Source organism: Coregonus lavaretus (assembly GCF_964263955.1).
Source record: "Coregonus lavaretus genome assembly, chromosome: 9".
Lineage (NCBI taxonomy): Eukaryota > Metazoa > Chordata > Actinopteri > Salmoniformes > Salmonidae > Coregonus > Coregonus lavaretus.
In genome coordinates, this window is record NC_139996.1 from 51,260,828 (window position 1) to 51,517,510 (window position 256,683).

Genomic DNA, 256,683 nt, shown 5'->3' on the forward strand with positions numbered 1-256,683 from the left:
CCTCGTGATCAACACCAGGAAGTTACTACTCTTGTCTGTGTATTAATGTCAGTGAAAGTCCTGTTCCAGCTTTCCTCTTACTAACGGCACAACGCTGAGACAGCAGTTTCCTTATCAGCCCTAATGGCATGCACACACACAGTTCTTGTTCATTTCACTGCTTGTTTCAAGCCCGAAGCAAATATAGCACATTAAAATGTATCATTTGAAATCTGATTAATAATCTGTAAATTCTTACCTGCAAATATATCAGGTTCCTCCTCATCGGAGTGGACTCCGTTGGTCTTGGAGTTGACGGAAATGGTATTGACTGCACTAGGGACAGTAGTGATGGCCTCCTCAGTGAATATATCAGTGGGGTCCTCATTGTAGTTGTCACTCAGAGGACCGCAGACATTGCTAGCTTTGGCCACTGGTGCAAATGCTTCTTTGAAGACATTCTGAGGTTTCTTCAAGGCCTCACCCAGTGGTTCGCTGAAGAGGTCCTCGTCAGGTTCTTCGAATATGCTAGTTTGTGGTTGCTTGGCGGTGTTACTCGGTCGTGGTTCAGCGAAAAGGTCGCTAGGCTCATCATTGAAGAGGTCGCTCGGTGGCTCCTGGGCCATAGCAACAACTGGTGTTTTGACTTCACTGAGTGGAGTGTCGTTGATAATGTCAGCCAATGGGTCGATGATGTCGGGTTTGGGGGGCTCCTTTAAGTCGTCGCTTGCTGGTTCCATAAGGAGGTCCACCATTGGAGCACTAGATGCCTCGCTTGCTGGTTCCATAAGGAGGTCCACCATTGGAGCACTAGATGCCTCGCTTGCTGGTTCCATAAGGAGGTCCACCATTGGAGCACTAGATGCCTCGCTTGCTGGTTCCATAAGGAGGTCCACCATTGGAGCACTAGATGCCTCGCTTGCTGGTTCCATAAAGATGTCCACCATTGGAGCACTAGATGCCTCGCTTGCTGGTTCCATAAGGAGGTCCACCATTGGAGCACTAGTAACCTCCAAGTTCGCGCTTGCTGGTTCACTAAGTATGTCTTCCATTGGAGCACTAGATGCCTCACTTGCGGGTTCACTAAGGATGTCCATCACTGGAGCACTAGATGCTTCACTCAGTGGTTTGGTTGTGATGTCATTTGCAGGCAGCGAAGGGTCCATCTTTATCTCCAATGGGTTGTCCTGGAGATGAAGAAAGAACAGCATTTCTCAAATCTCAAATCATGCAAATGAGCAAGGTTGCAGCAGCAACAAAGATACTCACTTCTCTCCTGTCACATTTTACAATTGATTTTCAACATCCATGTGAATTCCACCCAAACTACAGTGTAAAGAGTCAATCAAAGAGGTTTAAAACAAATACAAATAACTATTCCACATCAAAATGAATCTTTAACTGCACAGGAGAAATAGAGAACTTACCAGGAATAACACAACGTTTGTCAGGTCTACACAGATAAATACATGTCTACCACAACTTCTAAGAGGAGGAATGCAATGTACAAAGTTTCTTCCAGGAATCAGATTGAATTCTTCAATCTGGCCTCTGAACTCAAACTTGTGTTCTATGGAAAACTTCCTGGTAATGAGCATGTGGCCACATCTGAGACTCACATGACTGGAGACCAAGCTTTAGCCTCCCTTCCTGTACTTTTACAGCAATGGGAGGTTCACTTGACATGTGCAAACTCCAGGGTGTGACCCATACTAAAACTTGCCTTGCCCTCCTACACTCAGAGTGAGTAATTTAGCTGACAAAGCTTTTGGGTTCACCGACTGAGGTTTTTTAGAAAAGTTTACACAAGAAACTAAACAGGGGAGCTTTGGAGCAGGTAGGGACAGTTCCATAAAAATCAAAGCTTTTCAAATGTTTTCAGGAAAGTAAATCTACATCCCATATCATGAGTTGTGTAGATCCACCTAGGCTTAGTGTAGCTACATACATGCCTAAACCTTCAAATTAACACAAAATAAAACCAGGAAATGTATGGTCCTTAGCCATTTCTAATCTTTTCCATTCCATTTGGATTGAGGCATTAAGCTGGATTTACACTACAATTAGCTACAGAAGCTAGTAAACAAATGGAGTTTTTCACAGGGATGATTAAAGTGTTGGATAAATGCAAATAAATATTGCTTGAAAAAGTTAACATGTCTGTAAAGGTTAGCTAAACATCTATATTTGGCCTTAAATGATTGTATTCAATGACAATGTTGACCAGATCATTTGCTATCTAGCTAGCAAAAATGACCTTTTCAAGCAGTGCGTAGTGTTTTGAAGTTTGTAGCTCAGTTGGTAGAGCACGGCAAGTGCAACGCCAGGATAGTGGGTTCAATTCCCAGGACCACCCGTATGTAAGATGTATGCATGCACGACTGTAAGTCGCTTTGGATAAAAGCGTCTGCTACATGGCATATATAAGTTGAGTTGATTTGCATGAACATAGCAGAAAGCTAGCTAGCATTAGCTATCTGATGGAAAAAATATTGTGATGACCATGACGTCACCTGAAATTATTTAGCTAGCTAGCTTCTTGGCTAACGTTCTGACTCGTCAACAGCGAATATAGCTAACTAGCTAGCTGCCCCGTACCCCATTCATAGACGCAAACTATCTTTAGCGCCTATTGATAGGGACATCAAACTTTGTCTGCTGCACAGACCCTATAGATGCTCTAGTCTAGAGTGACTGGTTTAATTGTGCTTAGGAGCATAGTTTTTTTTTTTACATCTCTAAATGGTTAAACTATTGTGAAATATGCGATTATTGGACGATTTTTACGCGCTTCAGCACCCGCCGGTCCCATTTTGTGAGCTTGTGCGGCCTACCGCTTCCTGGCTGAGCCGCTGTTGCTCCTAGACGTTCCCACTTCACAATAACAGCACTTACAGTTGACTGGTGCAGCTCTAGCAGGGCAGAAATTTGACAAACTGACTTGTTGGAAAGGTCACATCCTATGATGGTGCCACGTTGAAAGTCACTGAGCTCTTCATTAAGGCCATTCTACTGCCAATGTTTGTCTATGGAGATTGCATGGCTGTGTGCTCGATTGTATAAACCTGTCAGCAACAGGTGTGGCTGAAATAGCCAAATCCACATACTTTTGTATATATAATTTAAAAAATAACACAGATCTGATTCCTACACAGGCTCAAGGGGAACCTGGGAGGGCTGGTCTTCCAGTGCCAGTACCTCTTGCAAGTCTTCAGATGTAAAATCCTGAAGTCCCAAAAACTTCTCTGCCTCAGCCACAATAATGTCCAGTTTCTTAGACTTCTTTGAAACTTGGGCCGTACAGTTTAGAACTGTGGCAATGAACGCCACAAAATACACCTTTTTAACACACAGGGTATCTTTTAACTGGCAGCAAACATTTACTACAGGCTGTGGTGCATCCACTACCATATCTTCACTAGCATCACTTGTTTTCTCAATACTGTTAAAATCACCTCCGCATAGGAGATTCGATTAACCTCTAACTTTTGCCACCTCAATCTCCTTCACCCTTACAGGGCACTCCATCTGGCCCGTCATTGGACACTGTGTTAACAAACCTCCAAACGAGCTTCAATGCCATACCACACTCCTTCCGTAGCCTCCAACTGCGCTTAAACACTAGTAAAACTAAATGCATGCTCTTCAATCGAACGCTGCTGGCACCTGCCCACCTGACTAGAATCACTACTCTCGGCGGGTCTGAACTAGAGTATGTGGACAACTACAAATACCTAGGTGTCTGGTTAGACTGTAAACTCTCCTTCCAGACTCACATTAAGCATCTCCAATCCAAAGTTAATCTAGAATCCGCTTCCTATTTCGCAACAAAGCCTCCTTCACTCATGTTGCCAAACATGCCCTCGTAAAACTGACTATCCTACCGATCCTTGACTTCGGCGATGTCATTTACAAAATAGCCTCCAACACTCTACTCAGCAAATTGGATGTAGTCTATCACAGTCCATCTGTTTTGTCACCAAAGCTCCATATACTACCCACCACTGTGACCTGTACGCTCTTGTTGGCTGGTCCTACATACTAGTCGCCAAACCCATTGGCTCCAGGTCATCTATAAATCACTGCAAGGCAAATCCCCGCCTTATCTTAGCTCATTGGTCACCATAGCAACACCCACCCGTAGTATGCGCTCCAGCAGGTATATCTCACTGGTCATCCCCAAAGCCAACACCTCCTTTGGCCGCCATTCCTTCCAGTTCTCTGCTGCCAATGACTGGAACGAACTGCAAAAATCTCTGAAGCTGGAGACACTTATCTCCATCACTAACTTTAAGCGTCAGTTGTCATAGCACCTTACTGATGACTGCACCTGTACACAGCCCATCTGAAATTAGCCCACCCAACTACCTCATCCCCATATTGTTATTTATTTTGCTCATTTGCACCCCAGTATCTCTATTTGCACATCATCTCTTGCACATATATAATTCCAGTGTTAATACTAAATTGTAATTATTTTGCACTATGGCCTATTTATTGCCTTACCTGTTTTGTTTACCCCATTTGTAACTGTGTTGTTGTTTTTAATCGCACTGCTTTGCTTTATCTTGGCCAGGTCGCAGTTGTAAATGAGAACTTGTTCTCAACTGGCTTACTTGGTTAAATAAAGGTGAAATAAAAATAAAACTCCAGATCATGATCCCCCACCACAATTGCAACACTGTCGTCCTTCTACACACCGTTCTTCATTATACTCTGTCCATCTGCACATTCTTGGCCAAATCCTTTACAATTCTTACACTGAAGTGGTTTGAACATCCGTCGTCACTCCTGAGATGACTCCTTTGACGGGTGCTCTACTCCGAAGTTCAAACCACAAAACTTCTGTTGTCCGGATTATTTAGTGCTTCTCTGTAGCTCAACTGGTAGAGCACATCGCTTGTAACGCCAGGGTAGTGGGTTCGATCCCCGGGACCACCCATACACAATAAATGTATGCACGCAACGTAAGTTGCTTTGGATAAAAGCGTCTGCTAAATGGCATATTATTTATTATATTATTTTGAGGCCCATTGCAATGTTCCTCAGAAATACAATGAATCAAAATAAGACCACTCCTGGTCACTCTGACAGACCTTTCCCAACGCATACTTCACCATTTCCGACAACTCAAACGGGTCTCCCACATATGCATCCTTACTCAAAAAACGCATCCCAACAAGAAGTGATTGATTATCATTCATACACGCATCCTCCACACCAATTTTTGACAATTAACTTTTTGTTCCAGTTTTCGATACTACCGTTGTCCATTCAGAACATTCGTCTTCACCAACTTTGCTCGACGCGCTGCTTGATCCGATCTCAGCATCTACTTCCGCCATCTTCTCCAAATTCCGAGTGGTTTTTGAGCTGCGTTAGTTTTAACAGGACATGCACCCTCATCTCTCCCCTCTCGTGAAATTGATTTCAACGTGGTAATTGATGAGTGATTGACAAAACAATGTTGCGTTTCTCTTTCGGTTTAGGTGACCCCAGTAGCAAAGCGCGAATGGTTATTGATATGGACACTTTAAAATGTTCTGACATCGGGATATTTATCAATAGGTCTTGTCAACTGGACGCAGCTACATTATTTCCAATGGTATTGTACTCAGGTAAACACTGCTGAGTCCAAAAACGTGCTGTGATTCATTTATTTTGATGATATACCAGAAATCATCAAAACGGGTTTGCTCTGCCTACTATTGATGAAGGTACAGTACTACATTTTCTTACCGGGGACTTTTGGTAAGATACCCGATGCTTGCGTTAATTGCGGTTCGGTTTTGGAAACATAAGGAAGGTATCTTTCATATCAGCGATAAATCATTTTCAAAAAACAAAAGTTTAAATTACTACACACCTTTATATGGTTAGGGCTAGTGTTCCCACACGGCCATATCTCCATGTTACAGCGCGTGTTTACGGAAGACAGCTAATTAGCACAGGTGGTCGTCTATCTAGCATGCTCTGAACACATTCCTATGTGTAACGGAAGAAGGCGGCCAGAAACGTGTTGTAACTGAAAAATAATTCTGGCTGCAACTGTAATAGCAGGTTAAAAGTTTACAGTGAGTGTATATTTTGCATTTGGGAAATTATTTTGTTGTGATATGAAAGTAAAGGGCTTTATGTTTCTAGAACCGGTAGGACACTCCATATTCTGGGGTAGCTGCTCAGGAGACGAGAGCACTGTAGTTAGTTAATGCATATCCGGCTAGTTAGCTAACTAATAGCTTCGTGTCAATGAACCCAATGGATTTCACAGGCCCTAGTTAGCAATATTTGGCAGCTACAGTAGCTAGCTACTTGGATAGCAAGCCGTAGAATGCCGAGGTTTTTCTTGACAAAATAACGTTAGTCAGAAATCAACAACACACACTCACTGCGCCAAGAAAAATGTCTTCTCCGTCATCACTGTCTTGGTCTCCAACTTCGTCAGGCTCCGGTTCCAGGTCCTCGGGAAAGGGAGGGGGACTACGCTCTGAACTGGTCGCCATCTTCATTCAACGCAAACAGACAGACAGCATCATATAAAACTTTTGAGACGGAGGGGTGGCAGAAAAAAAGAACACCACCTACTGGCTCAAACAATAGTGTGCAATTCGAGGCGTTCCTGTATCTGCAGGAACACCCCCGTCATCGAGTATCCCATTGGTTCCTTCATGAACACCCCTCCTCGAGTATCCCATTGGTTCCTGCATGGACGCCCCCCCTCTAGTACCCCTTTGGTTCCTGCAAGAGTATTCTTCAAATGTCATAGATATGCTAATAATTTAGCATTTCTTTGAAATGTCAATGTATTCAAATAAGAGCTTTTATTTTGAAGGCCAACCAATTGCGGACCGCCATAATACAACACATAGAACAGTGGTTCTCAACTGGTTTTGCCTTGGGACCTAAATTGAACCAGGTTGTCTCAGTCGTGACCCAACATTCGCATCGCGAAAAATAATCGCCAAAATACAATCTGGAAAACTATTTCTAATGCTTTGAGAGTAAATGTATCAACTCTTTCGTTGTCAATGATACAATTTTGCCCATATTCTTGATGAAGAATCAACCAATATAGTGCTGCTAATAGCTCTATTGAAAATACTGTGATAAAAAATAAAATAAATAATCTGAGATTCAATTATTTAAAAATGTGAATTCATTATAATTTCTACACACTTTCTACCTGGTTTAAGTTGTTTATGTTCAGACTGAAGTATTTTTTCATTGTAAAAAAAGTACATATTTATTTATATATGTTGTTTTTTTATCAGACACCCGCGACCCATTCAAAAACTCCCGCGACCCAAATTTGGGTTGCAACCCACCAGTTGAAAATCACTGCCTTAGAAGAAGGCCAACCAGGTCCGTGACACTCGCAGACCCAGTGGCGAGAGTGCTGAAACAGAAGACTCAATGTCTGTCTGTCCTTTTGAGTTTTGATGCTGAGTTGTAACCCAACAAAGTAATGTTAGTAATCAGTTATCCCATACAAGTTTTTGTGCTGAATCCACTATGGTGTTTCAGGTGCCAAGTTTATGGTCATGTTGCAGAAGTGTGTAGGAGGGAGATTCCTAGATGTGAGAAGTGTGCATGCAGGCATGGGAAAAAGGAATGTGTAGTATTGGTGAAAGAAGCGGTATTTGTGTTAACTGTAGGGGTGCCCATGTTGCTGGGTATCAGAAGTGTCCGGTGTGAGAGAGGCAGGTTGAGATTGCCAGGGTCAGAGGTGTACAGAAGGTGTCCAATGCTGAGGCAGTGAAGAAAGTAGAGGAAGATGGGTCAAGGGTGAGGGATCCTAATAGGCTCCCGGTGAGTAGTAGACTTTTGCCAGTACAGAGTGATAGGCCCACGAAAGAAATGTAAGGTTGGCTTTTTAGCATTCATTGCCATGGTTATCAACTGTACCCCAGGAATGGAATGGAAATCATAGAAAATAGGTGTTGTGGTGGCAGAGGCAGAGAAGTACTTGGGATTGCGAGATCTTACTGCAGAAGAGTTACAGGGGGTGTTGAATGGTAGTGTCCCGTCCTTCCAGGACGTCAGCCTGGTGTAGGATCAGATTGGGTTAAATTAGTGCAATTGGGTGGTGGGTTTTTAATGAGTGTAGGGTTAGTTGGCAGGCAACATTTTTTTCTCTCCCTTTTCCCATTTTGTGTCACAAAGTATAATGGATTTGTACTCCAGTTGATGGCGGTAATGCAACATTATATTGGATGCCAACGCCGTTAAACCCCACCGAAGAAGAAGGCTAACAGCTCATCCATTTCTTAAAACAGGAAGTAGGTTCAGTTCACTCAGAGAAGAAGAGGCGAAGCAAGAGGGATAATTTAGGGCAAAATCTGTCTACTCCGGCAGGTGGCGTTTTTCGTTTTTTTCGCTCATCAAGCGAGGAGTTTTTGTATGGAGGTCAATGAGAGTGTCGAAAAAATGGAATGATTTATTTGCTACATGTGGCTTATTTGATAGAATCGAAGTTTTGTAATGCTTAGGTTGTTATGAGTGTACTGATATAAGTAGGACACGTGACAACCCGGCAACCTTGAGAAAAAACACTTCATATCGGAGTTGTGCTTGTTGTTCATGAACGTATAGCCCTCTCATTGGCTAGAATGGTCCCATCTGATCTTGCCTCCCCCTCCGACTGCCTTTCTTTTTTGAAGACATTTCTTTTCATTTTTTAGAGCGGCAACTAGAGTATCTAATCAATATAATGGATAATCTTGTGCTTCACTCCATAACTGTGTGTGGATAAATATGTGGTTCTCTGGTAATACAGTTACTATGCATCAAGAAGTATACACTGACATGTAGTCTCGACAAAACAAGAAGTCGTACTGGAGCTTTAACTTGCTGAAACAGCCGGCTATGTCTCGACATTTCCATATAGAGGCGTCCGGAGATGATGCAGCACGAGCGCCACTTCTCACCAGCCACCCGGAGCTAGCTAGTCTCGACTCAGATGAAGGTACATGCGTAAACTCCACCTGGTAGACTTTGACATTTCATGCACCCACCCTATCCGTAAACTAGTCCAACGTCTAGTCTTTACTAGTATAAAAATGTAGTCCTGATGTCAAATGCAATATGTAGTAGGTGTAACTGCATTATCAGACTTGTGTTTTCCATGAGATGTTTTTAGTAATTAATGCTCATGCATTTTAAATGGCTTTGTAAATTGTCTGTTGTTTTTATTAACATTTCAGGTGAAGTTCTTTTTGAGAGGAGTAGTGGAGATAATGCAAATGATGTTCATGGACGTAGACAAAGAAAACTAACATATGAGGAAGCTGTTGAAGAAGCAGGTAGACTTTACTGGTATTTTGTGTTTGATGTGTAACACGAGGTGTATTCATTATTATAAACTGGGTGGTTTGAGCCCTGAATGCCTATTATTATTATTATTATTATTATTATTATTATTATTATAACTTTTTACTGCTCTAATTACCATGGTAACCCGTTTATAATAGCAATAAGGCACCTCTGGGTTTTGTGGTACAGTGCATTCGGAAAGTATTCAGACCCCTTGACTTTTTCCACATTTTGTTCAATTACAGCCTTATTCTAAAATTGATTAAATTGTTTTTTTCACCCTCATCAATCTACACACAATACCCCATAAAAAACTTAAATATCACATTTACATGTGTATTCAGACCCTTTACTCAGTACTTTGTTGAAGCACCTTTGGCAGATATGACGCTACAAGCTTGGCACCCCTGTATTTGGGGAGTTTCTTCCATTCTTCTCTGCAGATCCTCAAGCTCTGTCAGGTTGGATGGGGAGCATCGCTGCACAGCTATTTTCTGGTCTCTCCAGAGATGTTCGATCGGGTTCAAGTCCGGGCTCTGGCTGGGCCACTCAAGGCCATTCAGATTCCTGCGTTGTCGTGGCTGTGTGCTTAGGGTCGTTGTCCTGTTGGAAGGTGAACCTTCGCCCCAGTCTGAGGTCCTGAGCGCTCTGGAGCAGGTTTTCATCAAGGATCTCTGTACTTTGCTCCGTTCATCTTTCCCCCGATCCTGACTAGTCTCCCAGTCCCTGCCGCTGAAAAACATCCCCACAGCATGATGTTGCCACCACCATGCTTCACCGTAGGGATGGTGCCAGGTTTCCTCCAGACGTGACGCTTGGCTTTCAAGCCAAAGAGTTCAATCTTGGTTTCATCAGACCAGAGAATCTTGTTTCTCATGGTCTGAGAGTCCTTTAGGTGCCTTTTGGCAAACTCCAAGCGGGCTGTCTGTGCCTTTTACTGAGGATGGCTTCTGTCTGGCCACTCTACCATAAAGGCCTGATTGGTGGAGTGCTGCAGAGATGGTTGTCCTTCTGGAAGGTTCTCCCATCTCCACAGAGGAGCTCTGTCAGAGTGACCATCGGGTTCTTGGTCACCTCCCTGACCAAGGCCCTTCTCCCCCGATTGCTCAGTTTGGCCTGGAGGCCAGCTCTAGGAAGAGTCTTGGTGGTTCCAAACTTCTTCTATTTAATAATGATGGAGGCCACTGTGTTCTTGGGGACCTTCAATGCTACAGAATAGTTTTTGATACCCTTCCCCAGATCACATCACACCATATTCTCATTAGAAAATGGCGGCAGGTAGCTTAGTGGTTAAGAGCGTTGTGCCAGTAACCGAAAGGTCGCTGGTTCTAATCCCCGAGCCCACTAGGTGAAAAATCTGTCGATGTGCCCTTGAGCAAGGCACTTAACCCTAATTGCTCCTGTAAGTCGCTCTGGATAAGAGCGTCTGCTAAATGACCAATTATTATTTATTTATTATTTTAAAATAAACAGTATTCCTGTCTGGTCTCTGCGCCCCACCTTTTAGGTTTTGGTTTGTTCCATGGGCTCCTGTTGGTGGTGTGTGGATGGGCCAACGCCAGTGACGCGGTGGAGATCCTGTGTGTTTCCTTTCTGCTGCCCACGGCCCGCTGTGACCTCCATCTCAGCTCCTCAGACATGGGGTTACTGACGGCCAACATTTTCCTCGGTAAGGAATAGCTTATATGGGTAAATAGTTGATATAATGTCAACTAAACAATTCAGTCATCACATTTAAAATAGGCCTAAATATCAGTTCACTTGATTACAGATGCTGCTGTAGTACTGATATGTAAGTACAGACTTAATCTGGGTTCTATTAGTGTGAGAAGGCTCATGTGGTTAACAACCAAGTCATTCATCAATCACATGTAAAACCACATTTCACGTCAAGTTCAAGGTTTATGAATAACAACATTGTTCGTAAGAAATCTGTGCATAAGAACCTTTTCTAAATGAGGCGTCTGAATTTTCTGTGCTCTGTTTTGCACTTTGTTCCCATAGGAATGATGATAGGTGGGTACATGTGGGGTTACCTGGCTGACCAGAGGGGGCGCCAGAAGGTCTTGGTGATTTCCCTGACAGTGAACGGAGTGTTTGGGGCGCTGGCCAGCTTCGCCCCCAGGTTCTGGCTCTTCCTTCTACTACGGTTCATCAGCGGTGTAGGGTAAGCACTTTGTTACATACCCCTCTGTTTGGACCTAATGAAGATGGTACACACAAACACACACACACACACACATCCACAAAGACACAAACATGGAAATGCAAAGTGAATAATTTCACAAACACTCAAAGCTGCATCTGCTCTCTTCATTTTAAAGGATGAATTTCAACTTTCACCGGAACGTCTTTCCAGGGCATAGGCTAGTCATATGTTTCCCTCTCACCCTCGCCAACAGGCAGTTGTCATTGAAATACCTAGACTCTGCTCAGTTAACACTTTGGAAATCTACTGTGTAGGACTCTTAAGTGTGTAGTGGATTCTAACAAGTCTTTTCCGTTTGCCTTTTCCAGGGTGGGAGGTTCAATCCCAGTCATCTTCTCCTACTTTTCAGAGTTTCAGCCCAGGCTGAAGAGAGGGGCCATGATAAGTGCTCTGGCCACCTTCTGGATGGCAGGGAATATCCTGGCAGCAGGTGTGCAGTGGACGCCATTACTACACATTGTCTTCTGTCACAGTCAGATGATGCTGGTCCTCGTATCAAATGTTTGAGGGAGGTAGAGATGATTACTGTTGCATGTGTCTGTAGGCAATGTTTAGGTCCACATGCTCATTAAAAGCATAAAATATAGGCCCATGTCCAATAATATAATTTTTCTGTTTTAAGTGTCAATCATTCGTGAGACGTGTACGTAATGGAAATACATTGACAAATATTCTAGCCACACACTTTTGCTCCAATGCAAATGTATTTATTGAAAGTCACAATATGTGATGCTAATGAACATTTGGTAAGCGTCTGGGTGTGTGTTTGCCTACAGGCCTGGCGTGGCTGATCATTCCCCGGACCTGGGTTCGCTTTTCTCTGGGTGGGCTGGACTTCCAGAGCTGGAGGCTGTTTGTGGTGCTGTGCTCTGTCCCCAGCCTCACATCGGCACTCATCTTCAGTCTGGCCATGCCCGAGAGCCCCCGGTTCCTCATGGAGGTACACCAGTGCTTACAGGCCACCAATCTTTAAAATCCAAAATGCTTTCTTTAAAGACCACCTTTTTGTGTAACAATAGGCCGTACAGTATAGCTCCGATAAGTGTTTCTGAATAATCCAATAGGACCCTTAGCCTTGTATACAAGTCCAACCAAGTTCAACAAGTTAGTTTACAAAATAATATCTGTAATTTGGTTTGTTTCATCATTAAACACACTTCTCTTTCTTTGCCAGGCTGGCCGTGAGACAGAAGCCCTACATGTCTTCTGCAGGATGTTTGCAATAAACCACAGAGGCAGTCTCAAGACCTTCCCAGTATGTACCGTAGTATGTGTACCTTAGTGCAGGAGTTCCCAAACTGTGGGTCGGGACCCAGTGGGTCGGGGCAGTGGTGCAGATAGGTCGCCGGTTCATCCGATTGACATTTTTTTGCCCATAGATACACATCATTGAATTATTAGTAAATTCCTTAACATTAGTCACAAGAGTTAGATGTTTTGAATGTTATTGTTTTATTATATTTTGGTCTGAGTATGTTTTTTCACTGCTCAGAACCGGCCCTTTTGTTCTGGGGGCCTTAAGAACCTTTTGGTCGGGGGGAACCATGTGTTGCTTTGCGTCACAGCTCAACCCTTATCGGGGGTTTGTCAGTCAAAAGAACACGTCAATTAGAGGGTTATGAAGCAAAAGGTTTGTGAACCCCAATGTATACCATCCCATAAATCTCCAGGTATAACAAACTTTAATATATCAGATATTGGTTTTGTTAAAATGTTTTACTTTTTAAAGAAATACTTACATAAAATGGCATATTATTTCATACAAAATTAATTCAAAAGTGGAGTTCAGCAGGCACATTTATTGAGTATAAAGATTACAATCTAAACATAAAGGTATCAATTTAGAGTTATTAAAGTGACTTACTAATAACTTCCATTAAATAAGCTGTTAATGCTTGTAAATGCTTGATAAATGCTTTGTAAATGGTTATAATAGTTACAAATGCCTACGATGCTTATAAGTGTTGTAAATGACTACTCATTTATTGATAACCTATTCTTTTTTGATACTTGCTAAACAAGTTTCAGTAATTAGAAGTGATTCATCACACTTACAAATCATCAAATATAAACTAAAATATTCTACTTTATTACATCCAAAATTGTGGACCTTCATATTCTATACAAACCCAGATAAATGTACTATGTTACTGTAACATGAATAGTACAGGTCATGAAACCTTTCCCTCAAGGACTCTTGATACATGGGAGTTTCCCATCCCTAAGGAGTTATAGGAGGGGCTGCACAAACCCAGTCACAACTACAATGGACAAACTAATGGCCCTGGCAAGAATCCCCTGTGTGAATTCTAAGTAATCTTGCATAACTATTACCACTATCATCGGAAGATAGTTAATCAGCATTGTGACTAGAATAATCAAAATGATCCTGAAGACCCTCATCATGTTTTTTGTCCCTTCTCTCTCCCTGTCCCCCTCCCGCTGCCCAGTAGGTTTCAGAGCAATCAGAACTGTCAAACAGCAGAACAACTTCATAGAGAACCAGACCAGGGAACTACTTAAGATAAATTCTACTGTATCACTCCTATCAGCAAAGGTCAAGCAGGCCAACCCTGAACATGCTATCTTATATCTCAGGTGTTTGTACTTCAGGAAGACCACAGAGCGGACCACCGCCAGCTAGCACTCCACACCGATATAGGATTGGAACACGGGCTGGCCAGTGAACATGAAAACTAGGAAAAATGCAGTAGTATGTCGAAGAACACCTAGAACATGTTGGTCCAGATAGGCTTAGGCAATGCACAAGCAGACGAAGATTTCAGACACAACGAGGTTGAGAACGAAGAAGTCTGAGGCCACCAAACCTTCCCCTCCCCTCACTATCAGAGGACATAGACATTAGTGGGGAGACTCAAAATTATGTTGGTTACTAAAGAAACAAGGAAGACTAATGCGGCTGCTCCAATGTCAGGATCCAAAGTGACAGTGGAAGTAGTAGTTGCGGTTTTTGCAATAGACCTGTTAATCTCTTCAATATCTGTGGCTTCAGTGGACACTGTAAAAAGTGTGAAAAAGGGTCAGGGATTTCTATTGTCGAGAAGCAGATGACTACTAAATTGTTTTTTATCGAAAAGGTTTATAATTAAACTGACTGCAATTTACATAAACTCTTAAGCCAAAACTAATTCAAAACGTACAGTGCCTTCGGAAAGTATTCAGACCCCTTGACTTTTTACACATTTTGTTACGTTACAGCCTTATTCTAAAATGGAAAAAAAAAAGGTTTTCCCTCATTTGCTATGAGACTCGAAACTGAGCTCAGGTGCATCCTGTTTCCGTTGATTATCCTTGAGATGTTTCTACAACTTGATTGGAGTCCACCTGTGGTAAATTCAATTGATTGGACATGATTTGGAAAGGCACACACCTGTCTATATAAGGTCCCACTGTTGACAGTGCATGTCAGAGCAAAAGCCAAGCCATGAGGTCGAAGGAATTGTCCGTAGAGCTCCGAGACAGGATTGTATCGAGGCACAGATCTGAGGAAGGGTACCAAAAAATTTCTGCATCATTGAAGGTCCCCAAGAACACAGTGGCCTCCATTCTTAAATGGAAGAAGTTTGGAACCACCAAGACTCTTCATAGAGCTGGCCGCCCGGCCAAACTGAGCAATCGGGGGAGAAGGGCCTTGGTCAGGTAGGTGACCAAGAACCCGATGGTCACTCTGACAGAGCTCCAGAGTTCCTCTGTGGAGATGGGAGAACCTTCCAGAAGGACAACCATCTCAGCAGCACTCCACCAATCAGGCCTTTATGGTAGTTGCCAGACGGAAGCCACTCCTCAGTCAAAGGCACATGACAGCCCACTTGGAGTTTGCCAAAAGGCACCTAAAGACTCTCAGACCATGAGAAACAAGATTCTCTGGTCTAATGAAACCAAGATTTAACTATTTGGCCTGAATACCAAGCGTCACGTCTGGAGGAAACCTGGCACCATCCCTACGGTGAATCATGGTGATGGCAGCATCATTCTGTGGGGATGTTTTTCAACGGCAGGGACTGGGAGACTAGTCAGGATCGAGGGAAAGATGAGCGGAGAAAAGTACAGAGAGATCCTTGATGAAAACCTGCTCCAGAGCGCTCAGGACCTCAGACTGGGGCGAAGGTTCAACTTCCAACAGGACAACGACCCGACGCACACAGCCAAGACAACGCAGAAGCGGGCTCTGGCCAGAGCCCAGACTTGAACCCGATCGAACATCTCTTGGGAGACCTGAAAATAGCTGTGCAGCGACGCTCCCCAAATACAGGTGTACCAAGCTTGTAGTGTGTCACGAGAATTTTGTTATCTTAATGGTTGAAGTTAAACACTTCTTAAATCTTTGAATAATTCCCAGAGGTATAAATCTCTAGTTTTAAATAAATTAAACAAAGATTTCTTACTGCAATGGTCAGTCTTTATTCATTGAGAGCGCTCTGCCCTCTCAAGTTCAGAGTCCATCTTTTATACACACACACCAGAGAAAAAATCCCACCCCGCTTTAGGCAAGCTGTATTTTTCCACTGTACACATATATATCATTATCATATTCTGCAACATGTTTCATAATCTCCTCCAAGCCTAACGGTGTCTTCCCTCCCTAAATTGGGAGGCCTATTTCCTTATCTTGGTTTCACAGTTGTAAGTTGACTGTCGACAGTTCTCCTGCTCCTTTGTTGTCTGGCCTAAATCCTACTCATATGCTAAATAGTAACACAATGTCATAATCTTTACTTGTCCTACGCACACACATTATTAGATTATAGTCTTATTATTCTTAATACATTTCACACCGTTACATAGTGACATGGTGGAATATTTTAGTCACTACAAATTCTCCTATCATAGTGTCATACCCATGAAGACTCAAGGCTGTAATCGCTCCCAAAGGTGCTTCAACAAAGTACTGAGTAAAAGGTCTGAATGCTTATGTAAATGTGATATTTCATTATTTTTATTATTTTTACCTGATTTCGCTTTGTCATTATGGGGTATTGTGTGTAGATTGATGAGGAGAAAAACAAAACAATTTAATCCATTTTAGAATAAGGCTGTAACATAACAATGTGGCAAAAGTATGAAAATGTATAAACTCACTAACTGTAAGTCGCTCTGGATAAGAGCGTCTGCTAAATGACTAAAATATAAAAATGTAAATGTAAAAGTCAAGGGGTCTGAATACTTTCCGAATGCACTGTAGGTGCTTTTAAATAGGAAGACACACCACTAGCTAACAATCAATGGAAGTGATAGGGGCAATCGTCTAATGTTTTTTAGAGAATTGCCAAATCACCTTTGAGTAACGTCAAACCAAATATTGCGTTGATTTGACTCTTTTCTTTAACATTGCATGATTGCCCCTATCATTTCCATTGATTGTTAGCTAGCGCTGGCTAAAGATAGCAGAAGTTTCTAGTGGCTGTTTAAAGAAACCATGGATTACAGTTTCTCCTTGCACATGTCATAGACTACTTTCAGGGGATAGGAACCATCTAACATCAAGTTATACAATCCTGAACTTCCCCTTACATAGTACTTCATTCATTTGTTAACATTGATGGTCTGTAAAAACCAATGACTATATGAATGGACAAAGTCATCGATCACGTGACACTGTTCATTCCTATGTCATGATCTCATCAGTCCATTCGAAGCTTTCAGGCCCCGTACACACTCCGGTCGTGCAACGGATATACAACCAGACCTGGGTTCAAATACATGATTTTGTATCACATATCAGTGTAGGATTAGGTATGCTTCATATTGTGGACCCTGCTCAATATGCATATCTTGGAGGGACCAGTTAGACAAGGGGTGTCATGTGGCTCATGGGCAGTGGCGATTCTAGCATGTAAATCTTGGTGAGGCAAACCCCAAAACTTTTTTTGCTGCAATGCACAACACCACACTAAACAATACATTAATTGCACTATAACGGTGACAAACGGTGCCCATAAACTGTTAGGGCCTACATAAAGCTGTCCCAACAGAAGTCCCAACAACTTACCACTGCTACACCTGGCTATCAGCGGAGCCTTGTCTGGCAGCGAAACAGTTCATTCAGCCTCATTTACTGCCTTTTAAAAAAACATAGCTGATATGGCTGACTTGCTTAAACAAATGTGGTTTCTACTGACAATTGAGATGTACAAACTATGGCATAAGGGGACGACGAGCGGATAAGAGGCAATCCGTAATTTCGATTAAGACATTAATGAGCGAGCTAGGACGGACGTAGTCAATATAACAATTTGTTCAGCACTTTTTAAATGTACAGCGACAGAATTCAAACATGGGCCGTTCTTACAGTATTCTCCCTCTACACCAAGTCAGAACCGTAGAATAAATAAAGGGGGTATATAAGCAGACAATGAAAGCTCTTACAATATTAAATGATTACATTTCCCTAAAAAAGGCTATAGGCTACATGTGCACCACCAAGTCAGAACAGTAGGCGAAATTAAGAGGAAACGGGACCAAATTACTTTTTTAGCTACAGTATACTTATCTCCCTGGCATATTACATAATTTATGCAGCAGCATACAAGACATTTCTGGACTCACCTTGTTGTTCTGTGCTCACTTGAACAGGAAGGTGGCGCGGCGGTCCTTCGTGGGCAAATTCTGTCATCAAACTTTGTCGTCAAAGTCTGGTATTCTCTGGATTTATGGTGCTTTCAAGACAACTGGGAACTCTGGGGAAAAAAACTAGGTCGAATCATGATGACGTCAGTGATCTTCAGGTCGTAGCTCTAGAAAGAGGTCCGAGTTCCCAACTTACAATTCCGAGTTGGATGACTGTTCAAAACGTATTTTCCCAGTCAGAGCTCGTTTTTTCCCTGAGTTCCCAGTTGTCTTGAACTCACTGAAATCAGATTTCCCAGTTCCGAGTTAATTTTGTTTTGAGCGCGGCAGAAATCATGCTGGATTGACAGCATGGCCAATGTTGAATGTTTATCATTTTTAGCTTGGAAAAGAGACCTTTTAAACCCAGACTTGGGACCACACACCCACTACACTGAATAGCAGGCTAGTGATTGCTTTGCAATGCTTGCAGTTAGCCACTGATTCCTTCCAAACCACTCATTGTTGAATTTGCAATTTCCAACTTGGAAATGAGCACCGATACGTTTTATCTATAATTTCTCTTAATTATTTATCTTTATATGACAAGGATAAAAAAATATTTGCCAGTAGATTGTCGACTTGATTCATGATGACGACTGCTAGCTAAGATTTTGAAAGTATGACGTTGACATGATCAGTCCAGTCAAAGCTACTGTAGATTTGATGTCATTTTATCTGTGGCCAATGACCTTGAGCCTTCTTGGATGGGCACTTCTAATGTAACTCTATGGCAGCACCCAAGGGATTGCATTTTCGAGCTCTACCCTTAGATTTGGCGGTGACGTAGTGTCCCCATGAGTGACAGAACACTGAGCCAATCAAGGCGCAACTAGAGAACATTACCCAATCAAGGCGCAACTATAGAACATTACCAACTCCTATGCTCCGTATTTTCCGCTGGCTGCCCCACCACCACAGAAAGCACTGAGCTAGGCTGAAACGCCTGCATTTTGGAGCTGCCTTACTCAAGAAAGCTAAAAAGAGACCATGTTTGTATGCTGCTTTATTAACTCAATGATATACAGTGAGGGAAAAAAGTATTTGATCCCCTGCTGATTTTGTACGTTTGCCCACTGACAAAGAAATGATCAGTCTATAATTTTTATGGTAGGTTTATTTGAACAGTGAGAGACAGAATAACGACAACAAAATCCAGAAAAACGCATGTCAAAAATTTTATCAATTGATTTGCATTTTAATGAAGGAAATAAGTATTTGACCCCTCTGCAAAACATGACTTAGTACTTGGTGGCAAAACCCTTGTTGGCAATCGCAGAGGTCAGACGTTTCTTGTAGTTGGCCACCAGGTTTGCACACATCTCAGGAGGGATTTTGTCCCACTCCTCTTTGCAGATCTTCTCCAAGTCATTAAGGTTTCGAGGCTGACGTTTGGCAACTCAAACCTTCAGCTCCCTCCACAGATTTTCTATGGGATTAAGGTCTGGAGACTGGCTAGGCCACTCCAGAACCTTAATGTGCTTCTTCTTGAGCCACTCCTTTGTTGCCTTGGCCATGTGTTTTGGGTCATTGTCATGCTGGAATACCCATTCACGACCCATTTTCAATGCCCTGGCTGAGGGAAGGAGGTTCTCACCCAAGATTTGACGGTACATGGCCCCGTCCATCATCCCTTTGATGCGGTGAAGTTGTCCTGTCCCCTTAGCAGAAAAACACCCCCAAAGCATAATGTTTCCACCTCCATGTTTGACGGTGGGGATGGTGTTCTTGGGGTCATAGGCAGCATTCCTCCTCCAAACACGGCGAGTTGAGTTGATGCCAAAGAGCTCAATTTTGGTCTCATCTGACCACAACCAACACTTTCACCCAGTTCTCATGCGTTTTTCTGCATTTTGTTGTTGTTATTCTGTCTCTCACTGTTCAAATAAACCTACCATTAAAATTATAGACTGATCATTTCTTTGTCAGTGGGCAAACGTACAAAATCAGCAGGGTATCAAATACTTTTTCCCCCCACTGTATATATTTCTTAGCTAAAAAGTTGGGGCTCAAAACAGTTGGCACTCATGATCTTTCTCATCAGTCCCTCTTCACAGTAATGGCCCCAAATGGCAAAATCACACTTGCAAGTTAGACAGACACACAGTATATTTTTGTCTCACATATGTTTTAGCTCCCCATATCCCTGTACTAAAAGCTGCACAATTCTGTTGATATCATCTTTTCAAATCCCTTTATGTTTTGGCCTCAAGTAACTGCACATACTGTATTAGCTCATATACCAGAGGTGATCAATCTTGGGACTCTATTCAATCTGTATCGCTGAGGTGCTACAGATTGCGCGATAGAAATGTAAAGGTCATTTCCAATTGAGCCGATATATGCAGTGTTTCCGATGAATGCAGTCTCCGCTAACGCGGAAACATTGCCTTTCAATTTAAATCACGCTGAACTTCCGTGATACGGATTGAATAGAGCCCTTACCCTTCACGTTTCAGTGTGGTTGAAGGCTTTTGTTCCAGCCAAGCAGTAAACATACTTGATTCTACTAATCATAGTCTTCCATCATGGCCTTGATTAGTAGAATTAGATGTGTTAATGATGCTACTACTTTTCACTTGATGTCATGTTAAATATGGTGTGTTGTGTATCGTTGACAGATTTGTGGGCTGCATGCCCCTTCTGAGAAGGAAGAGAGGGAGACTATGAGAGGTGGAACACACACTCAACGCTTTGTCAACCTCCTCAAACAGGTAACACCATGCATACATGTACACGTGCTCACAGACATAGGAGACAGGCACATACACAAATAGGCGCACACACACTCGTGTTTTTTTTTTTTTCAAGACTGAAGCGCCCTCCGATGGGATATAACAGCTTCAGAACTAATGGATTTGCTGAAGGAAATGTTGTACTGTACTTAATGCTGCATCTCAGATCCCCTATATATATATATAGATAGATAGATAGATAGATAGATAGATACAGTGGGGAGAACAAGTATTTGATACACTGCCGATTTTGCAGGTTTTCCTACTTACAAAGCATGTAGAGGTCTGTAATTTTTATCATAGGTACACTTCAACTGTGAGAGACGGAATCAAAAATCCAGAAAATCACATTGTATGATTTTTAAGTAATTAATTTGCATTTTGTTGCATGACATAAGTATTTGATCACCTACCAACCAGTAAGAATTCCGGCTCTCACAGACCTGTTAGTTTTTCTTTAAGAAGCCCTCCTGTTCTCCACTCATTACCTGTATTAACTGCACCTGTTTGAACTCGTTACCTGTATAAAAGACACCTGTCCACACACTCAATCAAACAGACTCCAACCTCTCCACAATGGTCAAGACCAGAGAGCTGTGTAAGGACATCAGGGATAAAATTGTAGACCTGCACAAGGCTGGGATGGGCTACAGGACAATAGGCAAGCAGCTTGGTGAGAAGGCAACAACTGTTGGCGCAATTATTAGAAAATGGAAGAAGTTCAAGATGACGGTCAATCACCCTCGGTCTGGGGCTCCATGCAAGATCTCACCTCGTGGGGCATCAATGATCATGAGGAAGGTGAGGGATCAGCCCAGAACTACACGGCAGGACCTGGTCAATGACCTGAAGAGAGCTGGGACCACAGTCTCAAAGAAAACCATTAGTAACACACTACGCCGTCATGGATTAAAATCCTGCAGCGCACGCAAGGTCCCCCTGCTCAAGCCAGAGCATGTCCAGGCCCGTCTGAAGTTTGCCAATGACCATCTGGATGATCCAGAGGAGGAATGGGAGAAGGTCATGTGGTCTGATGAGACAAAAATAGAGCTTTTTGGTCTAAACTCCACTTGCCGTGTTTGGAGGAAGAAGAAGGATGAGTACAACCCCAAGAACACCATCCCAACCGTGAAGCATGGAGGTGGAAACATCATTCTTTAGGGATGCTTTTCTGCAAAGGGGACAGGACGACTGCACCGTATTGAGGGGAGGATGGATGGGGCCATGTATCGTGAGATCTTGGCCAACAACCTCCTTCCCTCAGTAAGAGCATTGAAGATGGGTCGTGGCTGGGTCTTCCAGCATGACAACGACCCGAAACACACAGCCCGGGCAACTAAGGAGTGGCTCCGTAAGAAGCATCTCAAGGTCCTGGAGTGGCCTAGCCAGTCTCCAGACCTGAACCCAATAGAAAATCTTTGGAGGGAGCTGAAAGTCTGTATTGCCAAGCGACAGCCCCGAAACCTGAAGGGTCTGGATGGAGGAGTGGGCCAAAATCCCTGCTGCAGTGTGTGCAAACCTGGTCAAGACCTACAGGAAACGTATGATCTCTGTAATTGCAAACAAAGGTTTCTGTACCAAATATTAAGTTCTGCTTTTCTGATGTATCAAATACTTATGTCATGCAATAAAATGCAAATGAATTACTTAAGAATCATACAATGTGATTTTCTGGATTTTTGTTTTAGATTCCGTCTCTCACAGTTGAAGTGTACCTATGATAAAAATGACAGACCTCTACATTCTTTGTAAGTAGGAAAACCTGCAAAATCGGCAGTGTATCAAATACTTGTTCTCCCCACTGTACATACATACATACAGTGGGGAAAAAAAGTATTTAGTCAGCCACCAATTGTGCAAGTTCTCCCACTTAAAAAGATGAGAGAGGCCTGTCATTTTCATCATAGGTACACGTCAACAATGACCGACAAAATGAGAAAAAAATTCCAGAAAATCACATTGTAGGATTTTTAATGAATTTATTTGCAAATTATGGTGGAAAATAAGTATTTGGTCAATAACAAAAGTTTCTCAATACTTTTATATACCCTTTGTTGGCAATGACACAGGTCAAATGTTTTCTTTAAGTCTTCACAAGGTTTTCACACACTGTTGCTGGTATTTTGGCCCATTCCTCCATGCAGATCTCCTCTAGAGCAGTGATGTTTTGGGGCTGTCGCTGGGCAACACAGACTTTCAACTCCCTCCAAAGATTTTCTATGGGGTTGAGATCTGGAGACTGGCTAGGCCACTCCAGGACCTTGAAATGCTTCTTACGAAGCCACTCCTTCATTGCCCGGGCGGTGTGTTTGGGATCATTGTCATGCTGAAAGACCCAGCCACGTTTCATCTTCAATGCCCTTGCTGATGGAAGGAGGTTTTCACTCAAAATCTCACGATACATGGCCCCATTCATTCTTTCCTTTACACGGATCAGTCGTCCTGGTCCCTTTGCAGAAAAACAGCCCCAAAGCATGATGTTTCCACCCCCATGCTTCACAGTAGGTATGGTGTTCTTTGGATGCAACTCAGCATTCTTTGTCCTCCAAACACGACGAGTTGAGTTTTTACCAAAAAGTTCTATTTTGGTTTCATCTGACCATATGACATTCTCCCAATCCTCTTCTGGATCATCCAAATGCACTCTAGCAAACTTCAGACGGGCCTGGACATGTACTGGCTTAAGCAGGGGGACACGTCTGGCACTGCAGGATTTGAGTCCCTGGCGGCGTAGTGTGTTACTGATGGTAGGCTTTGTTACTTTGGTCCCAGCTCTCTGCAGGTCATTCACTAGGTCCCCCCGTGTGGTTCTGGGATTTTTGCTCACCGTTCTTGTGATAATTTTGACCCCACAGGGTGAGATCTTGCGTGGAGCCCCAGATCGAGGGATATTATCAGTGGTCTTGTATGTCTTCCATTTCCTAAAAATTGCTCCCACAGTTGATTTCTTCAAACCAAGCTGCTTACCTATTGCAGATTCAGTCTTCCCAGCCTGGTGCAGGTCTACAATTTTGTTTCTGGTGTCCTTTGACAGCTCTTTGGTCTTGGCCATAGTGGAGTTTGAAGTGTGACTGTTTGAGGTTGTGGACAGGTGTATTTTATACTGATAACAAGTTCAAACAGGTGCCATTAATACAGGTAACGAGTGGAGGACAGAGGAGCCTCTTAAAGAAGAAGTTACAGGTCTGTGAGAGCCAGAAATCTTGCTTGTTTGTAGGTGACCAAATACTTATTTTCCACCATAATTTGCAAATAAATTCATTAAAAATCCTACAATGTGATTTTCTGGATAATTCTTTCTCAATTTGTCTGTCATAGTTGACGTGTACCTATGATGAAAATTACAGGCCTCTCTCATCTTTTTAAGTGGGAGAACTTGCACAATTGGTGGCTGACTAAATACTTTTTTCCCCCACTGTATATATATATATATATATATATATGTATATATATATATATATATATATATATGTATATATATATATATATATATATATATATATATATGTATGCTGTTGGCCTTTAGATTCAGGTTTTTCTTTATCACATGAGGTTCAGCACAAAGTAAAATACAAACCCTGTATGTGAATTTACAACAACGCTTCTTGTATGTAGGACATGTTTATTTTCACTTAAATCAATGTTGCTTGTGTTGTAGGGCCTGACACCAATAAGACAGCTGTTTGTTGGAGAGTTGGCCTCTAGAAGTGTATGTCTGGTCGTCATATTCTACTGCATCTCATTTGGGTGGGTCTCAGCTCTCCTTAATACAATATGTCTGTCTTCAGCTGTCCTTGTTATCCATACTGCATGTATGGATGACTTTTGACACAAATATACATAAACATTGACAGTTTATACCTGGGGGTAGTTATCCTGTGTCCTAATCCCTCTATCTGTGTGTGTGTGTGTGTGTGTGTAGGTACTATGGGCTGTGGATGTGGTTCCCAGAGCTTTTCAAGAGAGCAGAGGATGGAGGCTCTCCCTGTGCCAATGTGTCTCGCTTACAAAGCCATGACAACCAAAGCTGCTACCCAGTCAAAACGGCAGGTGTGTACCAAACACAGGAGCAATGCACTTCTCAATAAAATGCTCACTCCTGCCAGACTTACAGAAAAAGGTTATGCGTAAACAGTAGCTATGTATGTTAAATCTGTGGGCACCAGTTTCTCTTTAATGATGAAATATTGTGCTATCTTTAACATTTTGCTAAGTTTGTTATTCAAGTAAAAAAGTATATTTCATGGGACTTTAGTGCCACTTTTATTTATTGAAGACTAAGTGTGTGTGTGTTGGACTGCTTCCTTTCGCAGTGTACATGGAGGGCTTTGTCACTGCAGCCTCTAACCTCCCAGGGAACATCTTCACCATTCTCCTAATGGACGTCATTGGAGGAAAGGCCCTGCTTTGTGAGTTGTTTTTCCCTCCCTATGGTGTCATAAAATGGGCATTTAGCAGACGCTTTGATCCAAAGCCACTCACAGTTAACCCATGTTTGTGGTCTATGCAGGAATCAAACCCACAAGTCGAAGTTGCTAGCCTAGAACCATACTCCAACCAAAGCCATCTTGGCATGGATTCTATTCCCCTGTGTGTGTCTCCATCTGTTTTTTTTTTATGTATGTACTGTGCTCTCTGTCCCAGGTTGCAGCCTATTGTTGTCCAGTGTGAGTGTGTTCCTCATCTACGAGGTGAAGACGAAAGCTCAGAGTCTGCTCATCTCCTGTGTGTTCAGTGGAGTGTCTGTGGTGGCCTGGAATTCCTTGGATGTGTTGGGCACTGAGCTCTACCCCACCCAGCTACGGTAACCGCTCCATCACTGCATACACCAACATAATAGCCTGGACCCAAATCTGTTTGTGTTGCCTTCCCAACTCCTATTTACTAGAAGGCTTCACGGATCCACCTGTACCCGAATACCCGAGACCCGAGCGGGTCCGGATCCAGAATTCGAAATAATGTCACGGGTCTGGGTCGGATCTATTATGATTGTCACTGGTCTCGGGTATGTGTAATTTTAGCGGACTTGTCCGGAAGGGCCCGTACAGATCAGAAACGCGACTGCTGCAGTAGAAGGAGACATTTTGTAATTTATGCTTTTCACGAGAGTGTAGCGTGAAGCTTGTTGTTGACCAATCATAAGTCATCAAAGCGGCATTAGGCTAAAGTCATAGAGCCTCGCTCCGTGTGAGGCAAAAGTTAGGAGATATCTAAATCAATGTAAGATGGAATTAAAAGTTAAAGGAGAAGGCTACAACGACCGAGATCCAACAGGTAGGCTGCTAATTAATATTCTTAATGGAGTTGTTGTCATTCGTAACTGTAGGATGAGGAAACGCATGCACTGCAGCCTCAGTTAGCCTAGCTAGCTAATGTTAGCTAGCTTCTCCTGGTTTGATGCAGTCCAAGACAGGTACTACGTAATCATATTTGATGATAAATAACCTAGCTGTGGCAGCTATTAGTCTACTATAGCGCAAGTCGGCTTGGTTGGTTGCTGTCTCTCGTCTCTTCCTCTCTGCTCCCCATGTCACTCATTCACAGTACAGCCTCTCCCCCGCCTGCTAGAGTGACACCCCTCTCCCTCCTCTCGCTTATCAGCTCTTTTTAATATACACTACTGGTCAAAAGTTTTAGAACACCTAGTCAGTCAAGGGTTTTTCTTTCTTTCATTTTACTATTTTCTACATTGTAGGGCCCCGTGTAGCTCAGTTGGCAGAGCATGGCGCTTGCAACGCCAGGGTTGTGGGTTCGATTCCCACAGGGGGCCAGTATGAAAAAAGTATGGAAAAGTATGAAAATGTATGCACTCACTAACTGTAAGTCGCTCTGGATAAGAGCGTCTGCTAAAATGACTAAAATGTAAGACATTAAAAACTATGAAGTAACACATATGGAATCATGTAGTAACCAAAAAAGTGCTAAACAAATATATATATTTTATATTTGAGATTCTTCAAATAGCCACCCTTTGCCTTGATGACAGCTTTGCACACTCTTGGCATTCTCTCAACCAGCTTCACCTGGAATGCTTTTCCAACAGTCTTGAAGTAGTTCCCACATCCGATTTATCCCAAACCATCTCAATTTGGTTGAGGTCAGGGGATTGTGGAAGCCAGGTCATCTGATGCAGCACTCCATCACTCTCCTTCTTGGTAAAATAGCCCTTACACAGCCTGGAGGTGTGTTGGGTCATTGTCCTGTTGAAAAACAAATGATAGTCCCACTAAGCCCAAACCAGATGGGATGGCGTATCGCTGCAGAATGCTGTGGTAGCCATGCTGGTTAAGTGTGCCTTGAATTCTAAATAAATCACAGACAGTGTCACCAGCAAAGCACCCCCACACCATAACACCACCTCCTCCATGCTTTACGGTGGGAAATACACATGCGGAGATCATCCGTTCACCAAGACACAGCGGTTGGAACCAAAGATCTCAAACTTATCCTCTGCAGCAGAGGTAACTCTGGGTCTTCCATTCCTGTGGCGGTCCTCACAAGATCCAGTTTCATCATAGCGCTTGATGGTTTTTGCGACTGCACTTGAAGAAACTTTAAAAGTTCTTGAAATGTTCCGTATTGACCTTCATGTCTTAAAGTAATGATGGACTGTCATTTCTCTTTGCTTATTTGAGCTGTTCTTGCAAGCCCCCCATACCTTGTCACAACACAACTGATTGGCTCAAGCGCATTAACTTTTAAGAAGGCACACCTGTTAATTGAAATGCATTCCAGGTGACTACCACATGAAGCTGGTTGAGAGAATGCCAAGAGTGTGCAAAGCTGTCATCAAGGCAAAGGGTGGCTATTAGAAGAATCTCAAATATAAAATGTTTTGATTTGTTTAACACTTTTTGGGTTACTACATGATTCCATATGTGTTATTTCATAGTTTTGACATCTTCACTATTATTCTACAATGTAGAAAACAGTAAAAATAAAGAAAAACCCTTGAATGAGTAGGTGTGTCCAAACCTTTGACTGGTACTGTACAAAAAGGGTCTAGTTGTCCTCGGGTCCGTTTGGAACGGGTCTCTATATTTAAAAAATGAATTTATGCATGTTGAGTCCGGGTGGGAAAGCCCCAGGTCCATTTTAGAACGGGTCCTATTGGTCCTCTATTGTCACGACTGGTCCAAGATCTGTTTCTGCTGTCCTGCCAACTCCTATGACATGCAATGGGACCAAGCTACCAAACAGCCATCTTTTAAAACATTTCCCAGCAAAGGATCTTTGCCAGGCTGATTGTCTTGTCTCTCACACTGTGCTCACTGTCAATCTTGGTTTATTTTAGGTCCTCCGCTCTGGGCTTCTTCACAGGAGTAGGCAGAGTGGCAGCCATCATGGGTAATATAGTCTTTGGCCAGTTGGTGGACACCAACTGTGTGATACCAGTTCTACTTGTGTCTGCTTTGCTGCTGACAGGGGGGATCACTGCCTTGCGCCTTCCAAGCACTAAACAGGCAGAGCTCACCTGAGGCCTCTGTGAAATGAAGTCCAGAAGACACATCGTTTATTCCTGCTTGTAGTCCTCGCCAAGGGTTATTCCCTGAACCTAGTCTACCTAGAGATGCCTTTTTCCAATCATGACCAAAGATATCAGATCTAGAAGACATTTTATAAAACGGATGTTATGAAATGCTGGATTGCACAAGTGCACTTTTAGAAACCGTGTACCTTAATGGTTTCTCAGTCATTAACAAGTCATTGACCAGAGCTAATACAGTGAGCTCCAAAAGTATTGGGACAGTGACACATTTTCTGTTGTGTATTAAAGTAGTCAAAAGTGTAGTATTTGGTCCCATATTCCTAGCACGCAATAATTACATCAATCCTCTGAATCTACAAAGTTGTTGGATGCATTTGCTGTTTGTTTTGGTTGTTATTATTTTGTGCCTAATATAAATGAATGGTAAATAATGTATTGTGTAATTTTGGATTCACTTTTATTGTAAATAAGAATAGAATATGTTTCTAAACATTTCTACATTAATATGGATTAGTGTTGCATGGTATACCGGTACAACGGTAATATCACGGAACCAAAACCTCATGATACTTATGATCCCAACGTTATAGAATATTTAATATAGTTTCATATAATACTAAAAATTTTCGGTCCTATCGATCTAAAGAAGGTGCTGGCGCCTGGTTATAAAATGTTTATAAAGTCAGTTTTGTTTATAAATTCTGATAAAAAAAATCTCTTGTATGTGCCGGTCCAATAATGTCCACTTGACTTATGTCCTCATGCCATATCAAATCAAAATTGTATTTGCCACATGTGCCGAAAACAACAGGTGTAGACATTACAGTGAAATGCTTACTTACAAGCCCTTAACCAACAATGCATTTTTTTAAGTAAAAAAAAAAAGAAAAGTGTTAAGTAAAAAAATAAAAGCAAGTAACTAAAGAGCAGCAGTAAAATAAAATAACAGTAGGGAGGCTATATACAGGGGGGTACCGGTGCGGGGGCACCGACTAGTCGAGGTAATTGAGGTAACATGTTGGTAGAGTTGTAAGCAGCAGCTGTAATCCGCCAGCCGCATCCCCTTCCAGCCATCACTCACCTGTTTCTCTCTGTCCGTTCTTCCTGCGCATCCATTCCTTCATCAGTTTTTAAAATATAATTTAGCTGTGATGGCTAAATTAGTCTTCTGTTGTTACATTTGTACATTTAATACGTTGGAGTAGCACGTGCAGAGTGAGCAAAGTTGATACATTGTATATCATTTCATCCCTGGTATAACCAAGAGCACAGGCCAGTCTTATAGGCTTTGCAAGTTCGCTGTCACCCAGCAGTGCCAGAGAGGAAAAACAGCTTCGACAGTCATACGTGTAGCTTTAAAGCAAAGAAAACGGCTTGTCTCTAGATCAAACGGTAAAACAAATTACTCAGATTACCGGAGCTACCGTTTTTTCTTCCTGTGTGATTTAGCACGTATTTGATATATACTGAACAAAAATATGAACGCAACATGCAACAATTTGTAAAGGAAATTTTACTTTGTGCATCTTGTCTTTGGTGTCATAAACAATCCTTGGTTCCTGCCTGTGTCTGGTCAAGATATGAGGGGGGGACGGTCATGACCCCCTCCGGAGGACCATCTGGCAGAATTCCCAGAATATGTTCTTTAAGTTAAGCTAGGAGACGGAGCCAGTCACATGTAGGAACCAATCCAATGAATCATGTTTATGTAGGTTTATGTAGCTGTAAGGCTCTATGTAAGGAACGCCCTTTTAGAGCTCACTTCAGAATGGTACTTTATGCAACTAAATTTGACTGTGACCTCTCCAGCTTGCTGGCAATAAAGAGTGATTCATTTAATATTGACCTTGAGTGTCCTGTGTAAGAATTTCCACAACAAACTTCAAAGATTTTATTGAGTTACAGTTCATAAAAGGAAATCAGTCAATCGAAATAAATTCATTAGGCCCTAATCTATTGATTTCACATGACTGGGATTACAGATATGCATCTATTGGTCACAGATACCTTTAAAAAAAAAAGTAGGGGCATGGATCAGAAAACCAGTCAGTATCTGGTGTGACCACCATTTGCCTTTGAATAGAGTTTACCAGGCTGTTGATTGTGGAATGTTGTCCCACTCCTCTTCAATGGCTGTGTGAAGTTGCTGGATATTGGCGGGAACTGGAACATGCCGTCGTACACGTTGATCCAGAGCATCCCAAACATGCTCAATGGGTGAGTGAGTACGCAGGCCATGGAAGAAATGGGACATTTTCAGCTTCCAGGAATTGTGTACAGATCCTTGTGACATGGGGCCGTGTGTTATCGTGCAACATGAGGTGATGACAGCGGATGAATGGCATGACAATGGGCCTCAGGATCTCCTCACGGTATCTCTGTGCATTTAAAATTGCCATCGATAAAATGCAATTGTGTTCGTTGTCCGTAGTTTATGTCTACCCATACCATACCCCACCGCCACCATGGGGCACTCTGTTCACAACGTTGACATCAGCAAACCGCTCGCCCACATGACGCCATACACGTGGTCTGCGGTTGTGAGGCCGGTTGGACGTACTGCCAAATTCTCTAAAATGACGTTGGTGGCGGTTTATGGTAGAGAAATTAACATTCAATTCTCTGGCAACAGCTCTGGTGGACATTTCTGCAGTCAGCATGCTAATTGCATGCTAAGACTTTAGACATCTGTGGCATTGTGTTGTGTGACACAACTGCACATTGTAGAGTGGCCTTTTATTGTCCTCAGCACAAGGTGCACCTGTGTAATGATCATGCTGTTTAATCAGCTTCTTGATAGGCCTCAGCTGTCAGGTGGATGGATTATCTTGGCAAAGCAGAAAGGCTCACTAACAGGGATGTAAACAAATTTGTGCACAACACTTTTGAGAAATAAGCTTTTTGTGCATATGGAACATTTCTGGGATGTTTTTTTCAGCTCATGAAACATGGGACCAATACGTTACGTGTTGTGTTTATATTTTTGTTCAGAGTAATTTCACAAACCATGTTGCGGGCCGTTTTAAACTAATCCCAGGCCGCTTATTATTGTTTTGATAACAAACAATGTTGTTCAAATTTGATTGGCACAGGAAGAAAGGCCTGGTATCGTATCGTTGGTATCATGGTAGCATCCACATTAATGTAGAAGTGTTTAGAAACATTATATCCTTATTTACAATAAAAGTGACTCCAAAATGACACACTACATTATTTACCATTCATTTCTATTGGGCACAAAATAATCTGAAACACAACCAAAACAAACAGCAAATGCATCCAACAAGTTTGTAGAGTGACAAGCTTGATGTAATCATTGTGTGCTATGAATATGGGACCAAATACTAAATTTTAACTACTTTAAAACACATAAGTGAATTTGTCCCACTATTTTTGGTCCCCTAAAATGGGGGGATTATGTACAAAAGGTGCTGTAGTTTCTAAACGGATCACCCGATATGGATGAAAATCCAAAGTGCTGGAGTACAGAGCCAAAACAACTATTTTTGGCGCTCATTGTGTATCAGATATTGATTATACATTGCTTCATGAATTCATTGCTTGAGTCTGGGCTCTTAAAGGGAAACTCCACTTACTATCTTTTGATCTTCTTTTCATTAGACCACTTGATAGAATCACAAAATGTTTTGCATGTCAGCGTCAACTTTTCAAGATATTGGATTTCAAGAAACCAAGTGTCACCAGCCACATCACAAAACGCATCATCATGACTTGACTGCTGACATGCAAAACATTTTGGGACTGTATCAACAGTTGATTATTGGGAAAAAAATACCAAAGGATCGTTTTTGAGTGGAGTTCCCCTTTAAGTCAAGTCACAACGTTTTTGTAAAAATGCTAAGCAAATAAAATGTACAGGTAATTGCATTGAGTTGACTTAATTAGATCCAAAGATTTATGACCATCTGTAAGGATGGGTTGCCACTGCTTATAGTCACTGCTATAACGCACCTTGCATCGAATTCCAGCCAAGGGCTATTACGAGTTGTTGATGTTCTATGGATGTAAAAGGTTGTTATCAATAAAACATGACTATAGTGCAGAGCGTTCGATTTGGCTGCTGGGGGGCAAGGTATTGGCTAAACATAGTTATAAGTAGATCTAATGTATTATTTTCTCCAACCAACGTAGGCATACAGTACATAGCGAAGTTAGTTACCTGTGTCATTGCCAACAAAGGGTATATAACAAAGTATTGAGAAACTTTTGTTATTGACCAAATACTTATTTTCCACCATAATTTGCAAATAAATTCATAAAAAATCCTACAATGTGATTTTCTGGAAAAAACATTCTCAATTTGTCTATCATAGTTGACGTGTACCTATGATGAAAATTACAGGCCTCTCTCATCTTTTTAAGTGGGAGAACTTGCACAATTGGTGGCTGACTAAATACTTTTTTTCCCCACTGTACATTGATTGATGGACCACGTCAAATTGTCTAGCTAGCTAATAACAGATCACCTCAATATGGCTAGTTGACAAGCTAACTTTCAGGGGATAAACTAGATGGCTATATTTGTATGGAGGACCAAACCTGCCGTAATTATAAATAAATGTATAAATCAATCAATACACACAAATACATGAATTAATAGATAAATAGAAAAATAAAAAAATGCACACATAGATAAATAATTATTTAAATAATTTATCCCACTTTCTTACATTTTCATTTATGTTATTTCTTCATTTTGGGGGGGATTTGCTTGTATTGTTTTGTATTACTGCACTGTTGGAGCTAGGAACATAAGCATTTCTCTACACCCACGATAACATCTGCAAAATATGTGTACGCCACCAATAAAAAACTTTTTTTAATGTATTTATTTCTGTATTTCTTCCTCCAACATGATAATGAGGGGGTGTCAAGCAAACGTACAGTGCCTTCCAAAAGTATTCATCCCCCTTGGCATTTTTCCTATTTTGTTGCATTACAACCTGTAATTTAAATGGATTTTTATTTGGATTTCATATAATGGACATTCACAAAATTGTCCAAATTGGTGAAGTAAAATGAAAAAAATTACTTGTTTCAAAAACTTCTACAAAATAAATAATGGAAAAGTGGTGCGTGCATATGTATTCACTCCCTTTGCTATGAAGACCCTAAAAAAGATCTGGTGCAACCAATTACCTTCAGAAGTCACATCATTAGTTAGATTGCACACAGGTGGACTTTATTTAAGTGTCACATGATCTCAGTATATATACACCTGTTCTGAAAGGCCCCAGAGTCTGAAACACCACTAAGCAAGGGGCACCACCAAGCAAGCGGCACAATGAAGACCAAGGAGCTCTCCAAACAGGTCAGGGACAAAGTTGTGGAGAAGTACAGATCAGGGTTGGGTTATAAAAAAACATCTGAAACTTTGAACATCCCACGGAGCACCATTAAATCCATTATTAAAAAATGGAAAGAATATGGCACCACAACAAACCTGCCAAGAGAGGGCCGCCCACCAAAACTCACAGACCAGGCAAGGAGGGCATTAATCAGAGAGGCAACAAAGAGACCAAAGATAACCCTGAAGGAGCTGCAAAGCTCCACAGCGGAGATTGGAGTATCTGTCCATAGGACTACTTTAAGCCGTACACTCCACAGAGCTGGGCTTTACAGAAGAGTGGCCAGAAAAAAGCTATTGCTTAAAGAAAAAAATAAGCAAACATTTGGTGTTCGCCAAAAGGCATGTGGGAGACTCCCCAAACATATGGAAGAAGGTACTCTGGTCAGATGAGACTAAAATTGAGCTTTTTGGCCATCAAGGAAAACACTATGTCTGGCGCAAACCCAACACCTCTCATCACCCCGAGACCACAATCCCCACAGTGAGGCGTGGTGGCAGCATCATGCTGTGGGGATGTTTTTCATCGGTAGGGACTGGAAACTGGTCAGAATTGAAGGAATGATGGACGACGCTAAATACAGGGAAATTCTTGAGGGGAAACCTGTTTCAGTCTTCCAGAGATTTGAGACTGGGATGGAGGTTCACCTTCCAGCAGGACAATGACCCTAAGCATACTGCTAAAGCAACACTCGAGTGGTTTAAGGGGAAACATTTAAATGTCTTCGAATGGCCTAGTCAAAGCCCAGACCTCAATCCAATTGAAAATCTGTGGTATGACTTAAAGATTGCTGTACCCCAGCGCAACCCATCCAACTTGAAGGAGCTGGAGCAGTTTTGCCTTGAAGAATGGGCAAAAATCCCAGTGGCTAGATGTGCCAAGCTTATAGAGACTGTATGGAGTAGTGGGCCAAAATCCCTCCTGCAGTGTGTGCAAACCTGGTCAAGACCTACAGGAAACGTATGATCTCTGTAATTGCAAACAAAGGATTCTGTACCAAATATTAAGTTCTGCTTTTCTGATGTATCAAATACTTATGTCATGCAATAACATTTACATTTTACATTTTAGTCATTTAGCAGACGCTCTTATCCAGAGCGACTTACAGGAGCAATTAGGGTTAAGTGCCTTGCTCAAGGGCACATTAACGTCATTTAGCAGACGCTCTTAGCCAGAGCGACTCACAAATTGGTGCGTTCACCCTATAGCCAGTGGGATAACCACTTTACAATTTGGGGGGGGGGGGATTAGAAGGAATACTTTATCCTATCCCAGGTATTCCTTAAAGAGGTGGGGTTTCAAATGTCTCCGGAAGGTGGTGAGTGACTCCGCTGTCCTGGCGTCGTGAGGGAGCTTGTTCCACCATTGGGGTGCCAGAGCAGCGAACAGTTTTGACTGGGCTGAGCGGGAGCTATGCTTCCGCAGAGGAAGGGGAGCCAGCAGGCCAGAGGTGGATGAACGCAATGCCCTCGTTTGGGTGTAGGGACTGATCAGAGCCTGAAGGTACAGAGGTGCCGTTCCCCTCACTGCTCCATAGGCAAGCACCATGGTCTTGTAGCGGATGCGAGCTTCAACTGGAAGCCAGTGGAGTGTGCGGAGGAGGGGGGTGACGTGAGAGAACTTGGGAAGGTTGAACACCAGACGGGCTGCGGCATTCTGGATGAGTTGTAGGGGTTTAATGGCACAGGCAGGGAGGCCAGCCAACAGCGAGTTGCAGTAGTCCAGACGGGAGATGACAAGTGCCTGGATTAGAGGCACTGAATTACTTAAAAATCATACAATGTGATTTTCTGGATTTTTGTTTTAGATTCCGTCTCTCACAGTTGAAGTGTACCTATGATAAAAAGTACAGACCTCTACATGCTTTGTAAGTAGGAAAACCTGCAAAATCGGCAGTGTATCAAATACTTGTTCTCCCCACTGTATATACACACATATGTATATATACATACACACACATATATATATATATATATATATACATATACATATACATATACACACACACACACACACATATATATATATATATATATATATATATATATATATATATACATATACACACACATATACACACACACGTGTATATATACACACGTATATACACACACATATATACATACATACGTGTGTATATACATATGTATATATATATATATACACACACGTATATACACACACACACACGTATATATACACGTATGTATATATACATATATATACACACATGTATATATGTATATATATATACACACACGAGATTCCGTCTCTCACAGTTGAAGTGTACCTATGATAAAAATTACAGACCTCTACATGATTTGTAAGTAGGAAAACCTGCAAAATCGGCAGTGTATCAAATACTTGTTCTCTCCACTGTATATTCCCATGGAATGTACGTCACAATTATCAGCCAAAGAGCCGATTCCAATGGACTTTCTTCAGTTAGCTAACTAACCCTGCTTTTAAGATGCTGAAAAGCTGATGCGTACTGTAATTTTTTTTTTTTATATTAGTAGGAGAAAAGGCCACCAAATGTAGTTTCAGCAACTGCCTAAGGTCCAGGTTAGATGAACCTCGTGGTTTCAGGCTATTATGCCGTGATGATGATGGAAAGCTGTGGGCTCCAGTTACTCTATACATTTTATGTGTTCAAGCACCTCATCACCGGTAAGTCGCTTTGCATAAAGGTTGCTAGTTAGCTTGTAGTAAGGACTAGTGAGCTGTATCCATCCAAATAACAGCTATAATATTATTCTGCATTTGGATATTTATGCAAACCTGGAGATTCCACCAAGTAAGTGTAGATCGTCATAGGCTACTATAGGTTTGGGCCATTTGGTATGGTTGTATTTAGGGTTGGGCGGTATCCAGATTTTCATATCGTCATACTGTCCTTCTCTCACCCCGGGATTTATGGTATTACCGGTTTAGTACACAAGTGGGTGCCAAAAAAACGTATTGGGCGTCTTACCAGAATGCTAAAAAGTAATAGCGAATTTGCATGGAGGCTGCTAGCTAAATACAGTGCCCTCCTGAATTATTGGCACCCTAGGTAAATATGGACAAAAAAGGCTGTGGAAAAATGTAGTTGTTTATCAGCTTGAGTTTACACTCAAAATATCATATGAATCAAACCTTTGAGTTAAAATTGCTCAAAGAAAAAATAGTTTTAAAAAATATATTGTATTCAAAAACATGCATGTCACAATTATTGGCACCACTAGAAATTGTTGTGAACAAAATCTAAGTTATGTATATTTCGATTTAAGATTTTACTTTTTAAAGTTAATCTGAGTCTTTGGGAACTCTTAAATTCCTGTTTCACTGGGGTATAAATATGAGGTGACACACAGGCTAAACTCCCTTAGTCATCCATCTAGTTGAATGCACCAATTTGTAAGTTGCTCTGGATAAGAGCATCTGCTAAATGACTAAAATGTAAAATGTAATGAGAAAGGTCAGAGAACACAAATTAAATGAGACAAAAGGTTGTTGACCTTCACAAATCAGGCAATGGCTATAAAAATATAGCTACCCGCCTGAAAATACCCATCACTATTAGGGCAATAATTAAGACATTTAAAACAACTGGATCTGTGATGAACCTGCCTGGATGAGGACGCAAGTGTATTTTGCCCCCACTCACAGTGCGAAGGGTGGTTCAAGTGGCCAAAAAATCTCCAAGGATCGCAGTTGGAGAATTGTAGAAGTTGGTTACATCTTGGGGTCACCAAAACTACAATTAGACGCCACCTCCATTCCAACAAGTTATTTGGAAGGGTTGCCAGAAGAAAGCCTCTGCTGTCACCAAACCACAAACATAAGTGCCTGGAGTTTGTTAATGTCATTGGAACTTTGGGGATTAGGTTATTTTCTGCATGACCAGAGCTCTTTTTACATCCAAAGGCCCTGGGAACCTTGTTAGGATACATGGCATCATGGACTCCCAAGTACCAGGAGATTTTAAGCAAAACCTATCTGCCTCTGCCAGGGGGCTAAAACTGGGTTGCGTTGGATCTTCCAGCAGGACAATGATCCAAAGCATACCTCCAAATCCACACGAAAATGGTTCACTGACCATAGAATCAAGCTTTTGCAATGGCCATCCCAGTCCCCTGACCTAAACCCCATTGAAAACCTGTGTGGTGAGCTGCAGAGGAGAGTCCACAAGCGAGGACCAAGGAATCTGAAGGATCTGGAGAGTTTCTGTATGGAGAAATGGTCTCAAATCCCTTCCTATGTGTTCTCCCACCTCATCAAACGATATAGGAGACGACTCAGAGCTGTTCTCTTGTCAAAGGGAGGGTACAGAAAGTACTAAATGCAGAGGTGCTAATAATTGTCACATGCATGTTTTTGAATAAAATAATTATTTCTTTATGACTTTTTTTTTCTTTGAACAATTTAAACTCGAGGGTTAGATTCATATGATATTTTGAGTTTAAGATCAAGTTGATAAACAACATTTACATTTGTTCATTGCCTTTTTTGTTCATATTTACCTAATGTGCCAATAATTCAGGAGGCCACTGTATGGTAACGAGTGCAAACGAAAATAAACAAATTGCAAAGACAGGCAATCCAGCTCATAAAGTTATACATATACACTACCAGTCAAAAGTTTGGACACATCTACTCATTCAAGGGTTTTTCTATATTTTTACAATTGTTTACATTGTAGAATAATAGTGAAGACATCAAAACTATGAAATAACACAAATGGAATCATGTAGTAACCAAAAAGGTGTTAAACAAATCATAATATATTTTAAATTTGAGATTCTTCAAATAGCCACCCTTTACCTTGATGACAGCTTTGCACACTTGGCATTCTCTCAAACAGCTTCATGAGGTAGTCACCTGGAGTGCATTTCAATGAACAGGTGTGCCTTCTTAAAAGTTAGTTTGTGTAATTTCTTTCCTTCTTAATGCGTTTGAGCCAATCAGTTGTGTTGTGACAAGGTAGGAGGGGTATACAGAAGATAGCCCTATTTGGTAAAAGACCAAGTCCATATTATGGCAAGAACAGCTCAAATAAGCAAAGAGAAACGACAGTCCATCATTACTTTAAGACATGAACATCAGTCAATACGGAACATTTCAAGAACTTTGAAAGTTTCTTCAAGTGCAGTCGCAAAAAACATCAAACGCTATGATGAAACTGGCTCTCATGAGGACCGCCACAGGAATGGAAGACCCAGAGTTACCTATGCTGCAGAGGATAAGTTCATTAGAGTTACCAGCCTCAGAAATTGCAGCCCAAATAAATGCTTCACAGAGTTCAAGTAACAGACACATCTCAACATCAACTGTTCAGAGGGGACTGTGTGAATCAGGCCTTCATGGTCGAATTGCTGCAAAGAAACTACTACTAAAGGACACCAATAAGAAGAGACTTGCTTGGGACAAGAAACACGAGCAATGTACATTAGACCGGTGGAAATGTGTCCTTTGGTCTGGAGTCCAAATTGGAGATTTTTGGTTCAAACTGCTGTGTCTTTGTGAGACGCGGTGTGGGTGAACGGATGATCTCTGCATGTGTAGTTCCCACCATAAAGCATGGATGAGGAAGTGTTATGGTGCTTTGCTGGTGACACTGTGATTTATTTAGAATTCAGGGCACACTTAACCAGCATGGCTACCACAGCATTCTGCAGCGATACGCCATCCCATCTGGTTTGGGTTTAGTGGGACTATCATTTGTTTTTCAACAGGACAATGACCCAACACACCTCCAGGCTGTGTAAGGGCTATTTTACCAAGAAGGAGAGGGATGGAGTGCTGCATCAGATCCCCCGACCTCAACCAAATTGAGATGGTCGGGATGAGTCGGACGGCAGAGTGAAGGAAAAGCAGCCAACAAGTGCTCAGCATATGTGGGAACGCCTTCAAGACTGTTGGAAAAGCATTCCAGGTGAAGCTGGTTGAGAGAATGCAAAGAGTGTGCAAAGCTGTCATCAAGGCAAAGGGTGGCTATTTGAAGACTCTCCAATATAAAATATATTTTAATATGTTTAATACTTTTTTGCTTACTACATGATTCCATATGTGTTATTTCATAGTTTTGATGTCTTCACTATTATTCTACAATGTAGAAAATAGTAGAAAATTAAGAAAACCCCTTGAGTGAGTAGGTGTTTGAAAACGTTTGACCGGTAGTGTACATGTAACAAAATATCTTTAAAAAAAACGAACATGTAAAACTTTTGTCCTCCGAAGAGATGGGCCAATAAAATAAACACAAATAGAGTGTGTAAGTGGGGTTAGGGTGGTGCTTCCCCTTACACTGTAAAGAGCTTTGGGTGTCTAGAAAAGTGCCAAGTCCAATCAGTAATTATAATTATAATTACATGTTTTGCCATATTCCATAGTTTGAAGACCATGCCTTTGTACAGAGACAGAAACGGATACAAAAAAGTTAAGTTAAATAAATTACTATAGTAAGTTCCCAGGTGCCAAATAAATTAACAGGGTTTAAGTTTTCACCTTAATTCAGCCAATTTCAAAACTTTAAATTACTGTGAAACTGTAACTGTTTTGCTTGTGGATTTTGAAAAAAAAAATTCTAAGATCAAGATGTGTCAATTTGTTAGTCTACTTTTGAACTTTCGTTTTAGGACTAATGCCCCACTGAGCGTTCTACTCAATGCAGCGTCAATGGGTGCTGATGAAGATTTAGTCAAAAGTGCATTACTGTGACTTGGAAACACGATGCCATTTCAAAAGGAGGCAAATATTTAGGAGGGCAAGCTTTTGTCATCATTGTGATGTTTCCAGATTGACTTTAGACACACTGCTCGTTTAACCCGGAAGCCAGCCACACCAATGTCAGAGGAAACACTGTCCAGCAGGTGACCAAAGTCAGCTTGCAGGTGCCCGACCCACCACAAGGAGTCGTGAGAGTGCGATGGGACAAGGAAATCCCGGTAGGCCAAACCCTCCCCTAACCCGGACAATTGTGCGCCGCCTCATGGGTCTCCCGGGCATGGCCGGCTGTGACACAGCCTGGGATCGAACCCGGGTCTGTAGTGATGCCTCAAGCACTGCGATGCAGTGCCTTAGACCGCTGCGCCACTCGGGAGGCCATTGCTAGCTATTTCTGACTAACTTTGCAAGCTCATGCATGGCAACGTTGCAATCGCTCTAAAGAAATGTACATCATAATGACGGCAAACTTGTTTTCTACTAATTATCGGTCTACTTTAGCAACGCCATCATATTTCCAGGCCACTGTAGTGTAAATTTGACAAAACAGTCATTAGCCCCGTTCAGAAAGACTTGGCATTAACCATAGAGATCCTGTCAAATTACTAGAGGGGTTATGTCGTAAACTCTCAAAGTTCCATATAGGGCGAAAATGGCAGCCACCTTGGTCAGGGAGAAATCCAAAACCAGTCTAATTGGAATGAATGGCAGTTGAGGCATAGGTGATGTATTTTCTGCTTTTTAATTATGCAGGATAATAAAAATAAGGCATGTGATATCAGAAATTGTGTAATGGAATAGTCATAATATATTATAGTCTATATGGGTTTTATACCAATGTTTTGGTATAAATAGCCAAAAATATGTTGACAGACCATGTCTCAGATTTTGTTTTCTTGGAAAGCTGCAAGTGCTATTATATGATATCAGTACTTAGTGCATTTACAACTTGTCTAAATCCAATCAACTGATTTGAGCCAGTGTATAGCTGTAGATTGACTTCATTGTTTGAATGGAATGTTGGTATATTGGCAGTTAATTAGAACAATTAAATAATTCCTCTAAAATTGGCTGGCTAGCTAGCTAGCACACATACAGCACATATAAATTCTTCACATTCATTGTTTTACACAATATCTGATCACAGACCAACATGGCTGACCTTTTCTAGTATTCAAATTCCTAATTCTATGGCATTAACCATCTGTAGAAAGTTGGTAACTATGGCAACAATGAGACCTAGTGACAGGTGCAATCCATGAATACTGACATTCTGTAAAACTGGAGGGAACTCTTTATGCAAGACAGTCAAACAGGACATACAGTTGCAGCCAAATATATTGGCACCCTTGCACTTTTAAATAATTCCCAACTTTGTCTCAACCCCCAATTGGATTTTCAACATTGCAGAACACATTTCATTTTTTAATTTAGAAAAAAAAAGACAAATGGCATGGAAGAAATTGGCACACCAGAGCTAGTAGTGGAGCGGCGCACAATTGTCCTTATTTTAGAAGAAATTGAGAATTAAGAAAATTGCAAGGGTGCCAATATATTGGGCTGTAGAACAAAACAGGCACTCTATATGGTGATGATTTGTAGGAAGGAATTAGCTAATTTAGCATAAGTATTGACACATGCCTTCAATTCATCCCCATTACCCAGGGTAGGGTACCCATTTACTCACACACACTTTAAAGATCATGTGTACATTTGTGAATTTACTCTCCTCACCTTTTTTTTGCAAATAAACAAGGAACCAATAATGCTTCAACACCTTTATTGTGCAATCAGAACACCCTCCACACCTGTAGGCAACATTAGCAAACCAATGAGGTAGACTTTCAAACCCTAAAAAGCAGCACAATAAACGTTATTTAAAAAAGAAGAAGAGGGATGACAGATCTTTGGAACAGAGCCTCAGATGACAAAAGGGGTGGGAGTAGGGTACAGGGAGGTAAGCCATGTTTGGTCGCATCATACAAGCAAAGTTAGTTCTACATTCAACAGGAACCAAGCGGTTAAGAAAAACACTTCCGATGACAACATCTGTCCTGCTGAAGTACAGACGGAAAAAAGAAAACAGGTGATTAAAAAAAACAAGTCAACCCTTTTCTCAAGTGCAAATTAAAAGTACAACAGTAAGTTGATTAAAACTATGTACAGTCGAGGTCAAGGTTTGTTCCAGTGTTATTTCCATATTATCTGATCATTAGTTGAAAGCCTGGTGGTTTGACTGGTCAGCATCCGGCAATGATGGCTAAAAAGGCTGGAGCACTGACACCGTTAGGCAGAGAAAAGGCTTCAACCACTTCATATTTGTAAAAAACTAAATGTACAAACAGACAGCCCTAGGCAATTACTTTGAGGGGGCAAAAACTAAAAAGCAGTCAAGTAGATACTATATTAAGTTACCATGTTAGGACTTAAAACCATGAGTAAAAATTTGTAAAAAAACCTGTGTAAAAATGTCAAGGTATGCTACTGGACAACTGATTCCCAAACTCCTCACAAAAACAAAAACATCTACCTCTGAGGAATTTGGGTAGGTGCAGTGGGATGGTCGAAATCAATCAAAAAAAGGCACAGTCTGGCATCTGCAATGAAGGACCTGAAATATATAAAGTGTGGGATCTACACACCAACAAAATAAACTCAAAATCTAGGGAGAGGAACTCCTATGGATGCCTTTTAAATGTCCTGCCCTGAATTATAATAGTAGTTGTCTCAAGGACTCTCCAACCCGTCACTGTGCATAAGTGCTATTAGTGAAAACAAGTAAGCAGCAAAAAGCGAGCAGTGCAGTAGTGAATATTCCTAGTGGTTCTTCCCCTGGGCCCTGTTGAGGGGGACAACAGGCTCTGGGGCTCCTGTGGTTAGCCTATCCCTTATCCTGGCTCCGGCTCCTGTGGGGTCTCTGGAGGCCCCTGGAGGGTTCCCATGGCAGGCAGCTTAGCTGCAGTCCAGGTGCTTCTGGTTCCTCATGAGAGGCCTGTGGCTGCAGAGCACGTCCATAGAGTGCTGCCAGTGCCAGCAGGAGCGGCAGAAGTACTTGAAGCAGGCCTGGAGAGAAGACAAGTCACTCACTCGGTTAGTCACCATTTCAGACTGGAGCACTCACATTTTTCTCACTAATAAGACCTGAAATGAATCATCCCCAACCTTCTTAGCATTAAGTAATAACCCACTGGAGTTAACCCATCAATAAAATGAGTGCTGGACATTGTCCTCTACCCTCCATTGTATGGGGTGTTCTCACCGGGTCTCTGCAGAAGAAGGGCCCTGGTTGTCGGTTACACACTTGGCACGTGGAGTCCTCCAAGTAGGGGTCGATCTGAACCTGAGTAGACAAATCAATCAATGATCCAGCCCTGTAAATAGGTTGAGTACTGGGTAAGGCTAGAGAGCTTGGGTTGCCTCAATCCATCTCTCAACAGAGATGCCCAATGGAAGCGCTCCTTACCTTTTTGGTGAACTTTGGAGTCTTGATCTCCACAAAGGCAGCGCGCACAGCCTTCAGGTAGCTCCTCTGGTTGTTGAAGGTCACACGTCCCGACCCTGCCATTAAGGACACATGCTTAAACAGCCCCTTCGTCAAAGTCACAACTACCTCTGTCAGACTGTCGGCTATTAACAGATTCATTTTCCCCTTATACTATAAGGCACTATTCCCTTTTTAAATATTGTGCTACTTGTTAGCCCTGAGCAAAAACAGCTGAAGTGGTCCAGTGGATAATGGAGCTTTGGAGGGTAAAGAGTAGTGTCGGGAGACAAGGCTATCCAATCCCAGCGTGCGTTGGTCCACACTACACCTACCTATGGGGTACTTGTGTTTGTCCGTGTCGATGCCGGAGTACATGACCCCTCCGAAGAGGTTGTTCATGATGAAGGCCAGGGCCTCTGCGTTGAGCATGCCATGCAGCGCGCCTACAAACACAGTCTTACTTGGGACCAGGCGCTGGGACGGGCAGCGTACAAAGTTACTGTCAGCCAGCACCCAAGGGATTACCTGCACCTAAGGACATACAGGGAAGGGCAAGAGTTGAAACTAATACAGAGGGTTTCAATTTTAATACTGCAGCCAATTATGAAGGCTCCATCCAAAGTCAGTCACACATGGAAATGAGTCTAACCCTTATGGGCCAAAGACTGGATTAGTGAGAGCAATATGGCAGAAGATCCATCCCCATTGCCTTCACCCATCCAATTCCTACAGATCAGACAGCAGGTAGGCTAGGTGCTACAAGAACGTCCTATGGACAGAAGTGGAACCAGGCATTAACAGGGCACTACTCACGTCCTTGCAGCGCATCCTACGGCTGGACATCTTGTAGTAGTACTCCCTATAGTCCTCCAGGTGGAGCAGGTCCTGGGTGCAGGCCTGCAGCAGCCCGTGGACAGACCGCTCACTCTCGAACACCAGGTACACATAGCCTGCACAGAGACCAGTGTCAGTTAAAAACACACAGGGAGTATATTACTCCCTGACGATGGCTAAACATACCACAGTGTCAGAGATTTTCTACATTCTACTATATCCCTGTAGCTTTGTATCCCTGCAGCATATCCTTACCACATACGAGCAATTTAAAAAAGGTACATAACATTTGCACAATTCCCTTAAATACAATTCAGGTTGATCATGGATTTGAGGTTATTTTATTCAACCGAAGAATACACAAAAAGAGAAGGCACCACTTACTGTGAGTGACTGCGTAACCCCAGAAGTGAATACAAGCCAATGTACGTGTCCACCTCTGTGCTCTGGGAGAACAATGAGTAAAATACAATTCCTACCACGTCAGCATTACCTTTGGGCGTATTACCTTTGGGTGGGCAGCGCGGATGCCTCCCATCTTTACCCGGCCACTCCACACTCAGAGGTCCGTACACGCTGAACGTGCTGACCAGGCTGGCTGTGGAGGGAGGGGAGAGAAGAGGTTAGTCACAGGAGTGGAACTACTTATTACATTTTAGTAATTTAGCAGACGCTCCTATCCAGAGCAACTTACTAAACCTGGGTCATGTTCAGTAGGGCACAACGTTTTGAAACTGAAACAAAATTAGCATTCTTATTGGGTTGTTTGGCTCTTCTCACCTTCAGTCACATCCCATGGCACACCGCCCAGGAACACTTTACATGAGTACACTGGGTTCTTGTAGTTCCTGGGAGGCAGCTGGCCGCTCCATGTGAAGGTGGCATCGTTCACAGCTGGAAGAAAAAGTAAGGAAGAAAGATGATAGCACAGTCCAACTGTAGCATGTAGAAGCGAAAAGACAGTCAAATGCAACTATATGACTAGACTCCTGAAACAGTCAATCTTTTACATTAAATTGGTCAATCAAGTGTGAGGGAGAGAGGGGAACCAGCAAGAATATGGCCCTGGAGAACTGGGGTGTATTCATTACTTCTTGCAACGAAAACATTACTGTTTAAGAACCAAAACGGAAGCAAACAGAGCAAACGGAACGAAACAAGGAGGAGCCTACATGAATTTGTCCAATAGAAACTTGTTTTCATTGCAAAACGTTTTCCATTTGGAGCAAACTGTTGCAAAACGTTTTGCTATAGACAAATTATTTTGCAATGGAATCCAACTAATGAATACACCCCTGATGTTGACCGTTTCCTGTGCTAGCTACAGTACCTGCAGCCTGTCTGTGCAGGCGAGCCTCCCTCTCGATGTTGAAGGGCTTCTGGGGCCCCTCCAGCAAGTCCCAGCTGGGCCACACTGAGGCCTGGGGCCAGCGCTTGGCCAGGGGCACCCCACAGCGGCCCTGGCCCGGGAGGGTGGGGGGCTCAGGGCTGAGAGCGGAGGAGTCGTCGTGGAGGTCCAGGCGAGAGCAGCCGACGGCTGTGCCCAGTCTGTGGGGGTCCCGCTGTTGTACCCCCGGCATCATGAAGGGCAGGGGTGGGGAGATACGCAGAGAAGACTATAGAGAGAGGGAACACACACACACACTTAACTACAGCCAGAACTGTGCACATAACTCTTAGTGCCAGTTCCAAATCAATACCTACCAGTGTTGTGTTTGAGACCACCTAAAGCAAGACCGATTCAAGACCAAGACCGGAGCAAATCAAGTCCAAGTCAAATCCATGACCGGAGGGGAGGGGCCAGACCGATTCAAGACCGAGAGGGGGACAAGGGGTCCGAGACAGAGTCAAGACCAGAAAAATGTGAGTCCAATTCAAGACCATGATTGTCATTGTGCCGTCACCACCATAAGAGTTCAAAATATCCAGTATTTCTGTGTTCATATTTCAGAACAACATATGGATACTTTAGACGTTCAGAATAGTGAAAAAAAAATTCATGCTGAGGGAAAATAGAGCCACTCTACAAATTACTAACCCAAAGACAGTGGGGAACAATGGGCCTTCTAAACCTTCAGAGAAGGGCTATGGATTTATAAAATAATTATATTATTTTAAATATTCTGATTTATTCTCTTCAGTTTTTGTTGGTAAGGGTTAACACTGAAGAGAAAAAATATACAATCAGGATTTTTCTTTGCTGGTCTCTGGGGAGATAAATCTAGCTAAGTCAGCCATTGGCTAGGCCATCAGCAGATAGATAAAAGGCATCTGCCATTCAACTGTATTAGGGCAACATTTTGGAGTGACAGTGGAATCAACCAATCACATTTTGACTTAATGGGTGGGACCGTTTTTACAAAAACTTATGGAAACATCTGCCTTCTTGAAGGCCAACAGGACACTGCGCAACAGCGAGCAGTAGTTTTCCCGCTAGCTAGCTTTTGTTGTCGGCTAGTTTGCAGCGGCTACAGCAGGTGTTATCAAAAGAGGATGTTGTTGCTCATTTGTTAGCTTCTTCCTTTTCAAGATCAACTTTCAACAAGTTCAGTTTTAAATGATCATCAGTGAGTTGAACTGTGTTTATTGCAGCGCACTTGCTGTTAGCCATCTCTTTGAAAATAACGTGTGAGAAACATTGTTGCATTTAAAGTGGAACTGACAGCATTTTAGCAACATGAAATCTTATTAAAATCTGTTCATATACACCCCCAGGAAGAATGACACTTTTTAAAACATTTTCTGACAAGCGACCACTTAGATATGGCCATTTTCACGTTTTCATAAATTCTTAGAATGTTTGGGAATTATGTATACTAAAGGCATTTGTGAAAATTCTATAGCAATATAGTGGGAAAGTGGCCGTGCGTTTGGACAATTAATAGACACGGCTGTAAATAAAACATCTGTCTTGTCCAGGACCAGAGTCTACACAGACCGGTGCGCTATAGCTACAGTAAGCCTTTATACAAACAAGCCATTTGCCAAACGGGCTGCCATCATTAACTTTGAACTGGACTGTGTGTTTACAGGCTGTTGCAACAGCGCGACTTTAGATCATTAGAACGCATTCACCAAAAGCCACAAAATACACCTGAAAGGATTTCTGCAAATATGTAAACACCACAGGAGTCCGCTTACATTTGGGAACTTTACAGTCCTATTGATCAAACCACTATGAAAAGTTAAGCTCTCTCTCACGCAGTTATGCACATCAATAACATCAACTAATGCTAGCCAGAGCAAGAGGAGCTAAAATCTAACGAAGGAACGTTAGATAAACCCTCAAACTTTTTCAGCTAGTATGCCGTCAACATTGCACTGATAAACGATGGGGAATTGTAGCCTCCTCGTCCTTCTGCAACTTGCCTGCCAATGCATGTCCCAACCAAGCACCCAAGCTAACTGGCTAAAAAGTTGGCTAGCTAGCTACTTCCAGACAAATTAGAGAAGACCTCACTGACCATTTTACACACCTTAGCAGAGCTGGTTACATGTTATCTAGAGCGTTCTTGACTAACTATTACTGACACCGGTCATATACAGCGGGTGTTGCACGTTCGTAAATTCATCAGTTCTGTGCTCTGGCACACTCAGACGAGAGTTCAAGTTCTTGCTAGCTAACCAAATGACACATGCATCTCTAGCTGTGTATAGCCACTGAAAAACAATATGAAGGGAAAAGTCAGTTACTCACACACTCCTCCAATGGCATGACATCCTCCTAGCAGCTAGCTAGCCATCTAGCCAACGTTAGGCTCTGTGTTTTCAGCTTGCTACATAAATAGATACGCTAGCCTATTAGCCACGTTATGACTGACTTGTGATATTGCCCTTGCTAGTTCGATTGTATTGACATTCCCAGCCTTAGTTAGTTGTCCGATTTTGTCCAGAAGAGATATTGAAACAGTGCATTCTGAATGGAGGCAGCAAACAATGTACCAGGCCAGCTGTGATTTACAACCTGATAGCAATATTTTTTGGACTACTAAGAAATGTATTAGTGAATTACAGTGGGGGAAAAAAGTATTTAGTCAGCCACCAATTGTGCAAGTTCTCCCACTTAAAAAGATGAGGCCTGTAATTTTCATCATAGGTACACGTCAACTATGAAAGACAAATTGAGAATTTCTTTCTCCAGAAAATCACATTGTAGGATTTAATGAATTTATTTGCAAATTATGGTGGAAAATAAGAATTTGGTCACCTACAAATAAGCAAGATTTCTGGCTCTCACAGACCTGTAACTTCTTCTTTAAGAGGCTCCTCTGTCCTCCACTCATTACCTGTATTAATGGCACCTGTTTGAACTTGTTATCAGTATAAAAGACACCTGTCCACAACCTCAAACAGTCACACTCCAAACTCCACTATGGCCAAGACCAAAGAGCTGTCAAAGGACACCAGAAACAAAATTGTAGACCTGCACCAGGCTGGGAAGACTGAATCTACAATAGGTAAGCAGCTTGGTTTGAAGAAATCAACTGTGGGAGCAATTATTAGGAAATGGAAGACATACAAGACCACTGATAATCTCCCTCGATCTGGGGCTCCACGCAAGATCTCACCCCGTGGGGTCAAAATGATCACAAGAACGGTGAGCAAAAATCCCAGAACCACACGGGGGGGACCTAGTGAATGACCTGCAGAGAGCTGGGACCAAAGTAACAAAGCCTACCATCAGTAACACACTACGCCGCCAGGGACTCAAATCCTGCAGTGACAGACGTGTCCCCCTGCTTAAGCCAGTACATGTCCAGGCCCGTCTGAAGTTTGCTAGAGTGCATTTGGATGATCCAGAAGAGGATTGGGAGAATGTCATATGGTCAGATGAAACCAAAATATAACTTTTTGGTAAAAACTCAACTCGTCGTGTTTGGAGGACAAAGAATGCTGAGTTGCATCCAAAGAACACCATACCTACTGTGAAGCATGGGGGTGGAAACCTCATGCTTTGGGGCAGTTTTTCTGCAAAGGGACCAGGACGACTGATCCGTGTAAAGGAAAGAATGAATGGGGCCATGTATCGTGAGATTGAGTGAAAACCTCCTTCCATCAGCAAGGGCATTGAAGATGAAACGTGGCTGGGTCTTTCAGCATGACAATGATCCCAAACACACCGCCCGGGCAACGAAGGAGTGGCTTCGTAAGAAGCATTTCAAGGTCCTGGAGTGGCCTAGCCAGTCTCCAGATCTCAACCCCATAGAAAATCTTTGGAGGGAGTTGAAAGTCCGTGTTGCCCAGCGACAGCCCCAAAACACCCCTGCTCTAGAGGAGATCTGCATGGAGGAATGGGCCAAAATACCAGCAACAGTGTGTGAAAACCTTGTGAAGACTTACAGAAAACATTTGACCTGTGTCATTGCCAACAAAGGGTATATAACAAAGTATTGAGAAACTTTTGTTATTGACCAAATACTTATTTTCCACCATAATTTGCAAAGAAATTCATTAAAAATCCTACAATGTGATTTTCAGGATTTTTTTTCCTCATTTTGTCTGTCATAGTTGATGTGTACCTATGATGAAAATTACAGGCCTCTCATCTTTTTAAGTGGGAGAACTTGCACAATTGGTGGCTGACTAAATACTTTTTTTCCCCCACTGTATATAAATCATGCATTGAACTGCATCCATCTATTCTGCCAACAATGCCTTAGTGCACGTAATGGAACGTTAAGTCAAATAGAACCTATTTTTAAAACCTCTTATAAAGTTAGTTTTGTAGCATAGATTAGGAATTTGATATTTTTAACTGATATTAGGATTGTCTGTTTGTTTCATATCTGCAAAGTAGTTAAAACGCTGTCAGTTCCACTTTAAGTGACCGGTTACTTTGTGTGCTAAACTTGAAAGTTTTTTTTTTTTTTTTTCTCTCAATGGGAAGTAATAGTTGTACATTTCGATTGGGAAATCCTTAAATGGTTGTGTTAATGTATTCTTATGATTGGGAACTTTTGGCTTATTATGTCCGAGTTCATGGACGGCTTATCCTTTAACATCATGCTGTGCGTGACTGCTGTCTTTCCATCTGCCCTATGCAGTGATGCCTGGAGAAGTGGGTATATTCTAATTTTGCCAAAAAAAGTTCCCAAACAGCCCACTCAGCAAAGGAAAGGCACCCTGAAAAATCCTGTTTTTTTTATGACTTTTCTGATTTTCACTCTGAAAAATCACACTTGGTCTAAGTTCACAAATGCTTAATTAAACCACAATCAAAATGTTTTTCCTCAAACTACACACAATACCCCATAATGAATTTTTGCAAATTTATAAAAAATATTAACAGAAACACCTTATTTACATAAGTATTCAGACCCTTTGCTATGAGACTCGATATTGAGCTCTGGTGCATCCTGTTTCCATTGATCATCCTTGAGATGTTTCTACAACTTGATTGGAGTCCACCTGTGGTAAATTCAATTGATTGGACATGAAAAGGCACACCTGTCTACATAAGGTCCCACAGTTGACAGTGCATTTCAGAGCAAAACCAAGCCATGAGGTCGAAGGAATTGTCCGTAGAGCTCCAAGACAGGATTGTGTCGAGGCACAGATCTGGGGAAGGGTACCAAAACATTTCTGCAGCATTGAAGGTCCCAAAGAACACAGTGGCCGCCATCATTCTTAAAATGGAAGCAGTTTGGAACCCCCAAGACTCTTCCTAGAGCTGGCTGCCCGGCCAAACTGAGCAATCGGGGGAGAAGGGCTTTGGTCAGGGAGGTGACCAAGAACCCGATGGTCACGGTCAGAGCTCCTCTGTGGAGATGGGATAACCTTCCAGAAGGACAACCATCTCTGCAGCACTCCACCAATCAGGCCTTTATGGCCGAGTGGCCAGACGGAAGCCACTCCTCAGTAAAAAGCACATGACATCCCGCTTGGAGTTTGCCAAAAGGCACCTAAAGGACTCTCAGACAATGATAAACAAGATTCTCTGGTCTGATGAAAACAAGATTGAACTCTTTGGCCTGAATGCCAAGCGTCACGTCTGGAGGAAACCTAGCACCATCCCTACGGTGAAGCATGGTGGTGGCAGCATTATGCTGTGGGGATGTTTTTCAGCGTCAAGGACTGGGAGACTAGTCAGGATTGAGACAAAGATGAACGGTGCAAAGTACAGAGATCATTGATGAAAACCTGATCCAGAGCGCTCAGGACCTCAGACTGGGGCGTAAGTTCACCTTCCAACAGGACAACGACCCTAAGCACACAGCCAAGACAACGTAGGAGTGGCTTCGGGACAAGTTTCTGAATGTCCACTACACGAGTGGGCTGTTAATACGGTTGCTGTCCTTTCAGAATCACAAACCTATCACACACTGAAGGCCTATAGGTTCGCCACTGCGCAAACATGACTAATAGATAAGGCTGTTAAGATATTAATGTTTCAAGAAAGGAGTGTATATATTTGGCCTGGCGAAGCGATTTTATGCGCTGACAGAATGGAAGCTATGAGTTTTTTTTTTATTCCGCTTGACAGAGTACAAAAATGTATCCGACACAAGACCGAGACACTCAATGTGTGGTCTCGAGACCAGTCTCGAGTACTACAACACGGATACCTACCCAACCTTTACTCTAACATAAATTTTTCACAATTATTTTGTTGTTGATGGATCCAGACAGTTTAAGTGCATACCAGGAATATTTCCAGCATCCTCAGGCTAGCCATAACTGATTTTAGTGGAATCAAATAGGGCAAAAATCTATTTTGCACCAAAAAGCACAAAATGGCCTACACTATCTTGAGTATAGCGGAGGAGTGATCAGATTAAACGGGGCCCCTTAAAACGTACTGTTTAGTTTGAATAGTAGACATCAGCAGTTCTCGTCATTCACTAACAGACCTTAGCTCAATTATTAGCCTTTAAACTGCAACATTTTATCTCCACCCCATGCCAAAATGTGTTGAATTGCAGGAAATTAGCTTTAAAAACTGCAAAATTTGGTTGGTGGGGTGTCACAAAAGGTCCTTGGGGGGTGGGGCAACCAAAACTCGCTTAGGACCCCCAAAAGGCTAGGGCCGGCCCTTAATCTGGTCCTGTGAAACTGCCCCAATAAAGATTTATAGTCTAGGGTCTTCAATCAAAACTCACCAGCAGCTCAGAGAGGTGGTCCGATCCGGAGCTAAACCCGCTGGTTTCAGAGTCGGCCGGGCTGCTGCAGCGCGAGTCCAGTAAGGAGTGCCCCTCCATGCGGGGATTCCCACCACGACTCAGCCCAGGAAACTTCGCCAGCAGATCTGTGGTGCCCAGAGGTTCCAAAGGCTGGCCCAGTGGGCTACCCAGCATGCCTAGCACTATAAATACAGAGAATACTCAAGTGCTCATCATACTGCAACTCGAGAGGGACATCACTCAAGGAAACCAACAAATTCACAGACCCAGTGAAGACAGCATTTTGTTTCCTCTAGGTCACTTAATTCTGGTCCTCGTGCAAAGGGGTGCACATTTTTGTTTTAGTCCTAGCACTACAGCGGATTCAAATAATTAACTAATCAAGCTCTGAATCAGGTGTGTAGTGCTAAGACAAAAACGTGCACCCCTTTGGGTGCCCGTGACCAAGATTAAGAAACACTGCTCTAGCTGGCAACTTTTAAATGATTTCAAATTATTAACCTTGGAACACATTAAAGTGCAGCACACAATCCTAATGTATGGTTTTAATGGTAAAAAAATGATAGAACAGAGGAGTATTCAGAGGAACAGCCTTGGGCCCGGTTTCCCAAAAGCATCTTAACGCTAAGTTCATCGATAGAACTTTCGTAAGAGCATCATTAAAATCTGAGCGGTTTCTCAAAAACATTGTTATTAACGTTGCACTTGAAAAACGCTCGTAATCTAACACCTGCCTCAGACCATTCGTAGAAGACCTAAGTATGTCATTAGATTATTTTTTTGCCCTCCCATGTCACTTTATACACAGAAGATCTCCACTAAACATAGAATCACATGGTTTATCCATCTCTGTGACCGCGATAACTTCAGAACAAAGTAGATAAATACAAAGTTGCCAATGTCTTTGCAATTGATACAAACAAGCGACGTATAAAACAATGCTTCAAATGAAAACCGAGACTGCATTAAAATATAAACAGTATGCTCTAGCCCTATTTCAAATAATATTTAAATACATTTCATGCAATTGAGTTCCAGTTTGTAGGATACTGTCTGTAATTGGTCTCAATACATTTCATGTGTAGCCTAACATGTGCGCAATGATGTGACAAATCTGTAGTGCATTTACATTGTGTAAGCATTAGAATAAGCCACCTCAATATTTCCAGCCATAGGTGGTAATATAAGAGTTGAACAGTCATCAGTATTGTGAAATAATTATAATGTTAAGGTAAGATTTGATGGGAGAAAGTAGCGCTCCCCTTCTTTTGATCCTACCAGTATCAACACATGCGCCAACGACACACTTAGCGACCTTTCTCTCTGCGTGGTGTTTTGGGAAACTAATGTTACATTTACATTTACATTTTAGTCATTTAGCAGACGCTCTTATCCAGAGCGACTTACAGTTAGTGAATACATCTTTTTTTTTATACTGGCCCCCCGTGGGAAACGAACCCACAACCCTGGCGTTGCAAACGCCATGCTCTATCAACTGAGCTACATCCCTGCCGGCCATTCCCTCCCCTACCCTGGACAACGCTGGGCCAATTGTGCGCCGCCCATGAGTCTCCCGGTCGCGGCCGGCTGCGACAGAGCCTGGATTCGAACCAGGTTCTCTAGTGGCACAGTTAGCACTGCGATGCATAAGTTGTCCTTATGTTACATCTTCGGCCGTTGTAGAAAATATGCATTGTTAAAACACTAAGCCTAAATTCCGTCGCTATTGGGAAACCGGACCCTGGGCATTCAAATGTAATTACATTCTGTGGCCTCACTGCCCTGGACGAGGGTGCTACTGCCAGGCCAAACAAAACTGAGTCAGCGGCAAGTGTGTCACGCCAGAGACAAAACTGATTAGTCATTGTACAGGATTAGAGACGTGACGAGGCAGAACCAGGGCTGGCCCCTTCTGGAAGAGTGTTTAACCTAGTGCACAGAAATAGGTATCATCCTTGAAGCAGGAGCTCATTGCTGCCACTTGCATCAGAGGCCATCCTGATCAAGAGAGCACATTATAGCTCAAAAATCATACCAGCACACCCCAAAAGGGGATTGTATTAGGACATTTGAAATACTTAAATCAGAGCAAGGTTTATCACAGCAAAGGGTCCCATTAGGGCTGTGGTGGTCACAAGATTTTGTCAGCCGGTGATTGTCAAGCAAATAACTGTCGGTCTCACTGTAATTGACTGTTAATTAACATAAACACATTTAGCATCTCCTGGCTTCCACACATAGCCTACAAGCCACTGATGCAGACCTTTGGAACATCTACATTTAAAAAAGTCTAATAAATCCATGTAATATAGCCTACACCATCATCATAAATCCATTATTCATTATAGACAGGTCTATAGAAACATGATATGAAGAAAATGTAGTCTATTTCAGAAGACCAGAATAGCATACTCTGAGTTGTCCTTATGTTAGGTCCTGATCTGGCTATGCCATACGGCTGTGGGCAACACTAGTTCATTTAACAGACAAGAATTGCTTACAATTCCATGGCATTATTTCATAGTATGAAGAATACAATTGAACAAAGCTGAATAAAATAGAAAGCATATTTTCTTTAAACGATTTGAGGGAGTGCCACACATGCGACTATTCTGTGTAGAGCGGTTAATAAAGAAATAGGTGCTCTTATATGCTTAATTTTGAGTTAATGTAACTTTAGTTGTTCTACAAATGTTAGGCTATATGTTTTGATTTTTAATACATTGTAAGGCTGCATGATGCGACTAATGATGATTTGAAAAAAGTTGCTTGAAAGGCATGAGTTCTGCTTTGTTTTTTGCGCAGGCTGTTCACACTTCGTCAGTCTCTCATTCACAATTTGAGAAGCACTTGATGCCTCAAATTTCCCGGCATCCCCTTTGTGTAGCCATAATGTACCCTAAAAAAATCCATGCCTTTTGCAGCCAGTGGCCGTTGTGTCTTTGGCCCGGAGTGCTGCATTATGCCCTTCTCCCTGAGTGCTGCCTGCTCCGAAGCACCTCTCGCTCACACGGCTCTCCATCACGTGATCGGGTCTTTCTCACAGGCTACAAGTGAAGACAGACACGTTGGGGACGCAACTGCGTGAGTCCTTGTCCAATTCAGCGGTGCATATTGAAGATATTGGAAGAACTGTCCACATTTACTTTTCATCTGCCAACAAGATGAGTAGGCCTAACGAACTGCAAAAGCACTAGCCTATGTCAATCTACTATCCCCCATAGTACAAAAGGTGACCTATTCTATTCTGTGCGAGAAAAATATTCCAAACATAGTCTGGGACAGTTGTGGGATGCGATAGATCCCAAATTAATACAACCACTAGCATCAAAAAACTTGTTTTACTCAATGAGGCTGACGCAACAGATCAGATCATTTAGCTTAAAATGTTGATAAACTATTCGACTATTTCATCACATTATATGTGCAGAAATGCGCACACGGCAGTAGGCTATAACCACGAATGTTCCATTAGCAGGAAAACACCATTATGACCACAAATGCGATTATGCATTTGAAAAAAAGTATGAAAAAAATTGATGTATGCACTCACTAGCTATGAGTCGCTCTGGATAGGAGCGTCTGCTAAATGACTAAAATGAAAAAAAATATGCATGTAATGGTTTTATTATAAAAGGTGAATTTTTATCGTTAAAATTATCTTCCCCAAACTTGAAACTCACGTGTTGCGTATGCCAGTTAGGCTCTACACCCGTTGTAAAGCGGATTAATGTGCTTCATTTTAAGAAGTTATTTGGCCACTTTAGTTGTGATACAAACCTCATCAAAACATATAGGACTATGCTACATGAAGTGTGCAACTATGATTAGAAAAAGTCACACAAAAAAAGGCATCGTTTCTTGCCTTAAGCTGGGCATCATTCACAAGTGATAGGCTAACATTGTCAGACTACTCTTGATTTAATCTTTCCATATACTAAATAATATATGTGTGAAATTCGTTTTGATTTAGAATGGACCATTATCATGCACCTGTCTCGAAAAACAGGGGCAGGGGGAAAAAATACATGTTATCCTTAAATAGCGAATGGAGGACGATTTTCCTGTGGTTCATTTTCATGCCAGCCAGGTAGGCTATATTCCTGTTGTAAAGATAAGCAATGTGCTTAATATTAGGAAAGTTGAGAAATAAATATAGTAGGCCTAGCCTATAGAAAGCTGATGGGATCCTCTTTTCAATAGAGGCCATCACTGTTTTCTAGTGCAAATGCATAGCCTATAGAAATGTTCTGCAACATGAACACTCAGTGTTTGATTAGATTTTCGATAACATTTGCATTGATGTCAGAGTGATTAGAAGGACAATAGAGTGCTGAGTACCAGGCAGTTAGCAAGTTTGGTAGGCTACTAATGACCATCAGCAGCATCAGAGCTTGGAGAAGCCTAATTACCGTGACTAAACGGTCACGTGGAATTTGACTGCCTTCATGGCTCGTGACCGCTGGTATGGCGGTAATACGGTCACCGCAACAGCCCTAGGTCCTATTCCTTCCCAGTGATCCCAAAACCAGTTTCTAACTTAAGGCAAAATCCAGCATTCTTCCATTTATCCAAAACAGACTACTCCCACCTCACCTACATTTCATAAAGTGTTTTTCATTTCAAGAAGAAACCCATTTTTCCCCCCCTATTGAAGGTTCTGTAGGTATGTGTGTAATATGGCACTGGTACTCACTGGAGGGCGAGCTGGTGTGTGACGGAGGTGCCATGGCAGCGGAGGGCTGCTCCCAGCAGGCTAGGCTGAGCGACTTCAGCCCCAGGCCCAGCTGAGTGAGGTCAGACAGGCCACCACCACGGAGGGGAGAGTCCTGGGCTCTGGAGGAGGGGCATGGAACTCTGCTGCCTATCGGGCTACCCATCGCAGCAAAATCCCCGTCTAGTAAGTCTGGAGACAAGGAGAGAGAGAGAGAGAGAGAGAGAGAGCGCAAGAGAGGGGGGAGAGAGAGAAGGAGAGAGAGAACCAGACAAACCAAGGTGGGAGAAATACTGAGTAAGGGAAGGAGTGAATCAGACAAAATGACAGAGAGAAGCAGGTATAAAGGGAGTGTATAGTGAGAAAACATTTACAGCAGGTAACACCAAGAGGAATGCACAACTTCTGGAAAAATCAATTCTACAGAGTCTGGTACTTAACTACCTACCACCTCATCCACCACACCCCTCCCATCACCTCAGCCTTACCAACCTACTGTACCCGCCCCAGTGCCCAGAGGCTGCCATGCCTCCCTGTCGGCATCACCGCCCTGCTAAGCATGTGACCTGGACTCGGCTGCCCTCACGCTCCTGACGCTGCCAACCGGTGGTGTGTGGGTTCATCGGGTGTGTGTGAGATGGGTTGAATAAAGCTCTCTCACTCAGCGCGTGGATCCAACCAGGCGGCAACCGTGGCTGGGTGGCTCAGGAAGCAATGTGCTCTACTCGGTATCGCTCAGTAGACTGTGTGTGTATGGCCGGCAGCGCTCTCCTGTATCTCTCGCGAGTGCCCAACCGCCGCTGCGCACTGATCAGACAGGCTGAGAGCAGAGCTGCCTGCTTCCTCTTGCCTGCCTGAGCATGTGTTCCAAAACACTGACTGGATTCACACAACAGCGATCTGAGGAGAACAGCAGTCTGAGAAGTTGGAACCCCTCCAGATTCAGCCCCTCCCCATACGCCTCAGTCTGGTCTGACTCAGCAAAGCAGAGTGGACCGGGAGGGAGAGAGGCAGACAGATTCAGCTCGCCTGATACCAACACTACCATTCATTCAACACTACAAAAAAGCCTAGAGGCTTATTCAGAAGAGTATAACTACACAATGTTTAGATAAAGATATGTATTTTGAGATGCATAAATCACAGCCTTGTATAACAGGGCATTATGTCAGTTCATTACATTACAATTCTATCCGCAATGTTACAAATCTTGCTGAATTAAGCCCTTTACCATTTGGCAAAACGAACAAGGTGTCCCTGTAAGGAGATGGAAGTCAAGTTCTGCCTCGGTATTGGCAGGAGCCAGTATCTGGATCAGTTACAAGAGCAGCATTAATCAGCTTCAATGCTGTCCCAATCTCATTGGCAAAAAGGGAATCAGCTGACTGCCATTGTGGTGCCAAACTGCTATAGAATGAGCTCTGCAGGAGTTTCATGAGAAACAATGCTGAGAGCTCAGCATATTTATGAGAATAAAACTGAAGAGTGATGCCTCATAGCTGTTAAATTCTAGACTAGGCCCTAGGCCCAATTTGACAATGTATTTCTTAAATGGCTTTGGAATTACCTGACAGGTGATGGACACTATTCCCCTTGTGGTTTGTGGGTGTAGTGCACACCCCAGTGAGGTCCAGAGAGTTGCCCAACATTGTGTTCATTCTGCGAAAGACATCACCATTGCTGCATGTAGACAGGGCTTGAGAGCCTGTATGCCAGTGGTCATGGAGCCTCAGGTCTTCTTTCTGTTTGCAGTATGAATGTACAACATACCAACAGACAATACTGCACATACATAAATGTTGGCTTATTCGTCAATAAAGTAGGTTTATTCCCCCTATAGGCTAGATAGGAAAACGTTAAAATAATAGGCCTAGTCTTTACAACTTGGCCTCGTTGGCTATTATTTCTCCGGTTGTCACTGCGTTTGAGGTAAACTTATTATCAGTCAAATGATGGCTAAAACTCGAGTACATTTGCAATAGACATAAAATGCAACCATAAATACATTTACATCGTTCAACAGTTAGAGCTGGACTGGTGATTATTTATGAATGGAAAATGTTAAAATTGAAAGAACATATTGAAAAATGTCTATAGCTAGCAGTTGCACGGTGGACAAAAGCTAAAGATGCTAAACGTTCATTTTACAAAGGATATTGGCGTTGAACGACTGCTAAGTTTATTTTATAGACAGCGCTCGACTATTCACAAAAAAAGGCTACTTACCAGAGAAAATGCCATATTATTGCACAGGAACCCGCGGGTATGAGTCAAATATGTGTGTCTGCCTCGAAACACTACTTGAAGACTACTTTCAAGACTCACAAATCAGGTGTCATGATTAGGAAAATGTGCGTCAATTTATCTGTTAACGGCATGCGGGGTAATTCATTTGAAATGGCTGAAGCCGCACCACTGAAGTTGAGATGCACAGACCTACAAATACATTTTTAACTCATTAAAATGGGGTACATCATGTCGTAGTTTCAGTAGTATAACTTCAGTGTTTCATTGCCCCCTGTTAACCTCAGCCATTTTATTTTGAGGCACAATTGAGCTTTTTAAAGTTCAGCACGTGGAGCGAAATCACGCTGTCTGCTCATGGGCCCCAGGGTCGTTCGATTCTAGACATGACGTCATTTCATGTCTAAATTGGATACATTGTACGTTACAAACAGGAAGTAGCTGAATTTGAAGACAAGTCTATAACAAATATCCACATCAAAGACTGTCAAGTTAGGTTTCCATCTCCTCGGTCCACATACAAAAAAGGCAATAGACATTGACACATTTCATCCCTTTTATTATATTATTTTCATTTGTATAATAAATAAAGCTTAAACACCACATTATTTCATAACCACACAGAGGATATGGTAGACCATAATCATGGTATCAGAAAGAGAAAGCGAGTGTGCATTAAAATAACAACAATAATGTTACCCTTTAAAAGATTGCTCCATCCACTCTTATCTTAAATTCATTGCAAAGTTTACATTTTGAGAGAAAGGTTGAACCTTTTAAAATTATATATAGCATTGTCTTAGGGGAGGAAATAATAGACCACTGCCACGTTTAACAGTACTTTTAAAAAGGTACTTTTCATAAGGTATGTGGTCAATGGTATGAGTTAAGCAAATTATGTCCTCAAATTGTCTGCATACCAGTAGTACAATTATTTTGAAATGACATGAAAGTTCAAATTAAATTCTCCTTTGTTCTTTGACTGTGCCATGACTCCATAGACCAATGAATTAAGTTCACAAGCTTAAAAGATTTACTGGTGCGATACCGAACAAAGAAAAATCAAATCAAATTTCAAGGAGTAAAACAAACTGCTGTCATTTTCCCTTTTCTTCCACTTTCTATGATAACTGTTATTGATGCTTGCTGTATTGAACTCCTTTGGTGAGACCATACAATTACATGTTCCTATGGCAAAAAAAATGTTAAACAAATAAATAAACAACTTCACTTATGTCACGTGGGCAGCTCGCAGATATGCAGGTGGGTTATATCATAGCACGTGTCTCCACTATACAGAGCAAGGCCCTTTACCTGGTGTGACCCATTGGTGCCCAAGACAGCATAGAGCAGTTTCCTTAGGATCCCATTTCCATTTCCGTAGGACTCATTATGACAACATCTGCGGGTTTATAGCTTGATAGAAACCACCTTTACATACAGTATATGCAAAAGTCAATGGAAAGGCAGGAAAACAAGGACAGCTGCTGATAACAGAACAGTTTGCCTTGGGCCATGATGATGTAACATTGTCATGTTTGGAAATCATTCAGTCTCCCAGAACAATATTAAGTCACACCTTGGAGTCTCATACACATAGACACAGACACACACTAACACAGACCTTAGTTTTTGTATTAAATATTGCAATGCATACAATCACATTTACTGTATATAATTTTTATCTGCAGGAGTCCCATTCAATAACATCTATTCTATGTGTATGACATTTAGCGGGCCAGATGGTAGAGATTGAGAATAGAGAACTACACTACTCAAAAGGGGACTTCATTGAACATTCAGTAGACAAAAGGAAATTGAGGAGCGACCATGTTTTCCTTGATGATATGCCCTGTTACTGTACCTAAGTAATGTTGGTAATGGTGTAATGGTACCACTCTACATTTTAAAAAAGGCATGGTGTTTTCTACATGCTACATTTGAGCTTGGCTGAAACAAGTTTAGCAAGAGTATAGGTGAGGACTCGCAGTCTCTCGTTCAGACAATAATGTACTGTACATCATGAGCCATTCGTAGATATGGCTAAAGAGAGCATGTCAAACCTTTACAGCAGTCATGACAAATGATAAGGAGGATTTTAGGCTAGGAAAAAAATCTGACTGGGCACAGACGTCAGTTCAATGTCTAGTTTTGATTTAAATTTGGTTGAGTTGTCAACTAATGTGAATTCAATGTGAAATCCACAAAAAATGTCACCATGTCATTGGATTTAGGTTAAAAGTTGGGTGAAAAAAAGATGATTACTTTTTGCAAATCCAATCAGTTTTCCATGTTGATTCAACGTCGTCACAGATTTTATTTGCTCAGTGGAATGATTCTTAATGACTTATTGTCATTACAAATCGTGTACAGTAATGCCATTCTGTAATTTGTTACGACGGTTCGTAAAGAAGTGATTTTAAAAGACAAAGTGGGGCCCATTATTTCCCACCAGATATGCATCTCTCCTATAAGTAAAAAATCATCATAATTTGTTTGAAACCTGCATTACATGCAGAATATCAATTGGTCGATAGATCAAACCTGTCTTCAACATATTCTTATCAGACTATCAGTATCTTAAAAGAAGAGTAAGAGGACTCTAAGTTTGGGGGTATGTGGAACGGGAGTGGATGAATGTGTGGTTGTATGTGAGTGAGCAAAGGGAGACAGAACCGAGCTCTAGGAGAGGAAGGAAATTGCTGGGGTCAAAGGTCAGGGGTCAAGATTTGGGGGTCATCACTGGGTGAGGGCCTGAAGGATATCCTTGACCAGCATCGTGCCAATCACCATTTTCTCACAGTTGACTGTCAGCTGGGCGGCCCCGTCCTCTTTGGTCACCACACTGACCAGTACAAGGCTGCCACTGGTCACTGTCTTCCCAGCGAACCTGTGAATCGTAAACGGGGGAGGAGGAACAGGAGGGCTAAGTTCAAAGATCAAAGAGCAGAAGTAAAGATGAAGTTGAAGAAAAACAAAAAAAATACCAAATTATAGTTGAATCAATATTATGACACAAAACAGCAACACTCTTTCATGATTTCATAACTGCCTATTTGACACATTCCCCTACTATCTCCTCTGTCTAATAAAACATGCAACATACTAATTCAACAAATATTTTTTTTTATATCAATATGTATTCTGGCGCCATCTGCCAACTTTGACAACTTTTCCAAACGCCCGCCCCTCTCACCTGCACTCCTTGTCTGAGCCACAGGGCACTCGGCCGAGGTTGGCGGCAGTGGTAACCCTCTGGACAATAGTGTGCTCGCCCTGACACTTCTCTTCCAGGGTCAGCTTCTCTGTGATCTCATTCATGCCCATCAACTGACCTGAGGACAGTACAAAATAGTAGCGGTCAAAAGATGAGTGGTCGAGGAGTCTGCATCAGCATCTCAATTCGTCTTCCCGCGATTCCTTGCATCCTATCTCCTCGGCTCCTTCTCAACTGTATTGGAGGAGACGGTCCAAGGTCCCTCCCCTCAGACCTTCTTCTCCAATACTTTTTAGGGATGCAAGGAAATCGAGGAATCGAGGAAAGATGAATTGCAGGTTCCAGCTTGAGTGAGATTGAACATGTGTTTGTAGAAGGCCAATTGAATTTTGTTTTTATGAATGCTCATTGACACCAGACTCCTTCAAAATAGGAGACTGTCCAGTGAATACATAACATTTCAACCAAACCTCCTTGTGTAATATCTCATACTATATGGAGGCATTTGTGTCCATATACCATTTGATGCTACAACAATCTAAAACTCTATAGGGTCTACTACCATAAAGGGGTTGGGATTTGCACAATTCTCTTAGGACTACACTCACTATAATATGCTTTAGGATTAAAAGACTACAAATATGTGCCATTAAATAAGCATGGTGCTTAATGTGGAAAACAAACTCACAAGGCAGTGACACTTTCCTAAGAATAAGAAAGTAATCTGATATTTGCCAAAAACAGGAGTTCGAGGGGAATAGCCTGCACGTGGATTACTTTACTTATCAGGTTGCAGGTCTATAACTCATATTTCTATCCTGCTTGTCTTTTTGTCACATTTTCTCATATATCACTGTCAAACTTCCTTGAACATAGAAAAGGCTTCCTGAAAGAGATTGAAATGTTCCCTCTTCGTTCTGTGATGTCTTAGTTATATATGGCTGAATTCAGCAAACTTCTCCACAAACTTCCTCCACGCTAAATCTAGAATACAATGAACATTAACTTGTAATGTATTATAAAAACACCATTATATGCATTAACTGGAAGCAGCATGCTATACTGTCCTCTCACCATTCAGACAAAGTTAAGTTAGCTATATTTCTCTAAAACATCTGAATGTGATGAATGTGGCCTACAGTATGCATTAGTTACAGCCCATGTGTCTTACAGCCTGTATAATACAATACAATCAATGCTGTGAAAGAAGAGCGCAATGGTTTCAAATGCAGTGCCTTTTTCTAAATCGGACATCCTCTTTGCGCATTCCCGGAACTACAGTATTCCATAGTGCTAGGACATTGATTCGGGATTAGTGGATCTAAGTGGAGCATTCCCAGTCATTCCCAGTGGAGCTACAGTACACGTTAGAGGCTGGGATGCAGGTTAGGTTATGTTAGGTCAATTGTTTCTGCCATTGAAGTGAACTGGAGATACATAGTGCAAATAGTCATCGGCTCCCAGGCATTAGACATCGCTGAGGGGGTTATAGGGGGGAACAGCGTGAAGCAAGGGAGGAGATGTTGAGGGGAAGGATGGGGAGGAGAGGTTGAGTCTCGTATGGGGGGTGGGTTGTTAAGGCAGGTGGCACATAGACAGCTGACGAGAACAAGTTCTATCAAAGGAAACTTACCTAGACTTTGTAATAGCGTCTCTATTGGGACCAGTATCAAGAGGGAAGAACGGAGGATATGACACGTTTAAACACACAATATGGTTGGATTTGAGTTGAAAGCCTTGCCCAGTGTTAGTGATTCTGCTCCAAGGGTGACCATTGCTATTAAACCAGGTTAGAATGAATACCAAGGTTTCCTGGTGGGTGTGGATTTGATCAAGTCAGAGGTGATAGTGCGGTAGTAGTCACATGCCATTGTTAGGGTTAGTTTGTGTAGTGACTGATGGAAACTGCCATTCATTAGTGAGAAAAAATAAATATACTATGATTTGCCTCAGAAATGTACAAATTCTTGAGTGTTCTTTTGGATACCAACCCAAAACAACACCCAGAGAGGCAAAGACATCTCAAAACAAACTGCATCAATTCAGGGATTTTACTATTACAAAACAATAACGTTGTATTACTCTTTGTTGACACTAGCATTGTTTCTTTAGCACAGTCAAAATGGGGCCCATATCAAATGTGTTTGAGGGGGTTTCGTGTCACATTGATGTTTTAGTTAAATTGGTTAATTTCCATGCAGTGGTTCCTGTGCTCACCTTGCTCCTTTTTGAACTCATTTTCTGTCATAAAGATCGGCATCATCAGCTCTCCAACCGGTGGCTGGATCGATACAAAGAACTTCCTGGTGTGAGTGCTGCAAAGGAACAATAAGACATGACATAGGAGAATAGAGGAGAATAGAGCAATAATACTGTGCAGTGATTAGGGTCGCAAAATTCAGGAAACTTTCCCAGGAATTCTCTGGTTTTCCAGAATTCCCAGTAGGATTCCCGGAACCAGGAGGGAATACGCAGGTAGGGAATCCTCCAACTCGGAATCTTCCAACCAGGATTGCTGAAAAACCCAGGAACTTTGGGAAAGTTTCCAGAATTTTGCAACACTAGTGGTGATACGTGACAGGCCATATGGGGGAGGGGAAAGTACACAGACGCTAGTTGGGATCTAAGCAATCTACAGCCATCTGGGAGCAGGCTCTTCCTTACCAGAGCTGGAAGTTGGCCGCCTGTGTGGAATCACAGAAGTCGATGCCCATCACCACGCTAACAGTCTCACCCGCAGGTAACACCTCTGAAAACAACACAAGATACTAGGTAAAAGAGACAGTCCACTAACTAGCCCAAAACAATGACAAACAGCTACCTAGATAGATCACTGAATGACTGATGTGTAATTCAAATTTAAACTGGCTCCCGTTTCTTTTTTGTTCCACGTAGAACATTTTAACCCAACAAAGAACCATTTCTTTCAATTATCTTTTCCAAAAAGGCTTCTTCAGATAAAAAAAGGGTTCCATGTAGAACCCTACCTGTCCTCAAAGAACCCTTTTAGAACCCCTTCTTCAAAACTATTAAAAGAGGAATTCTGTAGTGAAATGTTGACTGACCGATCTCAAGGAACTCTTTGATCCTCATGCCCGACTGCAACTTGACGTCCTCCACGTGCAGGCTCTTGGCCTCGGAGGTGGCGCTGTTGGTGAACTGGATTTTGACTGCCACCATGTGTGGGTCGGGGCTGAACGGCTGGCGGCTGAAGCAGTACTCTACTGATAGGCCCTCGCCGGTGATACGGTGGAGCAGCTCATAGGTCTTCAGGTTGCAGGATGGGGCGATGGTCTGAGGTATGGAAACAGAGGGTTATAGTGATCTGTTGATGTAAGGGCTATAGTGTTGGGTTGACAGTCACTGGACCCAGGTTCGAATCCCGGTTGGGGTTACCCCCTAAAATGTATCCAAATATACTATACATCTTCAAAAATATTCAGTAAAATCGTCACTCATTACATTTTATAAAGCTTTGAATGTATGGTACTTAATCTCTCTTTATATCTACATACAGTATCTCTCTCTATCAAGCTACATCTACATGAAGTGCTCAGGCCCTCGGGGGTAGGGGCTAGGGGTAGTTTATGTCCTAGAAAGGGTACTCACCGTAGGGGACAGAACGTTGTCAGTCAGGGATAAGCCCTCCAGATCTGTCACTAGGCTGCTGGACAGGAAGTTGTTGAGGGGCGTGACTTGAGACGGAGACGGAGCAGGGTCAACTAGGAAGAGGAAGGAGCACAGCGTTTTCTCAAAGACTGGAAAGCAATCATTTATAGTCTGATGCTGTGCTAATGTAAACAAACAAGCAAATAGCGGTGATTCAGTATCATGGACAATGGTGATCGTGGACTTCTGAAGTTGCAATGTTGAGTACCACAGACACAAATATATTTGATTTTAAACATTTTATGTACAATTTTAAATAATAGAGAATAAATCTGCACATAATTAAAATAGACTTATCCAGTGACATCGATGATCAATTGTTCATCATCCCATTCAAATTCTATGTAGGACTACTTGAGGGGGAAAGTGTAGTGTGTCACTGTATTCCTGGTATCGTGGGTTTAGTAAAAAGGAGGTGAACTTACAGTCATCAAAATCAAGCAGAGACATTTCTTTCTTGTCTTTCTTGTTCTCTTTTTTGGGTGGTTTGGAGGGAGGTTTAGATGCTGTGGTCTGAAAATAAGAGAAAGAGAAACTAACCCACAAGCAAAAGGAGACCTGCCACCTGAATATAGTGTTTAAAGGAGGAACAAAAGTAAATAGATATAAACGATATTACCACTTGTGCATGAAAGCAAAGGAGTATGTTCATACATACCCAACGTGACGCCGGGCGTTTTGGACTTCTAACCCATTTTAAACATTGTGTGTTTGAGCTACAGACTTCTGTTGAACCATTGGATTCATCTCTTTTGCATCCTTTGAAACCAACCACTAGTCTGTGTGATTAACGTGGGCTGAGCTAGGGCGGTGTTTGTGAGACAAGGGCGGATCCCAAAGGGTTCTGGGGCCGGTTCCTCTCACAAAGACGTCTGTAAAGTCGGAATGGTTTGAGCTACAAACCCATCTATGGAAAACTGAGACTCTCACGAAGACGTACATGTAATCGTGCATGTTTTGCGTGCGTGTTTTGATCTATGACGCTCACAAGCCACACAAGAGTAGTTTGAAGGTATGGAGTTTTTCTACATTGACGATCATAGGAAATCCCAGGACATAAGCTCACATAGTTGCTGTCACAAACTCCAAACTTCACATTTGCCACTGACTAGTTGGATATTAATTTCCTACTGAGCAAACAATTTCTGTACTTAAATTCAATTTTATCATCAGGTTTTTACTTGGCAGACCTTGTTTCTTTTATTGACATTTGTCAATAATACTCATGAATACAACTGTTTATGTTAAACTCTTTTGTGTTCTACTTGTAGCCCTGGTTAACCTGAAAAGAAAATGGTAAAACACTTAATTGTGAGGCTAAATATAAGGGCTGGACTTGCAGATACCGGTAAATGAAAGTAGTGCCTTGGGCAACTCCACGACTTTTCAACCTAATTTTCATTATCTCCAGCACAGAAGGCGAGGTCAGTACAGGTGCATCAAATTGGGACAGAGAGACTGAAAAACAGCTTCTATCTCAAGGCCATCAGACTGTTAAATAGCCATCACTAGGCGACTTCCACCCGGTTACGCAACCCTGCACCTTAGAGGCTGCTACCCTATATACATAGACTTGGAATCACTGGCCACTTTAATAATGGAACACTAGTCACTTTACTCATCTCATATGTATATACTGTATTCTATTCTACTGTATTTCAGTCTATGCCACTCCGACATTGCTCGTCCTAATATTTATAGATTTCTTTATTCCATTATTTTACTTTTAGATTTGTGTGTATTGTGTGTATTGTTGTGAATTGTTAGATATTACTGCACTGTTGGAGCTAGAAACACAAGCATTTCGCTATACCCGCAATAACATCTGCTAAACATGTGTATGTGACCAATACAATTTGATTTGATTTGAATACCAGTGTCAATACATGTGAAAATTGCTAATTTCTAGATTTGGTAGAAAAAAATAGTGATTTTCAAACACTATGATATTCGCAGGGAGCAAGAAAAGACCCTCCCTTGGGGTAGAAACTCATTGCAGTTTCTTACTTTTAATCCTAGCCTGTGATGTCACAGAGAAGCATTTCTTTATGACCTTTCTTCTTGTCTTTTTAACCACAGAAACGCACTGTTTTCACATATGTAGACACTGGTTGGTGCTGGATATTATGAATATGAGGTTGAAAAGTGGCAGAATTGCCCTTTAAGTTTATTAGTTTACTGTATACATTGGGAATGTTGACATCGAAGAATATCAAATGTGCTTTATGCCAACCATCAGATAATGCCAATGTAGAATGTGTGTGTTACGTCTCTGTGTGTGTGTGTGTCTGTAGTATGTGTATTTTCGAGTCTCTCTCTCATTACCCACCTTCTTTTTCTTCTTGGTCTCCTCATCTGACTCCTCTTCTGACTCCTCTTCCTCTGACTCGCTGCTCTCTGATTCACTATCCTCGTCCTCCTCGGATTCAGACTCGGAGCTACCAATCCGCGGTTTGCTCTTCCTCTCACTCTTCTTCTCATCCTCTCCACTGCTCTGCTCACTGTGATGCAATGGTCAACAAGTGTCAAAGGTTTAATGAAGGAATTTCACATCTTTAGAGCTCTTGATGTCATAGGATTGCATTTCCTAGTGCTCTGCTACAGATTTTGACTACAGTCTCTGGGTTACATACTTGGTTACACACCTTTTTAATATGAATTAAAAAAGTAAAGAAAAAAACTAAACATTTCAACTTTTGATATTAAAGATGCGTTATAACGGTTTTGTCTAATTTTAGCCAGTAGTTTTGAAAGTAGCGCTCACGAGCCAAAACGTGTCCCCGAAAATTGTGCACGTCATCCCATTATTGTTCTCGAGCCTCTGTAGCGTGTGCCCGAAGAAAATAAAAAAAACTCTGTGGTGTTCATGTTGGGCTAACCCCGCAACCTCATTGGACAATACTGTGCTGATACTGTGCTGATCCCGCCTCCCAATTTACCCTTGCAACCTCATTGGACATCAATCCACCTGCCAATCAACATTGTCCATCAAACTCGGTTGTCGCAGGCTAGTTCCCATTATAGCTCCCATTGTAGCGCATGGTCTCATCAGATTAGTATGGCAAATGAGTAAGCGAAAATGTATACTTATGTTTGCATCAAATATCCTACTCCTTGAAAGTTGTGTCTCAATTATATCATATGCCTACGTGATGAATGATGATCGCTGGCAATTAACAGCTGTAGTATTGCCTACATTGGATTACCCCATATCATGGAATACGTGTGTGAAAGTTTATAAAGAAAAAAGGTGGACACATTAAATTATTTTATTTGGATGGCCGGTTGACACAACATAAAGGTGAATCTGGTAATGAATGGTGTGGCTGTTGAACAAGTTGAGGAGACTAAATTACTTGGTGTTAGCTTAGATTGTAAACTGTCTTAGTCAAAACATATAAATTCAATGGTTATAAAGATGGGGAGAGGTCTGTCCGTAATTAAGAGATGCTCCGCATGACACCGCATTCGAAAAAGTCCTGCTCTAGTTTAGTCTTATCTTGATTATTGTCCAGTCGTGTGGTGTAGTGCTGCAAGGAAATACCTAGTTAAGCTGCAGCTGGCCCAGAACAGAGCGGCACGTCTTGCTCTTCATTATAATCAGAGGGCTAATATAAATACTATGCATGCCAGTCTCTCTTGGCTAAGAGTTGAGGAGAGACTGACTGCATCACTTCTTCTTTTTATAAGAAACATTAATGTGTAGAAAATGCCAAATTGTTTGCAAAGTCAACTTACACACAACTCTGACACTTACCTCACCAGACATGCCACCAGGGGTCTTTTCACAGTCCCCAAATCGAGAACAAATTCAAGAAAGCATACAGTATTATATAGAGCCATTATTGCATGGAACTCCCTTCCATCTCATACTGCTCAAATGAACAGCGAACCTGGTAAAAAAAAAAAAAGATAAACTAACACCTCACGGCACAAAACCTTTCCCCTATTTGACCTAGATAGTTTGTGTGTATGTACTGACATGTTGGCTGGATGTACTTCTGTCCTTGAGCTGTTCTTGTCTATTCATGTTCTGTATTATATCATGTTTCATGTGGACCCCAGGAAGAGTAGCTGCTGCTTTCGCAACAGCTAATGGGGGTCCTAATAAAATACCAAGGTAGGCCAATAATTGTTCATCTAAAAAGTGGGTGAAAGTTTGCAGTATACATTTCTCGAGCGCATCAAAGTTGTGTGTTGTGTTGCGATTCACGAAAGGGATGGATGGATGCGTGCCTTGTAAAAATCTTATAGCCTATTCCACAATATATTCAAAAATGTAAACAAAATACACCAGCAAGATACAGGTTGTGAGCATAGTGTTTCTGATTGGGTTAACAATGATATTCTAAAGTATTTGTGTGCCTACAATGCCATCTTTAGCGCACAACATTTTCTGGTTTGCAGAGAAAGGCATTGAAAGAGATAAATGAAACCACTACCAAGGTCTAATAGATATAACTTATAATTGTAAATGTTTTCTCACTTATGATGCATGGATTTGATTGATGCATTCAATGTATTTTCACTGTTATCAAAATAACTAATGGTAAGGCATGCTAACTAATGGTAAGTTATAACCTACATTTGTGTTTTGTTTTTACATACTGGTAGCCAGAGTCGTTCAAGGGAATTCGGGACATGGGTGACTAGTTAACGTTAGCTTGGCTCTCTCTGTGTGTTCGTGCCGTGGGAGGACGGGTTTCTTCGTTGGCAGAAAGCAATGGCTAGCTAGTATGCTAACTATTCTAGCTAACTAACTGGCTGAATAAGTTGACGACGGACTCGCTCAAGCTGTCGGGACTAACCCACAACATTAGACACGGACACGAATGATCTGCTTGGCGTGTTGACACACTGGTGGTTTGTTGTGGCCGAGTATTGGTGCTAAACCGTGTTGTTGGAGTCCGGCATGCTAGTTGGCTGTGGCGTCATATGACTAGATGCCCTGGACGGTTTTCACGGAAGAATACTGTACCAAGTTAGCTAGCTGAATAAACTAAGTTAGTCTATTCCTAGAAAACATTGAACCGCGGTAGTTTACAACAATTATAGTTTCTGAGGTGGAAGTTGGGAGAGTTATATTTGGGTGTTTCAGTGAAACGTAAGTGAGGGAGGCCCCGCTCTCTCGCTTTCCCAGATGTTTAGTTCATTTCATTCCGATCTCCTTTGCATTATTGTAGCCATTTTCTGTAGCCTGTCAACTATGCCTCTGTCTATCCCTGTTCTCTCCTCTCCGCACAGGCTATACAAACGCCTCACACAGCGTGGCTGCTGCCTCTCTAACCTGGTGGTCCCTGCACGCACGACCCACATGGAGTTCCAGGTCTCCGGCAGCCTCTGGAACTGCCGTTCTGCGGCCAACAAAGCAGAGTTCATCTCAGCCTATGCTACCCTCCAGTCCCTCGACTTCTTGGCGCTGACGGAAACATGGATTACCACTGAAAACACTGCTACTCCTACTGCTCTCTCCTCGTCTGACCATGTGTTCTCGCATACCCCGAGAGCATCTGGTCAGCGGGGTGGTGGCACAGGAATCCTCATCTCTCCCAAGTGGACATTCTCTCTTTTCCCCCTGACCCATCTGTCTATCTCCTCATTTGAATTCCATGCTGTCACAGTCACTAGCCCATTCAAGCTTAACATCCTTGTAATTTATCGCCCTCCAGGTTCCATTGGAGAGTTCATCAATGAGCTTGACGCCTTGATAAGTTCCTTTCCTGAGGATGGCTCACCCCTCACAGTTCTGGGTGACTTCAACCTCCCTACGTCTACCTTTGACTCATTTCTCTCTGCCTCCTTCTTTCCACTCCTCTCCTCTTTTGACCTCACCCTCTCACCGTCCCCCCCTACTCACAAGGCAGGCAATACGCTTGACCTCATCTTTACTAGATGCTGTTCTTCTACTAATCTCACTGCAACTCCCCTCCAAGTCTCCGACCACTACTTTGTATCCTTTTCTCTCTCGCTCTCCTCCAACACTACTCACTCTGCCCCTACTCAGATGGTAATGCGCCGTCGCAACCTTTGCTCTCTCTCTCCCGGTACTCTCTCCTCTTCCATCCTATAATCTCTTCCCTCTGCTCAATCCTTCTCCCTCCAATCTCCTGATTCTGCCTCCTCAACCCTCCTCTCCTCCCTTTCTGCATCCTTCAACTATCTATGTCCCCTATCCTCCCGGCCGGCTCGGTCCTCCCCTCCTGCTCCGTGGCTTGACGACTCATTGCGAGCTCACAGAACAGGGCTCCGGGCAGCCGAGCGGAAATGGAGGAAAACTAGACTCCCTGCGGACCTGGCATCTTTTCACTCCCTCCTCTCTACATTTTCTTCATCTGTTTCTGCTGCTAAAGCCACTTTCTACCACTAAATTCCAAGCATCTGCCTCTAACCCTAGGAAGCTCTTTGCCACCTTCTCCTCCCTGCTGAATCCTCCACCCCCCTCCCCCCCTCCTCCCTCTCTGTGGATGACTTCGTCAACCATTTTGAAAAGAAGGTTGACGACATCCGATCCTTGTTTGTTAAGTCAAATGACACTGCTGGTCCTGTTCACACTGCCCTACCCTATGCTTTGACTTCTTTCTCCCCTCTCTCTCCAGATGAAATCTTGCGACTTGTGACGGCCGGCCGCCCAACAACCTGCCCGCTTGACCCTATCCCCTCCTCTCTTCCCCAGACCATCTCCGGTGACCTTCTCCCTTACCTCACCTCGCTCATCAACTCATCCTTGACCGCTGGCTATGTCCCTTCCGTCTTCAAGAGAGCGAGAGTTGCACCCCTTCTCAAAAAACCAACACTCGATCCCTCTGATGTCAACAACTACAGACCAGTATTCCCTCCTATTCTCGCTATACACCAAGTCACTTGGCTCTGTCATATCCTCACATGGCCTCTCCTATCATTGCTACGCAGACGACACACAACTAATCTTCTCCTTTCCCCCTTCTGATAACCAGGTGGCGAATCGCATCTCTGCATGTCTGGCAGACATATCAGTGTGGATGACGGATCACCACCTCAAGCTGAACCTCGGCAAGACGGAGCTGCTCTTCCTCCCGGGGAAGGACTGCCCGTTCCATGATCTCGCCATCACGGTTGACAACTCTGTTGTGTCCTCCTCCCAGAGTGCGAAGAGCCTTGGCGTGACCCTGGACAACACCCTGTCGTTCTCCGCTAACATCAAGGCGGTGACCCGATCCTGTAGGTTCATGCTCTACAACATTCGGAGAGTACGACCCTGCCTTACACAGGAAGCGGCACAGGTCCTAATCCAGGCACTTGTCATCTCCCGTCTGGATTACTGCAACTCGCTGTTGGCTGGGCTCCCTGCCTGTGCCATTAAACCCCTACAACTCATCCAGAATGCCGCAGCCCGTCTGGTGTTCAACCTTCCCAAGTTCTCTCACGTCACCCCGCTCCTCCGCACACTCCACTGGCTTCCAGTTGAAGCTCGCATCTGCTACAATACCATGGTGCTTGCCTACGGAGCTGTGAGGGGAACGGCACCTCCGTACCTTCAGGCTCTGATCAGTCCCTACACCCAAACGAGGGCATTGCGTTCATCCACCTCTGGCCTGCTGGCCCCCCTACCTCTGCGGAAGCACAGTTCCTGCTCAGCCCAGTCAAAACTGTTCGCTGCTCTGGCACCCCAATGGTGGAACAAGCTCCCTCACGACGCCAGGACAGCGGAGTCACTCACCACCTTCCGGAGACACTTGAAACCCCACCTCTTTAAGGAATACCTGGGATAGGATAAAGTAATCATTCTACCCCCCTTCACCCACCCCAAAGAAAGAAAGAAAAAAAAGAAAAAAACATATTGTAAAGTGTTTATCCCACTGGCTATAAGGTGAATGCACCAATTTGTAAGTCGCTCTGGATAAGAGCGTCTGCTAAATGATGTAAATGTAAATGTAAAATGTAAATGTAAATGCATGCAACCACTTGAAAACTTGCTTCAGAGCGGGGGTTCGCTACATCACAGGAACGAGCATATTCTAAATGATGGCAGGTTAGAATGTAGATAGTTTATTATGCATGTATGAGCCATACATTGACATGTCGAGTCCAAAACGTGAGGTATAAAAAAGAACGAGGTAGTTTTCAATTTTCCGGAACATCTTTTTAAGGGAAAAATGTGTGCTACCTTTCACTTTCTGGAACAGGTTTCCTTGCTTTGATCTTCTCCACATTCTTCTTTTTCTTCTTCCTCTCTTCCTCCTCACTTGCAGACTCGGACTCCTCGTTGCTCTCCTCACTCTCGGATCCCGAGCCGCTCTCCTCACTGCCACTGCCACTCTCTGAGCCGCTGGCTGTGTCTGATACTGGGGGTGGAGAGGAAAGGTTTATATTCATCCCATCCTACACAGATTCTGTCTGATATACTTATAGGTAGGGTCGCAAAAGACCTGTAATTTACCAAAGTTACTGGCATTTTCAGTAATTTTTTATTAACAGGTAATCTATGGCAATCTATTATAACTTTGGTAATTTATACTTTTGATATAAAATATTCATTTTTTTGTAAATCTGTCTCCACATTTTCCATGAGGTTGTAGTGGAAAATAGGCTAATTAATGAAAAAATCATAGAATAAACGATGGCATCATTTTCAATTAACTCTGCAACTCTCCCAGCTATTGGCTGTTTTCACAACTGCCTCCAAAACATTTACAACAAAGACATATTGACATAGTAAAATAAATAAAAGTGTGTAAAAAGGATATTTCATGCTGAAACCCTGATATTAAACACCAACGGTATTCACTAAGTTGATGGGTTATATTTAGGATAATGTTTTACAGCTTTATCATTTAATTTTGTATTTTAAAATCATATTATTTTATATATTTGACATGTTATGAAAATTCTATAGAATCCTTGAAGGTTTCCCAAATTCCGGTGGTTTACTGGTAAACGTAGAAAGATGACAGTACTATACCCTCCCTTTTCAACCCTACTCATAGGACACCATAAAACACATATAGGCAAACATTTCCACAGATGCACACACACACAAACGCTTTTTACGTTATCACTGTATTATTCTTCATGTTAGGAAGTGTGGTGAAGGGGGTTGTGAGGTTGTGTATGGAAGTAAGCAGCCCTAGTTACCACTGTCAGCAGATTCGGTTGGGCCAGACTCGCCCTCCGAGTCAGAGTAGAATGGCTTGTCCGCCTTCTTTTCTTTTCTTTTCTCGCGGCTGCTGCACTTGGTCCACTCCGGCACCTGGCAAAGAGGTCAGAGGTCAAAGAGTCAGCCGTGTCACCACCACGTCCGAAGCGTTTCAATGGAAGCAGAGAAGAGGGGTTCATCCGAAATGGCACCGTATTCCCTAGTGCAATACTTTTGACCAGGGCCCGCATAGGGGAATATGGTGCCATTTCGGATGCAGCCAAGGATAGAAGACGCAGCATGACCATGACCGCTTCCCCATGGGGCTGACCCTGTGAACCAAACCAACTAGCCATATGGGCTTCCATTATGGTACAGTTCCGTGAAGCTCTAGTCAACACAATTGTCATAACATGTACTGTATACCATGTTTAACTTGTATTTATTGTTTTCCACAGCTAGGTGGCAGCACCAGGTGATGCCTTCATGGCCAGTTGTAATAGTGTTTGATTTAGATTATTTAACCGGAGTAGTTCCAATAAAGATGTGATGTCCTCCAGGAGCAGTCAATGTCCTGCCACTGAAAAATGTAACAACATTAAAATGTATTGTATTAACCGAGGGTGTATTATTTTATATTCTTACTGGTACAGTATGTTAGTTGTTTCTCTTACATGCAAAAAACAACAACAACAACAACAACCACAACAAGTAAGAATAAGGGAAGTTTGAAGAAGTGGGAGGACTGTCAACTCTTCTGAAGGAATCGACTCTTTAATGGTAGAGACAGAGGAGGGTGCTGAGTTGGGTAGTTTTGCTGAGTTAGGTAGGCACAGAACAGCAGCTACGGTACGCCAGGGGTGTCAAAAAGCACTTTGGCGCTATGGGGAGGGGGGGGGGGGGGGGTGTCATAGAGGCAAGCTCTTTGCCACTGACAGACTCACGCTGGTTAAAGTTGTGACTCTTTCGAGCAGCGTAATAACCTGGCAGGACGGAAGAAAGAAAAAGATTGGGATGGAGGTGAGATGAGAAAAGAAAGAAAAGACTAGAAAGAGGTATAAAAAAAACAAGGCAAAAAATAAACGGACAGGGATTCAAGTTGCACTTACTCAATACTGTAGATGTTCAAAAACAGTTTTCACTTCTAAGCGATTGTTACTACAAGGCTTTACCTTACTCTCTTTAAAATATATTATTTAACATACTTTGACAAAATTACCATAATTAAGCATTCATTAAACAACATTACCAAAGTACTTAAACATTACTTCAACAACTTGAAATTACTTCAATTAGGAATTTGTTAACTTACTTTAACCAAGATATTAAATAACTTAATAAAGTTTACAAATTCACAATTACTTATGGTTATCATAATCATTACAGTACATCCAATATCAAAGACTATATATCGATGGTAAAGCATGAGGTGGTGTTTGCTTATTGAACTTCGCTACGGTAGTGCAACCTAGATTGAATGAATCCAGTGGGAGTTGAATGGTGGAACACATGAAGAGAAGAACATAGAAGATCGAGAAAGGCAGATTTCGGATTGGAAACAAGGTTGGCACACACCGCACAACAAGTAAAAGTCAAACACGGCAGTTCACACGCAAAATACACAAACTGTACCACTTACTCAAGTCCAATTTCAGCGACTGACATTAGAGACCAGTAGCCTAACTATCCATCTAGCTATGGACCATTTCAAAACTGAAACTTTCTCTTTATATAAATAGCTATAAGAGACAGAGCTGACTTTGACGTCTATAGCAGTCATTCTAGAAATACGGTCATAGAATACCTGTAGCAATTGACCATCCTTTACAGGCTCAACTAAGTAATCATACCAATTAATTCCCATCTAAACCAATCCGCACTGACATCAAACACCAATCCTTTTGAATATGGTGCCACTTGAATATTGTGCCACAGCTGGTGTGCGATCTCTAATATTAATATTTCGCAGTTCTGCTCACCTGAGTTGGAATATATTTTTCGTAGCTGTCTATTTACCACCACAAACCGATGCTGGCAGTAAGACCGCACTCAACGAGCTATATAGGGCCATAAGCAAGAAAATGCTCATCCAGAGGCGGCGCCCCTAGTGGCCGGTGATTGTAATGCAGGGAAACTTAAATCTGTTTTACCAAATTTCTACCAGCATGTTACCTGTGCAACTACAGGAGACAAAAAATCTAGATCACCTTTACTCCACACACAGAAACAAATACAAAGCTCTTCCTCGCCCTCCATTTGGCAAATCTTACCATAACTCTATCCTCCTGATTCCTTACAAGCAAAAACTCAAACAGGAAGTACCAGTGACGCGCTCAATACAGAAGTGGTCCGATGAAGCGGATGCTAAGCTACAGGACTGTTTCGCTAGCACAGACTGGAATATGTGCCGGAATTCATCCGATGGCATTGAGGAGTTTACCACATCAGTCACCGGCTTCATTAATAAAGTACATTGATGACATCATCCCCACAGTGACTGTGTGTACATATCCCAACCAGAAGCCATTGATTAGAGACAACATCCGCACTGAGCTAAAGGCAAGAGCTGCCACTTTCAAGGAATGGGACACTAATCCGACGTAGACGTAGAGCCGGCGTAGTAGGATTCGATCTTAGTCCTGTGTTGACGCTTTGCCTGTTTGATAGCTCCTGCTACGACCTTTGACGAGCCATCAAACAGGCAAAGCGTCAATACAGGCCTAAGATCGCATCCTACTACACCGGCTCTGACACTCGGATGTTGCAGGGCTTGCAAACTATCACAGATTATAAAGGGAAACCCAGCCGCGAGCTGCCCAGTGACGCAAGCCTACCAGACGAGCTAAATGCCTTCTATGCTTGCTTCGAGGCAAGCAACACTGAACCATGCATGAGAGTACCAGCTGTTCCGGACGACTGTTTGATCACGCTCTCCGTAGCCGATGTAAACAGATTAACATTCACAAGGCCGCAGGGCCAGATGGATTACCAGGATGAGTACTCAGAGCATGCGCTGGCAAGTGTCTTCACTGACATTTTCAACTTCTCCCTGACACAGTCTGTAATATCTAAATGTTTCAAGCAGACTAACATAGTCCCTGTGCCAAAGAACGTCAAGGTAACCTGTCTAAATGACTATCGCCCCGTAGCACTCACATACAGTGGGGAGAACAAGTATTTGATACACTGCCGATTTTGCAGGTTTTCCTACTTACAAAGCATGTAGAGGTCTGTAATTTGTATCATAGGTACACTTCAACTGTGAGAGACGGAATCTAAAACAAAAATCCAGAAAATCACATTGTATGATTTTTAAGTAATTAATTTGCATTTTATTGCATGACATAAGTATTTGATACATCAGAAAAGCAGAACTTAATATTTGGTACAGAAACCTTTGTTTGCAATTACAGAGATCATACGTTTCCTGTAGGTCTTGACCAGGTTTGCACACACTGCAGCAGGGATTTTGGCCCACTCCTCCATACAGACCTTCTCCAGATCCTTCAGGTTTCGGGGATGTCGCTGGGCAATACGGACTTTCAGCTCCCTCCAAAGATTTTCTATTGGGTTCAGGTCTGGAGACTGGCTAGGCCACTCCAGGACCTTGAGATGCTTCTTACGGAGCCACTCCTTAGTTGCCCTGGCTGTGTGTTTCAGGTCGTTGTCATGCTGGAAGACCCAGCCACGACCCATCTTCAATGCTCTTACTGAGGGAAGGAGGTTGTTGGCCAAGATCTCGCGATACATGGTCCCATCCATCCTCCCCTCAATACGGTGCAGTCGTCCTATTCCCTTTGCAGAAAAGCATCCCCAAAGAATGATGTTTCCACCTCCATGCTTCACGGTTGGGATGGTGTTCTTGGGGTTGTACTCATCCTTCTTCTTCCTCCAAACACGGCGAGTGGAGTTTAGACCAAAAAGCTCTATTTTTGTCTCATCGGACCACATGACCTTCTCCCATTCCTCCTCTGGATCATCCAGATGGTCATTGGCAAACTTCAGACGGGCCTGGACATGCGCTGGCTTGAGCAGGGGGACCTTGCGTGTGCTGCAGGATTTTAATCCATGACGGCGTAGTGTGTTTCTAATGGTTTTCTTTGAGACTGTGGTCCCAGCTCTCTTCAGGTCATTGACCAGGTCCTGCCGTGTAGTTCTGGGCTGATCCCTCACCTTCCTCATGATCATTGATGCCCCACGAGATGAGATCTTGCATGGAGCCCCAGACCGAGGGTGATTGACGTCATCTTGAACTTCTTCCATTTTCTAATAATTGCGCCAACAGTTGTTGCCTTCTCACCAAGCTGCTTGCCTATTGTCCTGTAGCCCATCCCAGCCTTGTGCAGGTCTACAATTTTATCCCTGATGTCCTTACACAGCTCTCTGGTCTTGGCCATTGTGGAGAGGTTGGAGTCTGTTTGATTGAGTGTGTGGACAGGTGTCTTTTATACAGGTAACGAGTTCAAACAGGTGCAGTTAATACAGGTATTGAGTGGAGAACAGGAGGGCTTCTTAAAGAAAAACTAACAGGTCTGTGAGAGCCGGAATTCTTACTGGTTGGTAGGTGATCAAATACTTATGTCATGCAATAAAATGCAAATTAATTACTTAAAAATTATACAATGTGATTTTCTGGATTGTTGTTTTAGATTCCATCTCTCACAGTTGAAGTGTACCTATGATAAAAATTACAGACCTCTACATGCTTTGTAAGTAGGAAAACCTGCAAAATCGGCAGTGTATCAAATACTTGTTCTCCCCACTGTATGTAGCCATGAAATGCTTTGAAAGGCTGGTCATGGCTCACGTCAACACCATCCCAGACACCCTGGACCCACTCCAATTCGCATACCGCCCCAAAAGATCCACAGATGACGCAATCTCTATTGCACTCCACACTGCCCTCTCCCACCTGGACAAGAGGAACACATATGTGAGAATGCTGTTCATTGACTACAGCTCAGCGTTAAACACCATAGTGCCCTCCAAGCTCATCACTAAGCTAAGGACCCTGGGACTGAACACCTCCCTCTGCAACTGGATCCTGGACTTCCTGACGGGCCGCCCCCAGGTGGTGAGGGTAGGCAACAACACATCCGCCATGCTGAACCTTTAACATGGGGGCCCCTTAGGGGTGCATGCTTAGTCCCCTCCTGTACTCCCTGTTCACTCACGACTGCGTGGCCGTGCACAACTCCAAAACCATCATTACGTTTGCTGACGACAAGACAGTGGTAGGCCTGATCACCGACGACGATGAGACAGCCTATAAGGAGGAGGTCAGAGGCCTGGCAGTGTGGTGCCAGGACAACAACCTCTCCCTCAACGTCAGCAAGACAAAGGAGCTGATAGTAGACTGGGGACAGATCGAGAGCTTCAAGTTCCTCGGTGTCCACATCACTAACGATCTATCATGGTCCACACGAACCAACACAGTCGTGAAGAGGACACAATAACTCCTCTTCCCCCTCAAGAGGCTGAAAAGATTTGGCATGGGCCCTCAGATCCTCAAAAAGTTATACAGCTGCACTATCGAGAGCATCCTGACCGGTTGCATCACCGCTTGGTATGGCAACTGCTTGGCATCGACCACAAGGCTTTACAGAGGGTAGTGCGTATGGCCCAGTACATCACTGGGGACGAGCTCCCTGCCATCCAGGACCTCTATAACAGGTGGTGTCAGAGGAAACCCCCTAAAAATTGTCAAAGACTGTTCACTCTGCTACCGCACGGCAAGCGGTACCAATGCACCAAGTCTGGAACCAACAGGACCCTGAACAGCTTCCACCCCCAAGCCATAAGACTGGAAAACAGTTAGTTAAATAGATAACCAAATATATTGAACAAAAATATAAATGCATCATGCAACAATTTCAAAGATTTTACTGAGTTACAGTCCTTTTTTGGAAATCAGTCAATTGAAATAAATTAATTAGGCCCTAATCTATGGATTTCACATGACTGGGAATACAGATATGCATCTGTTGGTCACAGATATCTTTTAAAAAATGGGCCTCACAATGGACCTCAGGAGCTTGTCACGGTATTTCTGTGCATTAAAATTGCCATTGATAAAATGCAATTATTTTAGTTGTCTGTAGTTTATGCCTGCCATTCCATAACTCCACCGCCACCATGGGGCACTTTGTTCAAAACATTGACATTAGCAAACTGGTCGCCCACACAACGCAATACACGTGGTCTGCGATTGAGAGGCCGGTTGATATGCCACACCGGTCAGGTGGAGGATTATCTTTGAAAACGAGAAATGCTCACTAACAGGGATGTAAACAAATTTGTGCACAAAATGGGAGAGAAATAATGTTGTTGTGCGTATGGAACATTTCTGGGATCTTTTATTTCAGCTCATGAAACATGGGACCAACACTTTAAATGTTGCATTTATATATATTTTTTAATAATTACAGTATTTTACTGGGTGAATTTCACATTTACTTGAGTCATTTTCTATTAAAGGTATCTTTACTTTTACTCAAGTATGATAATTGGGTACTTTTTCCACCACTGGATAGAATCCTCTGCAAAGCACCAAAAAGGGTTCTTCAAAGGGTTCCCCTATGGGGACAAACCGAAGAACCCTGTATGGTTCTACATAGCACCTTTTTTTCTAAGAGTGTAGCTAGACTATCCATACGATAAGATCAACTAGTTATTTGGGCAAACTATCCCTTCAAGTGTCTGGAATTAGTCATTTGGATGAACTCGCTCTTTAAATTACTGAAGCGCCCTGTTTGAGTTTGAGTGGTACAGAGAAACTAGAGAGAGAGTAGAGCAGTCAGTAAAAACACACTGCACTCTCAAACGGACGGCACCTCTCGCCTGTCTCCTAGCAAGCCGATCCGCCCCTCACTGCTGGTTATGACCTCCTCTATCTGCGGACCGAGGGCAGAGAGAGAGAGGTCATGGGGTCAAAAGGTCAAAAGTCACCAGATACAAATCCACATGTGACCTCGTCTGGAAATCTGCTTTGGTCATGAATTACACATGAATGCAGAACCATTGGGAATGAAAATACCATTTTTAAAACAAACATAAACCGTTCACGGAGCAACGATAACCCAATGGAACAACCAATCTCAAATCAAGAATTCTAATCACTCCTCCAGCGCAAGGGTTTGGATGTAAGGAGCGAGACTTAAGGATATTGATTTGATGTCATGGAATGATAGGTGTGGCGAAAAGGGAGCCTCTGTGGTTTGGGTAATTAGAGGAGTTTGGCGAGACTATACTGCATGGTGGTAATTTGAGTCTGTGTGGTGTGTTTTAGTAACAGTACATTTGCTGGGTCGTTTTCATTAGGCATCAAACAGAAGAAAACTAGGGGTGTTTGCTACCCTAGAGAGGCCAGAGCAGCGAGGGGTCTAATGGGTAGCATAGTATTGGATAAACTTGGCCAGTAAGCCACAGCTAGGCCAGCTAGAGTTTACTAGCGGACGCCTGACAGTGATTTCCCAATTTCACTAGTGTGCGCATGTGCTCAGAGGTGATAGCTAACTAGCCTCAGCTGTCATTAGCATAACAATACTCCACTCTGTTACCAGTTGATCGGAATTGACGCTGGGACAGGTCATTCCTGTTACCGAGTCAATTTCAGATTCATTCTGTTACGTTATTAGCTGTTACGTAATACTGTTTATTGGGCATACCATACAGTTCATGAATCTGGGTCCTTGAACTTGACCAATACAGAATTAACCCTTTACAGGACACATTCTGGCACCAATGGCAGTATGTGCGGCAGCAGCATCCCATTGACAATGCATGGGAGACAATAGGGATGTGCGTAGTGCATATGAGGATGACGTTATGCTGATGAACAGTGAGTGACCAGTGAATGACTGGCAGGTGGTCATGATTAATGAAGTCAGTGTTATGTGTCAGTGTTTGGGTGCTACTGCAATTTGGTGGTGGTGTTGCGCCCCCTCCAAGGCATTGCCCTACTAGAGGAGTGCCCCTCGGGCTCCCCTCGGGTTTTGGGGGGCCCCTAGAGGCCCCCTGTCTCTGGCTGTTACTGTTTCCACTGCACGCACAGACTCCTTCACCTCCACGTTGCGCACAGAGGGGTCTGGGGCGGCCTCGGGCCAGTCGGGCAGCACCTGGTAGCCGCCAGCCTTGGCATTCAGCAGGTGGGACAACGAGCCCAGCTGGAAGTGGTCTCGATCTGGAAAACACAGAGAAATTACACAGTAAGATCCACATAATTACATAAAACATGATTATATTGTATCTCTATGGTATGAATTATGGTTAGGACTATGTTTACTTACAAAAAATACTTAAAAGGCTCATGTCTGACAACACAAAACAGAAGCAGAAATAGTAAGAGATTAGCCTGGTCTCAGATCTGGTTGTGCTATCTTGCCAACTCTGCGGTCATTATCGCCATAGACGTTGGCAGGAGAGCACAAACTGATCTGGGACCAGGCTAGTAAAATAACACCATCTGATGAAAGACACCTTTAAATGGAGACTCGAGGATGGGCGCAGGCTTGAGGGCCAGGAACAGCTTCTTGGCATACTTGCTGAGGGCACCACTCTTGTCAGTGGGCACAATGAGCTGGCGGATGAAGCGCGCCCGGTCACGGATGTCATAGTTCTGATCGTACTTGGCCAGGTTCAGCACGTACTGAGTGAGCAGTTTTGTCTGAGGGAGGAGAGGAACAAGGGAGGAGGGAGTGTGGGAGGAGGGGAAAAGAGAGAGAATGTTACCTTCATCTGGAGGGAGGTTACAGATTGGTGCCAGAGACACCGAGAGAGAGAGAGAGAGAGGGCGAGAGAGAGATGGTGTGTTACATTGCAGTGTCCTGTATTTCAGCACCGTGGACAGCGCCATAGGGATGACTGTATCATACCAGTGGATCATTGGTGGAATGACCATAGAAATAGTAGTGACTGTAGAAGAGCCTTGACTGTACCATATTGAATTATGCTGAAAGTCTAAATCTCTTCCTACCTATGGAAAATATGCTTTAACGGAGAGATGGATGTGTTTTTATCCAAAAAGGGAGTAAGCCTGCTTGTGCAGTAAAACGAGAAGATGATCTGCTTCTCTGCCATCTTGTGAAAGGGTTTGATACAAGACACTGCTGCGAAGCTGGGGAGCTAAAGCAGCTAAAGGATGTGGCCATATTAACAGTGGTGGAAAAAGTACTAAATTGACATACTTGAGTAAAAGTAAAATATACCTTAATAGAAAATGACTCAAGTAAAAGTGAAAGTCACCCAGTAAAATACTACTTGAGTAAAAGTCTAAAAGTATTTGGTTCTAAATATACTTAAGTATCAAAAGTAATAGTAAAAGTATAAACCATTTCAAATTCCTTATATGAAGCAAACCAGACAGCACAATTTTTTCTTTTTAATTGACGGAAAGCCAGGGGCACACTACAACACTCAGACATAATTCACAAACGAAGCATTTGTGTTTAGTGAGTCCGCCAGATTAGAGGCAGTAGGGATGACCAGGAATGTTCTCTTGATAAGTGTGTGAATTGGACCATTTTCCTGTCAAAATGTAACAGGTACTTTTGGGTGTCAGGGAAAATGTATGGAGTAAAAAGTACATTATTTTCTTTAGGAATGTAGTGAAGTAAAAGTAGAAGTTGGCAAAAATATAAATAGTAAAGTAAAGTACATATACCCAAAAAACCTACTTAAGAAGTATTTGTACTTCAGTACTTTACACCACTGCATACTAAACCCACTGTTTTCTCAGTGTTTTGGTAAAGGCTTTACAAATACAAGCTGCTGTACCAGCTGTTCCCTAGAGAACCATGAGAGAGAAGGGGGAATAAAGTAACAGGGAAAATATAGCCTAGTGCTGTGTCTGTCTTATTCACATATGCTGAAACAACAGGTGATGGCGGTGGATGAATGGCATGACAATGGGCCTCAGGATCTCATCACGGTGTCTCTGTGCCAGATTCTTTAAAACAATGTTGGAGGCAGCTTATGAACATTCAGTTCTCTTACAAAAAGCTCTGGTGGACATTCCTGCAGTCAGCATGCCAGCTGCATGCTCCCTCAAAACTTGAGACATCTGTGGTATTGTGTTGTGTGACAAAACTGCACATTTTAGAGTGGCCTTTTATTGTCCCCAGCACAAGGTGCACCTGTGTAATGATCATGCTGTTTAATCAGCTTCTTGATATGCCACACCTGTCAGGTGGATGGATGATCTTGGCAAAGGAGAAATGCTCAATAACAGGGATGTAAACAAATTTGTGCACAAAATTTGAGAGATTTAAGCTGTTTGTGCGTATGGAACATTTCTGGGATCTTTTATTTCAGCTCATGAAACATGGGACCAACACTTTACATGTTGTGTTTATATTTTTATTCAGTGTAGATGCTGGCACCTGTTTGGAGTTGGTCAGGTAGAGTTTGGCAGCCAGGAGATGTTATAAGACATTATAATGGGGTCATACATGCTCATCACAAGTCTTAAATGCATTATAACTGCATCACCTGTTTGGAGTTGGTCAGGTAGAGCTTGGCAGCCAGGTTGATGATCTGCAGCTTGACGATGTCTTCCTCGTTGGTGAAGGTCTTGGCCATCTTCCTCAGGACATCCGGAGCGATCTTGGGAACGTGCTCGCAGTACTCCCCGATCAGCCACAGGATACTGGCCCGCGCCATGGGCACCTGTGTAGGCAGACAGAGCATGGACATTGGGCAAACAGGATGGATCAAGTGGAAGAGCTAGCTCTGGCTATTGGTCATATGTTACAATTTCTGAAATACAATCATAATACAATAGTAACACAATACAATTAACAATTAGTTTTTTCAACAAAAGTGCCTATTTGTTGCTTAATCAAAACAAACTGACAGCACAACCAAGCAGGCCTGTTGTGAAGGTTTGGGGACAAATGAACCAGCACAACCAAGCAGGACTTTTGTGAAGGTTTGGGGACAAATGAACCAGCACAACCAAGCAGGACTGTTGTGAAGGCTTGGGGACAAATGAACCAGCACAACCAAGCAGGACTGTTGTGAAGGTTTGGGGACAAATGAACCAGCACAACCAAGCAGGACTATTGTGAAGGTTTGGGGACAAATGAACCAGCACAACCAAGCAGGACTGTTGTGATGCTTTGGGGACAAATGAACCAGCACAACCAAGCAGGACTGTTGTGAAGGCTTGGGGACAAATGAACCAGCACAACCAAGCAGGACTGTTGTGAAGGCTTGGGGACAAATGAACCAGCACAACCAAGCAGGACTGTTGTGAAGGTTTGGGGACAAATGAACCAGCAAAACCAAGCAGGACTGTTGTGAAGGTTTAGGGACAAATGAACCAGCACAACCAAGCAGGACTGTTGTGAAGGTTTAGGGACAAATATGAACAACAACAACCAAAAACAATGACAAGAAAAAGAGCACCTCATGTAGTTACACTATGGGGTCAAGGTTAAGATCAGAGGCCTATGTACACGTACCTGGATGTTGTCGGTGAGTTTGGCCATGTGCTTGATGATGTCACTGTGTTGCTCGGGCTGCATCTGCAGCAGCTTCTTAATCACCACCACTGACTCGGCCACCACTAACTCTGCAACCGACACATGTTCACATTGTTATTCAACAACCTTCATTGAACTTTTGTTATATCACATTGGTCTTTGAGAGGAAATGTTTGATATGATGTCAGCTGAAGCACAGGGAATCCTGATATGTGGAGGCGACATGAATGTACGTTCAAACCCAAAACTGGGGTATTGTGTGTAGATTGATGAAGGAAAACAACAATTTAATACATTTTAGAATAAGACTAACGTAACAAAATGTGGAAAAAGTCAAGGGGTCTGAATACTTTCCGAATGCACTGTAAGTGCCTTTGAACAGGGTATGGTAGTAGGTGCCAGGCGCACCAGTTTGTGTCAAGAACTGCAACGCTGCTGGTATTTTCACACTCAACAGTTTTCCGTGTGTATCAAGAATGTTCTACCACCTGTGGGAAGCATTGGAGTCAACATGGGCCAGTATCCATGTGGAATGCCTTCGACACCTTGTATAGTAAATTCGATGACAAATTGAAGCTGTTCTGAGGGCAAAAGGGAGGGGGGAGGTGCAACGCAATATTAGGAAGGTGTTCCTAATGTTTGGTATACTCATTGTACGTCCATGTGTTTGAATAATAGACCAAGATCGACTCTCTGGAGGTTGAACTCAAATATTCTGAATAACCCACAGACGAAAGTACAAATGAAACTGGAAATTTAAACCTATCTGGAACAGAATGACAATGGTGAGGTGTCACCGTCTGTGCTCTGGGATGTATGCAAAGCTGTAATGAGGGGGGAAATGATCGCCTCTACATCTCTTTTAAAGAAGAATAGACGAGAGAAACTTAATAAACTGCAATCTCAGTTAAAACAATTACAAAGGGCTCATAACACTCTAGATCCCAAGGTGAAACAAAAAATTAAAAAGATGAAGAATGAAATAGAAGAAATGTATTCACAAGAAATACAAAATAAGCTTCTATTCCTCAAACAGAGGTCCTATAAAGTAGGCAGTAAGTCTATGAAACTTTTAGCCTTTAGACTGAGAAAATAACAAGGCAACAGTCCTCCACGAATGATGCAGCGCCCCCCCCCCCCCCTTGGCCAATTAGTGACAATTATTCAAATGTAGGTTGCTTGGATTAATGAGAGAGAGAGAGAGAAAAACAATCAAATCAAAAAGCCTAATTTGCAGAAAATTTAATGGACTGAGTTTATAGGTCCTTATGGGAAAATTGTTGCTTGATTTCCTTGTGGGGGACAACAAGCAGATAACACTGTCTGCAAGATTAGGAACCCCCAAACAAAAATAATTGAACATAAAGTAGAAGAGATACAAGATAGTTTTGAAATGTTTTACAGAATCCTACACTCCCAACCACACTTTGACAATGACTTACAGATAGACACATTTTTTAACTCACTGAACTTATCCACCATCAATGAAGAACAGAATGAGATGTTAATCTCAGAAATTAACAGAGGAATTAAATACAGCTATGACTAGTCTAAAAGCAAACAAATCCTTGGGTACGGACGGTTTCACCTCTGAATGGTATAAATCATTTAGAGAACAGATTATCCCAAGTTTACTTGCAGCCTTTAACTGGGCATTTCAGAAAGGTGAGATCCCCTCCTCAGTTCAGTTATACAGATGGAAGGGAACGATGGACTAGATTGTGGCCAATAAAGCAGATCACGGTCCTAAATTTGGATTACACTATACACATCTATTCTAACCAGAAGAATATAAAATATCTTACCAGAGCTCATTCACTTAGACCAGACAGGCTTTATCCGACAGACACACTCAGTACAACATTAGATGAACATTACACATTACATACATATCCAAGGGAATAAGGTAGAAGCCATTGTATTGTGCCTGGATGCTGAGAAGGCCTTTGATTCTGTCAGATGGGCCTGTATCTATTCCATGAGGACATTATTAAAGCATTTCAGGCATTATATGATAGACCATCAGCAATAATTAAAATCAATGGTGACCTCTCAAACCCATTTGTATAAGAACGGGGTTTGACACAGGGATGCCTGACCTCGCCCCTCTTCACCCTATTTATAGAACCCCTGAGTCAATGGATTAGACAGAATAACCACATTAAAGAGATGGAAATGGAGGGAGGAGAGAAGATAGATGAGATTTCAGTTTAAAGGATGGGCAACAAGAGGCCTCTCAGCCTTCTGTACTTTAGTACACAAGGGGGCACTTCAAAGCTTTCAAGTACGGTACTAAGAGAGAGCCAAGGATTAGAATGTCAAGATTCCCATTAATATCTCAAAATATGTCACCAATTTGATGAAATCATAAAGGTGGAGGACTCGGAGACTATAGAACATGGCATATTCAAATATTAATATCTGCTTATAAATCAGAAACATGCAGCAAAACTATCTCCAGGCTATACAATGGCTATACAAAGTCCAAATCTGAAAATACACTATACTGTATATAGAAGGAGAAATAGGAAAGGGAGGGTAACATGGTCATTTCTGTGGATGAGTGGGAAACCCTATGCCAATTACAATGGAAATCAACAAGCTATTTGACTTGTAGGGAATTTGGATGGAAAAATATTATGCAGTTCTTTATTGCTCTACAGAAAAGACATCTGGGTAATGGAATGGCGTGTTGGAGATTATGCGGGCCTAAAGAAGCAAACCATTACCACATATTTTAGGAATGCCCTAAACTTGTCCCATACTGGCAGGATGTGCATAAACGCATGGTAGACGTATTTAGTGTTGATGTCCCATTCAGAGGTGAGGCCCTGTATTTAGGGAACATTACATTTGATCTCAGGGACGCTTTAGACAAACACTTGATTGGGATACTTCTAGTAGCAAGTAAGAAAGCCCTCACTAGAAAATGGTTACAACCGGAGGCACCCATGTTCAATGATTGGATAGATGTGATTCCCACGGGAGGCCAGTATAAAAAATTTAAAAAATAAAATAAATATATATATATATATACAAAAAATGTATGCACTCACTAACTGCAAGTCGCTCTGGATAAGAGTGTCTGCTAAATGACTAAAAATGTGATACATGAGGTCTTTGTGATGGAAAGACTGACCTTTTCTCTGAGAAAATACATTCATAAAGATTTGGTTGAAATGAGTATATAACACCGTTAAGATCTGATTTGGTTTAATGGTCAAAGTGGAAAAAATGAACATCCCCCTGTTCAACTGTTAATAGTTACTGTAAGAAGAAAAAAACGAGAATAATAAAATCATGGGGATATGCAGAATTATTAAGACCTTTGATCTATTTCACACACTGAATTTCTGAGACTCACTGAATGCCTTAACTTTAGTTTTTCAAAAAACATTTGTCCTCTTTTCTTTTATACTTTCTATTGTTGACATCTATGTACATTCCATGTATGGACTTAGTGGTGTGGCGTGTCCCTGAGGGATGCGTTGCATGAATAGACTTGCTTCTGGACTATTGGCAAACTATGAATTGGTGTAAGAGAAGTCTCAATAACAATGCAAAAATGTAATGCGTGTCTGAACGGGAAGAGTGTTAGGTCTACTCACCATCGCGGTTGGACAGCAGCTGCACCAGGCCGTTGAGACAGGTGTCCCTCACCTCCCCAATGTTGGTGGCACAGCGGCCGATGGCCTGGATGGTAGCAGCCACAAAATCTTTATCATTGCTTTTAATGTACGTCTGCCAGAGAGAAAACATGGAGTGAAGTTAAGCCACTGTAGGCAGACCTGTACTGTACCTCCATGCACCCCTTAGTGACAAATGTATCCAAATACACAGGAAAGCAAAACAAATGATCCTCCTTATCACAAATGGCAGTCAAGCTAACCTGGAAACGGTGACAGAAGTCTTATCCATTTTACTGTACCTGAAACTCTCTCAGGATGGTGGATATGTTTGTCTCGTTGGCCAAATTGGTCAAAACCTCCAGCTGTCAAAACAATCAAGACTATGATTAAAGTTCTGAAATGTCAACTTGTCGCAGCATACTGTAACATGAAAGGAATGCATGTCAATGTGAGAGGTGTTTGGTCACCTTGAGGACTTTAATCTGGGTTGGGTCTGTGGAGCGGATGTAGAAACTCTTCAGATATGGCTCAAACATCCCCTGGGAAACACAGAGACAAATAACATGTATCATTTTAGATTGTGCTGCAGACCCCATGCAGTACCTCTGAGGCGCCAAACAAATCAGCCCCTAAACAATCTTGAATCCATTTGACCATTCAATACAGCCCCCTTTTGCACCCTTTGGAGATATTGTTGGAGTTATGACTCACCCTTCTCTTGATGGACATCGTTGCCACATTCTGAAGGACGACATATTGCACTTCACTACATGGGGATAGAGAGGAGGTGGGGGAGGGGGGGGGGGGGGGGGGGGGGGGGCAGGAAGAGTGAGAGAGAACATGAATATAATTAATTGCATGCAGCTGCCTCTCCACACACACACACACAAACACACACTATGAGATGTAGCTGTTGTCACGTCACACAGTGACAATACTGAAGTCATCCCTGGGCAGATGGATGTAGCCTGTTCTCTGAGCAATTTCATGGTGAAATTCCCTCGTTGCTGACTGATGACCTCATCACTGTGCACGCAGCTCCACAACACCATAAATAAACTAAAGAGCAGGGGTTAGACAGACAGGATGAGACACAGCAATTTCCTTGCTTTTTTGACATTGTTTACTGTTTGTGCCTGTTCTTCTCTATGGTCCCATTTATGTGGACTCTAGTGGCGCAGTGGTCTAAGGCACTGCATCGCAGTGCTAGCTGTGCCACTAGAGATCCTGGTTAGAATCCAGGCTCTGTCGTAGCCGGCCGCGACCGGGAGACCCATGGGGCGGCGCACAATTGGCCCAGCGTCGTCTAGGGTAGGGGAGGGAATGGCCGGCAGGGGATGTAGCTCAGTTCGTAGAGCATGGCGTTTGCAACGCCAGGGTTGTGGGTTCGATTCCCACGGGGGGTATAAAAATAAAATAAAAAAGATAAAAATAACATACAAAAAAAAAAAAAAAAAAATGTATGCACTAAGAGCGTCTGCTAAATGACAAAAAAATGTAATTTTTTTTTTATTAGAGTTATATTACATCTGAGAATGAGAATATTATTTAAAGGAATAGGCTATTGTGACACCCTGCAATTGAAATTATAATAATACTCAAACACATTCAAACAATATAAAAACTCTGATGTACAGGTGTAGGATCTTAATTTGATCACCCTGTCGTGTGATTATTTTCCTGCGCTGCAGGAAATGCAAACTTGTAGTGTATTCAAGGTTTAAAAAGGCTTCTAAAGTTAGCGATTTCCACCTTAAAATGTCAGAATTGATTTGCTCTAACAAAAAATGTATCAACCCCTGCAATAATGTCCATTAATTATTATCCACATAATAATTCCCATTTCCTGTTGCTGCAGGATTATTTTGCTGCTGTGAGAAACTTGTCAAATTAAGACCCTACATCTGTAAATTAACGAGACTAATATAACCATAGAAGTTATGACAATGTAGTTGATAAGAGAATATTCAAATTCTATAAGAAATTTAGAACAGGGTGTTGAGTTTCTCTAATGGAAAGAGAGCACTGTCTCACGTCAGATAGCATGACAACTCTGTACGGAGTATAGATAGTTCATGGCAACGCGTCGGTTACAATGACTAAATCTCTGGGAAGACAATGGGAAAGACAGGTGACACTGACCTGTGACTCCTCATGAGGCGCACCAGAGCCTTGGCAATGACGCCTACCTCCGCTTTGGGTGCCAGGTGGAAATATAGCTGAGCCACAGCCATCACCACCTAGAGAGAAGAGAGAAGGAGGAAGAGAGAAAGAATAATTAGTAGTAGTAGTAGTAGTAGTAGTAGTAGAAGTCGTAGGAGTAGTAATAGTAGTATTATACTCACTGCTGCGTTTCGGCTCTGCAGTAGGGGCTTGGTATTCCTCAGTAGTAGCCGGTGGTCTGGGTCCATGACGTAAGGCTTCCTCTTGACAATGGCAGTCGCCTCAGTCTTCTTCTTCTCCTTCTCCTCGTCTTCCTCATCTTCGGTGTCATCATCATTATCAGAGCCATAGAAGGCGTTCTCTCCACCACCCTCCTCCAACAGGGATTCCTATAGAGAGAGGGAGGGATGAGTGGAGTAACATAGACACACACACACACACGCACGCACGCACACAACCACGAAGACACAGTATGTGGGGATCTACTGTACTCACGTTCATGTTGGGGTTGAGGAACTGCGTCCGGGCGTAGCGCGTGAGCATGTTGATGATGACCACCTGACCCCACTCCTCCACGTCGATCAGCAGGTTACACAGCTTACGGTAGTTCTTATGGATCAGGTCTATGCGCTCAGGACACACCTCCTCAAAGGCCATGACAACACTACCTGCCACTAGCTGCAGGCACAGTCAGAGGGAGAGAAATTCTGTAAGTCCTGTAAATACCGTAAGCTCAGAAAACGCCCATATGTTTACTTTGGCAGAGGCATGTAAGTATCATTTTCACACTTAACACAACCTGATACGGTACCATTCACCCAAGCCTGTAATGCCACCTATAGTCCAAAGCAGAACATGGATTTACCTGAGCTTATGTTTTCAGTCATAGTTTCCCTTGTAAAGGGCATACAGGGTTGGCTAATGGAAAATATTTCACCTACCGTGGTTTTATCAGCCAGGAGCTTCTCAATGACCTCAATCAGACAGTCCTTCTGCTCTGGGTCCAAGCTGAGAGGAGACAGGAGACATGTGTCAGGAAGACAAGGAGCTGGATTCTCTCTCTCTCTTTCTTTTCTCTCTTTCTGTCTATATCTCTTTCTCTCTCGTACAGACACAGACCCCCCTCCCTGTTATACCTGTAGAGTTTGGGGATGGCGTGAGCGGCCGTCTTCCTCACATAGGGGGACATGTCGGAGGCAGCCTCTTTGATGGCCAGCATCATGATAGGAACGATGATGGTGACTCTGATGCTGGAGAGCACACGCAGAGCACTGGCCCGTATCAACTGGTTAGGGTCCTAGAAAGAGACAGAGAGAGACAGAGACAGCGCTTCATGGGTCTCCCGGTCACGGCCGGCTGTGACGCAGCCCGGGATCGAACCCAGGTCTGTAGTGATGCCTCAAGCACCTCACTTGGAAGGTCCACATATGGCTATTCTTTACTGCTGGGAGGCTCTGTAGGTCCAGTGTGGATTCAGTGAAGTGTCACAAATAGCATGACCATCAACCATGGAGAAACCTACTGATATGCTACATGTGTCAAGCCTCAAACTTTTTGGACCTAGTTGTGTTGTTGTTGCTGCCTTACATGTGGCAGCGAGGATAAAGTGACAAAAAACTGAGAACTCTAATCTCAGAATTAACTATCGATTGGCTATTAATCTGTGAGAGAGATTTTATTAACCTCCGCTAGTATCTCCTCTCAGCTAGGAGAGCATGTGAAACAGATGGTTATTGTAAAATGGCTGGAGAGAAATCCCCTGCTCCTGCTGTGTGTTTGTGAAGCAAAAATAAATACATCTTACGACTTTGATATTAGAACTATCTTCGTCTCGTCATAACAACACCATAGGATTTCTGACATCATGTCGTGTGTTCCCAACTTAATGGACCACCTTTACTCCAGAGGAGTAGATAGAAGTTGCCACTGACCACAGGTCTAGGGACAGATATCTTTGTCTCCCTCCAATGGTTAAGGTTAGGATCAGGGGTAGGGTATCTAATCCTAGATCTGTGGTTATGGGCAAGGTGACTGACCTTCAGGCCTCTCTGAAAGGTTGAGATGGACAGCAGAGCCAGATCCTGCTGCTCCTCAGCATAGCGCACCAGGTACACATAGACCAGCTTCTTCACCTGAGATAGTGAAGAGAGAGGGGAAGAGGAGAGAGAGAGGAAGAGGAGAGAGCGGGGAAGAGGAGAGAGAGGGGAAGAGGAGAGAGTGAGGAGAGAGAGGAGAGAGAGGGGAAGAGGAGAGAGCGGGGAAGATGAGAGCGGGGAAGAGGAGAGAGCGGGGAAGAGGAGAGAGTGAGGAGAGAGAGGAGAGAGAGGGGAAGAGGAGAGAGCGGGGAAGATGAGAGCGGGGAAGAGGAGAGAGCGGGGAAGAGGAGAGAGAGGGGAAGAGGAGAGAGAGGGGAAGAGGAGAGAGCCGGGAAGAGGAGAGAGAGGGGAAGAGGAGAGAGAGGGGAAGAGGAGAGAGAGGGGAAGAGGAGAGAGCCGGGAAGAGGAGAGAGAGGGGAAGAGGAGAGAGAGGGGAAGAGGAGAGAGAGGGGAAGAGGAGAGAGAGGGGAAGAGGAGAGAGAGGGGAAGAGGGGAAGAGGAGAGAGAGGAGAGAGAGGTGAAGAGGAGAGAGAAGGGAAGAGGAGAGAGAAGGGAAGAGGAGAGGAGAGAGAGAGAGAGGAGAGAGCGGGGAAGAGGAGAGAGAGGGGAAGAGGAGAGAGGGGGGGGGGGGGAGACATGACAGTACAACACACCTTTGGATATATCTCCCAAAACCTGCCAATTATCAGTCTACAATGCTTCTATTAATTCATTGGCAGTCTATAAGCAAAACCAACACCTTAATATTTGCCTCGCATCCACACTTCGTTTCACATGAAACAGAGCAACATTCAGTCTAGATGCAAGACAACCTAAACATAGCCAAGCCTTCAATTACTCTTGTGCCTCTATATTGTTTGCTTCATTGTCTGCTTGAGATAATTAACTAAATGAAAATAACGGGCAATTTCTCCAATGTAGGTATTAACAGTTCGATATATAGGCCTATGCACGGCTCAAAGATCCAAAAAGTAACACTCGGGCCAGACAATACCCCCCATAAAAATGTATTGAAGCGATCAATGTCTAATGTATATGTGACCTCAACTTCATGCTACGGTATATGTAGGATGGCTGGCTGGCTCCAAGACTTACCTCAATGTTCTTGCAGGCCACATTCTTCACCACGGCTGGGAAGAGGTCTGAGGCATTCTTCCCTCTGGCGATCATCTGGAGATCACAAACATAGTACAGAATGGTCACACACTGGACTGCATTGTCAAAACCGTCAATTTAGCCGTATGTTATTTGATTAGTGAGAAACTATGAACACTCAAATGCATAGCAGGAGACAGTAGCCTGAATCTCAAATGACAGTGTGGGCTTTAAAGATATCATATCCGTATGGAATGGAGTCAAACATATGGTTTGATATGGTTAAATGTATTCCGTTCTAGACATTACAATGAGCCCGTCCTCCTATAGCTTCTCCCACCAGCCTCCACTGTAGTACATTTTCTGCTGTTCTATCGTGTATGCAATGATGTTGGAGAGAAAAAAAACAGTGTTTGTTGTTTGCAATAACTCTGTTGTTGTGATATCCCAAACTGACATGGCAGTTTCAGCAATTAAGGATTCCAGCTTTAAAGGTAAACCCAGCAATATGACATCATCATACACAGCCACTTCCTGTTTGAAACATTAAAGGGGAATAACGGCACATTTAGAAAATCTGTCTATGTCCCTAAACCCTTCTGACTCCTAGTTAGACTGTCTGTCAAAGTGCGCACCTCTCTCACTCAGGGAAAGCGAGGTAGAGCTAGAGCATTCTGTACGTAAATCCGAGACACTCCATTTAGTATGATATGTTACGTTTTGTATGGTTTCTATTAATTAGTGGATGACCATCACCCATTTTGTATGATATGTTACGAATTACAATTCATATTAGCGAGGCTAGGGGTTAGGGTTAAGGTTAGGGTTAAGTTTAGGAGTTAGGTTAAAGGGTTAAGGTTAGGGTTAGCTAAAAGGGTTAAGGTTAGGTGAAGGATTAAGGTTAGGGGAAGGGTTAGCTAACATGCTAAGTAGTCGCAAAGTAACTAAAAAGTAGTAAGTAGTTGAAAAGTTGCTAATGAGCTAAAATGCTAAAGTTGTATGTGATGAGATTCGAGGGTTAATGCAAAGTAATGCAATGTAACTAAAAAATAGTAAGTAGTTGAAAAGTTGCTAATTAGCTAAAATGGTGAAGTTGTCCGTGATGAAATTCGAACTCGCAACGAGTTGCTAGACGTTCACATTATACTCCAATTTATCCACCCCGACCAACCACCCTCCTTTTGTTTTTGCCTTAAGTAATCATCTGTCTTATGTAACCATACCAAACGTAACATATCCCACTAAATGGAGTTTCTCAGAATTACGTACAGAATAATACTAATTGCTCTGAGACCAGGTCGTCACAGGGTTAATACAGCCCTCCACACACTGCAGCACTAGATATATCTTTGCATAACGCAAATCTACGAAAAATATAAACGTTCTGTCACCGCAAAAATACTAAATTGGGAAGGTCCAATCGATTGTGAGATATGGCATATACATTTTAAGTGATACATTTGGGTCACGGGTTCACAATTTGACCTTTTCTGAGATCTCTGCCCATCAAGTGGCGCAGTGGTCTAAGGCACTGCATCGCAGTGCTAGCTGTGCCACTAGAGATCCTGGTTCGAATCCAGGCTCTGTCGTAGCCGGCCGCGACCGGGAGACCCATGGGGCGGCGCACAATTGGCCCAGCGTCGTCTAGGGTAGGGGAGGGAATGGCCGGCATGGATGTAGCTCAGTTGGTAGAGCATGGCGTTTGCAACGCCAGGGTTGTGGGTTCGATTCCCACGGGGGTATGAAAAATAAAAAAATAATGTATGCACTCACTAACTGTAAGTCGCTCTGGATAAGAGGGTCTGCTAAATGACTAAAATGTAAATGTAAAAAATCAAGGAGGAAAAAGCAACCAGTTTATGCAACAAGACACACAGGAGAGGGCTGCTAATAAAACACATCACACCGGCAGTTTTCAGAATCGCCTACATCAGAATTTAGCACATCACCCAACCCAACACAACACGCCTTTTAGCCTACTATATTGTCAGAAGCATCATCAGACCTCGGTAGTAGCCTATTTCATCTCTCTTTCAATGCTCTGGAAACCAAGCAGAAAATCCTGTGCTCTAAAGATGGCATCATAGCCACACAAATACATTAGAAGATAATTGTTGATTTGATCAGAAACACTGTGCTCACAACATTTATCTCCTAAATGATGTCGCTGTGGAACCCAGCGATCCAAATGTATTAAATAAAATGTATATGCCATATCTCACAAACGATTGGACTTCCCCAATTTAGTATTTTAGTTGTGACAGAACGTTTATATTTGTAATAGATTTGCGTTATTCCAGAAAGTTCTATCTAGCACTGCAGTGAGTGGGGGGCTGTATAACCCTGTGACGTAGCTCTCGATCTAGCTCTACCTCACGCTCCCTGAGTGAAAGATGTGCACACTTTGACAGACAGTCTAACAATGAGTCAGAGGTTTCAGAACAAAGACACATTTTCGAAATTTGCCGTTATTCCCCTTAAGCCCACATTGGGCTGAGCCAATTAGTAGTATTCTTATTAGATATGAAGTTTGTAATTGTTGATGTCAGCATAAAAATATAATGAAATAAACAATGTTTAAATTGTTACAGTTTACTCTCTGTTAGTCAGCAACTCTACAAACATTCTTGGCTGTGCATCAGCTCATGCTTTTTATTGTTGATGTCTGTAATAGGAAGTTGCCCTGCTGTGTATGATGATGTCATATCGTTGAATCTACCTTTAAAGGGGCAGTGCAGTCAAAAACTAGATTTTTTCAGATTTTTTATGGTATTTCCACACTATGGAGGTTGAAATAACACTGAAATTGTGAAAATGATGATAATGCCCTTTTAGTGTAAGAGCTAAAAAAAATAATTACACCTGGAATTTCAGCCTGTTCAGGTGGGATGGAGACCCACAGCATGACATCACATATTTTATTTGCATATGTATCCTCCTACTTTGAAGGGGTAAGCGGGGTAGGCTCTAGAGTCTAGACCAGGGTGTCAAACTCATTTTGCCCTGGGGGCCACATTTGGTCTTCAACGAGGTCCGGAGGGCTGCACTGAAAATTAGTTATATTTCCTCGCCTTCAACATTTGCTACAAATAGTCCTCTATCCATCATTTTGGGAATTTTCGATGCTCCCTGGCAGTTGGTGATTATTAGCGAGCTGGACACAGTCAAGAAACGGTATGAATAGAGGTCCATTAACATTTCTACACAGTTTCAATTTGGTTTTATTAATTTGAAAGCTGGATCCGGCCCATGGGTCGTATGTTTGACACCCCTGGTCTAGACAATCCTATCCGCCAATCAGGGCTGTGTATATAAATATATATATAAGGAGGCTAAGCTAAATGAAAAAATATATACAGTGGGGAAAAAAAGTATTTAGTCAGCCACCAATTGTGCAAGTTCTCCCACTTAAAAAGATGAGAGAGGCCTGTAATTTTCATCATAGGTACACGTCAACTATGACAGACAAATTGAGGAAAAAATATCCAGAAAATCACATTGTAGGATTTTTAATGAATTTATTTGCAAATTATGGTGGAAAATAAGTATTTGGTTAATAACAAAAGTTTCTCAATACTTTGTTATATACCCTTTGTTGGCAATGACACAGGTCAAACGTTTTCTGTAAGTCTTCACAAGGTTTTCACACACTGTTGCTGGTATTTTGGCCCATTCCTCCATGCAGATCTCCTCTAGAGCAGTGATGTTTTGGGGCTGTCGCTGGGCAACACGGATTTTCAACTCCCTCCAAAGATTTTCTATGGGGTTGAGATCTGGAGACTGGCTAGGCCACTCCAGGACCTTGAAATGCTTCTTACGAAGCCACTCCTTCGTTGTCCGGGCGGTGTGTTTGGGATCATTGTCATGCTGAAAGACCCAGCCACGTTTCATCTTCAATGCCCTTGCTGATGGAAGGAGGTTTTCACTCAAAATCTCACGATACATGGCCCCATTCATTCTTTCCTTTACACGGATCAGTCGTCCTGGTCCCTTTGCAGAAAAACAGCCCCAAAGCATGATGTTTCCACCCCCATGCTTCACAGTAGGTATGGTGTTCTTTGGATGCAACTTTGCATTCTTTGTCCTCCAAACACGACGAGTTGAGTTTTTACCAAAAAGTTCTATTTTGGTTTCATCTGACCATATGACATTCTCCCAATCCTTTTCTGGATCATCCAAATGCACTCTAGCAAACTTTAGACGGGCCTGGACATGTACTGGCTTAAGCAGGGGGACACGTCTGGCACTGCAGGATTTGAGTCCCTGGCGGCGTAGTGTGTTACTGATGGTAGGCTTTGTTACTTTGGTCCCAGCTCTCTGCAGGTCATTCACTAGGTCCCCCCGTGTGGTTCTGGGATTTTTGGTCACCGTTCTTGTGATCATTTTGACCCCACGGGGTGAGATCTAGCGTGGAGCCCCAGATCGAGGGAGATTATCAGTGGTCTTGTATGTCTTCCATTTCCTAATAATTGCTCCCACAGTTGATTTCTTCAAACCAAGCTGCTTACCTATTGCAGATTCAGTCTTCCCAGCCTGGTGCAGGTCTACAATTTTGTTTCTGGTGTCCTTTGACAGCTCTTTGGTCTTGGCCATAGTGGAGTTTGGAGTGTGACTGTTTGAGGTTGTGGACAGGTGTCTTTTATACTGATAACAAGTTCAAACAGGTGCCATTAATACAGGTAACGAGTGGAGGACAGAGGAGCCTCTTAAAGAAGAAGTTACAGGTCTGTGAGAGACAGAAATCTTGCTTGTTTGTAGGTGACCAAATACTTATTTTCCACCATAATTTGCAAATAAATTCATAAAAAATCCTACAATGTGATTTTCTGGATTTTTTTTTCTAAATTTGTCTGTCATAGTTGACGTGCACCTATGATGAAAATTACAGGCCTCTCTCATCTTTTTAAGTGGGAGAACTTGCACAATTGGTGGCTGACTAAATACTTTTTTCCCCCACTGTATTTGGAGTTATTTTCATTAAATAAACACACCCAGTGGTTTATTAGACATACAGTGATGATACAAAATAAAATAAAATAAAGACTGCATGGGGGTTTTAAAAGATGTTAACCAATTCTCCTATACTGTCATCAAAGTAGAACATGAAACCTTATACTTTGCGTAACAGTACTGGTGGCGGCAACCTGCATTCGCAGTTGATCAGACTTATATTTGGCCACAAACTTACTCGGCCTAGCAAAATTTTTCCCTCCACCTCTCTAACGCTTCTCAGATATAAATTATGCAGTGATGGCTGCTCTGCTTCAGTAGTAAGAAACTGACACCGATAATGAATATTCTCTCGCTTTCTCTTACAGCTGTCGTCTTTAATGGGATGCCTGGGTTCAGTCTTAGGAATGGCAGATATTCAACTTCAATCCCTCAGGCTATTCTTGTTATGAGGAGTACGCCCTCTTCGATTGCAAGCACATTTTCGACAGTAGCAGAAAATGTACTCCAGAAAATAAACTGTTCTGCCTTTACAATTACATAATTAATATCATGAATATTTTAAAGCAACCGTATTCATAATAGATGTCGATTGGAAAATGCAAAGGGTGCCACTGACGTATGGGCTAATTGGGACAGTCGGGAGGGTAACTCAGACAACGAGTTAGAAGACTAACACCTACTGATGGTTGTTGAAGCTAGGACTAAGACCATTTATCAACCACCAGAAGGATAGAAGATATAGATGGATAGAAGATAAATGCCATCTATGATTTCCTAAATATTGTGGGCTATGATGCTACTTTGAGCCTTGAGGGCCGCAATGTGTATTTACAGAAATCAGAATTACTCAAAGAGTAAGATCTGAAACTTTACCTCGGACATGGGGTGGAAATTTCAAAATTACAGCATAAGCTCTGAAAGCAGATTTGAAAGTAAGGGGGGGTGGGGGGAGCGAGAGAGAGAGAGAGAGAGAGAGAGAGAGAGAGAGAGAGAGAGAGAGAGAGAGAGAGAGAGAGAGAGAGAGAGAGAGAGAGAGAGAGAGAGAGAGAGTGAGAGAGCGAGCGAGCGAGCGAGAGAGAGAGAGAGAGAGAGAGAGAGAAAGAATTTTGAAAGTATTTTCCAAAGATTCCTCATGTGCTTGATTCCTCGCCTCCTCCTGAGTAATCAAGGAAAGACTTCTGAGATTCACCCAGTGAGTTTTTTTTTGAAGATGGTGGTGGTTGACAGTGGAGATGATGACAGCAGTACTCACAGCCACAATCCTCTTCATAGCTTCCAGCTTCAGGGAGTCTTTGTTGCTGTCCAGCATCTCCTTCAAGTCATCATGTCTGTGGGAAGAAGAAGGAAGAGTCTTCAATTGCTAAAGTTATCCAGACTAGCCACTTTCTGGTGTAAAGGACACGTGTGAGGAGCAACCTTGTCTGAGACCTGAAGACTCACTTTAGCTTCCTGAGCTTATTCCTAAGGCTTTAGCTCAGCAGGCTAACACAGTTTGCGGAGTGCCGATGACCCCGTTTTCACACCCAGTTGATCACAGTAACAGACATCTATGTCTGTGGTTGAGAGCAACTTCTACCTCGAGCATGTAACCACGGCAGCTGATGGGTAACGAGATACTTCCGGGTCCTGTTCAGTAGGCACGAAACCATCTGAATTTGTTCAATAAGAAGCACTCATCTTTGTTTTCCGTTTTGAAATAGATGTCGGAAAAACAGGACGAGGGACATGTCAAAATCCAGAGTTTTTGCACTTTAGCAAGTCTTTATTCATATCAAAATGTATTGAACTTTCCATGTGGTCTATTTTAAAGGGTACTTCATTTAATATAACAGGCTTTTAAAATTCAATATTGGTGCACAATTCTTACTTTAAAAAATCGAAGGGACATAAAATGTACTCTATTCTTAGAACGACCCATAAGACGAGATTTGGAAGGATGGCCACGAAAGACTATAGTTGACATGCTACATAAATATTGCAATGTAGGCTTGATCGAATAGAGCCATGAGTCTTACAATATTAAACTAACTCTGAAATCTTTCAAGCAGCAATCCCAACCTATTTGTGACACTGTACCCTGAGTTGCGAAGCATGTTATTGCAGTGGCTTGACTCATTCACTCACCATGGCTCTACTCTGTATTGTGGCCGCTTTGTTATTGTTTCAACTGCGGATTGCCCCTTTAAGGCTGTCCCGAGAGACTACCTGTTCAGTAAAGCCACAAAGCCAGTCCCAGTGACAGCACAATGGTCACATTTAATCCCATGCTATGGAGTATTTGAAGATATTAAACAGTATATCAATGACAATTTGGGTAAATGGTTTATTCAGAATATAGAAAAAAAGCTAGACTATAGATATGAATTATGTGAATTATTCAATTAGAAGTGCAGTGACCATCTCAGTATTTATCACAGGCTTAGATGTGAGGGATGAAGCTTTCCAATCTACCTCATTGTTACTATAAGTGCCTATATAACCTCCAGTCTAGAGGTACTGTATACTCAGCATATACAGTGGGGAAAAAAAGTATTTAGTCAGCCACCAATTGTGCAAGTTCTCCCACTTAAAAAGATGAGAGAGGCCTGTAATTTTCAACATAGGTACACGTCAACTATGACAGACAAATTGAGAAAAAAAAATCCAGAAAATCCCATTGTAGGATTTTTAATGAATTTATTTGCAAATTATGGTGGAAAATAAGTATTTGGTCACCTACAAACAAGCAAGATTTCTGGCTCTCACAGACCTGTAACTTCTTCTTTAAGAGGCTCCTCTGTCCTCCACTCGTTACCTGTATTAATGGCACCTGTTTGAACTTGTTATCAGTATAAAAGACACCTGTCCACAACCTCAAACAGTCACACTCCAAACTCCACAATGGCCAAGACCAAAGAGCTGTCAAAGGACACCAGAAACAAAATTGTAGACTTGCACCAGGCTGGGAAGACTGAATCTGCAATAGGTAAGCAGCTTGGTTTGAAGAAATCAACTGTGGGAGCAATTATTAGGAAATGGAAGACATACAAGACCACTGATAATCTCCCTCAATCTGGGGCTCCACGCAAGATCTCACCCCGTGGGGTCAAAATGATCACAAGAACGGTGAGCAAAAATCCCAGAACCACACGGGGGGACCTAGTGAATGACCTGCAGAGAGCTGGGACTAAAGTAACAAAGCCTACCATCAGTAACACACTACGCCGCCAGGGACTCAAATCCTGCAGTGCGAGACGTGTCCCCCTGCTTAAGCCAGTACATGTCCAGGCCCGTCTGAAGTGCATTTGGATGATCCAGAAGAGGATTGGGAGAAAGTCATATGGTCAGATGAAACCAAAATATAACTTTTTGGTAAAAACTCAACTCGTCATGTTTGGAGGACAAAGAATGCTGAGTTGCATCCAAAGAACACCATACCTACTGTGAAGCATGGGGGTGGAAACATCATGCTTTTGGGCTGTTTTTCTGCAAAGGGACCAGGACGACTGATCCGTGTAAAGGAAAGAATGAATGGGGCCATGTATCGTGAGATTTTGAGTGAATACCTCCTTCCATCAGCAAGGGCATTGAAGATGAAACGTGGCTGGGTCTTTCAGCATGACAATGATCCCAAACACACCGCCCGGGCAATGAAGGAGTGGCTTCGTAAGAAGCATTTCAAGGTCCTGGATTGGCCTAGCCAGTCTCCAGATCTCAACCCCATAGAAAATCTTTGGAGGGAGTTGAAAGTCTGTGTTGCCCAGCGACAGCCCCAAAACATCACTGCTCTAGAGGAGATCTGCATGGAGGAATGGGCCAAAATACCAGCAACAGTGTGTGAAAACCTTGTGAAGACTTACAGAAAACGTTTGACCTGTGTCATTGCCAACAAAGGGTATATAACAAAGTATTGAGAAACTTTTGTTATTGACCAAATACTTATTTTCCACCATCGTTTGCCAATAAATTCATTAAAAATCCTACAAAGTGATTTTCTGGATTTTTTTTTCTCATTTTGTCTGTCATAGTTGACGTGTACCTATGATGAAAATTACAGGCCTCTCTCATCTTTTTAAGTGGGAGAACTTGCACAATTGGTGGCTGACTAAATACTTTTTTTCCCCACTGTAGTTAAGTGATTAGTTTGGGTTGGTCATCATCTCTGATCATTACCAGTGTGCCCCCCCCCCTCCACCCTAGTGTAAGGTAGGGGGGCAATAAAGCAATAAATCATAAACACGACTGTCCGTAAGGAAAGCATGGAAGACAGTGGTTTTAAATGTAGTCCTATGGTGAGCTAAATATGGGAGAAACGTGGGTAGAATGCAGAGGGACAACACGAGACCAAGCAACTCACAATCTAATTCCCCCTCCTTCAAAGTCTACATGGATATATTCACTAACTGTTAAATACTAATCTGAATTAAGCCTGAATAGTGCAAAAATAGGCATCAACACGATGGCACGCAAAAATGCTCCTGCTCCCGCACACACACGTGCACACGCACGCACGCACACACACACACACACACACACACACACACACACACACAAACACAAACAGAGCTCTCCTGGAGCCCGTTATTCACACTTGGCTGGGGGCGATGTCCAAACAGGCCCTGAGAGACAGTCCAACACCACAGCACAACACTCAATAGTTTATGTGAAAGACAAAACACACACTGTGTTTCTATGGCAACAGTCATGAGTTGATCAATGGAGTCGTTAGTAAGATCCCCCGGTTAAATAATTTCACATAAGAGATAGGACATGCAGGCAAAGTGTGAATTATACTGTGACATTCAGGGGGTGTACATTTTTTTCAAGGGACTTCCTATTTGCGCGTGCTTTTTTTTGTTTGTTATGGGCTTAATAGTAAAGACATGTATTTAAACGGTAAACATGTATTACCTTTGATGTGGCATTAACCCAACCAGTCATGATGTTCTCATTTGATTGTCAAACAAATCATTAAAAAAATTAGGCTACCTGCGCACATTTGTCCACTCCAAAATAATTCCAGCATCCAAACAGTGCACTGTGCACCCGCCATTTGATCAATGAAAAGAGACATCTGTTACAAAACACCAAAAAGTGTAATGACATTCATCGACTGTCATTAGGCCTACACTCTTGTAGCCTGAATTCATTGATGCGTTTGGCTGACAAATGTACCTTTTTTGTTAAAATAAAAGTTGTGACACCTGGAAAGGGGTTGAAATACTGGATTCAAGTACAGCTTTGTCTGTCCCGAGCTCATCCGTGCAGAAAACTGTGAGGGCCCAGTTGAAACAATGTTGCAAGTTCGCTAGCGGGCTGGACCCAGTCGACACAATGTTGCAAGTTTGCTAGCGGGCAGGACCCAGTGGACACAATGTTGCAAGTTTGCTTGCGAAAGCTCAACCCACTGGGCGCACACTGGTTGAATAAACATTGTTTCTACGTCATTTCAAATGAAATTACGTTAAACCAACGTGGAATACACATTGAATTGATGTCTGTGCCCAGTGGGAAGACAGAGAGAGAGTGGCAGACAGGAGATGAATGCGATTGAAAAATGTATGCACTCAGTAACTGTACGTCGCTCTGGATAAGAGCGTCTGCTAAATGACTAAAATGTAAAATGTAATTGAAAGAACCTAAACCAACTGTGTCACTGGGTTAAACCATGACAGAGATGTGGGGGTGTTTGTTTAATTTGGAATAAGCTTTTATTTTCATATTTGCCACTGTAGAATAGCAGTACAAAATTGCATTTTAAACAACAAGGAGAATGGTTAGAGACTAAAGTTTGACTAAAGTTTGAGTTTTGTTGCATTTAGGGGAGCTCATGATCCCCCGTAATTTGTGCACTGTGTGCAGGTTTGCCCCATGGTGAAAGAGTTATAACACTTTACAACCATAACTGATTTGGCATTGACCATGCCCTGTTTAAAAGCTGCCTATATATATTACTGGAAAAAGAGCACGGATGCCTGCTCATTTGCTGATAGTCTCAACAGTGTACTCTACAGACACTTTACGGTAACTTACTGGCAGCCAGTTGCCTGTATGTTACCGTTAAAGAAGGTACCGTATGTTACCGTACAGTATTTTACGGTATCCAATACTGTTACTGTAACTGATTTACCGTACCAATAATGCTACTGTAGTCGTTTTACATTAACAAATACTCTTACCGTAATCTTTGGTATCGTTGTTTTAAGGTAACTTACAGGCAACCGGGACATCACTCTCACTAACGGGTACAACAAATGTAGCCTCTTACAAGGCACACCTAAAAACATGTTAATGAGCCAGAAACAACAATATCATGCACCCACTAGTGGTCAAAACGTTTTTGGCGCTCCAAAAATACGGTAGGGTACTGTATTCTGTGGGGTGGAATTACAGTACCATTCGAAATAACGCAAATTTTTACAGTAATGTACTGTTAAACCAAAGTTCATTTAGAATTTACGGTATCATTTACCAGTTACGCCTAAAATCATCCAGAGTGCATTGCGACTTATGTCAATTTACTGTAAATGCTTGTCATTGTTCATTCTATCTGTTTGTAGGCAGTCCCCTGCCCCTGTAATATGTTTGGATGTACTGTACCTTCCTTTCTAACTGAAAGCAATACCTCATCATTGGAAAGACAAGATGGGAGGAGTCCATAACCTGCGGTGCCCCACAGGGTTCAGTGCTAGGACCCATTCTCTTAATCTATACATGCTGTACTGTAGCAGTACCTTCTCAATATCGCACCTACAGTCCTATGTGGTAAAAGCTTACAACGTTACACCCATGCATAAAGAAAGCCATTGGAAGAAAAACTCTACTCTAATTCTATCCAAAAAGAGGATGATATCACATCGATACATTTATAGTCGGTCCGGGCCAGCCTGAAACGGCTCTGTAAAATTCCTAATATGTAGCTATTTGATCTGCGTCGTCTTAATGGGTTCATGGGCCATTTGGGAAGCAAAGAAGCAAAGACCTTGGCTCCATCCCAAATCGCAACCTATTCCCTATGCACTACCTTTGACCAGAGCCCTATGGGCCCTGGTCAAAGGTAGCACACTAAATAGGGAATATGGTACCACTTGGGACGCACCTCTTCTCTAAATAGCAGCCCCATTTGCTGAGAGCCCGCTGAATGTGAAAGGAGATGGGTTTTTCATTGGGCCAGGGTGAGGGCGATTTGTTCATCTGTCATCCATGCGAGTTGCAATGGGGACAGACTAGCTGCAACACGTGTGGGCTTAGAGTCATGCAGAGGGGATCCAAAGTGACATTTTCTCTGCCCCCTCACCTCCCTACACACACACGCACACACACGAACACACACACACACACACACACACACACACACACACACACACACACACACACACACACACACACACACACACAATATCTTCCAAATTGGTTTGATTATATACAACACAGAGATTCTCTACAAGTCCTATGAGAACAGGAACAATTGATCATTTTTAACCATGGCCTGATTATCTTACCTGTTTGGCAGAAACTCATGAGATGACTTATTCCAGTAAACTACCCTATGTATAAGTAATCTCGTCCCCCCAGCCGGCTCTCTCTCTGTTGAACCAATTGAGCCTGGGGACAAGGTCAATGTATAAGCCATTTCTGATCAATAGACTACTGCATGGCATTCATACAAACAAAACTCTGACCTAACATGTAGTTTGTTTGAAGAGCACTTTGCATTCTTCCAGTAATAATGCTCAAGGCCATTCCCATTTTGCAGTATGAGTTTGAATGACCATATTTGACCATATTGCTGTTTCCGCTTCTCTGTTAATTATAATAATTACTGGGATGTTAGGATGCAAGCCTTCAACACTCAAGCACATTCAAATTCATCAGCATTGCAATGCAATGTGGTGTAGGACATTGTACCAATGTTACTTAAAGCTGTAACTTTCTAGTAAATCTGCTCTATGTGCGCTATTTCTATGCTTCCCTTTCTTAAACTTGCACAGTGTAACTGTGTGTACATGTGTCTTTGGAGTTCCCTCTGGCAAGAATGCAGTATTTGTTCTAGATTTGAACACGATATCCCAGAAACCCCAGCTCACATTGGATGACTTAGCATCAGCAGCCGCGCTGAGACTTTGTGGCTGTGTTATCTAGTGGAAACCCAGCGTGAAACCCAGCGTAAAACCCAGCGTAGTCGATTTGGACTTTGTGGCTGTGGTAATTGAAGATAACTCAATTCCATTTGAGCAACAATGTCTTAAGAAGAGGTACAAAAAATGTTATACATATTACAATATTCATGTCGTCAGCCATAAAGGTAGCTAACGTTAGCAATGTCAAACAGACTCCAATCTCTCCACAATGGCCAAGACCAGAGCGCTGTGTAAGGACATCAGGGTTAAAATTGTAGACCTGCACAAGGCTGGGATGGGCTACAGGACAATAGGCAAGCAGCTTGGTGAGAAGGCAACAACTGTTGGCGCAATTATTAGAAAATGGAAGAAGTTCAAGATGACGGTCAATCACCCTCGGTCTGGGGCTCCATGCAAGATCTCACCTCGTGGGGCATCAATGATCATGAGGAAGGTGAGGGATCAGCCCAGAACTACACGGCAGGACCTGGTCAATGACCTGAAGAGAGCTGGGACCACAGTCTCAAAGAAAACCATTAGTAACACACTACGCCGTCATGGATTAAAATCCTGCAGCGCACGCAAGGTCCCCCTGCTCAAGCCAGCGCATGTCCAGGCCCGTCTGAAGTTTGCCAATGACCATCTGGATGATCCAGAGGAGGAATGGGAGAAGGTCATGTGGACTGATGAGACAAAAATAGAGCTTTTTGGTCTAAACTCCACTCGCCGTGTTTGGAGGAAGAAGAAGGATGAGTATAACCCCAAGAACACCATCCCAACTGTGAAGCATGGAGGTGGAAACATCATTCTTTGGGGATGCTTTTCTGCAAAGGGGACAGGACGACTGCACCGTATTGAGGGGAGGATGGATGGGGCCATGTATCGCGAGATCTTGGCCAACAACCTCCTTCTCTCAGCAAGAGCATTGAAGATGGGTCATGGCTGGGTCTTCCAGCATAACAACGACCCGAAACACACAGCCAGGGCAACTAAGGAGTGGCTCCGTAAGAAGCATCTCAAGGTCCTGGAGTGGCCTAGCCAGTCTCCAGACCTGAACCCAATAGAAAATCTTTGGAGGGAGCTGAAAGTCCGTATTGCCCAGCGACAGCCCCGAAACCTGAAGGATCTGGAGAAGGTCTGTATGGAGGAGTGGGCCAAAATCCCTGCTGCAGTGTGTGCAAACCTGGTCAAGACCTACAGGAAACGTATGATCTCTGTAATTGCAAACAAAGGTTTCTGTACCAAATATAAAGTTCTGCTTTTCTGATGTATCAAATACTTATGTCATGCAATAAAATGGAAAATGAATTACTTAAAAATCATACAATGTGATTTTCTGGATTTTTGTTTTAGATTCCGTCTCTCACCGTTGAAGTGTACCTATGATAAAAATTACAGACCTCTACATGCTTTGTAAGTAGGAAAACCTGCAAAATCGGCAGTGTATCAAATACTTGTTCTCCCCACTGTATATAAATTCCAGTCGTACTTTATCAAAGGCCTTTTCAAAGTCAGTTATGAATACCAGTCCTGGTCTCCCATATTTTTCATAGTGTTCTGTTGTCCATGTAAAAAACCTGTCCGATTAGTATGAATAATATCTGGCAATAACTTTTTTATTCTATGCACTATGCATTTTGCTATAATTTTTGTGTCACAACACTGAAGTGTAAGGGGCCTTTTTTTAATGGATTGGATCTTTATATTTACCACCTGCATCCTGTTTCAGTAATAGTGAAATCAGACCTTCTTGCTGAGTATCTGATAGTCGACCATTTTTATAGGAGTGGTTAAAACATGCTAATAACTGACCTCTGAGTACATGAAAAAAGGTTTGGTATACCTCAACTGGTATGCCATTTGGTGATATCTTTGTAAGTATTTTTTTGTAAATTCTTCCTTGGTCTGGGTGATATCAGTTCAGTATTTTATCAGAATATTTCCCTTACACTGTGCTTATGTTATTTTGAGGAAGGTTACAGAGACTACCTTGTATACTTGTTTATCACCCTAATAAAACTATTTGACCTGATCTGTGTAATTGGACCGACTTGTTTGGTACTGTATTTACACCAGGGTAGTCCATCCGTCTTTCTGGATATCCACCCACCTGTAGGTCTGCTAATTTGAAGTGTAAACCGTCAAAAGCATAGATATCCAGGAAAAGAGAACAGTTTAGTAAATCATTCTAAAACCATTCCAAAAGTACAATAATAATGACTATATGCTAAATAAAAAATGCACAAGTATTGTTTCTCACACAAGTTTATTGTTGCCCACACAAACTTCCATTATTTATATGATTTATATGTTTGGTTGTAGGCCCACCTCTTTCAACACCAATTCTGAGTCCTCTGTAGGTTTTCACACTTCCCGGGAACCACCAAGTCTGACAACAGGGACAGCTCTGGTCCTTCGCAGCTCAAAGTGTGCTTACTGCACCCTGTATTGCATGGCGACGTCGCCTCGAAGTTGTAGCAGCTCAGCCGTTGTTGGTGGTGGCACTTCAGGGAATCTTGGGTCATCTGATCTCAGGATCATTCTCCTTGGTAGCCTCAATTGAGAGCCCAGTCTTCTCAACACTGCTCTCTGATGTTCTGGAATGACGGTGTAGTCCTTTGCAGTTTTCAATGCGTAGAGCCGTAGACACTCACACCTAATTAAACTAATTGCATTCTAAATTGAAGATCATGATTAGTTGATTATTGGAGTCATGTTAGCTGGAGCTGGGGTAAAAGTGTGTCACCAATCAAGCCCCCGAGTACTGGAGTTGACCATCCCTGACCTAGATCAGAGATAAAAATAGCTAGTTTTACAATGTGTTGTACAACAGCTGACTAAAGACGGGGCCTTCAGATCAAGAACACGAGATGTGCAGTTGAGAATATTTCCATGGTAACGGTGCCGCTGTGATGAAACTTTGAAACAAAAACTTGTCAGAAATGTCAGCAAGCCAGGCTAGCTATGTACAGCAAAATAGCTAGCTAGCTCTCTGCTTGACTAGCTAACTAGCTAGCTAGCTGCTTAGCTGAACACAGAATGTTAGCGCACCCTTCTTTGAATGGCTAAATGGTTCCGTCTCGTTTGGCTAAAGTTGACATGTTGAATATTGAATACTCCAGCCAACGACATGAGACATTCTAAAACTAGACCGTTCAGATCAAACAAACCATTGCGTCGTGTCTCATCTTATGTATCTGAACTGGGCTTTGTGGCTATTCCGTGCCAGTACACTTGTGTGAACTGAAGTAGCTAGCTAGTCAATATCAGCGTGGTTTTCAGACCACAGACATCAGAAATGTAACACAAGGACAAGTAACGTTATACACATAAGGTAGCTAGTTACGACTAGCCAATGTCGCAGTGTGCTGACAAGCTATTAGCTGACGTAAGCTAGCTAGCTAATATGAACTATTGGACGTGTGGCTTGAAAACAATCAAAACAAGTAATCCAAAATATTACTGGCATACATATTTACAACTAAATAGTAAGATAGTAAGATATATTATCTAGCTAGCTATGACTTACCTTTTCAGCAGAAAAAAAATCACATTCGGGGTCGGTTTTGAATCCCTTCAACTCCCAAAGTTCTCTTAGTTCTCTCGCTTTCCCTTTTTGACTGTCTGCTCTCCAGATGTCTCTGTTTCTTTGGCTTAGATGGAGGAGTAGTTGCTGCTGGGGGCTCACCATTGTTACTGTTGCATCACATTGGATGACCACTAGCGACTTATTGGAGGTTTTGAACATAAAACAATACAAAAAGTTACATATTGCAGCATTAAGTATTGTTTTTGCGTCTTTTACTTTCGGTTTTGTACACAAGCTTCAAACAGCTGAAAGTACAATATTTTTGGTTATGGAAAATATATTTTACAGCAGTTTAGATGGTACAATAATTCTCTACACAATGATTGCCTGTTTTGTCACATAAACTGAAATTAGGCGAACTACTAGAATTCTAGCTACCAGGAAATGGCGGAGCGATTTCTGCATATTGCACCTTTAATATGAAGCTCACTTCAATAGCTTCCCGTCATACAAGGGAGGCTGGACAGGGAAGTCCACAAAGTAAGATGGGCTTTTGTTACTGTTTATCAGCAGAGTGAACAATTCATGAATCCGTGGTTCAGTGGATGATCCTCAATCAATTATTCCATTTGTGATTCTTGAAATTGAGAGACTGATACACTTTGATATACTATATTTTAAAGGATTCAAGATATTCACTAGTCCAAACAAGTTTAACCTGGAACTGTTAAAATGTGCAGCAGTCTTTTGATGATGAGCAGCAAGTATCTCTGATTAAATAATTTAATCAACTTTGTTCTCATATTCAGTCTGCTTATCATAATGTACTGCATCTGATTATTGCAAATGTCAATGTAAATTAGGGCTGTTACTAAACATAAGGCTTGTGTGTGTATAACTGTTTGTTTCCTGCAGCGTGTGTATGCAGATGTGTGTATCTGTGTGAATGTGTGTGAATATTCGCATAGGTATATGGTAGTGGACTTGTTTGTGAGAGTGGATGCTTCTGTGTGTGTATGTCTGTGTCTGCAGCAGCTTAGTACACTGACAATGACCATTTCTGATCCTAATTAGCTGTGTGTGTTTGTGTGTGTGGTGCGGATGTCACCTAACAGCTGAGGCACGTATGTGTTTGGGATCTGCTGTTTTGATACTACTCGCATCATTAGATATGTACAGTGCCTTCAGAAAGTATTCATACTCCTTGGCTTATTCCACATTTTGTTGTGTTACAGCCTGAATTCTAAATGGATTAAATATGTTTTTTTTCTCAACCATCTACACACAATACCCCATAATGACAAAGTGAAAACATGTTTTTAGATTTTTTTGCAAATTTATTGAAAATGAAATTCAGAAATATCTCATTTACATAAGTATTCACACCCCTGAGTCAATACTTTGTAGAAGCACAATTGGCGGCGATTACAGCTTTGACTCGTTTTGGGTATGTCTGTATCAGCTTTGGGAGAGTCAAATGTTTGTCTCATCAGACCATATCATCTTTTGTCTTATGATCTCAGAGTCTTTCACGTGCCATTTTGCAAACTCCAGGCAGGCTGTCATGTGCCTTTTTCTCAGGAGTGGCTTCCGTCTGGCCACTCTCCCATAAAGCCCAGATTGGTGAAGTGCTGTAGAGACTGCTGTTCTTCTGGCAGGTTCTCCCATCTCAGCCAAGGAACACTGTAGTTCTGTCAGAGTGGTCATTGGGTTCTTGGTCACCTCCCTGACCAAGGTCATTCTTAGCCGGTTGCGCAGATCCTGGGTAGTTCCATATTTTTCCATTTCCCAATGATGGAGACCACTGTGCTCTTGGAAACTTTCAACACTCTATACATTGTTTTATACCCTTCCCCAAATATATGCCTCATCACAATTCTATCTCAGAGCTCTACGGACAGTTCCTTGGACTTCATGGTATAGTTTCTGCTCTGACATGCACTGTCAACGGTGGGACTTTATACACCGAGTGTACAAAACGTTAAGAACACATGCTCTTTCCATGACATAGACTGACCAGGTGAATCCAGGTGAAAGCTATGATCCCTTATTGATGTCACTTGTTAAATCCACTTCAAATCAGTGTAGGTAAAGGAGAGGAGACAGGTTAAAGAAGGATTTTTAAGCTTTGAGACAATTGAGACATGGATTGTGTATGTGTGCAATTCACAAAATATTTAAGTGCCTTTGAACAGGGTTTCGTAGTAAGTGCCAGACACACCGGTTTGTGTCAAGCACTGCAACGCTGCTGGGTTTTTCACGCTCAACAGTTTTCTGTGCGTATCAAGAATGGTCCGCCACCCAAAGGATATCCAGTCAACTTGACACAACTGTAGGCAGCATTGGAGTCAACATGGGCCAGCAACTCAATATTAGGAAGCTGTTCTTAATGTTTTGTACACTCAGTGTACAGCCAGGTGTGTTTCTTTCTAAATCATGTCCAAACAATTGAATTGGCCACAGGTGAACTCCAATACAGTTGTAGTACATCAAGGATGATCAAAGGAAATTGGATGCAACTGAGCTCAATTTGGAGTGTCATAGCAAAGGGTTGTAAATACTTATGTTAACGAGATATTTCTGTATTTAATTTTCAATAAATTTGCAAAAATTCTAAACACATGTTTTCACTTTGTCATTATGGGGTATTGTGTGTTGATGATTGTGAACCCCCCCCCACCCAATTTAATCAATTTTGAATTCAGGCTGTAAAACAACAAAATGTGGAATAAGTCAAGGGGTATGAATACTTTCTAAATACAGTGGGGTCCGAAATTATTGACACCCTCGATAAAGATGAGCAAAAATGACTGTATAAAATAAATAATTCAAAACTGAGCTAAATAGAATGCTAGTGCTGAGTGCTTCACCGAAATGTCAGTTATTTTTTGTTTTTTAAACAACTACTGTAATTGACCTACGTTGGTTCAATTATTTGAATTCCATTTCGTTGTTGTTGTTTTTGTGAGCTCAATGCGCCCATTTCGCAGTTTCTCTAGAGATAAATCAGATCAAGCCCGAACTGCGCAATGTAGTAGGAAGTTGTAGTTTCCAACAGGCCAGTACTCTACATAGTTTAGCACAAAAAACGTGGTAATTAACCACAATGACCACAATCCATTGCACGCCTACTTCTCCGGTCTGTATTTTTTTGACGCCTGCTACATAAAAGAGACAGAAGAATGCGCAATTGAGAGATATAGAGAGCAGTTGCATTGTGAGGTATTTCTACCTGAAAATACATGATCTAAGCAATTGATAGTTGGTATTCAGAAGTCGAAAAAGTATGCCTTAGTTACTTTGAAGAACTACTAAAATAGCGATTTTGTCAGAGCGCATAAGCAGCAGCTCTATTAAGATGAGATGATGACTTGGAGTGAAATAATAAAGTCATCAAATAAAACAAATGTAATATACACAACAACTGAAATAAGTTATCACGGTTTTCGATTTCTAAACATGAAATGCACTATGCATTATCTGGGTTGAATGCTGTAACAACAGAATAAAACAAATTTTAAAAAGTCCCATGATGGTAGTGACTGTCCATTACTGCTTATCACATCATTTATTCACATTACTTTACTTTAATACAATATTTAAGTTGTTGTGTATTTGATTACTTTATTATTTAATCCCAAATCATAATCTCATCTCTATAGAGCTGCATGCTGCCTATGCTGTCTGACAAAATCACTATTTTAGTTGTTTTTCAAAGTAAATAAGGCATCCTTTAATGACGGCTCAATACCAACTATCAATCACTTAGATCATGTATTTTCAGGTAGAGATACCTCGCGAAGAAACTGCTATCCCTCTCGATGGTGCATCCTTCTGTCTTTTCTTGTAGCAGGCGTAAAATAGGCGTGACATGGATTATGGTCATTGTAGTTAATTACTACGTTTGCTGCACTAAACTATGTAGAATATTGGCCTGTTGGAAATTACAATTCCCTACTACATCGCACACTTTGGGCTTGATCTGATTTATCTCTAGAGAAACTCTGCTATGTGTGCATTGAGCTCACAGAAAAAAACAGTTCAATTAGTTGTTTAAAAAACTGAAATGGTTAATTGCTCAGCACTAGCCAGCAGAGACCTCACATGAGTATCTGTACAGTTTTTCCGTTGGCAATCCTCCACTGACCAAACCACCCCAAGCCAGTTTCTCTAGAAGACACGTCATAGCACTGAGAAATAGCATTACAGTAGCAGCCCCTGAATGTCCCTCACACCCACCTCTCTACCAAATGAACGTCTATCAAAATGAGCCAGACTACAACAGGTTGCGAGGGAAGCAGACATAGGTTCAAATACTATTTTAAATCTTTCAAATACTTTGTGATTGCTTTACCCAGCCTGGAGTGCCAAATGGGCGGGGTTTGGACTTTTGCAGCTATTCTATTGGTTCCATTGTACCAGGCAAACTCAATCAAGCCCAGTTCAAGTATTTGAAATAATTTAAAATAGTATTTGAACCCAGGTTTGGAGGGAAGTAAATAGAATTTTAAAAAATGGCTAATTGAAACGATTCCCTGGGAGACCGGGCTCTCCATCATTTAAATAGCTATGATATCTCTGCACAAGCCCAGGTTCTCCTGACTAGTTTCCAAGGCAACATAGAATGTAATAAAGTGAAGGGAAGTGATTTCCTGCCTCCGTCGTGTCTTTGTTGCAGCTGCATGCAGAGAAGCAGGCATGAAGTGTCTAACTAGGTGTGACACCACATTCTTAAGAGATCATTCCCCCAGGTACATTCCTTTGAGGAAGACTGTCGTTCAAATTCACCTATCAATCAAATCTCTTGACGTCATCTTTTGGGAGGCTGCTGGTTTCAGATCCCAGGTAGTGGTACCATCTCCTGCCATTGTGCCCTTGAGCAACATACTTGTCAACAAAAAAGTTACTTCAGGGGCACTGCACTGTGGACCCTGACCCTGGGTTGCTCCCGAAATGTGGGCTGTCTGTTGGGGACAAAGCAGAATTTCCATCTCTGCAGATGGACTAATGATTGCTGACTTAAAGCAACATGATCAAAACAGTCATCAAAAGTCCATTAAATAACAGGACAGAGAGCACATCTGGCAAAGTAAACAGCCAAATACACAGCCAAATGGAGGGCAAAATAGCCCTAGTCAAGTGTGGATGCTAAGACTGAAAAGACCACTCAGGAAAGCTCTTCTATAGGTCTTTATCAATAAAACGTCACAATAAGGTGCAGAGCGTTCGATTTGCCTTCTGGGCGGCAAGGAGACCCACAGCTCCCCTAAAACCATTGCCAACTGCGTGCCGTTTTCAAGGGATTGTTAAATAACTGTTAACTATTTGGTTGTAATATCATCACCTCTTGAAGAGCATAGTCAGAACTACACATTTCCGATTATTCCATGCAAAACAATTGCACACATTTAGCTCAATCATCAGAGTTATAGGCCTACAGCAAGTAGACCTAACTGCATGCTTTTTATGATCAGTAAACATACATTGATCATGTAATTTCAGATAAGTGAGGGTAGCCTCACGATATCTCCCAATATTGGCCACCATTAATTGGATATTTGAGTGATATAAAATACAAGTGAACTATACCTGACAAGTATGAGTGGTTCAGGTTAATTTCCCACCCTTCGTGGGGTCTGCCTGTCAAGCAGCAGAAGGGCGCATTTGCCGGCAATGTACTGTTAGCTGATAATGTTTACTTTGAAAGCTACCGGTAGAAACTTTGTACAGTTGGCTAGACATAATGGTTGGGAAGTAGGCCTAATGTACTTTTTTCTCCAACCAATGTAGGATTACCTAGCTAAATTAGCTAACATTATCCCATTTTCAACATTGTTTTAAAATCATGTTTAATCACAATTGCTGCTGATAGACATGATAGACTACATTGATTGATGGACCATGTCAAATTGGTTAGCTAGCTAATAACAGATCACGTCAATATGGCTAGTTAACAAGCTAACTTTCAGGGGATAAACTAGATGGCCATATCCAAATATTGTTTGATTTGCTTGCCATCTATAGTAGTGATGACAGTAGTCCGACTGACAACTTTACCAGAACGATGTCTAACTTGGCAGATTATGAAAAACGTAATATCATTGACCATGGTTTTGAGTTGATGTTGAGGCATTTTCTGGTTGACGTTTGATCTTTACATGCAAAGCGTTCAAACGTATCAAAGGCTAGATCTATTTCACTACAATCTGTTATATCCTTCTGTCCATATTTGATTAATTAAAATATTACACAAAGGTACATAATCAAACACAGGCAGGATTTCACAAGAAAAGCCTGTACAACATTATAGTATAGTCCATGGGAGATTGCCTCAATTCCATGCAATCAGAAAAAGACTGAACATTTGATGCAGGCAGATATAAAGGCATCATTAAAAGTGGCTGGGCCTGAGATGAGGATTAAAGATTCAACAGAGCCAAATTTGCAACATTGAGTTCAGACTGAACTGAAATAGCTTATTCTCTCCTGAGGGGTGATTAGCATTTATAGCTGAATTGTGATTAGGAGTAACCCCTACTTTGGTCTCGGTACACTTCAGTGGAGGCTGCTGAGGGGAGGACGGCTCACAATAATGGCTGGAACGGAGCAAATGGAATGGCATCAAACACATGGAAAACGTGTTTTTTGTATTTGATACCATTCCACTAATGACACTCCACCATTACCATGAGCCCGTCCTCCCTAATTAAAGGTGCCACCAACCTCCTGTGGTACACATGTCATTCATGTTCCTCCATGGCTTCCCTGGTAGACTGTGCATTATTCAGTTGTTTTGAACTGAACACTGGTAGCTTCATAGAGGAGAACTAAGGAGGACTACAGTTCCCATAACGCAATGCACTGAACCATGCTTCCATGTAAAATAAAATCGGGTAATAATTAGAAAGTCAAAGTAAAAATGATGTCATAATGTATATGATTGAGCCCAAATTTGCATCCTGCATGACCAAAGAAGCCTTTTTGGTGGCCATCTTCAAAAGTAGCACTTGAGTCACTGTCATTGTCAAATCTTAGTGTGATAGTTTAGGAATGCCTTCCCCCTCTTTCTCTCCTGCCAGTAAAGAAAGACAGGTGGGTGAGTTGATCCAGAGCTAGTCAGATATAAAGTTCCACAGAGAAGGAACCTGACACCTATACTGGGTTTCACTGTCCTCAGTCTTTGTCTTGCCCGGCAGACAATAGCTTAATTTACGAACCCAGTACTCAATTATTTAACTTACCGAGGCATTATAGAGCACTGGCCCAATGTCTGTACTGGTGGTCAGGTTACTAGTGGTCAGTTTATAAGATCAGCCAGAACTTTCTAGCTATTTGGAACTATTTTAGAAGCCTTTCACAAACACAAAGTAGGGTGCCTATGGCAGTTACTACAGAAGTTAGAGCATGTACATGTATGTTTCCATGGCAATGGCAGGGCAATTATACTGTACTGTATGTTCGTGCTAATGGATACAGTGCCTTCAGAAAGTATTCACACCACTTGACTTTTTCCACATTTTGTTGTGTTACAGCCTGAATTTAAAATAGAGTAAATTGAGATTTTGTCTCACTGGTCTACACACAATACCCCATAATGTCAAAGTGGAATTAAGTTTAGACATTTTTACAAATTAATAAAAAAATGAAAAGCTGAAATGTATTGAATCAATAAGTATTCAACCCCTTTATTATGGCAAGCCTAAATAAGTTCAGGAGTAAAAATGTGCTTAACAAGTCACATAATTACTTGCATGGACTCACTCAGTGTGTAATAATAATGTTTACAATTCTTTTTGAATGACTACCTCATCTCTGTACCCCACACATACAATTATCTGTAAGGTTCCTCAGTCGAGCAGTGAATTTCAAACACAGATTCAACCACAAAGACCAGGGAGGTTTTCCAATGCCTCGCAAAGAACGGCACCTATTGGTAGATTTATTTAAAAAAGCAGACATTGAATATCCATTTGAGCATGATGAAGTTATTAATTACACTTTGGATGGTGTATCAATATACCCAGTCACTACAAAGATACAGGTGTATTGTCACGACTTCCGTCGAGGCTGCCCCCCCCTCCTGGTTCGGGCAGGCTTCAGCGTTCGTCGTCACCGGAGTACTAGCTACTGCCGATCCCATTCTCATCACTCCACTTGTCATGTTAGTTAGTATGTGTATAAGTGTTCCCTCTGTTCCCCTTGTCTTTGTGAGTGATTGTTTGGTGTGAGAGCGTGTAGCTCGGTTGAGCTACTATTCACTGTGTTTATGCCAAGGTGGATGTTTTCCCTTGTAATAGTTCGTTTGACGCTTGGGGCGTTTGATTTATGTAAACGGAATAAACTCTGGACTTCGGTATTTTACCTACTGCGCCTGACTCCTTCATTCAAACCTCATCACAGAATCACTCAACCGATCTGATATGGAGTCAGCAGGAGAAGACCGCATGCCTGGAGTTGTGGCAAGGGTCCAGGAGCATTCCTCGATGTTGGCCAGCTTGGGGGAAGCGATGGATCAGGTTCTTCAGGTGGTACAACGCCTGGAGAGGACAGGATCCGATCTATCAAGACCAGCTGGTTAACCGGATCCAGCCACCTACACCCCAGCCCCTGGAGGGATCCAGATATCCCGGCCACCGACTACGGGGAGTTTGCTCGCCTCTTTCGGGCCATTTTTGATCACCCGCCTGAGGGTCGAGAGGCGGGCGAACGACTGGTTCATCTGAGGCAGGGGACGAGGACCACTCAGGACTACGTGCTGGAGTTCCGGACGCTGGCAGCGGGGTCCGGGTTGAACGAGCGGGCCCTGATCGACCATTTCCGGTGCCACCTAAGGGAGGACGTCCGACGGGAGCTAGCCTGCCGGGATGCCATGCTATCGTTCTCCCAACTGGTGGACATGGCCATCCGGCTGGACAATCTGCTAGCAGCCAGAGGACGTCCTGGTAGGGGTCAGCCTGTTCCCACTCCGGACGACTCTGACCCCGAGCAGATGGAGCTGGGGGGAGCCACCTCACGTCAAAGTTATTTTGGGTCTGGAGGCGGTAGGCAGGGTACTCACGCATCACCCCAGGTAACGAACACCCAAACGTGTTCAGAGCCCTTTGCGGCGCACTGTACTTTATCTATCTCCTTTCCCGATCACTTGGTAGGTTCCCAGTGTAAGGCGCTAGTCGATTCAGGCACAGCTGGGAATTTTATGGACAGGGCATTTGCACACCGTCAAGGCATTTCATTGGTTCCCCTAACCATTCCACTCCCCATCAGAGCACTTGATAGTCAACCATTAGGGTCCTGGTTGGTTAAGGAAGTTACGGTACCAGTCACCATGATTACGCAGGAGACGCATGTTGAGCAGATCACCTTTATGATTATTGAGTCTCCTGCTTACCCTGTAGTCTTGGGTATCCCATGGTTAGCCCTTCACAACCCCAATTTCTCATGGCCGCAGAGGGTTCTTACGGGGTGGTCGCGTGAGTGTCCGGGTAGGTGTCTAGGTGTTTCCATTGGTGCGACCACGGTGTAAAGTCCAGACGGTACCCCCACCGTGCGCATTCCCCCCGAATACCATGATCTGGCGCTCGCGTTTTCCAAGACGCAAGCAACTAAATTACCACCTCATCGGGAGGGGGATTGCGCGATAAACCTTCGGGTAGACGCTGTACCTCCCAGGAGTCATGTGTATCCCCTGTCGCAGGCTGAAACGGAGGCTATGGAAACATACGTCACCGAGTCCCTGCGCCAGGGGTATATACGTCCCTCCACTTCACCTGCCTCCTCGAGTTTCTTCTTTGTGAAGAAGCATTGATTATCGACCACTGAATAATGTGACGGTACAATTTAGTTATTCTCTTCCCCTCATTACTTCAGTGATTTGAGTCAATGCATGGGGCCCGCTTTTTCACCAAATTAGACCTCAGGAGTGCCTACAACCTGGTGCGTATTTGGGAAGGGGATGAGTGGAAATCAGCATTCAGCACAACCTCGGGGCATTATGAATACCTGGTGATGCCCTATGGTTTGATGAATGCTCCATTCGTTTTCCAGTCCTTTGTGAACGAGGTGTTTCAGGACATGCTTGGTCGCGGTGTGGTGGTCTACATTGATGACATCCTGGTGTATTCCGCTACGCGCGCCGAGCATGTGTCCCTGGTTCGCAAGGTACTGGTCCGACTTCTGGAAAATGATCTTTATGCCAAGGCAGAGAAGTGTGAGTTTTTCCAGTAGTCAATCTCCTTCCTTGGATATCGCATTACCACCACAGGTGTGGAGATGGAGGGAGACCGCATTGCAGCCGTGCGTAATTGGCAGACTCCAACCACGTTAAAGGAGGTGCAGCGCTTCCTTGGCTTTGCCAACTACTATCGAAGGTTTATTCTGGGCTTTGGCAAGGTCACAGCTCCCATTACCTCCTTGTTGAAGGGTGGGCCGTCCCGGCTCCGCTGGTCTGCTGAGGCTGATTTGGCCTTCAGTAGATTGCGGGGTCTGTTCACCTCAGCCCCGGTACTGGCTCACCCCGATCCATCACTACTGTTCGTAGTGGAGGTGGATGCGTCCGAGGTAGGTATAGGAGCTGTCTTATCCCAACGCTCGGGCACACCACCCAAGCTTCGCCCCGGTGCCTTCTTTTCAAAGAAGCTCAGCTCGGCGGAGCAGAACTACGGCGTTGGTGATTGGGAGCCGCTGGCTGTTGTCCGAGCTTTGACGGTGTGGAGACATTGGCTCGAAGGGGCGAAACACCCTTTCCTCATCTGGACAGACCACCGTAACCTGGAGTACATTCGGGCAGCGAGGAGGCTGAATCCTCACCAGGCCAGGTGGGCCCTCTTCTTCACCGGGTTTGATTTCAGACGCACTGCCTCGGCTGTTTGACACAGAGGAGAGGCCCAGAGACAACACCCCCATACTCCCGGCCTCATGCATTGTGGCACCGGTAGTATGGGCGATGGACGCAGATATAGCGCAGGCATTACGTACAGATCCATCTCCACCACAGTGTCCAGCTGGGCTGCAGTACGTGCCTGCGCTTATCCGTGATCGTCTGATCTACTGGGCACACACGTCACCCTCCTCTGGTCATCCAGGTATGGTACAATGCGCTGCCTGACCGAGAAGTACTGGTGGCCTACCTTGGCTAAGGACGTGAGGGTGTATGTTTCCTCATGCTCAGTGTGCGCCCAGAGTAAGGCACCTAGGCACCTCCCAGCGGGTAGGTAAGCTACAACCTTTACCAGTTCCACAACGACCATGGTCTCACCTGAGTATTGATTTTCTCACTGATCTTCCCCCCTCCCAAGGTAACACCACTATCCTAGTCGTTGTGGACCGCTTTTCAAAGTCCTGCCGCCTCCTTCCTCTGTCCGGTCTCCCCACGGCCCTTCAAACTGCGGAGGCTCTGTTTACTCACGTCTTCCGGCACTACGGGGTACCAGAGGATATAGTGTCCCACCGAGGTCCCCAGTTCACATCTAGAGTCTGGAAGGCATTCATGGAACGTCTGGGGTCTCGGGATTTCACCCGAGAGTAATGGGCAGGTGGAAAGGGTGAATCAAGATGTGGGTAGGTTCCTGCGTACCTACTGTCAGGACCGGCCGGGGGAGTGGTCGGTGTTCCTGCCATGGGCAGAATATGCTCAGAACTCTCTCCGCCACTCCTCAACTAACCTAACACCCTTCCAATGTGTTTTAGGTTACCAACCGGTCCTGGAACCGTGGCACCAGAGCCAGACCGAGGCTCCTGTGGTGGATGATTGGTTTCGGCGCGTGGAGGAGAATTGGGACGCTGCCCACGTTCGCCTCCAGCCCGCCGTGCGTCGTCAGAAGGCCAACGCTGACCGCCACCACAGGGAGGCCCCGGTGTTCGTACCGGGGGATCGGGTCTGGCTCTCGACCCAGAATCTGCCCCTCCGCCTGCCCTGCCGGAAGCTGAGCTTGCGGTTTGTGGGGCCATTTTTAAAGTCTTGAGGAGAATAAACGAGGTGACATACAGGTTGTTACTCCCCCCTGATTACCGTATTAACCCCTCATTTCATGCGTCTCTCCTCAGGCCGGTGGTAGCTGGTCCGCTCCAGGAGTCGGAGGTGCGGGAGGTTCCTCCACCTCCTCTGGACATTGAGGGGACCCCGGCGTACTCGGTCCGTTCCATCCTGGATTCGAGGCGTCGGGTGGGGGGCCTTCAGTATCTCGTGGAGTGGGAGGGGTACGGTCCGGAGGAACGGTGCTGGGTCCCAAGGCGGGACATCCTCGATCCCTACCTGTTGAGGGATTTCCACCGTCGCCATCCGACTCGCCCTGCTCTGCGTCCTCCTGAACGTCCCCGAGGCCGGGGTCGGCGCACTGCTGGAGCCACGCGTTGGGGGGGGGGGGGTACTGTCACGACTTCCGCCGAGGCTGCCCCTCCTGGTTCGGGCAGGCTTCGGCATTCGTCATCACCGAAGTACTAGCTACTGCCGATCCCATTGTCATCACTCCACTTGTCATGTCTTGTCAATCACACACACCTGGTGCTCATTCCCCTAATTAGTATGTGTATAAGTGTATGATTGTTTGTTGTGAGAGTGTGTATACTATTCACTGTGTTTATGCCAAGGTGGATGTTTTCCCTTGTAATAGTTTGTTTGACGCTTGGGGCATTTGATTTATGTAAACAGAATAAACTCTGGACTTCGGTATTTTACCTCCTGCGCCTGACTCCTTCATTCACATGTATTCCTAACTCAGTTGCCGGAGAGGAAGGAAACCACTCAGGGATTTTACTGTGAGGCCAATGGTGACTTTAAAACAGTTACAGTTTAATGGCTGTGATAGGAGAAAACTGAGGATGGATCAACAACATTGTAGTTACTCCACAATACTAACCTAAATGACAGAGTGAAAAGAAGGAAGCTTGTACAGAATAAAAATATTCCAAAACATGCATCCTGTTTGCAATAAGGCACTAAAGTAAAACTGCAAAAAATGTGGCAAAGAAATTAACTTTATGTCCTGAATGCAAATCCAACACCTCACTGAGTACCACTCTTCATATTTTGCATCATGTTATGGGTGTGCTTGTCATAGGCAAGGACTAGAGTTTTTTTGGGGGGGATAAAAATAAATGGAATAGAGCTAAGCACAGGAGGACCTAGAGGAAAACCTGGTTCAGTCCAACAGACACTGGGAGACAAATTCACTTTTCAGCAGGACAATAACCGAAAACACAAGGCCAAATATACACTGGAGTTGCTTACCAAGGCAACATTGAATGTTCCTGAGTGGCCTAGTTAAAGTTTTGACTTAAATCGGGTTGTAAATCTATGGCAAGACTTGAAAATGGGTGTCTAGCAATGATCCACAACCAACTTGACATCACTTGAAGAATTTTAAAAAGAATAATGTGCAAATATTTTACAGTCCAGGTGTGCAAAGCTCTTAGAGACTTACCCAGAAAGACTCACAGCTGTAATCATTGTCAAAGGTGATTCTAACATGTATTAACTCAGGGGTGTGAATACTTATGTAAATTCAATATTTCCACAGGGTTTGATGAAACACTCATGAGGTTCCAGCCTGAGTCCTGGTCAGTAGATCAAACAACACAAAGTGTCCAAAGTGCTGTTGTGTTGTGAACCTCATCATGCAGAAACTTCCTAACTGAAGCAGTCAGTTTATCCTCCAGCTAGAACAAGCTCGGACTGTGACAGTCACATGCATAAAACAATACATAAACAGAGAAGCGACTCCCTCTTCCCTCATTCGAAATCGACTAAAAGGCGCATGTCATTTACTCCACCCATGAATTCACATAAATTGACTAAGACAAACACTTAGAGAATCTACAATGTCCTCATGCCTATGTCAAACTATCCATTGGTTCTCAAGAACAGCGACATTTGCTTAAATTCTCTGATGTATTGCTGGGGAGAGACTACTAGTGCTTTTTTACGACAGTGCAAAAACAGACCGAACCCTTTGAACCCTGTGTACAGCTCAAACCTCTGGGATCAGGAGAGAGGCCTCGAGAACACGAAAACTAAATAAAAAAGACCTCAAGAGCAACTGTTTCATACCTGTGCTCTTTAAACATTTACTCTCTTACTGCAGCAGTACACATGCACACACAAAAACAGAGGCAATTCAGGTGAGAAGCTTACATACTGTTGGCGATGGAAACACAGGTGTAAAGAGCATCAACGACTAATACGTGTGAGCATGTGTGTGCGCATGTGTCTGAGTAACTCCACAGCAGCAGGTGCAACCAAGGTTTTTTTCAGGCACTTCCAGCAGTACATAACCTAGCGGTGTACTTACAGTGAGGGAAAAAAGTATTTGATCCCCTGCTGATTTTGTACGTTTGCCCACTGACAAAGAAATTATCAGTCTATAATTTTAATGGTAGGTTTATTTGAACAGTGAGAGACAGAATAACAACAGAAAAAACCAGAAAAACGCATGTCAAAAATTTTATAAAATTATTTGCATTTTAATGAGGGAAATAAGTATTTGACCCCTCTGCAAAACATGACTTAGTACTTGGTGGCAAATCCCTTGTTGGCAATCACAGAGGTCACACATCTCAGGAGGGATTTTGTCCCACTCCTCTTTGCAGATCTTCTCCAAGTCATTAAGGTTTCGAGGCTGACGTTTGTCAACTCGAACCTTCAGCTCCCTCCACAGATTTTCTATGGGATTAAGGTCTGGAGACTGGCTAGGCCACTCCAAGACCTTAATATGCTTCTTCTTGAGCCACTCCTTTGTTGCCTTGGCCGTGTGTTTTGGGTCATTGTCATGCTGAAATACCCATCCACGACCCATTTTCAATGCCCTGGCTGAGGGAAGGAGGTTCTCACCCAATATTTGACGGTACATGGCCCCGTCCATCGTCCCTTTGATGCGGTGAAGTTGTCCTGTCCCCTTAGCAGAAAAACACTTCCAAAGCATAATGTTTCCACCTCCATGTTTGACGGTGTGGATGGTGTTCTTGGGGTCATAGGCAGCATTCCTCCTCCTCCAAACACGGCGAGTTGAGTTGATGCCAAATGATTGGGAGCCGCTGGCTGTTGAGCTCGATTTTGGTCTCATCTGACCACAACACTTTCACCCAGTTCTCCTCTGAATCATTCAGATGTTCATTGGCAAACTTCAGACGGGCATGTATATGTGCTTTCTTGAGCAGGGGGACCTTGCAGGCGCTGCAGGATTTCAGTCCTTCACGGCGTAGTGTGTTACCAATTGTTTTCTTGGTGACTATGGTCCCAGCTGCCTTGAGATCATTGACAAGATCCTCCTGTGTAGTTCTGGGCTGATTCCTCACCGTTCTCATGATCATTGCAACTCCACGAGGTGAGATCTTGCATGGTGCCCCAGGCTGAGGGAGATTGACAGTTATTTTGTGTTTCTTCCATTTGCGAATAATCGCACCAACTGTTGTCACCTTCTCACTAAGCTGCTTGGCGATGGTCTTGTAGCCCATTCCAGCCTTGTGTAGGTCTACAATCTTGTCCCTGACATCCTCGGAGAGCTCTTTGGTCTTGGCCATGGTGGAGAGCTTGGAATCTCATTGATTGATTACTTCTGTGGACAGGTGTCTTTTATACAGGTAACAAGCTGAGATTAGGAGCACTCCCTTTAAGAGTGTGCTCCTAATCTCAGCTTGTTACCTGTATAAAAGACACCTGGGAGCCAGAAATCTTTCTGATTGAGAGGGGGTCAAATACTTATTTCCCTCATTAAAATGCAAATCAATTTATAACATTTTTGACATGCGTTTTTCTGGATTTTTTTGTTGTTATTCTGTCTCTCACTGTTCAAATAAACCTACCATTAAAATTATAGACTGATCATTTCTTTGTCAGTGGGCAAACGTACAAAATCAGCAGGGGATCAAATACTTTTTTCCCTCACTGTATTTCTGAGGTCCAAAGACCAGCCGATTAGTCACGTAAGTACGTGTGGCCTTTTACGTGTGCCCCCCCCCCCCCCCCCCCCCAGAGGAAGTTGCTGACACTATTTAGACCTAATTTCCTGTCCTAGAGAGGAAATGCACATTTAAGTTCCACCTCTGAAGAATGATGGCTACTTATACATATTCACGAATTGGGTGTGTGAATTTCCATGTGGAGTTGATAAACGTCAACAAATAGGGCACTGACAGCTGTCAGTGTAGCTAGCTAGCATGCTAACCTTATCTAGCTAGCTAGCCATCTTGATAACCTTATCTAGCTAGCTAATGTTATCTGTGGTTGCATTTATTTTTTTAACAACACCGTATTCAAAAGATTAGCCAGTTGGCTCAATGGCTGGTTCTGGGGCTGGATTTGTCATAAGCATTGATTTAAGGAAAACTTCACCACAGATGGAAACTACTGGCCTATTGTTATCTCCAAAGTTTTGGCATCTTCCACAAATTTCAGCCTCGAATCCGCCATAACAATACTTAAATAATAAGATGACGCTCCAGGTAATATGGATAACTATTGAAAGATAGCTGATATGCGTTTTTCTACATTGTAATGGACACGGTGCAACCTTTGATAGGTAGGCTGCTGGCAGGCTTCGGCTATGGTACAGCAAAGCCAAGTCAGCCCGTGCTCATGGTTCTCACAGGGGAAGTGAAATGAAAGGCTACAATGACGTTGCTCATGATCATGCACGCCGCAAATGATATGTAACTATATGTTCCTTGAATTTCGCAGGTGCTTGCTCATTATCTGGATATACACTTGTGGTTTCTAGCTAACGTTACACCAATCAAAGCAGTGGAGCATGTAGTGAAGCAAAACTTTAGTGGTCAAAACCATTCATCTTGGGGCGACGGGGGGAGCGGATTTTCAAAATGCTATCATATCACGTATTTATTCCATTTATAAAATGGTCACATATATTTTTTTTAATACAGACTATCTCCAAAATTGTGAACATTTACAAATTATAAAATGGATTATGATAATTGAATGTAAAAAAAATTTTGGAGGTGCAAAAACATAAATTTGCGCACCTTATATTTAATTTGCTCCATGGTTTAGGCGGCCAAGTGGATACAAGGCTGTTTGGCTCATCTCAGTCACAAAGAGGAATAACTTTGCAGCGGTTTCTGATGAATAAACAATGCCATGCTGGTGGGTGGTATCAATCAAGTTAAACCCAGGCCTGAAACTAAACGTACGCTGAAAATAATTTGTATGTCATATCATAGGAATAGTCACCTCATTCACATGGATTGTACAAAGTGGGCAGCTCGGATTTGTTACTTCAAGCTTAAATATATCATACTTTGACTAAAACAATGATTTACTGACTTAAATCATTGTTTTACTGACTTTTTTTTTGTCATTTAGCAGACGCTCTTACAGTTAGTAAGAGCGTCATTTACATTTTCATACTGGCCCCCCGTGGGAAACGAACCCACAACCCTGGTGTTGCAAGCACCATGCTCTACCAACTGAGCTACAGGGGACTACATGGGTAAGCTCTGGCCATCGTATTTCAGCTAAAAAAATTGGATTTCTACTGGTGTGGGTGTTTAACAGCGTATTATTAACATAGATTGCTGATTTCACAAGGCCTGAAAGCAACAGGCATACAGTGTTAAGAGTTTGTGTGTGTACACCAGGTGTTTTCACATCCCAGGTGTGTGTGTGTTTATGCTTATCTAATTACGCTTGTCTCTTTCTCATTATGCCTAATTCTCTTCCTGTCATTCAACTCACACGCAATTTAACGCCACAGGTCTGTTTATGCACATATTCACACGGCACACGTGTCTCATGCTGACGGCACCCTACCGCAAAGGCTGGGTCACAAGGCTGGATAAACTGCCTCCCCCTTCCTCCAGGTGGGCCCGCTCCTCCTGGTCTCCACCTCCGCTGCCGAACCGGATGTGGCGCGGGTCGTTGGGCTCCCCGTTATACCAGTTATGGTTTCCGCCATCCGGGGTCATCACAGGGCTTTTCGCCTCATCCTGCTGCCCCATCTGGTCCTGCGCAGTCTTCACCATATTCATTGCGTTCACCGGCAACTGGAGGAGCTTCTGCATGGGCGTCATGGCTAGCGCCGTGAGGGGCGCGAAACTAAGACCGAAAGGTAGCCGGAAGAACTCGTAGAGTCCTTTCCCGAGAAGTAGCCCAATCGCAACCTTATGGACTGAAGAACTCAAAAAAACCTAGACCTTCTTAGATCGTTTCCATATGGCGTAGCTGTAGATGTGGGGTCCTGGAATGAGGATTGGAGAAGGTAGATCCAACTGTGGGTGTCCACTTTCATTCTCCAGAAGCTAACGTGGTGAATACAGTCATCAACAACAAACCCAAACTCTTGGTATCTTCCTTTGAGATGGTCCTACTGAGACGGAGATAATGACTTATCCACTATGGATATTCCTCCGAAGAGGAAATAATGATGCGTCAGGTCTTGCCTTGGATGAACCCTTAATGATGACGACTGCTGACAGCTTCCTCTGACACCCCATAGAAACCCAGCCTTACAGTTGCTCTACTCGTGTGAACCGTACGCTCTGCTGTGCTAAGGCTGTCTGAGGGAGTCCAGTGAAGCAACAGTAGACTGCACAACACAGTGAGTAGCAAGTAGGTGCTGAGGATAGAAGGCGTGGATGGAGTTCCCTCCCCTTATTGTTCCTCCTTCGCTTCCTTTTCTGCTACTTCGCTCCTTCTCTTGCTCCTCTCGTACGTCCTCTCTCATGGGAAAAGGAGCTCTGTCTGCCTCTCCGAGGGTTTGGCGTCTGGCGCTGATCTCCAATGTTGCTCTGCGCCGATGGCATAGCCCCCTTCTCTCCCTCCTTCTCCGCCACGTTAGCAGCTAGCACCCCTCCCTTCTCCTCTTCACTCCTCCCCCTCTCCCTCTCCATCTCGTGTGTACGTAGGTTTTCCGCCACTGCTCCGTTTCATCTCTCACTCGCTCTCACTGCTCCCTCTCTCGCTCTGCCTTGACTCCAGTGCACTCCCCTCCCCTGCAACCCTGTATTTTTCTCTCATCACTTGCTCTCTTCTCCCTCTTCTCTCCATCCATCTTTATCTCCATCGTGTCCCCCTCTTCTTCACCTGATCTCGTTCCCTTCATTCACTACCCCTCCCTTTTTCCTTGCTTGCTTCCTTCTGGTTACATTATCTTTCTCCGTGCCCTCTTTTCTCTCCTTTTGTTACCACGTTCCCTCGCTCTCTTGCCTTACATGACTCAGCTTTCACAGCTGTGTCGTGGTGATGATGTTGCCGTTCCTCACACACACACTCCTCCTCGTTCTTGCAATCAACAGTGCCACCTAACAGCAGGAATCCTTTCTCTCTTCCCCTCTCTCATTCCTTAATCTCTTGCATTCCTTCCCCTCTTCCTCTCTCATTCCTTCCTCTCTTCCTCTCTCTCTTGCATTTCTCTCAACCCCTCTCTCATTCCTTTATGCCTCACTTTCTCGCTTTCCTTTCCCTTATTCCTTTCTCTCTTTCTCTCTCTCATTCCCTTTTCCTCTCTCTTTCTCTCAGAGGCTATAATGGAATGGGTTAATTTACAGCCAGAGAGAGACTGTGAGATTGTGGAGGACTGACGGCCACGATGATGGCCCCCTGTGTGTGTTTGTGTGTGTGTGCGTTTGTAGGCTGATCGAGGTAAGGGAGTGCCGCACTGAAGCAAGGAAACATTCAATCACATCCTTTACTAAAGGAGCCTAGGTTGCTAGGCAAGGGTACTAAATTACCCCTTTCAGTAAGGGGCTAGGACACAGAGATGTGGCATATGTTCTGTTCAGTGTGAAGGTTCCAGAAAACACAGATTGAGCATCGACATCAAAGTCTGATTTTATCGCTTGTATATGTACTGAATCTAATACACTAAATGAAGCATGTCAGATGCATAAAACCTCAACAATTTTCCAATGTGCTTTTTCATGGTATGGTATAGTACCTCTGTCTCTCTTCTCTCTCTCTGCGGTATTACTGGTACCATCCCCCACCTTCTAGCTCCCTTCACCATTTCTCACCAGGATGCCTGCAACTGTGACATCACGCTCTAGTGAATTGCACACACACACACACACACACACACACACACACACAAACAAACACACACAAACAAACACACACACAGCCAGCCAATGTGGCACATAAACAGTTTCTCCTCACAGCTCGACATCATCTCATCAGTCAGACTTGCTGCACTCTCTGCTACTCATGCCAAGTAAATTGCCCACCATCCAACAGACAGGGATACTATGACATGCCATCTTCAAGTGAATTTGTCCGATACACACTCCTGTTTCAGAGACCGAGAGCGAGAGAAAGAGAGCTAGACAGAGACTGATCCCTGACTGGACCGACTGATCTAGAAATTATAATTACTAGTTAGATAGGATGCAAGGTGATTTACAGATCTCCTCATACACGCACAGATAAAAAGACAGAGACTGCAAAATATATTGAATAATAGGGGAATTGTTAAATTATTAATTGACAATTAACACTGAGTGACATTGTGGTAATCAACAATCAAGTGAACACTGCAAACAACCAAACCAAGATGGCCGCTTTGATGGCGCACAAACATATTGAGTCTTCTGAGAAATAAACAGAGAGGAAGAGTAGGTGTGGGCCACAGGAGAGAGACATTTTTCAGAGAAAAAGCCAGACAAAAATCAATGACATTTAGAGAGGCAGGGGAGGGAAATAAAGATGATATCAGAACAGACAGTCACACGTACTCTGAGGAGGTGAGAGAGAGGAGAAAGATCAAGTGAAGTGAGTGAAAGCGAGGGAGTCAGGGGAAGCATTGTATTATATACAGTGCCTTCAGAAAGTATTCACACCCCTTTACTTTTTCCACATTTTGTTGTGTTACAGCCTGAATTCAAAATGGATTATATTTTATATTATATTACATCTACACACACAATACCCCATAATGACAAAGTGAAAACATGTTTGCAAATTTATTGAAAATGAAATACAGAAATATTTCATTTACATAAGTATTGACACCCCGGATTCAATACATGTTAGAATCAGCAGCAATTACAGCGGTGAGTATTTCTGGGTAAGTCTCTAAGAGCTTTGCACACCTGGATTGGACAATATTTGCACATTATTCATTGTAAAATTCTTCAAGCTTTGTCAAGTTGGTTGTTGATCATTGCTAGACAGCCATTTTCAAGTCTTGCCATAGATTTTCAACCCGATTTAAGTCAAAACTGTAACTAGGCCAGGAACATTCAATGTCGTCTTGGTAACTCCAGTGTATACTTGGCCTTGTGTTTTACATTATTGTCCTGTTGACAGTAGAATTTATCTCCCAGTGTCTGATGGAAAGCAGGTTTTCCTCTAGGATTTTGCCTGTGCTTAGTAATTCGCTGGGGTGAGAATGGTGCTGTTGACAGGCTTGAGACCTCAAATCCCACAAACCTTAAAACCTGCTCCCTTCCATTATCCTTGTATACAGTCTATGGTTCCTCCACAGAGAATGCAATGGACTTAACAGACTTAGCTTCACAACCGCGCCTCAACCAACGCAGGCTTAACAAGACATATTTCTTCTCTTCCTTCAGGAGCCTGTTAGTCGATGACTCATTGCTAATGGAAGAACACATTACTTAGGAACATACAGTAAGCCTACGTGACTAGAGGAACTTGTGATGTTTAGCATCACGCTAACTGAGGATGATACTAGTGGGTTGGCGTATTGCTCAGCAGGGTGGGACTGTAAATTAAATTTCAATACATAATGAAGTTAATTGATTTTGACAATGAAAGGAAGGCAAAACTTAGAGATTACTAGCCTGGTCCCAGAGCTGTTTAGCCAACTCCTATAGTTGTTGTCCTGTTAAATGTGTTGGCACAAACAGATCTGGTACTGGACTAGTAGATTACACCACCAAGACAACAAGCTATTCAAATAACCTACCCAAAAATAATGAGGAGGAACATCTTGACTTTACTGCCGGGTTATTGGTTCGTCTTTGGCTTACATGACAACGTGGAGAACGTTTGTGCAGAAACATGAAAATTTCTTCATCTGCTACATCCCATCTGTGTGAATGCCACATTGAAAAAGCATTCCTCTCAAAGGTCTTATTGCTTTTTCTCCTTCATAGCCACTTGACCTACAGTAAGCAAATAATTTCAACATCTCAACTCAAAATGTTATATTGTAACCAATGTTCGCTATAATTTATTTAATCACTGAGAAATGTCTGGTCTGCTGAGCACAAACTTGAACATTGTGAAAATTCTGTGCAACTTCCGGCGCAAGTTTACTGTTAACACTAAGGCTGTAACCGCTTTAAGTTAGTTTTAACAATGGTCAAGTAAGCTACTGTGGCTATTTGATCATAATGTAGGCCTACCAGAGTGGGACTCAAAATACAACACTGCCCCTTTAAGACAAAAGCAAGCTCTTTACCTTACTCGCTTTACAAAGATGTCTAGAAATGCACACGTTTTGTGCTCTTGTTGGAAGCAATCACTCCCCCATTGCTGACTACAAATGATCTATAACTGGGCTAATAACTCACTAACTAGCAAAGGATATGAACAAATGTACAAATGTGCACACCTCGCTACATGTAACTCTCGATTTGATCTCAAAACAAGCGCATGTACCCACGACCACATGCTGTAAAAACAGTCCAGTTAAAAATGAATGGTACAGATCCATAAATGGCAATGGTCTAGTTGCATATAGGCCTACTGCAGCTCTGATTGGTTATGGCGCACCGGTCTGTGTAGAGTATGGGCCTGGGTCGTGCCTGTCAATGCAATAGAATCTCTGATGTGTTCTGCCCACAACAAAATCTCTTGTCTTGCATTGTTCGTTTTGTTTCGGTATGTTGCATTGAAAGTGGCTAATATTGCGTTGATTCGATCACAATTCCCACAGTAAAGGGAAAGGTTGAGTGAAGTTCAATCTCGTGCTTCTCTGCGCGTGCTGATATTTATTCTGCTTGGCAGTCCAGGGGAGCTGCGCTTTAGAGGTAACAGTGATTGTAACCCCACTTCATCCCAATTCAATCAATGCAGAATTGAAAGATTCAAATGGACAATTTGTGAAAGAGCCAAACAGATCCCAAAATGGCATCAATCTGTCACGTTTTCGATGACATGGCAAAGCAAAACGCCCTGAGCAACATGGAACATGGTGGTGACTCGGGCAGGTTTCCAAGGCAACAGCATGTGTGGAGTGGTTTCCTCTGCCATGTTTATACAGAGACCAGCCAACCTACCATCCTGTGCACCTGGGATACAACAGAACAATGCAAACATGCTGGGTAATTGCACATCAGATAAAAACTAGCTGTCGAGTGGCCATTATTGACCAGTTGACTAAGTGCTGCTGCTGCTGCTATGACAATCTAAAACTGGATTTAAAGCTGTACGATAGAGGTATATTGTGTGTGTTTGTTGTCTCATCTAGACATGTCATATAAGCAAGGTTTAGGGTCCAACTTTAAGAAATCAGTATGTCCACGCTTTTGTGCACAAACCAGTTTGATCAAGCTCTGTAGTAATTGTTGTTGCTGCTATGACAATCTAAAATGGGATTTAAAGCTGGACGATAGTAGTATATTTTATATATTATTATTATATTATATTATTATATTATATATTATTATTTTCTGTGTGTTGTCTCAACTAGACCTGCAATATAGGATAGGCTAAGGGTTCAACTTTTAGAACGTCCACGCACTGGCAGTTTGTTCGGCTCTCCATGTCATGTAAAGGCCCGTTTTCTATGGCATATATTATACGTGCCACGGCCACTAAATCATTTGCAAGGCATGAGCTAGATATCTTTCCCATTATGTAGAGCTAGATATCTTTCCCATTATGTATGATATCGTAAAAAACACACTGAATGTACAAAACATTAGGAACACATGCTCTTTCCATGACATAGACTGACCAGGTGAATACAGGTGAAAGCTACAGTATGATCCCTTATTGATGTCACCTGTTAAATCCACTTCAATCTCTAGAAGTTCAGCTGTGGAACTGTGAAGAAGACATTTTTTTATTTATTTTTATTACATTGCTTCAAAACACAACCTTTGCTTAGAACATAAGATGGCACAGCTAACCAAACATTTCTGCTAAAGACATGGTATATACTGTAAAGGTTAGGTACAATAACCACGTTTCCATCCACTGTTTCTATTTGAGTAAAATCATACCATATAAAAAAAATCACAACAGCTGTGATGGAAACAGGAAGTTTCTGCACAATCGTATAAACAGATAATTTGTTCGTTCGACAGTGTGGGATCATTTTTGTGTCGGTAAAATGTATTATGTGAGAAATGGCGGGGAAACAACTTTATGCGCAAATATTGATATAAACTTGGGAGTCACGTGATGATATGGTGAGTGGTCCTCCCACTACGACTCGGGAAAGCATGCAGTTCAGTAGGCTACAGGTTAAATCAATAATGATGAACTTCACAGTGATCTTGATGCTCCTTTCCAATAAACTAGCCTACCCGCACTGTATCAGCGAGCTGTTGGCTAGAGCGCACGTGCCAAGACCAGAGTAGGCACATTTGCTATTTAACGCAACAGTTTTTGTGGCAAAACTACAGTAGAGTTGAAAAAGCGATGGAAACACATTGAACTTTAGATTTCACGCACTGATGGCATCTTTTCTTTATGCGGATTTTAGAATATTTGCATTCAAATCTGTCGGCAATTGGATGGAAACCAAGCTATTAATTAAGTGGCCATTATTTGAAGAATAATTATATTGTTTTGAAAATTGTGAATTTCACACTGTTATCCCAATTACTCCTTCACTCGTTGCTTGTGAAACATTCAATTAGCTTGAATCTAATGCATTATCTAAAGTGGGATTATTTGTGTTTTCATAGTTTTATCACAGGTTGCACTCTGTCTCACTAGGGTTGCAAACATGGCCAGCAAAGTCCTTACAAAATGATACGTCAGAAACCTGGCTAGCCTAGCTGGTTGGGGTTATCTGTGGTTCTCTGACACAGACTGTGTACCCATTGAACCCACTCAAGGCCATCCTACCATGGAATAGCAACACAGTGACTGAACTGTCAGCACCATCTGCTGGTGTAAATGTTTCAGTACATTTTATCTAAGGTTATGTATTGTCAATAACATTGACTTCTGTGCTTATGTCAACAATTGCAGGTTAGTATGTCAATGTAAACATGTTAATGTATAGTTTATTGAGGGTATAATAAAGGGGTATTGAGGATTTGTGTATTACACAATTGCTTTTGCAGGGGTGCTATCATGTAAAGTAGGCTAGTTTGTTTACCATCCTCATCCACCACAGCCTAAAGAAGACTACCAAAATATGTCATATGTGAAAAAAGGTTATTACAAGACACTTGTTATGCCAACTGTTTATCCCAATAGACACTTGAGTATTTTAGACCATGATGTCATGGTTAAAAAACGTGAAGCTTGCTTGCAAATTAACTCACCATCACCGTTATGGCAATCATTTCACTGTGACTACTTAAAGGAAATCTCCAAACGGATCTTGCAATAACAGCCATTGTTCTATTCCACCAAAAGAGAGTGAGTGTAACTCCTGTATGGTAAGCCTACCTTAAAATGGTGATGTATTATCTGTAAGTCCAAAACAAAGTTGCTTAAAATCTCATACTTCCATCAAAAGTGAGCAATTTGAATGATTTCTCACCAATAAGTGGTTCTAATTAACACTGAATATGTCTGAGTGAAAATCTTTCAAAAGATGCAGAAGGGAAAACATGAAGGTGTAACAACAAAGGTGTTAATTTGTAGTAAAACATGCCTAATTTCTAGCTTAGTCACTACATACAGTCACTAGACTACACACTTAATCACTACATACAGTCACTAGACTACACACTTAGTCACTACATACAGTCACTAGACTACACACTTAGTCACTACATACAGTCACTACACTACACACTTAGTCACTACATACAGTTACTAGACTATACACTTAGTCACTACATACAGTCACTAGACTACACTTAGTCACTACATACAGTTACTAGACTATACACTTAGTCACTACATACAGTCACTAGACTACATACTTAGTCACTACATACAGTGAGGGAAAAAAGTATTTGATCCCCTGCTGATTTTGTACGTTTGCACAATGACAAAGACATGATCAGTCTATAATATTAATGGTAGGTTTATTTGAACAGTGAGAGACAGAAAAACAACAAAATAATCCAGAAAAACGCATGTCAAAAATGTTATAAATTGATTTGCATTTTAATGAGGGAAATAAGTATTTTACCCCTCTGCTAAACATGACTTAGTACTTGGTGGCAAAACCCTTGTTGGCAATCACAGAGGTCAGACGTTTCTTGTAGTTGGCCACCAGGTTTGCACACATCTCAGGAGGGATTTTGTCCCACTCCTCTGCAGATCTTCTCCAAGTCATTAAGGTTTCAAGGCTGACATTTGACAACTCGAACCTTCAGCTCCCTCCACAGATTTTCTATGGGATTAAGGTCTGGAGACTGGCTAGGCCACTCCAGGACCTTAATGTGCCTCTTCTTGAGCTACTCCTTTGTTGCCTTGGCCGTGTGTTTTGGGTCATTGTCATGCTGGAATACCCATCCATGAGCAATTTTCAATGCCCTGGCTGAGGGAAGGAGGTTCTCACCCAAGATTTGACGGTACATGGCCCTGTCCATCGTCCCTTTGATGCGGTGAAGTTGTCCTGTCCCCTTAGCAGAAAAACACCCCCAAAGCATAATGTTTCCACCTCCATATTTGACGGTGGGGATGGTGTTCTTGGGGTCATAGGCAGCATTCCTCCTCCTCTAAACACGGCGAGTTGAGTTGATGACAAAGAGCTCGATTTTGGTCTCATCTGACCACAACACTTTCACCCAGTTCTCCTCTGAATCATTCAGATGTTCATTGGCAAACTTCAGACGGGCCTGTACAGTGGGGGAAAAAAGTATTTAGTCAGCCACCAATTGTGCAAGTTCTCCCACTTAAAAAGATGAGAGAGGCCTGTAATTTTCATCATAGGTACACGTCAACTATGACAGACAGACAGATTTTTCCAGAAAATCACATTGTAGGATTTTTTATGAATTTATTTGCAAATTATGGTGGAAAATAAGTATTTGGTCAATAACAAAAGTTTCTCAATACTTTGTTATATACCCTTTGTTGGCAATCACACAGGTCAAACGTTTTCTGTAAGTCTTCACAAGGTTTTCAAACACTGTTGCTGGTATTTTGGCCCATTCCTCCATGCAGATCTCCTCTAGAGCAGTGATGTTTTGGGGCTGTCGCTGGGCAACACAGACTTTCAACTCCCTCCAGATTTTCTATGGGGTTGAGATCTGGAGACTGGCTAGGCCACTCCAGGACCTTGAAATGCTTCTTACGAAGCCACTCCTTCGTTGCCCGGGCGGTGTGTTTGGGATCATTGTCATGCTGAAAGACCCAGCCACGTTTCATCTTCAATGCCCTTGCTGATGGAAGGAGGTTTTCACTCAAAATCTCACGATACATGGCCCCATTCATTCTTTCCTTTACACGGATCAGTCGTCCTGGTCCCTTTGCAGAAAAACAGCCCCAAAGCATGATGTTTCCACCCCCATGCTTCACAGTAGGTATGGTGTTCTTTGGATGCAACTCAGCATTCTTTGTCCTCCAAACACGACGAGTTGAGTTTTTACCAAAAAGTTCTATTTTGGTTTCATCTGACCATATGACATTCTCCCAATCCTCTTCTGGATCATCCAAATGCACTCTAGCAAACTTCAGACGGGCCTGGACATGTACTGGCTTAAGCAGGGGGACACGTCTGGCACTGCAGGATTTGAGTCCCTGGCGGCGTAGTGTGTTACTGATGGTAGGCTTTGTTACTTTGGTCCCAGCTCTCTGCAGGTCATTCACTAGGTCCCCCCGTGTGGTTCTGGGATTTTTGCTCACCGTTCTTGTGATCATTTTGACCCCACAGGGTGAGATCTTGCGTGGAGCCCCAGATCGAGGGAGATTATCAGTGGTCTTGTATGTCTTCCATTTCCTAATAACTGCTCCCACAGTTGATTTCTTCAAACCAAGCTGCTTACCTATTGCAGATTCAGTCTTCCCAGCCTGGTGCAGGTCTACAATTTTGTTTCTGGTGTCCTTTGACAGCTCTTTGGTCTTGGCCATAGTGGAGTTTGGAGTGTGACTGTTTGAGGTTGTGGACAGGTGTCTTTTATACTGATAACAAGTTCAAACAGGTGCCATTAATACAGGTAACGAGTGGAGGACAGAGGAGCCACTTAAAGAAGAAGTTACAGGTCTGTGAGAGCCAGAAATCTTGCTTGTTTGTAGGTGACCAAATACTTATTTTCCACCATAATTTGCAAATAAATTCATTAAATCCTACAATGTGATTTTCTGGAGAAAAAAAATCTCAATTTGTCTTTCATAGTTGACGTGTACCTATGATGAAAATTACAGGCCTCTCTCATCTTTTTAAGTGGGAGAACTTGCACAATTGGTGGCTGACTAAATACTTGTTTTCCCCACTGTATATGTGCTTCCTTGAGCAGGGGGACCTTGCGGGCGCTGCAGTATTTCAGTCCTTCACGGTGTAGTGTGTTACCAATTGTTTTCTTGGTGACTATGGTCCCAGCTGCCTTGAGATCATTGACAAGATCCTCCCGTGTAGTTCTGGGCTGATTCCTCACCATTCTCATGATCATTGCAACTCCACGAGGTGAGATCTTGCATGGAGCTCCAGGCCGAGGGAGATTGACAGTTATTTTGTGTTTCTTCCATTTGCGAATAATCGCACCAACTGTTGTCACCTTCTCACCAAGCTGCTTGGCGATGGTCTTGTAGCCCATTCCAGCCTTGTGAAGGTCTACAATCTTGTCCCTGACATCCTTGGAGAGCTCTTTGGTCTTGGCCATGGTGGAGAGTTTGGAATCTGATTGATTGATTGCTTCTGTGGACAGGTTTCTTTTATACAGGTAACAAACTGAGATTAGGAGCACTCCCTTTAAGAGTGTGCTTCTAATCTCAGCTTGTTACCTGTATAAAAGACACCTGGGAGCCAGAAATCTTTCTGATTGAGAGGGGGTCAAATACTTATTTCCCTCATTAAAATGCAATCAATTTATAAAATTTTTAACATGCGTTTTTCTGGATTTTGTTGTTGTTATTCGGTCTCTCACTGTTCAAATAAACATACCTTTAAAACTATAGACTGATCATTTTTTTGTCAGTGGGCAAACTTACAAAATCAGCAGGGGATCAAATAGACTACACACTTAGTCACTACATACAGTAGGCCAGTCACTACACTACACACTTAGTCACTACATACAGTCACTAGACTACACACTTAGTCACTACATACAGTTACTACACTACACACTTAGTCACTACATACAGTCACTAGACTACACACTTAGTCACTACATACAGTCACTAGACTACACACTTAGTCACTACATACAGTTACTAGACTACACACTTAGTCACTACATACAGTCACTAGACTACACACTTAGTCACTACATACAGTCACTAGACTACACACTTAGTCACTACATACAGTCACTAGACTACACACTTAGTCACTACATACAGTTACTAGACTACACACTTAGTCACTACATACAGTCACTAGACTACACACTTAGTCACTACATACAGTCACTAGACAACACACTTAGTCACTACATACAGTTACTAGACTACACACTTAGTCACTACATACAGTCACTAGACTACACACTTAGTCACTACATACAGTCACTAGACAACACACTTAGTCACTACATACAGTTACTAGACTACACACTTAGTCACTACATACAGTCACTAGACTACACACTTAGTCACTACATACAGTCACTAGACTACACACTTAAGACGGCTTCCCAGACACACATAAAGGCTACACTGCTCGTGCTGGGAATCAGATATCTAGATTAGGATCATCAAATATACCGACATACCAGACAAGAACCTCTACATGACCAGGAAATGAACTTTTTTGTCACACAAGATGATAGCATCTTTGCTATTGGCTTCAGCAACACACACACACACACAAATATCCCATTTTGCATATTTAATGCATTCATTTCCCCATTGATCCAAACACACAGGTGTCTAAATATAGCGCCTACCTGGTTTGCGTCCTAAATGGCACCCTACTCACTATATCGTACACTACCTTTGACCAGGGCCATAGGGAATAGGGTGCCATGTGGGACACCCCCCTGGAGTGCCGCAAATACAGTAAATACCACAGACTAGTCCGACTAGTCCCATGGAGAATCATAAAAGAGTAAATTAATAATTATGTTTTTAATAACAGAATGACAAGGACAATCTCCTTCAGCTGGGGACTTAGAGCACCATGCAATCATGCTGAAGAGTAGCACTTCGGGTCAAAGTGACGGCATCCTTTAATAAAGGCCTAATGGGTGGGAGCTGGAAGTTATGCTCATAGGGGGGAATTCCGACCAGAGTTAAGCGTAAATGGAACATAATTCCCTTTTTATGGACTTTACTCTCAACGCATCTTCTGACCTTAGACTTAAGCAAGAGAATAGTATGCTATTCACTCGCTATTTGTTGGGGTGGAGCATGTGGCGGAGGTGTGTCTACAGAAACGCCATATTCCAACCTTGACTTAACTCCCTCATAATTCCACCACCTTTATGCGCGATGAAGAGATGAATAAGGTCGAGCAACCTGTTCCAAGTGGAACAACATCTCATTTATTTATTTCCGATAGAAATAACACCATTCTCCATGAACAGTCATTTACAAATTGATCAGAGCTTTTGATGAGAGCTAAGTAAATGAGTAAGCCGTTTGGATAAGGGGATTGTAAATATAAATGACAATTTTTTAGATCTATTTTATCTTATGACTGCTGGAGATAAATGTTAAACATGTCATATGGCAGCAAACTGAAGCATACATAGCCTATCACCTTTTCCACAGTGAAGTTTATGCTGGCCTTTATAATTTGCAAGGATAAAAGAGAACCAAACTATAGGCATTTTGCATCATTCCATTTCATCTTTCTTTTCTCTGTCACGTTCGTGTGGTTGTAACTGAGGATCGCTAGCAATAGTGGATCGTGTTAGACTAACGTATTACAAGTTGGGCAATCATTTGGGACATATTTGAATCATTATGGAACGCAGACCATACGTAGCAGTTTAAACCTGGAGCCTGGCGCACGGTTCACGACGACTGGACTGCTGTCATCACAGTTCCATGATTAGTGAGGATTATTAGGGTAGATTTATAGGACTACAGTTCAACCCTTCCAATACAGTATTTCATGGATTGAACAATTGAATTTGGCAACTTTCAGGATGAATCAAACCACTATTTTTGATTTACCAATATACACTACATGACCAAAAGTATGTGGACACCTGCTTGTCGAACATCTCATTCCAAAATCATCGGCATGAATATGGAGTTGGTCCCCCCTTTGCTCCTAAAAAGCCTCCACTCTTCTGGGAAGGCTTTCCACTAGATGTTAGAACATTGCTGTGGGGACTTGCTTCCATTCAGCCACAAGAGGATTAGTGAGGTCGGGTACTGATGTTGGCCGATTAGCCCTGGCTCACAGTCGGCATTCCAATTAATCCCAAAGGTGTTCAATGGGGTTGAGGTCAGGGCTCTGTGCAGGCCAGTCAAGTTCTTCCAAACTCATCTCGACAAACCAGTTCTGTATGGACCTCGCTTTGTGCACGTGGGCATTGTCATGCTGAAACAGGAAAGGGCCTTGCCCAAACTGTTGCCACAAAGTTGGAAGCACAGAATCGTCTAGAATGTCATTGTATGCTGTAGCGCTAAGATCTCCCTTCACTGGAACTAAGAGGCCTAGCCCGAACCATGAAAAACAGCCCCAGACCATTATTCCTCCTCCACCAAACTTTACAGTGGGCACTATGCATTCAGGCAGGTAGCGTTCTCCTGGCATCTGCCAAACCTAGATTCGTCCTTTGGACTTCCAGATGGTGAAGCTTGATTCATCACTCCAGAGAACGCGTTTCCACTGCTCCAGAGTCCAATGGCGGCGAGCTTTACACCACTCCAGCCGACGCTCGGCATTGTGCATGGTGATCTTAGGCTTGTGTGCGGCTGTTCGGCCATAGAACCCCATTTCATGAAGCTCCCGACTAATAGTTATTGTGCTGACATTGCTTCCAGAAGCAGTTTGGAGCTTGGTAGTGAGTGTTGCAACCGAGGACAGACGATTTTTATGCGCTACGCGCTTCAGCACTCGGCGGTCCCGTTCTGTGAGCTTGTGTGGCCTACCACTTCACGGCTGAGCCATTGTTGCTCCTAGACGTTTCCACTAGCAGGGCAGAAATTTGATGAACTGACTTGCTGGGAAGGTGGCATCCTATGACGGTGCCACATTGAAAGTCACTGAGCTCTTCAGTAAGGCCATTCTACTGTCAATGTTTGTCTATAGAGATTGCATGGCTGTGTGCTCGATTTTTATACACCTGTCAGCAACGGGTGTGGCTGAAATAGCCAAATCCACTACTTTGAAGGGGTGTCCACATACTTTTGTATATATAGTGTATTTTGTGCGCAAATGGTCGCCAAACCAGTATATTTAATTATTCATAAATACTTTCCTAACCGTAAATAATATACAAGATCAGAGTATTTTTTAACATGCCAATTAGTGCTGAAAAGGAGATTAATATGCGTGTGCATACATGGCTTTATTTAATTGTCCCCCAATATTCTGAACCGTTCTCGCCATATATTCTAGTGAGTCTGTCGAGAAAATTCAAATTAAAAAGGTACACCAAATTTAAAGCGATGGCTTTAGATATATTTACTGAAAACCCTTTTGAATGAAAACTCCACGAGAAAATCTGTTGGTGGGAGGGTTTTCAGCGGTTGAATTCTATTTATTCAGGGCACGCATGGGAACCAGGCCTGCAAAGCCCATTATGCACCTGCATAAGGTAACTCTAAATAGAATCTACTGAGAAGTGTGTAGGAAAGGCGGAAATCTGAATCGGGCCCATAATATATAACACAGTCTGTATCCAAAGGATATAGTAAAATAAAATAAAAATGTATTCAATTAAATATCAGGTGCATAATCATTTTTTCAATCACAACATTAAATATGTTTAAAGGGATAGTTCACCCAAATTACAAGATTATATTTTGGTCTCCTTACCCTATAAGCAGTCTATGGACAAGGTATGACAGCAATCCATGCTTTGGTTAAAAGGCGCTGCATGGTCAATCCGAAGTCTGCATTGGCCGTGCAGCATTTACGGTGATACGGCCTCAGCAGAAGGCAGGGCATTCATACTTCTTGCTCTTCACAGAGCAACGCAGCGCTGTTGTGAAGGAAGTTGTCAAGGAAGTAAGTTTGTGTTTATACAGGACCTCCCGCCCCCACCTCACGTCAACCAATCATGTCAATGCGAAGCTGTACAGAGCCCTCTACATTGTTACAAAATTTGGGCGGCGCATTGCGATGCAGTATGGAACTCAATATGCCCTCTGCATGCCTACGGAGGCTCCGCAATTGCGTCACACCATCCATACGGCGCCTCCGACCACTTTTTCGGATCAAGCATAAATTGGCTCTTAGTTTCCCTGGCATGGTTTCTACATACTTAGGGCTGTGACGGTGATTACATTTTGTCAGCCAGTGATTGTCAAGCACATAACTGCCGGTCTCACGGTAATTTACCATTAATTAACATAAATAGATGTAGCATCTCATGGCTTCCACGCATTGCCTACAAGCCACTGATGCAGAACTTTGGAACATCTACATTTAAAAAAGTCTAATAAATCAATTTAATAAAGTCTTCACCATCACAATAAATCCATTATAATGTAGTCTATTTCAGAAGAACAGAATAGCATACTCTGAGTTGTCCTTATGTTAGGTCCTGATCTGGCTATGCCATATGTGTCACGCCCTGGCTCTGGGGACTATGTTATGTTGAGCCAGGGTGTGTAATTCTATGTTTGATTTTCTATGTTGGGCTGAGTGACTCCCAATCAGAGGCAACGAGTGTCAGCTGGGTGTCTCTGATTGGGAGCCATATTTAACTGTCTGTCTTTCACTTTGCGTTTGTGGTTTCTTGTTCATTTCGGTTTGTGTTAAACCGTAGACGTCACGTTATCGTTTATTGTTTTGATCGTGTGATCAGTGAAATAAAAGATATGTTCACCTTCAACGCTGCGCCTTGGTCCTCATCTCTAACCAACGATCGTGACAGAAGAAACCACCATAACAGGACCAAGCAGCATGAAGAAGAGAGAGGATGGACTTGGGAGCAGTTGAGTAGGAGTCTCGACTGGGCCAAGCCAAGAGAAGAGGAGAGAGGTTGGAGTTTGGAGCAGTGGGGTGAGAGTCTGGCGAGAATGATGGAGGCCTGGCCCACGGGGAGGAGAGACCCCCAGAAAATTTTTAGGGGGGGGCTCACGACGTCGGGGCAGCAGGAGGCCGCTATGGAGCGGTCCAGCGGGGTTGCAGAGGAGGCCGCCAGGTTACGGGGGCCACTGGTAGAAGAGGGGATGGAGGGTGTAGAGGCACGGCGAGAGGTACTGGCGTGTGTTGCCAGTCCGGTCCGGCCCGTTCCAGATCCCGGTGTAGAGCCAGTGGTGTGTGTCCCCAGTACGGTCCAGTCTATTCCTGCTCCCCGCACCAAACCTACGGTGTGCGTCGACAGCCCAGCCCGGCCCGTTCCTGCGCTTCGCACCAAGTCTGTGGTGCACGTCGCCAGCCCAGTCCGGCCCATCCAAGCTTCCCGCACCAAGCCAGTGGTGTGCGTCGTCAGTCCGGCACGGCCCGTGCCTGCTCTCCGCACCAAGTCTATGGTGCGTTTCGTCAGCCCTGTCCGGCCCGTTCCTGCTCTCCGCACCAAGTCTGTGGTGCGCGTCGCCAGCCCAGTCCGGCCCATCCAAGCTTCCCGCACCAAGCCAGTGGTGTGCGTCGTCAGTCCGGCACGGCCCGTGCCTGCTCTCCGCACCAAGTCTATGGTGCGTTTCGTCAGCCCTGTCCGGCCCGTTCCTGCTCTCCGCACCAAGTCTGTGGTGCGCGTCGCCAGCCCGGTCCGGCCCGTCCAAGCTCCCCGCACCGGGTCAGTGGTGCGCGTCGTCAGCCTTGTCCGGCTCCTTCCTGCTCCCCGCACCAAGTCAGGGGTGCGCTTCGTCAGCCCGGTCCGGCCCGTTCCTGCTCTCCGCACCAAGTCTGTGGTGCGCGTCGCCAGCCCAGTCCGGCCCATCCAAGCTTCCCGCACCAAGCCAGTGGTGTGCGTCGTCAGTCCGGCACGGCCCGTGCCTGCTCTCCGCACCAAGTCTATGGTGCGTTTCGTCAGCCCTGTCCGGCCCGTTCCTGCTCTCCGCACCAAGTCTGTGGTGCGCGTCGCCAGCCCGGTCCGGCCCGTCCAAGCTCCCCGCACCGGGTCAGTGGTGCGCGTCGTCAGCCTTGTCCGGCTCCTTCCTGCTCCCCGCACCAAGTCAGGGGTGCGCTTCGTCAGCCCGGTCCGGCCCGTTCCTCCTCCACGCATCAAGCCAGGGGTGTGCGTCGTCAGTCCAGCACAACCCGTGCCTGGGTCATGTCCGGAGCCGGATCCGCCGCCGAGGCGGAGTGCCCACCCGGTCCCTCCCCTGTTGTGGTTGTTTGGCGCGGCCGGAGTCCGCGCCTTTGGGGGGGGGTACTGTCACGCCCTGGCTCTGGGGACTATGTTATGTTGAGCCAGGGTGTGTAATTCTATGTTTGATTTTCTATGTTGGGCTGAGTGACTCCCAATCAGAGGCAACGAGTGTCAGCTGGGTGTCTCTGATTGGGAGCCATATTTAACTGTCTGTCTTTCACTTTGTGTTTGTGGTTTCTTGTTCATTTCGGTTTGTGTTAAACCGTAGACGTCACGTTATCGTTTATTGTTTTGATCGTGTGATCAGTGAAATAAAAGATATGTTCACCTTCAACGCTGCGCCTTGGTCCTCATCTCTAACCAACGATCGTGACAATATGGCTGTGGGCTACACTAGTTCATTTAACAGACAAGATTTGCTTAGAATTCCGTGGCAGTTTTTTATAGTATGAAGAATACAATTGAACATAGTTGAATAAAATAGAAAGGATATTTTCTCCAAACGATTTGAGGGAGTGCGCACATGCGGCTATTCTGTGTTGAGTGGTTTACAAAGAAACAGGTCCTATATGCTTAATTTAGAGTTATTTATGCAACTTTAGTTGTGATACAAACGTTGGGCTATATGTTTTTATTTGTAATACATTCTAAGGCTGCATGATGCAACTCTAATGATGATTTGAAAAAAGTCACATGAAAGGCATGAGCTCTGCTTTGTTATTTGCGCAGGCTCTACACACTTCATCACTCTCATCACAATTTGATAAGCACTTAATAATGCCTTGATTTTTCTGGCGGCATCCCCTATGTGTGGCCCTAAAAAAATCCATGCCTTTTGCAGCCAGTGGCCGTTGTGCCCTTGGGCTGAATATAATAATTATAATTCCCTTCTCCCGGCTGGGTGCTCCGAAGCACCTCTCACTCACATGGCTCTCTCAGATAGCTCAATTCTTATTAGTCAATGCCCTTCACGTGATCGGGAATTCTGTTATTTGTTATTTTATTTTATTGAATATTAAAACATACAGAGCGACGCACAGGAGCAACCAGGGTCAAGCGCCCCGCCCAAGGGCACGTTGACAGATCTCCCACCAAGTCAAAAAGGGGACCCGAACCAGCGACCTATCGGCCACCGGCCCAAGCTCCCAACTGCCAGGCCACCCACCATCCAAGATCCCCCCACAGTTCCCCGTGATCGGGTCTTTCTCACAGGCTACAAGTGAAGACAGACACATCGGAAACGTAACTGCGCACGTCCTTATCCAATTCCGAGGCGCATATTGAAGATATTGGAAGAACTGTCCACATTTACTTTTCGTCAGCCAACAAAATGAGTAGGCCTAACGAACAGCAAAGGCACTAGCCTATGTCAATCTACTATCCCCCATAGTACAAAAGTTGACCTATTCTGTGCAATAAATAAATAACTTCAATGGGACTTTTTAGCCACAAATGCTAAAACGTTAGCATGTGGAAACGGTGCCAGGAAAACTAAACCAAAGCATGAATTGCTGTCATACCTTGTCCATAGACTGCTTAAAGGGGTAAGGAAACCAATGTGTAATTTTGTAATTTGGGTGAACTATCCCTTTAAGTATAAAAACGGGATTACCCGTTAAATGTATAAAAGAAAAGATGCCACATTTTGGCAAAGGACCAGATGTAGCCTAATTACCTTTTATAACACCCTCTATGTAGTACCATAACTTTGCTTGTAAATGATTAGTTAACCATTACGTAGTGATTGTGGAGAGTATGAAGCCTTTATAATTTGTTGTATGTTTAAAAAATGTGACCGATGAAACAAACACCTACAAAGCACAGATGCAAAAGTTAGACATTTGTGAGGTTATCTTATTTTACATGAAAAATTGACAAGCATTCCTACTGCTGTAAGTTTGTGGTCCTTCCAATGCAGCCATGCATGCACATATCAAATAACACAAGCCTTTGTGACATCCATGTTTCCTCTTTTATAAAGAAAGCATCAATGTCAAAGTGACAGCTTGGGGTCCGCCTGTCCTGACATGCAGTTTTACACTAGCGTTCTCACTGGAGCCATAGACTGGCCCACTTGCCGTGTCATTAAAAAAAAATATTACAGTATTTGGAAGGATATTTAGGCTATAAATTATGACTTATACAGTAATCTTGGCACCCTGAACCAAACAGTGACACGAGACGTATGCAGTATAAGAGTCTACACTGACTTGGGCATATCAATAGTGTTACCAGTGCTCCTTTTCTCCAATGCACTTTCTTGCATTGCACGTATGAAGTGAAAACATTTAGAGTAGGTTGGGGTTGATGCCTGCAGCAATCAATGAACTGCAGATAAGAGCAGAAGTGACAGGTAGGCAGATTGCCCTTTCCTCTGCCCTGCCATCTTCAACCATAGATCCAGGATCCAAGAGAATACACTCGACACACACACTAAGCTACAAACTAGTTTCAACAGCAAGTTCAATAGCAGCATCAGCATCTCCCCCTACTCCTTCATCAATCTCAAATAACATGAATACAACAATACTGATAAATAATACAGTACAATTTAATAGCACTGTATAGACCTGCAATGATTAGACTCTGCAGAGCATTGTGTAGGGTCAGACATCAGATTCAGACAGCACAGTAAATCAATGGAATTATTGAAATGAAAATCTTTATATCTCAGATATTCATTTTTTGTTATAAAATAACATTTTATTAGTGTAATATAGCAGTGAATATCTGTTGATAGCAACCTATAAATTGTCTTAGTTTGCGTTCGCTTTCTTAACCTCATGGCCAAAAGTGGAAATAATATTCAACACAGTTCCCCAATTGCCCTTCAAGAGTAGGCTATACAGACAAGGCCACTTGAAACGACCTTTCTGGAGAGCATTCTGTGAACACAAGCCACTTCGCCCTACACACACACACACACACACACACACACACACACACCCTCCTCTTCAGCACCACGGAGCTGTCCGGTCGGCGGTTCTGTAAATTTTAAAAAACGAACGCTCCTTGCGTAGACTATTATGAAGATTATTATGCCTAGTTTCATCTGAAAGTATCAATTCCAGCAACAATCTTTCGCATATTTTCCCCCTCCTATCATGTTTGGTTGACTAGGCACTGTAAACAGAATTCTAATGGGACAGCGTTTTGGACGAATAGGCTAAGCTACAAACGAGTGTTCAGCCCCATTCGCGTTCAACTCCGAATAATTTAAAATGTAGGCTATAGCCTAGATAGAATACTGAACAATTACGTTATGTGATAGCAATCTGTCACTAAATTTGCCCACTCTAACAGAATATGCATATTGATTCTGCGGCCTAGTCCCATTTAAATTGGCCCAACACCAAATCACTGTTAAGATTCAGAGCTTCAGCCCAGATGGCCTTGTCGTGGTAGCAGCATATGCTATAGTGCGGCAGTTTTCCCAAGCAAATTATCTAGGACTCAGGAAAATACACAGCTATGACTGTTCAAACACATATTGTTCAATCGAAGTAGGCTATGTTGGCGACATTTTTTATTCTAACGTCCCCCACCCTATAAAGCCCGTTGAAGCGCCGCTTCCTCTCCATCTTGACAGGCAGGAAATTGTATCCACCTCGCACCTCCCCCATAAACTGCCCATGATATTTCAATATGACAACATTAAAGAACACCGCGACAAACGCAAGCGGCGACGGGTTTTTGCACCTACCTTTTGTAGTCGGAGGAGAAAATCCCTCCGCTGGCCGGGTCGTGGCCATATTCGGGCTCCCCGACATTCGAGGAGCCCCCTTTTTCATCATTGAAAGCGGAGCTTGCAGACATTTCAGCAGCTTCTTTGGAACACAATGATGGAGATTTAGTGCGGCGATCAGGGCACCTCTTAAAGGCACACTACCAGCTATCTTCCCTCTATTCTCTGTGATACACTGTCACCAAGTAGACCAGGTTATCCCCAACATTGGAGCTATATAGGCGACAACACAAGGTCTTGGGACTCATTTATAACAGTTGCATACATTTCTGTGTGCACCATTTATAAAAAGTCTGCATACATACACAAATGTTGAGATTTATAAACTTGCCATACATGTTTCCGTTATAAATCAGACCTGTCGTAAAACTGTGCACGTGAACGAGCATTAAAACTCCGCCTGGAAAACGCCGTCCATTCACCTTTTATGGTGACAAAACGCCATATATTTGCTGTTTAATTTGAAACTATTTTAATTAGGCCATGGCAGTTTCTATAAGTGAGATTGATATATATACACTGAGTGTACAAAACAGTAAGAACACCTTCCTTGAGTTTCAAATGAAACATGCCTGCTGCTTATATAGCTAGTGCCTGTCCACGCATTCTGCAAGATTGATTGTATATTCTAAACAATTTAAAAGTAGGCTAAATGCTACACTTCTATGCAAAATATGAATTGTTGTTCAATATTTTGTTCATTATTGGGATTCTATATCCTGCTTTGGTATAGGCTCTGAGATTCAACAGGCAATGAGGTCGCATCGTTATCGTACAGCAATAGGCTACTGTAGCCTACCCTTAATATCAAATATTTTACATAAGCTACCGGTCTATTTACTGTGTTGACAGAATGTTTTAATATTTTGCAGTAATTCATGCCATATCTGGCAAAGGACTGTAGGAGAAAACAAAGGCAAATTGTTGAGTACCTGTCAGCAGATCATTTGAATTCAACAATGTATTGCAACATATTTTCCCCCAACCTAAATATTATGGACTGCCCGCGAATTCTGAAAATAAAATAATGTTTTATCTGTTTTTACAGTAGCATACATATATCTACTTCAGTGTAAAATATAAACTGTTCACCTGTTAAATTCAACTATAAATGTGCTGCCTATGGGATTGCAAAATGTAGGCAATATCTATCTGCCATCTCTATCAGGCATGATTAGGCAAATCTTTTTTTTCTAGTAAAACCAGTTTATCAGTTTTACAACAGTAAATTGTTGTATTATTGTTTCTACTCACTGTTAGTAAACCTAGCTAGCTAGTTGGATTGCTGGATAGCAAATAATTGTTATTTACTTCTGTTTGGAATCCAATCTTGCGTCATGCCTATAATTTTGTGAGATTGATACGCATCTGCTGTCATAATCATAACCAATGTCAACCCTCGTCAATTATGTTACATAGCTAGCTAGAAGAGGTTTTACAATCGAGATACAATAGATGTACTATTGTAAAACCTCTTCTGTTTTTAGTCATAGATATGGCTACCAGTAGCTGTTTAGCTAACATAGCTAGCTAGCTAGACTAGCTACCTAATTTAGCAAACAGAGAAATTATTTGATTTTCCCAGAGCAAGAAGCACCACCCTACACGAGTTATAGTGTTTCAGAGACTGGAAAAAATCTGTCACCTTGTATATTTAGCAATTAATCTACTGATAGGAAAATCGTTGAAAGACATCCAATGGCTCTATCAAACAAGGACAACTATATCTACACACAAAAAAACATGTAGTGCGATCGGTATAACATAGAGCCTTCCCGAAATGCCACAAAGCAGGACCACATTTATTTGCAGATCTCCTCAATACAACGAAAGTCATCATAGGGTGTATAGTTCGGCGCGCGAAGCCCAGTCCTGCCCTCTTTGTGGCCAATTATGTGTGAAACACATCTCACTGACCTAGAAATCCTTCAGACATGATCAAAACAAACCCAGGGTCCCCCAGTGTGAAACTTCCCTTTAAATATTGTGGGGATCTATTTTCTTATAACTAGATGTGATGCCTAGCTTAGAAAGAATGCATTAATGATTAAACATAATAGGTTTGTACTGTACTGATATAAATTGTTTAACATAACAAGCTGTGATTCATGTGAGGAATGTTAGGGAGTAGGGTGAGACAGACTTGTGATTCTCACAGACACATACACACTGCCTCTTTGTTAAACTGCGCTCAAGGACGTGTACTGCAAAAGTGCTGACTTTCTGGACAAGTTGCAAAACAACTAGACACCTGGCAACAGTGAAGCGCCAAGGGGCTGGGACCAGCCTGTGCGCCAACGATAGGCTGAGTAAGTCTAAACCACGCTCAGTCTCTACTCTGATTGGCCAGCAGGGAGCGGGAACTATCTCTGTCAGAGTATTTGGAGAAGAACTTAGAACAATGGATCAGTTCTCTGTCTGCCCTGCGTGGTATTTCAGTGGACCCGTATATACGAACATCATATTTACCATTGAAGGTTTTGCATTAATTAAAATACTAGTCTATTTTAGAAGACGTGTATTGACCTCTTTTTGTTCCTATACCAGATTTGAATTGACGCAACTTAACAATATGTAGCCTGCAAACTCAATGGATTAATAGAGAATAATTACTCATCTATCTATGTGATGTACTAGAACCATTTTTACTGTACCATTCTGAACCTCTCCCTGACCCAGTCTGTAATAACTACATGTTTCAAGCATGTGTCCAAGAACGACAACGTAACCTGTCTAAATGACTATCGCCTCATAGCACTCACACCTGTAGCCATGAAATGCTTTGAAAGGCTGATCATGGCTAGGGCTGTTATGGTGACCATATTACCGTCACACCGGCGGTCACGAGTCATGAAGGCAGTCAAATTCCACGTGACAGTTTAGTCACGGTAATTAGGCTTCTCCAAGCTCTGATGCTGCTGATGGTCATTAGTAGCCTACCAAACTTGCTAACTGCCTTGTACTCAGCACTCTATTGTCCCTCTAATCACTCCGACATCAATGCAAATGTAATTGAAAATCTAATCAAACACTTCATGAGAGCCCATGAACTCATGTTGCGCAACATTTTTTATAGGCTATGCAATTGTGTGAGAAAACAAAGTGATGGCTTCTATTAAAAAGAGGAGGATCCTATCAGCTTTCTAGGCCTATTATATTTATTTCTCAACTTTCCTAATATTAAGCACATTGCTTCTCTTTACATCAGGAGTATAGCCTACCTGGCTGGCATGAAAATAAAACCACAGGAAAAGCGTCCTCCATTCGCTATTTAAGTGCATAGGTGACATGTATTGTCCCCCCTTCCCCTGTTTCGAGACAGGCACATGATAATGGTCCATTCTAAATCAAAACAAATTTCACACACACAGTACCAGTCAAAAGTTTGGACACACCTACTCATTCAAGGGTTTTCCTTTATTTTTACTATTTTTTTACATTGTAGAATAATAGTGAAGACATCAAAACTATGAAATAACACATATGGAATCATGTAGTAACCAAAAAAGTGTTAAACATATCAAAATATATTTTATATTTGAGATTCTTCAAATAGACACCCTTTGCCTTGATGACAGCTTTGCACACTCTTGGCATTCTCTCAACCAGCTTCATGAGGAAGTCACCTGGAATGCATTTCAATTAACAGGTGTGACTTCTTAAAAGGGAATTTGTGTAATTTCCTTCCTTCTTAATGCGTTTGAGCCAATCAGTTGTGCTGTGACAAGGTAGTGGGGGTATACAGAAGATAGCCCTATTTGGTAAAATACCAAGTCCATATTATGGCAAGAACAGCTCAAATAAGCAAAGAGAAATGACAGTCAAATCAAATTTAATTTGTCACATGTGCCAAATACAACAGGTGTAGAAGACCTTACAGTGAAATGCAAATAGTCTGGGTAGCCATTTGATTAGATGTTCCTGCTTTAGTTTTTGCTTGTAAGCAGGAATCAGGAGGATATAATTATGGTCAGATTTGCCAAATGGAGGGCGAGGGAGAGGTTTGTACGCGTCTCTGTGTGTGGAGTATAGGTGGTCTATAGTTTTTTCCCATGCTGTTAGAAATGAGGTAAAAACGGATTTCAGTTTCCCTGCATTAAAGTCCCCGGCCACTAGGAGCGCCACCTCTGGATGAGCGTTTTCCTGTTTGCTTATGGCCGTATACAGTTCATTGAGTGCGGTCTTAGTGCCAGCTTCGGTTTGTGGTGGTAAAATAGGCAGCTATGAAGAATATAGATGAAAACTCTCTTGGTAGATAGTGTGGTCTACAGCTTATCATGAGATACTCTACCTCAGGCTAGCAAAACCTCAAGACTTCCTTAGATATCGTGCATCAGTTGTTGTTTATAGCTGTTGTCCATCATTACTTTAAGACAAGAAGGTCAGTCAATACGGAACATTTCAAGAACTTTGAAAGTTTCTTCAAGTGTTGTTGCAAAAACTATCAAGCGCTACAATGAAACTGGTTCTCATGAGGAAACTAAACATGCTGACTAGACCGGGCACACATGTGCATCCACGTATGTTGATTTTGACGCGATCAGGTCACGCAGGTTGAAATACCAAAATGAACTCTGAACCAACTATATTGGGGACAGGTCGAAACGCATGAAACATTTATGAGAATTTAGCTAGCTTGCTGTTGCTAGCTAATTTGTCCTGGGATATAAACATTGGGTTGTTATTTTACCTGAAATGCACAAGGTCCTCTACTCCGACAATTAATTCACAGATAAAAGGGTAAACCTAGTTAGTTTCTAGAAATCTCTCCTCCTTCAGTCTTCTTCTTCTTCTTTGGACTTTATATGGTGGTTGGCAACCAACTTTAAGGTGCATTACCACCACCAACTGGACTGGAGTGTGGACCTCAGTTCATCTTTCAATCACCCATGTGGGTATATGCTCCTAAAAACCAATGAGGAGATGGGAGAGGCGGGACTTGCAGTGCGTCAAGCGTAAAAAATAGAACCCAGTTCGGTGTGTTTGGGATCATTGTCATGCTGAAAGACCCAGCCACGTTTCATCTTGAATGCCCTTGCTGATGGAAGGAGGTTTTCACTCAAAATCTCACGATACATGGCCCCATTCATTCTTTCCTTTACACGGATCAGTCGTCCTGGTCCCTTTGCAGAAAAACAGCCCCAAAGCATGATGTTTCCACCCCCATGCTTCACAGTAGCTATGGTGTTCTTTGGATGCAACTCAGCATTCTTTGTCCTCCAAACACGACGAGTTGAGTTTTTACCAAAAAGTTATATTTTGGTTTCATCTGACCATATGACATTCTCCCAATCCTCTTCTGGATCATCCAAATGCACTCTAGCAAACTTCAGACGGGCCTGGACATGTACTGGCTTAAGCAGGGGGACACGTCTGGCACTGCAGGATTTGAGTCCCTGGCGGCGTAGTGTGTTACTGATGGTAGGCTTTGTTACTTTGGTCCCAGCTCTCTGCAGGTCATTCACTAGGTCCCCCCGTGTGGTTCTGGGATTTTTGCTCACCGTTCTTGTGATAATTTTGACCCCACGGGGTGAGATCTTGCGTGGAGCCCCAGATCGAGGGAGATTATCAGTGGTCTTGTATGTCTTCCATTTCCTAATAATTGCTCCCACAATTGATTTCTTCAAACCAAGCTGCTTACCTATTGCAGATTCAGTCTTCCCAGCCTGGTGCAGGTCTACAATTTTGTTTCTGGTGTCCTTTGACAGCTCTTTGGTCTTGGCCATAGTGGAGTTTGGAGTGTGACTGTTTGAGGTTGTGGACAGGTGTCTTTTATACTGATAACAAGTTCAAACAGGTGCCATTAATACAGGTAACGAGTGGAGGACAAAGGAGCCTCTTAAAGAAGAAGTTACAGGTCTGTGAGAGCCAGAAATCTTGCTTGTTTGTAGGTGACCAAATACTTATTTTCCACCATAATTTGCAAATAAATTCATAAAAAATCCTACAATGTGATTTTCTGGATATTTTTTTCTCAATTTGTCTGTCATAGTTGACGTGTACCTATGATGAAAACTACAGGCCTCTCTCATCTTTTTAAGTGGGAGAACTTGCACAATTGGTGGCTGACTAAATACTTTTTCCCCCCACTGCATCATTCTTGTGCAATTTATATCTATAGGCTACATTGAGGTTTTTCTTTTATTATTTTAGGCTATCTGGTATTAGTGCGTAAGCCAAAGCTTTAGGGCCTAACTGTACGCGCGCCAAATAGCCTACATGGCAATCGCCAAATGCTTTTGGGAACGGCAGAAAAAGTCAACGTCGATCCACGGAGGCAAAAAGGACAATGTCGGAGTTCAGTTCAATTCAATAAGAGAAAAGCTGTGAATTGGAGAGTTGAAAATAAAGAGAAGGGAGGGCCAGAAAAGTAATGTTTGGGAAAGATTTGGTGAAGTGGAAAAAGAGGATGATAGCAGTGCTGGTTTTGTGTGGTGATTGGGAGGCGCTATAGCCTGCAAATTCGACAGTCACAAGACAGGGACTTCAAATAGGCCTATGCCACATAATAATAAAAAATAATAATATAATATGCCATTTAGCAGACGCTTTTATCCAAAGCGACTTACAGTCGTGCGTGCATACATTTTTGTGTATGGGTGGTCCCGGGGATCGAACCCACTACCTACCGCCGTGCTCTACCAGCTGAGCTACAGAGGACCACATCAAGGGAACTGTAGCCTACTGTTCAGATGTGTTAAATGGAAAGTGAAATCTGGACACCTTTTAACCTCTCACATGGCCTTAATATTATCTCCTGCAGAATTAAGCATTTCTTGCAGTAAAATGATACACCAAATGTAGGCTACATTTCTACTTGGGAACAGGAGTGAAGAAATATGATTTATTTCCATCAGCATCTTGAAAGAATGCGAATGCGCAGTTAAATACAGTCTGTAAATAATATGCCATTTAGCAGACGCTTTTATCCAAAGCGACTTACAGTCATGCGTGCATACATCTTTATGTAGTCCCGGGGATCGAACCCACTACCTTGGCGTTACAAGCGCCGTGCTCTACCAGCTGAGCTACAGGAGGCTATCTTTATCAGAATCATAAAAGCTGCTAGTATTTCAACCAAATAAAAACTGAAATCTTATCAGAAACATGTTGGGTCATTTTCAAAGCTTTCTATTTCCTTACAACCGGTCAAACTGCTGCACCCCTTGTAAAAATATTGTTCCGCAGTCTCTGACTGTAGCCTACAGCACATTTTCTATATTAGCGGGTTAGGATCGGGTGCAGGCCTCAGAGTTTAATTCATCACATATAGTCGGGCGGTTACGGATGGGTTATTAGCAATTGCAGGCGGGTGAACAAACAGCTGACCCACACACCACTAGTGGGTATCCCCCCCACCACCTGTGTTTGCCTTGGTTAAGGACCGCTTGCCTCTCTTCCCAGAAGGGTCAGGGTCCCACCTCGCTGTCCGGTCCTATGTAGACTTTCGAGACCAGGCTGGCTAACAAGCACTGCATTGCGTTCTAGCCAGGTTAGCTAACTCGCAGAGGCGAGCTAGCTACTTCTAGCTATTCCTGCCTCCCCACAGCGGAGTTGCTTGGGTAGTTCTCTTGTTTAGCATACATAGCGTTAAGTTGCTTGGTTATTCTAAACAGACCGTGCTGCGGTCAAAGAGGCTAGCTAGCCTAGCATAGACTAAAGAGCCTCCTGGCTAACGTCGGCTAGCATTCATAACTTCCAGTGAATGAAACTTACTAGCGTTCACCCGGCGCTATGGCAACCCCATTCCTATTTTCAATTCCTGGAGTTGGAGGGAGTGGAGAAAGCGGGGCTTGCGTGCTCCTCCGATGAGGAAGTAGCACCCGAGCAGCTGCGCCGTTCCACAAAAACATGAATGTGATGCCAGTGCCCTCACGTTTTGTTACGACAAATGGGGTACTACGCCAGCCATTGCCTGAGCCCTCTGTGCCCATAAGGGGGCCAGGGTTCATGCAGGCTATACAGTCTCACGGAAGCCAACATCTGTTTGAAGCTTGTCCATGTTTAATGCCCCTCTGGTACCCCTCGATCCACAGTGTTGACGGCGTTCAAGGGGTACATCAATCTCCCCAGGGTGGGAGTAATAAGTTGGGCGATTCGATCTGTCCACAAGGGGGCACCCCTCCCCATAGGTGGCGTATTACTGGGATTCGTTGCTGATTCCTGCCTGTAGCTCACTAGTCCCTATGAGGTGTCAAGTGATACAGGTGATGGCTCTGTACGCGATTGGTGGTTGGTTGTGGAGTCGAGGGAACAAGCAGGGTGGACACAATCATGCTATTATTCCATACACAGTCTTTGGTTCTTATGAACCCCTGTCCTACTCCAGCTCAGTGCTTTTCATTCCTGGGAATTAGATTTGATTACGAATCGCCCCTGTCTGTTACCACAGAAGGGGTCCGTTTTTCAGAGCTGTCTGTCCCATTCCCAGCTAGGTTACAAGGGGCTTTGTCGCCAGTAGGCTACCTATGACTGGTCGGTAGGGTAACCTCCATGATAACTTTTTTTCCCCCTGGGTCTATTTTTTATGCGTATGGTCCAGCACTGGGTGCCAGCCTGTTACCGGAACACATCTTACCGCCTAAACCGAGTGAGGCTCGTTGTGAGCACTGCCAATCGGGGTACGTTACTGATCGCCGGAGCCCTTGTACACAGAGTGGGCTGGGCTTTAGGCAAACCTTGGCACATAAACAGTTTTTTCAACCACAAATTCCAGTGTTCATGAGTGTCAAAAGGGTTGTCTCCCACACGTAAGTTCGATGAAAAGTGTCCCTTTTCCACGTTCAGACACACGGTTATCAAGAGTGGTGGAAATGGAAAAATAACCAATCTCTCCCAGTCCACAAGGTGGCGTCCTGCCCCTTCAGATGGCACTTCACGGGAGGCTCGCTGTCTGCTCCGACCAATGGTGTGCATGAGCAGTGTCGCCCTGGATCATGCGAACAGTGATGTCAGGATACAGGCTACAATGTATCCCCACAGAGGGTTTCCGGGTTCCGGCTCTGATTAGCCAAATTACGGTTGGGTCAAACAGTGCGTTTTCGCCAGTGTCTATGCCTACTGGGGATAATGGCTTCTGTGATGGAAGTCGTTCCCCTGGGGGTATTGTTGATGCGGTCCTTCCATTGCTGAGTGATAGCCACTCACCTGGACGCATCTCGCAGCCTAAGCCGATCGCTGGGGTGCGCTGTACAAAGGCAATTCGATTTGGCGGTATGGACACTGCATATCAGTTACCTGGAACTCCTAACAGTGTATCTGTTGCTCAGTTGCTCCTCCTTGCTTTTGTCGGGCCTGCTTGTGCCAGTCAGAACCGACAATATGTTAATGGTGGCGGTCATCAACAGATGGGGAGAGACTGTCTCTCCTTGGCTCGCACCCTATTGACGGAGCCTCACCGGGGGCCCACCCCCTGGTCGTGTGGTTCCTGGAAGGTGCACGTTGTCTCAGACCGGTCTCTAAACCTATTGCGCCCACATGGGACTCTGGAGTTGGTAGATCTGAAGATCCTCTTCTACGAAACCACCCTGCTCATGGCTTTGGCCTTGGCTAAATGTGTTGGGGACCTCCATGCATTATCCGTACACCCTTCCTGTACTCAGTTCGCCCCGGGCAACTCTAAGGTGACGTTGCATCCAAATGCGTCTTTTACCCCGAAGTCATTGCTATGTCCTACAGGTCCTTATCTTTTGAGCTATTTCCCTTTTCACCTCCTCCTTTTGCTTCTGAAGAGCAACAGAATTTACATGCCCTGTGTCTGGTGCGAGCTTTACGCACGCACGCACGTACATTGACCGACCCAGGATATCCGGTTTGTGACAAGAGAGTCTCTCTCACTGGATTGTGGAGCCCATCTCCCTGGCATATAACAGCAAGAGGCAAGGGTTATGTAGTGGTGTACGCGCCCACTTCACCGGGGGTCTGGCAGCGTTTTGGCCGTTGTTTAAAGGGTTGACTAAAGGAGATATTTGTGCTGCAGCACACTGTATCACCACACACTTTTGTGAGGTTTTATGTCTTGGATGTCACAGCTCCCAGTGTGCTTACAGCTGGAACAGGTGAAAGTCACTAGGCAGCATGCCGTGTGCACAGTGTGTAAAGTACTTACAGTGGGGAAAAAAAGTATTTAGTCAACCACCAATTGTGCAAGTTCTCCCACTTAAAAAGATGAGAGAGGCCTGTAATTTTCATCATAGGTACACATCAACTATGACAGACAAAATGAGAATTTTTTTTCCAGAAAATCACATTGTAGGATTTGTAATGAATTTATTTGCAAATTATGGTGGAAAATAAGTATTTGGTCAATAACAAAAGTTTCTCAATACTTTGTTATATACCCTTTGTTGACAATGACACAGGTCAAACGTTTTCTGTAAGTCTTCACAAGGTTTTCACACACTGTTGCTGGTATTTTGGCCCATTCCTCCATGCAGATCTCCTCTAGAGCAGTGATGTTTTGGGGCTGTCGCTGGGCAACACAGACTTTCAACTCCCTCCAAAGATTTTCTATGGGGTTGAGATCTGGAGACTGGCTAGGCCACTCCAGGACCTTGAAATGCTTCTTACGAAGCCACTCCTTCGTTGCCCGGGCGGTGTGTTTGGGGTCATTGTCATGCTGAAAGACCCAGCCACGTTTCATCTTCAATGCCCTTGCTGATGGAAGGAGGTTTTCACTCAAAATCTCACGATACATGGCCCCATTCATTCTTTCCTTTACACGGATCAGTCGTCCTGGTCCCTTTGCAGAAAAACAGCCCCAAAGCATGATGTTTCCACCCCTATGCTTCACAGTAGGTATGGTGTTCTTTGGATGCAACTCAGCATTCTTTGTCCTCCAAACATGACGAGTTGAGTTTTTACCAAAAAGTTATATTTTGGTTTCATCTGACCATATGACATTCTCCCAATCGTCTTCTGGATCATCCAAATGCACTCTAGCAAACTTCAGATGGGCCTGGACAAGCAGGGGGACACGTCTTGCAGTGCAGGATTTGAGTCCCTGGCGGCGTAGTGTGTTACTGATGGTAGGCTTTGTTACTTTGGTCCCAGCTCTCTGCAGGTCATTCACTAGGTCCCCCCGTGTGGTTCTGGGATTTTTGCTCACCGTTCTTGTGATCATTTTGACCCCACGGGGTGAGATCTTGCGTGGAGCCCCAGATCGAGGGAGATTATCAGTGGTCTTGTATGTCTTCCATTTCCTAATAATTGCTCCCACAGTTGATTTCTTCAAACCAAGCTGCTTACCTATTGCAGATTCAGTCTTCCCAGCCTGGTGCAGGTCTACAATTTTGTTTCTGGTGTCCTTTGACAGCTCTTTGGTCTTGGCCATAGTGGAGTTTGGAGTGTGACTGTTTGAGGTTGTGGACAGGTGTCTTTTATACTGATAACAAGTTCAAACAGGTGCCATTAATACAGGTAACGAGTGGAGGACAGAGGAGCCTCTTAAAGAAGAAGTTACAGGTCTGTGAGAGCCAGAAATCTTGCTTGTTTGTAGGTGACCAAATACTTATTTTCCACCATAATTTGCAAATATATTCATAAAAAATCCTACAATGTGATTTTCTGGATTTTCTTTTCTGAATTTGTCTGTCATAGTTGACGTGTACCTATGATGAAAATTACAGGCCTCTCTCATCTTTTTAAGTGGGAGAACTTGCACAATTGGTGGGTGACTAAATACTTTTTTTCCCCACTGTAAGTAAAAAATACTTTTAAGTGCTACTTGAGTAGTTATTTTGGGGTATCTGTACTTTTCTTTACTGTTTCTATTTTTGACTACTTTTACTTCACTACATTTCTAAAGAAAATGATGTACATTTTACCTCATACAATTTCCCTGTTCATCCAAAAGCACTTGTTACATTTTGAATGCTTAGCAGAACAGAAAAATTGTCAAATTCATGCACTTATCAAGAAAACATCCCTGGTCATACGTACTGCCTCTGATCTGGCGGACTAACTGAACACAAATGCTTGGTTTGTAAATGATGTCTGAGTGTTGGAGTGTGCCCCTGGCTATCCGTAAATTTTTAAAAACAAGAATATTGTGCCATCTGGTTTGCTTAATATACGGAATTTGAAATTATTTACTTTTACTTTTGAAATGTAAGTATATTTTAGCAATTACATTTACTTTTGATACTTAAGTATATTTAGAATAAAATACTTTTAGACTTTTACTCAAGTAGTATTTTACTGGGTGACTTTCACTTGAGCCACTTTACTTTTGCTCAAGGATGACAATTGGGTACTTTTTCCACCACTGCATGTGCGCAATACCCAGACTGCCACATCAGGTGGGGTCAGGTCTGGGTGGTCTGCCATGGGCCATTTAATTTAGTATCCGTTGGGGTCGGCTTGGGTGGGCTTGCGGCGTGATTATATTTCCCCATAGTATGTTGTACCGAAGTTGACTGACTGAAAGGGAATATTAACATTGATTTACAAAGTCCTGACAAAGGCCTTATCTCGGCACTTGGACTCTGCTTTGCCTTCTATAATCGACTCCGATCAAACTGCTTTTAGACATATTTTTTATATCATTTACACGGCACCGTCCGTTAAATCAGATGTTGTCATTTCAATGGACACCGAGAAAGCATTTGATCGAATGGGACTATTTTCTTAATACCCTGACAAGGTTTGGTTTTGGTCAATCTCCTGGATCAGAATTCTGTATAAATCCCCCTTGGCCTCAGTGCGGACCAATGACAAGTTCTTGCAATACTTACTCACAGCCAGCAGCCCTGTCCAGCTTGGGGGCAAATTGAGGAGTCCTCATATGAATTGGCATCCCTATCATCACTCGTCCTCACCCTTGCCCATTTCTATCTCTAAATATACTGTCAATCCAGTGGTAAAGAGTCATTAAGAATATGGATACAATTCAGGAAAACGTTTATGTTCATGTCAGCCTCTATAGCAATCTGTAAAACCATCTATTCCATCCTTCCAGCATTGACAGTGCATTTAGTGTGTGGCAGGGAAAGGGGCTGCACTGTGTTATGGATCTGTACATTGACAAGCAATTTGACTAATTTGAGCAAATATCGGACTAATTTAATCTTCCCAGATCAAGTTTTATTTTTATATTTGCTAAATGTTTAGCAACTTTATAACTCAGACCCACTCCAGTACTCTGGACACTATTCTGGTGCAAGGTCTGTCACAAAGCTAAGATTGCTTCTATCTATTCCATTATTTGCTCTATGCAGTCTGTACCCATCGTGAAAATCAAAACACAATGGAAACAAGACCTAGATTGTACACTGTCAGATGAAGAATGGAAATAAATTATGTCAAGAATACACTCTTCCTCTATATGTGCGCGACAGGGAAGGGCACACGCTGGGAGTGGGTCTCCAGGAAGGGGGTTTGCTGACGTTTGAGATTAATATGTGTTAATGCCTGTGTATTTGACCACGGCAACACTTCAGAACTCTTATTTTTTGTGTTATTGCTTATTATTATCATTTTTTTCTAAAAATCTAATAGGTAATGTGCTGGACACCTTGTGTGGTGGGGCTGCCTGGCCGTCTTCCGGGGAACCCATCCCCTTGTGGCTCTCTGCTCTGACCTTGACCCAATGCACCCGACATCAAACAAATATTTATTAACACCTTCATTATCTGGGTTGGGAGCTGGGGCGGGGGCATGGGTCCCTGGGGGGAGGGATGGGCTCCCTCACTAGGGGACCAATGTTAACAACGTGTTTATGGCTTATGGCAGTATAAGAGAAGTCCCCCCCCCCCCCCAAACCTGTCACGTTCGTTTATAGACGGGACGGACCAAGGCGCAGCGTGATAAGCGTACATGTTTATTAAATATCAAACACAACGACAAAATAACAAACAAAACGAAACGTAAAGTCCAAGGCAGCACAACACAACATACCTTAACACGGAACAAGATCCCACAACCCACTAGTGACAATAGGCTGCCTAAGTATGGTCCCCAATCAGAGACAACGAGCGACAGCTGCCTCTGATTGGGAACCACACAGGCCAACATAGATCTATACATACTAGACTGTACAACATGGACAAACACAGCAAGGAAAATACACACCCTGACTCAACATACAAGCGTCCTCTGAGTCAGGGCGTGACAGTACCCCCCCCCCCCCCCCAAAGGTGCGGACTCCGACCGCACAACATAAACATAACAGGGTAGGGGCCGGGTGGGCATTCCGCCTCGGAGGCGGATCCGGTTCAGGGCGTGACGACCACTTACTCTCCGCCTCCCTGTTGCGCCCCTGGTCTGGTCTGGACCTCGGTGCGCTGCTTCCCCTCTCCTTCCTCCCACGAAGTACCAAGCCCTGTCTGGACCCTAGTGTGGGAGACCCCGAACCTGGAGAGGGGCTGACGTCTGGGTCTGGACTGGAGCCGCTGACCGGAGCTGGACCGGGCACCGGTGGAGTGGACTGCACAGGCTCCGGACTGGAGCCGCTGACCGGAGCTGGACTGAGCACCGGTGGAGCGGACTGCTCTGGCTCCGGAGTGGAGCCGCTGACCGGATCTGGACTGGACCCCGGTGGAGCGGACTGCTCTGGCTCCGGAGTGGAGCAGCTGACCGGAGCTGAACGAGGCACCGGTGGAACAGGCACGGGCCGTGCCGGACTGGACACGCACCACTGGCTTTGTGCGGAGAGCAGGGACGGGCCGGACCGGGCTGGCGACGCGCACCACTAACTTGGTGCGAGGGGCAGGAACAGGCCGGGCCGGGCTGGCGACGCGCACCACTGGCTTGGTGCGAGGGGCAGGAACAGGCCGGGCCGGGCTGGCGACGCGCACCACTGGCTTGGTGCGAGGGGCAGGAACAGGCCGGGCCGGGCTGGCGACGCGCACCACTGACTTGGTGCGAGGGGCAGGAACAGGCCGGGCCGGGCTGGCGACGCGCACCACTGGCTTGGTGCGAGGGGCAGGAACAGGCCGTGCCGGGCTGGCGACGCGCACCACTGGCTTGGTGCGAGGGGCAGGAACAGGCCGGGCCGGGCTGGCGACGCGCACCACTGGCTTGGTGCGAGGGGCAGGAACAGGCCAGACCGGGCTGGCGACGCGCACCACTGGCTTGGTGCGAGGGGCAGGAACAGGCCGGGCCAGGCTGGCGACGCGCACCACTGGCTTGGTGCGAGGGGCAGGAACAGGCCGGGCCGGGCTGGCGACGCGCACCACTGGCTTGGTGCGAGGGAAGGAACGGGCCGGGCTGGCGACGTGCACCACTGGCTTGGTGCGAGGGGCAGGAACAGGCCGGGCCGGGCTGGCGACGCGCACCACTTGCTTGGTGCGAGAAGCGGAACTGGGTTCCTTTATAAACCCCCGCTCCTTCTGCTGCCTAACCAGCTCCTCTCGCCGTGCCTCTACACTTTCCTTCTCCCTTTTAGCCTCCTGTAGCACCTCCCTCTGACCGAATAACTCCTGCTCCCTCTGAACCAATAGCCCCCGTAACATGGTGGCCTCCTCTCCTAACCTGCAGATCCGCCCTTTAACGGCCTCCTGCTGCCTCGTGGTCCACACCGTGTGCCCCCCCCAAAAAAATGTTATTGGGGTTGCCTCTCGGGTCTCCGTCGTCGGCACTGTTGGCGCCGTTTCTCCTCTCCTACCTGGGCATCCTCCTTCATCGCCTTCCGGTAACGGACGGCCTCCTCCTCCGTAATTCTCCCCCAACCGAGGAGGACATCTACTAATGTAACCTCCTGTTGAATTCCCGGCATTTGCTCCTGAACACGCTGCTTGGTCCTCGTTTGGTGGGATCTTCTGTCACGTTCGTTTATAGACGGGACGGACCAAGGCGCAGCGTGATATGCGTACGTTTATTAACTATCAAACACAACGACAAAATAACAAACAAAACGAAACGTGAAGTCCAAGGCAGCACAACACAACATACCTTAACACGGAACAAGATCCCACAACCCACTAGTGCCAATAGGCTGCCTAAGCATGGTCCCCAATCAGAGACAACGAGCGACAGCTGCCTCTGATTGGGAACCACACAGGCCAACATAGATCTATACATACTAGACTGTACAACATGGACAAACACAGCAAGGAAAATACACACCCTGACTCAACATACAAGCGTCCTCTGAGTCAGGGCGTGACAACACCTGAAGAATGACATCATTGCTTTGCTGTATGATTAATGTGAAAACCAACAAAAAATATATATGAAGAGTTAAACAATTTGAGATATTTTAGGATGATGTGGACATGTAGCATGAAGGTGAAAATGCTAATATAGGCACTGTTGACTTGCATTGGATTTGTGACACAAATGCTGAAAAGTTAGCATTTGAAACAATGGCCAGGTAAACAAAACCAAAGCATGGATTGCCATCATACTTTGTCCATAGACTGTTTACAGGGTAAGAAAATCAAAATCTATTTTTGTAATTTGGGTGAACTATCCCTTAATTTTTACACCTTTCTTAGACCGTTACCTTGTAATGTCCCGAAGTGACTAGTACGAGTGATTTTCATATGGGACAACCAGACAGTATCTGCAGAGAAACGTTCAAGAAGCTCTGCAATATATTTTACGTTCACTTAATTTAATTAAAAAGCTTTCCTTATTTTGACCTTGCTCACTCTATGCAGCAGAGCTATAAAATAGAATACACGCCTTGCCAGAGTAGACTTTATGACATTGTGGAGCTATGATATTTAGCACGAAAAAGAAAAGAAAAGTGAAAATATAATATACACCGTTGTCAGACAAGAACAAAATGAAGGAGACTATTTACATACATGTTTAGTTTAGATGTACAATGGATAATATTCCCCAATAATCTTATGAACTTAAGTTAATAGGACTGTATCAACAGTAAGTGGACCACAAACAATATTGAATACTTAGGATGCTTAATAAGTGACAAACAAATATCAAAAAAATAACTTTATCCTATTACTCAACAATATGAAAGCAGATTTAATTAAATTATCTTCCCATAAATCTTACAGGTAGAATAAAACTTTTCAGAATGGTTTTTATATTTATTATCAGTAATACCAATTACCCCACAGAAGACATTAGCTGTGTTCAAATACCCATACCGTAAACTACATACTTAATTAGTATATACTACATACTATTAGTTAATTTGAGTATACTCTAAACGAACTGTATCCTTTCAGTTGAGCGTACTAGCGCTTCGCCTGTCTACCGGAAGTTGATGCTGTTGCTATACAACTTCTTGCTAGCTTGTTAGCATAACAAATTACTAGCTAGACATCTTACGACTTCATTAACAATGTCCCTTGAGAACGCACAACAACTATACCACTTACCTAACCTAAGAATTATGTAAATAATCAAGTCAATACACGTTGGGTAGTTAGTTAGATAGCGTATAGTTAATATACTGGCAGGTTTGATGCATTAGTAGCCAACTAATTTTAGGTAGATAGCTAACATACCGGTACATACAGTGAGGGAAAAAAGTATTTGATCCCCTGCTGATTTTGTATGTTTGCCCACTGACAAAGAAATGATCAGTCTATAATTTTAATGGTAAGTTTATTTGAACAGTGAGAGACAGAATAACAACAAAATAATCCAGAAAAATGCATGTCAAAAATGTTATAAATTGATTTGCATTTTAATGAGGGAAATAAGTATTTGACCCCTCTGCAAAACATTACTTAGTACTTGGTGGCAAAAACCTTGTTGGCAATCACAGAGGTCAGACGTTTCTTGTAGTTGGCCACCAGGTTTGCACACATCTCAGGAGCGATTTTGTCCCACTCCTCTTTGCAGACATTAACGTTTCGAGGCTGACGTTTGGCAACTCGAACCTACAGCTCCCTCCACAGATTTTCTATGGGATTAAGGTATGGAGACTGGCTAGGCCACTCCAGGACCTTAATGTGCTTCTTCTTGAGCCACTCCTTTGTTGCCTTGGCCGTGTGTTTTGGGTCATTGTCATGCTGGAATACCCATCCACGACCCATTTTCAATGCACTGGCTGAGGGAAGGAGGTTCTCACCCAAGATTTGAAGGTACATGGCCCTGTCCATCGTCCCTTTGATGCGATGAAGTTGTCCTGTCCCCTTAGCAGAAAAACACCCCCAAAGCATAATGTTTCCACCTCCATGTTTGACGGTGGGGATGGTGTTCTTGGGGTTATAGGCAGCATTCCTCCTCCTTCAAACACGGCGAGTTGAGTTGATGCCAAAGAGCTCCATTTTGGTCTCATCTGACCACAACACTTTCAACCAGTTCTCCTCTGAATCATTCAGATGTTCATTGGCAAACTTCAGATGGGCCTGTATATGTGCTTTCTTGAGCAGGGGGACCTTGCGGGCGCTGCAGGATTTTAGTCCTTCACGGCGTAGTGTGTTACCAATTGTTTTCTTGGTGACTATGGTCCCAGCTGCCTTGAGATCATTGACAAGATCCTCCTGTGTAGTTCTGGGCTGATTCCTCACCGTTCTGATGATCATTGCAACTCCACGAGGTGAGACCTTGCATGGAGCCCCAGGCCGAGGGATATTGACAGTTCTTTTGTGTTTCTTCCATTTGCGAATAATCGCACCAACTGTTGTCACCTTCTCACCAAGCTGCTTGGTGATGGTCTTGTAGCCCATTCCAGCCTTGTGTAGGTCTACAATCTTGTCCCTGACGTCCTTAGAGAGCTCTTTGGTCTTGGCCATGGTGGAGAGTTGGGAATCTGATTGATTGATTGCTTCTGTGGACAGGTGTCTTTTATACAGGTAACAAGCTGAGATTAGGAGCACTCCCTTTAAGAGTATGCTCCTAATCTCAGCTCGTTACCTGTATAAAAGACACCTGGGAGCCAGAAATCTTTATGATTGAGAGGGGGTCAAATACTTATTTCCCTCATTAAAATGCAAATCAATTTATAACATTTTTGACATGCGTTTTTCTGGATTTTTGTTGTTGTTATTCTGTCTCTCACTGTTCAAATAAACCTACCATTAAAATTATAGACTGATCATTTCTTTGTCAGTGGGCAAACGTACAAAATCAGCAGGGGATCAAATACTTTTTTCCCTCACTGTACAAGCAATTGCTGTAATTATATGCTATGCGGTTCGTAAGACTAGCATAGCTAATAAATTGTCAGCCAATATAACGTGTAACGTAACTTATTTGAAAAGTAATTACTTTATTACGTTGGTCAACATTTTCTTAACATTTCTCATAGGTTGTTAAAGCAATGAATTTGTATCCTCCCGTCGTACTTCGGCTGCATATCTTTCACAATTTTCTTCAAATCTGAAAATGTTGTGATTCCACGGCCATTTTCTGAAGAATTACATTATGGGCTCTAAAAGCACGGAAATAGTGTCCACTGCTTGTATACTTCGTATGTTGGCGAATGTAGTACGAAATCCGGGAACTTTTGGCATACTAACTATAACCATACTATGACCAATAAGCATACTACATACTCAATTTTCAAATAGTAGGGTACTAGGAGGTAACCCCCCCACCCACCCCATTATCTGGGTTGGGAGCTGGGGCAGTATAGGAGAAGTCCCCCCCCCCCACCTGAAGAATGACATGATTGCTATGCTGTATTCACATTAAGACCACAAGATTTCACCAAATTATTTTCAAAACACTTTCCCTGGCTGCCACTGCTCTTGCTCAACAACAAAAACGTTTTTAAGAGAGAGCTTTTTAATTGGCATTTCTCCCTATTTCCAGTCACAGATGGGGACTGGATTAGGTGTGAGCAGTGCAGGAGGTGGGCTCATGAGTTGTGCTCCAGTTTTACTGGGGATAGCTTTATTTGTGACCTACAGTGGGGAGAACAAGTATTTGATACACTGCCGATTTTGCAGGTTTTCCTACTTACAAAGAATGTAGAGGTCTGTAATTTTTATCATAGGTACACTTCAACTGTGTGAGACGGAATCTAAAACAAAAATCCAGAAAATCACATTGTATGATTTTTAAGTAATTAATTTGCATTTTATTGCATGACATAAGTATTTGATACATCAGAAAAGCAGAACTTAATATTTGGTACAGAAACCTTTGTTTGCAATTACAGAGATCATACGTTTCCTGTAGGTCTTGACCAGGTTTACACACACTGCAGCAGGGATTTTGGCCCACTCCTCCATACAGACCTTCTCCAGATCCTTCAGGTTTCGGGGCTGTCACTCGGTAATACAGACTTTCAGCTCCCTCCAAAGATTTTCTATTGGGTTCAGGTCTGGAGACTGGCTAGGCCACTCCAGGACCTTGAGATGCTTCTTATGGAGCCACTCCTTAGTTGCCCTGGCTGTGTGTTTCGGGTCGTTGTCATGCTGGAAGACCCAGCCACGACCCATCTTCAATGCTCTTACTGAGGGAAGGAGGTTGTTGGCCAAGATCTCGCGATACATGGCCCCATCCATCCTCCCCTCATTACGGTGCAGTTGTCCTGTCCCCTTTGCAGAAAAGCATCCCCAAAGAATGATGTTTCCACCTCCATACTTCACGGTTGGGATGGTGTTCTTGGGGTTGTACTCATCCTTCTTCTTCCTCCAAACACGGCGAGTGGAGTTTAGACCAAAAAGCTCTATTTTTGTCTCATCAGACCACATGACCTTCTCCCATTCCTCCTCTGGATCATCCAGATGGTCATTGGCAAACTTCAGACGGGCCTGGACATGCTCTGGCTTGAGCAGGGGGACCTTGCGTGCGCTGCAGGATTTTAATCCATGACGGCGTAGTGTGTTACTAATGGTTTTCTTTGAGACTGTGGTCCCAGCTCTCTTCAGGTCATTGACCAGGTCCTGCCGTGTAGTTCTGGGCTGATCCCTCACCTTCCTCATGATCATTGATGCCCCACGAGGTGAGATCTTGCATGGAGCCCCAGACCGAGGGTGATTGACCGTCATCTTGAACTTCTTCCATTTTCTAATAATTGCGCCAACAGTTGTTGCCTTCTCACCAAGCTGCTTGCCTATTGTCCTGTAGCCCATCCCAGCCTTGTGCAGGTCTACAATTTTATCCCTGATGTCCTTACACAGCTCTCGGGTCTTTGCCATTGTGGAGAGGTTGGAGTCTGTTTGATTGAATGTGTGGACAGGTGTCTTTTATACAGGTAACGAGTTCAAACAGTTGCAGTTAATATAGGTAATGAGTGGAGAACAGGAGGGCTTCTTAAAGAAAAACGAACAGGTCTGTGAGAGCCAGTATTCTTACTGGTTGGTAGGTGATCAAATACTTATGTCATGCAATAAAATGCAAATTCATTACTTAAAAATCATACAATGTGATTTTCTGGATTTTTGTTTTAGATTCCGTCTCTCACAGTTGAAGTGTACCTATGATAAAAATTACAGACCTCTACATGCTTTGTAAGTAGGAAAACCTGCAAAATCGGCAGTGTATCAAATACTTGTTCTCCCCACTGTATGTAGAAATTAGAATCAATACAATAGTTAGAACAATAGTGCATGCTCAAGTTTTCAGTTTTTTTTGTCTTATTTCTTGTTTGTTTCACAAAAAATATATTTTGCATCTTCAAAGTGGTAGGCATGTTGTGTAAATCAAATGATACAAACCCCCAAAAAATCCATTTTAATTCCAGGTTGTAAGGAAACAAAATAGGAAAAATGCCAAGGGGGGTGAATACTTTTGCCAGCTACTGTATTCTGAAAATTAGTCAATGCACAACAATTCTTAATGCAATTGTATTTTGAAAGCAGTTTTGGCCTTTGTAAAAAAAAAAGTGGAGAATCCCAGTTTTACATTGCTACCACGTTTCTCTCTCTACTCCTTTAATTTTACAAATGCACTTTTACAAACGGAGTTTCAGGCATGATTTAGGCGTAGCTGCGCAACAGAGCTTTAAAGGGGCACAATCCTCTTAAAAGGGCAATGACATACCTTGTAATAGAAACAAAACAAAAAAAGATGTATATATTCATATTTATAATAAAATAATAATAATCAGGATGTTGTGTCCAATGGGGTAAATGCAGATGGACAAACCCCATGCTTCAGCCTCTGTATATTTTACAGCCACTATGCTTCATCAGCTGGGCTACAGGTGATAATGCTTATTGCTAATAGCACATCTGATAATATAGACCATTTATAGGCTATATGCATGTTCCAATATGTTAAAATTATTTCAACATGAATTTTTACAATATGTTTTTGGGCCCATTCTGGAGATGGAAATTATATTTTTGATGGTGTCAGCATCATTTTATTTTCATTAATTTTGGCGTAGAGTGTCCTTTTACAAAGTCACCAGAACTGAGCTTCTCAGTCCTTCTACATAAAAATGATAATGGGGAGGACCCCGGAACCCCCTAAGCAAGGGGACTGGAATTGGTCAAACTTGCAGTTTACAAAACGATCCTCTTTCCCTAAAATCATGATGGTCATGACTTTCTTACATGAAAGGGAAGGTTAACTTGGCCCCAGACAATCGATCTGAAATCGACTTAAGTTTCAGTCATGGGATTTGTTTTTGCTTTAACCCCTGCACAACTTGCTTAGGCAGGGATGGAGAGGAATTTCCAAACTTCAGTGCATTAACTGTTTTCCAAAATTTAGATGGATCACCAGCAGAGTCTGAGATAGAAATGAGAAAGTAGCTAGATTTAGCTTTCTTGATTGTGCATCTTATTCTCAATTGCCTGAAAAGCTGCCAATTAGCTACAAAGTCAGTTTTTTGGGCCTTGGCCCAGGACTGATTTCTCATCATAACAAGATCTGAAAGTTCTATAGAGAACCAAGGATTTGAAAATATTTTTTACTCTAATGCATTAAAAGGGAGCGTGTTCTTTCTACCAGAGAGATATAAATAGATTAGAATAATTCTAGAGCTAATTCAGGGTCAGGCATGCAGTTTATGGAGGAAAGGTCAGATAAATACATATCATGAAGAAAGGATTGTGGGAAATGTTCTTTTTAAATGTCTCTTCATTATTATACGAGGCTCAGTGTTAATCTGTTTGGCATCTCTAATACATGCAATAGGGCAGTGATCACTGAGATCATTAGCAAAGACCACTGGACAAGTACCTGTGGGGGCTATTTGTCAGAATTAGGTCAATCGGTGAGGAGTTTTTATTTAATTTTTTACATTAATCTCTGTGGGTTTTGCAATCAGTTGAGTCAGGTTAAAGTCAAGACAAATATTTTTTAAATGGTCTGAGGCAGGGGTAAGCCAATCTAAGTTAAAATCGCCTAAGACAACTAATTCAGATGACAGAAAAGGAATTTGCCCCACATAACCACACGGCTCAGGCAGGGATGTATTATTATGCAACCTGTTGTTGGCTAATTACCATTGCCCCTTAGCAGCACCAGTTAGCCTCGAGCTAGCCTCGAGCCAGGCCCATCTCCCGGCTATCTACCTCTCTGTCAACCAGACGGGACCTCCTAGTGTTGACACTGAGCCCCGCCGATCCAACACGACTGGTTTGCCGACGAAATCGTCTGATGTGGTTTCAACAGGCTTCCCGATACGACGTCGACCACGAAGATCCATCTGCTAGCCCTGGCCCGCTAGCACACGCAAACTACAACTGTGCTTCCTGCTAGCCTGTGCTGTAGCACCAATTTCGAACTGCTCTCGGACTCACATATTGCTGTTCACTGGACCTTATGATCACTCAGCTGCACAGCTGATGTCTGCTGGACTGTTCCTTTACACGGTACCCTGTCCTGTTTATTCTGTTTAGCCTCAGCCCAAACTTTATCGCCATTACCAGTTGTTGTCTTAGCTCTCTCTAATAACACCTGTGATTGCTTTATGCCTCTCTCCCATGTCAATATGCCTAGCCTATTGCTGTTCCAGCTAGTTCTTATTATACAATTTCACTGTAGAACCCCAAGTCCCTCTCAAACTGCCTCAAATATTTCCTTTGTTCCACCCCCCATACACGCCGAGACCTGCTCAATCGGTGCCTCCAGTGATGCTATCTCTTTCATTGTTACCCAACGCTTAGGTTTACCTCAACTGTACTCATATCCTTCCAAATCCTTTTCTGTACATAATGCCCTGAATCTTTTCTACAACGCCCGGAAATATGCCCCCTTTATTCTCTGTACCCAACGCACTAGAAGACCAGTTCTTAAAGCCTTTAGCCGTATCCTTATTCTACTCCTCCTCTGTTCCTCTGGTGATGTAGAGGCTAACCCAGGCCCTGCAGCCCCCAGAATCACTCCTACTCCCCAGGAGCTATCATTTGTTGACTTCTGTAACCGTAAAAGCCTTGGTTTTCTGCATGTTAATATCAGAAGTCTACTTCCTAAGTTTTAGTTATTCACTGCGTTAGCACACTCCGCCAACCCTGATGTTCTAGAAGTGTCTGAATCCTGGCTTAGGAAGGCCACCAAAAATTCTGAAATTTCCATCCCCAACTATAACATTTTCCGTCTAGATAGAACTGTCAAAAGGGGTGGAGTTGCAATCTACTGTAGAGAGAGCCTACAGAGCTCTAACATACTATCCAGGTCTGTGCCCAAACAGTTTGAGCTTCTACTTCTAAAAATCCACCTTTCCAGAAATAAGTCTCTCACTGTTGCCGCTTGCTACAGCCCCCCCTCAGCCCCCAGCTGTGCCCTGGACACCATATGTGAATTGATTGCCCCCCATTTATCCTCAGAGTTCGTACTGCTTGGTGACCTAAATTGGGATATGCTTAACACCCCGGCCATCCTACAATCCAAACTAGATGCCCTCAATCTCACACAAATTATCAACGAACCTACCAGGTACAACCCTAAATCCGTAAACATGGGTACCCTCATAGATATCATCCTGACTAATTTACCCTCTAAATACACCTCCGCTGTCTTCAACCAGGATCTCAGCGATCACTGCCTTATTGCCTGCGTCCGTAACGGGTCCGCGGTCAAACGACCACCCCTCATCACTGTCAAACGCTCCCTAAAACACTTTAGCGAGCAGGCCTTCCTAATTGACCTGGCCCAGGTATCCTGGATGGATATAGATCTCATTCCGTCAGTAGAGGATGCCTGGTTGTTCTTTAAAAGTAATTTCCTCTCAATCTTAAATAAACATGCCCCATTCAAAAAATACAGAACTAAGAACAGATATAGCCCCTGGTTCTCCTCAGACTTGACTGCCCTTGACCAGCACAAAAACATCCTGTGGCGTACTGCATTAGCATCAAATAGCCCCCGCGATATGCAACTTTTCAGGGAAGTTAGGAACCAATATACACAAGCAGTTAGGAAAGCAAAGGCTAACTTTTTCAAACAGAAATTTGCATCCTGTAGCACTAACTCCAAAAGGTTTTGGGACACTGTAAAGACCATGGAGAATAAGAGCACTTCCTCCCAGCTGCCCACTGCACTGAGGCTAGGAAACACTATCACCACCGATAAATCTACAATAATTGAGAATTTCAACAAGCATTTTGCTACGGCTGGCCATGCTTTCCACCTGGCTACCACTACCCCGGCCACCAGCTCTGCACCCTCCGCTGCAACTTGCCCATGCCCCCCCCCCCCCCCCCGCTTCTCCTTCACACAAATTCAGACAGCTGATGTTCTGAAAGAGCTTCAAAATCTGGACCCCTATAAATCATCTGGGCTAGACAATCTGGACCCTTTCTTTCTAAAACTAGCCGCCGAAATTGTCGCAATCCCTATTACTAGCCTGTTCAACCTCTCTCTAACGTCTGAGATCCCCAGAGAGTGGAAAGCTGCCGCGGTCATCCCCCTCTTCAAAGGGGGTGACACTCTCGATCCAAACTGTTACAGACCTATATCCATCCTGCCCTGCCTTTCAAAAGTTTTTGAAAGCCAAGTTAACAAACAGATCACCGACCATTTCGAATCCCACCGTACCTTCTCCGCTATGCAATCCGGTTTCCGAGCTGGTCATGGGTGCACTTCAGCCACGCTCAAGGTCCTAAACGATATTATAACGCGATCGATAATAGACAGTATTGTGCAGCCGTCTTCATCGACCTGGCCAAGGCTTTCGACTCTGTCAACCACCACATTCTTATTGGCAGACTAAATAGCCTTGGTTTCTCAAATGACTGCCTCGCCTGGTTCACCAACTACTTCTCAGATAGAGTTCAATGTGTCAAATCGGAGGGCCTGTTGTCTGGACCTATGGCAGTCTCTATGGGGGTGCCACAGGGTTCAATTCTTGGGCAGACTCTTTTCTCTGTGTATATCAATGATGTCGCTCTTGCTGCTGGTGACTCTCAGATCCACCTCTACGCAGACGACACCATTTTGTATACATCTGGCCCTTCATTGGACACTGTGTTAACAAACCTCCAAACGAGCTTCAATGCCATACAACACTCCTTCAGTAGCCTCCAACTGCTCTTAAACACTAGTAAAACTAAATGCATGCTCTTCAATCGAACGCTGCTGGCACCCGCCCACCCGACTAGAATCACTACTCTCGACGGGTCTGACCTAGAGTATGTGGACAACTACAAATACCTAGGTGTCTGGTTAGACTGTAAACTCTCCTTCCAGACTAACATTAAGAATCTCCAATCCAAAGTTAAATCTAGAATTGGCTTCCTATTTCCTTCACTCATGCTGCCAAACATGCCCTCGTAAAACTGACTATCCTACCGATCCTTGACTTCGGCGATGTCATTTACAAAATAGCCTCCAACACTCTACTCAGCAAATTGGATGTAGTCTATCACAGTGCCATCCGTTTTGTCTCCAAAGCCCCATACACTACACACCACTGTGACCTGTACGCTCTTGTTGGCTGGTCCTCACTACATATTCGTCGCCAAACCCACTGGCTCCAGGCCATCTATAAATCACTGCTAGGAAAATCCCCGCCTTATCTTAGCTCATTGGTCACCATAGCAACACCCACCCGTAGTATGCGCTCCAGCAGGTATATCTCACTGGTCATCCCCAAAGCCAACACCTCCTTTGGCCGCCATTCCTTCCAGTTCTCTGCTGCCAATGACTGGAACGAATTGCGAAAATCTCTGAAGCTGGAGACTCTTATCTCCCTCACTAACTTTAAGCATCAGTTGTCAGAGCACCTTACCGATCACTGCACCTGTACACAGCCCATCTGAAATTAGCCCACCCAACTACCTCATCCCCATTTTGTTATTTATTTTGCTCATTTGCACCCCAGTATCTCTATTTGCACATCATCTCTTGCACATCTATCATTCCAGTGTTAATACTAATTTTAATTATTTTGCACTATAGCCTATTTATTGCCTTACCTCCATAACTTTCTACATTTGCACACACTGTATATATATTTTCTGTTGTATTTTTGACTTTATGTTTTGTTTTACCCCATATGTAACTCTGTGCTGTTGTTTTTATCACACTGCTTTGCTTTATCTTGGCCAGGTCGCAGTTGTAAATGAGAACTTGTTCTCAACTGGCTTACCTGGTTAAATAAAGGTGAAATAAATAAATAAAAATAAATTATATTTTATTTATTCAGGGGAACCCAATTAAGACCAGTGTCTCACTTACAATGGTGCCCTGAGGACAAAACGTTTTGCATCAATACAACAACAACAAAAGATAAAATCTACAAGACAGCTATAAATACATTACATCAGGTTATTACAACAAGTTATAATAATACATTGAAACAATTGCACACTTCAGTGAATTCATTTAACAACAGAGTTTTAAACTGCCCTATTGGCACTAGGGAATTTGTTTAGAAAGGATTCCATAACTGTGGTGCGTTAAAACTAAAGGCGGATTTATCAAACTTTCTGGAGACAAGCAGGACCTCAAGAGTTAACCAACCCTGCGAACGGGTTTGGTATCTCATATTTGTATATTTCAACAGGGAAGTGAGGTATGTGGATCAGAGCTTTGTAAACAAGAAGGTAGTAATTAAGTGATCTATGGGATTTTAGTGAGGCCCAGCCGACCTTCTGATACAGAATGCAGTGATGCTATGGTATGTTTCCAAAGTTTTAAGAGTAGTGGCTGCTGCATTTTGGTAAATGATGTTACCATAGTCAAGAACTGGCATGTAAGTTGACTGTACAATCTTCTTCCTGCTGTTCATGGAGAGGCCAGATCTATTTTAAAACAAAAACAAAAACAGAAAGGAACAGAGAAGTGTTTATTAATGAAGGGTTGTTTTCTTTATTAATGAAGGGTTGTATTCAACTAGAGAAGGGTTCCAAGCCTTCCCTATCAGACCAGTGACATCAATTAGTGACCAGTGATATTAATAGGGTCTGACAGGTCCCATAGGCCCCCTCACACTCCTTCCTCACCCCTTCCTTTCTTAGCTGGTCCCACTTATTGCTTGCTCATTAGAGGGGTCCAGTGAATGGGACACTCCACTCCACAGATCCTCACAGTGAACCAATCTTCAAACAGTATGGGACAAACCTCTCATGCAAACAATGGGGGATGTGTAACTATTCCGCGATTACTGGTTGAGTTATTCATCTGGGTTGTGGTGACATTTTTGTCATTACTGGTTTTGTAAGTCTCTAGTAACCATGAAGGAGCAGCAGTACCTTGAAAGGAAAAGAACGCAAAGATACAACGTGGCTGTTCAGTGCAACGTTGTCATTTGGTAACTCGCTGTATGGCCCTCTAGTGGTTATAGAGGTGTGCCACACAATCAGTCCATGAATTCCCAATGCAAGAAAATCTGTAGCTTTGTTTTTCATTCATGCTCATTAAGACATGCTAGCGGCCATGACTGAAGGCAAACAAGAGTTATTTTGGGGGTGTGGTTTGATGTGGGTATGTCTTGGGTGTGTCTTTGCCATTCAACCACAACGAACAAAGCCAGTAATGAGTACAGAGAGGTAAACTAAGCTAGCTTTACTATGGAGAGAATGAAGTTTGGAAGTTGAGGACTTCTCCTCTCCTGAATGACTCGCCATCTCAAGATGGTCAGCCAATGCAGTTCTATGTGTAGGCTAACGCCTGCACCGACCTTGAGTTTAGTCAAGCTGACAGCAGCTAGCTAGCATAGCTTGTTGATAGCTGTAGCTGGCTATCCTACCTTGCTGATATTTCTCTGTCAAATCAGTTATGGCAAGATAGCAAGAGCCAGTGTCTGGAATGTGTTTCATAAGACACTAGTTCTACAACACCTTACTACGAAAGTAGCTTGCAGCTGAGTTTCAATGTTTCATCAATTCATGTAAATACACATTTCCATAGAAATGGTATCAACTGCAAGTTGAATGCACGGTCTTGAGTCAGCTCAGCTGTCCTACAACACAATATTGTATAACTGGCTAGTTTTGTCTCATCTCTCCTTATGTCCGCTGCTGTTAGATCTTTCCCGGGGGACAAATCCCAGAACTATTAATATCCCTACAACAGGTGTAGGCTAAATGTGGACATTGCACAGCTTGAGTGTAGATACATTTATCAACAACAACAAAAATCGATGAGTGTGTTTGTGTTACAAAAAAACAAAACATTTATGCTGTAAATATAACATTGATGTGCTTATAAAGACAGTATGCCTACAATCACCTAGCTGTGAGAGTGTGATTTGAAGGAGTCAGGCGCAGGAGGGTAAATTACAGAATACAGAGTTTATTCCGTAGGACACGGTTACGCTGGATAGCGTCAACAGTCCAGTGCGCAAAACAGGGACACTGGAACAAATACAGGCACACGGGGAAAATATACCCCGGCAATACAAAGTACAGGTAGCTCCACCGAGCTACACTCATCTCACATGCAACAATCACCCACAAGGACAAGGGGGCAGAGGGAACACTTAAACACATACTAATGAGGGGAATATGAACCAGGTGTGTGTAATTGACAAGACAAGACAAATGGAATGATGAGATATGGTGCGGCAGTGACTAGAAGGCCGGTGACGAATTAGGAGGGGAGGCAGCTTCGGAAGAAGTCGTGACAGTACCACCCCCTTGACGTGCAGCTCCAGCAGCGCGCCGACCCCGGCCTCGGGGACGGCCAGGAGGACGCGGAGCAGGGCGAGCCGGATGGCGATGGTGGAAATCCCGCAACAGGGAGGGATCGAGGATATCTCTCACCGGGACCCAGCACCATTCCTCCAGACCGTACCCCTCCCACTCCACCTGACCTGACGCCTCGTACCCCTCCCACTCCACCTGACCTGACGCCTCGTACCCCTCCCACTCCACCTGACCTGACGCCTCAAATCCAGGATGGAACGGACGGAGTCCCCTCGATGTCCAGAGGAGGCGGAGGGACCTCCCGCACCTCAGACTCCTGGAGCGGACCAGCCACCACCGGCCTGAGGAGAGACACATGAAAAGAGGGGTAAAAAACGGTAATCATGGGGGAGTAATAACCTATAGGTAACCTCGTTGATTCTCCTCAGGACTTTGAATGGCCCCACAAACCGCTGGCTCAGCTTCCGGCAGGGCAGGCGGACGGGCAGATTCCGGGTCGAAAGCCAGACCCGATCACCTGGTACGAAGACTGGGGCCTCACTGCGGTGGCGGTCAGCGTTGGCCTTCTGACGACGCACGCGCGTTGAAGGTAGACGTGGGCAGCGTCCCACATCTCCTCCGCGCACCGAAACCAGTCATCCACCGCACTAGCCTCGGTCTGGCTCTGGTGCCACGGTGCCAGAACCGGTTGTTAACCTAAAACACATTGGAATGGCGTTAGGTTAGTGGAGGAGTGACAGAGAGAGTTCTGGACATATTCGGCCCATGGCAAGAACACAGACCACTCCCCCGGCCGGTCCTGGCAGTAGGACTGCAGGAACCTACCCACATCCTGATTTACCCGTTCCACCTGCCCATTAGACTCGGGGTGGAAACCAGAGGTCAGGCAGACCGAGACCCCCAGACGTTCCATGAACGCCTTCCAGACCTTGGATGTGAACTGGGGTCCTCGGTCAGACACTATATCCTCTGGTACCCCGTAGTGCCGGAAGACGTGTGTAAACAGGGCCTCAGCAGTTTGCAGGGCCGTGGGGAGACCGGGCAGAGGAAGGAAGCGGCAGGCCTTGGAAAAGCGGTCCACAACGACCAGGATGGTGGTGTTACCATCTATAAATCACTGCTAGGCAAATCCCCGCCTTATCTTAGCTCATTGGTCACCATAGCAGCACCCACCCGTAGTCTACGCTCCAGCAGGTATATCTCACTGGTCATTCCCAAAGCCAACACCTCCTTTGGCCGCCATTCCTTCCAGTTCTCTGCTGCCAATGACTGGAACGAATTGCAAAAATCTCTGAAGCTGGAGACTCTTATCTCCCTTAATAACTTTAAGCATCAGTTGTCAGAGCACCTTACCGATCACTGCACCTGTACACAGCCCATCCGAAATTAGCCCACCCAACTACCTCATCCCTATATTATTTATTTTGCTCTTTTGCACCCCAGTATCTCTATTTGCACATAATCTCTTGCACATCTAGCATTCCAGTGTTAATACTATTGTAATTATTCTGCACTATAGCCTATTTATTGCCTTACCTCCATAACTTGCTACATTTGCACACACTGTATATATATTTTCTGTTGTATTTTCTGACTTTATGTTTTTTTTACCCCATATGTAACTCTGTTGTTTTTATTGCACTACTTTGCTTTATCTTGGCCAGGTCGCAGTTGTAAATGAGAACTTGTTCTCAACTGGCTTACCTGGTTAAATAAAGGTGAAAAAAAAAAAAAATAATAATAATAATAATAATAATAAAAAGAGGGGAAGATAGGTAAGGAAATCAACACTCAGGTGAGACCATGGTCGTTGTGGAACTGGTAAAGGTTGTAACTTACCCGCTGGGAGGTGCCTAGGTGCCTTACTCTGAGCGCACACCGAACAGGAGGAGACATACACCCTCACGTCCTTAGCCAAGGTAGGCCACCAGTACTTTCCGGTCAGGCAGCGCACTGTACGACAGATATCTGGGTGACCAGAGGAGGGTGACGTGTGTGCCCAGTAGATCAGACGATCACAGATAAGAGCAGGCACGTACTGCAGCCCAGCTGGACACTGAGGTGGAGATGGCTCTGTGCGTAACGCCTGCTCTATATCTGAGTCCATCGCCCATACTACCGGTGCCACAATGCAGGAGTCCGGGAGTATGGGGGTGTTGTCTCTGGACCTTTCCTCTGTGTCATACAGCCGTGACAATGCGTCTGCCTTCACGTTCTTCGTAACCGGGATGTATGATAGTGTGAAATCAAACCAGGTGAAGAATGGGGCCCACCTGGCCTGGCGAGGATTCAGCCTCCTCGCTGCCCGGATGTACTCCAGGTTACGGTGGTCCGTCTAGACGAGGAAAGGGTGTTTCGCCCCTTCGAGCCAATGCCTCCTCACAGTCAGGGCTCGGACAACAGCCAACAGCTCCCGATCACCAACGTCGTAGTTCTGCTCCACTGGGCTGAGCTTCTTAGAGAAGAAGGCACAGGGGCGGAGCTTGGGTGGCGTGCCCGAGCGTTGAGATAGGACAGCGCCTATCCCTACCTCGGACGCATCCACCTCCACTACGAACGGTAGTGATGGATCGGGGTGATCCAGTACCGGGGCTGAGGTGAACAGACCCCTCAGGTTACTGAAGGCCCTGTCAGCCTCAGCAGACCAGCGGAGCCGGGACAGAGATGTAATGGGAGCTGCGACCTTGCCAAAGACCCGGATAAACCTCCAATAGTAGTTGGCGAAGCTAAGGAAGCGCTGCACATCCTTAACCGTGGTTTGAGTCGGCTAATTACGCACGGCTGAAATGCGATCTCCCTCCATCTCCACACCTGAGGTGGTAATGCGGTATCCGAGGAAGGAGACGGACTGCTGGAAAAAACAAACACTTCTCTGCCTTGGCATAAAGGTCATTTTCCAACAGTCGGGCCAGCACTTTGCGAACCAGGGACACATGCTCGGCGCGCGTAGTGAAATACACCAGAATGTCATTGATGTAGACCACTACACCGCGACCAAGCATGTCCCAAAACACCTCGTTCACAAAGGACTGGAAGACGGATGGAGCATTCATCAAACCGTAGGGCATCACCAGGTATTCATAATGCCCCGTGGTTGTGCTGAATGCTGTCTTCCACTCATCCCCCTCTCGGACACGCACCAGTTTGTATGCACTCCGGAGATCTAATTTGGTGAAGAAGCGCGCCCCATGCATTGACTCGATCACTGAAGGAATGAGGGGGAGAGGATAACTGAATCGTATAGTCTCCTTGTTCAGTGATCGATAATCAATGCAAGGGCGCAGACCTCTGTCTTTCTTCTTCACAAAAAAGAAACTTGAGGAGGCGGGCGAAGTGGAGGGACGTATAAACCCCTGGCCCAGGGACTCGGTGACGTATGTTTCCATAGCCTCTGTTTCAGCCTGTGACAGGGGATACACATGACTCCTCGGAGGCACAGCGTCTACCCGGAGGTTTATCGTGCAATCCTCCGCCCGATGAGGTGGTAACTTGGTCACCTGCGTTTTGGAAAATGCATGCGCCAAATCGAGGTATTCAGTGGGGGGATGCGCACGGTGGAGGTACTGTCTGGACTTTCCACCATGGCTGCACCAACGGAAACACCTAGACACCTACCCTGACACTCTCGTGACCACCCCGAGAGAACCTTCTGCGGCCATGAGAAGGTGGGGTTGTGGAGTGCTAACCAAGGGATACCTACAGTGGGGAAAAAAAGTATTTAGTCAGCCACCAATTGTGCAAGTTCTCCCACTTAAAAAGATAAGAGAGGCCTGTAATTTTCATCATACGTACACGTCAACTATGACAGACAAAATGAGATTTTTTTCTCTCCTGAAAATCACATTGTAGGATTTTTAATGAATTTATTTGCAAATTATGGTGGAAAATAAGTATTTGGTCAATAACAAAAATTTCTCAATACTTTGTTATATACCCTTTGTTGGCAATGACACAGGTCAAACGTTTTCTGTAAGTCTTCACAAGGTTTTCACACACTGTTGCTGGTATTTTGGCCCATTCCTCCATGCAGATCTCCTCTAGAGCAGTGATGTTTTGGGGCTGTCGCTGGGCAACACAGACTTTCAACTCCCTCCAAAGATTTTCTATGGGGTTGAGATCTGGAGACTGGCTAGGCCACTCGAGGACCTTGAAATGCTTCTATCGAAGCCACTCCTTCGTTGCCCGGGCGGTGTGTTTGGGATCATTGTCATGCTGAAAGACCCAGCCACGTTTCATCTTCAATGCCCTTGCTGATGGAAGGAGGTTTTCAATCAAAATCTCACGATACATGGCCCCTTTCATTCTTTCCTTTACACGGATCAGTCGTCCTGGTCCCTTTGCAGAAAAACAGCCCCAAAGCATGATGTTTCCACCCCCATGCTTCACAGTAGGTATGGTGTTCTTTGGATGCAACTCAGCATTCTTTGTCCCCCAAACACGTGTACCTATGATGAAAATTACAGGCCTCTCTCATCTTTTTAAGTGGGAGAACTTGCACAATTGGTGGCTGACTAAATACTTTTTTTCCCCACTGTAATACCACAGGGAAAGCAGGAGACTCAATAATAAAAAAAGTGACTTGCTCGCAATGAGTCTCGTGGGTAATCATGGTGACTGGTGCTGTAACAAACCCGGACCCTAATGGTCGACTATCAAGTGCTCTGATGGGGAGTGGAATGGATAGGGAATCAATGAAATGCCTAGACTGTGTGAGAATGCTCTGTCCATAAAGTTCCCAGCTGCGCCTGAATCGACTAGCGCCTTACACTGGGGTGATCAGGAAAGTAGATGGGTAGGGTACAGTGCGCAGCAGAGGGCTCTGAATGAGTGTGGGTGTTCGATACCAGGGGTGATGCGAGAGTGACCTGCCTGCCGTCTCCAGACCCAAAAGAACGCTGACGACGTCGTGCGGGAGGGCGGGAGGGGTGTGTGTGTTGAGAGCACTGGTTCAGAGAGCGCTGCAGAAGGCAGCTGAGTCACGGAGACAGAGCAGCACGGGAGCACATCTTGACGAATTTGTACCAGTTGTAGGTAGGCTATTTAGATTGTCATTATGGAGAGACATATTTCCAACCATTTTTCCATGAAACATACAGTGAGGGAAAAAAGTATTTGATCCCCTGCTGGTTTTATAAGTTTGCCCACTGACAAAGAAATGATCAGTCTATAATTTTAATGGTAGGTTTATTTGAACAGTGAGAGATATAATAACAACAAAAAAATCCAGAAAAACGTATGTCAAAAATGTTATAAATTGATTTGCATTTTAATGAGGGAAATAAGTATTTGACCCCTCTGCAAAACATGACTTAGTACATGGTGGCAAAACCCTTGTTGGCAATCACAGAGGTCAGATGTTTCTTGTAGTTGGCCACCAGGTTTGCACACATCTCAGGAGGGATTTTGTTACACTCCTCTTTGCAGATCTTCTCCAAGTCATTAAGGTTTCGAGGCTGACGTTTGGCAACTCGAAACTTCAGCTCCCTCCACAGATTTTCTATGGGATTAAGGTCTGGAGACTGGCTAGGCCACTCCAGGACCTTAATGTGCTTCTTCTTGAGCCACTCCTTTGTTGCCTTGGTCGTGTGTTTTGGGTCATTGTCATGCTGGAATACCAATCCACGACCCATTTTCAATGACCTGGCTGAGGGAAGGAGGTTCTCACCCAAGATTTGACGGTACATGGCCCTGTCCATCGTCCCTTTGATGCGGTGAAGTTGTCCTGTCCCCATAGCAGAAAAACACCCCTAAAGCATAATGTTTCTACCTCCATGTTTGACGGTGGGGATGGTGTTCTTGGGGTCATAGGCAGCATTCCTCCTCCTCCAAACACGGCGAGTTGAGTTGATGCCAAAGAGCTCGATTTTGGTCTCATCTGACCACAACACTTTCACCCAGTTCTCCTCTGAATCATTCAGATGTTCATTGGCAAACTTCAGACGGGCCTGTATATATGCTTTCTTGAGCAGGGGGACCTTGTGGGCGCTGCAGGATTTCAGTCCTTCACGGCGTAGTGTGTTACCAATTGTTTTCTTGGTGACTATGGTCCCAGCTGCCTTGAGATCATTGACAAGATCTTCCCGTGTAGTTCTGGGCTGATTCCTCACCGTTTTCATGATCATTGCAACTCCACAAGGTGAGATCTTGCATGGAGCCCCAGGCCGAGGGAGATTGACAGTTATTTTGTGTTTCTTTCATTTGCGAATAATCGCACCAACTGTTGTCACCTTCTCACCAAGCTGCTTGGCGATGGTCTTGTAGCCCATTCCAGCCTTGTGTAGGTCTACAATCTTGTCCCTGACATCCTTGGAGAGCTCTTTGGTCTTGGCCATGGTGGAGAGTTTGGAATCTGATTGATTGATTGCTTCTGTGGACAGGTGTCTTTTATACAGGTAACAAGCTGAGATTAGGAGCACTCCCTTTAAGAGTGTGCTCCTAATCTCAGCTCATTACCTGTATAAAAGACACCTGGGAGCCAGAAATCTTTCTGATTGAGAGGGGGTCAAATACTTATTTCCCTCATTAAAATGCAAATCAATTTATAAAATGTTTGACCCCCTCTCAATCAGATTTTTTTGTTGTGATTCTGTCTCTCACTGTTCAAATAAACCTACCATTAAAATTTTAGACTGATCATTTCTTTGTCAGTGGGCAAACGTACAAAATCAGCAGGGGATCAAATACCTTTTTCCCCTCACTGTATTAACACGCTAGAACTGATATAATGGCGACAAAGCACTGGAAAATGACTTTAGGCGCACTAGAGCACATTAGGTGGTTTAAAGTAAACTGCATTCTGATGTCGACTTTCTTAAGGATTTTACGTATGCTCAGTTGTTGGATCTCGAGCGCCGCGCGAGAGGAAATTTTAAATGGATGTTATCGAAATCCCTCGCTTGCTTCTGTTATGGGGAAAAAGTCCACAATGAAATGGACATTAATGTGGAGAATGATATATTTGCATCTGTTGGCCGTCAAGTAGGCTATTCATTCCTATTCCGTTGTAGGCTACTGTAGCCTACCTTTTGATACAGTAAATATGTTTATATGACTATAGCTGGAGTCATAGCAAATCAATTTGTGCCACTTGTGTAGCCTACCTGAAGCTGGCAAACGGATTTAATAATTAGCCTATAATTTCAGATTGTTGCTGTAGCCTTGTGTTATTTTGCAATTATTGATAGCCATGTTTAGTTAAACTAATTGGAAGTTATCAATTGTTATCATGGTCACAGCTCTATCCCATTTAACCTCTTAAGGATCAGACCCTTTTTTTCCATTTTCGCCTAAAATGACATACCCAAATCTAACTACCTGTAGCTCAGGACCTGAAGCACGGATATGCATCTTCTTGATACCATTTGAAAGGAAACACTTTTAAGTTTGTGGAAATGTGAAATTAATGTAGGAGACTATAACACATTAGATCTGGTAAACGGTAATACAAAAAAACATGAATTGTCTTTTTAAAATGTTTTTTATCATCTTTGAAACGCAAGAGAAAGGCCACAATATAATATTGCAGTTTAGGCACAATTTAGATGTTGGCCAGTAGATGGAAGCAGTATGTGTGCAAAGTTTCAGATTGATCCAGTGAAGCATTGCAATACTAGATTATTTTGTATCAAGTCTGCCCAAATGTGCCGAATTGGTCAGTTGATAAATTTTCAAGTACATAACTATAGAGAACATACGAAAATGATATGGTAATACAAAATGTAAGTTTACACACTCCCAGGAATGTCATACATGATGGATCATTAGCTTATACACTAACTTTCACACATCTAGATGGCCGGGCGTGGTGTGTGTGGAGCCAGAGACAGCAGGGGTTCAAACTGTAGAACCCAGTTTCTACATTTGAATATCAAAATTGATTTTATCAAACAAACTATGCTACATTTTATCTCTGGGACCCTTAGGATGACAAATCAGAGCAAGATTACGGAATGTAAGTACATTATTTACCTTCAGAGGTGAATGTATCAAACCAGTTGCCATGATAGGTTTTTTGTTGTTGTGCACCAGTGGCGGCTCCTGAATTTTTTTTCAGGGGGGGGCAATTTTTCTGATGATTTAGGTGACCTACACACATTTAAAAAAATATATGTCCAGCAACAACATGAAGACAGGGGCAGCATATAAGTCAATACTGATATACACATTACTTGCTTCAAAAAGGCCTCATGGTTGAATTGGAAATATGTGCACCTGAGCATAATTCACAACAAGCAAGCAGGAGCTTTTGATAGAGGCTACTGAAAACATTGATGCAAGTTATTGGTAATAAGAAATTTTTATAGACTTCCATATTCTGCCCTCTTGTATAGATTTGTGAAAATGAACAGTGATAGCGATTTTGCCTGAAAACAGAATTTGAAAATAATTTCTAGAAAAGGTAAACACAGCTATCTGTATGGCTTTGTAAAAATGAACAACCATATTCTGGCCAATTGTATAGATTTGTAAATATGATGATGTCTCCTTTCATGCATACATTTTCAAATAAAGCTCTGCTTTGAGAAAGATCGAATGATATTGTTTAATCTTACCTTATGGCCTGCACACTGCTTGTGAAGCTGTCGAGGGCACGTTTGATGAAGACAGCATCGATGTCCTTCTTCTGTAGCTTCTGGTACAGAATGTCGACGTGGGGCATGATTTTGTGAAAAAGCCCCAGGAAAAAAATAAAATATTCTTGCTATCTATGTACCTCAGCACAGGCACCAGCTGTGTCTGTGTAGAAACGTCCGTGGTCTCGTCAGCTTGGATAGCTACGAAGTTCGCCGACTTCACCTCCTCCACAATATGTTCCCTCATGACCGCTAGCATACACTCCAGTAGCTCGTTTTGAATGGTCTTTGATGTGCCCTTGAAAACTTTAGCATTTTTAAGATGGTCATCAAACACCTCATCTAATTGTGCCACAAAGTTGACAAGTCCAAGAAAAATACCAGGGTTGGTGGAGCCCTCCGTTTCATCTTTGCCTCGCAAAGCTAACTCAAACACTCCGCAAAACTTCACACACTGGATTAGCCGGCTGAGGATGTGGCGGTTCTTGCTAACCTCATCGTTGTGGCGGCGGACAGCTAGCCTGTATCCCTCATCCAGTTGAGTGGCAATGTTCACTCTCCCCAAAGCAGACAATCTCAAACAGCTATCCATGTGGGTCTTTGACAGCCCAATTTTTGGAAAATCCTCGGGTGTAGGACTTTCCCCCTTTAGTAGAAACCTGTTGAATTATTAAATTTGGTCTGGGAGGTCCTAATTGTTTCGTTACCAATTTATCTTGATTTGTTCGCCGACAAAAACGAACTTCTTTCAAAGAGACAATCGAGTTGCACTGAACGCTAGCCATCTTGATTGACGCTGCTACCCGCTCTTTTCTTAGTTATGTTACGTATGACGAAAGCGCGTAAGTGCAAGCCCTCCCGGAACCCATAGAGATTGTATTGAAAGCTCTGATATTTGAAAAAAAAAAACATTTTACATGAGAGGCTATGAGACACTTCTGGGCGATTTTCAACCTGACTGAAATCGCCCCAAAACGGGCGGGGCCATTTGAAGCACGACTTTAGCCTGATTGGACATTTAGTGGCAGATCAGACGTCTAGATTAGAACACTAATAACTACTGTTGCCGTGATATAATTGATTAGAAAAAAAATCCCTTCCTTTTCCCGTTTGGCAGTGCGTCGCCCATATCGCCCTAATGAACACACCGCCCCTGTTGTGCACTCTCCTCAAACAATAGCATGGTCTTTTTTCACTGTAATAGCTACTGTAAATTGGACAGTGCAGTTAGATTAACAAGAATTTAAGCTTTCTGCCCATATGAGACATGTCTATGTCCTGGAAAGTTTGCTGTTACTTACAACAGTCATGTTAATTACATTCGCGCACGTTAGCTCAACCTTCCCATATACGGGACACCGATCCCGTAGAGGTTAATGTCAGTTTCATTGAGGACTTTTCCATGAAATTAGATGTTGGCCTATCAGGGGCTTTAGGCTACCTGTATCTAGCTCAGCAAACCATGGCAAAGTTAAATTGCAATTATAAACCCAGATTTTAGTCAGTAGCCTATGCCTATTGAAATAACAAGTAAATCTTGCAATTAGGCCATTTATAACAGTTTGTAGTCTTAACATCTGGCATATCGTTATGGCACAATTGCCAGAAAATAGCCTAACATCCGTTTTTTTAAGTTAGTTAATGTGTTTCTTGCACAGAGATTTCGAGATCCTCTGTCCAACTTTCAGCACTCTCCTGCACATGAGCTAATGGGATTTATTTACAATTATAAACTGGGTGGTTTGAACCCTGAATGCTGATTGGTTGAAAGCTGTGGTATATCAGACCGTGTACCAGGGGCATGACAAAAAATAATTTATGCTGTTCTAATTACATTGGTAACCAGTGTATAATAGCAATAAGGCACCTCAGGGGTTTGTAGTATATGGCCAATATACCATGGCTAAGGGCTGTGTCCTACAACACCTCCTCGGGCCTTATTTTTGAATCATAGCAGTCAAACAAGTTAAATCGACATCCATTGATGGAAAATGATCTGGCGAGTTTAATAATGGCAAATTATATTTTCTATTGGGACATATATTCTTAAACTTGCAATCATTATTATTTTGATGGAAAACCGAATATTCCTTCTTAATTCGCTCGATAACGTTATGGAAAAAGGGTTTATTGGATAAATGTGTCAACTCTCTTGCTGAGAAAAAAAAACATTTTGGGCTAGTTTTCAGGCCTTGTGGGTGGGTTTTGAGAGGTCATTGGGCTATAAATGTTAGCTAGACATGGTCACCCTGGGCATGTTGTTTTGGGTTAGCAGACGAAGCCCCAATATGTATGTGGACACCCCTTCAAATGAGTGGATTCGGCTATTTCAGCCACACACGTTGCTGACAGGTGTATAAAATCGAGCACACAGCCATGCAATCTCTATAGACAAACATTGGCAGTAGAATGGCCTTACTGAAAAGCTCAGTGACTTTCAACGTGGCACCGTCATAGGATGCCACCTTTCCAATAAGTCAGTTCGTCAAATTTCTGCCCTGCTAGAGCTGTCCCGGTCAACTGTAAGTACTGTTATTGTGAAGTGGGAACGTCTAGTAGCAACAACGGCTCAGCCGGGAAGTGGTAGGCCACACAAGCTCACAGAACAGGACCGCGAACGTAGCGTGTAAAAATCGTCTGTCCTCGAGCAGGTGTCCACAAACCTTTGGTCATGTAGTGTACCTAACTTGTAAATCCGGGTCAGTTATCATATCTTTGTCCGAGTTGAAATAAGTTGGCTAGTTCGAGTTGAAAGATTGAAAGCAAGCTGGCTACATCCTATGATTAGCTAGCAAGCTAATATCCAAGTGCCTTTCCTGTATTGACCCTAAATGCCAATGGGCTGCAGTTAGCTGTTGTTAGCAAGGTTGCTAGCTAACGTGAGCTATACACTTCTTCCTCTGACAAGCTACATCACATTACACGTTACCTTGATGTATTTAACTAGCTACAGTATCATTCCCCTTTAATCTGTGGTATCACAGCTAGCCTGGCTCACTAGCATTATCAAATAACGTTGTATAACCAAAAGTGGGACCAAATCACTATTATTCGAGACACAAGCAAGTCTTAAATTACAAGGTCCAAGTTGAGTCCCAAGTAGAACGGGTCGAGTCTTGAGTCAAGTCCAAGTCGTGCATTCTGAAGTCGTGATAATTAATTTTAACAAATTCAAAATGCAAGCTTCATAAGTAAATTATCAATTCCAAGCAATTTTGACATACCAAAACACCAGTAGGCCTATGCTAATAATTGTTGCTTGGTACCCCATTGCTGATGAGCTTGCAAAGTAAATGGTTAATATTGTTGATCTCCAAACAATTTTTGCAGCTGCATATTCATTTATGGCAGTCCTCTCTCCCTACAATTTCACGTATGTGCTTCAACTGATCCTATGGCTGTACAGCAAATCAGCAATCTGTCCTCTAGCTCAGTGGTTTTCAAACTTTGACCCTCAACCCCCAAAAAGGAGTGGTTCAAAGCCTGCGAATCCGGGCAAGCAAAATATCAACTAGGGATACCATGTCACATTGTCAATTCACGGGAGTCCAGAGCAAGCAGGATCATACTGCCTACCTGTATTCAGCGGAGGTTGCAGGATCGGATGGAAAGCATGATCTGTCTCACAAATATCATACATAAATTGCCAGAATGTTGCATCTTTATCCCATAAGTAGGCCCTACTGAACGACATATAGCCAGTACCACCAAGGTATAGAATTACACTGAACAAAAATATAAACACAACATGTAAAGTTTTGGTCCCATGTGTCATGAGCTGAAATAAAAAATCCCAGAAGTTTTCCATTTGCACAAAAAGCTTATTTTTCTCAAATGTTGTGCACACATTTGTTTATATCCATGTTAGTGAGCATTTCTCCTTTGCCAAGATAATCCCATCCACCTGACAGGTGTGGCATATCAAGAAGCTGATTAAACAGCATGATCTGGGACAATAAAAGACCACTTTAAAATGTGCAGTTTTGTCACAACACAATGCCACAAATGTCTCAAGTTTTGAGAGAGCGTGAAATTGGCATGCTGAGTGCAGGAATGTCCACCAAAGCTGTTGCCAGGAAATTGAATGTTAATTTCTCTACCATAAACTGCCTCCATCAGTTTTGAGAATTTGGCAGTACGTCCAACCGGCCTCAACCGCAGACCACGTGTAACCACGCCAGCCCAGGACCTCCACATCTGGCTTCTTGACCTGTGGGACTGTCTGAGATGGGGGGTGCTGAGGAGTATTTATGTCTGTAATAAAGCCCTTTTGTGGGGAAAAACTCATTCTGATTGTCTGGGCCTGGCTCCCCACCCAAATGAAACTAGGCCTATCGGTCACAATACCTTTGCCGTCTGACTTAAGATGTTTATGTCTCGTTTTCGTAGCACAAGATTGCCCATTGTTGTAATCACCATTTAGATTGAGCTTGTTAGCTATCTCCCGCTAGCACTTCCATTCAGAATGAATTAGTATTTAGCATGCCGGTTAGTGATTAGCCGTTTCTTAGCATTTCTCATTTGTGGCGCTAGGCTGTTCTCTGTGGATATCGCTCATGCTTAATGTTGTGTAGACGTACTTACAATACTGCACTGTTTACATTAGTATATGTACTAGGTTTACCATGTCTACAAGTTCCATAGCCTGTGTAGGTTATTGCCATGTGAACACATTTCCTGCTACAGTGAATAGCCTGTGCTGTAATATACAAGCCTGTGCTAGCTTGTTAGTCATGTAGATCAGCGCCATCGTCTAAGTTTTACCTCTTTCATTAGAAAACCACAATCATTGTCAGTCACAATTACTGTCAGAGTGGTGTTGGATGTGTGTGTGGATAATTTATTAAACTCCCCTGAAGCTGAAATACTGCTTCCTCGTGTTGGCAGAATGTTTATCTTTTGCAGTAACTTATCCTGTATTTGGAGAAGGACTAAGATTCTGAAAGAAAAAAAACAATGAAAAATGTTGTGGACCTGTCAGTAGAATGTTTGAATCTACTTCTCTCAACCTATGCTGGACTGCCCGCGAATTCCCAAATATTGTCTACTCGAGAAATATGAAATTACAGTATTCAGACATACAGTAGTAGCCAACACGTCAATGGAAAAGGTAAACTGTCCTACTGAAGTTCAACTGTATCCCATTGTTTAAACCGTGCGCCGGGTCGGATAGGGCAAAATACTTGAAGTAGCTATTTACAATTTTGAAGTAGTTCCAATTAAAAAATATGGGATGAATAGTATCCTTATTTTTGGCTACTTCGGGAGTATGAAACCAGTCAAAAAATTATACATTTCTGCATATGATCATGAAAATGAAATATATTCCTATTTCTAATTATTTTAGACTGCAAAACCTCACTAAGGGCAAATTATTGCATCTTTGTACTATTTTTCCTGTTTCTTTAATGCATAAGTGTTGCATCATATCCCCCATTTTCACAAAATACTGTCTGGTTGCAATGCAACCCTTCAACCACTAGATTGTGCATTTGTATGGTCTAAAATGTTTGGGGCATTAAGCACACTCGCGTCAAGTTCGGTTTTTATTAATTACAACTTTTGCGTGAAAACTGGCACACGCATGTTTTGGAGTAGAGTTTATACAATGAGGGGAAAAAAGTATTTGATCCCCTACTGATTTTGTACATTTGCCCACTGACAAAGAAATGAACAGTCTATAATTTTAATGGTAGATTTATTTGAACAGTGAGAGACAGAATAACAACAAAAAAATCCAGAAAAACACATGTCAAAAATGTTATAAATTGATTTGCATTTTAATGAGGGAAATAAGTATGACCCCCTCTCAATCAGAAATATTTCTGGATCCCAAGTGTCTTTTATACAGGTAACGAGCTGAGATTAGGAGCACACTCTTAAAGGGAGTGCTCCTAATCTCAGCTTGTTACCTGTATAAAAGACACCTGTCAACAGAAGCAAGCAATCAGATTCCAAACTCTCCACCATGGCCAAGACCAAAGAGCTCTCCAAAGACGTCAGGGACAAGATTGTAGACCTACACAAGGCTGGAATGGGCTACAAGACCATCGCCAAGCAGCTTGGTGAGAAGGTGACAACAGTTGGTGCGATTATTCGCAAATGGAAGAAACACAAAATAACTGTCAGTCTCCCTCGGCCTGGGGCTCCATGCAAGATCTCACCTCGTGGAGTTGCAATGATCATGAGAACGGTGAGGAATCAGCCCAGAAATACACGGGAGGATCTTGTCAATGATCAAGGCAGCTGGGACCATAGTCACCAAGAAAACAATTGGTAACACACTACGCCGTGAAGGACTGAAATCCTGCAGCGCCCGCAAGGTCCCCCCCTGCTCAAGAAAGCACATATACAGGCCCGTCTGAAGTTTGCCAATGAACATCTGAATGATTCAGAGGAGAACTGGGTGAAAGTGTTGTGGTCAGATGAGACCAAAATCGAGCTCTTTGGCATCAACTCACCTCGCCATGTTTGGAGGAGGAATGCTGCCTATGACCCCAAGAACACCATCCCCACCGTCAAACATGGAGGTGGAAACATTATGCTTGGGGGTGTTGTTATGCTAAGGGGACAGGACAACTTCACCACATCAAAGGGACAATGGACGGGGCCATGTACCGTCAAATCTTGGGTGAGAACCTCCTTCCCTCAGCCAGGGCATTGAAAATGGGTCGTGGATGGGTATTCCAGCATGACAATGACCCAAAACACACGGCCAAGGCAACAAAGGAGTGGCTCAAGAAGAAGCACATTAAGGTCCTGAAGTGGCCTAGCCAGTCTCCAGACCTTAATCCCATAGAAAATCTGTGGAGGGAGCTGAAGGTTCGAGTTGCCAATCGTCAGCCTCGAAACCTTAATGACTTGGAGAAGATCTGCGAAGAGGAGTGGGACAAAATCCCTCCTGAGATGTGTGCAAACCTGGTGGCCAACTACAAGAAACGTCTGACCTCTGATTGCCAACAAGGGTTTTGCCACCAAGTACTAAGTCATGTTTTGCAGAGGGGTCAAATACTTATTTCCCTCATTAAAATGCAAATCAATTTATAACATTTTTGACATGCGTTTTCCTGGATTTTTTTTGTTGTTATTCTGTCTCTCACTGTTCAAATAAACCTACCATTAAAATTATAGACTGATCATGTCTTTGTCAGTGGGCAAACGTACAAAATCAGCAGGGGATCAAATACTTCCCCCCGCACTGTACATACAAGTTCATAAAATGAGGCCCCAGAACAATACAACTGCTCCTAGGCATCCATTATAACAAAGCCTCAAAGCAGGATGGAAAGAAATACACTGCTCAAAAAAATAAAGGGAACACTAAAATAACACATCCTAGATCTGAATGAATGAAATAATCTCATTAAATACTTTTTTCTTTACATAGTTGAATGTGTTGACAACAAAATCACACAAAAATGATCAATGGAAATCAAATTTATCAACCCATGGAGGTCTGGATTTAGAGTCACCCTCAAAATTAAAGTGGAAAACCACACTACAGGCTGATCCAACTTTGATGTAATGTCATTAAAACAAGTCAAAATGAGGCTCAGTAGTGTGTGTGTGGCCTCCACGTGCCTGTATGACCTCCCTACAACGCCTGGGCATGCTCCTGATGAGGTGGCGGATGGTCTCCTGAGGGATCTCCTCCCAGACCTGGACTAAAGCATCCGCCAACTCCTGGACAGTCTGTGGTGCAATGTGGCGTTGGTGGATGGAGTGACACATGATGTCCCAGATGTGCTCAATCGGATTCAGGTCTGGGGAACGGGCGGGCCAGTCCATAGCATCAATGCCTTCCTCTTGCAGGAACTGCTGACACACTCCAGACACATGAGGTCTAGCATTGTCTTGCATTAGGAGGAACCCAGGGCCAACCGCATCAGCATATGGTCTCACAAGGGGTCTGAGGATCTCATCTCGGTACCTAATGGCAGTCAGGCTACCTCTGGCGAGCACATGGAGGGCTGTGCGGCCCCCCAAAGAAATGCCACCCCACACCATGACTGACCCACCGCCAAACCGGTCATGCTGGAAGATGTTGCAGGCAGCAGAACGTTCTCCACGGCATCTCCAGACTCTGTCACATATGCTCAGTGTGAACCTGCTTTCATCTGTGAAGAGCACAGGGCGCCAGTGGCGAATTTGCCAATCTTGGTGTTCTCTGGCAAATGCCAAACGTCCTGCACGGTGTTGGGCTGTAAGCACAACCCCCACCTGTGGACGTCGGGCCCTCATACCACCCTCATGGAGTCTGCTCAAACGGTCAGAAACAGACACATGCACATTTGTGGCCTGCTGGAGGTCATTTTGCAGGGCTCTGGCAGTGCTCCTCCTGCTCCTCCTTGCACAAAGGCGGAGGTAGCAGTCCTGCTGATGTGTTGTTGCCCTCCTACGGCCTTCTCCACGTCTCCTGATGTACTGGCCTGTCTCCTGGTAGCACTTCCATGCTCTGGACACTACGCTGACAGACACAGCAAACCTTCTTGCCACAGCTCGCATTGATGTGCCATCCTGGATGAGCTGCACTACCTGAGCCACTTGTGTGGGTTGTAGACTCCGTCTCATGCTACCACTAGAGTGAAAGCACCGCCAGCATTCAAAAGTGACCAAAACATCAGCCAGGAAGCATAGGAACTGAGAAGTGGTCAGTGGTCATCACCTGCAAAACCAGTCCTTTATTGGGGATGTCTTGCTAATTGCCTATAATTTCCACCTGTTGTCTATTCCATTTGCACAACAGCATGTGAAATGTATTGTCAATTAGTGTTGCTTCCTAAGTGGACAGTTTGATTTCACAGAAGTGTGATTGACTTGGAGTTACTTTGTGTTGTTTAAGTGTTCCCTTTATTTGTTTGAGCAGTGTACAATCCAAGGACATCAAGGGGGCAACCAGAAACCAAAAGTGCCCAATTCAAAGTGTACATTTATGTTCAGCTCAATCATGCTCTATCCTTCAGTTCAGAGGTAACATTTGATAATCACAGTCCCTTGTAGTGTTAAAAAAAACAACCACACTGCTTCAGATGAATCCATTTATTATCCAGTTTCACATTCTGAAATGATCAGCATTTTTTTTACTGCAATCTCATGTTAGCAGTCCATGTACAGTAGCAGTTCTGACTGCCACGGTCAGAATATTTCAGTATTTAAACATCAAGCCAAAGAAAATTGCACTTTTTTCTACTTCAAAACAGGATATTATAGACAGGATTTAACATCCATCAAAAATAACACCAAATAAACCCACAAGGGCAGACTAAACATCAACTTATACAGATTACTTATTTAATTGCACAAAAATGCATAAATACTCATTACACAGATGTACAAAAATACTTGTACTTACTTTTTTGTTCAAATATACCTCTAAACAGACAGATATTTTGGCAAAACTGGGTCTTTAGAGGATGCATTCAAAAGGTCCAAGGTTACAGACCGCATCACCATTCTTGGACAGGTTTACAGTTAAAGAGCAGAGGAAGAAAAATAACCCAGTGCATACATTATCCATTCTGAAAAAAGAAAAAAGAAAATGACAAGTAACAAGATGTCTGCATCTACTCTGCAGGTAACATCGTAAGCAACTCAATCCAAGATAATCGTCAAAGAAGTGAGACTAAGAATAATGAAAACATACTGTAGGAGTCCGCCGAGACCTCTCGCTATTATGGCAACATAAGCACTATGAAACGAGGACAATTTTGATTTCTAATTCAGGCTGGATGCCTCAACATGCATTGATTGTCAAGTCCCACCCACCCTCCCACACCCAATAGAGCAGCTAGATAGTTTTCAGCACAGCGTTAGGTCCACTTCGAGTAAAGACTGCTCGCACAGGTTTTTTTTTTTTGGGACTGTACCGTCAAAGGTCAAAAAGTCAGATTGTTGTCCGCTTCAGATTGTCGTCCGCAAGATGTTTCCACGGTCGCAAAATCCTCCTTTCCATTTTTCTGCGAGGAAAGCAACATCGGTAATGCACCTTAATGTCCGTTAAATAAACCTGATTTAAATTCAATTGAGTTCAAAATACCTTTACTCCGCTCTGAGGGAAAATCAAAAACCTTCAGGTACTGAATGGCATCTGGTGAGATTGAGAAAATTGTTTAAAAACATTGTTTTGCAAGTCCATACAAATTAGCCAACTGAAAGCATCACATGTGACAGCCCAGGAAATGACGACATGGGCTGAGTTTGAAAAGGCAACCCTTTACTCTATAGTGCACTACTTCCTACGTAGGCCCTGGTCAAAAGTTGTGCACCAAATAACAAGGTGCCATTTCAGACGCAGACCGTTAGCTAGGATTCTTGGGAAGGGTCATACTTACTAAACACTTAACAGAACTGACGGGATTTCCATCCTGGTTGTGAGGTTTCAGACGGGGACGGATACCAACGCATCTGGGGAATACAAAGCAGACTTAGAGAGGGCACTCCAGCAGCAAAGCCCATGCTTGGGTCATGTTCTGTGTTTGAGTTAGACAAGGTAGTCCCTCCCTGTCTGTCCATTTTCTTCCATGTGGTGCCTTATGAACACCACTCAGGTGGAATACTGGTCTAGTATACTGCTGATCACCTTACCAGAGAAATTACTTTCAGGGATACCAAATGCTTGGTTGTGTGAATATTGCTTCAGACGCTTTACAGACATTCAATTGTTTAAGAGCAGCTATTGTTTGTCCCGTCAATAAATCTATCCGATTTACGCAACAGAGTGCTCCTTTTTCTTTATTCTCCCAGATAGTCACCAGTTGAAGAATCCTGGGGTAAATAATGTTTTTTTTTTTCCAAGGTCAAATAATGGACTTTCACTGACACGAAATTTAACATACAACTCCACACGTAGACGGCATTAGTGTCAATCTACTCTACAAACCATCCACTGAGCTGTATAGGAAAGCTACTGTATTCAGACCCAATTTCTGTAGCTTTCACCACGTCGCCATAACTTGTTTTCCTGTCCTATCCCCCATTGGACAGTGCCACGCATTAGACCTTTGTGTTCTGGCCAAGGGCACCTGGAGGAGAACACCAGACAATGTGTTTGGCACTTCCATACCCTGTGGTCATGTTACATTATTTTCTTTCCCCCTGAACACGCCCCTCAGAATGCCGCACATTCCTCGGTCTTGGAAAATAGACTTAACAATTAACTTCCTATGCAAAGAGGATGAGATGGAGCCTATCAATGAGCAGCCACCATTGTTGGGTCAAACTTTAAGTAACAAAACGCAGCGGGTTAGGGCACACTATTAGCCACAGGCTCCAGTGTGAAGTTTCCCATACAGTGCCTTGCAAAAGTATTCATCCCCCTTGGCGTTTTCCCTATTTTGTTGCATTACAACCTGAAATTTAAAATGGATTTTTATTTGGATTTCATGTAATGGACATACACAAAATAGTCCAAATTGGTGAAAATTTTTTTTAGATGTTTCAACAAAAAAAAGAAATTAACAGAAAAGTGGTGTGTGCATCTGTATTCACACCCTTTGCTATGAAGCCCCTAAATAAGATCTGGTGCAACCAATTACCTTCAGAAGTCACATAATTAGTTAAATAAAGTCCATCTGTGTGCAATCCAAGTGTCACATGATCGCATATATATATACACACACAGTGAGGGAAAAAAAGTATTTGATCCCCTGCTGATTTTGTACGTTTGCCCACTGACAAAGACATGATCAGTCTATAATTTTAATGGTAGGTTTATTTGAACAGTGAGAGACAGAATAACAACAAAAAATCCAGAAAAACGCATGTCAAAAATGTTATAAATTGATTTGCATTTTAATGAGGGAAATAAGTAGTACTTGGTGGCAAAACCCTTGTTGGCAATCACAGAGGTCAGACGTTTCTTGTAGTTGGCCACCAGGTTTACACACATCTCAGGAGGGATTTTGTTCCACTCCTCTATGCAGATCTTCTCCAAGTCATTAAGGTTTCGAGGCTGACGTTTGGCAACTCGAACCTTCAGCTCTCTCCACAGATTTCCTATGGGATTAAGGTCTGGAGACTGGCTAGGCCATTCCAGGACCTTAATGTGCTTCTTGAGCCACTCCTTTGTTGCCTTGGCTGTGTGTTTTGGGTCATTGTCATGCTGGAATACCCATCCACGACCCATTTTCAATGCCCTGGCTGAGGGAAGGAGGTTCTCACCCAAGATTTGACAGTACATGGCCCTGTCCATCGTCCCTTTGGTGCGGTGAAGTTGTCCTGTCCCCTTAGCAGAAAAACACCCCCAAAGAATAATGTTTCCACCTCCATGTTTGACGGTGGGGATGGTGTTCTTGGGGTCATAGGCAGCATTCCTCCTCCTCCAAACACAGCAAGTTGAGTTGATGCCAAAGAGCTCCATTTTGGTCTCATCTGACCACAACACTTTCATCCAGTTCTCCTCTGAATCATTCAGATGTTCATTGGCAAAGTTCAGACGGCCCTGTATATGTGCTTTCTTGAGCAGGGGGACCTTGCGGGCGCTGCAGGATTTCAGTCCTTCACAACGTAGTGTGTTACCAATTGTTTTCTTGGTGACTAAGGTCCCAGCTGCCTTGAGATCATTGACAAGATCCTCTCGTGTAGTTCTGGACTGATTCCTCACCGTTCTCATGATCATTGCAACTCCACGAGGTGAGATCTTGCATGGAGCGCCCCAGGCAGAGGGAGATTGATAGTTCTTTTGAGTTTCTTCCATTTGCGAATAATCAAACCAACTGTTGTCACCTTCTCACCAAGCTGCTTGGCGATGGTCTTGTAGCCCATTCCAGCCTTGTGTAGGTCTACAATCTTGTCCCTGACATCCTTGGAGAGCTCTTTGGTCTTAGCCATGGTGAAGAGTTTGGAATCTGATTGATTGCTTCTGTGGACAGGTGTCTTTTATACAGGTAACAAATTGAGATTAGGAGCACTCCCTTTAAGAGTGTGCTCCTAATCTCAGCTCGTTACCTGTATAAAAGAAACCTGGGAGCAAGAAATATTTCTGATTGAGAGGGGGTCAAATACTTATTTCCCTCATTAAAATGCAAATCAATTTATAACATTTGACATGCGTTTTTCTGGATTTTGTTGTTATTCTGTCTCTCATTGTTCAAATAAACCTACCATTAAAATTATAGACTGATCATTTCTTTGTCAGTGGGCAAACATACAAAATCAGCAGGGGATCAAATACTTTTTTCCCCCCTCACTGTATGTGTATATATATATATATATATATATATATATATATATATATATATATACACACACACACACACTGAAAGGCCCCAGAGTCTGCAACACCACTAAGCAAGGGGCTCCATCAAGCAGGCGGCACCATGAAGACCAATGAGCTCTCCAAACCAGGTCAGGGACAAGGTTGTGGAGAAGTACAGATCAGGGTTGGGTTAAATTTTTTTTCCAAAACTTTGAACATCCCACAGAGCACCATTAAATCCATTATTAAAAGATGGAAAGAATATGGCACCACAACGAACCTGCCAAGAGAGGGCCGCCCACCAAAACCCACAGACCAGGCAAGGAGGGCATTAATCAGAGAGGCAACAAAGAGACCAAAGATAACCCTGAAGGAGCTGCAAAGCTCCACAGCGGAGATTGGAGTATCTGTCCATAGGACCACTTTAAGCCGTACACTCCACAGAGCTGGGCTTTACGGAAGAGTGGCCAGAAAATACATTGCTTAAAAAAAAAAAAAAAAAAAAAAAAAAAGCACACATGTTTGGAGTTCGCCAAAAGGCATGTGGGAGACTCCCCAAACATATGGAAGAAGGTACTCTGGTCAGATGAGACTAAAATTGAGCTTTTTGACCATTGAGGAAAACGCTATGTCTGGCGCAAACCTCTCATCACCCCGAGAACACCATCCCCACAGTGAAGCATGGTGGTGGCAGCATCATGCTGTGTGGATGTTTTTCCATCGGCAGGGACTGGGAAACTGGTGAGAATTGAAGGAATGATGGATGGCGCTAAATACAGGGAAATTGTTGAGGGAAACCGGTTTCAGTCTTCCAGAGATTTTAGACTGGGATGGAGGTTCACCTTCCAGCAGAACAATGACCCTAAGCATACTGCTAAAGCAACACTCGAGTGGTTTAAGGGGAAACATTTAAATGTCTTGGAATGGCCTAGTCAAAGCCCAGACCTCAATCCAATTGAGAATCTTTGGTATAACTTAAAGATTGCTGTACACCAGCGGGACCCATCCAACTTGAAGGAGCTGGAGCAGTTTTGCCTTGAAGAATGGGCAAAATTCCCAGTTGGTAGATGTGCCAAGCTTATAGAGACATACCCCAAGAGACTTGCAGCTGTAATTGCTGCAAAAGGTGGCTCTACAAAGTATTGGCTTTGGGGGGGTGAAGTTCTGCACGCTCAAGTTCTGTTGTGTCTTTTTTTTTGTTTCACAAAAAGAAAAGTTGCATCTTCAAAGTGGTAGGCATGTTGTGTAAATCAAATGATACAATACCCCCCAAAATCCATTTTAATTCCAGGTTGTAAGGCAACGAAATAGGAAAAATGCCAAAGAGGGGTGAATACTTTCGCAAGCCACTGTCGGTACAGATCACAGGAGGCTGCTGATGGGAGGACAGCTCAAATGCTGGAATGGAGTAGTATCAAACATGGAAACCATATGTTTGATACCATTGCATCTATTCCATTCCAGACATTGCTAGGAGCCTGTCCTCACTAATTAAGGTGCTACCAGCCGCCTGTGATACAGATCTAGGGGATCAGCATCTACTCCCCCAATCCTAACCATTAGTGGGGCAAATGCAAAACTGACTCAATATCAGCATCTAGGGGTAGCTTCACCCTAGACCTACCAACTGTGAGGGAGGTGGTTTTACTACAGTAAAACAGAGCTACAAGGTGTGCAGGCTTTTGTTCCAGCCAGCACTAAACAATGCAGATCTAGCATCAGTTGTCTTTTAAAAATCAATGAATAAGAGGGGGGGGGGGGCTCATCTATATCATCACTACTACAAATATGGGCCCAGATACCCGTGTTAACCAAATTGTGTTTGTGCTAGGCTGCTACTCGCTGTTTTATCTATCATAGTCACTTTAACCCTACATGTACATATTACCTCGACTAACCTGTACCCCCGCACATTGACTCGGGACCCCCTGTACAGTGAGGGAAAAAAAGTATTTGATCCCCTGCTGATTTTGTACGTTTGCCCACAGACAAAGACATGATCAGTCTATAATTTTAAATGGTAGGTTTATTTGAACAGTGAGAGACAGAATAACAACAAAAATCCAGAAAAACGCATGTCAGAAATGTTATAAATTGATTTGTATTTTAATGAGGGAAATAAGTATTTGACCCCCTCTCAATCAGAAATATTTCTGGCTCCCAGGTGTCTTTTATACAGGTAACGAGCTGAGATTAGGAGCACACTCTTAAAGGGAGTGCTCCTAATATCAGCTTGTTACCTATATACACACAAGACATCAGTCCACAGAAGCAAGCAATCAATCAGATTCCAAACTCTCCACCATGGCCAAGACCAAGGAGCTCAGGGACAAGATTGTAGACCTACACAAGGCTGGAATGGGCTACAATACCATCGCCAAGCAGCTTGGTGAGAAGGGGACAACAGTTGGTGCGATTATTCGCAAATGGAAGAAACAAAAGAACTGTCAATCTCCCTCGGCCTGGGGCTCCATGCAAGATCTCACCTTATGGAGTTGCAATGATCATGAGAACGGTGAGGAATCAGCCCAGAACTACACAGGAGGATCTTGTCAATGATCTCAAGGCAGCTGGGACCATAGTCACCAAGAAAACAATTGGTAACACACTACGCCGTGAAGGACTGAATCCTGCAGCGCCCGCAAGGTCCCCCTGCTCAAGAAAGCGCATATACAGGGCCGTCTGAACTTTGCCAATGAACATCTGAATGATTCAGAGGAGAACTGGGTGAAAGTGTTGTGGTCAGATGAGACCAAAATCGAGCTCTTTGGCATCAACTCAACTCGCCATGTTTGGAGGAGGAGGAATGCTGCCTATGACCCCAAGAACACCATCCCCACCGTCAAACATGGAGGTGGAAACATTATGCTTTGGGGGTGTTTTTCTGCTAAGGGGACAGGACAACTTCACCGCATCAAAGGGACGATGGACGGGGCCATGTACCGTCAAATCTTGGGTGAGAACCTCCTTCCCTCAGCCAGGGCATTGAAAATGGGTCGTGGATCAATTTATAACATTTGACATGCGTTTTTCTGGATTTTGTTGTTGTTATTCTGTCTCTCACTGTTCAAATAAACCTACCATTAAAATTATAGACTGATCATGTCTTTGTCAGTGGGCAAACGTACAAAATCAGCAGGGGATCAAATACTTCTTCCCCCCCCCCCCCCCCCCCCCCTCACTGTATATAGCCACGTTATTGAAGATTTTTTCCTCTTTAGTTTATTTAGTAAATATTTTCTTAGCTCTAATTTTTCTTAACTGCATTGTTGGTTAAGGGCTTGTAAGTAAGCATTTCACGGTAAGGTCTACTACACCTGTTGTATTCGGCGCATGTGACAACTACAATTTTATTTGATAAAACTATTTTTATAAAAACGTACAAACCCCATATAGTTCTCCAGGGCCAAGGTTGGTGACTACTGCGAATACACAGCATCTCATAAGTCAACTTGAGGAATTCGGGGGCTTAGCTCTGCAGGCGCTACACATTACATAAAAGGCCCTCTGACCTAAGACTGTACGATTACCTATGCACCTTGAGGGGAATGAATGAAGTATGGATCCCCTCATTCACATCACTGAACTTTACTGTTAGCAGTTAGTGAGATTTGACTGCACATTCACCATCAAGTCTCTTTTGCAGCCAGCCATCAACATGTGGTTTCCAGGAAGGTGTCCAATTGTTGTGTATTCCACAACTATTAAGGGAACGGTTAAGTACATTCCCACCCATGGAAAAACTGGGATTGAATGTGTGAGTGAGAAAAGACAACTGCATTCCCTTAAACCAGAATATTGGGAACAAAGGGAACAGCTACAGGAAAACATACCCAAGACTTCAGGTACACTGTAGCCCTGAAGTACATTACATTAGGTTCAGGTCGATATGTGCTGGCAGGCAGAACATGGTCGACCCCTATACTGCTTTGACCTTTAACTCGCATTGAGTTATTGGATTGCTCACCGAGAGCTGGTTCTCGGGACAACCAGTCACAACCGATTAAAGGTTTACAATGAACCCCATTAAAAACATTTAGAGTCATACCACGCTAGTCACCAGAGTGATAGGCTACATTCTTATACTGGAAAATAAAATAAAATGTATGATATTTTACTTGAGACAAAGCCATCAAGATGCATATCAGGGGCGAAGCAAGCAACTTAAAATGTCATGCAACAGATGTCATACACCAGAAACAATGCGAGACACTTTACCCCGTATTTAATGAGACCTCAATTCCATGTATCATACTTGAGGGTCAGAGTTCATTGTGAATAAAACAAACAATGCTCTACCTGAGCAGTTCTGTCAAGACTGTCCTCACTTACTGGTTTTAAGAGGTCATAAAAACAGCCAACAGTGGAGAGGCTTGACTAAAGTTTAACAGGACTTTATGGGCAACAGATTCACTCAACGACCAATGCATAATCCAACCTGAGAGCCAATTAAAAACAGATTTCCTCTGTTGTGATCTCTTAGCAACGATTCCTGCGCACAGGAATGTTGCTGTGAGGAATTTTATGAAAGGAGTGAAGCGGACAGAGGTTGGACACTGCTGTGGTTTCTTACAGTATGCAAGACCGGCAGGTCAGTGGGCTTGGCACCAAGCCCCCTAAATGCACACAGAATGGATCCCCTGTCATGCTGAACAATACAGTGTCAGGTTGTGAATGTTTAAGGGTGGATAAGCTCACTACTGGTTCCTTGTGATGTCAGATGATAGTAGTTCCATTTCAATCATGTACAATCAAGAATGAATTTCCAATTTAGGAGAAACATTTTATTTGGGATTGATCCCAATCCTGATGTGTATCCATGCATGTTCCTGCTTGGTTTGCGATCACATGCGACACAGAGCAAGGCATGGTAAATGAGTGAGACGCTGAAGAGGCAGTAGACCCACCGGTTGGTCCCTCACCTGGGCGTGGAGGGCTGCGGCAGCGGCGGCAGCGGCCGGGTAGGTAAAGGCAGCGTGGGGGAGCCCAGGGGGAAGCTCCGTGGCATACAGGGGGTAAGGGGCCCACGCCTCGGGAGAGGCCGGGATCAGTGCTGCCCCCGTCAGGTCATCTATATGAAAAAGATATCCTCAAATGCATAGTAGTAGTTCTGATCTACACTTGGGAATTATTTTGGGGGGGAACAGAAAGATAACTTCTGGGAAATGTCATGTAGCATCTCCCCGTTTCAAAGCATGTTCTCCCTTTAGGTGCCTACTAAACATAACCCAGGACTATGGTCATGTTTAAAAAGTAATTGGCCCTCCAGATGATCTTTGATTTAACAGAATAAGACAGGTGAAATGAAGTTCCCAACCCAATTGTTTACACCTGTGCAAATATGTTAGATCAGTGATCCATGAATAAGGGCAGGACGATGTACTGGTCAAGCACTCAAACTGGGTCCATGTCCAGCTAGTCTGAAGCGCCTCCTTTCCTCGTGCCTTACTACTGGAGACCCGTCATGAAGGACAGGAGCCGAGACTATTTAAAGTGGGGATTTTACAGAATGTTGGGGGAGCAAAGTGCAGGTGTATGTGGGTTTGATTAACCCCTCTAAGTCCTGGTTCCAACAATTGTGGTGAATTTAATTGAAGTGGAACATCGTGCACTACCTAGTTGTGCCTGACCAGCCGAGACAAAACTACATGATCTGGAGAAAGCAACAGATCCGAAAAATCTACTTGAGGTGTAGAGGTGAATTAGTTGACCCAGCATTGTCTGTAGGGCATATTCTAAAAGGAGAGGGAGGAAAGAGGGGGATTGGTAGTAGCCTATGTCCGCGTGGTGAGTGTTTCTAGGGTACAGCCGCAGACTTACATGGGTCCCGTGCAATGAAGTGTGCTCCTAGAGCTGGGTGGATATTTGTGGGGTTCGGCGTGGCCATCAGCTTACTCTTTGCCATCTTCGTGTTGGCTTTAGCGAACTCTAAGCGCAGAGTCTGGGGACTCTCTGGGTCAAAACGGATCCCCTAGGGAGAGATGGGGAACACTGTAAGGGGGTGGAGAAGGGGGCAGCGGTGGAGATACTCTGCGAAGAGGTGTAAAGTGCTCTTTAGTCTGTGCTCACATGCATGCAGGTAAGATTACTATACCATGGTAACTTCAGAAAAGCCCATTGAGGAAAACGCTTATATAAGGAGAGGGGGGTGTAGAGCTTCTGGACAATATGGAAAGGGAGGGCTTTCAGTTTACTTTGGTTATAGGCCATACAGGACTCCATTAGTTGAAACAGATGTGAAAGATATCGCAGTAAAAAAAGCCATCCTGTCACATTTCAACTGCATTATGACAAGTAGACAATTGAGTCATAGGTGGGCAGTCATGACCCAACAATATTGCATTTTGGAATTGAGGTCAAGGTTAACATTCCGTTCTTATGTCAAGGTGTCAACCTGCAGTTCAGCATAAAGACATATCCCCAAAGGTTGAAGAGGACTACTCAATAATTCAGGGCTAGCCTCATGTCCGCTTATTAACGGCTGAATGGCTGCTTACGTTTAATGCGTTCTTTGCCGCTTCAGCGCCAGTCCGGTTATCAAAGGTAACAAACCCGACAGGCTGGAAAAGAGAGCGAGAGAACAGAGCATCAGAGACAGTACAGGGAAAGACCGATGGCCCTTAAATTGGCTTAAAAAAAAGGTACACTGTTACATTTCCACATGCAAACAATGGTGTGTTAGCAGTAGTAATGAAGGAAACATTTAATATGTAGACTACTAGAGCGTCATGAGAAAGTCTAAAATGTCTACAGTACAAACATGCTGACTATACAGACTCCAGTACCCATCATACCTTGGATATGGACTTAATCTCACCTGCTTTGATGTCAACTTAATAAGGGATCCTTCATAACCCTGCAAATGCAAGTAAAACCCCAAACACCTTGTAAGTCACCATAGAAATGGCAGGAAGGTTGCACAATAAGAACAGCAAACTTGACAAGATGGATACACTTATTAAGCATGTCAATAAGGTGAATCGGGGGGGGGGGGGCTACCTTAAATGGTCTGAAGAGCAGGTAGAGTTCCCGTGGCTTGATGTCAACTGGAAGGCCGCTGACAAAGAGAGTTCGTACCTGGAAACACAAAATGAGACACATGCTACTAAAAAAGGTCAGATTAGGTTTCCATAGTAGGGTATAAAAATCACAAGGGTGCATCCAAGAGTGAGGGTTGAGGCAATATGCATGCCCCCAATTCAAACCTGGCTACGCCATTTGTTTTTTAATGCTTTGATTTTGAACACATTTTGTCCTGGCAACAGGAATAATATGTTTGGGGTTCAGGAACCAATGTTTGGGTGCGTGAGTGAGGCAGGCATGGGATAATAGAATGAAAAGTGCAAGACATAACACCCTTACAAAAAACAACCCTAGTTTATATAGCCAAGTTATAATTTGTCAATGTCCTTTTATTAGCTCAAGTAGCCTACTTCTTATGTAGCTTCAAATTCCAGAAAAACAACTATTAGGCATGTCAGAATGAGTGAAGAAGCCAACCAATGTACATGAGAACGCAGAGAGAATCCATAACTAGGTGAAGCAGAGACGGGTCAGAAGAGGTGTACATTCAACATTGGAAACATCTAGCAATTACAACTATCAGCATTGACACTAATTTCAATTCACAACAATGGAGAAGTCAAACTTCAGGGTTCATTTGGGTTTGCTTTGAGCCTTTGACACCTGCATACCAGTGAAATTATCATGAAAAGGTCGATTTTCCAAAGTAAGCCTCAATGAAAATGCTACACAAGGTAAGAATAGCAAACCTGAAATTATACAGCTGAGGAGACTTCACACCAACACAAAGCAATTGAGACAAGGCCTACACTTCTGTGGCCTTTTAGGGTGCAGAGTGAGTGCGTTATTCTTAACTTTAGCGTTTGATGGGCTTTGGGCAAAATTTGCAAATATCAGAACACTTAATATATTAGGTATTCTGAGACTTCTGCCCATGTACAGTTCATCTGCGGGAATGTTTTTGCACTAAATAGGCCGAGAACACGCTTGCGAAGGAATAAAACGTAAACACCACCTAGGGCTCATTAACAGGCCTTTTGGGAAAATTAAGGCCACTTCAGCCAAAGAGAACTGATACTTGTTGAACCTGCCGACTAAGCACATGGGTGAATGACGTCTAATTTTAGACCAAATGGGCATCACAGACGGAGACCTTAACTGGGGTAGAAGAGCGTTCAGACAGAGGAATCAAGAAAAGACAAATTGAGAAAGCCTATGTCAGAAGAAGCTAGCCAAGCTTGAGGTTCCAGGACATTAAAAGGGAGGATAGGGTATGCACGCACACACGATCATGGAAAGACTAACAAGAGGCAATATCAAGAGATGGGTTTTCCCTAATCAAGACAGAGGGTCATTTCCACCAATACACTATCCACTGGAAATTACTAAACGCTTCCTTCATTTCAGACACTACGAGTATTTTATTCCTGGGAGACCACAATCCGTTTGGCTTTTCTAACAAGGGTAATTAGGATAGCAGCGCAGTAACAACCATCTAGCAATTCACAGAAAAAAAAGTTAATATCTTAAAGCTGGAATCAGTAATGGTGAAACTGCCACTTCCATTTGCGATATTACAAAATAAATAACGAAGACTTTTCCCCCTCGGAAATCAATGCAGATTATGTATTGCGATTTTTGTTTTTACCACGATGCTGAATGTTCCTTGCCTCAGTTTCATAAACAATAAAAACAAGGTGCTGGGGTGAACAGTGGCACTGTTTCCCGTAATGCGGATTCCAGCTTTAAAAAGTGTGCAATGCATGCAGGTAGAGAATTAAAATACAGATCTCATTGCAGTTTGTGAAGAAATTCACAAGTGACATTTTGCGCATATTTTCTACTCAACTACACACTTATGGAGAAAGGATTTGATTGGTATGAGCAATAGTGATGCTGTTGTGCAAATGGAATAGACAACAGGTGGAAATTATAGGCAATTAGCAAGACACCCCCAATAAAGGACTGGTTTTGCAGGTGGTGACCACAGACCACTTTTCAGTTCCTATGCTTCCTGGCTGATGTTTTGGTCACTTTTGAATGCTGGCGGTGCTTTCACTCTAGTGGTAGCATGAGACGGAGTCTACAACCCACACAAGTGGCTCAGGTAGTGCAGCTCATCCAGGATGGCACATCAATGCGAGCTGTGGCAAGAAGGTTTGCTGTGTCTGTCAGCGTAGTGTCCAGAGCATGGAGGTGCTACCAGGAGACAGGCCAGTACATCAGGAGACGTGGAGAAGGCCGTAGGAGGGCAACAACCCAGCAGCAGGACTGCTACCTCCGCCTTTGTGCAAGGAGGAGCAGGAGGAGCACTGCCAGAGCCCTGCAAAATGACCTCCAGCAGGCCACAAATGTGCATGAGTCTGCTCAAATGGTCAGAAACAGACTCCATGAGGGTGGTATGAGGGCCCGATGTCCACAGGTGGGGGTTGTGCTTACAACCAAACACCGTGCAGGACGTTTGGCATTTGCCAGAGAACACCAAGATTGGCAAATTCGCCACTGGCGCCCTGTGCTCTTCACAGATGAAAGCAGGTTCACACTGAGCACGTGACAGAGTCTGGAGACGCTGTGGAGAACGTTCTGCTGCCTGCAACATCCTCCAGCATGACCGGTTTGGCGGTGGGTCAGTCATGGTGTGGGGTGGCATTTTGAGGGTGACTCCAAATCCAGACCTCCATGTGCTCGCCAGAGGTAGCCTGACTGCCATTAGGTACCGAGATGAGATCCTCAGACCCCTTGTGAGACCATATGCTGGTGCGGTTGGCCCTGGGTTCCTCCTAATGCAAGACAATGCTAGACCTCATGTGGCTGGAGTGTGTCAGCAGTTCCTGCAAGAGGAAGGCATTGATGCTATGGACTGGCCCGCCCGTTCCCCAGACCTGAATCCAATTGAGCACATCTGGGACATCATGTCTCGCTCCATCCACCAACGCCACGTTGCACCACAGACTGTCCAGGAGTTGGCGGATGCTTTAGTCCAGGTCTGGGAGGAGATCCCTCAGGAGACCATCCGCCACCTCATCAGGAGCATGCCCAGGCGTTGTAGGGAGGTCATACAGGCACGTGGAGGCCACGCACACACTACTGAGCCTCATTTTGACTTGTTTTAAGGACATTACATCAGTTGGATCAGCCTGTAGTGTGGTTTTCCACTTTAATTTTGAGGGTGACTCCAAATCCAGACCTCCATGGGTTGATACATTTGATTTCCATTGATCATTTGTGTGTGATTGTTGTCAGCACATTCAACTATGTAAAAAAAAAAGTATTTAATAAGATTATTTCATTCATTCAGATCTAGGATGTGTTATTTTAGTGTTCCCTTTATTTTTTTGAGCAGTGTACATATAGGGCCTATAACATTTGAGTAAGATCGCAACAGCCTCAGCACAATGGGTAGCTTGAACTCAAGCTGAAAACAAAAATTGTTACACTGCCTCCTACTGGAGGATTTTATATTGGTCAGTGTCACCAGCAAAGCATCCCCACACCTCCTCCCATGCTTCACGGTGGGAACCACACATGAGGAGATCATCCATTCACCTACTCTGCATCTCACAAAAACACGGCGGTTGGAACCAAAAATCTCCAATTTGGATTCATCAGACCAAAAGGACAGATTTCCACCGGTCTAATGTCCATTGCTCGTGTTTCTTGGCCCAAGCAAGTCTCTTCTTATTGGTGTCCTTTAGTAGAGGTTTTATGCAGTCCCCTCTGAACAGTTGATGTTGAGATGTCTGTTACTTGAACTCTGTGAAGCATTTATTTGGGCTGGAATTTCTGAGGCTGGTAACTAAATGAACTTATCCTCTGCAGCAGAGGTAACTCTGGGTCCTCCATTCCTGTGGCGGTCCTCATGAGAGCCAGTTTCTTCATAGCGCTTAAAATAATGATGGACTGTCGTTTCTCTTTGCTTATTTGAGCGGTTCTTGCCATAATATGGACTTGGTCTTTTACCACGTAGGGCTATCTTCTGTATACCACCCCTACCTTGTCACAACACAACTGATTGGCTCAAATGCATTAACGAGGAAAGAAATTCCACAAATAATTTAAGGCGGCACACCTGTTAATTGAAATGCATTCCAGATGACTACCTCATGAATCTGGTTGAGAGAATGCCAAGACTGTGCAAAGCTGTCAAGGCAAAGGGTGGCTAATTTGAAGAATAAAATATATTTTGATTTGTTTAACACTTTTTTGGTTACTACATAATTCCATGTGTTATTTCATAGTTTTGAGGTCTTCACTATTATTCTACAATGTAGAAAATACTAAAAAAGAAAAACCCTTGAATGAGTGAGTAGGTGTCCAAACTTTTGACTGGTACTGTATATCTAAAAGGATTCCCCTCCAATAGACAGCCCTTATCGTTTACATTTTAGTCACTTATAAGACTTACTACTGTAAGTGCATACATTTCTGTACTGGTCCCCCGTGCGAATCGAAGCCACAACCCTGGCCATGCTCTACCAGCTGAGCCACACATGACATGTCATACAGTGCATTCGGAAAGTATTCAGACCCCTTAGCTGTGTTCTAATACTCATACTAACTGCACTATTTGTGACGTAAATTGAGTATGAAGTATGCTTATTGGTCATAGTATGGAAATAGTTAGTACGCCAAAAGTTCCCAGATGTTGTACTAAATTCGCCAAAATACGTAAGTACACTGTGCTTTTAGGGCCCATAATGAAGTTCAGAAAATGGCTGTGGCTTCACAACATTTTCAGATTTGTAGAAAATCGTGGAGAATATGCAGTACGACGAGAGCGGATACAAATTAAATTGCGTTAACTAATTATGACAAAATGTTAAGAATACGTTGAGCAATGTAATAAATTAATGACTTCAAATAAGTTACGCTACGTTGGCTGACAATTTGTTGGCTACGCTATCCTTACGAACTGCATAGCATATCATTACAGCAGTAGGTACCGGTATGTTAGCTACGTAATGTTAGTTGGCTACTAATACGTCGAACTTGCCAGTATATTAACTATATGCTATCTAACTAACTACCCAACGTTTATTGACTTGATTATTCACGTAATTTTTAGCGAAGTGCTATAGTCGTTGTGCGTTCAATGGACAAAATTCGCCCTTTGCTATCTAATCTGATTTCAGAGCACTCTCGTCTGAGTGTGCCAGAGCGCAGAATATGATGAATTTATGAATGCTCAACAACCGGTGTCAGTAAACGTCGCAAAAAAGCGTAATTAAATTGTTGCCAGCAGCACAGTTAGTCACCAACGCTCTGGATAACCAGCTCTGCTAGGGCGAGTAAAATGGTCAGAGTGAGGTGTCTGGAAGTAGCTAGCCAGCTAGCTTGTGTGCTTGACCGCCTTTGTGATGGTCAGAATGCTCGGACCAACCCTACTCCTCGGCCAGACCGTCCAGTGACACTGCCTGGCAGTGTGCACGCTGAAGGCGCCGAGAGGGAAACGCTCAGAATTTACGAACGTCAAGTGGGCACTCTGGCACTCCAGATTGAATTGACGAACACACCCGAAGTCGAGAGGTTGCATAGCAACAGCGTCAACTTCCGATAGTAGCGCTACGCCTGTCTATGCTCAACTGAAAGGATACCGTTCGTTTACAGTATACTAAAATGAACTAATAGTATATACACTCATTAAGTATGTAGTATACAGTATGTTAGCATGGGTATTCGAACACAGCCCTCAGCACCTTTGGCAGCGATTACAGCCTCGAGTCTTCTTGGGTATGACGCTACAAGCATGGCACACCTGTATTTGGGGAGTTTCTCCCATTCTTCTCTGCAGATTCTCTCAAGCTCGGTCAGGTTGGATGGGGAGCGTTGCTGCACAGCTATTTTCAGGTCTCTCCAGAGATGTTCGATCGGGTTCAAGTCCGGGCTCTGGCTGGGCCACTCAAGGACATTCAGAGACTCATCCCGAAGCCACTCCTGCGTTGTCCTGTTGGAAGGTGAACCTTTGATCCAGTCTGAGGTCCTGAGCGCTCTGGAGAAGGTTTTCATCAAGGAGCTCTCTGTACCTCGCCCCATTCATCTTTGCCTCGATCCTGACTAGTCTCCCAGTCCCTGTCGCTGAATAACATCCCCATAGCATGATGCTCCCACCACCATGCTTCACCGTAAGGATGTTTCCTCCAGACGTGATGCTTAGCATTCAGGCCAAAGAGCTCAATCTTGGTTTCGTCAGACTAGAGAATCTTGTTTCTCATGGTCAGAGTCTTTAGGTGCCTTTTGGCAAACTTCAAGAGGGCTGTCATGTGCCTTTTACTGAGGAGTGGCTTCCGTCAGGCTACTACCATAAAGGCCTGATTGGTGAAGTGTTGCTGAGATGGTTGTCCTTCTGGTAGGTTCTCCCATCTCCACAGAGGAACGCTGGAGCTCTGTCAGAGTGACCATCGGGTTCTTGGTCACCTCCCTACCAAGGCCCTTCTCCCCAGATTGCTCAGTTTGGCTGGGCGGCCAGCTCTAGGAAGAGTCTTAGTAGTTCCAAACAAGAATGAAAGACAATTCCTTCAACCTCATGGCTTGGTTTCTGCTCTGACATGCACTGTCAACTGTGGGACCTTATGTAGACAGAATTGCCTTTCCAAATCATGTCCTATCAATTGAATTCACCACAGGTGGACTCCAATCAAGTTGTAGAAACACAAAAGGATTATCAATGGAAACAGGATGCACCGAGCTCAATTTCAAGTCTCATAGCAAAGGGTCTGAATACTTATGTAAATATATATATTTTTTTATATATACATTTGCAACACATACTAAAAACATGTTTTCGTTTTGTCATTATGGGGTGTTGTGTGTAGATTGATGAGGATTCTTTAAAAAAAAAAATCCATTTTAGAATAAGGCTGTAACATAACGCCACAATCTCTAATTCATTTTTTGCCAAACAGCAGTCCCACCACTTTTTTGCTATAAAGCTAAGAGATGGTGCTGGAGAAACTACTCAAATTCATAGTTGGCGCTATGGATGCAAGGAATGAAAATCCATGAGTTCAAATTAAAGACATTGTTTACGAACAATGGAGTAAAACAGTTTTTCATGGAGGCATAGCCTACGTATAATATTCTTCAAGAGTCGATGGGTATATTTAATTATAAACTGGGTGGTTCGAGCCCTGAATGCTGATTGGCTGACAGACATGGTATATCACACCATACACCACGGGTATGACAAAACATTTATTGTTACTGCTCTAATTACGTTGGTAACCAGTTTATAATAGCAATAAGTCACCTCGGGTGTTTGTGGTATATGGACAATATACCATGGCTAAGGGCTGTATCCAGGCACTCAGCGTTGCACATAAGAACAGCCCTTGGCCGTAGAATATTGGCCATATACCACACCCCCTCGTGCCTTATTGCTTAAATGACCATTGAATAGCAGTAATTATTGCAGATTGTTCAGTAGGCCTACTTGTAGATTATGTGCAGTGTGCATTTTGATTATGCATTCCCCTCCCCATATAGTGAAGTAGCCTCCAAAATCCATCAAGCTGCTGTATTTAATAAAAATGCAGTTGCAGCCAATTCATGCCTCAAAAATGTAGGGAACTCAAATGTTCAGCTATTAAGGTCTCAATTATGAAGGGAAGACTAAGCTGAACATACATCCCACACAGGAAATCGAAATCCAACTTTTTTTTCTGGAATGATCTCAAGGGTGACTAATAAAATGAGATTCCCACAGGGCCCCACTGTTTGCAGTTTACCAGATCTAATGTGTTATATTCTCCTACATTAATTTCACAAACTTCAAAAGTGTTTCCTTTCAATTGATATCAAGAATATGCATATCCTTGCTTCAGGTCCTGAGCTACAGGCAATTAGATTTGTGTATGTCATTTTAGGCGAAAATTGAAAAAATAAAGAGTCCGATCCTTAAGAGGTTAATTAAGAAATCCTCCATTTAGTTTACAAGTATTTTCGCCTTTACAAGACGAATAAATTGTACCTCACATTGAAGCAATATTTGGAGTTTGAGCGCACGCTGGCTTTCCCACAAGGTAGGCTACGTTACAGCAGGTGTGTCGCATAGTGTCAATCCACTGACAGCCATAAATGTGATTCTGAAAGTCAACATGCTTTCGGTCTCCTTGCTCCATAATATCCTTATCCAATATATTGACTTAGTAAAAAATATATTAAAAAGTGTTATGTTGAAGTGTGAAAATAATAGTGAATTCTGAGCAAGTAAGCATTTCACGGTATTCGGCGCATGTGAAAAATACAATTTAATTTGAAATCAATAATAGTAGCCTCACTCCTATCAAAACCAACATTTTGATTTATATGGCGCAATATGCAAGTCCTACAGAAGTTTAATTTTCAAAGTTTCATATAACAATTTACACCACTCCGGAAGGCTATGGAAAATAGTCCGCAAAAATATGGACAATGGCCATGACGCATTAACCTAAAAATTTAACTCTACTAATGGCTTTGATATCTGGAACCTCCGGGCTATAACGAATATGAAGACAGGAACCTCGCAGGCAACTTTTACAATGACCAAACTCTTTATAGGACACAAAGTAGCTAGGTTACAAATGAAGATACATTCGCTACAAGTTTACACACTATGCAAAACATCAAAGTCTTAAGAAGTAATAAGACTTCTTGGAATCCTTAGACCTGGAAAAAGCAATCAACGCCACTGACACGATTAATAAGTGTGTAACAAAACACCAAGGACTAATCTTCCCCTTACCTCCTCTTCCAAGGATACAACATTGTTGTTCGGCTCAGAATCAGATTTGAGACTCATTGTGTCACTTTTGCGCTTCTTTGTAGAAGAGAAAAGTATTTTTTCCCTGTTGGTGGATTTTTCCCTGAAGTGCTTTAGAAAGTTGGAGAAGAAATCTTGGTGCGGTTTCGTGAGACTGCAGTAAAAGGGTGCCCAGGTGAAGCCGTGCTCTAAAGCCAAAGGTATCCGACGAGGTACCACAAAATAAGTTAAACTAGAGGTGAAATAGTGGATAGGTGCACTGTGAAGGTGAGAGAAAGGTTAAAAAAAAAAAACAAGTGCTCTTGTTTCCCCCTTGCTCACATCAAGCTCGTTTGCGTTAAATTGAAATGAAGAAACATTTTAAGGTGAGGTGTCCGCGCCGTTGTCCCTCGTCCTCTGCTTTCCAATTTGTTCATCAATTACATTAAAAGCCAAAGCGAATGACTTGCACTCATTTGTGATGGCTCTCAGCTTGTCCAACAAAGCCCAACCCACTATACCACTGTCAATCATTGGGCTACTTCAAAAAGGAAAATTAAAGGTCCAATGCAGGCGTTTTTATCTCGACATCAAATCATTAATGGGTAACAATTAAGTACCTTAGTGCCACTGTTTTCAATTGTTAAAAAATAACAAAAATAGATTTTTTGCAATAGCAATTTCTCAACCAATAATTTTGTAAGGACTGTCTAGGAGTGGTCTGACTGGGGTGAGGAACACTGAAATGTTGACCCCAAGAAGAAATTGGAAAAAGTAGCAATCATGGAAGAATATCAACTTCATTCAAACATCATGAGACATGTAAATAACGTTATCTGAAGTAAAAAAAATAACCAAAACAGACTGTTATTTTAGTAAAATTACTGCAATTTGCATATTCTGTAAAACGAAAATATGTCTCCCTTAAATAATGTGCAGTTTTTTTCCAAAGTACAATCCACATTAGTACTAAAAAGCTGATTTAGCATCATTTGATTTTACTAGCTTATTATTTCGTTTTTTTGAATTTTGAAGTAAATATTAATTTCGTCACATTTATGTGGTAAAAACGACTGCCATTTTAAAGGGGGCAGTATACCAAAATATGAAATATACTGAATTTTATTGAGAGAAAAAAGTGATTCATCCATTGATCCTAAGAGACATTACCAAAAATGTGGCTTAGTTTTATTTATTTACTTACTCCACAGCCAGCTTTAGCATCACTACTAGTGAACCAATAGGAGTGGTAGGGTCTATGGCAGGATGCTTAAAACATTATGCCAAAATCCTCAGTCACTTCAAACCAAATGTTATAGCAACCCAAATACCATAACAAGTTGCACATAGAGATATTATCGAAATTCTGGTATTTATATACTGAACTAAAATCTAAACGCAACATGCAATAATTTCAACGAGTTTACTGAGTTACAGTCAATATAATTAAATCAGTAAATTGAAAATAATTCATTAGGCCCTAATCTATGGATTTCACATGGCTGGGGCGCAGCCATGGGTGGGCCTGGGGAGCCAGGCCCAGCCAATCAAAATGAGTTTTTCCCCACAAAATTACTTTATTACAGACAGAAATACTCATCTTCATCAGCTGTCCGGGTGACTGGTCTCAGACGATCCCGCAGGTGAAGAAGCCGGATGTGGAGGTCCTGGACTGGCGTGGCTACACATGGTTTACGGTTGAGGCCGGTTGGACGTACTGCCAAATTCTCTAAAACGATGTTGGTAGAGAAACATTCAATTCCTTGGCAACAGCTCTGGGGGACATTCCTGCAGTCAACATGCCAATTGCACGCTCCCTCAACTTGAAACATCTGAAGGCATTGTGTTGTGTGACAAAACTGCACATTTTAGAGTGGACTTTTATTGTTCCCAACACAAGGTGCATCTGTGTAATGATCATGCTGTTTAATCAGCTTCTTGATATGCCACACCTGTCAGGTGGATGTATTATCTTGGCAAAGGAGAAATGATGACTAACAGGGATGCAAACAAATTTGTGCACAACATTTGAGAGAAATAAGCTTTTTGTGCCTATTGAACATTTCTGGGATCTTTTATTTCAGCTCATGAAACATGGGACCAACTCTTTACACGTTGCGTTTATATTTTTGTTCAGTATATAACATATTCTGTAGAATAACTATTTTTCAGAGAACACACCAATACAGCACTATGTGTACATTTAGAGGGTAGATGGTTTCTGTATTAATACCACTGACAGACTTTTATGAGCTGTTTTGACTGCAACTAAGCATATACACTACCGTTCAAAAGTTTGTGGTCACTTAGAAATTTCCTTGTTTTCAATGAAAACATACATGAAATGAGTTTGAATAGGAAATATAGCAACATGCATAGGAAACGTAGTCATTGACAAGGTTAGAAATAATGATTTTTAAAATAAATAATAATTGTGTCCTTCAAACTTTGCTTTTGTCAAAGAATCCTCCATTTGCAGCAATTACAGCCTTGCAGATCTTTGGCATTCTAGTTGTCAATTTGTTGAGGTAATCTGAAGAGATTTCACCCCATGTCTCCTGAAGCACCTCCCACAAGTTGGATTGGCTTGATGGGCACTTCTTACGTACCATACGGTCAAGCTACTCCCACAACAGCTCAATAGGGTTGAGATCCGGTGACTGTGCTGGCCACTCCACTATAGACAGAATACCAGCTGACTGCTTCTTCCCTAAATAGTTCTTGCATAGTTTGGAGCTGTGCTTTGGGTCATTGTCCTGTTGTAGGAGGAAATTGGCTCCAATCAAGTTCTTTCCACAGGGTATGGCATGGCGTTGCAAAATGGAGTGATAGCCTTCCTTCTTCAAGATCCCTTTTACCCTGTACAAATCTACCACTTTACCACCACCAAAGCACCCCCAGACCATCACATTGCCTCCACCATGCTTGACAGATGGCGTCAAGCACTCCTCCAGCATCTTTTCATTTGGTCTGCGTCTCACAAATGTTCTTCTTTGTGATCCGAACACCTCAAACTTCGATTCGTCTGTACATAACACTTTTTCCCAATCTTCCTCTGTCCAGTGTCTGTGTTCTTTTGCCCATCTTAATCTTTTATTTTTATTGGCCAGTCTGACATATGGCTTTTTCTTTGCAACTCTGCCTAGAAGGTAGGCCCTGTGTAGCTCAGTTGGTAGAGCATGGCGTTTGCAACGCCAGGGTTGTGGGTTCGTTTCCCACGGGGGGCCAGTATGAAAAAATGTATGCACTCACTAACTGTAAGTCGTTCTGGATAAGAGCGTCTGCTAAATGACCAAAATGTAAAATGTAAGGTCAGCATCCCGGAGTTGATGTTGAGACAGGTGTTTTGCGGGTACTATTTAATGAAGCTGCCAATTGAGGACCTGTGAGGCGTCTGTTTCTCAAACTAGACACTCTAATGTATTTGTCCTCTTGCTCAGTTGTGCACCGAGGCCTCCCACTCCTCTTTCTATTCTGGTTAGAGACAGTTTGTGCTGTTCTGTGAAGGGAGTAGTACACAGCGTTGTATGAGATCTTCAGTTTCTTGGCAATTTCTCACATGGAATAGCCTTCATTTCTCAGAACAAGAATAGACTGACGAGTTTCAGAAGAAAGTTATTTGTTTCTGGCCATTTTGAGCCTGTAATTGAACCCACAATTGCTGATGCTCCAGATACTCAACTAGTCTAATCAGCACAACAGTTTTCAGCTGTGTTAACATAATTGCAAAAAGGTTTTCTAATGATAAATTAGCCTTTTAAAACAATAAACTTGGATTAGCAAACACAACGTGCCATTGGAACACAGGACTGATGGTTGCTGATAATGGGCCTCTGTACGCTTATGTAGTTATTCCCTTAAAAATCAGCTGTTTCCAGCTACAATAGCCATTTACAACATTAACAATGTCTACACTGAATTTCTGATCAATTTGATGTTATTTTAATGGACAAAAAATTTGCTTTTCTTTCCAAAACAAGGACATTTCTAAGTGACCCCAAACTTTTGAATGGTAGTGTATGTCAGGCAATTTGATTTTGTACACGGTCATACCTAATTATAACCAGTTATAACCATAGGAGAGTACATAAGGTTCTCCATCTCTGCAGGTGATCTGTCTATCTAGTCAAAATCACTGATGCATGTCCCCCTCCACCTTCTGAGGATGTGTACAACTTAATATTATGTCTCCAGAGAAACCTGGATTATAATAAATACTTTTTTAGATTTGCCCTAGAATAACTACTTTTCTGAGAATTACACACCAATACAGCTCCCTATGTATATTCAGAGTGTATCTGAGTTCTGTATTGCAGTTCTATCAACTTTGTCTACCATTGGCAGATTTTTGTATGCACAAAAATAAGAGATTTTTGGTTTTGCAGACAGTCATACGATATGTGTTATAGAAAAGTACAATCTTAGGCGAGTACATAGGGAGCTATATCTCTGCAGGCGATCTGTCTATCTGGTCAAAATCACTAATAAAGGTCTCCCTCCACCCTCTGGTGGTATGGATAACTTGTCATTATGTCTCCAGAGATTCAAATAAAGGTCCTATTTATCAAATTACTATAGGTGGAATTAGGTGTTTTTGGCTGTTGTCAAAACGATCCTAAAATGATCCCAGTAGGTAGTATGAGGGTTAAGAAAATGCTTCTGTGTACATAATTGATTAATGGGGAAATAATGCGAAACTCTCATATATTATTGAATACTATTACAAATATTATAACAAATGAAAATATTTACTGTAAATAATAATGATTATTATAATGTTGATATTAATATTTTAGACAATAAACTGTACTCTGTGCTAAATTGCACGATTTCTCCCTTTCTGATGACAGAGTAGGCCTATGTAATATCTTTATGTGTACCTATTAAAAATAATAGCTCTTAGGTTTAGACAATACTGTATGAATGTACACTACCGGACAAAAGTATTAGAACACCTACTCATTCAAGGGTTTTTCTTTATTTTTTACTATTTTCTACATTGTAGAATAATAGTGAAGACATCAAAACTATGAAATAACACATATGGAATCATGTAGTAACAAAAAAAGTGTTATTTAATATTTGAGATTCTTCAAATAGCCATCCTTTACCTTGATGACAACTTTGCACACTCTTGGCATTCTCTCAACCAGCTTCACCTGGAATGCTTTTCCAACAGTTCCACTCTGCGGTCCAACTCATCCCAAACCATCTCAATTTGGCTGAGGTCGGGGGATTGTGGAGGCCATGTCATCAGATGCAGCACTCCATCACTCTCCTTCACTCTCCTTCTTGGTAAAATAGCCCTTACATACCCTAGAGGTGTGTTGGGTCATTGTCCTGTTGAAAAACAAATGATAGTCCCACTAAGCCCAAACCAGATGGGATGGCGTATCGCTGCAGAATGCTGTGGTAGCCATGCTGTTTAAGTGTGCCTTGAATTCTAAATAAATCACAGACAGTGCCACCAGCAAAGCATCCCCACACCATAACACCTCCTCCTCCGTGCTTTACGGTGGGAAATACACATGCAGAGATCATCCGTTCACCCACACCGCGTCTCACAAAGACACAGCGGTTGGAACCAAAAATCTCCAATTTGGACTCCAGACCAAAGGACACATTTCCACCGGTCTAATGTCAATTGCTCGTGTTTCTTGGCCCAAGGAATTCTCTTCTTCTTATTGGTGTCCTTTAGTAGTGGTTTCTTTGCAGCAATTCGACCATGAAGGCTTGATTCACACAGTCTCCTCTGAACAGTTGATGTTGAGATGTGTCTGTTACTTGAACTCTGTGAAGCATTTATTTGGGCTGCAATTTCTGAGGCTTTTAACTCTAATGAACTTATCCTCTGCAGCAGAGATAACTCTGGGTCTTCCATTCCTGTGGCGGTCCTCATGAGAGCAAGTTTCATCATAGCACTTGATGGTTTTTGCGACTGCACTTGAAGAAACTTTCAAAGTTCTTGAAATTTTCCGTATTGACTGACCTTCATGTCTTAAAGTAATGATGGACTGTTGTTTCTCTTTGCTTATTTGAGCTGTTCTTGCCATAATATGGACTTGGTCTTTTACCAAATAGGGCTATCTTCTGTATACCACCCCTACCTTGTCACAACTCAACTGATTGGCTCAAACGCATTAAGAAGGAAAGAAATTCCATAAATTAATTTTGAACTAGGCACACCTGTTAATTGAAATGTATTCCAGGTGACTACCTCATGAAGCTGGTTGAGAGAATGCCAAGAGTGTGCAAAGCTGTCATCAAGGCAAAGGGTGGCTATTTGAAGAATCTGAAATATAAAATATATTTTGATTTGTTTAACACTTTTTTGCTTACTACATGATTCCATATGTGTTATTTCATAGTTTTGATGTCTTCACTATTATTCTACAATCTAGAAAATAGTAAAAATAAAGAAAAATCCTTGAATGAGTAGGTGTTCTAAAACATTTGACCGATAGTGTAAGTTTTTATGCTATTCACAAAAAGTAATCAAAGATGGTTGCATTGCTTTATTGTCTAATTATATAGGTTAAGATGAATTTGCCCAAGAATATCAATGCAGAAAGAAAACAATATAAAATAATATAATGCTCTATATGCATTTTGAGATTTTGTTTCATTTTCATTTTTTTATTTGTAGAATATATACAAGGGGATAAAAAGGAATAAAACAAATTGGTTGAATAATACATTCTATAAGAATAATTGTATGATTTGTCCCCCATTTATTAAAAACACATTCTAAAAAACAAAATAAGAAGACTAAAGAAGGACCTCCCAAGTTGTCCATCTCGACAATGCATCATATAAGTTAAGAGGTTACAATTGCTGCCTCATGTTTTCTTTGCCTGTGATTAACCCTGTCCTAGGCTGTGCCCTGCATGCTGTGTGGTGCAGAATTAGCTGCTAATGAAGCGATCAAGTGGAGGCTCCATCTCTGATGACGAATCCCAGACCTCCAGAGGCCTTGATACGGAGCAAAACTATGGCTAACACCCCAGCACCGGTTCGGCAAAAAGGGGGGAGAGGGCGGAAACTTGTGCCCTGCCCTCCCTCCACTAATCTCAATTTCTCCCCAATGATGGCCCCTGGTCCTGCCCATAGAGATAGATAGAGGACTCTAGTGCCCAAAAGCCAGTTTTAGCATGGGCAGCACTATTAAGGACTTTCACCATTTTTAAGTAGTCAACTTCCTATGGGTTAAGGAAGGAACACATAATTCCATCCAGGTCACCAGGACGGATCAGACAATTAATTATACTTGTGAGGAAACATTCCATAACTGCATGTTGCAGTACATTGTCAACCTTGGCTTTATACCTGTTCAAACAACACACTCTAGGTGGCAGTGTGCACCCTTTCAGTTTGTTTGCCAACTCATAGAAGTAGTAGAAGAAGAAAATGGACTACTTCAAAATGGAGATGGCCTCAATGGAGCTGCCCATGCTCTCACAAATGCCATAATAGTACAGATACAATGATGTGATGTCTATATAATTCTATGGTCCTGCCTCAATTCCCTCGTGTCGATGAAAATGTTTTGTACAGAGCTCTGCCCTGCCCGCTCTATCTCTGCAATCTCTGACGCAAGCGTGGGCGCTCATCGCAAACTGCCCTAGTTCCTCAATTAAAGAAGAATGTCACAGAATGTTATAGAAACATGCAGTCGAATAAAATGCTTCGGAGAAGGAGTGGATATTTAATTAAAAGGGGAGATTAGCCTATGTTTTCAGCATCAGAGAAATGGGGGGCCTTGTTTTAGTGTGTGAGACCCCATTGGAGGCCGTCTGTTGATATATTAAATAGTGTTCCTCTCCTCAGGAGTGTGGAGCTAGCTTGTGTCTCCACGAGCATACCGTTTCCTGACTTTGTGTGGGAACACAATTAGGGAAAGGCCGGGGTCTCGAGGGGGGGAGGCTCTGGAAATATTTGGTTCTTTTGTAATCATTGACCCAATGTTGTTTCTTACAGCCAGGCCTATAAATAGACACCAGGGCCTCTTTCGTTTTTCCCTCCCTAACTTTCTATCAAACTTGGCAGGGATGCAAAATAATAGCACTCCTCAGTAACTGCTGCAGTGATGTTATATCTCGGTGTGAAAACATTGCTAGTTGAGTAAAGGAGTCATTGTTATAGTGATACGATATAATACTTGTGGAATGTTACAATTCAATTGCTGTTAATTCATTACCTATTTTCTCTATTTGGTTAGATATGCTGTTTATGTTGCGGTTTATGTCGCTGTTCATATTAGGAATGGCCATATTCTCCCAGTGGTGTGAGACATTACTCAAATATGTTACACAAAAACTAGTACACATTCTGTATAACCTTTACACAAATGTTACACAAAAATTGGTTTCAATCCTCCTAGGACTATTTTGATGATCTGATTCCATTAGCTCAGGAAAATACCAAAATTATATTATTAATAAGCTTCAATCTGGTATAATTTAGCAAAAAGCTATGCATCAAGGAACATGAAGCTTATGTGAATGCAATTCATTCAATGGGGGAGGGGCAGGGAGATTAGTGTCACACTGTGGATGCCTAGAGAAAGGCGTCATGGACGTGATGCCTAAGTGAATACATTGCATTCAATGGGGGGAAATTAGTGTCACACTATGGACGTCTCAACAATTGGTCTGACACTTTATTCATCACATGGCATGGTGCATAAGTCAATACATTATATTTAATGAAAAAAAAAGTTGGTGATAAAGATGCAATGGGTAAATTGGGGTAAGTCTCAGACAGACAAACAGACATACAAACATATGCTGTACATTTACAGACAAACAGACAAACATCTCTCTCTCTCTTTACTCTAATCCCTTCCTCTCCCTCTCTCTCCCTCCCTCTTCTTTCACCCCTCCCCCCTCTCCCCCCATCTCCCCCTCCTTCTCTCTCTCTCTCTCCCACCCCTTCATCCTCTATCCCCCTCCCTCCTTCACCCTCTCCCCTCTCTCCCCCTCCCTCAATCTGCCCCTTCTCTCATTCTCAATGGGTAAATTGGTGAAAGACTCAGACATACAGACAGGCAGGCAGACTCTAATCTCAACCCTAAACCTACCCTAACCCTAGCTGCATGTCCATATCCTTGCTCAACCCTAACCCTAGCCATAGGTTAAGCGTTGAAGTTTGAGTTAGAGTTGAGCTGGGATGTGGACAAGAATTTAGGTTTAGTGTTATGGCTAGGGTTGAGACAAGATGTGAAGATGAGGTGAGGGTTAGGGTTGAGGTTTAGGGTTGAGCCAGGAGTGGACGTGAAGCTAGGGTTATGGTTATGGTTAGGTTTAATAGGGTTTCTGTTTGTGCTGGTATCAAGCCTCGGGTTGCATGGGCCTATTGCAACTTCCTGCTCTGGTTAGGTTTGAGCTTAGTGTTAGGGTTGAGCCGGAATGTGGACTTGAAGCTAGAGTTAGGGTTGAGCCGGGAGAGTGTACATGAATCTAGTGTTAGGGTTATGGTTAGGGTTGAGGGTTAGGATGAGTCTTAGGTGAGGGTTGAACTGGAATGTGGACTTGAAGCTAGGGTTAGGGTTGAGGCTAGGTTTAGGGTTGACCCGGGATGCGGGCATGAAGCTTGAGTTAGGGTTAGGGTTGACCCGGGAGTGAACATGAAGCTAGGATTAGGGCTATAACCCTAGACATAGCCCTAACCCTAATTTAATTAACAATTCATTAATTCACCCCCCCTCACTACATGGGAGAAAGGTAGGCCTTACTAGAAGCCTGTCCTAGTGTTAATGTGCTTTTGAGTGACATCGGCAGAACGGTTGAGGCTAGAAATTATTCACGTATTAAGTCTTTCAGCAGACACTCTGGATGAACGCAAACCTACACCTGACCATGTGAAATTAACTCTTCACAGTGAAAACTTGGTCCCACAGAGAACTTTCTTCCATAGAAAAGCATTACCTACAACCCTTACATAACCATTACGCCCCCGTGGACTCCATTGAGCTAGCTAACCGTCCTTCCACAAACCCATCGTGACCTTATAGGATGCCATGTGTTGAGGTTCAGCTTCCTGTGGCAAAAGGAAGTGGTTTAATTAATCCTCAACATGGTCCTTCATTCTCTCCCTGCAGTTACACAAAAACACTGTCTTCCATCCTCTGTAGAACAGTCAATTCTTAACATAAAGACTCAAGGCATTGTTAAAGAGTGTCCCCGGGAGGCTGTATGTTGAATTGGGGCTCATGGAGGCAGTTTGGATGGGTTGAAAAGGTTGAATCTTCCCAAATTGTACATATTTGTGACCGGAGGACCTTGCAGTTCAAGAAACTAAGAGCCTTGTTAGAGTGAATTCTGAAGAGGATGTCGGTGACAATTTTTTAGATTGACTTGAAACTGTCTGTCTGTCTGCCTGTCTGTCTGTTTGCACATTGCAGCTTTAACACCAACTTTTTGGGCTTGAATGTAATGTATCATCATACGCATCACCCCTTATCACCCCATATCGATGTAGACGCAATTTCTAGGCGTCAGTCAGGTTTGATGTCAATTCGGAATTTCCGAATTTAATTCAATTCAGCCCATGAACTGAAATTCGAATTTGAATTGGCCACACTCCACAGGAAGCAGAATTTTAATTGGATTTGATTTGAAGGAAGTAGAATTTAATTTGAACCAATTCAAAGAAATTCAACTGAGACATTAAACATTTTGCCAAAAGCATCTGCCATTTAAAATGAGCTTGATTATAATTCAAATATGTCAAACAGTATTTTATTTGTATTTTTGTCATGATATGTTAGGCTGCTCCCTTCCATTCTGGAGTGTTTGATCTAATGCATTCTGAGAAATGTATTTTCCCCCTAATATTTAATAACATGTAGGTGAATTATGAAATATTACAGACAACCTACAAAATGATCTTAGAATATTTCCAGACCACTGTAAATATTTAAAACCAATTTGTAAGTCGCTCTGGATAAGAGCGTCTGCTAAATGACGTAAATGTAAATGTATTGGTAACCATATATTATGTCAAAATAAACATGTGAATAATTATGTTTGGAATAAATTATCCATTTGAATTTCAATCTTATTGAATTCTACTTTCTGCTTCATGTGGCGGTGTAGCCAATTAAAATTAAATTAAAACTCAAGAATTTTATTGGAATTAAAAACTAATACGCAGCTCAATTCAGAATTGACCCCAACCCTGGGGTCAGTAGCGGTGCAATGTAATGTATTGACCTTGACCAGGGCTATTCAACTATATTATTATGGGGGCCAGATGTAAAAAAGGGGACCAGACATTTTCCACATGCGATATATAAAAAAGCAACGCACATCCACCAATAAAGCAGCTTTCTTAAAATGAAATGTTGCTAAAAGTAATTAGGCAAGTAGTCCCCTGTATCTCAGTTGGTAGAGCATGGCGCTTGCAACGCCATGGTTGTGGGTTCGTTTCCCACAGGGGGCCAGTATGAAAATGTATGCACTCACTAACTGTAAGTCGCTCTGGATAAGAGCGTCTGCTAAATGACTAAAAATGTAAAAAATGTCAATTTCGGCACTGAACAGATATTTTATTGTTCAGAATTGATCAAAGGGCCTGTATAAATGAATGAACGGGCCGGATCTGGCCCACGGGCCGCCAGTTGAATAGCCCTGACCTAGACACGTATCTCCCCCCATTGAATGCAATGTATTCAATTAGGCATCATGTCCGTTAGGCCTTTCTCTAGGCATCAATAGTGTGAGGCTAATCTTCACCCCATTGAATGCAAGGTATTCACTTAGGTGTTATGTCCATGAAGGCTTTCTCTAGGCTTCCACAGTGTGAGGTTCATCTCCCCCCATTGAATGCAATGTATTCACATAAGCATTATGTTCCTTGATCCATATCTTTTGGATCAGTGTGAGGCATCCACAGTGTGAGGCTAATCTCATGTCTGTGACGCCTTTCTCTAGGCATCCACAGTTTGAGGCTAATCTCCCTAAACATTGAATGCAGTGTATTCAGACCCCTTCCCTTTTCCCACATTTTGTTATGTTACAGCCTTATCATAAATTTGATCAACATATTTTTTTCCCTCATCAATCTACACACAATACCCCATAATGACAAAGTAAAAACAGGTTTTTAGAAATGTTTGCAAATGTATTACAAATAAAAACAAAAATACCTTATTTACATAAGTATTCAGACCCTTTGCTATGAGACTCGAAATTGAGCTCAGATGCATCCTATTTCCATTGATAATCCTTGAGATGTTTCTACAACTTGATTGGAGTCCACCTGTGGTAAATTGAATTGATTGGACATGATTTGGAAAGGCAATCCTGTCTATATAAGGTCCCACAGTTGACAGTGCATGTCAGAGCAAAACCCAAGCCATGAGGTCGAAGGAATTGTCCGTAGAGCTCCGAGGCAGGATTGTGTCGAGGCACAGATCTGGGGAAGGGTACCAAAACATTTCTGCAGCATTGAAGGGCCCCAAGAACACAGTGGCCTCCATCATTTTTAAATGGAAGTAGTTTGGAACCACCAAGACTCTTCCTAGAGCTGGCCGGCCCGGCCAAAATGAGCAATCAGGGGAGAAGGGCCTTGTTCAGGGAGGTGACCAAGAACCCAATGGTCACTCTGACAGCGCTCCAGAGTTCCTCTGTGGTGATGGGAGAACCTTCCAGAAGGACAACCATCTCTGCAGCACTCCACCAATCAGGCCTTTATGTTAGAGTGGCCAGACGGAAGCCACTCCTCAGTAAAAGGCAAAAAGCACCTAAAGGACTCTCAGACCATGAGAAACAAGATTGTCTGGTCTGATGAATCCAAGATTGAATTCTTTGGGCTGAATGCCAAGCGTCACGTCTGGAGGAAACCTGGCACCATCCCTACAAGGGAAAGACGAATGGAGCAAAGTACAGAGAGATCCTTGATGAAAACCTGATCCAGAGCGCTCAGGACCTCACACTGGGGCGAAGGTTCACCTTCCAACAGGACAACGACCCTAAGCACACAGCCAAGACAACGCAGGAGTGGCTTCGGGACAAGTCTCTGAATGTCCTTGAGTGGCCCAGCCAAAGCCCGGACTTGAACCCGATCTAACATCTCTGGAGAGACCTGAAAATTGCTGTGCAGTGATGCTCCCCATCCAACCTGACAGAGCTTGAGAGGATCTGCAGAGAAGAATGAGAGAAACTCCCCAAATACAGGTGTCAAGCTTGTAGCGTCATACCCAAGAAGCCTCGAGGCTGTAATCGCTGCCAAAGATGCTTCAACAAAGTCCTGAGTAAAGGGTCTGAATACTGTGATATTACATTTTCTTTCTTCTTCTTCTTCTTTTTTTTAAAATAGAATTTTCAAAAATGTCTAAACCTGTTTTTGCTTTATCATTATGGGGTATTGTGTGTAGATTGATAAGGGAAAATAAACAATTTAATCCATTTCAGAATAAGGCTGTAACGTAACAAAATGTGGAAAAAGTCAAGGGGTCTGAATACTTTCCGAATGCACTGTATATCTGACATGGTACAGGTGTCTTATTTTGTTAAGCCCATAACCACGTGTGTGAGGTGTATACTTTTGTTTCAAAGTAGATTTGTTTAAGACTACCAAGAAACACTCTGTGTGACCCTGATTTATCCCACTGCAGTAAATTAATATTCAGGCCAAAATGGTGAAAGATTAAACTTCAGTTTTCTCTGATGTGATACGCTGGAGTCAACACGAGTGAAAGAGTGACCTTTTCCCCCTGAGGCAACTGTTTGCCAAGCCTTATCCCTTGATTCCTGGAGGGCTTTCCAGAAGCTTTGCCTGCCCCTCCCTCCCTCTCTATCCGAAGGCTTCAGCCCTACCAGTGTGGCCAGAGACCTGTAGGAAGGATATGGACACCGGACCTGGGAGAGAGGAGACATCCCATCTCTCAGACCAAGTGCTTGAGAGGAAGCAAGCCCTAGAACAGCCATACTCAACAGGCGGACTGTGGTCCGGACAAAAAGGAACTGTCGGGCCTCGACCCCTGATATCATATGAATACACATAAGACATGGTAAAATGTAGAAATGCAGGAAATGAGCTTTAAAATGCAACATTTTGTCTCCACACCATGGCAAAATGTGTAGAGTTGCAGGAAATTAGCTTTAAAAATACAAAATGTACTCTCCGCCAACAAAAGAGGTGTGAACAGTTTGAATAGTTTGTGATCACATGGTGCGGGTTTGTTACTACGCCAATAAATGACAATATCAATCCGGACCTTTGCCACCAAGGAGATTTGTGTGACCGGACCTTTTCAAATAGTACTTGAGTACCCCTGCCTTAGAAGTTGAGCCCATCATATTCTGGCTGGCCAGGCATTACTTCAGAGTTGGTATATCATCAAAGTCAGACAATTGTCCTATAAAGGCCATCAGAATGACAGAGGGTGGCCAACAGGGCTGAACCAACATCCAATGCTGGGGGGATTAATTATTTTTTAAATAAAGGGGAATGGAACCCAACTCCCCTTTTGTATTTTTCTCTATTTTAAGACCGTGGTAAGCTAAACAGATAGTAATGGACAGCATAGAAGGTGGCACATCAGGGATTCAAACCCATGCCGTAGGGGGCTATATGTGGTTCAGAGTCAGCTGTGTTGACCACGAGGCCAACCTCTGGCACAATGCTTGGCATGTACCCTGTCCTTCCACTGGGTAAATCTCTGTGATAAAGATGTCTCCAAGCACCTCTCCTCTATCAGCCACTCAGGGTTTTTAGATAACAGCCCTTGTCGTGTCACATCTCCCAACACTCTGAAAGAGAACCTAGGCTAGTTCTGTGGAAGCCAGGGCCAAAGAGTTAGACATACAGTGCCATGAAAAAGTATTTGCCCCCTTTCTAATTTTCCCTACTTTTGCATAGTTTTTATACTGAATGTTATCAGATCTTCAACCAAAACCTAATATTAGATAAAGAGAACCTGAGTGAACAAATAACACAACTATACCATCGAGAGCATCCTGACTGGTTGCATCACCGCCTGGTATGGCAATTGCTCGGCATCCAACCATAAGGCGCTACAGAGGGTAGTGCGTATGGCCCAGTACATCACCGGAGCCAAGCTTCCTACCATCCAGGAACTCTATACCAGGCGGTGTCAGAGGAAGGCCCAAAAAATTGTCAAAGACTCCAGTCACCCAAGTCATAGACTGTTCTCTCTGCTACCGCAAGGCAAGCTGTACCAGAGCGCCAAGTCTAAGTCCAAAAGGCTCCTTAACAGCTTCTACCCCCAAACCATAAGACTGCTGAACAATAAATAAAATGGCCACCCAGACTATTTTGTTTTTACACTGCTGCTACTCGCTGTTTATTATCTATGCATAGTCACTTTACCCCTACCTACATGTACAAATTACCTCGACTAACCTGTACCCCCTCACATTGACTCGGTACCGGTACCCCCTGTATATAGCCTCATCATTGTTATTTTATTGTGTTATTTTTTATTTTATTTTTTACTTTCGTTTATTGAGTAAAACTGCATTGTTGTTAAGGTCTTGTAAGTAAGCATTTCACGGTAAGGTAAACCTGTTATATTCGGCGCATGTGACAAATAAATGTTGATTTGATTTACATACTTATTTCATTTATTTCATAAACAAAGTTATTCAACATCCAATGAAAAAGTAATTGCCCCCTGACACTCAATAACTGGTTGTGCCACCTTTAGCTGCAATGACTCCAACCAAACGCTTCCTGTAGTTGTTGATCCGTCTCTCACGTCGCTGTGGAGGAATTTTGGCCCACTTTTCCATGCAGATCTGCTGTAACTCAGAGACATTTGTGGGTTTTCAAACATGAACTGCTCGTTTCAAGTCCTGACACAACATCTCAATTGGGATTAGGTCTGGACTTTGACTAGGCCATTTCATTTTCATGTAGACTTGATTGTGTGTTTTGGATCTTAGTCCTGCTGCATGACCCAGCTGCGCTTCAGCTTCAGCTCACAGACGGATGGCCTGACATTCTCCTGTAGAATTCTCTGATACAGAGCAGGATTAATGGTTCCTTCTATTAAGGCAAGTCGTCCAGGTCCTGAGGCATCAAAGCATCCCCAAAGCATCACACTACCACCACCATGCTTGTTACGAGGTTCTTACTGTGGAATGCAGTGTTTGGTTTTTGCCAGGCATAATGGGACCCATGTCATCCAAAAAGTTGACTGAAGTTTTCCAAAAAGCACCTGGATGCACCTGGATGATCATCAAGACTCTTGGAAGAATGTTCTATGGACGGATGATTCAAAAGTATAACTTTTTGGACGACAATGGGAATTCTGATCCAAAGCAATGTTCTATGATCTGTTGAATCTTACGGTAACTTCCGTAACCCCGGTTCTCTGATATTATGAGTGAGATATCTCACCTGTAGGGATTCGCATACTCACATGTGGGGGCCCGCCTACTCTCTCGGAAGTACCTATCAAAAGCGTCTGTTGAAGACAGACAGGTAGAGTGGCGAATGAGGTGAGACCCTCACTTCCATAAAAGGAGCCACTCTCCCGCCCTCTGGTTATTCTCAAGCACGCTATTATTTTACTCCTGCTCTTGCGAGCAGAGGAATGCTGTGAGATGTCTCACTTGGTCTGAGAGATTTCGTATAAACGGGATGGCTCTTCTCTCCCGGGTCCGGTGTCCGTATCTCCTCAAGCTAGCCAAGTTAGCATAAGCCTTGCAGCGTGGGCTAACCGAGTCTCAATAGCTAGCAGTGAAATTACCTACCAACGGAGACTGAGAAGTAGAAATGTAATTTCTACTCGAAAACTAAAACCTTCCGGCTAGTACTCAACCTCTCGATAGGGTCTGAATACCTACGCTTGGTAACGATGTCCTTTCCGGTTCGCTTGTGAGCAGATTAAGCAGGTAACCAGGTATCCAGTCGATATGAGGAGAGCTCAGAGTGCAAATTATTATACTAATTTAGCCATTCTCCTATTTGTTTAAAATGCAATTTTACTGCTATAGTGGTAAATATAAATAAAAAAATCCCCATGTGGCTGCACTTCCTGGGAAAGTCCTGTATCTCATCCCATTTTTAGGTTTCCCAACTTTTTCTTCTAAAACAAATGTCATTTTGTCAGCAAGACACATTAATTAATTCAGGCTACAAGAGTGTAGGCCCAATAACAATCGCCGAATGTCATTACACTCTTTGGTGTTTTGTAACAGATGTCTCCTTTCATTCCTCAAATGGTGCGAGTGCACTGTTTGGATGCTGGAATTATTTTGCAGTGGACAAACATGCGCAGGTAGCCTACTTTTTGAAGTGATTTGTTTGACAATAAGATGAAAACATAATTACTGGTTGTGTCCATGCCAAATTAAAAGGTAATAAAACAGTTTACCGTTAAATGACGTCTTTATTGTTAGGCCCATAAAAAATAATAATGCACGAGCAAGCGCACAGGAGGTCCGTGAAAATAAATAGAGCCCCCCCCCATAATGTCACGGTATAATCCACACTCTGGGAGAGCTAAAGTAGTGACACTCTTCGTGAGGAAGAGAAGCTAGAAGAACCAGAGGGCGGGAGATTCCTTTTATGGAAGTGAGGGTCTCACCTCAATCGCCACTCTACCTGTCTGCAACTCAATATTAGGAAGGTGTACCTAATGTTTGGTATACTCAGTGTATACATTTTACTGCTAAAAAGCTCTGCCACTGCACATACCATTTTACCAAATGTTGTGTCACAATGTAATGCATCACCTTTTTTTTTAAAGAATGACATTAACAAGAAGACCCAATTATGTCATGGCAAAAGTGCGCTCTGATCAACATGTGTTACACATGTCACGTGTTACTTTATCCGGCTCCTGTGTTGCTCTTGTGGTACTGTTATTTGTCAATAGGCACTGCCCAAGAAGGGCCACAGAAACCCCAGTGGCTATCATTCAACAGGATGGATGCACCTTTCTAACACCTTTTCTATTCTTTACTTTTAGAAAGCGCAGTGATAAAATATTCAATGCGTTTTATAGCAATTTCATGTCGGTGAAAAAGACACAGGAGTTAATCATGGAAATGTATCAAGTACTTAAATCCAGGACTCAGATTTTGTTTACCAAACCTCTCCAAAGATATGATTCAATGTTCCCTGAGTTTTGAGAAATGTCTTTATTATTTGTTTTAACCTGGTTACATTTACATTTTAGTCATTTAGCAGACGCTCTTATCCAGAGCGACTTACAGTTAGTGAGTGCATACATTTTCATACTGGCCCCCCGTGGGAAATGAACCCACAACCCTGGCATTGCAAGCGCCATGCTCTACCAACTGAGCTACAGGGTTACAAATACAAATGCTTGGATTAACAGATTAATGAGTAGAATAATTTAGATGTGCACTAACTATAGATCATGCAGTCCAGAAATCTTTCCCACCACATTTGGTAGCGGAGATACTGTTAGTTTTTCACTTCAGTGTTTGCTAGAGATGGTTCATAACAGTGGTGAAATGAAACAGAAGTGTTTCACTGTCCAAACAGGAGGAAAACCCTTGTATATTTATTTAGACTTTTGTGATATGTGATATGTTAATCTGACATCTAGCTGAAGCCTGTCTATTGACAGCTCATAATCAAAAGATGCTTGTTGAGTGAATGTTTTTTCAAATCTTTCATATCAAGTAACTTTTCTTGGAGGGTTTATGTAGGCCTGGATTGACAGATACTCAGGACATTTTGTATTAAGTGGTCCCTCATACAACACACTACACCCTTGACTCACCCATTGCAGACAGTAAAATCACAGACAACTAGTCAAACAGAACAGAAGCTACATGTGGCACGGCAGAGTGACTACAAACTGTGAAGCCATGGAAGTGCTTCATTTGGTTTATGATAACAGTGAAGATTCCCCTCCTTTTAAGGTGATCTCATGGATGTGTTTTGCTCAGGCCCAACGCTCTGTGCGATGGCTGCCAAGATCAGGGTGAGCAGTTCTCTGTGACTCCTCAAGGACTGTCACTGGGATATTCACCAGCCCACCCTGTGTGGGTTAACCACACTAACAACAGGACATAATAAACTGTAGATGTTCTCTGGTCTCTGTTAACAGCAACATACTGTACAATAAGGTGACCTGTGTTTGTGTGTGTGTGTGTGTGTGTGTGTGTGTGTGTGTGTGTGTGTGTGTGTGTGTGTGTGTGTGTGTGTGTGTGTGTGTGTGTGTGTGTGTTTGTGTGCAAGGGAGCGAAAAATTGAGAGAGCAAGAAGTTGATCCGTGTCACATAGCATGTAGTAGTCATACACGTAATAAATTAATAATCAAATATGTACACAGGAGCTAGAATGTGCCTCACATCCCCTAGAAAATACATCATGCTTCCAGAACAATGAACTATGTAAACATGATTGCTCCAGTACCACAGGTCCTTTTATGGTCACCTGTGCTGGCCCACTTAAACCACCTTCACTGTTTATTTTCAGAGACATTTAGGGGTTGAGCGACCCCTTAATCTCACAATGGCAATTCTCTGTTAAAAGGAAGCCCCACCCCCCTAAAATGTCTAGTATGGGAAGATCTGGGCCCCCATTCATAAAGTGTCTCAGAGTCAGGTCCTGGAAGTCTGCAATCTGAAAGAGGAAACCTAGACAACTGACACCAAGCAGATAGAGGATGACAAGAGCAAAGATTCACTGAGTTAGTTCAAATCAAATCAAATCAAACGTTATTGGTCACATACACGTGTTTAGCAGATGTCATTGTGGGTGTAGCGAAATGCTTGTGTTTCTAGCTCCGACAGTGCAGTATATCTAACAAGTAATATCTAACAATTTCACAACATGTTCCCAATACACACAAATCTAAGTAAAGCAACGGAATTAAGAATATATAAATAAATATATGGACGAGCAATGTCAGAGTGGCATAGACTAAGATACAGTAGAATAGTACAGAATAGAATGCAGTATATACATATGAGATGAGTAATGCAAGATATGTAAACATTATTAAAGTGACTAGTGCTCCATTTATTAAAGTGGCCAGTGCTAGTGAAGGCTAATTAACAGTCTGATGGCCTTGAGATAGAAGCTGTTTTTCAGTCTCTCGGTACGAGCTTTGATGCACCTGTACTGACCCCGCCTTCTGGATGATAACGGGGTGAACAGGCAGTGGCTGGATAGAAGATTTCTCCCTCCCATTTGAATTGGTTCCAAACCTGTGTGGTCCAGTGGCTTTGTGGCTTTTATTAGATACCCACCAAAATGAAACAGCGTGGACCCTATTTAGGGAGATCTGTGGTATTTTGTGCTTTCCAGTCCTTGTAGGGAGGCGAGGCAGTCAAGGACATCAAAGTAAATACAATGAAGGAAAAACACATCACCTCCAGCTATTGTTCTTCGCTGACCTCGTAGGTGTGTATGTGTGTGTGCGTGTGTGTGTGTGTGTGTTATAATTAATATAATTAAATATTAATATCTCTGTGTTTGACAGACAGACAGACAGACAGACAGACAGACAGACAGACAGACAGACACACACACACAGAGAACATGTGAGTGCGCGGGTGTGTTTGTTTGTGTTTGGAAGAAGGATACTGGGTAATACGCTTGTGTTTGTGAGTGTGATTGTTTGCTTGTTTTTGTGATGTGTTATCATATGTGTGTAGTGTGTAGCATCATTCCTCCACATTACTAAGCCAGTTGATGGAAAATCTGGAGGGTCACACACCAAGAATAGCAGCCTGGTCTCATAGACTAGACGTAACATAGTAAATGGGACACTCAAATTAGTATGATATGTTACGTTTGGTATGGTTACATAAGACATTGTGGCTAAGTTGGTTTGACTTTGGATCTCTGGGGATAGTTAGGGACCGTCAATAAATTACACAATGTACATAAATGGGACAATATTTTCATGTTGCACATCTTTTAGTTCTCTCATTAAATGCGTTCAATATTTGTATATGAATTTCTACAATTTATAGTTGGTGTGAGGTTTTTAAGGCATTGACATTTTGAGCTATTGACCTTTTAGAATATTGTTCCATGTACATTGTTTAATTTACTGATGGTCCCTAACTAGCCCCATAGGGATATCGAATGCCAAAACCAAAATGACCATGGGCATTATGATTGGGTCGCATGCAGCTACGCTCCAATTTAATGATTACTTGGGTAATGCCATCTGTGGGCATGTGGGCAGGATAAACATTTTAAAAAACACAGAAAACTGTTACGGTACCCTTCATTCCGTGACATAAAATGTTCTCCTATCATCTCGCAAATCTCAGTTTTGGACGAGACTGACTTAATGACCCAAATTATCCTATTTACACTTTGTAATCAACTTCAGGATCTGTTTCTGTTCCTTGAAAAATGTAGTTATTTTCCGGTTTTCGGTTCTGTTCCCTGAACCGGTTCCAACCCCTGCTTGTCAGTACACTCGTAACAACCTAAGCACTACGAAACTTCTATTAGATCCAATAAGCCACACATAGCAAAAACAGTGCCTTGCAAAATTATTCATCCCCCTATTTTGTTGCATTACAACCTGTCATTTAAATGGATTTTTATTTGGATTTCATGTAATGGACATACACAAAATAGTCAAAATTGGTGAAGTAAAATGAAAAAATTACTTGTTTCAAAAGATACTAAAAAATAAATAACTAAAAAGTGGTGTGTGCATATGTACTCACCCCCTTTGCTATGAAGGCCCTAAATAAGATCTGGTGCAACCAATTACCTTCAGAAGTCACATAATTAGTTAAATAAAGTCCACCTGTGTGCAATCTAAGTGTCACATGATCTGTCACATGATCTCAGTATATATACACCTGTTCTGAAAGGCCCCAGAGTCTGCAACACCACTAAGCAAGGGGCACCACCAAGCAAGCGGCACCATGAAACCAAGGACCTCTCCAAACAGGTCAGGGACAAAGTTGTGGAGAAGTACAGATCAGGGTTGGGTTATAAAAAAATATCAAAAACTTTGAACATCCCACGAAGCACCATTAAATCCATTATAAAAAAATGGAAAGAATATGGCACCACAACAAACCTGCCAAGAGAGGGCCGCCCATCAAAACACACGGACCAGGCAAGGAGGGCATTAATCAGAGAGGCAACAAAGAGACCAAAGATAACCCTGAAGGAGCTGCAAAGCTCCACAGTGGAGATTGGAGTATCTGTCCATAGGACCACTTTAAGCCATACACTCCATAGAGCTGGGCTTTATGGAAGAGTGGCCAGAAAAAATTAATTGCTTAAAGACAAAAATAAGCAAACACGTTTGGTGTTCGCCAAAAGGCATGTGGGAGACTCCCCAAACATATGGAAGAAGGTACTCTGGTCAGATGAGACTAAAATTGAGCTTTTTGACCATCAAGAAAAATGCTATGTCTGGCGCAAACACAACACCTCTCATCACTGCGAGAACACCAACACCATTTTTCAGCAGCAGGGACTGGGAAACTGGTGAGAATTGAAGGAATGATGGATGGCGCTAAATACAGGGAAATTCTTGAGGGAAACCTGTTTCAATCTTCCAGAGATTTGAGACTGGGACGGAGGTTCACCTTCCATACTGCTAAAGCAACACTCGAGTGGTTTAAGGGGAAACATTTAAATGTCTTGGAATGGCCTAGTCAAAGCCTAATCAAAGAATCTGTGGTATGACTTACAGATTGCTGTACACCAGCGGAACCCATCCAACTTGAAGGAGTTGGAGCAGTTTTGCCTTGAAGAATGGGCAGAAATCTCAGTGGCTAGATGTACCAAGCTTATAGAGACATACCCCAAGAGACTTGCATCTGTAATTGCTGCAAAAGGAATAGTTATGCAGCTCAAGTTTTCAGTTTTTTTGTCTTATTTCTTGTTTGTTTCACAATAAAAAATATTTTGTATCTTGAAAGTGGTAGGCATGTTGTGTAAATCAAATGATACAACCCCCCCCCCCCAAATCAGTTTTAATTCCAGGTTGTAAGGAAACAAAATTGGAAAAATGCCAAGGGGGGTGTATACTTCCCCATGCCCCTGTAAGCCATACATTTTTGTTAACCAAATTCGACACTCTCTCATTGACCTCCATACAAAAACTCCTCGCTTGGTGAGCGTAAAAAACGAAAAAAATGCCCCCTTCTGGAGAAGACAGATTTTGGGTCCAGTTATCCCTCTCGATTCGCCTCAACCTTTCTGGTGTGACTCACACGTTTCAGTTAAATACTATAGCACCCATCTTGGGCCAATTAGTGTACGTTTGTAAATGCCGGATATCTATGGCAAGACGCATCATTCATCCAAGTTTTGTCAAAATCGGGCCAGTGCTGTCTGAGATGTGGCTTGTGACTAATGTATGAATGGACGGAGACGGATCCATAGTCCCCTCCCCGATTTCATTGTGGGGGACAACTAAATAGACTCACTGTTGCTATCAAAGTAACTCCAAAGGGTAGCTTTAACAGAGCAAATGAAATGTGACCATACTTTATCACTCAAATATCATCCTTGATGCTATGTAGGCCTATATAGCATTTACAAAGTCATCAACAGCTATTGTTTCAATTCAACCTAGGATTCAACCAAAAATAGACAATACATATAGGCCTAGGGTTTCAAGCTAGAGTTTCTAGCAAATGTAATGATATTTTGTGATATTGAATGGTGTATGGTTGTAAACACAAACAAATCCTTCAACATTTGAAGGAGATGTATATTTTGCTTGGAAAGTTCCATCTGTGCCACTGACTTAGTCTGGCTTTATCTACAAATTAATAATTGATATGTTGGATTCACGTCGCCATCTCAACCAAAGATCTAAGTTAAAGAATAGAACTAAATGAAATCAAACTTTTTTAAAGCGCATTTAAAGTTTGATTTGATTTAGTCCTATTCTTTGACTTAGATTTTTGGTTGAGATGGAGACATGAATCCAACATAGCCTATCAATTATGAATTCGTAAACAAACTGGAATTAAAGCCAGATTAAGTGGCCCAGATCCAAACAGAAGATAAAACCTCCTTCAAATGTTGACATTTGGTTGCGCTGACAACCAAACACAATTCAATATCACTTTTGAAATGCAATAAATAGCCTATAATCTTATCGACAACTGAAGTTAACAAATTATATGTTGGATTCACGTCTCCAACTCAACCAAAAAGAGAAGTTAAAGAATGGTATTAAGCTAGTGGCTCAGATGGAACTATCCAAGCAGTATAGATACATCTCCTTTAAATGTTGATATTTGGTTGCGTTGTCAACCAGCACAATTAAATATGTAAGGGATAATCAACGAGGGGTATGCGTTCTCTGGAAAATAATGAACGAAGTGGAAGATGTGTAGCGCGTCGCGGAACTGACCACGGAGTTGCATTATTTTCCAGAGAATGCATAGAGCCCCTAGTTGATTATCCCTTTTATACCATGGCTACAATTGAACACATTTGCCTCCAGAAATGTGTTCATTTGCTTGTATCAATCAATCAAATGTATTTATAAAGCCCTTTTTACATCAGCAGATAGCTGTAGAAATGTGTTCAACATCCAGTGAAGTAGCTTGCAAGTTTACTAGATATCTACAGTAGTTGCCATGGCAACCAAACAAAGAGTTGCTAGTTTAGCTAACCAAACCATCAGTCCTAGCTTGCCGTTATAAAAATCTAATTAAACAATGCCAATAATGTTTTCAATTCGACTTTTGCTTTCAAAAGCAGCTCAAACATAGAACATAGCTATAGACACTGAATTCTGCCGTGTAAATATACCGTGCGTTATAGGGAAATAATGCACGCTCTAGAATGCCCTTCAAGCCAATCAGAAACAAGTATTCAACAATGCCATGGTATAATAGTTTTGTAATACAGTTAATAGCTTAAATCTCAACTGCAATCCAGGTCATGTGGTTCTGCAATTAGATGAAGCACAGTGATAACACAATAATCTATTGTGTAAATTAACAAAATATCTGACATTGTATTCCCATTTGATATTTGCTGTGCTTTTAAATGGTTGAAAGCGTGGTGATAGACATTTGGGTGACAACTACACAAAAAATCTGACATTGTTTTTCCATTGGAATTTGGTTGTGTTTTTAGATGGTTGAAAGCAAATTCATAACACATTGGAAATTCAACTAACTTTTGGCTGTCTTTTTGAGTGGGTGAATATAGGTTGTAATCTCACTGATCAACCAAATATTACCCAATTATCCACATTGAAATTACGTAGTGTGTAGGTAATGACATTCAGCGATTGTCATTGGGTCTACACTCTTGGGACAGCTGAAAAGGGGCTGAGATACGGGACTTTCCCAGGATGACAAGAGCAGCCACATTGATTTTTTTTTTTTTAAAGCATGACACAAAGGTGGGGATGTTTGTTAAATTTGGAATAAGCTTTTATTTTTATATTTACCACTGTAGCAGTACAAATTGCATTTTAAACAATTAGGAGAACGGTTAAAGTTTGACTGTTGCGTTTATGGGGACTCATGTCTCATTCAGGGGGTATGAGACCCCCCTGGGCCCCCCGTAATTGGCACTCTCAGAGAGGGAGATAAGCATGATCTCCCCTTCCTCTTCTCTCTTCCTTTAAAGGGCCTGTCTGTTCCTGAGGTCTTTATCTCTAGCTGGTGGAGAGCAAGAGGACTGGGGCTCGCTCCCTGACACTCAGCACATCCCCTACCCCCTAAGGAGGGGCCCTGACAAGCATATTAGGGTTGACACTACGCAGTCCCAGGCCCGGCTCCATAAGGGGCACCTTGGTGAGATGTCTGGCCCTCGGGAGTGGGGTAGTGGTTATAGAGCTTGATTCACCGCTGCACGGTTGAAGGGTCAGTTTCACTGTAGGAAACCCATGTAATCTAATACTGTACCTTGGCATTTTGCTTTGAGCTTGGAGTGGGTATTTTTGAAATTGGGTACATTCTGTGTGTGGAGCGGTGGACTTTTGGAAAGATCATTGTTGGTCCTCATCATCATCATCATTATTATCATCATCATCATAGTCACAAGCAAGCACATTGCAAATGTATGATGAAATCTCATGTAGATTCAGGATTTCTATAAATGTTGTGTATTGACCCCTAATTCCCCGGTACTTAAGTAAACTATTGTACACTTTATAGTCAAGATTGTTTAGGTTATGTGGTTTCTTCTTCAATCTGTCTATCACACAATTTGTCATTTCTAATTCAACTCCTAAATATTTAATTTACCCTAAGCCTAGATTGTAAATCAGCTGATGTTCAAGACGAAAGCAAACATTGATGGATGGAGAAGAGGTGGAGTATAACCACCAGCCATTCCTTAGTCAGTCAGCGGTAGATAGAGCAGCAGGGTTCGTCGAACAGGAGTGGCCCCAGGACAGAGCCACAGAGGCAGGCTTTTAGCAGCCCTCGGGGGGGGGCCTGTCTTCTGTCTCGCTGTTCTCTTTCCACACAGACGATTCTTCTGCTTCATTACCCAGGCAAGAAAGTTCAGAAGGTACCTCTCTCCTATCACACGTTGCGCCTGCTTTTAGAAACAGCAGCCAGCCAAAGACATGTAATGCTAATTAAAAATAAATGCAATGTGTGAACTGGGATCATGGCAAAGAAATGGGGTGAGGGGAGAGAGGAAGAAGGGAGGAGAGAGAAAGTTTAGTGTAGAGTTCTAGGGAAAGTGCAGTGTGGCTTGATTTAGTGGTGAGCTGAGCTGTTGAAAATCAGGAGCATCTGCCATTTGTCACAATAGGATAAAGGAGCTTGGCATCTATAGTATAGCCACACAACAGCAGAAGAGGGTATGTGTGTACTATGAGATCGTGTACCTGTAGGTAATGAGGGCGATTTGGGTCGGAAACAAAAATTCCATTCCTCAATAAATACTCTATATGACATCATGAGATTGGATAACAGCAAGGAAACATGGAGTGGCCTTATTTGGTGTTGTGTATTGTATTGCCCCCTAATATGAGTACGAGATTGGAATGAATGGAAGGTCATCTACTTCCTGCTTACTTCATGGAAACTACTGTTGGCTGGGAAGCATCTGTAATATACACACTTTTCCCTCCCACATACAGTAGGAAGTGGTCACATCTGGAGGGTCTAATCAAATACATTTTTGTATTAATAAAATGGCCATTAAACTGATGACATTGTTCAGTATTTGAATGGTTATTTTCCACAGCGCCAACAAATTGAACATTTCTCAAAAATGCTGTATGTCCATAAATGTACATTATTTGGAGCAAATGGTTCTAATCAACTCAAACACAAATGCTAACAGTAGCCAGTAGTTCTTCCTGCGGATGTGAAAGTACATCAGTCCATAGAGCCAGCTCTATAGGTTAAGTAGCATGATCCACACTAGCCTGGAGAGTTCCCAGCTGATTGAGGCCTGAAACTGCTACCTCTGTCAAGCCCGATGAGCCTCACCACCCTCAGCCACAACATGCACAGCTCTGCCCCCACATCTGGGTGCGGGCCAGACCCCCTTATGCACTCTGTGCATTAGCCACCTGCCGATGCCTCCTGCTGGGCGCTCGCTTGATGGACCTCAACTGAGAGAAACATCCCCAAGTACATATAACCCCCTAGGCCTAGTTTACAGTACAACCCCCATTGGAAACGCCAGCCTTCCACAGAGTCTTCAACCAAAGATAGCGTTAAAGGGGGGCTGAACTTCCTGATTTGGCCTTATTTTTTAGCTTGCTCAATGCCAGCAGCCATGACTGAAGCCAAATGAGAGTTGTCTTGGGGGTGTGGTTTGATGTGGGTATTTCTTGGGTAGTAATGAGTACAGCGAGGTAAGCTAAGCTAGTTTTGCTATGGAGAGAACAAAGTTTGAAGTTGAGGACTTCTCCCCTCCTGACTGGTCAGCTAATTCAGTTCTATGTGGAGGCTAAAGCCTGTGCTGACCTTGTGTTTAGCCAAGCTGACAGCAGCTAGCTAGCATAGCTTGGGGATAGCTGCAGCTGGCTAGCCTATCTAGCTGATATTTCTCTGTCAAATCACAGTTATGCCATGATAGCATTCACCAGTGTCTGGAATATCTCATGAGACACTCGTTCGCTACAACACCTTGCTACAAAAGTAGCTTGCAACTTAGTTGCAAAGTTTCATCACGTCATGTAAAGACATGTTACTATGGAAACGGTATCAACTGCGAGCTCAATGCCTGGATTTCAGTCATAAAACACAATATTCTGTAACTGGCTAGTTGTGTCTTGTCTTGTCTCTCCTTATGTCCACTGTTAGATATTTTCCAGGGGACAAATCCAGGAACTACTAATATCCCTACAGGTGTAGGCTACATGTGGACATTGCACAAACATCGCCCAGCTTGAATATAGATACATTTATCAATCGATGGGTGTGTTCGTGTTACAAAGACAAAACATTTTCTGCTGTAAATATCATATTGATGTGCTTATAAAGACAGTATGCCAACATAAGTTGTGTGAAGAACTAGAATGTCTAACCAGAAGACCCTTCCATCTATGTAATATATTACAGGTTATGGACAGGTGCAGACATCCTGGATATGACTGAGTTTGCTTCGACCCATGGGTCCAGCAGGCAGAGTTCAATAACTACAGGCAGATGTTAGACGCAGGAGGATGGCACCCTTCTCATACCACTCTGTAGGCTACTGACCGATTCAAAGCTTCCAAAGTAATATGAGTGCAATTGCTGAACAAACAGTATGTAAATATTCTAAACAAAATGTTTTGATAATTTTCCAGTGTAACAGTTCCATGTAGAATAAACCATAATTCACATAATACTGTAGAAGCAGTGTTCTGCTTACCCAAAAAGGTAACACTTTACTTGACACCCAGCATTATAACACGTTATGACACGGTCATAATCATATCATAATGTGTCATAACAGCTGACATAACTTGTCATAAACTGTTATAATATGGTCATAACACGGTCATGACACATATATTCAGACCTGTTGTGACATATATTGTGTTATTTTATGGCTGATTATGAGACCTACATAAGAGTGTCAAAACCCACAAAACCTACCACACAAGGCAAAACATTCCATTACACCACAGCCTACATGTCAACAGTATGTTTATGTTATATATTTTTTGGTAAATTTACCATATTAAATTATCATTGTAATTTCGCACACATTGATGTCAGACATGCACCTACCTCAATGCTCTGTTGCTGATGACTGGGATGAATGCAGGAGCAGATTTCAGGAGCAGGACAAGACACCCTCTTTTGACTGATGACTGATATAAGGGCATGTAGGTGATAGGCCTATCTGGCTTATATGATTATGATGGTCATAATGCTTCTTGACAGTGTCATAAAATGTATTTTCTAGAGGTTTCTTGAAATATTATGAAAAAAACATATCTGTAAAGAATTCAAACTCATTTTCAAAGAAACAAACTTTAAAACGAAAGGAAACTTCTTGGCAGGAAAAAAATAACTTTAATAAATGTGGGTTTTGACACTCTTATGTAGCTCTCATAACCAGCCATAAAATAACACAATATATGTCACAACAGGTCAGTGTTATGACCATATTATGACAGGTTATGACAAGTTATGTCAGCTGTTATGACATATTATGACATAGTTATGATCATGTCATACCATGTTATGACACTGGGTGTCATGTAAAATGTTACCGTTTGGCAAGGTAAAACAATGAGTACGTGTACATGCACACAAAACATTTGATATTATAACTGATTATGGCAGTAGGCAGATTATGCAATAGTCATGTAAACACCTTCCTCTGCTTATCTTAATCGCGTAAGGTCAAAATCAAAGTAAGCATAAGCTGATTAAAACACCTGGTTTTCTGAGCAATCTTTAGAATTATTAGGACATGTAAACACATTAATCAGTATTCCAGCTGTGTATTTGACCTGCACATGTGCTAGCACCAGCCTCCCTCTTTAACGCGGGTGAAGTGAGGTTCGGAACAACAATGTATGCATCTTAGTAGTTTTCACATACAAACTTGACATGTCCGAACTCAGAATCAAAAATGCTGCTAAAAAATAACATGTTCGCTGTGGTAGAATGTTTACTTTGATTGGTGGTTTATCAGAGTGCCATCAGATGGCCTGTTTTCAGATGTGTCCATGTAAACAGGATTTTTAGGGAAATTGGTCTTCTTGCAAAGCATGTAAACATTTTAATTGAACAATTATATTAATCTGACTATCCACAAACATTGCATTATTGTGTGCACGTAACCGCACTCAATGTGCAAATATTACAGTTGTCTTTAATTTTCTATTGTCATTCACAGCTGATACAGATACCGTACCTATCAGCATTTTATCTGGTGGTGCTGGGGATACCTTGCCAAACATGTTTACCATAAAGCCAACTCCTTTGCATTAGGCGCATTTGTGACTCTGATTTATCATTTGCTGTACATGCCAAAGATTTCTGTGAACGATTCAAAACAATAATTATTGAACATTTGCCTTAAGACAAACTGAGAGGAATGCATTTTTGCAACCACGTCAAAGCAATCCCTCTCCTCCCTCTGCAACTTTGGTGTCCACCTACAGTCCCATTTCAAGGTCAATCAAGGAAGTGATTAATAGACATTGGCACATATTACACAGTGACCCCAGCTTTGGTAAAGCGTTTGAGTCACCCCCAAGGTTTTGCTATAAGAGACCCCAGCAGGCCTTATTGAGGAATGAGGAATGTTATTTTTCTTGTTTTTTTGTAGTAGGTTATAAATAGGCCAAACATGTAGGTAATAACATCATAATGTATTTATATTGTGTGTTTATTTATCTTTATTTGATTGTCACATTTCCCCCACAGCTCCCTCTCTTGATTGGGCCAATACTGACTGTGAATTTATAATTATGCCCACCTGCGTGGTAGTGTTGTTGTGACATTGATTGCCATTGCCTAGCACGCTGAAGAAGGTCTCATACCCGAAAGGTTCGTGCGGCAATAAAAATATGTCAATTTAAGTTTATTTACCGGAGTGCTGTTCTATTTATTTTCTTCAAACATGTCAGTAGTCATATCTTCCTGTATGGTTTCCCATATAAGACAGGAGTTCCTTGACATGTTTTGATAGTACCATAAGATTCATAGATGCGTCTTGTAATTTTTTTTACATTTTAGTCATTTAGCAGACACTCTTATCAAGAGCGAATTACAGTAGTGAGTGCATATATTTTCATACTTTTTTTCATACTGATCCCCTGTGGGAATCAAATCCATTAACCTGGCGTAGCAAGCGCCATGCTCTACCAACTGAGTCACACGGGTCCTTTTTCCTTTTTCCATAAATAAGCATTTCGCTGTTAGTATACACCTGTGGTTTACGAAGTATGTGACAAATAACATTTTATTTGATTACATGTATTGAGAGGCTATATTATTAGCTAGTTACATCACAGTATCATAGCTAGCCTGGCTCGCTAGCATGATCAAATAACGTAACTAGCTAGCTAGCTAGCTATAACCAAAACTTACTCACCAACAACAACACACCAGTCTCAGGTTTGACGGTTGACAGCCCGCAGAGGTAGTAGCTAGCATCGGATGTAATCCATATCCTGGCCATCTTCCCAAGATTGTTGAACAACTTTATGGAAGGCCATTTTCACTCGTATTTGCATAGAAAAATGTGTGTTGCGCCACATACTGCTTCTGTAGACTTTACAACATGATCCACATGGCAGGGGGGCGTTAACACACTGTGTTGTCACTGGGAAATTGGGCATCATTGGCAAAAGTGGGCACATAAGTAATCCATACCCATCCCCTCAGGAAAACTGTGGCATACCCTTCACTCCTGACATACTATTTTGTCCTAATCATCTTGCAAATCTCCATTTTGGACGAGACAGACTTTATGACCAAAATTATCCTATTTACACTTTGTAGTACATTTTGACACTAGAATAAATGTTTCTGACTCATAGCGATGCCACATAGGCCGTTTTCAACAGGAGAAGTTGCTTTTGTGGTTCAGTCGCCCTTTAAAGCAGCCTGCTATTTCTTATTAACTGTCAGTTTCTATTTTGTGCTCGCTCAGGAGGAAACATTGTGTCCAACCCCTCCTCGCCCACGGTAGCTCCATAAGTAATGAGCCCCCAGAAGCCACCGCAGGGCCCCCATGCCTGTCCGCTGCTCTTGGCGCTCAACTCGACATCAGCTAGTGCCGTCAGGGAGTTAAATAATGAATGGGGCCATAAATGCAGAGAATAGTGCTGGAGTGAGCCAAAGTTAAGCTAGCTACTTTCCTCTGTGAACCACCTGATGAAACAAGTGGGGCTAGTTTTCAGCTTCCATGATGTCCCTAGACTGTTGCAGCTCTGCATGGCATCAACATTGATCAAATGAAGAGGATTTTGGACTTGAGGTTTAGTGACAAAAAAAAAACAGCTTTAGGTCTAAGATGTGAACACAGACAAATAGTTAGACAGAGCAGCCAACATGTAGCCACAAGACAGCTCCGAACAGTTTGGAAACCCATTGTTTCATGGCACAGGGTTGCTGTTTGTTCCATGGTCTGGGCTTGCTAGGCTCAGCACTTGATTTGTGTCTTAATTGTTCTCCATCTTGGCTTTCGGCCATTGAGTGTTACTCCACCAACCTCGCTGGTCCTATCTATGTGTATAGGCTTTCCTTCCTTCCTTACTCGTGCCAACACCTGGGTTGTGTTCATAAAGTACACTATATATACAAAAGTATGTGGACACCCCTTCAAATTAGTGGATTGCTGACAGGTGAATAAAATCGAGCACACAGCCATATAATCTCCATAGACAAACATTGGCAGTAGAATGGCCTTACTGAAGAGCTCAGTGACTTTCAACGTGGCACCGTCATAGGATGCCACCTTTCCAACAAGTCAGATTTCTGCCTTGCTAGAGCTGCCTCTGTCAACTGTAAGTGCTGTTATTGTGAAGTGGAAACATCTAGGAGCAACAACGGCTCAGCCGCAAAGTGGTAGGCCACACAAGCTCACAGAACGGGACCGGCGAGTGCTGAAGCGCGTAGCGCATAAAAATGGTCTGTCCTCAGTTACAACACTCACTACCGCGTTCCAAACTGCCTCTGGAAGCAACGTCAGCACAATAACTGTTAGTCGGGAACTTCATGAAATGGGTTTCCATGGCCGAGCAGCCACACACAAGCCTAAAATCACCATGCGCAATGCCAAGCGTCGGCTGGAGTGGTGTAAAGCTCGCCGCCATTGGACTCTGGAGCAGAGGAAACGCGTTCTCTGGAGTGATGAATCACTCTTCAACATCCGGAATCCGACGGACGAAACTGGGTTTGGTGGATGCAAGGAGAACGCTACCTGCCCCAATGCATAGTGCCATCTGTAAAGTTGGGTGGAGGTGGAATAATGGTGGAGGTTGTTATAGCAGCAAAGGGGGGACCAACCGCATATTAATGCCCATGATTTTGGAATGAGATGTTTGACGAGCAGGTGTCCACATACCTTTGGTCATGTAGTGTACTAAGCGGGAGAAAACTGACTAAAACAGAGAGGGACTACCTGGACTTGTCCAATAAGAAACTAAAAGTTTAATATTCCGTTGCAAAAATGTTTCTGTTTCATTCCATAATGAACTCATACCAACACCTGTCCTTCCAGACAGCTGACTATGAGCTCACTGGAAGACACCTCCCCCTTAACTCTAGCCTGTCTGGGGATGACATCATTACGCATACAGTACATGACAGGACAGGGCTAGATTTTCATCCCTCCTGGAGAGGGAGTCCACATTGCCGTACTTCTTCTCCCTCGGGAGGAGCTTCTTATATCATCCAAATAAACAGCAGCGTACTCACGGTGCGGGCGCAGGATGCGGTCCATGAGTCGCTGGAAGGTCGCTGGGGCCCTGTGGAGCCCGAAAGGAAGAACCCGGTAGTGGTATAGCCCCCCCGGGGTTGAGAAGGCTGTCTTCTCCCGGGAGGCCGCTGCCAGTGACACCTGCCAGTACCCCTTCGTCAGGTCCAGGGTGCTGACGTATCTCACCTTCCCCAAGCGGTCGATCAGTTCGTCCACCCGGAGCATGGGGTAGGATAATTTACCATGGGGTAGGCCTCGTTCAGGCCCCAGAAGTCATTGCAGAAGCGGACGGTTCCATCCGGTTTTGGTACCAGCTCTATAGGGCTAGACCACTCACTGTGGGACTCTTCCAGTACCCCCATCTCTTGCATTGTCGTCACTTCCCGCTGGACCGCCGCCCTCCGGGCTTCTGGTATCCGGTATGGCCATTTACACACTTTTTCACGAGATGTTCCACGAGATCAGTGCGCCCCGGCGCTGTATTCCGCTGGACCAACTCTTGGAGCGCTTGTCGTTGGGTCGGGCTGAGGTGCTCCCCCATGGGAACTTCGACAGAGGGTGGATTCTGCTGTGGCCAGATCCACATTGCACACAGCACCTCTCGTGTGTGTCATCTCTTCAGTAGATTCATGCCACGTAGCCAGGAATTTGCTCTCCGTTGTAGGGATCAGCACCAAGACCTTCTCACCCGGGTGGAACTCTCGTGGTTGGGCCCCCCGGTTGTATACGTGCCTTCATCCTCTCCCTCATCTCCTCCACGTGTTCCACCACGCTGCGAAGGGGGGTTGGTTGGTCCTCCCAGACCTCCTTGGCTAGGTCCAGCAGTCTGCGGGCCGACGGCCATACAGGAGCTCAAAGGGGGATAACCCAGTGGACGCTTGGGGTACGTCGCGTACCGAGAACATCAGGTGGGGCAGCAGCTGGTCCCAGTTCCTCCCGTCTCTCTCGATGACCTTCTTCAGCATTTGCTTAAGGGTCTTATTGAAGCGTTCGACTAGCCCTTCCGTTTGTGGATGGTACATGTTGGTCCTCACCTGTTTGATTCGTAAAAGATTGCAGACATCTTTCATTACACGAGACATGAATGCGGTGCCCTGGTCTGTCAGGATTTCCCGCGGGATACCCACCCGGCTGAATAAATAGAAGAGCTCCCGTGCGATACCTTTTGCTGCCGCCGTGCGTAACGTGATCACCTCCGGAGACCCAGTGGCGTAATACACAATTACCAGGATGTATTGTGTCCCCTCGCGGTCTTCACCAATGGACCCACCAGATCCATCGCCACCATCTCAAACGGCACCCCTTTAATGGGCAGGGGAACAAAAGGGTTTCTATAATGTGCCCTCGGGGCTGTGATCTGGCACTCCGGGCAGGTACGGCAGTAGTCCTCCACAGCGCGCTTGACTCCGGACCAGTGGAACCGATTCCCGATCCGCTCCCTGGTTTTCTCCATCCCCAGGCGACCATCCTATTCCCCCTCAGGAGACTGAAAAGATTTGGCATGGGTCCTCAGATCCTCAAAAAGTTATACAGCTGCACCATCGAGAGCATCCTGACTGGTTGCATCAATGCCTCATACAGTGCCTTGCAAAAGTATTCAACCCCCTTGGCGTTTTTCCTATTTTGTTGCATTACAACCTGTAATTTAAATTGATTTTTATTTGGATTTCATGTAATGGACATACACAAAATAGTCCAAATTGGTGAAGTGAACTGAAAAACAGAACTTGTTTCAAAGAATTCAAAAAAATAAATAACAGAAAAGTGGTGTGTGCACATGTATTCACCCCCTTTGCTATGAAGCCCCTAAATAAGATCTGGTGCAACCAATTACCTTCAGAAGTCACATAATTAGTCACACAAAACTCACGGACCAGGCAAGGAGGGCATTAATCAGAGAGGCAACAAAGAGACCAAAGATAACCCTGAAGGAGCTGCAAAGCTCCACAGCAGAGATTGGAGTATCTGTCCATAGGACCACTTTAAGCTGTACACTCCACAGAGCTGGGCTTTACAGATGAGTGGCCAGAAAAAAGCCACTGCTTAAAGAAAAAAAATAAGCAACCACGTTTGGTGTTCGCCGAAAGGCATGTGGGAGACTACCCAAACATATGGAAGAAGGTACTCTGGTCAGATGAGACTAAAATTGAGCTTTTTGGCAATCAAGGAAAACGCTATGTCTGGCGCAAACCCAACACCTCTCATCATCCCGAGAACACCATCCCCACAGTGAAGCATGGTGGTGGCTGCTGTGGGATTGTTTTTCATCGGCAGGGACTGGAAAACTGGTCAGAATTGAAGGAATGATGGATGGCGCTAAATATGGGGAAATTCTTGAGGGAAACCTGTTTCAGTCTTCCAGAGATTTGAGACTGGGACAGAGGTTCACCTTCCAGCAGGACAATGACCCTAACAATACTGCTAAAGCAACACTCAAGTGGTTTAAGGGGAAATATTTAAATGCCTTGGAATAGCCTAGTCAAAGCCCAGACCTCAATCCAATTGAGAATCTGTGGTATGACTTAAAGATTGCTGTACACCAGCGGAACCCATCCAACATGAAGGAGCTGGAGCAGTTTTGCCTTGAAGAATGGGCAAAAATCCCAGTGGCTAGATGTGCCAAGCTTATAGAGACATACCCCAAGAGACAGTCTCCTGAGTGGCGCAGTGGTCTAAGGCACTGCATTGCAGTGCTAGCTGTGCCACTAGAGATCCTGGTTCGAATCCAGGCTCTGTCGCAGCCGGCCGCGACCGGGAGACTCATGGGCAGCGCACAATTGGCCTAGCGTTGTCCAGGGTAGGGGAGGGAATGGCCGGCAGGGATGTAGCCCAGTTGATAGAGCATGGCGTTTGCAACGCCAGGGTTGTGGGTTCGATTCCCACGGGGGACCAGTATGAAAAAAATAAAATTTATAAAAATATGTATTCACTAACTGTAAGTCGCTCTGGATAAGAGCGTCTTCTAAATGACTAAAATGTAAATGTAATTACATTTTAGTCATTTAACAGACGCTCTTAAACAGAGCGACTTACAGTTAATGAGTGCATACATATTTTTTTTTTTTTTTTTCATACTGCAGCTGTAATTGCTGCAAAAGGTGGCAAAATGTGGCACTGAATGCTGAATAGTTATGCACGCTCAAGTTTTCTGTTTTTTTGTCTCATTTCTTGTTTGTTTCACAAGAAAAAATATTTTGCATCTTCAAAGTGGTAGGCATGTTGTGTAAATCAAATGATACAAACCCCCCAAAAAATCTATTTTAATTCCAGGTTGTAAGGCAACAATATAGGAAAAATGCCAAGGGGGGTGAATACTTTCGCAAGCCACTGTATGGCAACTGCTCGGCCGGCCC

The 256,683-nt window shown here is 43.1% G+C and overlaps 4 protein-coding genes and 1 pseudogene across 8 annotated transcripts in view; 1 reads left to right on the forward strand and 4 right to left on the reverse strand.

The window, feature by feature from the left end:
- The window catches only part of snx1a (sorting nexin 1a), a 35,822-nt gene extending 29,263 nt beyond the window's left edge, over positions 1–6,559 (reverse strand). The window contains exons 1-2 of the mRNA XM_084168391.1: positions 6,369–6,559; positions 239–1,166 (exon numbers count right to left, since the gene is read on the reverse strand). Of these exons, the coding sequence (XP_084024517.1) occupies positions 239–1,166; positions 6,369–6,488 (1,048 nt within the window). The 5' untranslated portion in view covers positions 6,489–6,559. The remainder of the gene's footprint in view (positions 1–238; positions 1,167–6,368) is intronic.
- A 1,707-nt stretch (positions 6,560–8,266) lies between these two features.
- Positions 8,267–28,784, forward strand: sv2 (synaptic vesicle glycoprotein 2). Its single transcript, XM_084168311.1, has 13 exons — positions 8,267–8,944; positions 9,183–9,281; positions 10,799–10,960; positions 11,296–11,458; positions 11,809–11,930; positions 12,277–12,440; positions 12,675–12,755; positions 20,749–20,841; positions 24,521–24,609; positions 24,785–24,912; positions 25,176–25,271; positions 25,507–25,666; positions 28,157–28,784. The coding sequence occupies exons 1-13, from the start codon at positions 8,845–8,847 to the stop codon at positions 28,338–28,340; spliced, it is 1,641 nt and encodes a 546-aa protein (XP_084024437.1). The 5' UTR covers positions 8,267–8,844; the 3' UTR covers positions 28,341–28,784.
- A 14,625-nt stretch (positions 28,785–43,409) lies between these two features.
- Positions 43,410–59,821, reverse strand: LOC311134649 (cytoplasmic polyadenylation element-binding protein 1-like; annotated as a pseudogene). Its single transcript has 12 exons — positions 59,807–59,821; positions 59,148–59,322; positions 57,563–57,763; positions 52,846–53,048; positions 46,077–46,362; positions 45,527–45,640; positions 45,240–45,344; positions 44,726–44,862; positions 44,245–44,443; positions 43,892–43,986; positions 43,688–43,799; positions 43,410–43,491 (listed from the first exon to the last, which is right to left on the reverse strand). The product of its transcript is annotated as a cytoplasmic polyadenylation element-binding protein 1-like (transcript).
- A 2,742-nt stretch (positions 59,822–62,563) lies between these two features.
- On the reverse strand, positions 62,564–130,887 carry ap3b2 (adaptor related protein complex 3 subunit beta 2; the record flags this gene model as incomplete). Its single annotated transcript, XM_084168392.1, has 29 exons — positions 62,564–62,750; positions 63,021–63,159; positions 64,675–64,695; positions 65,259–65,356; positions 65,706–65,790; positions 66,107–66,335; positions 66,651–66,763; positions 67,136–67,223; positions 69,040–69,211; positions 74,854–75,031; positions 75,822–75,936; positions 76,767–76,805; positions 83,874–84,004; positions 84,301–84,487; positions 86,311–86,487; positions 87,285–87,394; positions 90,914–91,046; positions 91,234–91,296; positions 91,402–91,473; positions 91,646–91,700; positions 93,077–93,174; positions 93,280–93,486; positions 93,593–93,775; positions 94,039–94,105; positions 94,234–94,394; positions 95,134–95,229; positions 96,289–96,363; positions 102,494–102,569; positions 130,628–130,887. The coding sequence occupies 29 exons, from the start codon at positions 130,885–130,887 to the stop codon at positions 62,564–62,566; spliced, it is 3,615 nt and encodes a 1,204-aa protein (XP_084024518.1).
- Positions 130,888–199,658: 68,771 nt separating this feature from the next.
- On the reverse strand, positions 199,659–220,080 carry rbpms2a (RNA binding protein, mRNA processing factor 2a). 4 transcript variants are annotated; one of them, XR_014613708.1, is made up of 9 exons: positions 219,575–220,080; positions 210,829–210,906; positions 210,647–210,685; positions 210,327–210,389; positions 209,650–209,800; positions 208,752–208,900; positions 200,966–201,038; positions 200,671–200,721; positions 199,659–200,590 (listed from the first exon to the last, which is right to left on the reverse strand). XR_014613708.1 is itself a non-coding variant. In XM_084168393.1 (8 exons), exons 1-7 carry the CDS (start codon positions 219,629–219,631, stop codon positions 200,973–200,975), a joined length of 618 nt encoding a protein of 205 aa, XP_084024519.1. In that variant the 5' UTR covers positions 219,632–220,042; the 3' UTR covers positions 199,659–200,721; positions 200,966–200,972. The 4 variants fall into 4 exon arrangements, 2 of the variants coding, with proteins under 2 accessions (XP_084024519.1, XP_084024520.1); XR_014613709.1 differs by having other exon boundaries at positions 208,737–208,900; positions 219,575–220,042; XM_084168393.1 differs by having other exon boundaries at positions 199,659–200,721; positions 208,737–208,900; positions 219,575–220,042.
- Positions 220,081–256,683: the final 36,603 nt, after the last annotated feature.

What these genes read in the sequence shown, in the direction of transcription:
- sv2 (XM_084168311.1), top strand. Translation starts at nt 8,845, where the DNA reads ATGTCTCGACATTTCCATATAGAGGCGTCCGGAGATGATGCAGCACGA. An exon ending in AGGGAATATCCTGGCAGCAG is followed by an intron (nt 11,931 to 12,276) that starts GTGTGCAGTGGA and finishes GTTTGCCTACAG; the next exon opens with GCCTGGCGTGGCTGATCATT. An exon ending in TTGTCAACCTCCTCAAACAG is followed by an intron (nt 20,842 to 24,520) that starts GTAACACCATGC and finishes CTTGTGTTGTAG; the next exon opens with GGCCTGACACCAATAAGACA.
- rbpms2a (XM_084168393.1), bottom strand. Translation starts at nt 219,631, where the DNA reads ATGAGTCTCAAATCTGATTCTGAGCCGAACAACAATGTTGTATCCTTG. An exon ending in TTGTATCCTTGGAAGAGGAG is followed by an intron (nt 210,907 to 219,574) that starts GTAAGGGGAAGA and finishes TTGTGTTTCCAG; the next exon opens with GTACGAACTCTCTTTGTCAG. An exon ending in CCCAGGTGAGGGACCAACCG is followed by an intron (nt 201,039 to 208,736) that starts GTGGGTCTACTG and finishes TGTATTCCCCAG; the next exon opens with ATGCGTTGGTATCCGTCCCC.